The 282,708-nt window shown below is 42.3% G+C and overlaps 17 protein-coding genes and 1 long non-coding RNA gene across 40 annotated transcripts in view; 10 read left to right on the top strand and 8 right to left on the bottom strand.

The window, feature by feature from the left end:
• psmd9 (proteasome 26S subunit, non-ATPase 9) overlaps positions 1 to 903 on the top strand; it is a 1,598-nt gene extending 695 nt beyond the window's left edge. Inside the window, exons 3-6 of the mRNA XM_053871487.1 lie at positions 126 to 319; positions 392 to 493; positions 583 to 671; positions 739 to 903. Coding sequence (XP_053727462.1) covers positions 126 to 319; positions 392 to 493; positions 583 to 671; positions 739 to 766 — 413 coding nt within the window. The 3' untranslated portion in view covers positions 767 to 903. The remainder of the gene's footprint in view (positions 1 to 125; positions 320 to 391; positions 494 to 582; positions 672 to 738) is intronic.
• A 640-nt stretch (positions 904 to 1,543) lies between these two features.
• gtf2h3 (general transcription factor IIH, polypeptide 3) lies at positions 1,544 to 4,036 on the bottom strand. The gene is made up of 13 exons (XM_053870990.1): positions 3,891 to 4,036; positions 3,738 to 3,817; positions 3,543 to 3,649; positions 3,320 to 3,462; positions 3,175 to 3,237; positions 3,012 to 3,041; positions 2,916 to 2,944; positions 2,774 to 2,848; positions 2,647 to 2,700; positions 2,496 to 2,564; positions 2,292 to 2,427; positions 2,172 to 2,208; positions 1,544 to 2,097 (listed from the first exon to the last, which is right to left on the bottom strand). Exons 1-13 carry the CDS (start codon positions 3,898 to 3,900, stop codon positions 2,031 to 2,033), a joined length of 900 nt encoding a protein of 299 aa, XP_053726965.1. The 5' UTR covers positions 3,901 to 4,036; the 3' UTR covers positions 1,544 to 2,030.
• A 1,271-nt stretch (positions 4,037 to 5,307) lies between these two features.
• LOC128762995 (Rieske domain-containing protein-like) lies at positions 5,308 to 8,963 on the bottom strand. Of its 4 annotated transcripts, XM_053871669.1 has the most exons (5): positions 7,353 to 8,937; positions 7,060 to 7,132; positions 6,111 to 6,331; positions 5,975 to 6,009; positions 5,308 to 5,742 (listed from the first exon to the last, which is right to left on the bottom strand). In XM_053871669.1, exons 3-5 carry the CDS (start codon positions 6,310 to 6,312, stop codon positions 5,464 to 5,466), a joined length of 516 nt encoding a protein of 171 aa, XP_053727644.1. In that variant the 5' UTR covers positions 6,313 to 6,331; positions 7,060 to 7,132; positions 7,353 to 8,937; the 3' UTR covers positions 5,308 to 5,463. The 4 variants fall into 4 exon arrangements, with proteins under 4 accessions (XP_053727644.1, XP_053727647.1, XP_053727645.1 ...); XM_053871672.1 differs by lacking the exon at positions 6,111 to 6,331 and having other exon boundaries at positions 7,353 to 8,963; XM_053871670.1 differs by lacking the exon at positions 7,060 to 7,132 and having other exon boundaries at positions 7,353 to 8,941.
• On the top strand, positions 6,356 to 15,174 carry LOC128762994 (uncharacterized). Of its 3 annotated transcripts, none has more exons than XM_053871666.1 (15): positions 6,356 to 6,401; positions 7,622 to 7,754; positions 9,042 to 9,136; positions 9,209 to 9,814; positions 9,895 to 10,057; positions 10,202 to 10,299; positions 11,208 to 11,426; positions 11,584 to 11,671; positions 11,751 to 11,872; positions 12,371 to 12,479; positions 12,545 to 12,616; positions 12,687 to 12,796; positions 12,876 to 14,642; positions 14,711 to 14,804; positions 14,878 to 15,173. In XM_053871666.1, the coding sequence occupies exons 3-15, from the start codon at positions 9,078 to 9,080 to the stop codon at positions 14,971 to 14,973; spliced, it is 3,603 nt and encodes a 1,200-aa protein (XP_053727641.1). In that variant the 5' UTR covers positions 6,356 to 6,401; positions 7,622 to 7,754; positions 9,042 to 9,077; the 3' UTR covers positions 14,974 to 15,173. The 3 variants fall into 3 exon arrangements, with proteins under 3 accessions (XP_053727641.1, XP_053727642.1, XP_053727640.1); XM_053871667.1 differs by lacking the exon at positions 6,356 to 6,401 and adding an exon at positions 7,132 to 7,441 and having other exon boundaries at positions 9,187 to 9,814; positions 14,878 to 15,174; XM_053871665.1 differs by lacking the exon at positions 6,356 to 6,401 and adding an exon at positions 7,132 to 7,441.
• On the bottom strand, positions 9,845 to 13,761 carry LOC128762996 (uncharacterized). The gene is made up of 3 exons (XR_008415601.1): positions 13,358 to 13,761; positions 11,525 to 11,951; positions 9,845 to 11,406 (listed from the first exon to the last, which is right to left on the bottom strand). It is a non-coding gene; the product is annotated as an uncharacterized LOC128762996 (long non-coding RNA).
• Positions 15,175 to 15,553: 379 nt separating the features above from the next.
• On the top strand, positions 15,554 to 26,822 carry LOC128762780 (ubiquitin-associated protein 2-like). 4 transcript variants are annotated; one of them, XM_053871285.1, is made up of 29 exons: positions 15,554 to 15,653; positions 17,241 to 17,381; positions 17,809 to 17,886; positions 18,005 to 18,115; positions 19,068 to 19,227; positions 19,357 to 19,434; positions 19,560 to 19,623; positions 19,814 to 19,902; positions 19,994 to 20,046; positions 20,127 to 20,188; positions 20,261 to 20,483; positions 20,559 to 20,808; positions 20,875 to 21,009; positions 21,081 to 21,214; positions 21,294 to 21,523; positions 21,612 to 21,837; positions 21,921 to 21,960; positions 22,062 to 22,188; positions 22,366 to 22,423; positions 22,587 to 22,806; positions 23,013 to 23,104; positions 23,262 to 23,312; positions 23,409 to 23,487; positions 23,610 to 23,810; positions 23,892 to 24,059; positions 25,109 to 25,213; positions 25,606 to 25,679; positions 25,818 to 26,009; positions 26,082 to 26,822. In XM_053871285.1, the coding sequence occupies exons 2-29, from the start codon at positions 17,286 to 17,288 to the stop codon at positions 26,172 to 26,174; spliced, it is 3,489 nt and encodes a 1,162-aa protein (XP_053727260.1). In that variant the 5' UTR covers positions 15,554 to 15,653; positions 17,241 to 17,285; the 3' UTR covers positions 26,175 to 26,822. The 4 variants fall into 4 exon arrangements, with proteins under 4 accessions (XP_053727260.1, XP_053727261.1, XP_053727262.1 ...); XM_053871286.1 differs by lacking the exon at positions 15,554 to 15,653 and adding an exon at positions 15,688 to 15,926 and having other exon boundaries at positions 22,065 to 22,188; XM_053871284.1 differs by lacking the exon at positions 15,554 to 15,653 and adding an exon at positions 15,689 to 15,926.
• A 2,703-nt stretch (positions 26,823 to 29,525) lies between these two features.
• On the top strand, positions 29,526 to 93,504 carry pcsk5b (proprotein convertase subtilisin/kexin type 5b). Of its 3 annotated transcripts, XM_053870024.1 has the most exons (37): positions 29,526 to 30,084; positions 36,105 to 36,209; positions 45,347 to 45,499; positions 47,112 to 47,255; positions 47,972 to 48,048; positions 50,211 to 50,299; positions 50,748 to 50,920; positions 53,121 to 53,333; positions 54,304 to 54,404; positions 59,414 to 59,517; positions 60,209 to 60,326; positions 63,494 to 63,682; positions 63,930 to 64,066; positions 64,548 to 64,679; positions 64,846 to 64,948; positions 68,230 to 68,423; positions 69,216 to 69,300; positions 70,503 to 70,606; positions 72,313 to 72,451; positions 72,835 to 72,950; positions 78,406 to 78,508; positions 79,701 to 79,837; positions 82,469 to 82,669; positions 83,793 to 83,861; positions 87,099 to 87,150; positions 87,220 to 87,365; positions 87,447 to 87,653; positions 87,853 to 87,936; positions 89,132 to 89,318; positions 89,378 to 89,592; positions 89,708 to 89,950; positions 91,215 to 91,448; positions 91,713 to 91,893; positions 91,951 to 92,168; positions 92,238 to 92,341; positions 92,413 to 92,617; positions 92,679 to 93,504. In XM_053870024.1, exons 1-37 carry the CDS (start codon positions 29,914 to 29,916, stop codon positions 93,083 to 93,085), a joined length of 5,640 nt encoding a protein of 1,879 aa, XP_053725999.1. In that variant the 5' UTR covers positions 29,526 to 29,913; the 3' UTR covers positions 93,086 to 93,504. The 3 variants fall into 3 exon arrangements, with proteins under 3 accessions (XP_053725999.1, XP_053725998.1, XP_053725997.1); XM_053870023.1 differs by lacking the exons at positions 78,406 to 78,508; positions 79,701 to 79,837; positions 82,469 to 82,669; ... (12 more) ...; positions 92,413 to 92,617; positions 92,679 to 93,504 and adding an exon at positions 74,443 to 75,919 and having other exon boundaries at positions 29,527 to 30,084; XM_053870022.1 differs by lacking the exons at positions 78,406 to 78,508; positions 79,701 to 79,837; positions 82,469 to 82,669; ... (12 more) ...; positions 92,413 to 92,617; positions 92,679 to 93,504 and adding an exon at positions 74,434 to 75,919 and having other exon boundaries at positions 29,527 to 30,084.
• Positions 93,505 to 95,739: 2,235 nt separating this feature from the next.
• Positions 95,740 to 99,201, bottom strand: rfk (riboflavin kinase). Its single transcript, XM_053870496.1, has 4 exons — positions 98,760 to 99,201; positions 97,839 to 97,990; positions 96,950 to 97,052; positions 95,740 to 96,871 (listed from the first exon to the last, which is right to left on the bottom strand). The coding sequence occupies exons 1-4, from the start codon at positions 98,839 to 98,841 to the stop codon at positions 96,699 to 96,701; spliced, it is 510 nt and encodes a 169-aa protein (XP_053726471.1). The 5' UTR covers positions 98,842 to 99,201; the 3' UTR covers positions 95,740 to 96,698.
• A 36-nt stretch (positions 99,202 to 99,237) lies between these two features.
• gcnt3 (glucosaminyl (N-acetyl) transferase 3, mucin type) lies at positions 99,238 to 102,820 on the top strand. 4 transcript variants are annotated; one of them, XM_053870494.1, is made up of 6 exons: positions 99,238 to 99,304; positions 99,728 to 99,811; positions 100,458 to 100,920; positions 100,999 to 101,092; positions 101,461 to 101,865; positions 101,931 to 102,820. In XM_053870494.1, exons 3-6 carry the CDS (start codon positions 100,622 to 100,624, stop codon positions 102,414 to 102,416), a joined length of 1,284 nt encoding a protein of 427 aa, XP_053726469.1. In that variant the 5' UTR covers positions 99,238 to 99,304; positions 99,728 to 99,811; positions 100,458 to 100,621; the 3' UTR covers positions 102,417 to 102,820. The 4 variants fall into 4 exon arrangements, with proteins under 4 accessions (XP_053726469.1, XP_053726467.1, XP_053726470.1 ...); XM_053870492.1 differs by having other exon boundaries at positions 99,728 to 99,842; XM_053870495.1 differs by lacking the exon at positions 99,238 to 99,304 and having other exon boundaries at positions 99,615 to 99,811; positions 100,458 to 100,573; positions 100,750 to 100,920.
• Positions 102,821 to 102,984: 164 nt separating this feature from the next.
• Positions 102,985 to 134,727, bottom strand: LOC128762316 (uncharacterized). Of its 3 annotated transcripts, XM_053870489.1 has the most exons (20): positions 134,470 to 134,727; positions 126,538 to 126,639; positions 125,300 to 125,496; positions 124,684 to 124,850; positions 123,199 to 123,333; positions 122,913 to 123,001; positions 116,653 to 116,802; positions 116,248 to 116,573; positions 112,999 to 116,169; positions 111,431 to 111,934; positions 109,352 to 109,428; positions 109,057 to 109,275; positions 107,163 to 107,339; positions 106,559 to 106,658; positions 106,332 to 106,463; positions 106,175 to 106,261; positions 105,796 to 105,894; positions 105,263 to 105,304; positions 103,909 to 103,948; positions 102,985 to 103,663 (listed from the first exon to the last, which is right to left on the bottom strand). In XM_053870489.1, the coding sequence occupies exons 1-19, from the start codon at positions 134,506 to 134,508 to the stop codon at positions 103,912 to 103,914; spliced, it is 5,850 nt and encodes a 1,949-aa protein (XP_053726464.1). In that variant the 5' UTR covers positions 134,509 to 134,727; the 3' UTR covers positions 102,985 to 103,663; positions 103,909 to 103,911. The 3 variants fall into 3 exon arrangements, with proteins under 3 accessions (XP_053726464.1, XP_053726465.1, XP_053726466.1); XM_053870490.1 differs by lacking the exon at positions 105,263 to 105,304; XM_053870491.1 differs by lacking the exons at positions 124,684 to 124,850; positions 125,300 to 125,496; positions 126,538 to 126,639; positions 134,470 to 134,727 and having other exon boundaries at positions 122,913 to 123,036; positions 123,199 to 123,320.
• Positions 134,728 to 140,126: 5,399 nt separating this feature from the next.
• foxb2 (forkhead box B2) lies at positions 140,127 to 141,509 on the top strand. The gene has a single exon (XM_053871359.1). It carries the CDS (start codon positions 140,556 to 140,558, stop codon positions 141,507 to 141,509), a length of 954 nt encoding a protein of 317 aa, XP_053727334.1. The 5' UTR covers positions 140,127 to 140,555.
• A 6,213-nt stretch (positions 141,510 to 147,722) lies between these two features.
• LOC128762369 (C2 calcium-dependent domain-containing protein 4C) lies at positions 147,723 to 150,919 on the top strand. Its single transcript, XM_053870587.1, has 3 exons — positions 147,723 to 147,743; positions 149,461 to 149,560; positions 149,651 to 150,919. Exon 3 carries the CDS (start codon positions 149,707 to 149,709, stop codon positions 150,778 to 150,780), a length of 1,074 nt encoding a protein of 357 aa, XP_053726562.1. The 5' UTR covers positions 147,723 to 147,743; positions 149,461 to 149,560; positions 149,651 to 149,706; the 3' UTR covers positions 150,781 to 150,919.
• Positions 150,920 to 151,618: 699 nt separating this feature from the next.
• vps13a (vacuolar protein sorting 13 homolog A) lies at positions 151,619 to 178,760 on the top strand. Of its 4 annotated transcripts, none has more exons than XM_053869911.1 (76): positions 151,619 to 151,787; positions 152,352 to 152,395; positions 152,464 to 152,506; positions 152,588 to 152,683; positions 153,402 to 153,503; positions 154,013 to 154,122; positions 154,291 to 154,350; positions 154,424 to 154,483; positions 154,767 to 154,847; positions 155,071 to 155,128; positions 155,309 to 155,436; positions 155,519 to 155,625; positions 155,978 to 156,149; positions 156,797 to 156,859; positions 156,979 to 157,111; positions 157,295 to 157,389; positions 157,466 to 157,608; positions 157,716 to 157,917; positions 157,988 to 158,102; positions 158,531 to 158,667; positions 158,760 to 158,892; positions 158,980 to 159,097; positions 159,278 to 159,413; positions 159,491 to 159,599; positions 159,667 to 159,842; positions 159,979 to 160,135; positions 160,222 to 160,301; positions 160,379 to 160,438; positions 160,745 to 160,940; positions 161,023 to 161,139; positions 161,303 to 161,406; positions 161,480 to 161,647; positions 162,009 to 162,316; positions 162,404 to 162,551; positions 162,649 to 162,817; positions 162,905 to 163,026; positions 163,157 to 163,326; positions 163,412 to 163,668; positions 163,823 to 163,998; positions 164,077 to 164,220; positions 164,381 to 164,590; positions 164,663 to 164,806; positions 164,913 to 165,014; positions 165,087 to 165,239; positions 165,310 to 165,568; positions 165,691 to 165,851; positions 165,932 to 166,035; positions 166,247 to 166,553; positions 166,837 to 166,973; positions 167,056 to 167,350; positions 167,527 to 167,631; positions 167,703 to 167,849; positions 167,958 to 168,089; positions 168,176 to 168,309; positions 169,207 to 169,275; positions 170,152 to 170,284; positions 170,535 to 170,592; positions 170,989 to 171,160; positions 171,297 to 171,450; positions 171,551 to 171,697; positions 171,797 to 171,878; positions 171,962 to 172,031; positions 172,094 to 172,208; positions 172,288 to 172,401; positions 172,756 to 172,901; positions 172,978 to 173,059; positions 173,138 to 173,251; positions 173,456 to 173,531; positions 174,129 to 174,292; positions 174,384 to 174,429; positions 174,710 to 174,833; positions 175,813 to 175,927; positions 176,637 to 176,722; positions 176,804 to 176,927; positions 177,422 to 177,496; positions 177,586 to 178,760. In XM_053869911.1, the coding sequence occupies exons 1-76, from the start codon at positions 151,688 to 151,690 to the stop codon at positions 177,634 to 177,636; spliced, it is 9,804 nt and encodes a 3,267-aa protein (XP_053725886.1). In that variant the 5' UTR covers positions 151,619 to 151,687; the 3' UTR covers positions 177,637 to 178,760. The 4 variants fall into 4 exon arrangements, with proteins under 4 accessions (XP_053725886.1, XP_053725885.1, XP_053725889.1 ...); XM_053869910.1 differs by having other exon boundaries at positions 163,820 to 163,998; positions 177,586 to 178,759; XM_053869914.1 differs by lacking the exon at positions 169,207 to 169,275 and having other exon boundaries at positions 177,586 to 178,759.
• On the bottom strand, positions 178,753 to 183,762 carry gna14a (guanine nucleotide binding protein (G protein), alpha 14a). Its single transcript, XM_053869921.1, has 7 exons — positions 183,223 to 183,762; positions 180,982 to 181,166; positions 180,354 to 180,508; positions 180,152 to 180,280; positions 179,962 to 180,091; positions 179,745 to 179,898; positions 178,753 to 179,689 (listed from the first exon to the last, which is right to left on the bottom strand). Exons 1-7 carry the CDS (start codon positions 183,344 to 183,346, stop codon positions 179,499 to 179,501), a joined length of 1,068 nt encoding a protein of 355 aa, XP_053725896.1. The 5' UTR covers positions 183,347 to 183,762; the 3' UTR covers positions 178,753 to 179,498.
• A 379-nt stretch (positions 183,763 to 184,141) lies between these two features.
• Positions 184,142 to 199,607, bottom strand: LOC128762079 (guanine nucleotide-binding protein G(q) subunit alpha). Its single transcript, XM_053869920.1, has 7 exons — positions 198,726 to 199,607; positions 189,809 to 189,993; positions 187,590 to 187,744; positions 186,899 to 187,027; positions 186,620 to 186,749; positions 186,114 to 186,267; positions 184,142 to 185,740 (listed from the first exon to the last, which is right to left on the bottom strand). The coding sequence occupies exons 1-7, from the start codon at positions 198,859 to 198,861 to the stop codon at positions 185,550 to 185,552; spliced, it is 1,080 nt and encodes a 359-aa protein (XP_053725895.1). The 5' UTR covers positions 198,862 to 199,607; the 3' UTR covers positions 184,142 to 185,549.
• wdr31 (WD repeat domain 31) lies at positions 186,179 to 209,080 on the top strand. 3 transcript variants are annotated; one of them, XM_053869918.1, is made up of 10 exons: positions 201,932 to 202,210; positions 202,727 to 202,791; positions 204,138 to 204,270; positions 204,355 to 204,429; positions 204,504 to 204,648; positions 204,721 to 204,821; positions 204,886 to 204,953; positions 205,065 to 205,206; positions 205,283 to 205,445; positions 205,515 to 209,079. In XM_053869918.1, exons 2-10 carry the CDS (start codon positions 202,745 to 202,747, stop codon positions 205,709 to 205,711), a joined length of 1,071 nt encoding a protein of 356 aa, XP_053725893.1. In that variant the 5' UTR covers positions 201,932 to 202,210; positions 202,727 to 202,744; the 3' UTR covers positions 205,712 to 209,079. The 3 variants fall into 3 exon arrangements, with proteins under 3 accessions (XP_053725892.1, XP_053725893.1, XP_053725894.1); XM_053869917.1 differs by lacking the exons at positions 201,932 to 202,210; positions 202,727 to 202,791 and adding an exon at positions 186,179 to 186,219 and having other exon boundaries at positions 205,515 to 209,080; XM_053869919.1 differs by lacking the exons at positions 201,932 to 202,210; positions 202,727 to 202,791 and adding an exon at positions 202,915 to 203,887 and having other exon boundaries at positions 205,515 to 209,080.
• bri3bp (bri3 binding protein) lies at positions 208,258 to 210,308 on the bottom strand. The gene is made up of 3 exons (XM_053869923.1): positions 210,020 to 210,308; positions 209,450 to 209,552; positions 208,258 to 209,367 (listed from the first exon to the last, which is right to left on the bottom strand). Exons 1-3 carry the CDS (start codon positions 210,194 to 210,196, stop codon positions 208,949 to 208,951), a joined length of 699 nt encoding a protein of 232 aa, XP_053725898.1. The 5' UTR covers positions 210,197 to 210,308; the 3' UTR covers positions 208,258 to 208,948.
• On the top strand, positions 209,158 to 266,684 carry stpg2 (sperm-tail PG-rich repeat containing 2). 3 transcript variants are annotated; one of them, XR_008415527.1, is made up of 14 exons: positions 209,158 to 210,693; positions 210,884 to 210,978; positions 211,064 to 211,228; positions 211,470 to 211,628; positions 212,536 to 212,651; positions 212,797 to 212,908; positions 215,773 to 215,865; positions 220,035 to 220,194; positions 221,138 to 221,301; positions 221,442 to 221,534; positions 236,351 to 236,516; positions 237,560 to 237,675; positions 245,091 to 245,285; positions 266,313 to 266,684. XR_008415527.1 is itself a non-coding variant. In XM_053869915.1 (13 exons), the coding sequence occupies exons 1-13, from the start codon at positions 210,582 to 210,584 to the stop codon at positions 245,214 to 245,216; spliced, it is 1,677 nt and encodes a 558-aa protein (XP_053725890.1). In that variant the 5' UTR covers positions 209,158 to 210,581; the 3' UTR covers positions 245,217 to 245,644. The 3 variants fall into 3 exon arrangements, 2 of the variants coding, with proteins under 2 accessions (XP_053725890.1, XP_053725891.1); XM_053869915.1 differs by lacking the exon at positions 266,313 to 266,684 and having other exon boundaries at positions 245,091 to 245,644; XM_053869916.1 differs by lacking the exons at positions 245,091 to 245,285; positions 266,313 to 266,684 and adding an exon at positions 238,410 to 239,390.
• The last annotated feature ends 16,024 nt before the right edge of the window (positions 266,685 to 282,708 follow it).

Here is a 282,708-nt window from a genome sequence, read left to right as displayed (position 1 = left end):
GGTCAGTGTACCCACCTAGTTGTGACCTCAACTGCTTCTTTTCCAACTTTCTAAAACTCCAATACAATACACAACAGTCTTTCCCTTCAGTTCATTGCTTTAAATGTGTCATCCTCACACCGCAGGTCTGCAGAATGACCACAAAGCTATCATGGTCGAGATAGAAGAAGCTCTGCACAAGCTACACGCCAGGGAAAAAGCCAAGCGTGCCCAGGATGAGGTTGAAGCACAGGCTGAAGCGATGGACGTTCAGGTCACTCTACCCACCCCTTTTGCGCGAGTTGATGCAGTCACACAAGGCTCCCCAGCCTCCGGAGCGGTGAGTGGTTTCACCGTAGTGCCGGCAGTTATAACTACAGGAACGCTTATGTTTGGTATGCTGTGTTTAAAGGGCCTCAAAGTGGGAGATGAAGTGATTGAATTTGGTTCTGTGACAACCAACAACTTTCAGAACCTCCAGAACATCGCCTCTGCCGTGCAGCACAGCGAAGGGGTAAGAGGTTCTGCTTCAAGTCAGTTTTCCTGTTTGCTCTTCTGTGCTTCAGTCTTTAATCTAAATATGTCTGTTTATTTGCATGACAGAAACCTCTGCGTGTCGCTGTGATTCGCAGTGGACAAAAGGTTCAGATGAGCTTGACTCCACAGCGATGGTCTGGCAGAGGTCTGCTGGGGTGAGTGTTGTGCGTTCCTTTGAAAGATATGATCATGTGATATACAAATTGCCCTTTCTTCCTTCAGGTGCAACATTGTTCCAATACCTCGGTGATCTTCTTCATATGAAAAACTCTTCACCTTTATGTTTTTTTTCCAATTAACTTTGACCATAAAGTTTGGTTTTGACTTTCATTTTGGAACACATCTTATAATACTGGCCTGGAAGTTCTACTCATCAAATAAAATGTTGAATGCATTTAACTATTTGCCGATTCACTTTTTCCCCAACAAAGAGAGTTGCGTTTCTCTGGTCCCAGCATCCTCATGATCCTATTCTATGCACAGTCACCTTCACCTATCTTGATCAGTCTCCTAAGTCCTTGTGGGATGTCTTCCTCGTAACTGACATTCTGGATTCAGCAATGTTGTTAACTCACCGTCTTAAAATGACTCAATATATTTCTCGAACAAAATCCATAGTAAGTCAGTAAGAGTTAGAAAGGGGTGACACATGTCTGCTGAAATGTGAAGCTTGGGAATTTTGGAAATATTCCTTATTGGAAACTTTCCATTGGAGTAATGGGGTTTAATTGGAATATCAGTGAACTAACTGGGAATAGGTTTTATCCAGCAAAAATATGAACAGCTGAGAGAGCCAGGTTGCACACTCATGACACCGGGGCTCTGTTGCTGTTGTACATCGGAAACTGAAGATTTTCATTCTTTGATCACTGATCACCCAGAAAAACTCCTTTTAGACTAACAATAGTCAGCTATAGTTAGGCTAGTTTAGAGGCAAACTTTCATGTTACCGCATGGTGGCTGAGGGGGCTCGGCTCCTGACGCGCTGTTTGACATACAAGACTACGTGTGCAACATTCATCATTTATTGAAGTCAGATGACACTCATAATCACTTCCACTGGAATAAAACAGTGGCAAAGGGTGACATGTAGTGGTAAATAAAATACACTACCAACAAAACAGTCATAGTTAAGGCTCCTACAACTAGTATACTATGTCAGCCGCAAAAAGAGAGGCATGATCGTTCACTTTTCTTCCACAACAAAATCAACTGTCCATTAAAAGTAACAGAGCAGATGAAGTTTTTTTTTAACCTCCAAGACCTAATTTGAAAATGGTTGGAAAATGAAATTGAAGCTTCATTTTGGTAACAAACTTCCTTCGTTTAAAGAAAAGATCAATTTTCACCATCCACCTGAGCCACATTAGCTTACAGGTTTCTTTGTCAGATAAGAAAAACAAAACAAAATATGTTCATAATTGAAGGTTTTCAATAAGTAAGTCATCGTGATCAATCTATTTGGAACAAACACCAAGGAGCTATTTCACATGTGACTGAACTCCCTGCAGAGGTTAGGTCATCTTGGGTTTCTTCTTCTTCGCCTTGACAATTTGAGGAAGCTGAATTTTAAAGGCAGTGCTGCAAAATAATGAGACAAATTCCGTTAGGCTGCATGGTCTTGAAAGTTGCATGTAAGTGGCATGTAAACTTACTCGCATGTTGTGCAGATAGGACTGAAGTTGCAGAAGACTTCAAAGAAAAAGAGGTGGAAAGTCACAAAGAAGCTTTTAAGACTCTTCACTAGTATTATGATTCAACGTTTTAGTACTCACTTGACAAACAAACTGAGCAGACGTATCCAATTTCAATGAGATTTCGATGACAGAAACATGCAGCTCTGTAATCCACGTGTACAGGTGGTGGCAGAACCAGCTGTGACCTTTGATCTCCATCCGGCAGGAACACCCACTGGAACAAAACCAAAACACTGAGCGCCACATTCATTTCAGTTGGAGCAAATTCCCTTCTAAACTCACCAGAAGATACTGAGCTAGAGCAACTTTCTGGGGTATCTTCAGGTACAGTCCTCCAGTTATATCACAGGCCTGTGCAAGACGAAGAGCATGGATACTGTAAAGTATATCATCATACAGAGTATTAACTCACTCATGATGAAGTCAAACGTACCTGCTGCAGGAGGCCTGAGTCTGAGGCCAACACACATGCATCTATTAGGATATTCTGTCGAGGAAAATAATGACATGAATTTCTGTAAAATATCGGACATGAAGACCTGAAAATAAATGTCGCTCACCTTCTTCTGCGCAGCAAAGATCACGTTCATATAGTTCATATACTGGAGGGTGGAGTCATCCGCTGCCTTTACCACCTGTACAGAGAAATGTATGAAATGATCAAAGACCTTGCCTGAAGAGACTGGCTCAATGGGAGCTTACCAGTATCCTTGTTTTCATCTCCTGACCAGCTGAAAACAACGATACAAACGTTATTATCATACAATGGCTGAAAGGATCGTAGCCACTAGTACGTACCTTCCAGTTCCTTTGCGACTCTGTTAATGTCTGAATGTTAAAAAGTTAAGACCGACCAACCACAAGGAGAACCACATCGACACCAATCAAATGCAAAGTGCATATTCTAAGAGAAAGGTGTCACCAATTTTTGAGTCCGACTGAGATATTTTCTGGAGGATACAGCAGAGGGCTATGGCGAGAGATCCTGCGAGCAAGGTGTCTGTCAAATTTCCCCTCACTTCAACTGAAATCACACAAACATCAGTGAGTAAAAATTGAATTCCCAATACCATTAAAGTGACGTGATCAAAAGTGAAATAACATACTGTTTGACATGAGGTTCCTGATCTCTTCAGCAATTGTGTTGTTTGCAACTGACAAAAGTTCGTACTTCCCATCACCACTTGATGGAGAGTCCTCCTCGTCGTTCGTTCCGGTTTTAGAGTTCTTACTGGGGTACAAAAAGTGGCTGACACATAGACGGTAGGTTAGACAACTCACTCTCAGTTATAACTCCTGCTTATTCTAACAACCCAGTGAGTCACACACCTGCCCTGGCAGTGACTGGCGATGACCGCCAACTTGTTGGTTCTGCTCATGGCCAGGTGCGAGTTCCCCAACACAAGAACCGCGTCCAGACATTTGGAAAGTGTGAACTACGGAGGTGCAGCCGCAGTGTTGTTTACAACCACGCGATCATGTTTGCATCCAGTACTTCATAATAGAGATCAAGGTTTGCGGTACCTCTGGTTCCCTCTGCGCTTGCTGTCCCCACCATATCGGATTGACATCCACAACTATGACCAGCAGATTGATTTCATCGTCTGCAGGAAACAACGTGATATGATGAAGCACTGCAACTAGGAGACCAACTAAATGGAATGAAACGGGAGCTACCCGAGGCCATATCGATCCGGAGAGTCCTTTCTGTTCCTCGTCATCTACTGCAAGACCCCATCAAGTATCCACCTGAAACGGCAATCATAAACATCTTGATCAAGTTACTACTCCTCCGTTCATTTGTCTGCCATCATCCACACCGGTGACGGCGCACATCTACTGCGTCATCACATTGCGACTTCTGTAAGACATATTTTTTTTCTTGAATGTATTCTGCCAGAATTGTTTCACAAGTCCCTCAAAGAGCGTTTCGTTTTGTTTGCAGTGCATTAGTCAATAAATATTGAAAATTCCGTTGGGTTCATAAACTATGCGAGATTTACGTGAATGAAACCCTCGATATTTCAGTGCGCTCAACAATATATTGCACGTATTGTGGATTTCTGGCAAAAATACGCCGGAGGAAAACAGTTCGAAAATCTTGGTTCCAAAAGAAAGCCGGCTATCGCGCACATGTTAATCATGATTTGTTTGTGCGACAAATTAACGAATGTTATTTGACAATGATCGACTTGATGCCCGCTAAAATGCCATGTCTTAAAAATACACAGAGCTCGCTGTGAAGTGAACATAAATGACCTGTCAGTGCTGAGGTCTTGTACGTCTCTTTTCTGCATTTCATGTTGTTCTGTCGTTTTACATCTGAAACTAGCGTCAAAGGCCACGTGTGAAATTTTTTTTCTGCTTTGGAATGATTATATATATAGAGAGAGAGGTCAACACCAACCCAGAGATGATAACCAAGGCCCTGATGGAAACACTCGACCAGACAGGGACAGAGGTGTCACAGTCCACCATTGTCCGAGTCTTGCACAGAGGAGGTCTCCATGCACGTAAACCTGCTCAGTAAGAAACGTCATCTGAAACAAGATCCCTGCTTTTGGTCAACTATCCTGTGGTCCGATGAGACAAAAGTTGGAGTTATTCGGCCATATGGATGCTCAGTATGTCTGGAGGAAGAAAGGAGAAGCCTATAGAAGCCAAAGAACTGACCCTACTGTCAAGTATGGTGGGGGAAGCATAATGTTATGGGGACGTTTCTCCTCCAGTGGCACAGGGAATCTCATGATGGTCCAAGGAACCATGAAAAAGGAGGATTACATCTGGATACTTGATGAAAATGTGAAGGCATCTGGTGTGAAACTCCAGCTTGCCCCCCACTGGATGTACCAGCAAGACAACGATCCTAAACACACTGCTAAGGTAGCGAAGAAATGGTTCAAGGACAATGATGTCAATGTCCTGGAATGGCCAAGTCAAAATCCTGACCTCTATCACATTGAGAACTTGTGGCATCACTTGAAGAGCAGAGTAATGGCGAGGAGACCAACAAACCTGACTCGGCTTGAGGCATTCGTTGGCAGAAGGTCATGGCTTCGTTCTGATCCTTCATGCACACACACACTTCACGATGCCAACGCAAAACATTTATTTAGAGGACGTCACAGATTGGACAAAAAAACATAATTTTCAATCACAGTCACATTATAAAATCTTCCCTGGATCACATCTTGGAACATCATTAATTTCAACATTTTTTTTGGGACGAGTGTCGTCCTTGACTGAGCAGTTACGTCTTGGGTTCGACCTTCAGATGACCATTTATGAATCGCTCCGTCTGATAGTTATCCGATTCGATCGGCTCATTTGAGTCATTCAGAGTGATGTATAGATCGTCGTTGACTTCCGTGACCTTGTGAATCCTCTGCTTGACTCCCTTAGAGCGCCAGAAGGTTCTCAGAGGTCTGGCGGTGGGATTCTCCACGGCTTGGTAAAGACCTTCCCCTTCTGCCAGTGTGATCTTGTACTTATGCCAGGGACACACAATACACAGCCTGCCATTAAACTCCTGTTGAGAGAAGATACATTTGTAAATTCCATATATTATTTGTTCACAAATGTATTCACATCACAGCCAAAACAAAAGGAATATTCTGATATCTCCCGATACCAATAGGAAGATTCTGATATCTCCCAATATCAGAATATTCCTTTTCACAGAACAAAATTGATGCCATTGCAATTTTAGGGAGGCATTTATAATGTGATAACATACATAACATAACGTAACATAGAGTCACCTCAATGTCACCTAACTCCAGAGCTCCGCCAGCATCTATAGAACAAAAGTATTGGAAACCATGAGGACAAAGCATACATGACCGTAATGTTCACACACAGCCACGATAAAAACGTGACGAGGCAGAGAGCACCTACGGTAGCAGCGCTTGTCCATTGCATGAAAGCTGCCTTGGTGGTATAGGACCAACACATCTCGACATCCATTGACCAATTTGGTCACCCTACCAGTTATGACAACATCTTTCTTTTTCCCAATGAAATGTGAACCTGGGGGGGGTGAGGATGAGACTTGTGGAGGTGGGGAGGAGGTTTGACAAGGCTCCACCTCTGAAGACATCGTGACTACTTCCCACTTCCTGGATGCAGCAATGACAATAATTGCAAATGTTTAGTCGTGCACCACAGCTTATGTTTTGAGAGTGAAAGGTAGGTTTTTCCTTTTTTCTAGCAAGTTTCTGAAAGCTTCAATGGAAACAGTTAATTGTTTTTTTTGGGACAAGGTCAAGTCTTCTTTAGATCCATTAAGTTTGTTTAGAACAGTTTTGTTTATTGAAGTTAATATAAATGCACTTCAATTAGTCAATTGTATTGTCTTTTTTTAATTTCCAGTCAGTGGTTGCCACAGAAATTCAGCCTCATTCCTCTTGTGCATCTTTCCTATTCACACCGATGATATTCATAGCCTCCTTTATCCCAGCCTTTATAAACCTCAATTTAATCTAGTCTTCTACTTCTAGAGCCCAGTATTTCCATCTCTAACATTATCCGACCAATATATCCCCATCCGTCCTCTCTACAAGTCCAAACCTTCAGTCTGGCCGACCCAACTTGGTTTTCAAACATTTCTACATGTGCTGTCAAGGTGAATATTAATAATTATTTGGTCGAACATCTTTAGCAAGCCTTATCTGTCAGATGTGAAATTGTTCCAAGTGGTTTTTGACATTAGAGGTCGTGGGAGTCTTTAAAAATAAACAAAACATAATATATTAATCTAATTGCCGATTATAAAACACAATTTTTATCTGTTACGTATCTATGCCTTTGATCCATTGTTGACTCGACTTTATGATGTCATACTCACTCTTTAATACAGAGTCCGATGACTGAAGCGTGTTACCATGGTGACGTGTCCTACCGCGCGAGCGACGTGACACCTAATTAAAACGGATAGTTACACAAACGCTAGACACGTATAATTCACAGTTCCACGGAATATTCTTTAAGCAGCGCGGACAGTCGATAACACTAGTATTTTGGCGTGAATGCGGAAGGGGAAGCAAGTTTTTGTGTTACATTTAACTAGGTCCGCTGCAACACGGCGTCGTTCACTGCCTCTGGCGTTGCAACTTATATCAACAAATAAGATATACTGACCGACATGCTTTTTTTTTCGGACATATTTCGCCATTTTTGAAGGGACTCTATATGTGAAAGCGAGAAATATTCGGCGTCATCAGATACAGGTCAGTGAGCGCTCACTCGGTCAAATGTCGCGCTGCGGTCTGTCGGGGCTTTTATTTTGCCTCGTCTACTTGCTGGGGATTAAGTTCACGGGATTATCCTCTTTCATGCATCACTGAGCACGTTTCACCTACTGTACGTGAATGTAGTATCACTACATCGACTGTTTTTGTCTTCATCAGAGGCGGAACCATTGAAACACGACCGAGGACAGTTTCTGTTGCCATGGTGATAGATAGTGGTCGGAAGCTGAACTTTTTACCATATTTATCCCTCACAGCAGAAGAGTTCTATGTTCATCAGCGTCATCGCAAGGTATGAATTTGTCGCTAAATAATTTTCTATTTAAAGCTAACACGAAAGACATCTTACAATAAAATGCTACTAACAGTAAACTATTTTAATCTCACGTATAAACGACAAGTTCTTAATCATAACGGTCGCCCGAGCCGTTAAATATAGAATAATAATGACCTAGATGGTGGGAATTTGTAAGATATATTACACATCTTCCATCCAGAGAGGGTTGAATTACAGCAAACTATCTTTATAAATATTATAGGACTTTTTTAGGTTTGGTAGGAACAGTCTTGAATGGTCTTAAGGCCTTTCTCTACAATGGTTTTCTGACCGTGCCTCCTTATGATGGTTTCACCAAGGTTGTATATACTGCCAAGTATTTTGAAGCTTTAATCTCATAATTTTTCTCTTACATGAGCTCTTCTTACCTGAACCCCAGTGTAGCATCATTGCCATTGATCAAAGCAGAGGAGGGAAAGGGAGTAAGGTGCATCACTGCTTCCTATAAGTCACTACAAGAATTGACCAAATTGCACTGAAAACAAAGCTTTTCCAGTAGCCAGACATCTGGCCGGATAAAAATGAGGAGGAACATGGATTGTTTTAGTTGGGTTCTCACTTTTGCATGTTAGCCAAACATAGATGGTTAAAAATGTTACTCATCTCATTTATTAATTTTATTATTTATTAGAAGTGTTTCAGTTGTCAATATGTTTGTCTTCATCTTCTATGTCCAGTCAGTTCTCGCCATTTTAACCTGACTAGATCATTCGACCTAGTGATAGTGGTCCTCGTAATGTCCTCCTATTTCACATGAACCTCATTTGTAGTCTTTCAATCGCAAACACCCAAAAGTGAAACAGTGATTTACATAAGGATATAAGATTATAATCAAAGAAACTGACCAAAAAAGATTTTGCTATTCACTGTATTATAGCCAAGTCTGAGACGTAGAATAACAGACTTATTTAATTTCACCTGTGTTCGTGCACAGTATTCTACCAGCTGCCAAGCAGCAGTCAAAATAGCGACAGTTGCTCACCAGCCAATGCTATATATATTTGCAAGAAATGCATGACACAACTGCTGTGGCTCTGTGCTGGAAGCGTGTCAGATTTCAGCATCGTGCAGTGTGTTTTGCTTTCTGCTTCTACAGGCCAGCATGATTATATTGACACAGTAGCCAACCAGTAGCTCATGAGAATGCTGCACACTAGCACCCTGCCGTTGCTTGTTGATTGAATGGTAAGGCATAAAGTCACAGAGTTACCATCCTGCGTATCTATGTTTTGTTTCCATCAGATGAGACACTGAAGAAGTGAGGAGATAGAAGTGGAAATGGCTCTCTGCCTCTTGGATTGTCTCAAAGCTACTGGGCTTCAGCAGCACTATGAAAGGTAAGAACTGCAAAATGGAGCAGATTATGCAGAGTGCCATCTGTGGACAGTCTCCTTCTCATCTTTTGCAAGGTTTACTTCAATGGGGGTCTGTCGAGCTGCACATCTTTCGACAGTGACCATGCAAGACTATCCCACCCTGGGAATATGCAGCATGAAGGACAGGATCCATCTTTTCCATTTAATTCAGTTCATCAAAAGTCTTGACTTGGAAAACCCTGAATACAGCGATGCTGCAGAAGAGACTGATGCCAGCAAGAAATGTTTGACACGTGAGGCGTATAAGAAACTGTCTTTTTGCATCAAACGTCTGGACTCTGGCAAGGAATCCTTCGATTCTCCCACTAAGCATGATTTTAATCACAGAAAGGAAAAGCCCGTGAGCCGTAAAATATGTTCGCCATTGGTCCAACCCAATGTACAGCTGGTGTACAACAATGAGGCTGATGTGTACAGCTATTGTTACACCAGTCCAAGCTTAACAAAGGGAAGTTCTCACTCGAACAGAGTGCCGGATAAAACTGCAGCTTCCAAAAAGTTGAGCCTCCCTCTGATCAGATGCAAAAGAAAAATATTAAGGATACGACAATTCAACCCAAAACTGGTTTATGAATCGCTGCCAATGAATGGGTACAACTATGGACTTCCTCTCAGCAACCCTGTTGTTAACAAGGAAAAGTGAGTTTCAGTTTTTTCATTTGTTGTTTTTTTTATTTTTTACAAACATTTAATATCTCCCTAATGTGTGTGGTTTGTAGAAGAGCAGGGGAGCAGCGGATAAAGGTGTGTGTGAGGAAGAAACCTCTCATGTATGAAGAGAGCCAGACAGGAGAGACAGATGTTGTCACTGTCGCAAATGGAGACTGTGTGATCGTCCACGAGAGCAAAGAAGCATGTGATTTAACACCATATACACAGCTGGTAATCATTCACACGCTTCGGTGTCACTTTCAGACATCAAGGATTATTGCTCTTGTATTTTTGGTTAAACCATTTACATAGAAATACTATAATGTTAGAAATGAGAGAAGTTTAATTTTGTTTTCTACTGTTTTTGTCTTGCAGCACAAGTTTTACTTTGACCAGGTTTTTGGAGAGGAAAGTACCAATGAGGATGTGTATCTGAAAACAGCCTACCCTCTGGTCCGGCACACACTGAATGGGTATGGAAGTAATGATTTTGTTTGCTTGTTTGTTATAGAATAATTTGTTACAACTTACAATGTTAATCATGTGAGGGTTTTGTTTATGTATGTTGAAGTACAAAACACTTAATGCTTCCAAAGGGGGCAATTGAGGTTACAGGCGCATTCTGTTGAAGGGAAAGATATGTCAGCTGCGGTGGAGCTTTGGATGGAGTCCCACGAGTGCTTTGTCTCTTATGGATGAGATAGCTATGAAATTTCCAAAGCGTTAATGTGTGTATTAGGGGTGTAGAAAAACATCGATCTACATTTTCACATTAACTTTATTTCAGGATAGATGACAATGCAGACTGGTCACGATTTATCCTTGCCTGAATGAGTCTCTTCATTCATATTATATATTTTTGTATTATAATTTATAGCTACTAATAGCTAGTTTAGTAATATATCAGTATCTTGTTGAGGTTAAACAAAAATGTCCTGTTAAACATCTGATGCCTTTCATATTTAAATGTTATGGATTGGTGTACTGCAGTACAGATTGCAGATTGTGTTTTACTGCAGCTGTGTATTGTCATTCAAACATATCAATATAGCATTGTATCGTGATGAAGTTGGTGATTAACAACCCTAAATACATGTATTTTGTATGTATTGAGCTGTCCTCTTCCATATTTATGAATTTGAATCTAATTATATTTTAAAATTTTAATTTAATTCTATGGAAGCATATTTTTATCTTTATTTACACATTTGTTTATTTCTGTACTTTCCCCCCTACATTCTCCCCTCTTCCATAATTCCATGTCGTGTAAAACTCAACTCACAACTGTGAATAATTTCATCTCAATCTCCTGCCTTGAGCTATATAGCAGACAGCAATTGTTGTGTCTAACGTACTTCCTCTGATGTTTGTCTCGCTCCAGTGGCCAGTCCACCTGCTTTGCTTATGGACAGACTGGTGCCGGGAAGACTCACACCATGTTGGGTTGTGCACCCGGGAGCCTGGGTTTGTACACTTTGGCAGTTCGGGACATCTTTGCTCACCTCTCCACCCTGCAGACACCATGTCCCTTGACTGTGTACGTCAGCTTCTTTGAGATCTACTGTGGTCACCTGTATGACCTGTTGGACCACAGGAAAAGGTGATTGTTAAAGCAATGGCTGGCTTTTAGTTTAACATTCTTTATTGTTGTCTTTCTGCTCCGTCGACTACACACAAAAGCAGTAGATAGATACTTACCTCCCTGTAACATTCCACCCCAGAGACAGCCTGAAGTGTTTCTTGCTCCTCTGCTGTAGGTTATATTCCAGAGAGGATGGGAGGAAGGTGGTCCACATCGCAGGTCTGGCTGAGGTCAGAGTTGACTCTGAGCACGCGCTTCTGCAGGTTTGACTTTTGCTCTTCATTTTTGCCACAAAATATTTGACAGAAACCTCATGCTGTTTTTATGTTGCCTGCCTCTCAGGTGATCACTCATGGCACAGAGTTACGCACTCAGGGGGTGAGTGGTGTGAATCCTCAGTCCTCTCGCTCGCATGCGTTGCTTCAGATTCAGCTGCGACATCCAGATCAGCTGAGGGCTGGCAGGTGAGAACGTTCTTCTTTGTCAAGTTGGTATCTTCTGTCTGTGTTTCAGTTGGGTGTCCTCTGATTTCCTCCCACATTCCTAATACACACAGAGGTTTGTTTCTGAATCTAAACAGAACTGAATGAAATGAAGCGCTCAAAGTACTGTGTGTGGTATCAGACTGATATTGATATTGCAGTAGCTACTCTCACGTTTGAAAATTCCACCCACAACAGCATAAACTAACTCACACATTTTACTATATACTACATATTGTCGGACTCAAGAGATCGATTCTGAATAAAAACTGTGGATGAAATTGGCCGCCTCAGATTTTCGTTTTGTCTTTTCTCATCTCGAAGAACCACCATGAATTCACACAGCTGGAGATTTAACATCATGCTGTGAGCTTCACACACTTCAAATTAGTCACACTTATTGAGACGTTTTCTGCAGTTAGTCATCACTCAAATTAATCCGAATTTCTTGTACGTATAATTTGTGTCTGTCTTCTTCAGGATGTGGTTTGTGGACCTAGCAGGAAGCGAGAGGGCATCAGACAGCCAAAAACAAACAAACAGGCAGAGTCGCATGGAAGGAGCCGAGATCAATCAGAGTCTGCTGGCTGTAAGTATATGCTGAGACAGCTCTCCACAACTTTGATTTCAACGGTCCTTCTTGCTCCCTCTCAGCTAAAGGAGTGCATCAGGTCACTTGATCAGGAGCAGTCGCACACGCCCTTCAGGCAAAGCAAACTTACTCAGGTATTTTATGAGTCAGTCTGTGGGATGCACATAGTCTGGGTTTTTAAAAATTAGACTTTGTTTCTCTTAGGTTTTGAAAGACTCGTTTCTTGGTGATGCAATGACGTGCATGATCGCCAATATTTCACCTCGTCTGTCGGCGACGGAGCACACGCTCAACACACTAAGATATGCTGATCGGTGAGTATGGATTTGATTTTATACATACTCTTGTTCTGCTTTCGTTTTGAGTAACATACTTGTTTATTTGTTTTCACAGTGTGAAAGAGTTGAGGAGAAGAAAAGTTGCAAGAGCACGAAACTCTGCTTCTAAATGTATCATGACTAACAGCAAGAGTGGACTCACCAGTGCTGCTACCAAACAGATAAGGCCTTCACAAAGGTCAAACAAGTGGGCCTTTGACCAAGACCAAAAAAACTCTGGGGTTCTCAGATCCTCACCACTGACGGTAAATCAGACTGTGAAACGAGGAACTGGATGTGAGCAGATACCACCAGTCCAGACTTTGTCTGGAGTAAGTAAAGTGATGAATAAGAGGGAGTGTGAAGAGAAGGAAGAGGCAGACAACAGACAACAGAAACACCTTTTCTCTAGTCAGAAGTTCGGTCAGCACCACCAACTGCACAATGAAGGATCAAGAACAAAAAGAGAATGCAGAAGAATAATGGACCCAGAGGCAGTCCACAGTGTCAAAAAGACAGATGAAGAGAATGAACGTTTGAGATTGTATCATCACCAACTTCAGGAGTTTGTTCCGTCGTCCGCCATGTCCTCCCCAAAACAGTCTTCACTGTCTTCGTCTCTTCGTTCATCGAAGAGCTGCTCTTCACAGCAATTTATCCAAGATGCTTTAAAATCAAACAGAAAAGGTTGTGACAAAAGGGAGGAGGTTTCTCGCCAAAATGATACTTTAACTGTTAAAGTCCTGTCAAAAGAGGGTCCTAGAGCTGTTTGGGAAGAAATGAAGGTGTTGGGAGTGGAAGAAGAGAGAAGTGAGAATGGAAGAGCTCCAGAAAAAGCCTCAGGAATACAAGATCATCTTGATATGGAGAAGGGCAAGACAAGACGGGTTCAGGGTTGTGATTCAACTGCAGCCTCTTCCACATCTAAAAAAAGCAGCAGTTATCCCACTGTTGAACCAGTGTCTCTGCAAACTGCCGCCGAACGACCCCTTTCTCCTGTTTCTTCGTCTAAACACACCTTACACCTGATGACAAATGCTAGTCCTGGATGTGTTCCCTCCTTTACAAGATTACAAAAAGGCAAACAGGAACCAAGCCCATGTGTCAGCAGAGAGAAGCGGCGTTTTTGTGTTGATAATCTCCGTGTTTCATCTCCCCTCTGTACTGCTCTCACTCAGGATATATGTGGGTTACATAGTGAGACTGTGATAACATCAGCAGACCTTCAGATTCTCAACAAGATGACGGCTGGAGAAAAACATGCTGCTCAGGGGAGAACTTATACTTTGCCAGAGACATCTAACTATGCCACTGACCCACCAAGCATCTCTATGCCAGCAGATCAGCAGGTTGCTCCAGCAAAACTCAACCGCACGTTCTCCTTTTCTGACTCTGAAGAAGAGCAGATAAACAACAAAGCTCCTGACCATGATGTGGACTTGTGTCTCGAGGAGGCATCGCAAGCTACAACCAAAAGTTCTCCTTGCTCACCGACATCTTCAGGAACTTATAGCGTGGCACACAAGAACTGTCCTACTTCAAAACACTATAAAATAGGTGTGAAATATGAAGATCACAACTCAGAATCATCGACCAGCCGCCAGAGTTGCAGATCAATGGCTAACTTACTAACAAGCAGAGACTCTGGATTTTCAAGCCATTATGACAATGGATGTGATGCCACAGGAGCCACGCAGAGTTGCGCCCCAGTGCACCACCAAAAGCGTGAGACACATGGTCCCAGAAAATCTGCTCCATCTGTTCGTATAAACAGTCCTTTGGAGTCCAACATCAACATTCAGGAAAAGAAGCACACAAAGTCATCGACCATGGTTCAAGCTCAGTAAGTAACAGAGTCACAAATCTGGATTTAACCTTCCAGTTACATCCACTTTTTCTCCAACACTTCAGATGCCATATTGTCCAGGCCCATGTGACGCAGCTGAAAGAGATGGAGGTTCTATCTCAAAAGGATGAGGAGCTCTTGAGCCAGCGAGAGAATATGGTCAGTGACGTTACTGCATCGTTTCAATCACATTTAATATGTCGAGTCCTAAACATCCTTCCGTTTCTTTCAGTCATTTGGATTCTACATTCAGAAGCTGGAGGACATCATGAAGAAAAAAGCACAGTGTGTCCACAACATGAGATACAAGCTGCAGCCTTACTTATAAACCAAAGACTGTTTATTTATTGAAGGGTGCCGTTTGCAGGCACTAATTTGAATATTCATTGATTTGTTTATATGAAATTATTTGTCATGTGGAAATGTTTTGTAAACTAAAGTCAAGTCAGTGTTTTACTTGGAATGAAACTGTTTTGAGAGTTTTCTATCTTCAGCCCTCAGTTCAACCACAAAATGGAGACTTCTCAAGAAAACGTAATTAAATCCAGGATATGACGGGTGTGGTTGCTAGGTCTATTCTCAATTTTATTATCTTTTTTTTTTATTATTTTAGTTATGGTTTTTCACTTGTGTTTAATAGCTGAGGTACAGGCAAGCACAGCTGTTCTGGGGGAGACTTTGTGTGATGATCACACAGAGGAAAAACTCGCTGTGTATTCATTACAAGTAATTTTGTGGAATACAGCAATAAGCATGACGTATCAAAGCATCATCAAATTACCTATTCATTGACGAATAAAGGACAGACAAAAGTCTGTCTTTGTCGCACGTTCCAAGGAAGTTCAAAGCTCCGTAAAAATGACCTTTGTACATATGTCTATAATTATGAAAAAGGGAAAGAGTCAAACAAATGGTATAAGTTGAAAAAGCAACGCAAATTAAACGGCAATGGCAGAGATATTCACTATTATACAGTCCATGTGACGCATAAATGGATTTTGAAAAAATGTAAGAAACGTAACATACGCAAGTAATATGTTATTTACTCAAAAAATGGATCCGTACATTTAAGTAATTCGCACATTCACGATGCATCCGGATGGACGACAATCTCCATACAGCACGCGGATCACGGCAGAGCGCCGTGCACGTCAGTACGAGCTTCGGAACCATCTGACCATTTTGGGAGCCTCTCATTGGCTGTGTCTTCTTCACAACGTTGAACATCGGCGCGGTGGGTCACGTGACGACTGCTGCTGGCTGAGCGAAGCGTGTTAGCAGGTAAAGAAACGAAAACAACCTCGTTTTTCGTGGCCAACTTTAAAAAAAAAGTTGCGATATCGCACACGAGTCGGTCGATGAAATATACGTTTGTATCTACGTTTGTCTTAGTCACCCTGCTCGGGTGTGTGGGTGTTAGTCGTAAGCTCTCCTAACTTGGCGTTGTATCCGTGCAGGCCCCTGGTTCACATGCCGGCGCAGTTAGCATTCAGCTAACGTTTTTCCTCAGCGTTTTATTTTATTTCGCCTCGCCTTTTACTCTCCCATATCATTCTCCATAACCGACTCAAAACGTTTTATTCACCCTGTAAAATCCACGTCCGATGGTTTGTTTTTAACCGTAGTTTATTCCGTAGTTTCATGTTCGGCGTTAGCTTTGTCTCTGATCACAAAAGGCGAGCGTGCGCACTTGACATTTTTTCTTGTTGATATTTTGCGCCACATGTTTGATTTTTGGCCGCCAGAGTACGTATAATGTGCATATCATTATTGGGGCTAACATGGCGAAAGGACTCTGGTATTTATGAATGTTCGGTCGGTTGTGCGAATCGTACGCGGAACAAAAGGCGAGCAGGGACTAGCCCAGCTAACATTAGCGTGTGAGCTAAAGTGAAACAAAGTGCGCTGCGTTCGTTTGTTTTTGATTCGGTTTCGCCCATTCGCTGGATTCAACACATCACGCTTTATGCTACCAATTGAATATTTTCAGTACAGTTATCTATTATGAACCTCGATTGTGTTCAGAAACGACGCTATGACGTATATACCACTAACTGATCTCATCAACTAATGTATAGATTCAAAACTTGAGTCATGCCGAATAAGTTTTCCTTTGCTACATTTTAAAATGATAAGCTATTACCTTTTAATCTTTAAGCTATCTAGCACGTTTCTGTGCTATGTTTACTACCACTGCCAGCTGCAACTTATATTAATGGGCATCCGGATCCGTCTTATAAAAGCCAGAAGTTCAACTGATGTTTGATTAAAGAGTAGATTCGATTTTCTTCTGTTTTTTTTGGCAATTTATTTATTCCCACCCTTAACATCTGTGTGTCAACACTTGTGTTTGTGTAGAGGCAACAGTGGGAGGATTGTAAGACGACACTTGGATGGTCCCCCCCTTGGTTAGCTAAATTTAACACTGGCGATGGAGGCGACAGATGGGGTTATAGTCTTACATGGCAAACCTCACAACCCTGCAACTTGCAATGCTTGCGTACCGTTCACTGCACTGTTCTTATGAATTCATTGTGTTTATTCAGCACCATTAAAGGCTGCAATAACAATTAATTTGACTTCTCTTCTCTGCAGATTTTTTTTCTATTTTGTACATACATTGTTTTGTATATACTGTATATGATGACATCAGTGGTCAGCAATCAAGCCCGGGGAAATCGGGACAGAACGCTGCCCACGTCCACACAAACAACACAACCACAGAAACAGATACAGGTTAGTCACACTGTTTTCACATACATTATGAAGTGTACCTATGTAATTGTACTTTTTATGTGATCTTTGAAAGCAAAAGTGGACACTAGATAGTTGAACATGAGTGTAGTATGTTTGCCAAACATATAGTTCTCACCCTCTTTTGCGAATGAACATTAAGCAAGACTTGACTTCCTGTGGAAAATATGGTGCTAATGTCTACATGAGAAAGGGGGCAGTGTACAGCCAGATGCTTTTTAGATGTGGCTTTGTGTCTAACGTCATTATTTAAGTGATTTGTACTCAACGCCTTTAAATTCCCTTATTCCATTTTTGTGCCTTTTTGGGTTGAGTCATTGTTGTGTCTGCCAGAAATGTAATTTTCTTCCTTTTCATGTTATAGATTTTTTTTTCTAATTGTACCATTTTTGCTCTGTGCCATCACCAGGCCACAGCGGAGCAGATTCGTTTGGCCCAAGTGATCTATGACAAAAATGATGCTGTCTTTGAGGACAAGGTCAAACAGGTAATGTTACAGCTTGTGTGCTTGCTGGGAGAAATTCTTCTGCCTCATTTTATTGTCGCTTTTAGAATGTTTCATTTCAGAATGTTCATGGATTGCTGTTTTTTATTTTGCTATTCAGCTGATAGAGGTTAGTGGGAAGACTCAAGATGAGTGCATGGTTGCCCTCCATGACTGCAACGAAGATGTTAACAGAGCCATCAATTTCCTGCTGGAGAGCACCTCTGACACAGTAAGTGTAGTTTAAATTGGTATGTCCGCATGTCTTGGCTTGTCTGAATTATTAGATGTTTTTATTTTTCTATTGGAGAATTACTTGATAAAATGTCTTTTTTAGACAGAACATTTTTTAAAATGCTTTTAGCTTGTGGGAAGAATAACGGCAGTCTAATCTATTAAAAGGGCCTTACACGATTGTCTAGGTTGTGTTTGAATCATAAGTGTTCTAAATCTTACAATAACCTATTCCAAAGCAGCACTAATTAATTACATGAATGAAAATGATGACTTGTTTACCGTGCAACGTTGCCAGAAAAATGACTAGAAATGACAACCCCACGCTTAGTGGAACACAGCGGTGTTCATGGCCTTTGGCAAGATGGGTGATTTTGTTGTGGTATCTGTGTCTGGCCTAGTTAGGGAGGTGATTAAAGAACAGCTCACTGCGTGTACATTGACAAAGGAAGAGCTCTGTGTGTGTCTACATCAACATAAAGAATGGTGGCGAGAGAACATGGAATAGAGGCTTCTGCTTGACCTGATGAGGAAATATTTTAACTTACAAGTTACAAACAGATAATTTTGAGGATCAACCATGCAGCCACAATCTCCTGCTCCATGACTCTTTGACCAATCGATTGCTGTGTTGCAGCAGTGGGTATATGGTGAGCGGCAGCACCTCCAGATGTGGAGAATGAAAGGACAAAACCTTGTAACATTACTTCAGTACAGTTACCATAACTTCAGCATTAGTATGGTTGCCGAGGTGATATGTGCCGACTCGGTGGCGCAGATACCATTTCCAGTAGATTTTTCTTTTTATTCTGTGAAGAAGCCAGGTATCAGGTTCAGGCACTGTTTAATATAAACAAACATTGCATCGGACACTAAATGGTTGTGGATTTTAATTTCAGTATTTGTCATAGAGCTATAGATTCTATTTTTACATGATGTTGAATTTTCAGAACTCCTGGGAGACGGTTGGAAAGAAGCGAAACATTGGGAAAGAAGGCGGCCCAGTGGAGATTAAGGAGAGCAGAGAAAAGAAGGGAGTAGAGAGGGAAGGTGGGCGTGGGCGTGGAGGGTCCAGCAAGCGTGGCCGAGGAATCAGCAGAGGGCGTGAAGGTAGGTGATGAATTTTCTTTGTCCTCAGTGGCAATCATGAAGTCAATTTTACATGAATATTTAGTCATAAAGATTTGTGGGCCTTTGTATGACTTCATTTAACTAGAATCCCCATTGTTCTTGATCTAGGTCGGTCAGAAGAAAATGGGTTTGAGGTTGTCCCTGGTGAGAGAGGGGGTGACCGTGGTCGGAGAGGGAGGGGGAGAGGTAAGGTTTGCTGAATTTGCAAATCCATTGTAAGACAATGGAAATTACGACGCCTTGTCACTTGTTAAGTCTTAGATATCATAATGTGGCAGCTTCTAACTTCCTTCTCTGATTTGCATTCACAGGTGTTGGCGGTCGCGGAAGAGGGAGAGCAGCTGTTGGAAACAGGTTCTCCTCGCAAGGCATGGGGTAAGGATGTGTTGTATTCTGCATTTGGCAAGCGTGGTAATTGTGAGGTAGTGATGTTCACTCAAGCACATATCTCAAACAAACGTGTGGAAAAAAAGTTACTGAACCTCTTTTATGGCTGCATAATTAGTTGATTGTATTGCGCTTTAATGTTCATTTTTTTAAAACATCTTTCTGCCATGACGTTTAGCACCTTCAATCCAGCTGACTACACAGCTAATTCTGGTGGACGCCATGAGAATTGGGAGGGGGATGGCCATGAACCTGCTGAGGGAACTGGTAAGAGAGGTTGATGGCAGCTGTATTTTATTTTATTTTTTTTTATGTGCATCACCCTATACAATTTAAAATTCTAATTTTTGGTACTTAGGAACATGGAGTGGCAATCTGGAAGACTGGGCATCAGAAGACTGGAATGAAGATGTAAGATATTTTTGTCAATAATGTAGCTACAACACAATTGTGATTTAGTTGATTCTAATTTTTAAATTTTCCCTCTTCAGTTGTCTGAGACCAAAGTGTTCACTGCCTCGTCTGCTCCAGGGAACTCCACAGCAAGACACAAGTGAGTCATATTTGCTGGTGATAAATCTTGATTGTTTTAGAAATCACCTGCAACATGATCTCCTTTCTTCAGTGTTGAACTGGGAGGTACACTGCCAAAGCCTGCAGTGGGTTCTGTGGACAATGTCTTGAGTTCGATTGTAGATGGGCCATCTGCAGAGGACTTGGGTCAGAGTCTGGTTTTCACCAACTCCCACCACAATGGACGCACTGCAACACACAGCTATGCACATGCTACAGCCAACAGCTACGCCCATGCCGCCTCTGCTTCTACGACGTATGCTAACGCTGCCCTGGTATGTTAACTGTGACTGTCTTAACTTTTATGTTTGTGGTCTCCCTTGATCTCTTAATCACGTTTTTCCTTTTAGTCATCAGTACTGGGTTCTGGATTTGGGTCTCTGAATACCCCCAAGCCCACGACCCCCTCTGACGTCAGAGCGGTTGACCAGCTGAATGGCTCTCGTCTTGGTCAAAGGTCCAACCAGCCACTGGCCATCAACAGTAACATTTCCAAAGAATCTGTTTCACCTCCTGTTCAGAGCCCTGCTCCTGCCACTACTCAATCTGTGGAACCCAAACCTCAGAGGTTGGAGAACGGCCCTGTAAATAACATGCACAGTAAGTTCAACTGTCATGGCCTGTACACTGTTGTGCTTTTTATTCATTGTCATCTGTTTGCTGCAGTGGAGATGAAGCTTCAGCCAGAACCATCGGCTGTGCTCAGCCAGCTAGCACAGAGGCAACAGTCATCAATGATGCCCACTGCAGAGCCTCTGGTCCAGGCTCACTCGCATGTTCCTCAAGTTCCTACACCTCCAGGTAACACACAATCAAACTTTTTTTCTTTTTTGCTTTTCTACATGTTTTCTTCTCAACCTCTCCCCTCTCAGGTCATGAGTCATCTGTTCTATCTGGAAGAGAGGGAGCTTCTCCGGGAGTAAAGCTGCCAGACATGGAACCTCCTATCACTGAGCCTCCACGGCAGCTGAAAACACAAAGGCGAAGAGTTCCACCACTGTCAAAGGTTTTGTCATTTCCATTCTATTTTCATGACTCGACACCATCTCATAAATTCCTAATGTTTTGGCACTGTCGATCATCAGATTCCATCAGAGGCTGTGGAAATGCCGGGCTCAGCTGACATATCTGGGCTGAATGTTCAGTTTGGAGCTCTTCTGGACTTTGGTTCTGACACTGGGGGTGCAGCAAATGATATGGTACAGACGGATTCGGTCAGGGACTCCGTTCCAACTCAGAGTCCACTCTCTGTACCATCTGTTGTACCAACTAAGCAGCTACAAAACAGCCTCTTTCCCAAACCTGCAGCAGTGAGGTATCTTCGTTGTTTTTGTGTCATATTCCTGTTTTCCAGGCTCATTTTCATTTATGCACGTCTGATTTTCTCCATCTGCTTTGAACAGTGACCACATGAACAGCTTACAATCAACTGTTTCGGATCCCAGCTTCCCCTCTCCATCTCTGGGCTTGCCAAGTGCAACACAGTCCCCTTCCCTGACTCTTCAAAGCACTGCCCCTCCTCCCTCATCTGCAGCTCCTGCTGGAAACCGCTTGGAGAGCAGTGTCCCGAGGTCCATGCCGCCCCATCTGAGCTTCTCTCAGAATAAGGATGCTGCTGTACCCCTCACAGTAAGGAAGATTATTCAAAGTCATTTGTCATTATTTTCAAGTAAAAGCTGAGGACTGATTTTCCTACTACTATCTCCTGCTAGAATGGCTACAGTGGAATGAAGATGCCGACCACACAGGACTGTAAGTAGATTCATTCAAAATATAAATACATATTTCATAATGTGAGTGTCAGTGTCATTGCTTTTATGTTGTATGGCTCATGGGTTCTTTCTGTTTCAAAGCAGCTACATCTCCCAGGACAATGAAAAATGATTCACCCATCATGTCCAGTGAGAGCGGCACCGCTCATCACATCCCCTCCCCTGCAGTTACCCCCTCACACTCTGCACCCATTCCCGCGCTCACCAGGTAAAGACTCCTGCGACGCCTGTAGAGCTTAAATGTTTGAAGATAGTGATGGTTACAAGCACATATCTTAATCCCTGTGTGTAGAGATATCTTTGGCTGAATCTCGTAACTGTCAAGTGTTTTCCTCCCGTGTGTTTGGTTTCTATTGCTGACACACACTTTTTTTTTGAATCTCAGCCATGTTACTGCATCACATTCATCTGTACCGGCTCAAACAACAAGCTCTTCCTTACCTGTAAGTTTTGATTCACTTATTTTTCATGTGTAGAAATTATACATATCGATAGGAGCCTGTGTCTCTTTAATGTGTGACTTGTCCATTTGTATTGTTGATTTTATGCTTTGACTTGGATCCTGCGTCGAGGCAGCAACAACTCACGCTTGCCTTTGACCTTCAGATGACCAACGAGGAGAGCAGTGGCAGTGTGCCCGCTTTTACATCATCTACTCAGGTTCTCAATCCCGGTCTTTCATCAACTCAAGCTGTCAGCAGTTCAAGCACCAATGTTCCTCACTCCTCTGGGGCTCCGGGTCTGACTCCTAATGGCACAAATTCGTCCACCAACACCACACCGTCAGCAGCAGGTGCTCGCACCGCTCCACTGCTGACCAACTCTGGTACGTCGCCTAACAATTTCCAATTATTTCTCGGCTTCTTTTTTGATAATGCCAAAAATCTTCATTCACATCCTCCTATTTTTTTTATATCTTGTCGTCTTTACAAACTAGTGAGAACATCTGATAAATACTAATATTGGATTAAACTCCTGTTCTTGCCAAATGATATATTTTGTCTTATTTTAAAACAATTTTGCATTTTTCAGGTAAAGCTCCTCCTAATTTGGCACAAGGAGTTCCCCCACTTCTTGCCAACCAGTACATCATGGGGCCTGGAGGCTTGCTCCCTGCCTACCCGGTAAATCTTGTCTAGATTTCAATTTGTTTGGTCTTTTTCAGTTATTTATTGCCTTTCTACAGTATTTTTGTACCTGGTGGCTATTTTGTATTGAACAATTGTGAGGATTAATCTGTTGTTATTATCTGGCTTTAAATGTACTTTTTTAATCCAACAGCAGATCTATGGTTATGAGGACCTGCAAATGCTGCAGTCTCGACTTCCAATGGTAAGTCTTTCTTGTGCCCCACTTCAAAATGTCTTTTGCCCAAATCTGAAATGCAGCAGTAGTTGGAGCATATTGATGACCTTTTGTATTTTTCAGGACTACTATGGTGTAACATTCCCAGGAACGACTGCCTCCATGCCAGGAAGAGATGGCCTCGCTAACAATCTGTATTCTGGTACGTTTTCAAGATTTCCAAATGTTAAGAGTAGAACTTTCTGAGCGTTCCGAGTGTCTTGACTTGGTCACAAGATCAATAGCAAATATTTGACATCCATATAATCTTCGCCTCCTGTCAAGGTGAGGCAACGAAATTCGGCAGAAACGACTCCTCACCTCCTGCTCCCCCAACGAGTCTATCGTCAGCCAGTGTTCAGTCCCAGACACAGCAAGCACCACAAGGGGGCGCTCAGGGGCAGGGCCAAAGTCAGAATCAGGCCCAACAGACTCAAAACCAGGCTTTCCTCAACCCTCCGCTGCCGCCAGGTTATGGATACACTGGTAAGGAGTAATATTTGTGATAGCAGTTACAACCTTAGTGTCATCTTTCTTACGCCTCAACACTGTCACAACGTGTTGCAGGTTTGCCGTACTATGCTGGTATGCCTGGAGTTCCATCGGCCTTCCAGTACGGCCCTGTTTTTGTACCTCCTGCTTCGGCCAAACAGGCCACCATGGGCATGGCTAACCCATCCAACCAGTACCACCAACAGCATCAGCCCAATTACGGACAACACACATACGGCGCAGGTAAGCACACCACATCTGCACCGAAGACTTGTAAATTGAACACATTAGACAAACGCTATCATAATACATTGAATATTTTAGATAGAATTCTGCCTCTCGACCAGCCATTGCCTATAACCGAATCAGAATCCTACATGTACGCTGTCAGTTAATGTTGGAGGTTAGAGGGTTTTATGAACATGTTACCAAACATCAGAAGCGCAAGCCATAGTCGGCCCTTTGATGCCGGTTGTTTTATGAAATGTATGTACAAATATAAAAGAGCGAAACACTAACAGTGACTTAAGTTAAATATTACTATAAACATTTTTCTTGGCGTTGGTTTCCTGTGATCGTAACTGTCCTAAATGCAGGTGTGGGAACTGCCTTTGAACTAGATTAGGTAAAAACTTGAGCTAGACGCTGTGCTAATAACTGTCACTTTGTCACTGGATGTATGTTACAGATCTGATGGGCTAACAAGCATCAGGACTGATTACATTTGTTGTTGCAGCAGTAGTGATTGGCTGACGGGTTTCATGAGACAGTGTCTTCATTGTCAATCCTCAGTAGGTGGCGCTTTTGTGAAAAAAAAAATCGTAAAAGGTTGTGAGATTCCTTTAGACTGTTTTTTCAAATGCACTGGCCTCTGAGAATATACGCACTGTCTCATGAAACCCCATATGCTCCATTGGCAAGTTACTGGTAGCAACTAATAGTCTTGATATGACTTGAAACTGATTCCAACCAGTCAGTTGTTGCTACGATTAAGACCAGTGTTCTTCCTCCACATGCTGCATGTGTATGGGATTGGGCCTTTGTGTGTTTTTGCTTGTGCTGCATGCATATCTTTAAATCCCCTGCAGAGTTTCAGACACAGCTAAAAAAAAAAAAAAACCTATGGCCATATTAGTCAGGTTACCTGACTGCCTCTCTCTCCCCCACCCTACTCTCTTCTTTCTCCTCCTTTCCACCTGTCTTTTCTTACTTTTCCCTCCTCTTTCTCGTCCCTCTACCTCTGCTGGCTGTGCCTTCTACCCTCTTCTGCACTATCACTACTCCTACTTCAGCCTTTGATGACCTGTCTCAAGCCCATGGTGGGGAGTACAGTAAGGGAGGGTACGGAGGCTCTGCCCAGTCTCAGGCCAAGTCAGCGGGCAGCGGCCCAGGGAAAGGTACATACACACACCACATGTGCGCACAATGAAAACACAGGAAGTCAGCGGGTGTTCATCAGTGGAGAGGGGGAGATTGATAACCAGATATTTCAGATGCTTCTGCAGTCGACAGTGTTCTGGAGGAAGGTGTGTATTTGCATGCCGAGTATGTGACTGCACTTGTGAGTCTAAATAAGTTGACTGGAACAGGAGAAGTGAGCGGCGCATCAGTGTGCCTCCGTGCTCATACTGCTCCTTCCCACTGGCTGTTCGCCTTCTACTAACAAGAGTTATCAGTGTCTCAAGTGAAGAGACAGTTGTCCAAACATTAACCCTGTTGTTTCCAATTTTTTTTCCTATTGCCTCTCCCCCTGTCAATCTTTTCCCCCCTCACGTTGTACCCGTTTCAGCACCCGGACTGTCAGGCTCGGGGAACCAAGGGGGTGTTCCTGATATGGGTGGATCTATCTACAGCAAAACACAGGTGAGTGACTCCGCTCATCTTTCTGATGATGACAGCATATCCCACAGCTCTGTCTACTTTAAAGGATTGACACACACATTTTAACATGTGGAGACTGCTCCACATGCTTGTCTCACCTGGAATATCTTTCCATTTCAGTCATTCGACAAGCAGGGTTTCCACACGGGGACACCGCCTCCCTTCAGCCTGCCCTCTGCACTGGGGGGAACAGGCCCTATGAACCCTGGTGGTGCTCCAGGATACGCCCCCCCACCCTTCCTCCACATCTTACCCCCGCACCAACAGCCCCACTCACAGCTGCTGCACCATCACCTCACACAGGACGGACAGGTAAGTCTGCCATCCAGAAAAGCAGTGTTCATCTGTGAAGGTGTTTATCTTAACATACACGGTTCCCTTCAGGGCGGAGTCCAGCGCAGCCAGTCCAGCAGCATGCAGCAGAAGACCCAAGGAAGCAAATCCAGCTATGGCAGCTCTCCCTACTGGGGAAACTGAGAAATGTTTCTACACCCTCCGACAGAAGGCGACATGTTCACAATCCCGTGTTACACTGAAACCATCAAGATGAACAGCCCTCCCGCTCCCCCACCTTCACAAGTCCTCATGTGTCCTGGGTTCTCTCACGCCCACTCTGCAAAATTGGTTGTACATGTAAGATATTTATGTATGTATTTATATATATATACTGTATATGTAATAGTAGAACTTAAAATGTGGTTGCTACATTTTATTTTTGAAGGACTTTTGTTTACTTTTCCAAAACTACAGATTTAAATGTTACATAAAAGAGAGAAAGGGATAATGGTGAGAGAAAATGGAATCCTTCCTGGCGAAACCAAACATGAACAGAGAGCTTATAGCACTGACGAAATGAGGACATTTCAAATGGGGGTGGGGTTTATAACTAACTGCGTTCGTCTCTTTACCTTCCTTGTTTCCCGAATGACTTGTTTCATTCTCCAGACGTCATTTTTATAGCTTTCCGTACTTCCTCCCACGCATCTTCTCGAAGGCCGGCCTGTCTCCTGCTCAAAGCCTTCTCTTCATAGACAGATCTGTCCATCTAAATTTTGTATTTTAATTTAATTTTAATTCTTATTGCCCGGAAAATAAAGGTTCTAAGCAGTTGGTACTTCTTGTGGTTTTATTTGCTCCGTAGCTTCCGAGTTGACGATGCATTGTTTTCAATGACGTTCGCTGGTGTGACGAAGAAGGGCCAGATAACAAATCTCTTTAGAATTAACCAGCGCTGAATAGTCATCCCGAATAGTCTACTCATCTTAAACGGTGTATACGCGGTTCACCACTAGATGGCGGCAGGGGTTCGACTCTACTCCACGGACCTGCTCAGGTGAGCCAAGTTAGCTCTGAAGACGATATAAACTGCTCATACTTTGACCTGCACTTCGGTGGATCACACACGACTGACTCATGCTCATACTGGATTGTGTCACACCGACCTTTACCTGATGCGTTCATCAGTTGAAGTAATTTCTTGCCAACGCTCAAGATAAGAGAAGGGCAGGTTGAGAGACGACGTTCAGGTTGAGGAGCTTCTTTCTTCTATCTGGTGATATAGGTGGTATGTGGACATCAAGTGGGAGTGGGTGGAGGGAGGGTTGACTCTGTGACAGAGTGGCAGGCACTATTGTAGCCTGGGAGCAAGGACTAAAGGTTGCAAGGTCATAGGTCAAAGTGAAGTTGAAAGGTGAACCCAAGCCCTGCGGAAGCCCACCCAGCTTGAAACAAACAAGCTGAGTCTGGGGGAGAGTTAGGTTCACATTTCAACTCCACTTCTGAGAAGACAACCGTGTGAGAAAAGAGCTGATGGGGGTTCATGAAAATAACAGTTATTTCACTGATGCAAAAGCAAGGATAAAGATATGATACAGGCTCTGACAAAAATGATTCATCACCTGGCTGTGTGATGCGGTGGCTCTGCTTCAAGTCCACTTAAGATGACGGATCCTGAATCAGAACTTGCTGCGAAAGGAAATCGGCTTCAGAAACATGTTGTTCGGTTGCTTTGCCGTTAAGATTCTGACCACGGTACATAAAACACGGCTGAAAACTGGTTTGAAACACAGAATGAGCAAGTTGTGAGCGACATCATGCGAGGAGGCGATGGTCCAGGGATGAGGTCGAGAACACAGCAGAAGGAGAGCACAGTCAGACTCCCCGCAGGTCAGGACTGAACCTCCACAGTTAACCATCTCTGACAAGATTCAAGTTGTTTATTTGCCACACACACGCTGTACAATGCAAGGCTAAATCCTAACTACCTAAAACAGTTGCACTTGGGTTGGCAGGGAAAATCACATGGGAGCTTTAAAAGCACATCAGCTGTGTGTCTCTGAATGGGCTCCGGTAATTGTGTTGCATCACTGGAGTTTTCCCAAGTCTTCCTTGCCCCACTCAGGAATGCCCCTCACTGTTTGTTGACACTCCGCTCTCAGCTCATGACAAAGACGTTTTGTTGGGGTTCACTCAGTTCGATCGTCTTGGAGGAACTGGGGACTGTCATGCAGGATACCATGACATTCTCGACCCTGAAAAGACATCGGGGGCCCTGCTGCTCTGCGCTCCTTCGTGACCTGGTTGCTAGATTTGGAAATGTGTATACATTTATACTGTGTTCTTCTTTCTTTAAAATGACAAGGCCTTCCAGCGGGGTGAATAGACAAACATTGGTGGGTGTTTTCCCCCTCTTCTCTCCCTCCTTTCATCTCCGTCTGGGGGACCATGAGATATTCTTGTCCCCCTGCTTGTTGTGAGACGTGACAGCGGGGTCCATTCAGGGAGAAATTGGCTGCAATTAGAGCAATTATGCTGATTTTCACTTGTGTCCCATGCAGAACAGAGTTTTCGCTGTGCACACAGAGATCCCCGGGAAATTGCTGCAGAACAAAAAGGAATCAATCGACAAAGGGCCTGGATGAATGGCGCGGCGGCAGATAATGCCCGGCACATTCCATAATGACAGCGTTTAGTCAGATGTGACCTGTGGAGCAGTGGGGTGGCTTGACATTTGCAGCTCCAGGCAGCAACTGGGCCGCCTGGCAGTGTGTCAGTGTTTATCCACAGCGGCTCAAATGTTTTTTTTGTTTTTTTATTATCAAGGCGTCTTATTAAAATTCAGACTTTCGGCATCCGGATGACTCCCCAGCCCGTTTGGCTGCTTTCCTAAAATGTTTTTTGCTTACTTTACAGCAGCATTTTATACAGGTAAAGGAGACTACTCACAGAAACAGTGGATCCACAGCAGGAGACATGTTTGATGACTGAAAGACCAGTCCTTTAGGTGAGGAAATACTAGATGACCTGGACCTGGGCGGAACGACACAGTCTTCTTGTTTGCTCTGACTTTGTATAAGAAAATAAAAGGGGGAAGAAAACAATGTTCAGGAAACAAATGTTGCCAAGCTACGTTCCACCAGTCATAACCAGGGAACATTTAGAAACAAAATGAAATTTATACCATAAAGAAACATACCTGTGATAACCACTGCACCAATACAACCAGTTCTCTTTGAAATAAGCTCTTTAATATTTGTTCCAATTGTGTTTGTGCAGTATTTATGCTAAACATTTAAAGCTAATTCCTATTCGTGGAAAAGATTATTTTTTCTATTATTTATCACTTCACGTCACTTTTCTAAGTTGAGGTCAGTGACTAAAAACTCCTTAGATTCCAGCACTCGGACCCCAGTGTGACCCCTAAAGGTGGTTAGCCCGGAACGCGTCAGGCGTTAGGACCCGGCGCAGCCCGCAGGGAACCCCCGGCTGTAGTTGTTTCTGCGCTCCGGAGTGTGGGCTGCTTATTAGCGGGGAGGCGCTGCAGCCATTTCTCCACATGAAAAGCCCGATGAGCTGAACCGTCAACATCCGAGTGGTCGTGGAGAACACACACACACGCACACGCACCAGCTTCGTGGACGCACGCGCCGCATATGCACGCGCGCGAACGCGCACACGCGCACTTCCTCGGCGGAGAGACTGAGAGACACACAAACTTCCAACTCTCCATGTGGAAGGCTGAGGTCTGAGGATAAGATTTATTTTCTCCGCTCCGGGGCTCTGTTCCTTTTCCCCCCCGTCTCCCTCTCTTTTCTGCCTCCCTCTCTCTGTGTCTTTGCCCCGATAAGTTGGCTTTCTATGAGAGTCTTGCTCGGCCAGAAGAGAAGTTTGGTTGTTTGCCTGGTCGGGAGAAGAGTCGGGTTCGAAGCGGGGGAAGATGGTCCGCAGCGCCGCTTGGAGACTGTGCGTCCTGGCGCTCAGCCTGGGCTTTGCGCCCCCGCCGAGCACGGCCCGGATTTACACCAACCACTGGGCGGTCAGGATACCCGGAGGACCCGAGGTGGCCGAGCGGATAGCGGACAAGTACGGCTATAGGAACATGGGACAGGTAGGTGCTCGGCGTTGTTGCCCTTAAACTGCATGGTTCAGCTCGCCAAAGTCCAAACACGGTGCAAACTCAGCACCGAACAATGTCAGAACAACAGGTGCCTGGTCACCGTGGAGTCCGTTTGTTTTATTGTCCTGAGTCCGGGCCGCTTGACACACAAGCCCGGTTCGAGTGGAAGACCACAGCCGTGTCGCTGTTCCAGTCAAACTTTGCACCACAGCCGGGGCTCATTTGGCCCTTTAACTGCCCGTCGGTGCTCCAGACAGAAACATTTGAACTCGCGTTCATTCGAATTCCTCCAAATGTTTGTCTTCACCTGTGCTAGTTCGCCATGTGAACATTTTCTTTCTCCAACTACTCCTCTTACATGATAACAATGTTCTATCAGTGACACTCATCTCCATTTAATATGGAATTTCTCCAAAGATATTAGCAATTAAACTCAAACTGACGTCTCTTTTCTCTTCTTTTTAATCATTATTTGCAGACTACTACTAGCACATTTGCCAGTTCAGTTAACTCACCATTCATGTGTGATTTTAATGTATTATTTTTAATAATGTTTTCTCCTTTAATAATACACTTTCCTGTTAGTTTTGAATTTTGTCTATATCTATATACTTTGCCTGTGTATCTACAGTATATACTTTGTCTATATAGTATATTACAATGTACCACTTTAAAGTGTATTGTTTTACTTTTGCTTTCTTTTTTTCATATTCCCCCTCTTCAATCATCTCCCTCGTCCCCCAATATATATATATATACATATATATATATATATTCCATTTGTTGCCTACACTTTCTTACCAAACAAAGAAAATCAAACTGTTTAAATTGAAAATAATAAAAATATAATGCTGACATCATACCAACTGAAAATTCTTCATAATGGCCTTTTTGATCATTTCTTAAACCTTGATCTACATAGTTCCTGGAGCTGAAATTACAATTATTTTGATAGTTTTTATAACTGGTTGAATAGTTGGCACACGAGGACAGACATGCTGGTTTTGTGCATATGTGTCGTAATGTAAATAAAAAAAAGATTTAAACTGATGTAAACACTTAAGTCAAATGTTAAATATGTGTCAAATGTAGGTTTGAAACTAAAAATTGGGATTTTAATGGCTCAAAAGTGGTATAAACTTGGTGCCATACTTATAACATTTTGAGTCGCGATGATCAAAGCCGTTCCTGCTCTGTCTGCAGGTTGTGCTGAGGACGGTCACGTCACCACTCCTTGACCAATGAACCCATCAGCGACTATTTTCATAGTCGATTGTTCAATCTTGTCACTCCATCACTGTTGTTGGCTGAGAAGCCTACAGCATCAACGCATCCCAATGGGGACAAATTTCTATGTATCTCTTGAATTGAGGACCAGTTGCTCAGCTGTGAGATGACAAGACCTTGCTTCTAAATCCATGTGTTGGCCCTTAAACTTTCTACGAGTCCCAGACTGGATTGGACCAGATTGGTGTTGCTGAAGTTCACAGTTCATAAGGAGTGAAACCCGACCGTTGATGAGCGACTCAGAGGAACTTTTACGATATGTGCGCTCAATAATTGGCTGAGTGAGATGTTGATATAGTCTGATAAGGTCTCCATTCTTTGTAAAATGTGAGCAGTCTCATGGCTTTTTAAGTGTCACGGCCATGTTTAGTGTTGCAGAGGCCACCACCCGTCTTTCATCTGTTTCCCTTCAAAGCTTTCACTTGCAAACCTTCAGAGGCCAAAATCTCATTTTCTCTTCAGACTTTGTGAGATTGGATTCACACAACGGTGGTCTCCGTCTGCAGTGTTTTGGGAGGACACAAACTTTGGTGTCATATTAAATTTCATCCAGACATTTCTCCGGCACTAATGGTGAATCTTCTCGTGGCATCTCATGGTAGTCCGTGTGGACCAGGGCTTCCTTCCGCTGTGGGGTTTCTGCTGCTCCTCAACTTTGAAGGTCTTTTACAGGTCCATTTGCTATTCATCTGCTCATGTGCTGCATTTTAAAGGAATCTGAGACCAGCTCTCTTGCCAAAAGCGGCCGACCCCAGTCCTAACGTAGGGGAACCTTTTGGCATTTTGAAATGTGTTAAGGCAAAACGCATCCACCCGCCCACTCCAGAGTATTCTGACGGAAATACGAGGACAGTTCAAGCCTGCACTTGTCAGCGGTCGAGGAGAAGAGGGCAGAGAACAGAGGGGGGCATTCTGACAGGTTGTTGTGGGGTAGCCTAGTCAACAGCTATTGAACCCCCCACCTTATCCAGCCCGCCCACCCACTATACTCCCCAGAGAGTGGCCTTAATGGCCTCGTTTATCCACTCTTTTTGACGGGAACTAATGTGTGGATCCCCCCTACCCTTCACTTTTCCATACCAGCCCCCCATAGGAATTCCCCTGTGGAGTGGAGTGTCGCCCCCAACCCCCACCATTCGCCCTAATTTCCATCTCAATATGGAGCGTTCATCGGACTTTGACACCTCATAGACAAGAGTTTTACTTCACTTCCTGGTTTTGGGGTCAGCTGAAAGCCGCTCCCATGCAGGAGATAACGGCGTCCCAAGGTTTCCTAATCTGAACTTTGACATCCTGCGCTGGCTACTGACAAATGACAGGAGGGATATGATTGATTATAGTTTTAGTTGGAGAACTCGCAAATGCGTTTCTATGAATCAAATAGCTTTAAACCATTGATGGATTGTGTTTTTCCTGAAGGTCTCCAGTGTGTACACTTGTGAGACATTTTTAAAGAGCCATGAGATGAAACGCCTGTGAGGGGGGAAGGAGTGCGCGTTGTTGACGAAATAAGCTCACAGTGGTTTTGGGGAGGAAGCAGAAGAAGCGATGATAGACGGATGGATGGATGAAAAGAGTTGGCACAGGACGGGTGAGCACTGCGTTGGGGAATTCTGGGTAATCCTCTTAACCATGGAGCCCCCTTCCCAGACTAAGACAGTGGCCCAAGTTGAGTCAGCTGACAAGGCCGGAGACAGAGGTATCAACTCACACAGGAGTTTGGAGAGGAAGCTCTGTGGCGAGAACAAGAGCGAGCAATAACTTGATTAAATAAAAAAAAAAAAAGGCTAAATAAGGCTAGAGTATTGGCAGGGGTCTGGCGCTACGGTAGGCATCCTGATGTAGGAGCAGCGTGGTGCTGCAAAGTACAGCAATATATTTGTAAGCTGCTAGTTTTTTCTCGCGGTCTGAATCAAGCAGCCTGTATGACGACGTGTCATGCTGCCAAAGTATTGAGCCTTGTCACATCAAACCGAAGAAATGCATTTATTTACCTCAAAGCGCTCAAAATGGGCCGTTTCCGCCCGCGTGTCCAGAGCTCTGCCAACGGATCCGATCTCCTGGAGGACCGGAGACGAGAAGAAGCAGCAGCTGATATCGGCTGTGGTGTCGGACCTTTGGACACGGAGGCAAAAACAACATATTTTCAGAGCTTTTAGGTAAATAAAAGATGTGAGGAGTTCGAGATTCAAGCTCAGAACATTGCCAAGTTTGTTTCATGAGTCAATCTCAATGCTGGACACTGGACCCCTGTTTAGAAGTGACCCTCATGCATTTTTAAGCACCACTGCAGACAGCACCGCTGCACCCGCGACTTATCGACCAGTGCGACTTACATATGAACAAGATCTATTTATCTTCTTACATTTAGACCTATTTGTCTTCTTAAATTTTGTGGGTGCATCTCTATAGTCCGGAATTGACAGTTGTCTGAGTAGAATCCACTTAGCTATGAGCTGTGATGCTACATTGGTGCAGTGCTGTCACCAAATTTTAATTCTGCTGGGTGAGTATTTGAGTTAATGTGGCACGCACCAAATGGTGTGTCTCTTGACTTTGCTGTCCTTGCCGTGGATGCCGGTCTTATCTCTTCAGATTCGACCTTTGTAGTTGCTAGCCGGCGCTCGGCAGGTTCTTTTTCATGACAAAGAGCTAAACGGGGAAAGTGGTTGGAAGCTTTAAGTAATACAACTCAAAAACAGAAACAAATCCAAGAGCTCTTACATAAAATGTTGGATTGTGCGTATTGAAAATATTGTTACAGCATTGATGCATCAAATATGATGAGTGATATTGATATTTTCTGGCGCCCCAAATTCAATTGAAGATGCTCTAAACCCAGACTGTAAATTGTAAACTTAATATGGACCTGGCTGTTGTGTGGGACCCTTCAGTGGGTTATACTTTGTTTCCAGACCAAATCGACGCTGACAAAAACAAAAACAAACAAACCCAACCTTTTCCCCGGTCATTGACACAAAAGTGATCACAAATGTTATGCAATTCTGTGCTTTTCGGTGTACGCATGTGCTGGCTGATCTATCCTCAACTGTCTTCACAAATAATGGCTCAGCCCAGATCTGTTTATGTTGTTGGCGTTGAGCTGCAACTGGAGCGTAAGTGCAAGGATTGTCGGAGGGTTCATCATGAGTCATTGAGCAGCAACTGGAGTAGGTTCGTGCAAGATTCAGTCTGGTTTCTCTGCCCTCACGAGGCAGTTGAGTGAATGAAATCGACTTTTGATTTTCCGATGCTTGGTGGAGCCTGGCCTGCTTTTAACGCAAGCCTTTTTTTAAATGGCACCTACGAATGGTCTTTTTAACCATCCGGTGACATATTGAGTAATGCATCGAGTCCCCATCTCATATAGCAGGAACGCAAAGTTATGAGAGCGAAAAGGCTTTTATTGAACACCATGTGCAGGTGGGATAAGCATCTACCCACTTAAGAGCTCTGTTCTTCCAAATACAAGCTGGTGATGTGGACCTGCTGTCGAGGTGAAACTTGACTGTCAGCTGTGACAAATTAGAAGGAGATGAATCGGTGACTGAATCATTCATGAGGAATCAAAAGTAAAAGTTGGTCTGGTTTCCAGATGAGCTGTTTCTTTATATTGCTATTAGTGCGTGTCCCCCAGACACCCATGTAATATTGAATAGACCTGTGATCCCCGTGACAGCTGGGGCACTCTCTTGGTTCAGGGCACGTCCTACCAAGCGCAGGGGATTTTGCTACTGTAGTCTAGCAACTCGGCAAGGAAAATGTATGCTGACATCATCATAACAGAAGGCGTTGTAGCCCGATTTAAGAGTTCTTCAGGTTTCTCTGCTCTACATCCTGCTCACTTGAGTGCCATCATTGCTGTACACAGCTTTGATGGTTCTCTGCCTCCATCTCCTGACAGACTGAAAGCTCCCAGAAGTCTTTGATCTTAACACAAGCAAATAAGACACCCTGCTAGAAGTATTTCTGCCTTTGTTCTGCTTCAGATATAGATCTATAGATGGACAGTCATGGGAAATATACATGACATTATGTTGTTTACATTTAGTAGGGATGGATATTGTTGGTTATTTAAGAGTTTGTTTTGTTTGTGTTGCGTCTCCTTCCTGTGTAAGTTGAATCAAATAAACTTGCTGAATACATTTCTCAGCTTAGTTGAGTAAACGCAAGTCGTCTTTCTAATATGCTCTCTGTCAAACATTTACTAGGGAAAAGGAAAACTTGAGTGTGCGAGAAGCTGATATAATGAGCTCAGAGTTGCGCCGCCATGGCAGCCATGATCATCTGAGGGATTGTGTGGTCTTTATCAATTATTAAAACTAATCACCTTCCAGAGGCTGATCTTCTGTCTGTGTGGTTGTGGTTTCCTTCTCTTGTTTAACCCCAAACCCTTGGCTGCTGTTTCTACATCCATTTCACCAACGTATTATGTTCAGTCGCCTGTGCTTTTAGTTTGGATTATTTGGCAGGAAATGTAACAATAGGAAGTTAATGGTCCCGATATTAATATCAAGATGCTCTGGATGTAAGAACTGCTTACAGCAACGGAGGCAACCACGACACTGAATATAGATGCGTTTTTAAAATATGAGATGAAATGCTGTTCTACGTTTCTGATATAAAAAATATTCTGTTTGCATTGGATTTTTTTTTTTCAATAATAGTCTTTCATTTTCACATGAGAAATGTATTAAACACTTTTTCTTTGATATGATTCACAGATTGGGGATCTAAAAGACCATTACCATTTCTTCCATAGCCGGACTATCAAGCGATCGACTTTATCCAGCCGAGGTCGCCATAGTTTCATCTCCATGGAGCCCAAGGTAAGGTTTCCATCTTAAATCTGTTAAAATCTGGCCAAAATGAAGGGGAGACATCCAAAAGCATGCTGGCAAATTCACAATTTAAAATGACACATTATATACCAAATATATATACTGACTTACTATACTATAATATACTATATACTGCTGTTGAGTGACTGTTAAAATTAGGTTGTTAGTGATTAATCTGCAGGTTCCTGGTGTCGGTCACTAACCGTCTCTGGATGAAACGTTGAATGTGGGAAAATGAACTTCCTTCATTGTGTGTCTCTACTCATGACTCTTTCGGAGATTGACTCATTATTTGTATAGATGTCTTTTACTTTTGATCCAAGCTGAAATGCAAAAGGAAAACTGCACAAATATTTAGCCAAATGTCACTGATAAACTGTTTTGCAAACAGTTGACAACAGGGTTGAAACATACAGTACTACAACACTCAGTAAATCCTTTCCTGAGTGCGTTTGTTTAGCCCCTAAAAGCTAAGTATATTTTTGTTAATGCAAATCAAAGTACTGACATAATGAACAACATAATGGATGATAATTTGTGAAAAATGAGCAAAAGATGATCCGTAACTTTACATTCTGTGGAAGAACAAACACTTCAGGGACATGTTGTGCGGAGACTTTTTTTCTCGCTGTTTGTTTGTTTCTGTGATGACACAGGTAACCATACTGAGTCACATTCAGAACTCTATTATGCAAACTTCTTTATGACAAGCATTATTTAATCCACCAAACACGTGTTCCTGCTGGAATGAAGAGATGTTTTGAAGTGTACTCTGGTTGAACTCTTGAGGCTGTGACCTGCAGCACCACTGTATGCATCCGATTGTGAATCCCAAGTTTAACACAACCGGAGGATGTGCCCCTTATAATTCCATCATATAGACCTGCCTTACAGTCATTGGAGTCCCTTTATAGAGCACATCTTCCTCCTCATCCTGTCCTCAAGAATACAGCAGATTTGTGCTCAAATGTTCAGCATGATATGCTATTGTCTCCTCACTAACTTTTTCTAAGTTTACAAGGAGGATATGTGTTTATTGTTTGTATGAAGCATATTTTTGGGGGATTTGGCGACAAGGAAGCTGATAGATCTACTTGTTTCAGTATCAGTGATGTGAAAGGCGAAGATATCCATGCTATAAATTGTGAGTGTTCCTCCCTCACCTGTCCTCGTGGTTCGCATCAACAGACTTGATCCTTTTAAGTTGCTTAAGAAAGAGAGCAACCTCCTGACTCAGCAACTGATGTGAGCTGAAATGAGTGAATGAATAAAGGATTGATTTTCCTCAAGGATTCCCACCTAATGTTTGATACCCTCCACCGACACACTCTCACATACCATCCTCCGAGTGCGTCATTGTTTCTTATCCCTCTATCTTTGGCTGCCTTGCTCTTTTGGGCCTGAAACTGTGCCATAGTTGGGAAAGGTTTGCATTCTAATGCCAGCTGGCCCACAGATTTTGGAGCGCTAGATCAGAGCGGAGCAGCTAAGGCAGAGAAAGGAGCTAAAAAGAGCGACTACGACAGGAGGAGAGTAAAGCGGGGTTTAGAAGAGAAAGGCGGAGTGGTGGTGGGGGAAAAGAGGAGTGAATGCTGTCATGTGTTTCCCCACAACTCTGTGTAATCTCCGGACCGACAACACAATGGCACTTTTGGCAGCGGCGCACACTGGCATGCTACTAATGATGTTTTGCAATCAGATTTTGTAATGATGACAGCCGTGTGTGTTTATGTGTGAGTCAGATGGGTGTAGCGGTGCCATGAAAGGCCCACCCCAGTACTCGTTGGCACACAAGTTGCCATGGCGATGTAGCTATGATAACCGCGTCCTGCATTCTGTTTTGAAAGCGCCGTGACTTGTGACTGAGGTCAAAGCGCCGTCAACACAGACACAGCATGTGACTTTGAGGAAATGATAAAATGTAAAGGAGAACTGTTTAACAGTCGTCGCTAAACCTGACGCAAACAAGGCTTCTGACTTTCAATGTATGTCTTCGATGCTTGCTTTGTTGGCACAACTGCACTCTTCATGTATGTTTGCTCTGTTTATGCAACTTAGACTTAAGTGATTGATATATTGGTTATTTTGCAGTGGGAAGGGACACAGTCTGTACTCGTGATGGACTTCAATGTCAACTATCCATGTCATTCTAAGCCCTATTGAACATGAAAAAAGTTTTTGGTGTGGTATTTGACAGAGATTAATTTTATTCCACAAAGAGTAATTTATTTCTGTCTGAAACAGTTTTTGCTGGGTTATGTTGTTTCGGGGGTTTAAGAGCGCTGCTCAGTTGCATGCTGAACTGGAACCAGCAACTCTGGCATCTGAGCCCATTTCCTGAAATGTGGCACAGCATGATGCATGATGAACTAGCCAATTGAACAGCTAGAGTTTTGTCTTGTGCCTTCATTGCTAAATATCAACGTGACTTTCCTTTTTCTTCTTCTGTGATGACTGTCGTGGTAGACAAACATTGGAGTACCAAGGGGACACGATTGAGTATGAGATTTTTTTAGGAATATTTCAATATATTCCTTTGCAAAGATATAGCCAATCCCCCAACTTCTGCAGATGAAAGTGTGTCAAACCCCCGGCCCGGTGACTGAATCCAGCCTGCCAAATGGCTTTATGTGGCCTGTCAGAAATTCCCATGGTGGATCTGAAAATCTTTAAAACTGACTGAAAGTCACTCTCTGCAAAAACAAGAGACACTTGATTTAACCACAGAGAAAACGACAAGAAACAAATGCAACCTTTTCTTTTGTGGTTTCTCATTCACCCCAGTTTTAGGGGTATGTTTTCTACTTCCCTGTCGTCTTATGCCAGAAGTTTGTGGAGAACTATTACTAGTTTAGCCTGACAAATGTGAGTCAGTGATGAATGGAAATAGAGCACATAGGTAGAACTATTGGTACTTACCAACTCAAAATGTTCAGTGGAAACAGAGGCACAGGGCACATATTCACAAGATATTTGCCGGGAAATGCTTTGATGTAATGTGGCAGAGATGTGCTGTGATGTCACCTGAGCTTCATTTCTTAACTGTGAAATGAGAAACAGAATGGATCCTGGTCTGAAGATTCTGTCATTGTTTGGAGCCGCAGCCATGTCACTGATAAGATAATGACTGGACACAACCGGAGGATGGCCCCTTTCTTCAGTTGAGCTCCAGACTTGAATATAGTTGGTGGGCTGTATTTTTCAGGGACACGGAACAGGACAAAAATGGATCAATCTGTCCCTGTTTGTTCTATAGATTGAACTCTTCCCCAGTTTCCTCTGGATCAGTGACCGGGTCAGCTGCCACCTGCAGCCCTGAACGGACGCAGTTCCACAGGGGAGAGGGAACAAGGGACGGAGATGGCTGGATGGGGAGTTGCATGGAAGATAGGGTGGAAGTTGCTGCTGTGAAGGATGAAGGAAATGACAGCAAGGATAGCTGTGGTTGACTAGCAGATGAAAGGCAATCGCACGTCATCACTCTACACTTTCTAACATGATGCCTGTCCACTGGTGCTGAAATGTCAAGACACCCTCCTTTTACTGTGAGAGGCAAAGGTTTATAATCTAGAAGATTATTACGTAGTGGTGTTTGAGATCATGGCCAACTTAATTCATTGGTTGACTTTTAACAACAGTAATACTCTGTGGATGATATGTACAGAAATGGTTCAGGTCGTTCAAGACCTGTTGGACCAGTGGGACTGGGACCATTATGAGTATTGGGGTCGCATGAAGCTTTGCTTTGGTCTTTTACATTGCTGTCAAGCCTAATGGTTCTTAACTGCGGACAAAAATGACTAGAAGGTATTCAGCTACCAACACTCCTGCTGCTGTGTGATCTCAGTCAGCTCCACCACAGTCTGTTGTGGAGAGATGATTGGCTATTACCCGTTTAACCCGACAAATGTGAGTGCGTGGTGAATGGAAATGGACCACAGGGGTAGAACTGTTGCTGCTTACCAACTTAGAATGTTCTGAGGAAACAGAGGTCTGGCACATTAGAGCACATATTCACACGATTTCTGCTGGGAAATGCTTTAATGTAACGTGGCAGGGATTTACTGTGATGTCACCTCAGCTTCATTTCTTAACTGTGAAATGAAAAACAGGATGGATCCTGGTCTGAAGGTTCTGTCATTGTTTGGAGCCGCAGGCATGTCACTGATAAGATAATGACTGTTAAAATGCGTCTTCTATTTATCCTGGCGATCACTGCTGGTTATGAAATCATAATCTGGAGATGAACAAGCGCCGTCAGATTGGTATCCATGGAGAACTGAAGCATCAACATGAGATCACCTGAAAGGAAGGATGAGGCAGAGACAGTGTTGACAGAAGTCTGGTCGATGGCTGAAACTGATCAAATGTAGACTCACTGTTTCCCACGGCCTTGATAGAGGGCAGTGTTTTCACGCTCAAGGCAGAAGTTTCTTTAGGATTCCAATGTTCTGGGTTCTTTTTTTTTAAAGAAAAAGTTGGTTTCTTGGATGTTATTTTAAATGTTGCCTCATTATCCAACTGACATCTCCACCTTCAACCTCAGTGACTTCATCCTCCGATGCTCTTCCATGTTGCAAGTTGTGCTTTCCGCTGGTTGTGATGGACCCACTTTGTTTTTTAGCTGGGTGGATGATCTTGATCAGCACTGGGACAGAATCTTTGTGTGTGCATTTAGATAACATTTTGACGGTCTTGGTCCTATGAAGCTAACTGTGTCTGATCCCATCAAGGTCAGCAGTTTTCTCCTGATGACCACTTCTTGAATGAAACATACAAACAAAAATGACAAACTGAATGTGAAGACAGAAGATTAGTTGTTTCAGATCTGTAGGTTGCATACAGGGGGTGAAGAGAAGGTTGTTGTGTTTGCATGCTAGCTAGAGCAAATGGTTAAACCTTTGAGTGTTTAGTAGAACAGAATACTTTTTGAACACCATGTGTTACCAATAAGCCATCGATAAGAGCCGTACATGAAAATACATCTAGACTCTGTCTGCTCCATCTCCATCATTGGCTGGTACATGCATATTGTGGAGGAAGAGTAAAATCTCGCACATTTCTTGAAGTCAATTTTTTCCCATCACGATGTGCTTTCTAATGCCTGTGTTGAAATGCCATATTTACTCATCATCAAACTTCAGAGTGCTTCCTTCCTGTGTGAGCATATAAAATACCCCCCACCTTTTAAATCGATATCAATTTTGAGATGGCATTTTTCTTGGACAGAGATGAAACAGACATTCAGAGCTGCGGTAACAGACTTGGTTCGGATAAAGTGATACTTGCTGTGTGGCTCTTTTTTTCACACTGTTGAATGTATGGCTGAAATTCATTGCTGGCTTCCTAATTTTTGTGTGACTTTTGTTTTAGTGCTGGGACTTTAAGGGATTAATTTTGATTAAATAACACAGATCAGTCAAGTATAAAGTTTAATTTTTTTTTTCACTGCACTAATCATTGCAGACTGATGTCATAACCAAAACATCCATGATGATGGAGAGCTGCAGACTGAAAATTTGAGTTTATATAAACTGTATAAAAAAAAATACAATCATAAAAAATGTTGGATTCTTTTTTGTGGTCACACAAGTTATTTCGTCTTGCATTTCAGCATAGAATGATAGAACTTTTTTCTGCTGGAATAGTTGCCATACTGATCACAATGGAGAGCCTCAAAAATCACAAGCGCTATCGTGCTGTGACTTTGGGTTGAAAAAGAACACAGCTTGGCGTTACTAACAAAAATAAAGGTCCAACTTGAAATTATCTGTTACATTCTAAAAAAAGTGGTGAGTTTTATAACCTAAAAACCTGAGTTAGTCTCCCACCACTTTCTCTTTTGCTCCTTCTTGTTTTGTTCTTTCAGCTGTGCGCCACAGACCATTTCTTTTGTTTGTTATTGACTAGGACTGGGACTCTCCTCGTCTTATCTCGCCACGCTGCCTCTCTCTCTTGAAATCTCCAGAGAGGAGGCTCGAGTGTTTCAATAGTGATATCAGATAATCGCTCTGCAGTCATTAAGTCGGCGATTTCTATTTTTCTCTCGCGAGTCCTTCCTCTTTCTCCTGCAGCTGTATCGATGTGATGATGGGCCTGTGTTTTTTTCCCCCAACAATCACTCTGGCTCCCAAAAGAATCGAGTAGAGCGGTTATGTTGCTTAAGCATTTATGTATTGATTTCCTAATACAACAGAACTTGGCTTCATTGTATGGTCTCCTCTCAGTGCCTGTTTACTGTTTCACAGTCCTCTTCTTAAACAATTCCAATGTGTAAAACCTAGTGGATATGAAAAAAACCCATCTGAAATGGATAAGGTTTTTAAGTTCTTTAAAAGAGTCTCAAAGATAGAACTGTTACAGGCAGTACAGTGGGCTGCAGGTGGTTATGGTGGAGCAAACCACACACATGATAATGGTTCCCGACCCAGGATGGCCTGGGCATCTCAAGTCATATGAGATGATTCTAGAGAATCCTCATGTCTGGAGAGTGATCATAGGCTCCAGACACAGTTGTTATGGGCAATTGTAAATGTTAACCATGATCAGTATTGATGACCAAAAATGGGGGGGAGAGCTGATCGCTCCAGACTTGTGACGTGGAACGGAATGGAGCCAATGAAGTCATCTGACAGAGAAACTAGTTTTTTAATTCCGAGAAGTAAAACTCACTATTAAAAAAGAAATCACATAAAAACTCCATTCTAATGCACTTGAGTGTTGCAAGTTGTGTTTTCCGCTTGTTGTGATGGTCCCACTTTTTGTCTCGAGGTGTCAAGCGATATTTCTGCCTTGGAGGACGAACTTCTCGATCTGTGCTCGGGTATCGTGTGCATTCTTGGGCCGCACCACTGACTTAATATTCAGGGCTCATTTTTTATGATCATGTGTTGGGTTTCTGACAAAAAAAAAAAACCAAACAAAACTTAAGGTCCTTGTGTGTGTGTCCCCTTCAGACTATTAGTAATGAAGCTAAGCTATGAAATTATTAATACACTCTGTTAAAAGGAAAGTACATGCTACGACACAACACTACATTCATTTTATAATGTAAACACCAATGTTATTTATAGGTGTTGATTGTGAAGTGAAAGAGTAGAACGATCAGATGGTGTATTGTCGTGCGTTGTTCATTTAAGACAAGCACTACTACTGCACTTACTATCTGCTAGCATTAGCTTATGGGTCTTGTTGATCCATAAACTGCGAGAGTGGGTTTCTTTCAAGTATTGTCAGCCACTTTAAAAATAATCTTTCCATCAATTTGCCAATGAGAAGCTGAGAGGGAACTGGGATGATCAAGACACGTCCATCATTGTCTGTTGCCTGCAGGCACGGTTCGCAGCTTGACTCTATTATAATTAACAAAACGAAATAAACTGCATCTGGCTTGTTTATCTTGCATAAATTTGAGGGCGCAGTTATGTTATTTCAGCAAGACTTACTTAATGTGAATAGTGTTAAATAACAAACTCCTGCCATGTGTTTTATTTCATCCAAACATGTGCTTATTTCCCCCTATTAAAAATGAATGTGCTAATGTGAAAGTTTCTCAGATTATATTCCTCCTAAATATTAATTTCTCTGCCTCCAGCCCGCTGCCATGTTTGCGTCAGGGAAATCCAAGTTGTAATTCATTTTGTGGCGTTTCTGTAACTGATGTACGTAAATGTTGGACTACTTTTCGGCAGATCAAAATCTGCCAGACCTCAGCTAGACTAAACACAAAAGTCTCTAGGAGGATGACCAAAGCCAAGCCTGCGCGTCCAGGCACCTCGTTCCAAGAATGGCGAAAGTGCAGCAAAATTCCTACCGAGGAATTTCTTTCGCCTTGACGTGAGCTCGTAACATTTGAGAGATTGATGTGACCTGCGAGACTCTTCAGTCTGGAGCTTCGGCACGCTGGAGAGCGCCAAGAGTAGAGCTGTCCTGGTTTTAAAACAAATCTCATCATGCTGAAATTTGTAGCTTTATTTAAACCCCTGGGGTCAAACACAGTCTTCATGAGAGTCAATGATTTTTGTTTATTGAGTTGTAAATGTTACACACGCACCATAGCTGGACTTGTGACCGATGCATTTTTGAAAAATATAGTTAAACCTTTTTCTTGCTCACTAGCAAAGTAATTCTGATTCCTCGCCGTTTTGCTGACCTTTTGTTCACTCAACTATTCTGTGATCAATCTAGATTCGTCTCATCATCTCTCACTAAACGGCCAGTTTGTGGTGCTGATGACTCCCAAACACAAATGTTTGTGCCCCCAGTAGGAGAGAACGCTCGGCTCAACTGTAAATGAAAAAGTCAATGGAGCGTGAATTTGGTGGCACAGTCGGTGCAGTGATGAGCTCGCTGTACTGCACCTTGTAAGTGAAGAAGAAAAAACAAAAGCCGTCCATTGTCATTTGTCACGGCCTCCAGGTCGTGACTCCTGTTGGAGTCTGAGATGGAAGTCCTCTTCTATGGAAAGTCTCAAGTTCTTATAATTATGCAGTCAGGTTTCCTTCCAGGGTGTTTTCATCCCGAACACTGATTTATTGGGCCACAACTGTAGATGACGCCTTCACTGCTACAAACCTTCTTTTCAAATCCTCCTAAAATAAAAAAAAAGTTCTTCTTATTAATAAAAATCAGCTGGTTAGACATTGGACAGATGATGGATCATCATGGAGAATCTTTGGTCGGAGGTGGAGGGCAACAGATGAGCAATAGCTTGTGTTGGTATGCTGACCTCACAGGGAGGTTTGGATTGCTCATACAGAAAAAAAAGGTTTCTCCACAGATCACATGTTAATGCTGCGGGAGGGAGCTGAAAAATGAAGTCATTTGGTGCAATCAAAAAATTGTTTATAATATTAGCTCTTTTGGATCAACTTATTTTATTTGAATCCTGGCTCCTGCCGTGGTAGAATCTTAAAATAAAAAGTTTCTTTAGCTTTCCCTCATATATTAACACTCTTTCTGATCCAAGTAATGAGTAAGAGAAATATTTTAAATGTCACATACTCTATGGAATGTTCAGAAAACCCAATTGGGTTTGAATATGAAACACAATCTGTTGTCATCTGAGGGTCAAACGTCAAGATTCGCACCGTCCTATAACCTACCACCGCGTGTTTGTGTTTCAGGTGCAGTGGATACAACAGCAGGTGGTCAAGAGGAGGATAAAGAGGGATTACAAACCATCCCCGCCCCTTTATCAGTCCAGCCTCGTCCACAGCAGTCCGTCCCAGAGCAGCATATTCTATAATGATGCCAAGTGGAGCAGTATGTGGTACATTGTGAGTATGCCCACCTTCAAGATTCTTTACAGTTCAGTCTGATGGTGTTTCACTCACACACTGTAGGTCAAAGGTTATTAAAGGAGCACAGCATGCCATACAAGGGAGCGGGATGAATCATTCTGCGGAATTATGACACCAGTTGATCTGTGCTCTGTACAGCTCTATCTAGACGTAAAGAGAGTTGAAGTCCTGTCACGTGGTGTTCGGCCTGAGCCCATTAGATGAGCACTCTTATCTGCGCCTGTATTGCCAGCTCTGTCAATTCTTAACTTGGCGCAGATAAGTGCAAATACTTTGACCTATAGTTCTCAAATGAATTTTCCAGAATGCCCGTTGTTATAAACAAAAATCACGACTCACAGATCCAAGGCTCTGTAAAGTCCTCCCTCTGTTGTCACGTAGCTCATCGTTCTGGCATCTCAGTCAAACATTTGTGTGTCCAAAATATATCTCCTATCGTTTTTATTTGGATTGGCTGACGCTCTTGTTGACGTGCCAGGAGCCTGAATCGAGGACAGAGAAAAACAGTTGTAGTGATGGATCACTAAATCTGCTGCAATACCGGTGTTATTCCACCCAATGTTGACATGTTCAGACGGATCCATGGCCAGCTGGACGGGAAGTGATGCGGTGCTTATTTCGAATGAGGTGGAAATGTTCACTGTTACCGCTCAGTGGATGTTTATTTTAACATTTCAATTATCACTGTGCAGCCAATTTATATCAAACTTCTCATGCGGTATTCTCATTTTGCTACTATGAGTCGTACTGATTAAGTAATGTCTGAGGAAGCAACTGGTGATCGAGGACTTGGATTTTAGAGGCCAATACCAGTGTTTCCGGCAGGTGGAAGTTAAGGTGCCTGCCTTGACAGGAACCACTCCCCGCTCACTATGAACCCACAATTTAACCCTCAAGTAAAACTGAGTGAACACAAGGTAATCTCACTCTCAGTTTAAAAAGGTACCAATCATTACAGTTACTCAACTTGTTCTGGCTCGTTGAGGTCCACCTCCAACTTCTTCGGTTTCAAATCAGGTCGGTTCCTGAGGACTGTGATTCTGTGTTGTGCCTAAAAGTGGGTTGCTGAGCCGCTTCAGTTGTTTAACTGTCATTTAACTCTTGTTTTTTCAGGCAGTAAAAAAAAAGAGAGAAGCAGATTAATTGATGAAGAAAGATTACTCTAAAATGATGGTCATAGTCAATGTTTACGTCTAAGAAATCATGTTTACACTTTAGATTAGGGTACATGTCTTACAATGAATATACCATTGTAATATATATAAAATCTATATATATTAAAAACTATATATATATATATATATTTTAGCAGCATATTAGCCAGTAATTCATCATACAATACTGAGAAGCGCCTTGTGACTGCATTGACCCCTGGAAAGGTCACTTAAAGTTCACTCTTAAAATCTGCACATTTACTGATTATTAACATGCAAATAATTCATGTTTTGCAAAATGCAATTGAATTTCCATCCATGGAACCAGCCTGTTAGTTTCCATACAGTTGCGTTCCACAATTGCTATATCTTGTATCATAGCATATCTCAGCTCCAGTTGGAATGGACTGTTTAATAGCCGCTTGTCTCCTTAGCACTGCAACGACGATGTGCACAACTGCCAGTCGGACATGAACATCATGGGCGCGTGGAAAAGGGGCTACACGGGTAAAGATGTGGTGGTGACCATATTAGACGACGGAATTGAGAGGAACCACCCGGACCTTGCTCAGAACTACGTGAGTGTGTATGTGTGTGATTTTTGACTCTCTGCGACACTGCATTGAGATATGAACTTTTACAGGACAAACAAATGTGTTTAAGGCTTCTTCTTATAAATAAAGTAGTCATGAACATGTCTATTGTTTGGTATGGTCAACTGTTTAGTTTCTTAATTCTAGCTTCCAAGTATTTTGTTATTTGCTGTACTTTTATTTAGAATATTTCAAGCAACACTGTTATCAGTTTTACTTCTTGTCGCTGAAGTACTGACACACATACTGGATTGGTGCATCTATCGGTAGAAATACTTTGTTCATGCACCGCTGTACTTTTTTCTTATGTCTTGAGTGGATGTATTGTGTCTTGAGCTGTGGTGTTTTTATTTCAAATCTTCAGTAGCAGTCCAATTGATTATTAAATATCAGGTTTTGGATGCCTGGATTCACTTTGTCTTTGACAGCTTTACGGGTCATATTTCATTACAAGTATTTTGAGTTACTGAGGCATCAAAGAAACGGACCTCATCTGCCAGTGCTGCTCTAATAAAGTCATGCCGCTGCTTTAGCTTGTTTATGCTAAAGGCCCGAGCGTCTCTGAGGATTAGAGGAGCACTGATTGCATTCAGTAGAAAGCAAAAAAAAAAATGTGGTCGCTACAACAAACAATGGTTGTCACATCTTGTCAGCTGTTGAACCATTTCTTACTTAATGTTTTTTTTTCCATTTTCTTCCAGGACCCCATGGCCAGTTTTGATGTCAACGGCAACGATATGGACCCAATGCCGCGATACGACGCCACCAACGAGAACAAGTCAGTCATCACGAGTTACTTTTTGTTTTGTGACTGTTTCTGCTTAGAAAGTTTGATGGTTCCCTTTTAGTTTTCATCTGAGTTCTGGCATCTCTGGGGCAGCGTCATTTCTTATAAGTGAAATTGAATATGAAAACAGATCATATCAGTACAGTGATATTTTTTCTTCGCCCCAAACTAGTCAACATGCAAAGATACTAATCCAAACGTAATGCTAATGAAAGTCGGCATGAACGACGCTTGAAGGGAGATGTGCATGTAGTCGCTTTTATTAGCTCAGATCCTGCCAGCAGGCCACATAAATGACACACCAGATGGGAAGGCTTTGCTGCAACCAAGGCATGTAACAAATGTAGTGCGTCGTATGAAATCAAAGTGACGTCTTCTTTGATAAAAAATCCTGAAACAAGTCCAACCCCTCGTCCAACAGTGCAGCCAGGGTATGAGCTCCACACTGGAGCTAATAATAGTGTTTCTAGCTTGATACTCGCTACGATTCATTCGCTCTAATCTGTCATTTAGAGTCATAGTTTGCTTATGACATTAATTTCATATCATTTTTATGTTACTGGGTGTTTTATCTTTCTAAACTCAATTCGATTTTTTTTCTTTTGCAATCCTAATAAAGTCAACTAATCAGAGTCAAACTATCATATTTTAGATTATAATATCTTTGTGTGTGATTTTGTTTAGACTGTGGAAAACCATGGCTCTATTAATAACAAAGAATATTAATGATAAAAATAAAGAATTCTCAGTTTAAGTCATTTTTGCGGTAGAAGTTCTGGGAAATGATGGTGAAGATTCCTTTCAAGATTAGAAAGCACTATCATGGGATGCATATGGAATGTTTGCTTGCCTGTCATTGGATTTTCGATGTGCATAGATTTGATCTGCGGCTTGGGGATGTTGCAGTTCCCTGTGGATCATTTGTGGAATGGGTTTCCCTTAGCTGGGGTTCTTTGCTGGATTTAAAAAACTTCCATGTGACTGGGAAGCTCAATGTTTGGATGCCCTGTTTCCATGGCGGCAGTTGGAGCCGTTTCCTTGGGGAGGAGGAGGAGGGTGTTGTGATGCAGATGTTCCCTGTGGGAGATGCGTGTCAGTCTGCAAGTTCGGATCCAAAAAGTTCTGCTTTTAAGGAGGCGGCGGTTTGAAACCCACTTGTGTTTGTTTGTGCTGGTCGCTGACCCCAGACCATTGCCACCACTACGTTTACTGCTGGAATGTGACCTTGTGTGTGTTTGTGTCTTAAAAGTCTTTGCCACAGCCTAAAAAAGACTTTGGTGTCTCTGGGTACATTTTTTTTCTGTGTGTGCGCCAATGTGTTTCTGTTCTTGTTGTTGTTTACGTACATTTGTTTGTGGGTTTCCTTGTGTGTTTGTCATTGTGGGTTCCCATGAGTCCTTGATCTTGTGTTTGTCTTAACTGGTGTTTATTTTTGAATGCTATGCATACTTGTGAGTCTATTTTTTTAAAGAGTATGTTTATTTGTATAGGATGTTTGTTGGCGTGTTAGTGTCTAGTGGAGTTTTTCTGCCTTGGTTGTGTCTATATCCGTGCGACTGTATATGTTCTTGAACACTGTTCTGTTAAAGTGTGTCTGTGCTTGCATAGGTTATTTGTGTGGTCATATCCTTCTGAGATTTGTTTGTTTTGGTTTCCTTGAGTCATAATAGAGTAGTTTTCTGGGTGCATTGTTTTCTCTGTTTTTAAACTGAAGTCGGTATTGCTCTCCAATGTGAGATTTCTACCTCTTTTCCAATCCCTTTTTTTTCTTTCTGCTTAAAATCATTTTATGTTTACGTCTGTATTGTACTGTTTTTGTTCTGCATCCATCTCTTTGGATATTTTGCGATACTGTTGTTAACATTGTTAATCGTTCCTTGTTAGAGAACAGACAGTGGTGGAGACACTGCCATCTAGAGGCAGGAGACTCTCATTCAGTCTATTCTGGGCCACGTTAAATCAGCTTTGGACCAGGAGTTTGAGACATGGTCCTGAGTTGACCATCTACTTGTCCAGCATTGCGAAAGCTATTTGAATTGAAATATGATTTAACTCTCCTCCTCTCCAACAATTTGATTCACCCTGAGTATGTTGGGATATTATTGGTGTATTTTCTGGTATTGACTTCTGTGTTTTGAACCTTTCTTTCTCAGACATGGGACACGATGTGCCGGCGAAGTAGCTGCTGCTGCAAACAACTCCCACTGCATTGTGGGTATTGCCTACAACGCAAGGATAGGTGGTGAGTGATCCTTCACCAATACAGGAGCGCATTTGTGTCCATCATAATCACTACAACACAAGCCGTACTGTAAGCAGACTGCTATTTTGTGACTTCAGGAAATGGAATAGAACAAATGGCCTTTATTGTCATTGCACCTCAAATTGTGAAGAACATGTAAAGACATAAGAAGACTCCATTTCCTGTCCTGATGCAAACCTGAGTGATGCAAACGATTGATTTGGTGTATAAAGAGGAAACCATAACCATGGCACTACTTTTTATTGTGCAGGAATGAGAAGCAGTTTAGTAAGCTTAACAAGGAACCAAGAACAAAGTGTTTAACTGCAGAAGTGGCAACATAGGTCTGTGTTCGATCAGCCGGAGCTGTACTGCCCCTCACTCATTTCTTTGATGGGTCACCTGCTGTGAATGATGGGAGATCAAGAAGGCTCCACTCATATTTCAGGTGTTCGAATGCTGGATGGAGACGTAACAGACATGGTGGAGGCCAAATCTCTGAGTCTGCAGCCTCAACACATCGACATATACAGCGCCAGCTGGGGACCAGATGACGACGGGAAGACAGTGGACGGGCCGGCCTCTCTGGCCAGGCAAGCCTTTGAGAACGGCATTCGCATGGTGAGCTCTGCTCAAAGATTTAACTATTGGTGTACTTCATGTTGTCGCTAGAAGGGTGTGACTTTCAGGATAACACATTTCTTTAATCTACTCTGACCTATGTTTTGGAGAATATTCTGGAGGGCCTATATCTCACAGATGAGATCAAATGTTTTCAACTCACTTGTGTTCATAACTTGTCTTCCGAGTCAAGAGCAGGTTTTGCAGACTTCATACTGATTTCAGCGACAGGCTAGGCAAGTGTGCAGCATTTTTACATGAACAATTGGAAACTGTTGACTCTAATCTCTGTGTGTGTGTGTGTGTGCACCTTCTAGACCTGAAATGAATGGGTTTGGTTTTGATGAGCTGACATACATTGCATTGCTTGTGTCACCTACATATGTTTAGACCCTGGTAACACTACTTGAGCTCAGAAAGAAAGATGTGTGCTAATGACACACTGGTATCGCTACCAATACATCATTCTATTGAACATTTTAAGGCACAGTGTGTTCGTGCAAAGCAGGTCAGATAATTTCGACTCCCTGTTGCCTCTGTGAGTGGAATAGAAGGTATTTAAACTGCACATAACCTTTGCTACAGTTGGCCTGCTGCTCTTTGGCCAGGCAGATGTGAGGTTTGAGTAGGTGACAGATGGATCAGCAGGCACAGTGAGACTGAGAGATGCTGAAGCATAAAAAAGGTGATCTGTGATGGAGCGCTGGAGAGCCACTCTGCCTCCTGACAGGTCGGCCTACGGATGCCACAGAGGTGAGGGTGACGTCTGTCTGACTAGAGCTGCTGCGTTCTTTCGTGGCCTCCTGCTGCCGGTAATGTTAAGGGAGTGTGGCTGACGCTGGAGAACTCCTAGAGAAGACTGGAGCCTTTGAAACACCACAGTCAGACTGAGTGGAATATTTAAAAATTTAAGTTCCGTTGATGCACATTTGTCTATTATGATGTATTAGTTGACTATCACCTTGGCTGTGAATCCTCTTTGTGTTGCACGCGAGACTGTCGTCCTCTGTCTCTCCTCATCCTCAGTTTGTCATTGGCTCCATCTTCATGTTAAATTCTCTATGAAGCTAATTTCCATCGCTCTCATCGTTCGGTGTTTGCTCCTGACTCATGCACTGGAGCTCAGAAATGCGCCACTTGCTTATCAGAAGACAACAGAGACTTCATTTCTTTGTGTGCCTCTGTTGCTTGCCAGCGCTCATGCATCACAATTCATTCTCCTCGTGGAACTTTGGCGCGGCATCAAGCCAAAGCCACATAGATATTATAGAAAGCAATTAAAGAAGTTTTCAATAGGGGCCATGTAACTTTTCTTTTTGTTTTAATTTCTGTTTTAATTCTGAAAGTGCTGAATGTTGTTGGTTTCCTGATCAGGACAGAAGACCCCAAATCTGCCAGATAATGATTGCGTCTTAAAACCTTTTTACTACAACAATCTACTGCCCAGTATGGTCTATTTTGACTGAATGTTTCAGTTAGAAATGTGACGTGCATGAGTGTGTTATGATATCAGATAATTTTTGTCACTTTTTTTTATTGATTACTAGAAGTGGCAACAAAAGAATGCAGCTTGATTTTTCAACATTGTCAACTTTGCAATGTCTAGGTTTTCCGCTGCTGTGTTAGGACTGGGTGATCCTGAGGGTCGTCTCAGTCTCAAAAATAAAATCACTTTCCAGCTCCCTTTTCTCACTTAAACTGTCTCCACCTGCTGTCTCCTCTCATCTTGCTCCCTCTCGCTGAACACATCGGTGTAGCTGCGTGGGTTCAGTGTATTTTCACTGTCATTTCAAAGCACTTGTTTTCTGTTTTTCAATGTATGAATCGTAAAGTAGTTGTTGTTCGAACCCTGCGTGTCTCTCCACTTAATGGCCTGCTGAGCCTCATAGGTGGTCCAACTGGGGGCTACAAAATTATATTTATATGATATTGAATGTTTTATGAGCAAAGTGCTTTGGTTGTTTTTGTCCTACAGTCGGTGTTTGAATCTTTGAGATAGGCTAAACTTTGGAAGAGTTACAGGGTTTTGAAGCATCTTCAGTCAAGGGTTAAACTGCCAGTACTTGTATCTCACCTGCTGTATTGATATTTCAAAAAGGCTGCTGTTTGTCGCTGTCAACTCCTCCTGGCGTGTGTCGACTACCGAGAGAGGCTAGCTTGAATATCAATCGTCACATTATTTGTGTCTTTGTTCCATCAGGGCAGGAAGGGTCGTGGTTCCATCTTCGTGTGGGCCTCGGGGAACGGGGGGCGGAGCAGAGACCACTGCTCTTGCGACGGTTACACCAACTCCATCTACACCATCTCCATCTCCAGCACAGCTGAGAGTGGACGCAAACCCTGGTACCTGGAAGAGTGTTCGTCCACGCTGACCACCACCTACAGCAGTGGAGAGAACTACGACAGAAAGATTGTAAGAGTGCAACACTTGATAACCGATAAGTAACTGTTCTAAATGAGATGTGAAAGACAACTGAAGCTAGGATTCTCGCCGGGTGCCATCATTGTGAGTGGTAGTAGACAGCATATTAAGTTATCTGGTGACATTGTGTGTATATAATATGAATTCCTAATATATGAGAACCCAAATCCAATTCATAAACTTATCAATAAAATATGGTAATTTGTAGATTGAGAATTCCAGTAAGTAGGGTAATAACTTCAGATTTGAAATGGTTTCCTTGGAGTAATTATAGTCCGTTGCAGCTCTGGTGCGATTTCAAGGTCAAATCATGATCCAATATTATTCACAGCACGACTTTGAGCCACTTGCCTGACGCTGTAGCGCATTCCTCATACAGCCGCTGCATAAACACACACTTTTAACACTTTCCCTCCGACTCAGTCCGTTTACATTTGAACCAAATTTGGCTGAGTGCCTCTCTAATCTACCATCGTAAATAGTGTCCTCACTGCCTCTATTGCTGTTGGACGCTTTTCATGTGCGCTCTGGTTGTCTCTACGTTTTTGGGTCTTTGAGGCTCAGGCAGGAGGTTGGTCAAGCTCTCTATGGACGTTTCAACATGTGGTCATTTCACGTGTTTTAGTGCTTCATACCGCTTGACTTTGATTGTCCTGTGGCACTGAAGTGATTCCTCGAATTCTTGGAGAAACTGATGATGTGTGTAAGGACTGGAATTTGTGTGATCTCCTTGTTGCTTCACTTCTCAGTTTGCCGACCGAATCTGTCACTGCTTTATCTTTCCTATTTTATTGTTTGGATTCTCTCATAAATCGGCAATGACCCTCTATTTTATCATGTCTTCCCCCCCTCCTGGCATTTCTCTTTATCTGCCTTTGTCCTTTCTCCTTTTTCATTCCTGTAATTTTTCAACTGTCTCCCATTTTTTAATATCTCTTTGCTGCCTCTCTCATCTGTGCAGATCACAACAGACCTGAGGCATCGGTGTACAGACAGTCACACGGGGACGTCGGCCTCAGCTCCCATGGCTGCGGCCATAATTGCACTAGCACTCGAGGCAAAGTAAGATCCACTTAACCTCATCCCTTGCTTTATCCTTTTCCCCCCTTTCTCACCTTTTAATACCTATCTGCTCCCTGACTGCTTTCATCTGGAGGTGCAACATGTGACCATAAAACGCATTCCACAATTTATGTCGGAATATGTGTATTTTCACAGCGGCTGTGATATGGACTGAGCCGATTTTGAGGGGCCCCTAAACCAATTTTATCAGCCAAAGAGGATTTTAAAGATCGTTATTTGTCATAAAAGGATGGCGGGAAGACTGAGGATTTACAGCTGATTCTTAGTTGTGACAATGGTGGCACAGAAAAAAACGAACATGGTTGTATAGCCAGAGTTTGGCACTAGCTGTCCAGGACTCCTGTTATGCTTTTGACACTTAAAAAGAAGTCTGTGATGCAATTCAGTAATAACACAGTAAACGCACCACGACATTCATCCTGTCCTGCCTCAGTTGTGCTATCAAAATAATGGCATCACAACATTACGTTGAACAAAATTCTCCACCTTAAGAGAGTTTGGGGATCAGAAAAACAAGTGAACTTCACAGTATTTACTCAACACAAAATTAACTCAGAACAAATCAATAAACAGCCACCATGACCTGAGGTGAACTCGCTTCTTCTTAGAAACCAGCAGTTTGGAAATGACAGTGTGATGACATTTGGGCTGATCTATGGGCTTCCAAGTGCACCGCATTATAATCTGTACATACGCGCTCATGTTATCATTTATCATATTTCAGCTCAATTGCTCTGCTACATTTTGCTATAACTGACTGGTAGTTATTAAACAACATTCGGATTTTGTGTTGTACCAAACATTTTACATCATTTAATATGACTATTTATTGCTATTTCTATTCAGTACATGCTACACACTACACTGTTATGTTAACAGCTACGCTCCACACTTCCTGTAGCAGTTCTCCCAAATACGGTGACCTCAGCAGGACATAAGGCTAATCTCATAATGCATGTAGCATTTAGATCCATCTATAGTTATAGCGCTAAATATGTCTGGTTGTTACATGGTTGGTTGCTAGATTAGATATTCTAACTGGACTAAAGTTTAGGACACTTTTTAGTCAAGTGAAGTAGAACACTCACTGACTTACTTGTACAGGCCTAGAATCCTTTTTTTCAGTGAGTTTTGCAGATAAAATTTTGTTTATTTTTTATTTTTATTTTTTTAAATTACGCCAAGCACCGGCCTCTTTGCAGTGCTGAGGTGGTACTGGCATGTCATGGTCAGCACTTCAGCTGTTGCACACCTCTGGCTTTTGACTTCAGTGTTGAAGTCCCACTTTAAATAGATTTTAATGGCTTAATGCAGAAGGATAATTATTGTGTATTAAAGAAACACGTTCTCCATAGGTAGTCCACCGCTGCCAATTTTAATGGTGCCACTGGGTAGGTCTATTTATATTCCGCTTGAATGTTTTTGGGGTAGAAAATGACTTTCTTAATTTCACTTTTTCATGTGGCCATAATTCATGTACTCTTTAGCCTGAGGCAAAGGCTAAATCCACCATGAAAGCTGTGAGATGTCCGTGGACTGATTCAGAAGGTGTAAAATGACCATTTAACTCATTAATGAGGACAGACACTTGATTAATGTTATCAATTAAGTTTTTAAAGGGGCTGATGTTTATTATAAAACTGGAATGGATAATGGAAGCTCAAATGAAACGTCTCCTTGGTGTTGCTGTGCATGTTAACTGCTACATTCTGCTATTCATAGCGTAATGAATAGTCACAGAATGTTCCTTACAGTCTTTGAAATTGATATTGGAATAATAAAGAGGTCGTGATTAAAACAGTGAATTCTGACTTTGGATGCCAAATTGCTTTAAATTCTAGTCAACTAGAAATTAGAAGTTTGACTGATGAAGTAAAAGATGGCAATGTTACATGGTGTTGAAGAATGACTTGTGTGCTGTCGCTGACTTTATGCTGTTTAAACTGTTTCCACAATGGATTAAAGTCGGGTTCAGTCATCAGGAAGTGTGGAATAATATCTCAGTTTGTAGCAGACTTTAATTTAGCAAGAGGCGAGTTGTACTCCATCATCACATGTTGAGCAGCTCAGTTAACTCGGGTCACTTCATTTAACCTGCGTAATCCAACATAAATCCACCCAGGAGAAAATATTCTCGGTTTCCTGGCAGGGCTCGGCACATAAGCCTGTTTCCTCAACAAGATTATCACACACCACCGTTTCTTTGCCTGGTTCCTCCTCGACAACTGTCTCTGGCTTCCCCTCTGTCGTTTGCGTGTCCGACTCCTTCAATGGATTGTTTATTCCTCCTTCCAGGCAAACACTCTTCTGTAATCCAGTCACTCGTTCACACATGAATAGATTCTCGCTCATGCCACATGCCACAAAGATTATAGTCAAGGATCAGTTTGGAGCTGCTGTCCTGGTGATTTGCATGAACTTAAGTTGAATTAACAATCTGATTAGAAAAGTCAGCAAGATAAAGTCGACTTTATACACATGTATTCTTTTACATCGGGCCTGTCAATTGTTCTATTGTTGGTCTAAATGTGTTTTGTTTAGCTGGTTGAGTTATAAATATAAAAATCATTCTGAACTCAATATACTTACCTACCTGTCTATTTGGCTAGTAGATAATTTAATTAAGACATTGACATTAATAGAATATTTTTCATTTCTCCTCCATGATTTTAATATTGCATTTATAGTTGGTTATTAGGAACAATCTCTATTAATGAAGCTTGCTGCACTTCCATCCGACTGTCATCAAAGCCTGAATGAAACCGTCAATTATTAATTGGCAGACTTGCTGAGCTCCTATTACTTTGAATAATTTCAGCATCTAATCATGCGGAGCGTAAATGAAAACCACCGGTGGAGTGGAAGACTTGGAAGACCAGTATCTGCTGCATCAATTCTTACTGGCTTGTTTACGTAAAAACCGATGTGACCCAGAAAACGAAGCCAAAGTCACTTTTAATTAATGACCATTAAAGATTCATGCAACCGTAATTGCACCATGGCTATAAATCCTATGAATATTGATCTGAACATAATTTAATTTGTGTTTAAGAAAACATATTTAATGACTTTGTGTTTTATTTATTCATTTTTTTAGCAGTTTTGCTGGCGTTGTTCTTTCCTGCTCACTTCTGCAGTGATGCTTCATTGCAAAACCTACGCGTAGACTGACATCTGCAGACGTGTAACTCCAAGATAAACAAAATTAATCACCCCTACTTTCCGCCTAACCGGTCTGTTGGTTTGTTTTTGTTGATCTAATATTTAGACTGCCAGATGCTCTCGAGGGGAAAACAGAAAATAAAGGTTATGCACGGAATACCAATAGAAAGTATCACAAATACTCAAGAAGCTGATTGACAGAAAAAAAATAAAGACTGAAGAAATTTGGTTTCATGAGGTCTGAAAAGGAAATGACGGATCCTGAGAAATAATAGCTGTTGTCGTGTGACGAGAACATTTTGCTGTGATGGGTTTTGAAAACGTATTAGCTGGTGCTAAGGGGAGGTCTCGAATGAGACTGAATGAGAAGTGATATCATCACCCTGCTCTAACATGTTGTCACTAAATCATGAAGCGAGGTTGGAGTTATTTAGCATAGTTACAAAATGATCGAGGCAACTACAGACAGCAGAAGAGAGGTCTGTGACTGGTTCTGTTGTGCGGGAAGGATTGAACAGAACCACATTAAAGCCTCTTCTGCATGAGTCACCGCAGATGATTAATGCCATGAACAATAAGTTTGTCATGTATGAAGATGCCCACGGGAGGCCTCGTATGCAAGGCTTCTCTTCATCCACTTATATTAAAGAAGTCTGGAGTTGAAGTTTCCTTTTTATGTTCCATTTTGCTCACATTGTTTTCCAGATATCTAAGAGTCCTTTAATATCAAAGGAAAATATAGTGGGTCCTCAGCTTTAGTACTGAGCTGATTCCACTTATCTCGTGGCAAAGGAGTGAAATGAGGAGAGGAAAAGAGACATCTGGTCGACATATGAGATGGAAGGGAATCCCAGGAAACTTGGTGACCCACTTCTTCCTGGTTTTCCTCTTTAATGTAGCGTTTGGACATCAAAGCAGTTGAGACACATGGCTGCCATCCCAGTCTGGATCTCACGTGAGATCTGAGGACCAAGTGACGGATGAGTGAGCATCAATACTCTCCACTTAATCATCCCACTCTGTAATTTCTCTCTCTTTGTGTTTCTCCCTGGTCCTGGAGATTTCTTCATGTCGGGACGCCATATTCGATGTTTTTCTTCCAGTCTCCTTGTCGAGTCACTGGCTTGTTTGCACACAAAGACGGATGTTGGCAGACCGTTGTCGTCTACTTTTATTCTCTGACGCTCCAATATGCTTCAAAGAGACGTTACTGCTTTGAGTGGAGATGAGAAAATATTGGTGTTCCAGTTGGATGGCCCAACTCTTAATCCTGCTTTAGGGTTGTGTGTAAAATGGAGATGCCTTTGTCAAAAAGAGATGTGAAAATGTGTAAGATATTTGCTTTTGCTTTCCAAACATATTACTGTGAGAACCACATAATACCAAAGTGTTTATGATGCATTCATTTATTAATTATTGACAAAGCATTTGAGGCATCGATCCACTTTAGACGATGTGTGCTCCAAGCACCTCTTGTAGTGATTGTTAGTTTTGGGTTAAATCTGTGCAATATGTATGTTATTTGATGTGTTTTGATTTTGTACATTCATGTTAAAATAAGTGTTGGGCATCTTTGGATCATCTCTATCTACTTGTTTATTTTCAGCATTCTATCCAAATAATGCATTACGATTCTAGTGTTACCTGATTTATCTCACTGCTTCTATTACTTTTTTTTGTTTTAAGTGAGTCAGACTTTTAAGTGGAATGAGCAGGTGTGTTTTTCACATTGAGTTTCAGTTTAATTATTTAGCCATGACATAGATCAACATCCAGAAGAGATGATATTGTTTTCTTATTGTTTTCATGTTTTTTTTTTTTTTCAGTCACCTTCTGACATGGAGGGACGTCCAGCACATCATTGTCAAGACCTCTAGAGCCGGACACCTGAGCGCCCCTGACTGGAAGACCAACGCAGCTGGGTATAATGGTAAGAGCCCTAGTGACACTACATCTCTGTGTGTGAATTGAAACTGAAGGCGCTGATTAGATTATGTGGCTAAGTCACCTCCTTTTTTAAATCCTTACACTAGTATTTTTGCTCTTATTTACTATACATTTTATTTCGTCTTGCTCCAGGACTTGCACATATTCACCCCTGTGAATGATGTGTTTCTTAAGATCGATAATGACAGATAAAATAAAATGATGCAGCCAACAAGACTCTTTCGTCACATGTAATGAGTTGTTTTACTTTTCTCCCAGTGAAACAAAGACTCTTCCAGCTGCCATCTGTCTGCCTTCACGTGTTCTGCCTGTTGTTTTATAACGCCGTGATCTCTTGTCTGCGAGCGCACGCATCCTTAAAGTGTGTGTGTTAGTGTGAACGTTGGAGAAAAGAGGAGAGTGCAGGCTTGGGGGTCAGCCAGACTGCCAGCCCAGTGTGTCTGGAGATTTTCCAAGTGACTTTGACAAAGCCTGAGAGTAACCAAAGAGAAACAGATCAGGGAGGTGGGGGGGGAAGAAGTATGGAAGGAATTCATATTTAATTTGCCAGTGGTTCAGTGGTGTGCTGGTTCTGTTCTGTTGCTGTAAGCTGGTTTTTGGGCATGGTGTTTTAGTATTTCTTCATTATGTTTAATTATAGAGCTTAGAGTGACAGAAAATGTGTTCTATTTCAGTCAGCCACCTTTACGGTTTTGGTCTGATGGACGCTGAGGCCATGGTGAAGGAGGCTGAGCGCTGGAAACACGTTCCTGCGCAGCATGTGTGTGTGGAGAGCGCAGACCGGCAGATCAGGTACGACACTCGCATTCCATCTTCTGGTATTGAGGTGTGATAATTGCCTTTATTTTGTGCCAGAAAGCGCTATAGGATACACGTAGTCACACATAACAGAGTACTATGGATCCTTGTTACACAGCACAGTGGGTTTTAGAGGCCATGTGAGCGATTCCTGCTACCCCTTGGGTTGTATACACAAGACAGTGTGTTGAAAAAGTCCATTGAAATTATTCAACCTGTTTGTGAAGAGGATAGCATGGAGATGTGAAGATCAGAGTCAGAGAAGCACATGGTAACTTAATGGAGGTGGAGTGAAGGGAACAGTGATGCGGCACACTATAGTATTGAAGTATTATTACACGTTTTTGTCAATTGAGACCTGCATACAAATACATGCAGGATTCGAATTACAGTCCAACCGAAACCTAACCAATGAAGAAAGCAGAATCTAAGCTGCTCAGATGTGTAGCTAATATTTAAGCCTCAATCTAAAATTTGATCATTAGTTTCAACTACAGTTGAAAGTTGGTGAAGTTGTGACAGCTCAGTCCAGTTTCTTGTTTTTAGCGGAGGTCAATGCTGTCAGATTGTTCTACTTTTCATTGTCTTCACATCTCCCTAATACCATATTAAGATGTTATCCACTCCCATTCATGTCTGCTTACTCCCACCACTCATAATTGGCAAGGAAACCAGATGTACTGTTTGGGAGGCATCTGGAGGTTCCAGCTCAAGATGCTCAAAACAAAAATGTGCAGGAAACACCAGTGAAGCATATGTTTACATCTTGTATCACAGACGAGCGCTTTGTTGAAAATGAAGGGAGCCCTGAGTCAGATGCGAGTTTGTAATTAGACGTTTAGAATCCTTTAAAGACGGAATAATAACAAACTAAAATGCTTTGGAATTCTCTTTCTTAGTTGTTAAAATTAGAAAATGTTAAGTATATTAGGTTTCATGGTGTAACTGGGAGTGTGATAAAACACTTTCTTGGATCAGGAGAAAAGGGGGCTTTTGTGTGTGTCTTTTATGATGAGCTTCTTTGCTGCGTTTGATTTTTTTTTTTCCCCCTAGTGTTTTATGCACGGGCATGTGTCTGAGACTGGGGCTGTGCAAGCTGTACCTTGATAGAGGCCAAGCATTAGTTCTGGCAGGCTGGCTCACATATAAGTCCTTTACCACTCATGCACACACATACACACACGCACAGACTCGGAAAGCGAGCCAGAGCTTCACAGCTTGTTATTCTTGATGCAGCTGGAAGCCTGAGTCCTGGTCTGTGCTGGCTAAACTCGGGCCGTGAACTGGTTTGCTTTCAGTCGAAGGCTCTGTGGCCGGCTTCCTCTGCATTATCAGTGTCACTCCGTCTGTTCTGCTCCAGTGCATCAGTCGGTCCAAGTGAAGCTTACATAAAGTCCAGCTCAAGAGGCCGCCCTGCTCGAGCCTCTCATGTGCTGCTTCATCAAGACTCCCTCTCTTTTTGTCTGTGAGCCTTAAGCGATATTTTACTGTGAGAGAAACCCTTGATCTGTGTTCAATAAGTGGCCCTGTTGAGACGAACTACCCACATAACTACGCAGTCTGATCTTGTTTGTGGTTGTTTATTACTGTTGACTTTTCTTTGTCGTCATTACCTTCGGCCTTATCTACCTTAATCCTCATCAACATGTGCGAATACTTTGTGTTCTGGGTTTACGTCTCGCTTGTTGCACAAGTGTAGCCGTCACCTCCGTGCTGTGTTCCCACACACCCTTTGGCTGGCCCCTCTGACTCCATTGGGTAACGTCTGTCTGCAAAAGCTCGCCCCACTTCACTTTGAGTGTGCGAGAGACGAACCTGCTGATCTGTGCTCGCTCAGGCTGTTCTTAATCAGCTGTGCATCAGCTCGGCTCGCTCCCAAGTGTTCCCGTCCGTGATTTGTCTTGAATTATGTAGGAGACAATATGATATTACACCGCTGTTTGTGTTTTACTAGCTGTTCTCAGGGATAAAGAGAATACCTGTTTGTTTATCTTACACGTCGAGTGACTCTTTATAGATCAAATGTGTTTACCAGAAGGCCAAACCCGTGTAATGATTGCCTTCATGCTTGACACGGAAAAGTAGTGTGTGTGGCTGTGATGAGCAGTGATTCCTGCTGGCACCATTTGAAGAGTATATGGAGGACTTTTAGGAGGGAGGAATATGCATGAGACGGTGACATCTGTCTGCGCTCAGAACTGCTCTTTCGGCACGGAGGTGGGACACCATCAGGGATTTTGATCCTCACCTACAGGTGACGCACAGCTTGACAGATAGGCTTGAGAAATTCACGCTTTGATACCAACTCCTTTCATCCTTTACGAACCAAATGGCGATTTGTTAAGTTAGCTTGAATGGTCCCCCACTTCCTGTTTTATTCATGTGAGACTAAAAAGTCAGGGCTCTTTTTGGTTTTCATGACTTGGATCTGAAATGAGATCAGACTGACGGCATGCGAGTCACATCTTTGTCTTGTCGATCTCAGACTGGCAGGTAGCCATCCCACCTTTCGCACCATTAGTTTCAAGCTCACGCTAGGAAAACAAATGTTCATCAATTATGTATTCCTGAATAAACTAGATTGGCGTCAGAAAATAAATTGTGCTTGCCCTGAGAATTGCGATGTTCCTTCGGTTTTTCCAGCTCAGTGATTGAGATTCACACTGTGTGTTTAGATTATACAAATTAATGAACAAAAATATGAAAAATAACATGCCTTACCAATGTGTTGCCCTGTCCTCATCTATTCCTTCTATACAAATGTCATCCATACAATAACTGTTCAATAACATTGTGGAGAAGTTTGTTATTGAAAATGTGTTTATATCATTTATATCTTTGTCTGTGTGTTTGTAAAGCTGGGCTCTCTGCCGGCACCTAAGTCAAGCTCTCAAAGATTGTAATGATGGATAGTGGGATCATATTGTTGTATGGAAAATGAAGATATTTTGCTGCATTTCCTCCATTTGTGCAAAACAAATTGTCTGAACAAAATAGAAATATGATTTTTTTATGATATTTTAAACAATTGTCTTGTCTCTAAAATCCTTGGAGCTTGTTTTTATTTCTGTATATAGTGGGAAATTTTGTGTGTTTGCACATGTACTTCACTTGTGTCAAGATTTAAATGGGTCAAATCGTCTGTGTCTTTTGTCCTCCAGAACAATCCGTCCGGAGCATGTGGTGCGATCGGTGTACAAGGCCACAGGCTGCACTGACAACCCCAACAACCATGTGATTTACTTGGAGCACGTCGTCGTACGGATTACAATCACTCACCCTCGTAGGGGAGACCTGTCAATCAACCTGACGTCACCCTCAGGGACCAAGTCTCAGCTGCTCGCCAACAGGTAGAGAACACGCTGGGACATAAAGAGTGGTGTTGTCATTAATCATATTTACTGTTCACATGACTATTATATGAATCTTCAAACAGAACCTGATAATTAAAAATTCAATCATAGCAACTGCCTTTGTAAAAGATTAATAGCACTGCTGTCTTTATTCAGTGGAGCTTCATGGAAGGTTCACGTTTCAGCTAAAAGAGAATAATAGCTGTGCTCTCTCTGAGTCTGAGTTTGTGTTTGTGATCCCCAGGTTGTTTGATCACTCCATGGAGGGCTTTAAGAACTGGGAGTTTATGACCACCCACTGCTGGGGGGAGAAGGCAGCCGGCGACTGGGTCCTAGAGATCTATGACTCACCGTCTCAGCTCCGCAGCCAGAAAGTGCCCGGTACTGAAACCCAAAGTCTTAAATTCTCCAACTGAAATAAATACATACGTTGTCGGGGCTGGAGGGGCCGGGAGGCTGGAGGTGGTGGGGGATGTTAATTCCAGAGGCAATGAACTTAACGGCTCAGCAGAGTCCTTAATTTAACTGCACAATGAAGTCTTAAATGAGGGCTCAGAGTTAGTAAAACTCTTTGTTTTCGGGAGAATGGAGACTAATTGTGGTCGTGATCTGGGGGCTTGTTTGAAAGTTGTTGAGTTCATGAAGGCCCCGGCGTGGCCCCTATGAGTAAAAACTAGTGATTCCAAAAAGGTTGATTTACATGCCGCTGTAATAATCTTCATTTTTCACACCACTGTTCAACATAACCCAAACAAAGTTCTCACAAATGAAGCGGCCATGTTTTGATGGATGGAATCGTCTTGCTCTTTATTGATGTCTGATGTGTGCACCCCCTTCATCTCCGTGGCTGCTCTGTCTTCAGGGAAGTTGAAGGAGTGGTCTCTGGTGCTGTATGGTACGTCTGTGCATCCCTATTCGTCTCTGCGGAGTGATAAAATTCGCTCCACGGACCCAGTGGTGGCGGCAGAGGAAGAGTTCACGGAGGAGTACGCTGGTAAGTGATAAATTCAGTGCCGAGAGTCTGCTCTCCGTGGCATCGTTCCTTGGCTGCGTGTTTGTCTCAAGTGGCCTTTTCTCTCCGCAGTAAAAGAGAAATATGATCTATAAATGATGTTTGATGTTTATGATTCTATTAACTTGTGTGTGTCTTGTGTGTCCAGGTGCTTGTGATCCTGAATGTAATGAGCACGGCTGTGAAGGTCCTGGACCTCATCAGTGCATTAACTGTCTGCACTTCTTCCTGAAGTTCAAAAACAACACCAGGTCGGCATGTGTTTTGGCTTTCACACTGTGAACTTGGAGCGGTCTTTTCTTTCTGAAACGATATGTTGTACAGGGAATTAACTGCGTCCACTTCTTACTACTTTCAGTGATACAAAGATTAAAAAAAAACATGACTGACCAAAATTCCACCTACTCTCCCGCCATGATCTTTTCCCTCCTGAAGTATAATCCCTCAGCACTTAAGGTCACATGTCCCCTCACTAGAGCCCGATGTGAATCAGCTTGTCTGGTGTGTTTAAGTATCTGAGTGGCGACTAAATCTGCCGACGTGTGCAGATTTGCGAGCGCCTTTAGGATCCCATTAGGATCAAAGTTTCTCCTAATTGCCTTTGTGTCTGCTGGTCTCTGCACTAATAAAAGACGGGCCGGTGCAGGTGCACCAGATTGGGGCACCGCCTTGTCATTAGCGCACTTTAGAGATGCGTTGCCCTTTTCTGCCACCACAGGGAACAACTGATGAATGTGGGAGTCGGCGGGAGGAAGGAAGAAGGTGGAGTGTAATGTTCGTATAATTACATTCCCACACATGTGTGGACCTACCAAAAACGCCAGTGGCTGTTTGGAGTCAGTGCGTGGCTTTAAATGTCCTTAAAGTTTCACTTGGAAGCGGTCAATACTTGAGGGTCAGAAGGGCGCTTATATGGTTCTGCAGTGGTCAGTATCACTCAGAAATGTTATGGACCATGGAAAGCAGTCATCAGCAGGTCATTTTGTTTTTATTTATTCTCTAGGTAGACATTTAAAAACTATATATTTCAATCTCATTTGTTGAAATACATTTACATTGACACTACATTTACCACTAGCTTCATTACATCTTACATCATGGAGGAGAGGAGGGCTGGGATGATATTATTACTATTATTACTACTACAACTACTGCTATTGATGATTGTGATGTTATTTTCCTCAGATAAAAACAAAAGTTGAGTCATACACTTTTAGGAATAACCGAGTGAAAGTTTGTTAAAAAGACAAATGAAACCATGGGAGTATTTATGTAGTCATGAAGAGTGAGTAATACTCTTTATAATGCCACAAATAACCCCGTGGTCATGTATGTGTAATTAACATTATCAAAGAAGTCCATCTTTTGCTGAAACCTCGGGGTTGAATGGCAATGTGCAAGCACTGCCAGTAGAAAAACCTGCGTCTTGGATTAAATAACCAGTGTCCAACCAATTTCACCGCAGTTCTACACTCCAGAACACTCCCCCTCTTGAGTGGATTTAATGGTGTTAATCCTGCATCTAGGACCGTAGATGTCCTTGGTTTACATTTGACTAATTCTTTTTTGATTCAGATTTGAAAACAAAAGTCTTTCTGTAATATTATAATCATGGCGGACTGCGTGAACCTGCCTTAAATGCAAGGATGCAGGCTTTTGACTGCAGCCTGAGTTTGAGTCACTTTCTGTTTACCGTTTAATTGGATCTGATGTCATGCCATTGCAACCAAACAAAACGTGTAAAATGTCTAAACAATGTCCATTTAAGTATTTCATATAGTCATGAAAGAAATCTTGATCTACCTGAATTGACACTAAAACCCCATCTAAAATGCGTACAAAGTTACTAGAAATAAACTTATAAACTGATAAAATAATACACAAGTGGCTGCACTTTTCTCAAAGAACCAATACTTTTAAGTCAATATTTGAACGCCAATGGCGACTGCAACAGAGTCAGAAAAGCTTTATTGTCATTATCAGTGAAGTGTTCCACTGACCAGGAATTTTCCTTTGGTCAGTATTGCATTAAATATAATGACATCAAGGTTAAAGTAAGAAAAATATAAGTCTAATCATAAAAATTGTAGTATTTACATAGTGCTGCAAGTATGATGAATTAAAGAAATTTAGTGCTCGTGAGTCTTATGGCCGAGGGGTAGAAGCTGTTCTTGTGGAGGGAGGTTCTAGTCCCGAGTGACCTTAGCCACCTGCCCGAGGGTTCTGGCACGAAGAGTCCGTGTCCAGGGTGAGAAGGGTCAGATCAAAAATCAATTCAAACATGGTGCAGCTTGTGTAGTTAATTAAAGAAATAACTTACTTCACACATGCTTTCTTGTTGATGGACATCATCGTACCACTGTTGCATTGTGTGAGACGGTAGTGTTGTATCACACGGTGAACTCTTTCCCCTCTTAAATTCTTCTTTGGTGGGCGCTTTATTATGAAGCTGTTCAACAATAGTTTCAACATTGCAGAGGGACGGTATTGAAGTCTGAATGTTTGCACACGTGGTTTCACACATTCCATGTGTGTTTCTTGGCACAGAGCTGTGGGGAGAGAGTGTGTTCGTGAGTGTTGTGCTCTTAAAGAGTTTAGCAATCTTCTTTTACACCTCAAGGAAAGAACTTCGGGTCGAGCAAGCGAGTGATGAGGTCGGGAATTAATTCAGCAGATGCGCTGACATGCACATTCTGCCTTTCTTTATTCTTGTATTCAGCAAGAAATCTACCTTGAATATTCATAGGAAGATGGAGAGATTATATTTAAACTTGAGTCTGTGCAAAAAAAAAAAGCTGTTTATAGCGGGGTGCTGGAGTTCATTCGGTAAACATCGCAGGTAAACATGTTTTTCATTGACTACGAATTATGGCTATAAAAAAAGATGATGTGGATCTCTCATCAGTTTCTCTGTCAGTCTATCAGCTGTAGTTGAATGGCATTTTTTTACTAGTCTAAGTTCATTCAGGTCATTGTTCTTCGTGGATTTCAAAATTGAAAATGGCCATTGAAAGAAATTGGAGAAAGTTTGTGCTTGAAGACCACCAACTCTTTGCTCCCATTTCCTTTTCAAATCCTCACAGTTGCTCCGAATCATTATTTATTAATGTATACACCTTCGTGTTTAAGTCCCTTTGTAGTTGAAATTGTCACCACCAAAGGAAACACTCTAAACTGTATGTGTCAAACTGGAGGCCAGGGGGCCAATTCTTGCCTGCTGTGTCATTTTGAGGCCCGCAGGGGCTTTTTATTAAATAAATATTCAACAGTAATTTAAAGTGCCCTGAAACTAGATGAATTGATAGAAGATGGGCCTCTTAGATTAGACAAATATTTTCCAAGGTTTGGGCAATGAGGGCAGCTGGAAGGGATGATAACCTGTGTTGCTATCATCACCTTTGTGGAATTAGTAGACGATGGCCTGTTTAGACTGCGGTCAAGTGGCACCAGTTGAGTCTACAGATACATGTCTCCCCTGCATTAAACTGGTAACACTGTATTCTTTTCTAAGGCTGCGTGTTGTGTGTTTCAGAACCTGTGTGTCCGAGTGTCCCAGCGGCTTCTACCGTGACGAGCGAAGACGCTGCAAAAAGTGCTCCTCTCTGTGCGACACCTGCGTCGGCAGCCGCGGCGACCAGTGCACCTCCTGCAGGAACGGATTCCACCTCAACGAGGGCACCAACACGTGTGTGGCCACATGTGCCGAAAGCTTCTACCTCGACCATGGTACCGTTTCTCTTTAAAAGGCTTAACTACTAGTCATTATTCTTTACGGCTCTTACATGTTTTTAATTTATGGAATGACGCAACTTCAATAAAACCCCAAATCTAGTGCCTTGGCAGCAGCTCTGATTTCTCTTGGAAAGCTATTTCACTGCCCATTTATCAAATCCCAGAGTTGTCTGAGGGATCGCAGAGAGAGTTCAGATCTATTGCTTTTATTTTGTGCCTGAGGTTCCCAAAGAAGGGAGACCATCAAGTGCGGCAAGCTCTCTGACAGTTTTGGAAAATCTCTCCGGCACTTACATCACAAACGGTTGTCGTAACAGCTTTCCGTCAGTAACCCGCCGGGTGCCAATGTATCCTTGATGTAACGTCTAGCCAAAGTCTCGGCTAATCAAGAGCAGATTTCTCTGTAGCCACATTAAAATCAGGGCAGCTCGGCAGCCGCATCTAGACTCTTCATGGGGTTATTGTCGTGAACATTTGGCGCATGAGCTCTGGTGTGGCTCCTGACAGTTCGGTGCCCTTATAGACACATGTAACTAAAGTGGGCGGAAACCAGCTTTATTGTAGGTAGAAGTTTCATGATAGTGGAAATGTGAAACCTCAATGGTAAACAATTCAGAATCTAGAATGCATTTTAACCGTGAATAAGCTTATTGCTATTGCATTCCTACTGCACTTACAGTCTTCTGAGTATTCTGAGCGTTCGTTTTAGTGGACCCTCTCTTCATCTCTCCCCTGGTTTCCTGTTAAAGTTGTCTCACCTGTGTGCATCTCTGTGCTCCCTTCCAGACTCCAACATCTGCAGGAGGTGCCCGGAAAACTGTAAAAAGTGCACCACCTTCAACATCTGCACCGAATGTAAATCTGGCAGCAGGTAGGTCAACCATGCTGTGCTTCCCTCAGACGGGAAGGCTAACTGCACCTTAAAATCTAAATCTGATGCAGCATTTGTTCAATTCAATTGTCAACGCTTGATTTTGCTTTAGGTCTAAATGGAAAAACGTTTCTATTTACCGTCGTCAAGGCGACGCACACTCAAGCAAAGCTGCTCGACATTAAATTCCAAGATGAGCAATCGCAGTCGTACATTATTTATACGCCATATTTATTCAAGCTTATTGAAAGAGATAAATCAAAGGACGACACGAGTTTTATTAATGCTCTGTAATCGATAAATGGCTGTCATATAGGCCATGAAATATTTCCTTTCCCCTACTTCTCATAGTGAATTTGTCCAGGCCAAGACGACTAAAATAAGATTTCAAAACTTCCTGAAGAAAGTGTAGTCAAACGCTTCTTTCTAAAATTCAGTGAAAGCGCTTTAAATAAATATTTAAACATTCTAATTGTTGCAGCCTAAAACAACTATTCCAAGTCTAGTGTTTCTATCGCTCATTGTGGTCACATAAATTGCCACTTCCTGTCAAATTTATGAACAGTGGAGACTCCAAAGAACGTAAGAACTGACAGAATTTCATCGCCACTTCCAGCGCCGCCTCCTCAGACGGAGGATCAGATTGAAGCTGTGGACTTCAGGGCGTTTCAAAGGGCTGGAATTCACGATGGCTCATGAAGGAAGCACTTGTGAGGGGTTTAAAACATTGCGGTCTTGAATCCAACTTTTAAGTGCTCCCTGTAGCCAGAGGTGGAGGTGGGGACAAATGTAAGGCATAATTTCCTCTAAATGGCAGTGAGACCACATGAAGACACACGCTCACACACACACACACACACACACACACCCGTTGTTCATTCAGATCCCCGTGCATGCTCGGGTAGCAGCGGTGGGGGAAGAGAGGACCAGAGAAGATGGTTTCTGGGAAACACTAGCTAACAAAGACCAGCTGTTTTTCAGCTCAGCACCGCACGCTCGACAACCTGTCCTCGCTGCGACTTCGCAGAAAACCTGTTTCCTCATCGGCCCTTCCACATCTGGCGCGTTCTAAATCAGTTGTATAAGTCTGTCAAAACTGTAAACACGCTCTGAAATGTGTTGCGAGGCACCCTCACTCGGTTACAATGCACCTTAAATTAAAAAAAAAAATTAAAAGAATTCCTGAATTTGATGTTTTTCAGTCTTCAAGGAAACAAGTGCCTGATGACCTGTGAAGCAGGATCTTACTACAACGGCCACAGGCGAGCATGTGAGCCGTGCCACAGAGCCTGCGCCACCTGTGCTGGTAAGCTAGTCCTCACCTATTATTTCTATGTTTTTACAAATATATTTTCCATGAGATATTTACATGTTGCCCTGATGTGTTAAAAGGAGAGCTAAACCTCCATGAGTATATTCCTTTAAGATACCGCAGCGTTTTAGGAGTCCTGGAATTTTCCTCTGTAAACTCCTCAGCAAAATATGCTGCACAAAATTATTAGACTAGATTAGATTTCATTTGATTCGATTAGATGGCCTTTATTAGACCCACACTGGGGAAATTCAACGTGTCAAAGCAGCCACTGACAACAGACACAATGGCATTAACAAAGACATCCACAAAGCATCAGCATAAACAAAAAAAATCAGTTCAAGACACCAGCTATCAAACAACACAAGACATATAAATAGAAACAAATATCATGATCAAATAAATAAATATAGTATCATAAATTAAAGATGTAAAGATATATAAATGTTACATTTCTCTCCTATTGTTTGCATTTTTCCCTGTAAGATTATAATTTACAAGACACATTTATGGTCAGACCGAGTCACTTTGGAAGGTTTTGCTTTGTCTTTGTTCTCTGCGATTGTAATGTGCCATTATTTTGTGTAGATGGATCGGATCAACCACGCGTGTCTTCCAGAAACGCTGAACAAGCAGCCTGACCACTCTTACAATAGAAGTCGTTACAACAGCATTTGTCCTGGTGTCAAGATGCCACAGATGCCTGCAGTAGTGAGGGAGCGACCAGATAGTGATTTGTGTGAAAACTGGGTTTACTTTACATGTTGTATTGTTTGCATGTTTTCTTTGGTGCCAGTCCGACTTTGATCACTAACAAAAATACGTTCGGTCTACATCAGGCCGCAAGCGCCTCCTTAAGGTTTTTTTGTTTAACACCTTTGGGCTGTGAGGACCGCAAGATGCTCAGTTTTAATACATGAGCCACATAGGTGGCAGCAGTGTGTGACTGAATTGACTTGACTCTGTAAATCTGTGATAGCTAACAACTATAGAGAAGATGATGATAGAGAGATGAGAAGATGTTGCCCCCCGCCAACAGTAAAAACTGCTCAGGAAAGCACCTGTTGAAGCAGTTTTGGAAATTACAAAACATTTTACTTTCATTTACACTTATATCTTATTTGTAGTTTTATGATATTTAGACATAGTTTTATTATATCTATTTTATTCAGAAGTTTTTCCAATTTTCTCAACAGTTTACATCAAGTGTTTTTTTTTTCTTTAGTAATATGTTACTATGATGCACATGGTTTCATGTCATTTCACAAGATTTTGCTTTGTTTACATGTAGGTACATTAAATATGGTTGTTGATCACAAATGAAATCAGGTGTAATGAGTCAGTTCCACTGAATGGGCCCCGGGTCCATTTGTTCTGGGAAGAGTGGTCCCAGAGATCAAAAAGGTTAAGAACCCCTGGTCTACATCATTGTTCATGGTCAAGTACCTAATATTTCATTCCTGCAAAATAATGATTTTCATCAATTAGTCTGCTGTTCTGTACTTGAATGTCACCCAATTTCTAACTATAGTTTCATGGTCTTGAGTTTTCTGCCTTCTCCAAGTTTTAATGTTGCAGTGATGCAATGAAGTAGCACTGTTTCTGGATCACAGTGGACAACTGTGACCAGTCAGACACGTCGTCACTGGTTTATGAGGGTGTAACTTAAATAAACAAACAAACGTTCTGGCGTGTTGCAGGTACAGGCATCGAGGCCTGCACCAAGTGTGCAGATGGCTACTTGTTGGAGGACTGGCGATGTGTGGCGACCTGCAGCCTTGGCTACTACCTGTCTGAGCAGACGGCTGACGGCGGGCAGCTGCAGCGGTCTTGTAAGAAGTAAGTCCACGCATGGCTGGTGACCAATGCCCTGCTGCTTCATTTCACTCCCATAGTGCAACAGTTAGAGGAGTGAGATATTTAAATTGACTGTATTTTCAGATTGAGTGCAAGTGTCTCCTTGAAGAGTAGAGCAGCTTGTGCCACATATTTTATTGAGAAATGGACCAACACGCATGATGCTGATGCAGACACAACCAGACTTCTGTGAAATAATTTTATAAAAGATCTTTTATTTTTATTTCCCTTTATTCTTGAGAGGGAAGCCTCACCTTGATCGAGTCTTTAAGGCCACCCCCACAACGCGGTGTGAATGTCTGAAGAGCTCTTCATGTTCCAGCCTCTGCTGGCGAGTGTCTGACTCTCTGTCCAAACACTGTCAGGTGCGATCACAGTTGCTACGAGTGCTCGGGGCCTGGAGAGAGAAACTGCAGCAGCTGTGCCAGCGGTTACAACCTGGAGGCGGGAGCTTGTATGGTCAGCACCATCTGCAAAGATGGTGAGTTGTCAGCTTTCTTATCTAAGTAGATGGTCCTCGGGTGTTTAGCTCCTGGCTTGAGTAGGAATGCAACCTCGCTTTTGATATTCTTAACCAACACTAATGTCTTTTCAACAACAAATGGACGGATAAAAGGCAAATGAGCTGCTGGCTGGTGCAGAGCTAATATTTAACCCCTGTGCTCAGACTGAGCTGCTTGCTAACCAACTCACACACCTGGGAAGAAGCCAAACTCTGTGTTAATATCCAGTTTTGTCCTTAAACAACATGAGATAAAGTCGCTAGATTCTGCCTGGATGCTTTCACTCTTCTCTCCTGTCTCCTCTGCTGCTTCACCACTGCACCACTTTGCATGAGTTCCCTGCAGTTCGGCATGTTTTGACATATGAAGGCTTCAGCAGAACAAATCGCTGACTGAAGTGAATGTCTGATCATAAACTCTCCCACTAATTGGCGGCTTTCACCGCAAGTCTCAGTTCCATGATTGAGGAAACCAATCACTTTCATACCTGGAATGAGTCATGTTGCTGAAGATGAAATGATGAGCAGTGTTTACAACCCATCTGCCAATGTCTGTCCCACTACACTGTCAGTAACTGACCTGATTTTATTCAATCCAAAGCCCCTTGTTTCTTCAATGAGACTCAGAGTTAGAAGAGAAAAAGTCAGGAAACTACACGAGTGAATGCATCATCATTACATTTAAAAAATCTAGCGAAAATTCCTTTTAAAACAAGAAAGTCCATCCAGATGTGTGACGCCGTCTAGCATTCATAAATCGTATTTCGCAGTGGAAACACGACAACTGATCTTTTGCCACTTGATATCAATGGTGACCCAAGTATCTGGTCATTGTGGAGTCAGGAGTTCAGTGTTGCAGTAGCTGCGCACAATAAACTGTAAACTTTATTTTATCATATTATCAGTCCGGATATATTATCCTATGCTATGCTGCCCATTTCATGTAGAAGTAAAAGTAAAGGTAAATGTACGTTGAAAAATTAAAATTTAAAATGAAACATGTTATAGTTAAATGTGTAATGAAATAAAAATTTTCTGGATTAAAGTGCAGTTAAAGTCTGGAATATTCTGATAACTCAGGTATTTTCAGTCAGATTCAATATCTCACAATCATCTCAATATCTTACAATGAAATGTGTTTTTTTCCGAATATTTCAATTTTCTAATTGTGTGACTTTTTCTTTCTCCTCCTTTCTCTCTCTCTGTCTGTTTTCCCTCCCAATCTGTCTCCCTCTCTCCCGGCTTGGATCCAATCACTCACCTGGACCACGATTGTTTCTCGCCTCGATGAACGCCACCTGATTGGATCAAACCCCCCTGTGAAAACTCCACAATCATGCCATCTAACCGATCGGGTCCGCCCCACCTGCGTGCGCTCGTGTGTGTGTGTGTGCGCGCGTGTGTGTGATTGCTGGCCACCTTCATTTTCACACTGTATCTCCTCTTCCTGGTCTGTGGAAAGCAAATGAAGAATCTTGGGCAGAAGGCAGCTTCTGCGTGCTGGTTAAAAAGAACAATCTTTGCCAGAGGAAAGTTCTGCAGCAACTCTGCTGCAGAACGTGCTCGCAAAAGGGCTGACGGGACCAACCTGCCCGTCCTAGAGGGAGTCCGAGGTGAGGGGGGGGGGTGCACGAAGGGGCACAGGAAGCACCCCTCTTTCTCCAGCTCCCTCCACCCACTCGTTCACAGTCACATAATTTATAAGAGAATCTGTGCCTCTTAAAGGGACTGCATCGGAGGTGCGATGACAGGACTACAACAAACCTACCTTTTTTTCTGTACACATGTGGTCAGGGTGTAGAATGACTGGGACTCTCTTCAAGAACATGAAAAGAAGTGCACACAAACGAATAATGAGAAGAAAAAAAAATGTCAGTATTTTGTGACCAAAGCATCAATGCCAAAATAGTTGAACCTTCTTTTTCGTTGCCAGTGTAGGGAGCTAAGCTGAAGTGGATCCTGTGATTCTCTGAATATCCTTTTGGCTCCTCCCTCCTTTTCTGATGCTTGAAACTGAACATACTCTTCGAGACGCGCCCTGATTTTACACCTGTAAATAAACATCCAGTGCAAAACAGTTCATCAGACTAGGGAAAGGATTTTTTAGAGATGGACATGTACACGCGGAATCACTTGAAGTTACTGCTACAGGGTCACCAAATCCAAAACCACCATGCATGTTACCGACCCATCTCACGTTATTTAATAGGAATGCTTACTTCCCTCCTCGTCCTCTGTCCTGGTGTGAGGGAGGAAGCCTCTTCTGCTTTGTTCCATCCCAGAACACTTTGAATCATTCCGGAGCTTCAACGTTCTTCAGCATTCCTTCGTGAAGTGAATCAGTGAAATATCAATTTGACAACTTTTGAGCCCCGTAATTGTTGATGGTTTACAGAATAGCAACGTCCTCAACGGGTCAAATGTTTTGCTGCACACACTTCGCGTGAGCGGTCGACCGCTCCAGTCAAACCCAACAAAACAATCGTGAATTTTTTACCTTGCTTATTAATTGTTAGAACTTGAAGGCGTCCGAGCTGTAAGTGTCAAACATGTTAGCCAAAATTACAAGGTTGCTCCTGTCCTGTGTGTAAATCCACCTTTTTTTTTTTTTTCCTTTTTTTTTTTTTTTTCTCGGATGGTGCTGGCTTCTATTTAAGAACAGATTCTATTTGTGTGGGTTTTCGGAAACCTGCTTGAGTATTAGACTGTTGTTCTGTCAACTGATGATTTGTAATAAAGATTGATGAATCCCCCGTTTTGGTTAACAAAAGCGAATTCTTGGTCATTGTTTAAGATGACTGGATTTTAGATTGCGTGGTAGTCTACACACACACACACACACACACACACACACACACACCTCATATAAAAGCTGTTTCTAATTGTGTACCTGTGACATATTTGTGATGATGCATTATTAATGTTACTCAGAGTCCTAGTTTTTTTTTTTTTACTTAAATGTTCATATTAAAATGTTTAATCTGTTCATGTTTTTGTTTTCCTTCACCACACCAAAGTGCGTCAGTCGATCCTGACTTGAGCGCAGTGATGACATCTTTGTCATTCCGGGCGCCTCTTCAGTTTATCAGATTGATTAAAAGGGAGTGGCGGGCTCCACCGGCAGAGAGCCTGAAGTGAGACGTGGCCTCCATGACAGTGTGCTGGAGGTGAAGGGGGGGAAAAAAAAAAGGTGGCTGATCCGAAGACGCGCAGTTTAATCACAGCCCCGCTGACATGAGAGAGCGTGCGCTGCTGCTTGGAATTCATCACCAAGTCTGGAGCGCATTTACTCCACTTCAGCGTTTCTCAACATGGAGCAGAGATTAATGTGGAGAAACTCTGGGGGATGCTGTTTAAATAATATTGACTCGTACTTAATTGGGTTTGTCTGCTGGGGCGCGTGCTCGTCGCTCAAGAAGAAGCTTAAAATGAACCATCTTTTTTGGTTTGGTAAATCTACTGTTGGCCTGAAGAGCACTGTGAGGTGACCGCATTTTTACCTGAATGCGAAATTGTTATTTTTGCATATTGTTTAACAACATGGCAATATATGACTTTGTACATTTTAAAATGTAAAACAAACAAAAAAAAAAGCAACTGCACTTGTCTGTCTTCCCCATAATTGACTGGCCCTCAGTCCAGAGTGCCAGATTGACTGCCACAAAGGGGATAAGGGTCAAAAAAAGAAATGAATAATGAATGAGTGCACGGGGCTCATGGTGTTCTCCCGTACGTGCCAGTTCCTGGGAGTTGATGTTGACTTCAGTGTGACGTGTCAACCTCTCACAAGGTCAACTGAGGACACTGGAGAATTTTAACTCCCCCGAGTGAGCAACTCTGACTCCCTGCTGTGGGAATCTTAAAGATTGAACTCCCTCTTGAGAAGACTGGTCTCCTGTGTGCACGAGCGACGTTGACGGCGGCGTTGACTCTCTGTTGTTGTCTTGAAAGCAGCTGCCTGTTTTTGTTTCCAAACAGAGGCTTTTTGTTTTGGGAGGAACAATTGAAGGAGCCACCAGGCTTAACAGACCTGCACTGAGGCAAAGAGCCGCAAAGTTTGGGTCGATCTGCACTAGCTAGATACAAGGTTTCCTATCTGTGTTTTGAGAATCAGAATCAGAATCAGAATCAAATTTATTGCCATGGTCTGAGCTGAGCTGCATAGTTGCCTGTTTCTTTAATTTCCGTCCCAAAAAGGTGAGTTAAAGCTCCGGAAGTGTCCAAGTGCGCCTGTCCCTGAACTTTCGCCAGCCGTTTAACCCAGTTATGGTCATGCCATGTGCTGTTATGTTGTATCTGTTGTATTATGTATCTGACAACTGTGGACGGGCACTTAAATTTCCAATGGGGCCATCACATGATCTACTGTGACTGTTGTGAAGGCCTTCCACGCCTACAGACAGAAGAGAAATAGTGTTGAATTTAACTCAAATTTTGTTACTTTAATAAGATAAAACAAGGCTAAAATAGTTACTATTCTACTTATGCCTTGACATCATATGCTTACAATACATTATCTGATTATTATACTATTTTATTTACACATTATTCAAATATCGGTCATAAATATTGGAAGTCATTTTTAGTGGTGAATATCTTGGTAACACAATGGATAAGACATTTAAATATTAGCTATAAAGGCATTGTTTTACATCTTTTCACCCCACTGTCTCTACTAGCTTTGCAGTAACTTTTGTAGTTTTGCAGATCAAAGGCTGCATGTGGCCCCTGGTCCACGCTTTGCACACCTCTGTCATGCTGGTACCAGGATTGAATTAAAATAATATCACAGCTTTGATCTTGAGCACAGACACAGAACCATTTTATTACTCCTGTCTATCCGTAGCGTTGGACTGAGCCACAGAGAGATCAATAACACAGAACAATTGCTCTAGTGAGGTGATGAACAACAACATTGTCTGTGTTTCACTCAGTGTTGCTTCCCAGACTGCAGCGCGGCGCACAGCTGTTTCATATTCAAGTGCAGCCAGCTGTCAGAAAGTGGTTATCTTCAGTGAAGATCCTCACATGGATCTGATCGACGGATGAGAGCTTTCCTGGTTCAGATCTTTGTCTGAGTTGTACTTGCTTCATCGTGAAAATCAAATAGAGGTGGGAATGAATTTGAGATGGAAAAGGAGTAGATGCTTTTGTCAAGTGAAAGTGGACAGTTGCGTTCCAAATATTGTGTGTTTTAGTCACATAGTTTTAGTTAAACACTATTTACTAATCTTAGTAGACACGGGTTGGCACAGACAATGAGGAAAGGAGGACTTTCAAGATCACTGAACAACATGGTGTCTTAAATATCTCACCATTAAAATGACTGCTTAAAGTGGTGATAGTGGTTACTATCACAGATAAATTTAAACAAGTATCCTCACCATGTTGACTGTGAATACAATGACTTTTCAAAGCTGTTTTGTTCCTGCAGGTGAGTACGCGAGTCGACACGGAGAGTGCCGCTTGTGCTACCTGACCTGTCAGGAGTGTTCAGGTCCTGAGGAAGAGGACTGCACCAGCTGCCCACCCACACGGTCAGACACACTTGCATGTGTTCCTCAAACTTCAGGCCTGTCCGGGGCAAAATGGTTGAAGCTCTTAGAACTCGGGATGCTCCGATCGATCGGTCACCAATCGCAGTCGGCCGGTGAAGGCTGATCACTACCTGTCCCTGCCGATCCCAACAACCGATCACGTGTGACAGCCGGAGCTCTGATGAAGCCCTGCTGGTTGTGACGCGTCCGCTCCTACCTACTCGCTGCTTAGTCAGCAGCAGCATGTCTGCTGTGGAGTTTCTTTCTGTCTGTCATTTAAAGTTTGCATCCTCCAGCACATACACAGGGAAATTCTATGCAGGGAAGCGCCATCAAATGAAACACGCCATTTAACGGAGCAGGGAGAGTTTTCCAGGCTCATGAAAGTGAGACCACTGGTTCCTCAGCAGCAGGCTGTTAGCGTGGCTAACGTTAAGCTAATTGCCCAAAAATAACTGTTAATTTCACCGAGCTAGATGACCAGCCTTTCTCAAGTGTTGTTTACATGGAGACAGAAACGACTGGATCCGTCGCCGTTTTGCAGTCAGGTGCAGCGTTCGTCAGCCACCTGAATCTGAAACTTTTAAAAATGTCCGGAATGGAAACTTTCATAAATGCAGTGCTCTCTGTCTCGCAGTCCTGCTACAAGCAGCCAATGTGTAAATATTTCATGGACATAGAGTCTCCAGAGATTCACCTAGCTGCACCGTCTCACATGGAATTAAATGTGTTTCAGTCGTCCTTTTGACAGATTAACTGTTGTATTCTGCAAGTTTTTTTTGCCTCCTTGAGGAGGTATATAAAAACGTGTCTGAATTAAAATGATTTAATGGTTCATTTTTACCACATCATGTACACAGAAGGTCTCATCATATTGATTACATATCAATTCATTGTCAATCCATGTGATCGGTATCGGTGAACGGCAGCAAAAACCCTGATCGGATCATCCCTAGTTAGAACAGCAATAAGTGTTTTCATTTGTTTATCATTGTGATTAAACTAAGGAAGTCAAAACTTTGTGGTTAAACTTGAAATAATATAGATTTATAACTTTTTTTTAGATTTTACTGACCAGAAGTAAATGGAATGTTCTTCATACATCATTGAATAAATGTATTTGTTTGGGAAGTTAAAAAGTGAAATGAAACAACAAAGTGCCTTTAGTTAGCCGCTGAACTTGTTCCTGCAGCTTCTTCTCAGATGGCAGCTGTGAGAGCCACTGTCAGCGAGGCTGGTACCCGATGGAGCGGCAGTGTCATCGCTGTCACCACACGTGCAGCGAGTGCACCAACGAAGGGCCGGACTCCTGCAGCAGCTGTGACACAGGTGCCAGATGAGTCTCCTGGCCTCCATCTTTTGATTTCACTTCTGAGTTTTCACACGTGGCCATGCCACCATCTTCACTTCCATTTCCTGACAGGGACGTGTTTCCTCCTGCTTCAAAAGTGTGAACGTATATATTCATCGCTCCACTTCCTTCCCCATTAAAATCCGCACATTATTACCTGTGATCTGACACCAGGTCGTCGGCTGCTGCCGTTTCAAACCCATTTATCGCACCGTGACTGGAATAGAAGTGGAATCGTGCTTTTTCATAAATTCACATGGATCAGGTCGAGGCTCATTTAAGCCCGACTCCCCCAATCAATCCAGTCAAGGTAAATTAATCAAATTAAAGCGGCGAGGCAGCCAGCGCCCGCAGATAGATCTGTCTTAAAGTGGAAATCACTCACTTATTGGCTGCGTCCTCGCCAGGAGGTCGCCGCACATCAGTCACTGCAAACTTTTTTACGAGTTCACTGCAGGAGTGGGCAAAGTTTCGGGGACTTGGAGGGAACTTGGAGGCGAAGGTGCGTTGTTGTGATTCATTTTTGTCATTCATCAGTTGCTAGAAAGAAGTGTCGTGGATCTGCTCCGAGGCCTGTTCCTGGTGGCACTATGGCTTATATCAGCCACCATGGTTACATGACGGTCCAGAAAGCCGAATTATTGCTGTACTCGATCTTTTAAAATGCATATAAATAACTAGTTTCTCTTCGACAGACTACACTACCTGGATAATGCAGTAAATGGCTAGACTCAACCTGCAGGTAGCTCTTACGCTCGACTATGATCTGGTGATTTGCAACGGTAGTAAACAGTCTGAACAGTCAATTCCTCAGGAGGAAGTGATGTAAAACTGTATATACATTGGGACTCACACACTCACTGATCTGAAGCGTGACTGTTGTGTGAATATTTGACAGTGATATTAAAACCAGATCAGACTGTGGTTCTGATTTTTTCTCTCTTAGTTGTTTATCAAGCTTCAACAAGTGAAAGTTAGTGAAGCGTTTCACGTTGTTATGATCTTGACTAACTAATGTTCAAGTGTCATGTATGTCGAGCATTATTTTTTTTAATAACATTATTTATTCGAACGACATCATACAATACAGACACACTTTCACATAATTTCTTCCACTTTTATCAACAAAAACAAAATTTCTAACCCCATTCCTTGCTCCTTTCTGTCTTCGACAGACATCCTTCAAAATGTGAATCATGTGTTAAGCAACAACAAAACTGACAAAAGTACCAGCGAGAGAATGTAGAGGCAAACCAAACAAAGTGAGCAAAAATAAATCTATGAATTGAGATGTCAAGCATTATTTAAGCAGCGTGAAGTCATTTGAATTCATGAGAGCAGAGTCAACACAAGTCGCTCCAGACCACTCTCAGATGTAGCCAGTCCATAGTCTGTGATTTGGTACTTAAATACTGCAAAGTATATGGTGTTTCAGAATACACACAAATGAAAAGTGATCAGCCCATTGACGTCACACATGGATTTTAGCCTTTATTTAACCAGTATAAAACACAAAAACACTGTGATTCGAGACCGATTCCAATGATGAAGACAAAGTACACCCTGCTTCATCCTCAGGCAATAAGAAGTGTCACCATGAGTCAAAGTGATGTTATCAAACATGTCTTGCTCGTAGTTAAAAAGGAGACGTCTGGAATTTTACCGAGGTTTGTCATTTTTGCCGTAACAGTTACATTCCTATCAGTGAGTCCGGTATTGCTGTCTGAGAATGCTCTATCTTCACCATGTCTGACCTGTCTGTCTGTCACACGCTCCCTCACTTGTGAACAAAAAGTAATACTTGAACTCCTTGACTTGGAAAAGGAACCCATTCCCAACCTGCAGAGGGAATTCCAAGCTTATCTGACTGTGATCCATGGTCTCCAGGAGCTGATCCTCCTCCTGACACGCTTGGTTGCCAATTCAAGGACTGTCTGAATTATTCTAGAAAACATTTACCCAAATTTGACATGTATCTTTTGTTCCCAACTGAAGTATGAAAAACAGCTATTTTCTTAAGTCTGAAATGCACAACCCTGTAGAAGAAAGCCAGACGTTATTAGAGTCTCCAGCTGAGCAAATATCCACCTGAAGGAGACTGTAATAACCGTGTTTATCACTGCGCCACAGACTGTATTATGGCTGTCAGAGCCAATGTATTTACACCAGGGAGATTCGGCACGGTCCATACACACCTGCCTAAACACACACATGCTCAGAGACACCAGGCAGTCAGCTCTGAGATTAACAGCAGATTTCCTCTGCACTTACACTCACAAACACCGCCGCTCCACTCTCACTTGTGGCTGGCGACTTTGTCAGACTGTTTGCAAATGTGGTCGGGTTTAATTGCAGGTCTGTCTGAGACTCGTTGAGACATAACAATAATAGCACCATGAGACCCTCCATCTGTCTCCATGCATGCCTTTTCTCTATCATAACAATCCAGACCGCCTCTCTTATCTTCGCCCGTCAGCACTCGCACACACACGGAGTCCAGCTGATCTTCACACCTCCGTGATCTTTCAACACCACAATGAAAGAGCTGCTGACAGAAGTGAAAGGAATCGAGACCTGACAAACGTGGTCATTCTGCTTCTTTCTTGCAGACAAGTTTGGAGCGTCCAGGTATCTGTTCCAGAGTCAGTGCCTGGAGGTGTGTCCCGATGGGCACTTCCACTCTGCGCAGCACGTCTGTGAGTCCTGCCCAGCCGACTGCCTGGTCTGCTCGTCGGCAGCCGTCTGCCAGCACTGCAGCTCGGGCTTCAGACTCCGAGATGGTCGCTGTTCTCCGCTGGTCTGCAGCTCAGGTGGGCCTCATTCAGACTCCACACGGGATCAGGGTGAGCCAGCGGCAGAGCCTCTGTGCTTCTCCTGTTATCATTACAACATGAATTTATTTCACACCATGACCTTGTCTTCAGTTTTCCAAGGGCACTGCATTGGGTGAAATGCTATGAGACCAGTCACAGATCAGTCCAAGATTTAGCCCAAACACAAACAGAGTGTACAAACTTCACACAGAAAGAACCCCAGTATGGCCCCTACTGTTGGTGCCTTCTTCTTGCATTGAAGCTGCACCACTCACCACTGAACCACCCAACTGCAATGAACACTGGAGGCATGGCTCATTACATGTGTTTATTTATGTGAAGAATCATTAAATAAAATGTATATGAAACAAAATGATGTATGATTAAAATCTACATATTTTATGCATATAATGTTATGGCATAATTACACTATTACACTATTTCATAATATCTAAGAAGTTACGTTTAAGATGACGTTTAAGATCACATTAGTCACAGTATATAATGTGACTCCTCGACATCCTACTTGCTTTCTGACCCCCTCACCTTCCTGAACATTCAGGTCCATCTATGTGTCTCTTCATTCCTCCTCATTCGCTCACAGCTTCCTCTCAAAACTCACCTCTTGTGATGGACCCTCTTTGTCTTCCACTCTTGCTTTATCCAACCTGGAAGTTGAGCTTCAGTACCTTGACAGAAAATACAAACATCAATGTAACTCCCTGTGTGTCTAACTGCAGAGGTGGTGTGGTTTCTAACCATTTCATACTTTCAAATGTCTAAAGCACGACTTTGTTCGACCCGAAAACCACAAATATTTTCCACTCCGGCTCACTGGTATCTGCCAGACCTCCTGCAGAACAACGGCGGCCACAAAATAACTAGTCTGCGTGACTGATCAATCAGTCTATCACCGAAATGTTCTGACTGCCAGTTGATTGATTGCACGGTGCGGCTCCAGTCATCGCCTCATCTCATAATAATAGTGATTCACTTGGCATTTCTCTCTCACATTACTTTAAAAAGAAAAAAAGAAAGCGTTCACCATCCTCGAACGCATGAGAGCGTCATAACATAAACCTCTGAATCCCCTCTGTCCTGTCTGGCCTGCTCTCACCAGGGGAGGTTGCCAATGTGGAGCATGAGGACTGCGTCCCCTGTGAGGAAGGCTGCCAGCAGTGCCAGCGCAGTGAGTGCTCACCGCCGCCCACCTCTCCTTTCCCACTTGAATTAAACCAACAAATATTTGAGTCGGTTAAAGCTTTGCCCCGGGGCAGTTTCAGGTTTGTCTCCAATCTCAGAGACATTCAAGAGTCATACATTTCAACAACAAAATATTGTTTATTTTGCATCAGTTTGACAATAGCACCATAAATCACGATGGTGGCTATATTCAAGTTTTTCTATCGCCGTATTTAAACTAAAGCTCTTTTAATCTCTTGAAAATATCTGTATAAGAATTTCACTTTTATAAGAATTTCAAACCTGGTCATTGTGTAGCAATAAACATCCCTGAACTAAAGCAAACAGATGCTTTTGTTTGCTTTTGTTCAGGGATTCCTCCATGTTTGTTGTTGTTGTTATCGTCCTAGCTGCCACGTGGTTTTACTACTTTTACATCAACTTTAGTTTTTTTTTTAATTCAGAGCAGGATGTGTCAGATGAAGTGTGAGATGTAGTCAGATGCTGATTTTTAAGCCTGAATTTCAGTAACCATTAGCGGCTATCGTGTCGCTACAAGAATGCAGGGACACTTTTAACACCCCCCATAACATTCTTCAAAATTGTCCAAAGTGCTGTTGTGGTGAAGACGGAAGCCTATTATGTCATTATGCTCTCGGGGTGGGTGCAATTCCTCGTCTACACTCTCTCAGCCCCACTGCTCGCCGCCCACCTGCTCTTTCACTCATCGTCACGTCTGCCAGTGGATCCGGGGAAGTATGCAGAAGTTGTTTTGTTTGTGTGTGTTTTCATGTCCCTCTCCGGAGCACACATCTCGACACATGAAATATCCTGCAGCGGATGTGTGAAGCTTAAGCGCCACTGGCCACCTCCTCCATAATGTCCGCTCTCAATGGCCCACACTCCTCGTACAAGTCCCAGAGTGCACTGCAACACTCTTAAGTGCTTGTAGCATTTGTAAATCAATTGAAAAACAAAACAAAAAAAACTTAAAGCATCAACTCATAAAGGCAGCCCAGTGTAATCTAAGATCACCGCAGTTGAATTTCTTTAAAAAAAATTGCCACTGATAAAGGTGACATTTTTTCCAAAGTCTACAATACTGAGCCCCAGAATTCAGTGAGCTTTAAATTACATGACATTACATGTCCTGTACTTGTCCCACAGTGGGGAATTTCAATGTCACAGCAGCCAATGATAAGAAAGACACAAAAAATAAAAAATAAAAAAACATCAAAGATGTCCACCAAGCATCAGCACACAAAAAACTCAAAAAATGCAACAACAAAAACTGTGAAATCTCAAGCTATAAAACAACAGAAGACAAACAAATAAATAAATACCCTTAATAGATAAACAAATATTGTACATTATTGGTAGACTGATCCTGCGCACAGCCCTATGACACTTTAAAAATCAGTTGCATATCAATGTTGTAACAGAAACTATTCTAGAGTTTAAATATGAACTGTGCATCTAATCCTGTAATTAAAAAAAGAAACCTTCATAATACATGAAGATATTTCAATAAAGCTTCCAGGGTTGGTTTGAAAGGAGCTACAGTAACTTCGAAGTGATTTGATTCTGGTCGTGTTCTGTAGGACTCCAACCTTTCTATAGAGCTCACTAGTCCTTTCAGGTCACGTGACCACCACCATTGAATAACTATAATAAATGTGTTCTTGGTGACTAAATAATGTGTATTTACCAATGAACAGATGGTTTGATTCATTCTTCATTGTCCTGCTGGGACGGTGCGTGCTGATGGAGCTCCTGAACGCTACTGCCACCTGTAGTCCGATTGTGCACATTGCACTCGAAATATATTTCACCCAAATAATGTAGATAAAAGAGATGTTGGGCAGTAACATCAAGTGACAGATTGGGTGAAAATAAGTGGCCTGGCTGAGGGTAGACAACTGTACCACGGTTTATCATTTTACCATCCCTTGTACAACTCTTGGTCTTAACAGTGTGGAGGAGTGTATCTGCGGACCACCATGAACTGCCTCGTGGTTTGTCTGATAGACGCAGAGGTCCTGGGTTCCACTGCCATGTGCAACAAGACTCTTATCAGGGGTCACCAAACTGGCACCCACTGCGGCCCTTTCTACAACTGTTTGGTGACCCCTGCTTTACGTCCTAAACCTTAGTCACCTCACCCTATCAAAGTGAGGGTGGGACAAACAGCTGGCAAACCGATGACGTCCCTCTAGTGTTGTGAGAGAGGCCCCCCCAGTTTTGCTAAACACACACGTTCTCTGGTAGCATAAGAACCTGCCGGATGGAGTCCCTGGAGCTGCCCTCCCACAGTGAGGCCCAGACAAGGATGTCAACAATCCTGAACACCTGCAACGGACATTACTCACGGTGCTGGCTAGTTGCTTGATATTATTGATGTTGACTGCCCGGCCTTTTTCTGGACGCAGTAATAGATGTAAACAGAAGTACTTGGAGAGTGTGTCGATTTTAGAAGGGCCACAAAACGTCCCCCGCGGTGAAGTGCTGGTGTGTCGTGTGTCAAGTAAAAGTCTAAACATTCCACAAGTGCGTACCTGAGGATGAGCGTGTGCCAACTTTGGTGCAGACTCTTAATACCAAGGCAGGCACTAGCTTCTCTCTCCTGAACAGACGCAGCCTGGAGGCATGAGTTCGGCCTCTCTCTTGTTGCCTTCGTCTCTCTGCTTCGATGAGCAATCGCTTCCACAGGTAGAGACTTGTCCCCCGCCGGAGCAGGAGCCAGTGCTGCAGCTGGAGGGAGACAGATGGAGGAATGAGGTGTGGGGGCCGATGTTCCTGCAGAGGTTATTGTCCTGCTGGCCAAACTGGTTATTTCGTTTCCGGCTGACTTCCCTTTTCTCATAAGACCCCCGCCTCCCCCTCCTTGGATGCTTCATAGTTGTCCACTTGAGAGTGGAATGGTGGCTGACGGTGACTAGCAGGGAAGGTGGCGTGACTTTTCCAGATGTTTGTTTACGAGACTCAGCCTGCGATCTGCTGACTGTGGCAATCGTTATTAAACTGAACTAAGAAAGGACTGAAGGCCAAGGACTGTCTCCTTATAAGAGCGCTGTACAGTGTGAAATCTTTCGCGTGATGAGAGTGCCACCTGCTGGTCAACTGAGGCAGTGCAACGCTGCAAAAAAGGGGGGGAAACAATGCAAATGTTCTTTGTTTTATGGTGGTGCTAAACTAAAGGTCACCCAGAGTGTATGAAATAACAAATGTTCCTTTTCATTCATAGATGATGAGGAGCAAGTCACTCACTGCCTGAAATGTGAAGATGGTTTCTACCAGTGAGTCAGATTTCTCATCCAGTTTGAGCTCAGCCCCTGCGGCGTTGTAACGTCCCGTCCAACTGGCAGGTTGGGAGGTGACTGTCATCACTCCTGCCCGGACCGAACCTACGACGACAATCGGCAGATGGTTTGTGCTCCATGTGAAGACAAGAAGTGTGAAGTGTGTGACCAGTCCCAGTGCTACTGGTGTGAATCAGGATTCTACGTCTCCGGTACCAAGTGATTTTAAATCTTCATTTTAAAATCCCAAAAGCTATTTGGTGAAACTGAGGAAGAATTGTGTTTGTGTCCAGATGGGGAGTGCGTGGATCACTGTCAGGAGGGATTCTATGTGGACCAGTCGAATCAAGAATGTGAGCCGTGTCACCGGAACTGTCGGAGCTGTGGGGGACCCGGGTATGACGACTGTGACTCCTGCGAGGACACGTTCACACTCAAGAATGGGGAGTGTTTGACCAACCCTCAGATGGACTCCTGTCCCGAGAAACACTTCAGAAATGGTACGCATAGTCACTCTCCAACTTAACATCACTCCTGGATGGAGCCACCCATCTCACCTCTGTCTTCCTCCTCTCCGAATCCCAGATACCTCCCTCTCCAGCATCTCCACATGAGCTGTTCCTCTTTTGTATCTTCTTCTACAATACACAGCCTTTTCTTATTTTAAACTGACATCCAATATTTTTTCTTTGTCTCCAGATGAAGGGGACTGTGAGATGTGTCACTCTTCATGCCAAATGTGCTCAGCAGCTGGGAAGACCGACTGCATCACCTGTTCACAAGGTAGGACATTTTGAAAACCATTGACTTCTGTGGCCCATTAAGTCAGTGGGAGTTTTCATTTTATTGATTTGTATTCTGACACTCTGCTGTCACATTAAACCGTGGCATCATTTATCTTATATATACATACACACACACACACATATATATATATATATATATATATATATATATATATATATATATATATACATGTTTCAATATTTGACACCAGATTGATTGGTTATGACATCGCATTGTATAATGTGGTCAAGTGGAGCGCTGAAAAATACACTATTAATCTGCATTATTTGGATCAATTCATCATTTTTAGTTAGTCACTCTATTTGGTATTTGAATTAAATCTCATGACTTTGAAGGCACATATATATATATATATATAAATGTATATATATATATATATATATATATATATATATATATATATATATATATATATATATATATATATATATATATATATAGTTAGTGTCATTATTTGTTCACATATGTACACACACACACTTGTATTTTTATCCTTGTCATTGTAAGGTTTCCATAACCCTTTCCCCAGCCTCTCCCCCTAAACCTAACCATGCAAAACAACAAATGGCTAACCTCAACCAGGACTCTGAACCAAACTGAAACCCAATCATAATGACCCAACTATTTGGAAGTCTTCCTCCTCAAATTGAGGCTTAACCTTGTGGGGTCCGGCCAACTGTCCCCTCCAAGTCATACGGTCCTCACAAGGGTAGTGTTTTGTCATGAACAGGTAGTAGGATAAACAAGCCCACGTCACACACACTAAATGACTCAAGGAGAAGTAAGCAGTAATTATTATTAGATTATAATATAGTAATAATAATGACTCTGTAATATATCATAATGACACTCATATTATTATGACTGTTGCTGTTATTGTATAACCTAGTTTTATGTATGCGTGTAATAGTCATGCATCATTATTAAGGCACTGTATTTAATCGCCATTATTTTCTTTCTCACTGCCTCATGTTCATGTTCTGGGTTCCATTCTCTCCAGCACCACTGCTGGTGATTCTGTTGCCCACCTAGTTCAGGAGATGAGGTGTGAGGTAATGATCCGGTTCCCTAGTTTGGTAGGAACGCGGGGACAAAAGAGGAACAGTGGCCAACATGACGTTCTGCCTTTCAACACTGTCTGCCAGCCACTCCTTTGTTTCCTCCCCGGCAGGTCTTTACCTGACGGCTCGACAGACCTGCACTGCTCGCTGTCCCTCCGGGACTTTTGCTGACGCGGCGTGGGGCCACTGCAGCGACTGCTCTGAAGGCTGCGTCATGTGTCAAGACCTCCGCAAGTGCCAGCGCTGTCGGACTGGACTCTCCCTGCAGGACGGGGAGTGTGTGACGGAGTGCAAGAGGTGCTGCCTCCCGCTATTTGGGATGACCGCTCGCTCTGAGCTTTGCTTCTGATCTCCAGAGGGTTTTCACAGGCTGGTGTGTGCCAGCCTTGCGCTCCAGGATGCTCCTCCTGCCAAGAGAGCGCCACCCGCTGTCTGAGCTGCGACAAGAACAAGCTCCTGCTGGAGTTCTCCTGCACTGCTCACTGTCCTGAGGGATACTTTGGCCAAGAGCAGAAGTGTGTCCGCTGCCCACCTCACTGTAAAGAGTGCAATCAAGACAGACTCTGTCAAAGTGCGTTAGTTTAGACTGAAATATTGTGGTGATACTACACTCAGCAACCTGTTTATCATCTCAGATATACAGAGATTTGTTTGTTTACGAAGCCATGTTGCATGTCTCTTTCCAGAGTGCACTGATTTCTTCTTCCTCCATGAAGACAAGTGTGTGGACAACTGTCCACTCGGCTTCTTTGCCACTGACAAACAGCAGCAGTGTGTGAGTTGCCATGCCAATTGTGCCTCCTGTGATGGACCAGACAGCGATGACTGCATCACGTGCAGTAACCCAAAAGCCGTCCGCTACAACGGAGATTGTCTGCCTCGGTGTCCGACCCGGACTTACTACGACGGCTCAACCAAGGAGTGCAGAGGTGAGCTGCGCCACGGTGGTTCATGTGCCGTGTAACTCAAGATCAGACCAACACATAGTCATCTAGACAAGGGGTGGGCAACTGAATCTCCTCTAGAGCCACAGTGTGAACTGGGACTGTTGTGAGGGCCCATCAGGCCAGGAGAAGGACGGCGACGACAACAAACCATGATGGTTTGAAAAAAACATCAAAATATACGCTGAAGTAACAAGGAAAAGTATGGACCTAAGCAGATGCACTGGAAGTGAGGATGTTAAGAGTAAATATGACTTGAAACCTGTAAAAATCTCTATAAATCATAATAGAACTATGGAGCAAACTAAGAAAGGTTATGAAATGAAAAAGAAACAAAAGAAGAATTTCTTTAGTCCTATATTCCCAGCTGAACTACAGAATAAATACAGGACAAAGAAACTATGAGAAAAATCAGCTTTAGTCTGACCTCATGAGGGCCACAAAAATACCGGTAAAGGGCCATATATGGCCCTCGTGCCATACTTTGCCCAGGTCTGATCTAGACCCACAGTTCTTTTGAAGCTTCGTCACTCCCCCTGATGCAGAAGGAGCTCTCGTGCTCCACTGTGGACAAGTTTCAGACACATTGTTGCCACCTGCTGTCCCATTCGCTTCACTGCGATCAGCAACATTTCAAATGCTGCAAAACTACAAAAGACACTACTCTTGCAAAATCATTCATTACTGTTTGAATTGAGGCTTTAACTCATGACTTCCTCTTAGGTCTTAAAGTCTTTTTTCACTCATCACCCCATCTGTTTTTCTTCCCACAGACCTTAATAGCCATACTGAAATGTTAAATAAAATCCGATTTTTTTTCATAATTAAAGTTTATTTATATGTCTCTTGTCCCTCCAAATTATTAAATGAAATATATTGAATAAAGTCCCTGTTGATCATATTCACGTTTATTTAAGTTATTCACTACTTCCAATATTAATACAGAGAATCTGCATATGAACCCTCTAAAATGAAATAATAATATATAATAAAATAACATATTTTAATCATGTAATGCTGGAATTAAACTTTGTCCATTTTTTCCGTGTTTTGTAGTATTTTAGTAACAAATTCAAAAATAAAATAATTATAAAAATTGAAATATTCAATAAAATAATTAAAAGATAAATTGAGAAAGATAAGATATTGGATTAAAAATAAATTACAGTATGACTTGTCAGAGGTCTGTGCTCTCTCTCGAGTGTCTTTCTAGTTATTTAACTCACCGACTGGATTTGCGTCTCCTCAGATTGTGCCAGGTCGTGTCTCACCTGCTCCGGACACGAGCCCTCGTCCTGCTTAACATGTGACCCGGACAGAAGAAGGGATAGGAGCGGACACTGCGTGTGGTTAAGCGACTGTGCTCTGACATCGTATCTGGACCAGAACGGGAAGTGTAAGAGCTGCCACAGCGCTTGCCACCGCTGCACCGGTCCCGGCAAAGACCACTGCCTCAGCTGCAACGCTCCCCACTTCCTCCTCAGTGAGTCCCTCTGTGTTGCTAAATGACGGTCTGAAGAAAGATCAGTGAAGCTTAAACGTAATGGTCTTTATTGATGTGACGTGTTCGGGTATTACAGGTATATACTTTAATACTATTAAAGTATTTCACTTTAATGTCAGCTAGCTCCACGAGATTACAGCTAATGTGGGCCGTATAAAATGACTCGATGGACCGGATCTAGCCCCCGGGCATTGAGTTTGACACCAGGTTTTAAGCGTTCCAACACGTGTTTATGTCTCTCAGACGGCACGTGTGTGGCGCAGTGTCCGCTGGGTTACTATGCCGAGGTCAAGGACGAGCGAGTGTGTGAGCGCTGTCACTCCAGCTGTCGGACCTGCTCGGGCCGCCACAGCGTCCAGTGTCTGGACTGTAAAGCGGGCTCCTTCAGGCTGGGGAGCGGCTGTGTGGACGACTGCCCCAAAAGGTGAGACGCAGCAAGTCCTTCTCTCTTCCTCTACCGTTGAATACGTTTCTCTCTCAGCCACTTTGGGAACACCAGCACGATGATCTGTGAGAACTGCGACCCCTCCTGCACCCGGTGCTCCGGTCGGGGGAACAAGAGGTGTCTGAGCTGCCGGGACGGCTACCTCTACTTCAGGCAGCAGGGCCAGTGCTTGAAGAGCTGTCCGCAGGGTTACTACACTCACAGGATCTACGGAACCTGCAACAAGTGTCACCCCACCTGCAAGACCTGCTCCGGTACCGAACCCGTGTGAGCGCGTACCTCCTTCCTCCTACATGTTCTCTTGACGTTTTCGCTCCGTCCAGGCGAGGGGGCCCTCTCCTGCCTCAGCTGTTACCCAGGCTACACACAGATTGGAACAAACATTTGTGAATCTGTGTGTTTCGTGGGCTTCTACGCTGCCTCTCAGGTGTGTTGCAGTCAGGCCAATGAAAGACAAGCTTCTGATCTGTTGTGATACACAGTGGCTTTCCTTCACAGAAAACAGAGTCTGGTGAACCCAAGTGTCAGGCCTGCGACGCCTCCTGCTTGGAGTGTCGGGGCCCCGGCATCTGGAACTGCACCCAGTGCCGCGCTTCCAAGGTCCTGGCTGATGACGGCCGGTGTTTGACCTGCTGCGGCGACGACGAGCTCCACAACAAGGAAATGATTTCCAGAGAGTGCTGTGTCTGTCAGGCCTCGGCAGGTAGCTACCGACATGTTACTCAGGTTTGTTTGCCAATAATCTCTCACATGTCTCCCCCCAGTCGACTGCGTCCTCGGAGCAAACTTTGTGATCGGGAGCTACGACGAGTTGGAGCCAGGAAGTGGCAAACCCCAACTCTACGTCACCATCTTGGTTCTGCTGGTTCTGTTGGTGGGCGCCGCACTGTTCGTCTTCCTCCAGGTTCGCTCCAAGTACCTCTCCCTCATCCCTCTGACCAGTGGCTACAAGAAGCTGGTAACACACGGACCTGTGGCCGTGCAGCAGCACGCCTCCCCCTACGGCGAGTACAGTGATCCCATCATAGACCGCGACGACGACGACGATGAAGAGGACGAAATAGTGTACATGGGACAAGACGGGACGGTGTATCGGAAAAACAAGTACGGGATGTTAGAGGACGACGAGATGGAGATGGAGTACGATGACGAAAGCGTCTCGTACCGATGAAGGAAGAGCTCTGCTGCATAACTGGACTGTGTTTGAGATGTTTGCGTCCATTCAAATGATACTTCATGATGATCTGAAAAAGAAATGTAATGTTGCATTTAATGGTTGAGGTGATGTAAAATGTTGATCCCAATAAACCTACAGATATTTATTAAAAATCAGCGTCATTATTGGGCTGATGACATCCTCAATGTGCAGCTACATCTGTAACTGAGTGGTGTTTTTATTACGTTCACACTGTTCTGTGTTTTACGTTTCCTTGTTCCTGATTTTTTTCCCTTGAATTTATTTACATTTGTTCTTGAAAATATTTTTTTCTTTTAATTTTGTTCTATTCTAATTGTTATTCATTTTTAACTGAATTATGCATTCATAATTTTAATTTTCTAACATTTGTAATCTAAATATTTTTTAACACAAAACCACATTTTCTCTAATTTTTTGTGCTAGTCATGACTACATTAATGCTTTCTATTTTCTTGTTAATTATTAATTTATTTGGTCCTTCTTTTCCTCATTCTAATCGCACATTTTCATATTTTTAGCTTCTTTTTGAGTTTCACAATGATGCCCTTTTTTAGGTAGTTACTGTTCCTTTTCATTTGCGAGTGAAGGTGTATTCATTTGATTTTATTGTTTGCTTTTTATTGTCAAATTTCTATTTAATTGTATGTTAAATTAAAAATGTCAATGGTCAACTTCATGTCTTTGACAACACTTTATTTCCAGTCAACGTTTTCTTCCCTGCCAAAAAAAACATATTCCTCCATAATATCTGACTTTTTACATTTTTTTTTTAATTTAACTTTTTTTGCAATGGATGTTCTCCTTCCCTACATTCAACTTTTTTATTCTTTTTTTTAAACCGTCTAATATAGCAAGGTATATTGCTTTTGTCCTTCTATGTCCAACTTCTGTTTGCTTGTGGTCAGCTTTGAAGGAAGAAAACCCTTACTATAATGCCTTGCAGCCTTTTTACAGCTTTTGTTTTTCTTTTAGGATAAAAACGACACATGTCACGCCGGACATACTTTCTTTCCGCCTATTTTACTGGTCATAGTAATAATAATAATAGTAATAATAATAGAATAACTGAGTAATAAAGGGTATTGACGCTCTGAATGATGAACTTCGAGCAACCATCTTAAAACTTGACAAACAAATGCGACTCTATTTCTGGGAGTGATGATCAAGACAGCTTGCACTCACGGTTATTATGATTATCTCCAGATCTGTAAATAATCCGACTACGATGGTCTCTTGTGGCCTGGGGCCCTGGTTCGGTGAATAAATCACAAGGAAATCGGATCATTTATGGTTAGCCGAACGACGCATGTGACCTCCAGAGTGAACAGACGCCGATACAAACTCAGAAGAGAGTGAGATCTTATGAGGCGTTAAATATGGAATTTCTATATGTGTGTGTGTGTGTGTGTGTGTGTGTGTGTGTGAAGTTGAGGAGTTAATGGCAAATGAATCTCACAGTTTGTATCTGTTCTAAATGTATCTTAAAGGAAGATTCTAACAAGACCAGAGTGGCCAGTAATGCTTCCCTCATGCAAACATTGGTTTACTCCAACAACCCAACATAGCATATACTGTCGAGAACATTCTTTATAATAACCTCAGATGCTCTGAAAAGGTACAAAAACATGCTAAAAGCATAAAATTCTAAATCTTCCTTTACGTATGATAAATATCAGATACAGATTAATCGTGAGTTAACTCATCTTAAGTGCGATTAATTGAGATGAAATCTTTTTATCTATGGACAGCCCTAATATATAAAAGTAACATCTGACTCAAGACCAGGATCGGTTCTGACCAACCGGTCGTAAGTCAAATTGGACGTAAGTCGAAATAGTTGATGCGAGGGTTACGTACTACTGCAGTGGTAGATGGCTGTGTGAGAGTGAGATGCTGGGATACTGTGCTGCTGTAACTGTTGTACGCGATGCCGGGCTGCCGTGCCAGACATTGAATAAAAAAAAATAAGCATCTGCTGGCCGTGGTCGTAAGTATGGGTGGATGTAAGTCGAGCAGGCCGTAAGTCGGATGTTACTTGGATAGCAAACATGCAAAATCTCAAGTACATTTCCATCTTTTTTTCCCATTAATTCTTCCGTGAGATTTTTTTTTAGGTTTTTGAAGCCGTGAACTATTATTTCTCTTTTGTCCTTGACAAGTCTGAACCTTTCAGCCAGGGGCGGGGGCTGGTTCTCACAGGCTGCACCTGCAGAGATCGGCGACAAGACAGACGGTGTGGAGTTAGGAAAACATAGCTCCATGAGACAGCCCGTAGACTCAACAGTCCTCAGCCCTCGGATTAGGTTCCCTGTGTGAGAATGTGTTCTGGTTATGAGATTCTTGTGAATATGTTTTCAAAAAAGTCCTCTCATCCAGAACAAGCAGATGGTGAGATGAGGGAGATGGTGGAGGAGTGGATGGTGACGCTGAGAACATCAATTCCCACCACTCTCAAATCTATGAACAGTTATCTCAAGGCCACATGGCAGTTTATTTTAACAGTCTAACAGGAAAGATAGACGTGAAATAGATGAGGAAATCCTGGATCTGGAAACCCTCTGGTTACACGTGCCTTGTTACATCAACATCATCAGAGTTTGGTGCTGAACAAATGAAGCAAGAGCTCATCAGGTCACATGATTTATTCGGTCACGATACATAAAAGGAAACATTGAACATGGATTGGACATAATGGTCCCTGTGTTGAGAGGAACTGACAATGTGTGTCGACAAGTGAAGCAGAATATCCATTTGACTTCAATAAGTGCTCGAGGTACAACTTTATTTAATATACAACAGCAGCACTAGACTCTTCTTTGTCTACACAAACCATATAATCTTCGATGCTATGTTCACTACATTACAGATCGGAGGGAAGGAGCACTTGAGCTTGTCCTCCTCAGCTTGACTCACTGAGGCGCTAGGATTGTTGGGTGGTCAACACAAGCATCGCAGCTAAGCCACTGCTGAACTGAGGTTCTGCAGACACACTGATGTAACAAGTCCAGCAGATATGACTTCCTTGTGTGGGACAAACCACTCAACCAGGCAAAATCAAACAAAAACATCCAGCAGCTGAGGGCAGTTCCAAAACCAAGATGCAGTTTCAACTCTTGCATTTAGCCACCTTTTGCATAAAATCTCTGTTTGTATTTGGACTTGAGAAGTAACTCGTCCAGGTTTCTCCAGAAGGATGACTTAAATAAATAAATAAATAAATCACTCAGGTGAATCGCTGGGAAACGTCCACATAGAACCTAGAAATTGAGGACTCTTTCTCATCAATTTAGAAACAAAGGGGATTTCAACCTGGTTATTTAAGCTTCATGTTTTCTGATCACAGGAGGCTTTGGTCACTTTCTCCAAAGCAAATGCCACACAAGTCAGTTATTTGTGCTGTACTATAATGAAAAAGAGGCAAATATACAAAATAAAAAAGGGCTACAGTGGTTGGTAAATGTGCCTGCAGGTTGCTATGGCAACAGCTGACACGCTTCAAACGCACAATAATGGGACATGTCGAAGCCTCTGAGAGGAAATGCAAATGCCCTGCGCGACTTCTGTGTGTTGTAGTCACGGGCAGCCGTCAGTGGCCGTTCAGGATGGTGTGTGACGTGGACTCGGCGGTGCCGTTGAGATCTGAGCCGGCGCTGGAGGCACTGGTGAAGAAGTTGTCGGATCTCAGTTTGAGGTGCTCGGGCTGCTCCAGCTTGACCTTGGCCTCCTCGATGTCGCTGTTGATGGCAGCGATCAAGGCTTCTGTGGCAACACACAGGGAGATCAACAGTCAAAAAAAAACACAGGAAAGAGTCACAGGAAAAATAAAAGCTTCCTCACCAAGCGAGTCGAAGCTCCTCTCTGGACGGATGTAGCCCACCATCACCACGCTGAGGATCTCGCCGTAAAAGTCCTCCTTGAATGTGTGAATCACATGAGTCTCCTGCAAAACAAAAAAAAAAAGAAATGAAGCTCCACCAGTTGAAACTGCCCCCTTCACCTATCGCAACCGGTAACACCTGCACATGGCGTACACCCAGGAGCTCTGTGAATACCATCTGAAAAACAGCTTCCACCACTGAGACTGGTTGATGATGATCGAACTCATACAAAAAACGGTTGTATGAGTTACTGCCGCAGACTGTGACTGATGTATATACAGTGTATATTTGGAGCAAGCTCAGTTTAAGAAGGACGGCCAACACCCTGGGGGAAGGGAGCATGTGAGACTGTGGCTGGGAGGATATTTGCAAACACTAACAGCGTGAACACGGGAGTTTCCGCTGTTAATGTGACATCCGTACACCGAGGCTAAATGTGAGACCACACTAACTGCTCTGGCACCTCATTTTCCTCGGATATTGTGCGTTTCATTCATCAAGTTTTAGGATCAGATTACCAAGGGAATTTGGGAGGGTCACAGTCTTTCACCAAGCTTGTGACGAGATGCATCTCACAGCGAGTTGAGTTTGTGGCTCTCAGAGCAGAGATCTCCACATCCGAGGTCAATGTTTCAGCAGGTGCAGAATCTATTTTTAATCCACTGAGGCATGAAAACTTTAACCTGAAGACAATTGTGATGCCTAACTCAAGGTTTGTTGCAGAGTGTAGCGGAGCATAGTGGACGATAAAACTAGTTCCATGGATCAGACGCTACCGTTCTTTATGTTTAGCATCTCAGCACTCAACTCCACGGTATAATGCCTTGCAACAAACAGCTGGAACTGACCATGGACTTCTTGGTGTTCTTGTAGTAAGGGTTCCAGCCGATGCTCATCACCATTTTGTAGACGTCGCCATTCCCCACACAGGCCCAGCCGTAGTAGATCCCGGTGCTGATATCGCCGGGGAGGTGGTCCACCACTGAGTCAGGGAAGTTGGCTGAAGGGCAGGACATTTCACTTTTAACCCTTTTATTCACATTTAAAATCACATTTTTAATAGACTATTTAATATTACTGTTTGAACTGAATGCTGCAGTTAACACACAATTTTTAAAAAGTAGACTTCAGTACACATCACAAGTCAGTTGCCAGTGGGTACGGTCAGGAGACGCAACATCAGAACTCACCCTCGGGTCAACTGAGCTGGAGACCCCCACCCAATTTACCACAATCCAGACTGAGATAACATCATCGCAACAACACAAGACTCTAAACACGCTCCTCTCCAACGACCTTTACTCGCCGGTTATCTAACAACGCAAATAAAATGCAACCGTGTTTGACTTAATGGTTCATTGAGTGGAGTAATGGTTAACATTCTGTGAACCGTGGCCTGAGATGTTGGAAAATCCTTTGAGGAATTTTCATGCCCACTCAGTTCTTTTGAAGATCCAACTACCCCCCACTGAGGCAGAGGTGGCAATAATAATGACAATAAAATCCGTTGGAAATAACTCACAAAATGTAACGTTACGTTTTGTTAAATTTGAAAATCCTTCTCAAAACATGTTTGATCGTTTAAATGGGTAGAAAATAGGGTGAAGTAAACCAAACCAAAACACTAGTTGAAACTCAGCCACATAATGTTGTTCTCGTCACTCATCGACACAACATTGATGATCGACAGTATATCGACTTCAACAGTTCACACAGGTGGAGCTAACACCACACGAACAAAGAGAGAAGAGTGTCCGGGGCTGAAATACCTGTTGGTATTCCCAGCTCTTTGCTTCCTCTCCCGAACCCTCGGATGACCTCTCCGCGACAGAAGTACGGAAGACTCTTCATTCTCCGGGTCACAGCTGGCTCTAGATGGAATCGGGGTCCTATTTGAGTCGGGCTGGTTCTGTCGTCAGCGCCCCGGAACTTAAAAACCGGTCAACACAACCCCTTCGTGGTTAAAATGGTGTTTCTAACTGTATTACACAACAGTCCACCCACTCTTTAGCTGTGTGGAGTACAGCCAGCTCAAAACAAACAGACGGTTGGCGAGACGAGTTTCCCTTCGCTTTGTGGGCTTTGTCAGCCAGAAGCGACGTGAAGGGCAGAAGTTCCAAACGGTGTCACTAAGGTCCAGTTCGGCGGTGACAGTGAAGCGCAGCGTATTACATGTGTAGTAGCGATCTACATCCGGGCCGCCGTGCACTTCCCATGATGTCACTAACCATGTGACTAACGTTGCGTTCAAGTGGCGTAGGAAACGAGCAAATAACGCAGTTTCGCAATGAACTAAATTCTATTCTTGTTTATAGTAAGTATCACCAGGCGTCGACATGCAGCACGTAGAAATGTGTGTTTTAAAAGCCTAAACCGATACGTAAAACAATTCGATAAATAGTTAACGATGCTCTTCGTAATTTATGAGCTCTAAATCATATCAGATCACATTATTCAATACACTTCATGGAATACAAATTCAAGTCTCATTCACCGTTCAAAAACTGTAAAACTGTAAAAGTACATAGTTTTGTCCTCAGATCTGATCTGATGATGATGACCTCGCTTCAGAAACTGGCCTGGCAGCATGGCCGACATTTATTGTTGTTCGCATCTACATTTTTGCTTTTCCTTCATCGTCTCTCAGCCCATAACTGCTTGATACCTGAGTTGCTCTCCCCAACGTCAACCACGTGGTTTGTCACTTTGACTTGACGACAGGTGTTTTATTTTGAAGGACGCAGAGAGGACGTTTTGGCGTCATTAAACAACGAAACACGTCAAGTTGGACGAGGTGCGGCTACACGCACCGGGAAGTCAGGTGCGTTTACCAGATTTACTGCCTCATTTGGGTGAGTGAAAATGTTGTGTTTCACCTCATGTATTACAGTGTATTTATTATGTTTTCGTTTAGTTTATTTGCTGAAAATTAGACGGACTGTGGAGCTCATCGATTCTTTAGCGAGTCATTGTGGACTCAGAACCTGTTGACTAGCGACGATAACATGAGAGTAATAATAATTGAACTTATTCGACACCGTCATGTTGGTTGTGAAATATCTCACCTGTTTCGCACACGTTAAAAGCGCGCATTTCTGGTATTAGGTTAATGTTCAGTGGGTCATCATCAACATAGAAATTGTTTTTGACATATTTCTTTTTGTTTCGTAAAGAAATGTGTTTAATAACCTGTTAATTCCGAGTTTTAAAAAAAGCAAATAAAAAATAAAGGGATTAATTTTTCTGGAAGTTCTCATTTGAGTACTTCAAACACTCATAATTTTCTGATTTACTTTTATCCTTATATTATAATCAAATTTATATTGGTCTTGCTCTCTTGTGTTAGTGACCCTCATTATTTTCATATTCAAATTACTATTCAAAAACATGATAAAATCCCTTTGAAAATATGTGCCACCTGCGTCTGGCTGCTTCTCATGTTTTGTCTTCTGTCCTCTGGCCGACAGGTATGGCAGGATCTGCAGGACCGACTCACCAAACCAGGTCCAAATTGAAGGGAACCATTGTGTCCAAATTCAAGCACCAATTCATTCACTCTTCATATGCAGCATGAGATGAATCGGTGAATAGAAAAATATTTCCAAACTGATCAGGGCACGGCCGGTGAAAGATGAAGCGATTGCTGTCGCCCAGATATCAAGCGCCGCTGCTGAAGCTCTGCCTGGTCCTGGGTGCCATGTGGCTGCTGCTCTCTCTCTTAAACGCAGGGAAGAACCTGATTTTCCTGCGATCCTACAGCACTTTGAACTACACGGACGAATGTCTGGAGAAGGACTGCAGCTGTTCTGCCATCCTTGAAGGTGATATGGAGGCGGTGGCACAGGCCAAACTACTCACCATCGTCACTGAGTTCCGCAAGAAAATCCACATCCCAGACGAGTATTACATCAAGGCGACCAACGACTGCATGTATGTAACTGTGCGATGATTTATTTGATTTATTTAAGTCGAACACACAGCTTCATTTAACCTTCATTGTGCCCACAGGAAATTTAAGTTGAAGAGAAAATACTTTACGTTCCCTCTGAGTAAGGAGGAGCAGGACTTTCCCATCGCTTACTCCATTGTTGTTCATCATAAAGTACGTCTTGTTTGAAGTTCTCGGTGAATTCTAGTGCACCTTTGGCCTGGGGTTGGGCAGATTATGATCCACTCATCCATGAACTCAGATGAAGAATATTCTCTTCTCTTCTTGCACGAGGGTTTTGGAACGCAACATTACTTTTTTTCCCACTCAGAAGCTTGGGCTGAAGGGCTTTTCACTCCCTGGCACCCAGCCAGTTTCTAGTTGGATGCAAGTCCTTCTTGTCGGTGTGTTTTCCCTTCCTCACTGTTATTTGTTTATTATCTAATTCGTGCAGGACTCAGTGGCAGTTGACTGACTTGTTGATTTTTATTAATGACCTCAGTTGTTCAGTTCACACTTTTATCTTTCTCCACCACGAACAGATGCAGAATTTTGAGCGACTGCTCCGTGCGATCTACGCGCCACAGAACTTTTACTGCATTCACGTTGACCAAAAATCCCCTCCCTCCTTCTGGGCTGCGGTGAGCGCAGTTGCGTCTTGTTTTCCGAACGTCTTCCTGGCGAGCCGGTCAGAGAGTGTGGTCTACGCCTCGTGGTCACGCGTGCAGGCGGACATTAACTGCATGGAGGATCTCTATCGCGCCAGCTCCAAATGGAAATATTTCATCAACCTTTGCGGCCAGGACTTTCCTCTGAAGACCAACTTGGAGATGGTGAGAGTGTTGCGTACTCTGAACGGAAACAACAACTTGGAGTCAGAGAGGATGCCGCCGAATAAGCTGTGGAGGGTGAACAAAGTCCACAGGGTGGTGGATGGTAGAATACAGGTGTGTTGCTGATTTGTAACGTACCCTGAGCCTGTGAAGTTAACCGCCTTCTTTTTACCTTTCAGCCGACTACCTTGGCAAAAGGGCTGCCACCTTTCAACGTGACAATCTTTTCCGGCAACGCATACATCGTGGCCTCTCGAGGATTCGTCCGCAGCGTGTTGGAGGACGAGCGTGTCATGGCCGTGATGGAGTGGGCCAAAGACACCTTCAGTCCCGATGAGATTCTGTGGGCCTCAATACAACGAATGGCGGGTGTGCCTGGCTCAAAGTGGCCTCATGTCAAATACGACATGTCAGATCTCAACGCGGTTGCTCGACTGGTGAAGTGGCGCTCACTAGAGGGGCCACAAGGCTCCAGTGCGTCGGTGTACCCCATTTGTCGTGGCACCCATGTCAGAGACATCTGTGTGTACGGTGCTGGAGACCTGCAGTGGCTGATACAGCAGCATCACTTTTTCGGCAACAAGTTTGACATTGATATCGATGCTGTTTCTATCTACTGCTTGGAAAAGTACCTGAGAAATAAGGCCCTGGCTGAGTCTTTGTAGCCTCCCTGATGACATCTTAAGCTCAATTTACACCAGACTCATGTCAAATCTGATGGTCTGAGTTGAGTTTTGTTGAAGCTCGAAACCACCACCCCTGCTCACAGCTGGGAGACACTCCAGACACGCTGCTGGCCTAAACTGGGCTTTACTGAAAAGTGAAGGAGCGACCTCAGACAATCAGCTGTTGAACAAAGACGTCAGTGTCAATACGGTGATGAAAGTGTTGGGACTCAGCATTAGCTTTCCAAACTCCCCAAAGACAGTGAAGCACTTACTGGAAAGAAACAAATGCTGCGTCTCCAGTGGCGCTCTCTGCACTCGATAGACTCCAGACACGCTCTCAGGGAGATCAGCCGTGCCACATTGTGTGGTTTGTACGGATAGGTTTTATAGGACATTCTTCATATGTGCTATCAGTATCATTGAGATACACTATATATATATATATATATATATATATATATATATACATATATATATATATATATATATATATATATATATATCATCTATAACAAGATGAAAATAATAATAAAAACCATTAACAAGTGATATAATTTGTGTTTATTTGCACTAAATACAGCTTTTAGCCACAGACAAATTCATGGAAAAAAAAAAGAACAAAGAGACATGAATCTGCACAAAAGCCGTCTACTTGGATTTAAAAGGCAATTTTGTCTTGTAGTCTTGCTTATAGTCTGACTTGGAACTCAAGAGATAGTCATGCAGCACGATACCGAGAACAATGCAAACTCACCTGGTCGTATTGCAGCTACTTCACAGTGTTGAACATTAACACAGATAGGATTGGTTTACATGTAAACTGTCGCATTCACAGTCGTTTCCACAGCAGCTTTACTCTTTTCATGCTCACAAGTTCAATCTGTCGTGTTTCTTTATAATCTCTGATATAAAAGGTCTGATCTGATGAAACTCTACAGTGTCTCGGTCGGCGACGTGTCTTAGGTTTGGTTCATCATCTGCTTGTTTATCAATACGGGAATGTTACAAAGACATTTCAAGCCGGCGAAAAAGTTTTCCATAAGTCGCACCGTATTTCTCTTGAGTCGTGGTCTAATGTAAGCAACCAGGATCATCGTGTCTGACCCACTGGTTCTCATCGGCGGGCCAGTCCCATGCCATCCAACTGTAGGCCGACTTGCTTTGCAGTCTGTCAGGGTGCAGGCTGCCATTAGAAGGTGCAGACGGGAGTCAGGTCCAACAGCTCAGTCCCCATCTTTTCAGCTCTGAGGGAAAACATGACATACATTAGAAACTTGGGCTCCAGCAAGCAAGGAATCACACTTAGTCTGTTGTCAATAAATAGATTGTCAATGCATATAATTATTATGCAAAAACATAGTATTCATCGTAAAGCAGTTGGATTTTAGGTCTATGTTTTTATTGGCAACACAAATGCAATCACGTGCCACTATTTTCTTCATCGGTTTGGGAAACAGAGCTGATCAATATGGCCGTGATGTTCACATACCGTTTACTTGGCCGCTGTGTCCTGCAGCTCTGTGTCCAGCCTGAGTCAACCAGGAGGGGAGGGCAGAGAGCAGAGGTTAGTAGCAAACACTGTCAACACGTACACATGCAATGACTTCGGATTAGTAGCCTGGATAACAAAGTGCCACTGGATGGAAGGGAATGGTGACAAGCAAATGTGTTCAGAAGCAGAAGAACGCTGCCATAGAAGCATCTTCAAAAACTGCCGATGGCAGCACGTCTGCCCTGTTTATCCTAAATAGAACTGTCTGGGCAAAACGGATTAAAAAGCTTGAGTGTCTGGTTTTAATGATGGGTGAGGAGGTGAGGGAAGGAGGACACACAGAAGTTATCGTTCAGGTCCAACCAGTTAGACACCTGGGATCCAGTTCAATGGAGTTAGATGCAATTCGCAGTGGCTTGTCAGTCAGCTCGCTTTGCTGGGATGGTGTTTACTTCCACTTAAGATTAGGGAAAACATATGAATTAATAACCTAAAAACTTATTTACTATTTATGATCAGTATTTCTCCACTGTATGACAAATAAAGGATGTCTAACCTAATGAGAGTGTGGACTCCTTGTCATATCTCAGGGTGGAACATATTAAAAAGGTGCGAATGAACTCTGCACCTATATAGTATGAATAACGGCCTGAAATGCAGCAAATACACATATATTTACGAATGTGTTCCTTCATCTGAAGTGTGACACAATGATCCAAAGATTGTATAAGCATGTATTTTCTCAACGGTCTTGACATTCAACTGTTATGAGCCTTGTTTTTGAGTTTAAGTCACACCCCACTAAACCTTAGATTTGATGTCTCATACAATTTAGATGAGGAAAGACCATAGATAAGAAAATTACTTTGTCGAATTATCCAATTGCGGGAGGAAAACATTTGATCTTATCTTGTGGATCGTATTTGTAGGTGCATTGGCAGCTCAATGTAGCCAGCAATACACTGTATACTGGCCTGCGTCTTGTCAAATCCTGACCCTGGGAAGTTCATTCTGAGCAGCACTGTAGTTACTGAGTATTAACAGTGAAGAAGAAAGTTGACCAAGGGTTCCTCTGTGTTCCCCACTGTATTGTGCAACTGCTCTCGCCTATAATAATAACAGAACTTCTGAATCACAAACTGAAACCAGTTTGTAGTTTCCATTTCTATATAAACATCATTTCATTCATTCGCTCTTTCACGTCCTCTCAATCCTTACATCTTGAAATTAGTTTCAGAAGAACATTAATAAGTGGAGATAATATCCCTTGGGCTGGTCACAAGGTTTTTGTTAGTGATGTGAGGAAAAGCGCTACAGACATTTGCATGTACAACATGGTTAGTGGATTTACCTCATGCACGCAAATTTGTGTAACGCGTTCTCCTTGTCATACCTTGGAGCAGAGTGAGACACGTGAGTGGACTTATCGCCATCAAGCAGAGATAAGTCGACACAGTACACAGCCAGATAGGAAGCAGCTTTAAGGACTTCTGTACATTCAACATTGATCCTGTGTTTGATGCCCACGACTGGTTTATATCTGATCAACCATTGATTCCTCAGATGAGCAGGATCAACTCAGACTCCCCACCCACAATCCTTTGCTGTGGACAGGTGTGACTGTGTGCTCCTGGCCTCTGTGACAAAGCCTAAATATCTCTGTGCAGCAACTGTATGCATGAAGTGGCTGAGCGCAAAATAGGAACTAAGTTTGACTATGTCCTCATAAGCAAATCACTGCGCAATGTGAGCAGATTTAACATGGATGCTTTCTTCCTGGGTTCCTGGAGCAAAGAGGCCAGACAGACGAGACTGACAACGCAACAAGTGAATCTTTTCATGTTGACATTCAAAGGACAATAGGTGCGTGAACAAAAGACTAACCTGACTATGCTGGCGGGAATGTGAATGTACTCCATTGGAATGATTTCTCCCAGCTCCCGCAGGCTGTTCACGTACTTGATCTTACTGCTGAACTTGGAGCTGCAGGAAACAGACAACATTATTCTCAGTGGAATCTGAATATAATGACGGAGTGAATATGTTTGATTTGGGTCAGAATCAAACAGCCTCAATTTGACTTTGATGTGAAAAAAGTACACCCAGGTGAAACAAAGTACTGGCTGAAACTATTGAAAGAACACATGTGGTCAGGTTTGACCTGTTCTACAACATCTGAGGGACACTTGGTTTGATAAACCTTTTCATCACATTGAACAAAAGAGACAAGAGAGACGGCTTTGACAATGAGATGAGAGAAAACCTTATAAAGGGTCTGGTGAGTCCCAGTAAGGTCCGAATGAACCAGGAAGGATGAACAATGAAAAACAGCTTGAGGTTTTTCTTCAGCCTGTAGGAGCAAAATAAACATATTAGTCTGCCAAAACTGTCACTCAGGTTTCATAAATAACAACAGAGACCTTCTGTCAATCATTTGATAGCATCTCTTCATCCAGGAGAATCCAGGCATTCTTCTGCGCGGCGTGGCGCCGTTCAGGTAAACTATCATGTAGTCCTCCGCCACCATCAACTCCAAAGTGCTTATAACATACCTGGACACAGACGTGACAAGAATTAACATGGCGGCCTAACCACTTCTGACCACTGGCCTAAATAAAACCGCAGTACTTCACGACGCCATACTTACAGGAAAAGTTGCTCCATGACATAGTTGTAATTGTCACAGTCGCTGTCGGGTAAGAAGCAGGCTGCGAACACGATGATGGCGTTGTGTTCAGCGTAATAGCCTGGAAACACGACCATAAGAATGTCACTAGTAATGAGAAGGACAGTCGTGAAGTTTGATGTTTTCTAGTCAGGGTTGAAACATTTATAGACAAATATTAATCGTCCTTGCTTCAGAGAACTGTCCACAGGACTTGAGCTGCTGCAGTGCAGTATGGGACTTGTAGGTGAGAATGCTTTTTCACAGCCGCCCATTAGATGTGTACATTTTAAGATGATAAATATTTCAGGCTAGAACGCATGCTATGATGTTCTTGTGTCTTAGAAGTTCAGTCACACATTAATGTTAATTTTTATGGCAAATATTTAACGTTTTCCATTCAGCTTCATAGAAGTTTATGACCTTCAGATATGACTTTAAAACTGTTTCCCTAGTCTTCTTGTAAATGAAGAAGACAGATGAGTTGGTCCCCTTCTTTTTTCAAACGCATGACACATGACCCTCTTTGAAACCATTTTAAGCTCACTACTTTCAAATGACTGAATATTACTATATTCAGAGATACCTCCGTGGGAGATGACACGTTTATAAGGCTCAATGCAGGCCATGTCAATGCGATGTTCCTGCTCGCCGATCACCACGCTCCTCCACATTCTACCATCCTTGCTGCTCTCAGTGGGCCTGTGTCCCGCCGCGGCTTCCTCGGACGCCCCGCCATCACCGCTGCCTTCCTGTGAGTATCCTGTTGGAGGCAACACAGTTGCATTCACGAACACTCTCATCAATAACAGCCGCAGGGCGGCTTCCATCACAGGTGTGTAGTGGATAATTACTGTGTTGTACACGTGAAGGTGATATAGGTATAGATCTGACTTGACTACTGTGAATGAGCACGGTAGCATTGTGAAACAGGATGGAGTCATCAGTGCAGACTAAGCTGATAACAGACACAGACGTGTTTAGGGGCGTAACACTTGCAGCTAAACACAAATGACAAGAAAAGAACAGCACACCACACACCTGCATCCAACAGACTAGCTTTAGTGGAAGCAAGGATCAGGGGAACAGAACCCCACACTTCTTTATTGCTGTCAAATCCCGTGTTCAAAAGATTGCTAATGGTTACATGCACTCTAAAAAGGTATAAAATTGGAATTCAAAAAGGCCAAATATGATCTATGGAAGCAAGTCTTGGACACAGATGTAGTGAAATCCTGTCTGATCTGATCTTCAATTTTTCTACACAGAGAGACAACGTAGTGAAAAGCAGAACAAATTCTGAGTAAACCTGATCACTGACTAATCTCAAAGCGACGGTCCCTACTGAACAGTTTGTCGTCTTTGAAATACAATGGAATGCAGAAGTAGGTGGAGCAGATATCACTTGGGCAATATTCACGTCAGTAGGCGTGCATGTGAACTTTCACAACACTGGGTTCCAGGCTTGGTGAAAGACTTTACACTTGTTCACATTCAACCAAATCATCGTCGCCAGTGGACACGTCGCCAGTGTCCATTGAAAGCAGGGGCCGATGAAGGTGTCACACTGATGTTTGAATTCTTTTGAAAGGCAGCATAACTGCTCCCCAGCTCAAGCCCAATTTTTCCTGTTGAGAAAATCAGGCCTAAAAACGTATTTTTATGCCGCAATAAATAACTCAATCCTCCCGCCCACTCCAAAATGTTTGTTCTTAATCCATACGCTATTTTTTTCAAATCAAATACCAGTTATTTCATGGTTTTCTGTTGTTTATCAGAGTCTTTCAATTGGTTTACTGTAGTGTTTTCAACTTTTTTGTTGCGTGCAAAATAATTCAAGCAAACCAAAAACTAAAGGGTTTTGTTCATGGTACAATCCTTCTGCTGTTTCTCTTTAGCACTGAACAGTGAAACATTAAGCCATTTTGAACTTTGTTGAAGGGGTTACAGTTACTGTTCAATGAAACTTTTGTGATGTAGTCTCTTTTACGTGGTGGTTTAAACAATATTGGGGCCACAAAGAAGGTTTTATGACTGTTTAAAAATAAACAAAAGGGGGATTGTAGTGAAAAATTACTGTGTTGAACACAGTGAGGTGATGAATATATCTGATCTGAATCATGTTCATGTGCAAGGATGTACTGTGGAACAGGATGATGACATCAGCGCTGTGAAGCAGCTAACAGGAAGGTTTAGGGAGCAACTCTTGCAGTTAAACAAGATGGAAAATCGCTTGTCAAAATTGTTTTGAGTTGAGCCTTTCGGTCATTACATTTTCACTTTTAACAACTGCAGCTTGTATAAAGGGCAAGGCAAACCTGTATCCTATGTTTTCCATGGTGGCACATATGCTGTGCTACTCTGTGAACACCCAGTGCTGCTCTGTATAAAACACTGTTTAAAAATGTCCAGAACACGTGACGCCAACCCAACCTTTAAGATTATGATTTTTCCGACCAATATTGACATCTCATTCATACCGGTTCTGTTTAAGTCAAGTGAGTTGTCGTCGAATGAATCAAGTTCATCTATGTTGACGTCCAAGTCGTCCCCAGTATCCAGGCCCTCGTCCTCTGTATCCAAGGCGTCCTCTGACAGGAGTGAGCCGTCGCTGTGGTCCAGGGAAACATTCAGTTTTGGAGCGGCTAACTTTTTTCTTTGACTCGACCCGGCTGACTGCTCTGCTGAAGACACAGGTTCTGCAACGAAAACAAGTAACACTATAACAGAGGAGTTTGTATCCAGATTCAGCTCTATATGAATCCGTTCATTTACCTTCTTTGTTTTCTACATCCTCGACATCATGGTAAGACGCCATCCTCATCTCTCCGTCTGTGCTGTCTCCTTCAGTTCTGCTCAGAGGTGAAGACATACAATAATAATCCATCAGGTAAATGATGGCAGCGATCAACACGGCTAGCGCAGGTACAGCGACACAGAGCACCGGGCCAAACAAGCCCAAGACACTCATCCACACAGTCAAACTTTTCCCAGGACATTGAGTAGGGAGAACGTTTAATCTGCTTCCAGACAGTGATGAACAGTTACAGAGCAACAAAGCGCAGATCTGCAGCTTCCCAGGCTCTGTATGTGGGCTTGGAAACAATGCTGAGCAGTGTTGCCACCTCCCCCCCCACTGAAGCCCCTCTGACAGATTCCGATTAGCATAACGCCTGCGAACAATAGGAGGAGTTGGTAAAAACCAGCGTTCGGGATGAACAAAACAGACGTTTCCGATTTTCCTTGTACAATGTCATTCTTACAACACTCACCCTGTCAGGCTACATCTTCAGTCAGCTTGAGAAAGTGAACCCCCGAAACATGAGCGTTTACTTACGGCCAGAGAGGCACGGCATCCGCACACAGACGTTCATACACAAGTAATGGAAGAGAGGAGGGCCACGCATCCTGCGAGGGGGCGGGTTATTCGAATCAAACGCATGCTTGCATTCATGCACACATGAGCAACTGAACTTTTCCCCCTTATTGTGTCAACTAAGGGCATAAAATTGAACAGAGCTGTGAGTTGTATGATCCTCACAAATACAACTACACTTGCGATTTCTGAAGAAAAAAAAATTCTGAAGAAAGACATTGAATTTTGGGATGATTGATTTTTTTAAATGCTGGATTTGTTGATACAGAATTTTTGATGTTGAATCTTTTTTGGGAGGTGGAAAAATATCATTGTTAGAAATTTGAATGTATCTAAAACAATGCTATTTTTGATGTTGAATCTTTTTTGGGAGGTGGAAAAATATCAGCGTTAGAAATTTGAATGTATCTAAAACAATGCTATTTTTGATGTTGAATCTTTTTTGGGAGGTGGAAAAATATCAGCGTTAGAAATTTGAATGTATCTAAAACAATGCTAAAAAAAGGTCGGTATCGGAAATTCCATATTGGAATTATTCCACATTGACTGGCACAGATATACTGTACTTCCACGGTCATTCAGACACTGAGTGGCAAATTCAAACCTACAGAACAAACAAGGATATCTCAGAAATTGAAGCCGCAAAAATGAGAGCACCGTGAGACTCTGAAGCTTTTCTTCCATGACAGATGTGATTTCCATGTTTCTGCAGTAAATGGTTTGCAATGGATGGCAAGTTGAATCATCTGTGAGTTTTTCTCAGTGAAGCCGCGCCTGCTTTTCTATTGGACTCAAAGGAGCTGAAACGTGAGTTTGTCTTTGCTTTCCTGAGACTCACGCAAATTGTGAATGTGTTATAATGCGTTATAAACGATTTTTTTGTGACACAACGTTCTCCCACATCGACCAAATTAATACATAATTTTGCTGCGCCAATCACACACACTAAATTTCACTTTTTTCCCATTTATCATGTTGCTTGTAAGCCGTTGAAATTGTGGCTAAATTCTGAAGTGCTTTGTCCACCTCCCATTCATTGTCACTGGGAAATTTTGGGACAAATATCTTGGGAATTCTGGGTCATAAGAAAAGCAATAGCGTCCGAAAGAAGAGTGGTGACAAGACTAAAATCCATATGACAATATAAGCATCTGTTCAAATTATGATCAAGTTGCAAGGGCCAATCTTTATCATTTTACGGAACTCCACTGAAAAACACCTGTAAATGAGAAACACAATAATCGAATGTGTTTAGACAAGGAATATTGACCTCTAAAATGTTACCAACATAAACATGGTGTTCAGAAAAGAACAGAGCTGCCAACTTATGTGATGCGTAAACACTAACTAAGAGGTGATATATTTGTAAAATCATAAATGTTGTACTTGGCATCCACTGGCTTTGTATTATGTCAAATCCTTGTAAACTGAAAACCTAATATGTCTGCTTTTAGAAGTGCAACTTCGAGGTTATTTACCTTGAGTGGAGAAAGTGAACGTACCCACCAGGTACGTATCGCGCGTGATCTTCATTCTCCGTGGGAATATCTAACAGGTGACCCACATTAAACTGGTCGTGCAGAGAGTCATCGAGGATGTGGTCACCACTGTAAAACTGAGAACTCTGCAGTTCTGAAGCCGACACAGCGTTGGGTTCACCGCCATGTAAAAATGTTGGGTGTTGTCCTTCATGAAAGCTCGACTGGGCTTTGTTGTGGTCATAGTATCCTTCAGCCCCGGCACTGTCATATTGCTGTGAAGCGGCGTCTGTGTTAAACTCTGCGTAGACGTCTGTTGGTTCCTGCAGGCCGCCGCACTTCGCATCCATGCAGACAGTCTGCATTTCAGTTCTTTGGTCAATGTGGTGATAATTGTACCCATGATGTGTGTGACCTGGAGGAACATTGGGACACTCTTCCCACTGGTATGCTGGGCTGTCATTGGCTGATTGGAGGGAGTGCGCTTCAGTCTCCTCTTCGTATCTTTGCGGGAGAATAAGACAGACATGTTAATAAGACAGACAATGTGGACACTGAAACATTGGAGGGTTATAATCCATTTGAAAGCAAAATAGTAACATTTAAGAAAAATACAAGAGTAGTACAATAGATAAAAAAAAACACGGGTATAAAGTTAACTAACCATTTATACTTACAAACCGGCTCAAATATTTGATCTGTATACGCAAATGTAAACAACAAAGAGCTAGTTTGAGTCTCATATCTATCGTAAACACACAAACATGACATGCACGCGTGAAGACAAATACACAAACACCTTGTGAGACTAGGGGAGATGTTTTCATTAGCAGTGGTTGGGCTGCGGCAGTAATGAGGCAGGTAATGCATATTTAATGAGCCGTGAACAGATTAATAATCCCACATGTGCAAACACACAGAGTTTTGTTTCTCAACTGCCTTTAAACACTTGGATTTCAAATCTGTTTTTTGGCGCAGGCTCATCACTCATAAGCTGATCAGAAATCCCAAAGTCTCAGAAACGCCCTCCTAAAATTGTAAATTCGCTCTCAAGAGGGCAATTTTTCTTTCTTTTAACAAATGTTTGGGAAATCTAATATCCGTCTAACTGACACAAACTACACCAAAAAACAGCATGAGGGATTGTATGGCTGTAAATCTACTGCTGATAATAAAAACGTCTTGTGATATGGAGCTGTAAATGTTTCTATGAAAGAATTGCTCTGCACGTGGAAGTGGTGCCATAAAAAATGGTCTTTGAAAACCTCAGTCGAACTGGCAATCGAAACATCAGAGGACACCATCCTTTGGAAATACCTCCACACGAAACTGCTTATCTTAAAGTACAGCAAACGACTTCCTTGTCTTTGCTATAACAAGCAACACTGTCAGTAAAAGGATACTTTTGTTGTGTGCTCCACTTGTAGACATGAACTTTGGACATTCCATGCAGCAATTCGGCGTGAACCACATTGTGCAACATGTCAAGATGCAATTCTTGCGTCACCGAATCCACTGCTGTATTAAGGTTCCCAAACACATTTTGATAATTGAAGGATTTTTCCTACCTTAAAGTGCTCTCCGGGGCACAGCGCCTGGTGAGATGTTCAAAGGACCATTTCTCACAGTCAATTGAGCTCATGTCAGTTGCTTCTGCCTGCTGGTCCTGCCATTGCCCTCGGTGAAGTTGCACCAGCTCTTCTGTGAAGCTCAGAAGGTCATCAGACTGGAATTGTTGTTTTCCCCCTTCAAACCTGTTGGGGTGAGACTCCTCTTCCTGCTCATCCCCATCTTCTTCCTCCTCCATTAAGTCACCAGAGAAAGGTAATGCAAGGCTTTTTTCTGAAGTGAAACCTGTGTCACTTAATGGAGACCCGAGGAGAGAACTATTGGGTGAGGCGGAACTGTTCGAAAGCACGGGGGATTGGAGTTCTGATGAGAGTTGCGGCATTTGTTTCTCCCAGTCTCGAAGGTTTTCCAATGATGCAGGGCATGATGGGCTTAGAGACGGCGACTGTCCACCCTCATCTGAATCTTCCATTGAGATTCGTGAGTGAACATAAACCTCCTCTCTGGTTTTCAAGAAGTGATCTGATGAATATCTCAGTGAAGGGGATGCACTTCTGGTCACGCCACTTAACTTCTCATCACAACTTCCATCTTCAATAGTGACTGGAGATGCAACAGTATCCTTTGAATGTGAGTGGCTCATCGTTTCATCACGGCCAATAGATCTGCTCTCATCACCAACGGTGGACCTTTGGTCTGCTTGATTTTGTTCTCTATGGGCTGCCTGAGCATGAGACTTGAGAACTGTCGCAGCGCAGGAAAGCATGCTAAATGTTTCCATTGGTTTCCTTGTCCCCTTCAAATGCCTCTCCATTCCTTTAGGTCCATGGCTCCACTCTCTGTCAGCTTCTGTAACTGTTCCTGACACTATGATGTAATCCATTTCCAGGGTGGATGAAGAGTCTCCGTCTGAATTAGACCTGAGTTCTTCGTGGCTGCCTGGGTGAAGGCTATCGAGACTCTGTTTAAGTGTATCTTTGTCTCCCTCAGAGCTGGAACTCTGTGACATTGTCCCTGGCACTCGGATCTCCAGGTTTCCAACACTGTCACGGTCCAGATGCTCTTGGCTTCTACAGGTAGTTCTGGAGGAACCACTGACTGACTCATGTTCAATCTTGATTTCGATCTGGGCACCTCTGTGGGGGCTTGTTTGGTCTTCACCCCCAGCAGTTTTGGTGACAGAACTGTAGACCTCAATTAGTGGAGGAGGGTCTAACATTTGATGTTGCTCTCCTCCATCATGACTTCTGTGTACTAAACCCTCTTCCCTCCAGTCCATGTCCCTTAATTCCCCTAGTCTAGGAAACATCTGGATGGCTGTCTGGTCTCTGTCTAAGGTATCATCTTTGTATTCAACCTGTGTTGGGCAGTCAGTTTCCTGGTATTGCTCATGATCTTCCCTCACTTTCAGTGGTATATTTACTGCTATGAAAGGACTAGACTGGTCCTCTAGTTGAATCATATCAGCAACAGGACTTGGCGATGACGCTCTGCTCAAACAACCAATTCCTACATTATCATATTCTGAAGTCGACGTCACCATACTAGGTCCAGGGAAGTCCCCCATGTCACCAGACAGGTCAGAAACTCTTTCATATTCCGTATAGTTTTGAGCAACACTACCACTGTTAAAGGTGTCTTCACTTTCCCGACCTTCAGGGGCATTTATGACAATTTTCACGTTGTGATCGCATGACATTTCTTCTCGAACCTGTTTATTTGCATGCATTTGATTCACCCCACTGGAACTCGATAATTCAGTTTGGGCATTCTTCCCATTCTCTGCAGCTTCTGGGCTTGGAGTTGAAGAGCTGTCTTCTTGGATTGTTGTGTTCCACATTTCCATGACACCGTAAGAGTATCCTGGACTCTCAATAGATGCACCACCAGCAACCACCGGCGTCCCGGCACAGAATGAACCTGAAGCTTCAGACAAGTTATCCGGTGTGGTAAGTGGAGACAGACTGTCATCACGGATAGTCATGTTCCACATGTCTAATGATTCAGGATAAGAGGTGGTCGTCCCGCTGTCTGACTTAATGAATCCCTTCTGAGCAGAGTAGGTCCAAAAGTCCAACAGTTCCATCTTCCGACTTTCCTTGTCTCTGTGTGACAAGTCATCTTCTTCTTTAGACGTGTCTGGTGTTAGAGAGTTTGGCATTGCTTTCCTTTTTGGAGGTAATGGTTTGTTTTTGATCCTAGGTAGCTTTTCGTCAACTTCCTCCTCAGGTGGAGTTAGCTGTAAATCCGACAACGTCGCAGGGCCCCAGTGGTCTTTCAGCATGGAATCCGTGTTCCAGTTCGATTCACTTTGCTCTGTGATTAAACTAAGCTGGGGTACAAGGCCTGTTCCTCTTTGGTTTACGCCTTCTCTTAGCTTAGCTTCTCGCTCTGAAGAGTCACTTATCTTTTCCAAAAGGTTTTGGGGGCTCTCAGCCCTGACTCTTGCCGGTGCATTAGAATCATGAGGGGTTAGTGCTCCTGGGATATCAAAACCAAGTTCCTCCCATGTTTCAGACAATGATGACGATACGCTGTCTTTGTGCTGTAAGTTGCTAATTCTTTCAGCTACATCCTCTGCAAAGACTCTGCCGTAACAACCAGTGGAAGGACAACTTCCCACCAGGCTGTTCGCAGGGGTTTGAGGAACAAGAGTATCCATTTCATTCCCTTGTTCATGGTAGCCAGCGGAAAAAGTTCTTATGTCGCTGCCACTCAGTGAATTAGTGCCAGAGAAATCCACGATACTCAACTCTTCATATTCTGACAGGCTTGAGCTTCCTGCTAAGCTATCGCTTTTATCCAAGGTCCCATCCGCTTTCGCACACTCTCTGTTGGCTGGGAGCGAATGCAGAGGGTCAAAACTAAACAAGTCATTGATCTCACTCCTGTTTTTTCCTGAACGACGTCTCCTCCTCTCAGGTGGCACAGGGGGAGAGAGGGAGGACAAACCTAAGGGAGATGGATTCCTTAGGAAGGGCCCGGCTGCGCCTCCCATCGATCCTCCTCCTGTTACTTCTCCAATTGGGCTCTCATCACTTAGGAATATTGAACTCTCTTTGGAGGAACGGCTGCTGCGGATTGTGGTCCTTCCACTGTCGGGGCTTACAAGCTCTCCACTCGTGCCAGTTCCGGCTCCTCTTATTTCTTCTTCACCGTCTGCCACCACCCTTTCAAATGACACAACATAGTCGTTGAACTGTTTTTCAAAAATACTTTTGTGGACACGCACGATGAATAAAACGTACCTAGCTGTGGGTGCCACATGTCTGCCGTTTTCTTCGATTCGCTCCAGGTCTGATCCATCCATGTCATTTATTCCAGATGATCCCTGGGAAAACTCAACACTGCCGGCCACTCCTTCCGTGGAAGAGGTTCGACTGCTGGGATGACAAGGAAGCACAGAGCTGTGGCGACTGATGAACTCCTTTATAAGGCTCTGAAGCTCCTCTTCCAGAGAAGTACTGCAGAGTAGTGCAGTGTCTTCAGCCAGGTGATACATCTGCAGGCACTCCCCTGGTCCTACTCCCCTTGATAGTGACCAGTTCATGGATTTTTCCAACTCACGGCATAACTGAAATGAAAGTATACATCTTGCATGAAAAATCTAATCTTGGCCAGAGATTTGCTGTGTGTGCTGCTTTATACTTTACCTGATTTAAGAAGTCAGAGTTGTAAGAATAGACAGCCACCTGCTGGTGAGAAGGATCAGCGGGGCCACTTGAGGTCAAGAGGACCAACAGCCCATCATACCCACGACGATCAATAAAATGCTTCATCTGAGCCACAGAGTGGATGAGATACTGGAAGAGATTCATCACCACAGGTGAGTTTCCTGTCTACATGTTGAATCTCTCTTCATGTTTTGCAAACTTCTCCCTGCATTGTTTTGCCACTCACTTGTTCCCATTGTGATGTGAACATTTGAACTTGTCGAGACAAGTCATTGATGAATTTATGAAAAAAGTTGTAAACAAAATAATTATCAAAATTAATTGTCTTTGGCAGATGATGACGAACAAAGATCCCTAATATCGCGGGTGCAGTTGGGTGGGAAACTTTGTGAGACCCCTGCCTTCCTTTGTGCCCATTATTCCATTTGTCTTTTGTAAAAACTCAAGTGCAGCTCCATCAAAGGCGATGACAGAGCTGTCAGAGAGCGCAGAGGGGTATGGAGACACTTGATGATTTATGATTTAGAAATTAATGTTTGCTCTTAAAACAGCCACCGCGCACAGATTATGATAATGCCATGACACGCACCGAGATTGATGAAGGCACTGTAGCATTAATTGATTGTTCTGTTTGTCAAGGGAAATTGTTTTTCTGATATGATTAACCACTACTTTTTGGCAACGCTCATTTGCAACGGAGAATTGCTCAGATTATGCAGAGACAGTTTGAGTGAGTAATACACAAATTCTTAATTATAATAGATGCCTCAACAATTGTTGGTTTTGTCAAGAGTGGCAAAATATTATGGCACTCTTCTTTTTAAATATATGTGTTGAAGTTAAACTGATGAAAGTGCGTGGCTTATTCAAAAACTTTAAAAGTGAAGTGTGTGGCCATGAGGCCTCGCCTCTTCGTGTCTGTTGGGGTCCGCTGAGAGTGATGGATGAGAGCTACAGGCACCGTGTCTGCCCAGGCTGTGTCAATATTAACCTGTGAGGATGAAGGGGGCTACCACACACCCTCCCATCGCCCCCTCCCCACTCTCTATCCTTCCATCCTGCTCCCTCACCACAATATGGCAGCTGTCAGATTCAAGCCCATTAATCCTCACACGCGCACGGCAAGTGCGCGCACACAGAAGCGCTTCCTTCACTGACAGTCCCATTTCTCAACACCGGTACCCTGATGAGTGCAATGAAGCCACCCAACTTCATTAAAACACACATATTCACTCAAATAAGGACAAACATACGAGGCAAGCCGCATGAAAGCTCAACACATGTGCGTGCGTGCGTTTGCCTCCAGGAGTAAATATGCAAGCATTTAAACGTCAGTCGGAAAGAAGCAGTCTTCCTGATTTGCAGTACAAATGCTCCGACGATGTTAATACTCAAACGTTATGACCCAACTGTGTACATCTGCACTCTTAACTGCACACCCACATACTCACACACACACACACACCGGCAGCGAGATACATTGAGAAAATGAGTGAAGTGCAAATCTCAGAGATAACACGCAGGGCGACAGTCTGTCTGCCATTTGGCTCTTAACTGAGTAAATTACTACTCATATCGCCAGCCCCTCCTCTTTCTGCCCCTTTCTGCCACCCTGAGATTCACAGATTGCCTTTCTCTTATAAATTGCCAACATGTTGGCTAATGATCGCGCCCTCCTTTGCCAAGTGACTCACATAACCTTGTGGCAAAACCTATATACTGCATGTGTCATTATTATTTACCTGCCGACACAGAAACCTTCGAGGGCACTCCTTTTTTGGGTCCCGTTTTTGGTTCTGTCAGTGATTTCATACTGTCTTTAGGAGCTATTTAGTTCAAATAACTATCCACTAGTTCAAATATATATCCACTTTGGAGAAGAGCCATTCGCGTGAATGTAAAATAAGTTTTGAGGGGAACATGCTCTGATGTTAACTTGAATGCTTGCAAATGAATTTCCCAATAAACATGCACCTTGTTTTGGACCCAATAATCATTTGGGCAAAGAGTACAAACAGATTCGGCCCAACTTCTATCAAAGACCCATTCTGTATCTGTAGTTGTCTGCGCTCCACAGGTAGCAAGTCTTTAGCGGCGGCTTGCAGCTCTCCCAACCTGCCATCATTATGCACAATAGCCTTAGGTACCAAACTCAGGCCTCATAACTCACGCCCTGTGTGAGTAAATTCCCATGCAAACACAGTCAAAGCAAAAACACATTTCCTGCTGTCGCCAACATCTCCGGCAAAGAATTAATCAAGCGTTCATCCATTTAGGATCTTTGCATACCCTTTCCGTCAGAACGCTAAGAGAGTTGTGAGCTCTTCTCAGGCGATGGTTTCGCCACCCTGATGAATCCATCAAGCGAGCTTTGATTTATACATCTGTCTGTGATCACAGCGGTACAGCTACAGCAAATGGGGTGGCAAAGAGCGAGCTGACACCACCCTGCTCAAACACACACACAAGCATATTACATTTACCAGGCACGCACATACACAAAACAACAACAGCATTGTTGCTTATGAGGTCTTTGGGAAGACAGAGGGGAAAGGGAGGGGGTCGAAAAGTTTGAAACAACAGACTCCCAAATGTCTGTCTGTCTGTCTAATATGTTGTTTTTCTACAAGCTTCATTCGCTCAACTCTGTGCAGGGATTTGTAGGGCCAAGATGCAAGCGTTGAGTCCACAAATGTTTTGTTTTGTTTATTTGTTTGCCCTCAAAGCCCAAGCAAGCCACTGGGGGAGGATGCAAGAGGAGGAAAAATACGTAATTTCACATGTGATATGGGGCTGAAATAATGGGTGGGTTGAGCATTATCTCCATAAGCATTTTTAACGTATAAAACAATACAAGTTTGCAGTATATATTTAATCTGTTTTGCTGAGGTTATTTTGTCTTGCGTGAGGCTGTAATGATACAGAGATTTAAGGAGGGGCCAAGGGTTGTGGAGGCACCCTGCGTTTCTGGTCTTCAATCTTTAGTCCCTGGGAGGCCCTCCCTACACCTGCTGTCTCGGAGTGACTCTCATCAGAAAGCATTTACAGAGTGCCGTGGCTGCGGGCCCCTTCATTAATGAGCATAATTATTTGTGCAAGAGGCAAAAGGGAACACTGGCCCCGCATAAACAAACAGAGGGGCCGGAGGACCGTGAACAAACAACACATTAGAGACAATCAACGTTGACAAAACAAAACAGTATCTCTGATAAATATGTAGACACAGTATATCAGAGATTAATAAACCGTACAGGCAAAACTTGCTGAATTCTTTGGGATTATCTCATGTTTTCTGAAGTAAATCTACCACATGAGGTTATATTTAAATATCTGCAACACAAAACACGTCAATTACCATGGCCTGAGTGTGTATGTGTGTGTGTGTGTGTGTGTGTGTGTGTGTGTGTGTCTGTGCGTGTGTGAGTGAGTGTGTGACAGGCTGCAGGCTCCTGTCCTTCCTACAGTTCATCAACCCCACAGCATGACAATTCTTCATCCGACCAATGCTTCATCTGCCAGCGCTAATTTTTGAGACAAAAAAACTCAGTTAACAAAAACACTCAGTGACATTAGCAAACCGGGAAAAAAAGTTTTTTCTTCTTCCATTCTTGCCAAGTTCTTGTCATCAACTACCTTTTGAAAAGTTGTACCGAGTCTGGGGCTCACAGAGAAGCCACCACCGTCTCCGTAATGCTTGTTGTTTTATTTATTAGATCGCACGGTGTTCTGGAAAGTGACAGGTGAGAAAGTGGTCCCTACTTTTCTTTTAATGCTGGAGAAAGTGACTGATGGTCTCAAGGGTGTAGATCAGTTTTCGACAGCTTTGTTTTGCATTTACAGGCTTGATCTGTAGAGTGAAAATTTGAAATGACCCTTAAAAAGTCCTTATTTTTGTCAATAGTAAAACCAACATGTCACTACTCGGCCATCAGCTATGGACCATTCATTCCATTCACGTTATATTGACACATAAGGTGTAGTCAGCGCTTCACAGGACTGTAAAAAAGGTTCTGGTCCGGGTTAAGCCACAGGATGGTGCTCTTTCCGGCTCCACTTTTGGAACATAATTTCATGTCACCTGGTACATATAGTACATCACATAGTCACAAGTTAGATTCACGGCGCTGGGCAGTAGGCAAGCTCATCCCAAGTAAAGTATCAAGAGCTTGTGATCGTACAGCGTCTTTATCCATCCCCTAACCATTGTGTTCGAACATCAAGAAATGCTGGGCGCTGGGAAACATTTGAATTGGAATGTCAGGGCTCACTTCTGTGTCAACGTTGGGCGCAATATATCTCTTCACAACGTGAGTACGCTAGACTCTATGAGTGAGAGCGTGTTGGTAAAACAAGCCTTTTTATTAACCAACTTTTAATACCATAAATGCTACACATTTCTGTGTAAAATGTATCGAGCATGATGTTTTACAACTGATCGTGTTGACTAGTTTAACTATGGAGGACCAGAATCATCGGATCAAACACGCTTCCTTCGGCAGATCTCTGGATTAAACTAGCAAATTTCTGAATAAAATTCAACATTCAGGAGACTCTATTGTCTTTGTATTACCAGAATGGTAGATGTCGAGTGACGTTGCACATTTGATCACCGGCCAGTACCATCCAACAAAGTTGTTGTCACCGCCGACCAGGCAATGACATCGAAGTGCTTCCATGAATCTAACACCGTCCCGCACAAGTGCTGGCAAACACCCACGCATGGATCCAACTTTGAGAAACACATAAACCATTACAGACTAATTGAATCTAATTTATTTAGTTTTCTGGAAAGAATCATTTAAGGCAGAACTTCCCCGAGCCCCTTCTATAAATGACTCCCACACGATTTGCACTCTTTTCAAACACAATTAAAAAATAATATATAAATATATACACACTGCAAACGACATGCATATGAGGAGTTCATTTTGGAGCCCGATCTCAGGTCATTAGTAACCCACTATGACGCACTGGTTTTGAAGGGTCCGCTGGCGACACACAGGCCCCTGGCCATTTATTCTATATTAAGTCACTAATGCTTCTCTCTCCTGCTCCTTCTGTCTCTCCCTCTCTCTCTCCTGACACACAGCATGTCGGCGCAGCACTGGTAAAATATGCACATAGAGTCCGGTACGCAGCCACATACAAAGTCATTCAAATGAATGGTTATTTATTCACTAAACGAGGATCTGGGTGTTTAATGTTCCTTGGACGTTAGGTAGTTTTCTGGGGGAGGCAGAGCCGTACCCCTACGGCTACAGACATCATTTATTTTACACATAGCTTAATACCGCACACTAGGCAGTCGCCGAGAAAAATGGGATTTGGAAGTGAGAAGAAGATAGAAAAGAAACAATGAATTATTTTTGGGGAGGAGTAGTCGTTGTGCTGGGTGAACACATTAGAAGTAGTGGCAGACAGAGGATGAGGGGTCGACCTGGTGAGGGTGTACTGAGCGGGCACATGGTGTAAATGTGAATTTTAAAAAGGCAACAGGAGATCGTAAAAATAAAGTGAATGTCAAGTTGCAGGTGTTTTTTTTGTTTTTGGTGGTGCGACACTTTGATTTACATCTTATCTGCATGTAGAAGCCTGCAACATCCCAGGGATAGTGAGCGGCGTTCTTGATAGCCATATACATTTATGTATACACAGTATATAGTTTTTTTCTTCAACTTTTAAAGGGAAAAAGTTATTACAATGTTCCGAAAGTATATCCTCCTTTGAAACACAGTTTTTTTATTATAATTTTTTTTTTGCTTGTGATTCCTAAAATCTATCCTATTTATATTTCATATTTTGTAATGTTTGGCTTCATATATTGTAAACATAAAGATGAAAGGAAAAAGAACAACTAATTTATTTATTTTAGAACTGACTTCTCCTTTGAAGAAAATGTTTTTTTTTCAACATGGTACCAGCTTCTGGGCTCTTATTTTAGTTTTTGGTTAAAAACGTTTTGAATATTTCTTTCATTTTTAGTCAATTTCTAGTTCACACTGTATACTATCATTTATGAGTTCTGGATTGTTTAAAGGCTATAAAGTGCACTAAAGACACCGGAAATATGATGCTGCCTGACACAATAATAATCTAATAATTTTTTATTATGTTTATTATACCGTGTATGCACATATATTAAACTTTATTTTAATCAGATAATTGGAGCAAGAATTAATTTTTAAGACGACATTTTTTTTCATGAAAAAAGTCACGAACTGAAAGTGACAGTAGCGTACCTCTTCATCAGCAGCCACTGAAGCCAGGGCCAAGGTGATGCCTCTATCCGAGAACTCCTTCAGGTCAGAAGACAACAACCGCTCCAGGTCTAATCCCATCCACACACACGCACATACCAGAGGACTAACAGTTATATAAAGACACACATGAGGAAAATACAAAGAGTTTCCCGACAGACAAAAAGAGACACATGAATCACTGCCCTCTCCTAAAGCGAGAGGTAAGTTGTTACCACAGCTGCTCAGTTTAACATGGTCATTAACATTAAAAATGAAAGATACGCACCTTGGACATTATCCTCCTCACTCATCCTTGTGGGGACCTCACTGCATCGCTTCAAAGATCTCATGAGGTTCTCCAACTCGGCTGACGGATGGCCCCGTCTCTTCATTTGAGCTTCACTTTGTAGTTGCAGAGCCACTTCAAATACACATTTAAATTCACAATTTATGTGTTATGTGTTGTCTAAACATGTTTAAAACCTGAAAAAAATGTGAATACTAATTATAATAAAATAAAAAAAACACGATAAAAGCTCAGGGTTTTTTTCAGTGTGAATTTACTCTCCGAAATAGACTGCTCTATTATGGTTTATTTCTGCCATCTGCACCTTAAAATAAGCAGATAACAATGGCTGCAGAATACGAGTTTCACAGTATTCCCATAATGTATGTGTAATGGGTAATTTTTTCAATTCCATTATGTCGACAAGATTTACTTTAACATTTGCTCAATTATTTTGCTTTTAAAAGTAATTATTTGGAGTGATGAAGGTTTTTCTTTTTGATTACTAGAAGTAAATACTGAATAAAATGAATTTTATGTATAAATATATATTATGTCTTTCACAGTAATTTCCATAATGCTCACAATATGGGTGAAGGGACTTGAAATGAAATGTCTAAAAGATAAATTAGATTTATTACCTTTATAGAAGAAATTCCCAAGCAATTTTATATTATTTATACATCTGTTCATATTTACTAAATTGAAGTTAGTGCATGATGCTCATCCATTCTGGAGATGTGTGATCGCGAGAATGAGTTGAGGTTTGAGCTGTCAAAAGTTTGAGCTTTTCGCCTTTGAAAACATGACATTTGGACTAAATTTAGAATTAATGATTTTATTCTAATTAGCAAGATGTTTTGCCTGCCCCCGTGTGTGACTCTGAACCCCTTGTTTTTACACTTTAATTTACTTCCCTCAATGCACCGTCTGTCTCGGATTGTAAATCACACCGAGAGACAGCTGACGAGAACTGCAGAAGAGCAGTATTGAGCAGGGATCACTCTGCTCTAATGGCAGCAGTGGTTGCTAGAGAACCTTAACACACTTCCTAGACATTGACCTGCTCCGAGGCCATCTGCCATTCGTCACTGACTTTCTTTCAACATCTTACACACGCCATATATTTACATGCCCACTATAAAAACGCAATTGGGCTTCAACCCAGACTTTTTCATTCTATCGTGCTCTGAGAGTCGTCCCTAGTATTTGCAACCATGTATAACGTCTTGTAAAACTTTTCTCAAAACAATGCTTCACAAAATAACATATCAAACAAAATCAACGTTCATAAAAAAAAAAAAGTCCCATTACAGAACTCAATAAGTCTTTCTGCATCGTTCCTTCCTCACATTTTCAAACCCCTCTCTCTTGTGCATCTTCCTCTCTCCTGGTGGGTGTTAAGCGAGTCATGTCAGGGGATTTGCGTGTGTCCTCCTTCATCGCCCCATTACTCCCCCTGGGGGGCATCTGCTCTTCTCTCACCTCCAAGAGTCTCCCTCAGCGCTGCCGCGATGCGCTCTGGTGGATCTTGAAGAATCTCTTTGGCAACCACTGCCAGTGCGGACGGTGCCCCATCATGAGCTGCGTCCAGCTGCCTGTTGTTATGGACCACTCGAACGATGCTGGACTCCAGAGAGTGGTACTCAGAGCTGGCAGGGAGAGAAGGTGGGGGTGAGAGGATATATGGATCGCTTCAGGAGAAACAGCAATGATTGTGAGGCATTTGCATAGATTCATCTTCCCTTAAGGCCATGAATGATGAACACACATACGCCTGAAATAAACACTCTCAATTTTTGCTGAAACAAATACAGACTTACTGCCAGGAACCAGCTAGGCTCTACATCAAGGCTACAATCTTCGCTCGCATGCCATGTACTCACAACAACATTTGGTGCAGTAAAATGACTTAGAAGGGACTATAAAATGAGTATTTGGATGTGGATCATCGGAGGTGATGAAACTAGAATGAAAATTTTAATGCTAGAACGTGTCATTAATATGATAAACTGGGCACAATCTAATACATACCCCTACCTTCACCATGAGACCTTAAACCCATCACCAGGAAACAGCGAAGGCGAGCACTATGACCGACCTGTCTAGCAGTCCATCGCTCAGCAGGGTGAGTGAAAGCTTTCCAACGCTATGGAGCTTTATCAGATCTACATCTGCTCTCCACAGCAGCAGGCTCTCATGGATGTTGACCCGCCGCAGAAACCTGACCGTCTCCTCAGCCAATACACCTTGTTCACAGCTCAGCACTGGCAAGCACAGTCTGTCAGCTGGCGCCCCCTGTGGTCACAACAGAAACCCAAGTGAGGCCAAGTTTTTGAAGACGCAACAGTGTTGGTGTTGACACATTCCATTTGCATTCTCAATGTGTCCAAAATATTGACAGTGATATAAGAGCAGGAAGTGGATCTGAACACAGTATGTGGCAATCGACAATGTTAGATCGGGAAAAAGAAATGTATACTATATATTAACAATATATGTGAGTCATTGTTATTTGTATTGTTTGCAGATGACACAAATTTATTTTATCTGCTTGGAGATTGATGGAAAACACTGAAAAGAAAATTCATTAAATTCTCAATTCATTGTCTTTTCAAACTGAAAAGTGGTGGCACCTTGTTTAACAAATAATGGAAAGCGGTCATGGAGAAATTTCTGGGTTTGAATATAGACAAGCAGCTCATATAAAAACAGTACAGAAACAGTAGACACAACTTCGTATAATCAACAAATGTAAATGAAAGAGACAACGTTGTACTCTGACACTCCCACACGTCCTCTGGAGACACAGTGTGGGGGACCTCCTGTCACAGTAACACAAGACCACTGCTACTGCTGCAGAAAAAATATAATGTTGAATAATGTAAACAAACTCCTGATGAGGACCTCCATCGACTATGTGCTCGAACCACACTGAGACAAATGTACACTGCAATAGTGGGAGTGAAAATGTGAAACTTGATGACAAAGGAAATGAAAAACCTGAACAAATCTGGACAAGAGAAGATCAGAAGTAACGATAACAGCGACAACACAAGTGACTGACAGTTAAAAAAAAAAGACAAAACAGTACCACTAAACTAAAATTTTTTTCCCCTTGTGCAGAACATCAGTATTCCAGTGCTATTGTTCATGCTGTGATGTGTTTTGGGATTCACTATGAATACAAAGGAGGTGAAACTCATTCAGTATTAAAACCTGAAATAATGGAACAATATTCAAAAGTATTTGCAAAACTCCTGTGGCACTGCATGTGAGACAGAAAAAAAAGTTTTGCAAATTAAAACACTCTGAGAGAAAGTGTTAAAACCACATTACCTGACTGAGGTGCAGCGCTAAGCACAGAGTGGCCGCCACAGTGTCAGCATCTGCTCCTGGTCCTCCAAGAACAGCATGGACACCATCCTCAAACTCATTTGCCTGCAAACACACACAGACAGAGAAATTATGAACAGCTTTCATCGTGGATTATTCCATAAAATATGGGATATCACTCAGCTTGACTGCATGAGTAGAAATTACATGAATTTAACACTCCTTGCCCACATTACCACTTTAGAGACTGCAACATTAAAAAAAGCAAAATTAATGATGCTGCGGACCGCGTGGATGAAATGCTAATAACAAGAATAATCGCCACACATCAATCTAAATTATGAAAAAGATATATACAACACTGAAGCATGGCTATCAGTGTGCCATTATTTTAACCCAACAATGCAGATAAAAGCTCATTTAAGTGCAGCAGATCCATTACCAAGACTGAACGTTGCTCTGCTTATTTTCTCAATTCTGCCACATTCACTTTTGAGATTAGACAGAAACATTTTCCCCCCAATTCCGCCCCTCCATCAGATAAGCTGAATTATCACATCTGTACCTGCAGTCTGCATAATTAATCAGAATGTGGGAACAATACATATCTCAAACCCATCTTGATGGATGTGCGAGCCGAGGACTGGCAAGTGACTACTGCAACACAACCAGAACACTGCATTCAAGTGTCGACTGGAAACAGTTTTATTCCAACTTCAAAATCCTAAAATCTGTTTCAGTAGGATGCTTGGTAAATATTGACACAGCAAAGCGTCATTTGAACTTCATGAGTGACAAATGTAAAGTCACAGTCTGAGATTGAGTGTCTCATGTCAATCAACTTGGCTGCAATTTCACACATATTTGTATGTTCTTCTGCAATCACAATACAACTCCAAATTAAGGAGCCATTCACTGAGGAAAGTTGAGTTTTCAGTTCTTCTTTTTCTTTCGGCTTCTCCCTTCAGGGGTGGCCACAGTCATCTTCCCCCATCTCACCCTGTCCTCTGCTTCTCTCATGAGAAAGCAACACAGTTTTCCATGTTTAGTTTAAAAATGGAGTCTTGATCTGGTAATTACAATGTTATAATCTCTTTCTGATACAATGTTTATTGATGTTGTGTTTCCGCTTTTCTGTAAGCACTTTAATGTTGAAGTTTATTTTGTTCTGACAAATAATAATAATAAATAATTACAAATAAAAGAATTCTTCTAGTGAAGAAAAATGGTTTTCTCCTGAACTTGTTTGTTCAGATAATTTGGTTGTACTCGTTGGTTTGGCCGTCTTAGATGGAATGAATAAATGGACAGAAATATTTGACTTTGATGCATATCTATCTATCTATCTATCTATCTATCTATCTATCTATATATATATATATATATATATATATATATATATATATATATATATATATATATATATATATATATATATATATATTCAAGTTTGATGAATATCCAAACATCTCTTTTCACATTCTTTTCCTCAGCTTCATAACGCAGTGATTCTTTCTCTCTTCACGTTTTAGAGCGCATTTGTTTGGTTCTGCATTTAGGTTTTAGCCAACTTCTAAACCGTAAAGCAAACTTTGACAGTCTACGAGTATCAACAAAGTTTTGAAGTGAGACGTCATTGTTAGCTGTTCGCTCTGTTAGCTCAGTGCAGACAGTCTTTGGCGTCGCAGGTCCGACGAGGAGCAGTTCCATCATTCTGTAGTGGAGGTGTGAGGTCAAGTTAGAGGCGCATCAGGTTTAAAAACAACTGGAAGTTGCGCATTAGACCGGCTTGAGATGAAATGTTATTTTCTGGTCCACTCTGCCTTATGCCCTGGATGTAGCTTAATTGAAATCATAAATATTGATGTGAGTTTCTACTACGTTTATTGTGTCATTTTTAATTTATTTGCTCGTGAAAAAACACAATTATTTGGACTACACAAATGACAGATCAAGAACTTTTTCTCACAGCTTTTCTCTCCACTAACTCCTGTTCATATTTTTTGTTAACTTGGGTCCCATGAGGCAGAAGTAGATGAGCGGGACTGAGGCTTCCCATACACACCCAAGTCATGTTGGTATGTATGTGGTTGGTGGTAAATTGAAGATCTTTTGTTCAGTGGGTTAGGGATAAGAGAAGATATTGATAAGAATGATATTATTACTACTACTTTCATGTTTGTAATTCTGTCATCAATCTGTTATTGTTAAAAAATGGCTGAACAGTACCACTAAATTTTTTTTTTTTTCCCTTGGGCAGTACATCAGTATTCCAGTGCTATTGTTCATGCTGTGATTAATTGCTGTGACTAAAATAATGTGTATGTAATGTAATGTATACAAAAATAATATATATATATAGATATATATAGATAGATAGATATATAGATAAATATATAGATAGATATATAAACAGGAGTTTTGCAAATACTTTTGAATATTGTATAATATAAAACATATTGATGACAGTGTTTTAAGTTAAGAGGTTTAATGTAAAGAAAAAAAAATGCAGAAGGCTGATGTGAAAAAGTCCAGTGAAAAACAAACATAATGTCCACAACGCTTACCGAGGTGGGGAAATGAGAAAGGCCCAAGTAGAAAAGAGAAATTCGATAAGGGAGCGTGAAGATGGGGAGTGAACTTAAAGAGCGAGGGAATGAAAGGATGGCTACTGTAAGAGGCTTCTGTAGGATGAGGAAGGAAAAGCTGGCCAGTTCCTTCACTGGAGACACTGATGGAGCAGAAAATCAATACTAGATAGAGAAAGGAAGTGAGGCATTAGCGGAGGAAAAGGCCACTAAGTGTCCTACTGCAGTGCGAGCATGAGTGTGTGTCAATCTGATGTGTTTCTATCAGAGGCTTCTTTTCCTCTGCTTTTGTCGGGTTTGTAAATGTGTCGCCTTTAAATGACAGATGGGCAAATCACTGTCAGTAATTATCCTCTCTTAATGACTCTTTTTGCACATCATTAAAGCGGTTAACTTTGCTCTACGTTATCACCCAAAGCCCAAATTTCCTCACACTCATTTATGGACGAAAAAGGACAACACTTAGGGGCTGATTTATTACAAGTCTGAGAAAAGAAAGAAGCAATGCGGTTAAGAGTGAAGCAATGCATTAAGAGAGTGTTGCGAGGAAGCAATGTGAGGCGCTTAGACGCAAGTGAGTGTGTCCTGGAAGGAGAACGTATCATTCAAGTTCTGAAACTCTGTTAACAATTCTGTCAGAAGGAATTGCACATTTTAAATCTTGGTTTTACTGTAAGCATAATCGTGACAGCAGCAACGAAAGAATACAGCACTTATATTTCCTCCTTTAACATTTTTTTTTATAATTTTATTTATTATCTTATGTTGGCGCAAACCTCAGGTGGGTTCATTTTACTAACAACCAGACCATCTACTGCAGCAAATACCAAAGCTGTGAGCGATAAGAGACTTAAGCGTTTTTTCCTACAGTGAGTGACACTTTAAAAAAAAAAAAACGTGTTGAATTCACTTAAATCCTGTTCAAATGGCAGTGTTGTTGAAAGAAAATTGTCACGTCCAGAGCTCCTTGCTTATTGAAACCCATCTTTTATGCTGTTCTTTATCAGTGATGTTGTATACCTTTTGTTATGTTTGCCTTCTTTGGACATGTTGGAAAAAAGCTGCTCTTTGTCCTAAATTATCTGATTTTTTTTCTCCCCTTTCTCCCCCTAGTTTCGTGTGTCTAACAGTCCGACTGTTAGACACACGAAACTAGGCTGCCTCGCACAAAGACTTGCAAATGAGTCTCTAAAATTGTGAGAAAATCAAAATTATGACTACATAGTAAAGGAAAAGCAAGGAAAAACCACGGCACAATACATTTTCAGATCATCTTTGTGATGTTTGATGGTACTGTACTATGATAATCTACTTACAAAACTGAAGGAAAAGACAACACAGCTGTGTTCAAAGTCAAAGCCATTTCGCTCAAAAACAGTCTGTCTGTCTGTGGCCTAAAAGCGGCCGCTACTCAGCACATTGTTGCGCACTACCAAATACCCACAGACTAAAGAATATGAGAGCAGAGGAATACTGGGCGCACAAGCACTATATATAAGTGCCAGGTAATTTGGAGTATGGACGCTCTGGACAGAGGCCATCCACTGGCAAAGATGTGACTCATCAAAGCCGCTGTATTAGCAGGTTGAAAGCCAGTGATAAAGTATGTGTCTGAGAGAAGAAAAGAGAGGATGAGATGGTTGATAGTGATGCTATGTTACACTTTATCTGTGACCACTGGGACTCTCATCAGCTGCTATACTCCTTATCAGACAATTTTTTTTACTCTGATTTTACTTGCCTGATCTCCACTTGACCTCGGTGCTGCCAGATATAACAAGATTCATTCTTGATGAGTGCTATCCTGGCTATCTGGAGTGATACTTGTCCTCAACAAATTGAATAAAAAGCAAATCCTTCTACTTCGTATTTGTACTTTTGCCCGGCACACGCTCAAATAAAAATATATTTTGCATTTAACCCTGATTATCTTTCTGAATGTGAATTGAAAGGTCTTTTGTCTTGCAATATTCAATGTGGTCCCTTTAGAAAATTAATTCACCACCGTGTAATAACGCTGGCACAGACTGCCAGACAAAGAATCTCATAAGTGTTCTGTTGGACAGCTGCTGCTGATCAAACTAATAGATACGCGTCGAAAATTGCCAGGCTTGCATGTTTGCGCACCAGCCGCACAATGAGTGACAAATGTGTTTGCTCACAGCTTTGCACACAAAAACGATAATGCAAAATGAGTTATCGTAAAAAGGAATCATCACTGTATTTGTAATACGAACATGAAATAATATACATATTGATACAACGAGGATAACCACTGAATAGAAGCATCACAAACCAAAACGCTATATTACTACTACTGAAAGCAACGCATGCGGAAGTTGAAGGGGAGCAGCACCAGACCGCAACTTTATTACAGATATACCTCACATGGGTAATGACAATGGGGATTCACACACGCACATGTGTAGACATTATTTTTATGTTCTTGTTTACGTTCTCTGTTGTCCGTTAAACCCTTTGTGAACAGCGTTCTGTAAACTGTATAAATATAAGTTATTATTACTCCTACTATTACTAGTAGTAGTACCATTAAAAATACATATAATAATAATAATAATGTGTTGACTTTTGCCGCTGTGCTTCTGTAATACATAATATAGGAACATACGTTGATATCAATTTGCAAAAATCAATTTGCACAACCAATATTAAACCTGTTGTACTGGAGTCGTTTACAATATGTATGGAGGAACTGATGCTTCAACATAACATTTAGTCACATTTAGGCAGCTAACTTACATGTGCGATCAAATCAAATAGAAGTAACACACAGACATAAATTATGTCAGGCACGTCGCATCATTCACTGGCTCAACCTTTGCACCGTGATGAAGCGGAGGCACTTCACGGCTGAGAAGTTATAAAAATCAGCTGGTTTTGCAAATGACTGGAGGATGTTTATGGTTGACCTCTTCTACGTTAGCAAATACATGACAATATCTATACATATATATATGTGATGTCATAAGCTATAGATGAAACACACTTATCATTTTTAATCATCAAAGAAAAAACTAATTTTTGTCATATTTTAACATGAAGCACATTGGCTTAAGAAAGAGGCGCTCAACACCGGGGTGAGCTACTGCTGGAGTGGCAAAAAACGTGATACTCATGGTGGTGAAAAAGGGAAGCAGCTCTAGGCTCATCAGACTCATTCACATCAAAACAATAGAATCAATCAACACCAATACAAGTTGAGGTTTCTGCAGACAGTCACAAATTCTCAGCTGTCTTGGATAAAAGCCCAGAAAAGGGGACGGAACTTAAGAAAGTCAGTTATCTCACGACTAAGTCGATGTATCATTTCAATAATGCATGACATACATTAGATACTTCAGTATACATAGTCCACTAACCTGTAAAATTCAAGGTGTGTTAATACATTTCATACATGCCCTGAAACAATCCCTAACCACTGAATATCACAATCTGGACTCTGTCCTGTGGTTGCCCCCTATTAAAACCCAGCATTAGGACTGGACGCCTTACTGCAGCTAAAAGTCGCCCATAGTCTTCTCTTGTGATACTCTTGCAAGAGGTTGTTATTTAACTGTATTTACAGGAACAATCACCAAGAATTCTCAGTATTTAAAAGAGCCATAAGGTCAGGAGTGAGATGAATTAAAACTGGATCCATTTGGCGTCACCCATCTTAGTGGTGATCTGTAGTGAAAATACTATTTCTCCACATATTTCTTACCTCAACAAAATCAACAGAACTACATAATATACTGAAACAACACTTCACCTATGGCCTACTAAGAGACCTGAGTTGTAGATTTCATTTGTAGAGGTGTCATAATGAAAGGTGCAGTAAAGTCTTGGCCCAAATTGGAATTAGCCTTGGGAATCAGCCATATTTTAACATGTACCATTAACAGCTCAAGGTGCTTCAACTGTTCATCACGGCAGTTGTAGTGTGTGACAACATTGGTTTCACCAGTAACTATGTTAGCCATAGCATATATAGTGGTACCTCGGTTTTCGAACGTCCCGAAATTAGAACAAGTCAGAGTTGGAACAAAAAAAATTTGAGATTTTTTTGCTTCGGATTTCAAACGAAAATCCAGAACTCGAACGCCCCTGAAAAAAAGCCAGAAAGAACATAACGTGTGCGGACCGATCAGCTGACCCACAACGCGCTTTGTTATTGTGTATAACACAGCCTCTGGATGCAGACGTGTCCTGTTAGCTACATTTACTGACTGTTTTTTTCTTCATATTGAGGTGTAAAACCTTTCCTGTCTCCGCACTGGACCGTGGTAGAGTGTCACAGGGGAGGTGCTCGCTCTCCACACCTCCGAGGCTGGAGCGCTCACTCCAGGGTTTGATGTCCTGTTGGAGCTGGGACAGGGATGAGGCGAGTCTGGGACAGAGCGTTACTTGGTTTATGACTTTGTCACAGCCAAACTGCACAGAAGCGCACATTCAGAGCTGGACACGCACCGGGCACCTCTTCACTTCTGGAGAGACGTCACTCACTCGGCAACCCCTCCCACATGCAGCGGCCACACACATAGAGGAACAGCGCACCTGCAGCAGACACTCTACATTCACTCCTACAAAAGACTATTTTAAGGCTTGGAACGCATTAGTTCTTTTTTCATTAACTGTAATGGGAAAAATCGATTCAGATTTTGAACAATTCGCTTCTCGAACGGCCGTCTGGAACGGATTGTGGTCGAGAACCGAGGTACCACTGCATCTTGGACTAAATGTGGCCCATGGACCGTGCATTTGATACACCTCTGTTACACCATGACAAGTTCATATGCATCAACAATCCTTCATATTAAACTTCTCATCATTATTTTTCAGGTGAATCTGAGAATGAGTAACGGGTGATGGCACCATTTTGTAAAACAGGCAGGAAAGATCGGTAGTTTAACCAACGTGCACGTGACGAAACACTCTTTAGGACTTCCGGTTGTGTTAGGCTCCAATCGAGTTTATGCTCGATTCAATATGATACCATGCTAGCGCTCTCGTGGCGGACATGTTTTCAGAGAAACCCACATTTCCTTGCTTATTCTCGCGGGAAAAAGGGTGCACGAGTTGAGGTCGGTGTCTGCAGGGAAGAGCGGCCTGTGTGTAAACTTGTCAGTGTCTCCCTTCGTCAAACAGCAGCCTCGCAGAAACACGTTGATATTCTTGCACGCACGCGTCTCCACGGTGTTTTCACTGAGCAACACACGCCTCTCTGTCTGTGGCGTATCTACAGGTGTTCGCGAGACGCTCTCGCGTCCTCCTCAGCAACAGGACCGCAGCCTGTACCGCACACATCAGTCTCATCCATCACACCCACCGCCGCTGAGCCACTCACCCCCACTCTCCTCTGCACCGTTCGCAGATACTCGTCCATGTCGGCCTGCGTGTCCACGGTGCCGCCACCGATCTCTCCATAGACCAAGTTTCGCTGACGACGGCCGTGTGCGTGAGAGAGTATTTGTGTGCGGACGAGTGTTTTCCTGCCGCGACTCCCGCTGCGCTCGCACTGCAGCAGTCCGCCGCTGCGCTCCGTGGGTCCTCCCTCCTGCTCGTCACGGTGAACCTACAACACGGAGCGGTGGGTGTGACGGCGGAGAGGAGAGCCGTTCTGTGATTCAGCCGCTCTCCCTGCGGTAATGCCCCCCCCTCCGCCCTCTAATCAAATACAACCTGCCCGTCACACAACCTCTGCTCACCGACCACCAATGAAGAGACGCGCTCCATCACCGCGGCCAGCACCCCTTCACTGCCGAGGAACCCCATATGTTCATCCGATTTTTGATCCACTCAATTCATATAATATCATTAGAAATAGATCAGATGTTTCTTCGCTGATTACGATGTAGAATTCACAATTTAAAAGTGTATTTTTTTTTGTTGTAGCATTGTTGGAGCCAATATTATCAATCCTGGGGTCAAGGGTCATGCAGAAAGGACTTAATGTTTTGTTGCTTAAAGTGATGAAACATTTGCAAATCTTTTGGGTTTTGAAGTTTATCGTCAGTTAATGATCCATCAGATACTATAGTCATTCTTAATTTACATTAGTTTACAAGTTACTCTTAATTGTCAGTAGCTGTGTCCTCTGGTGGCCGAAGACTCTGAAGTATGGATTATGAAACAGTGCGCACAGCCAATGATTTTGAGAGGTAAATTGTGTTTTTTTAAGCCACAGCTTGCAGGTGATTTAAAAAATAGACTGTGTGTATAATTAAGTTAAGTCCACTGGTGTGTACTGAAATCAGCAAATTTATTCCCGCAAGCTTGGAGAGACCTGTACTTTTCTCATACTGTAGCGGTATGAATACAAGTGTAATTCGTCTAGTTGGACTGAACTGGGCCTCATCTGACCACATTCACTACTGCTGTCATGGATGGACATTTATCTATATACTGTTTAAACCACAATAACAACATTTAAATTCAGTTTCAGAGTTTGCAAGCAAACATTTATGTATGGAAGTGAGCTGGATAATAAAAGGTACTGTATTAAAATATTGAATTTAAAACATTTGTTCCACTGAAAATTGAGGTGTTTTCGTTCCAACTATTCTATATATTGATAACCAAATACAACGCATTATTACCTCACAATAACTCTTGTTGTGAGCATTAAGGGGCCACTGTTGTGACAGCACCACTGCCACTTCATGCCTATGTGTCAGGAAAAAAGTTGTCAACCGTAAAATGAGAAGGAAAACCGCATATTTGAAAGTAATCTTTGCGCTCACTTGCCGGGGGCATGTCCTCTGAAGTGTGTCATGTTGAAGTTTTATCCTCAATGGTGAGGAAACCCCTAACCTCCATTCCTCCACACAGCATTAAAATGATTTCTTGTGTTTCATCGAAAGCTTTGTTGGTCTGCATCAAGTACAAGTAGTAGGGCTTGGACTAAATCATTCTGGTATAAAATATGAGCTATCAGAATTGTTTTCTAGGCAACTTCAACCCCACTATATAGTAAGTAAAACAACAATTAAAGCAAAGACAAAAGAAAGCAAAAGTTAGTGTTAAGGATTTCAGGACTTACGTTACTCAATAATATCTGCAACGTGACTTTAATTCTCGCCAAACCACAATGCTGAGAACGAAAGAGATGGTTATTTATCTGTGAGAGACAATATGCAGTCCATGACCGATCCTCTTATTCGTATAAACCAGCTAATAGCTTCCAATATGCAGTAAAGTAAGTGATGCTCCCGAGATAATGGAAGTTGCTCTAGTGTACTGACCATGTCCAGAGCCAAGAAGACTTTCAGGCTTTAGTGTGAAGCCAGACACAATCGATAAGACCAACGTTTGCATCCAGCTGAATCAAGCCACAATTGATTTGATCTGAAAGGGACCCTATTATGTTTTTTATGTTTTACGACTTGAACATGAAATGTCCACATACCATGTGCTGGAATGTGAAGGAACAATGTCCATCCATTTCTGAGTAATTTATTTTTTTAAATGACAGACATGGGGTCCACGCTAAACATTCAGTATTGCTCATTCCTGAATATCGTTACGTCATAAGTGTTGACATCAGAAACGCTTGCTCATCTAACCTGCAAAGGATCACGGGATCGATGACACATCGCACAGTAAAAATAACACCACTGACAGACTTCATGGAGCGACTTTTCAAGCAAGATGAACTTTATGAAGGCTCAGTGGACAAAGTCCACAGCACAAGAGTTTTATTTTGCAGCCAATGTGTCACAACTTTGCCGACATGACTCGCCACATTGCAGGTTTTGTGTGAAACCACTCAATTGTTTAACACCATCTTCACCAAGGCTGCTGTCCTTATTAAAAACAAGTCTCTTGCAATGAACTTAAGCACATACAAATTCCTTATACACAAAAGAAAACTGTGAACTTAAGTGTGTACATAACAAGAATGAGAAACAGGTCAGTTTTAAATGTTTTGGTCATTGATATTTGCAATCCGTTGAAACAGAAACAAAATGTTATACTGCCAAATAACTCAAAAAGAGTTTTACTTGATTTTGTTATGTCTTGTTTTGTCAGTGGAAACAAACTGCCCTTATTGTAATGTGAGTCATGGCTTCCAGGTTTGAGAGATCACTGGTGTGTACTTGTGAGTGAACTGGAGTATGACAAGCACATTAAATTAGATGCAAGGCATCTTAAAATACAGTATTTTAAAACATGTTAGTGGATCAAGTCACAACCTTCGAGAGGATTTAGATCCAGGAGGTTCTAAGCAACCTACGACCCCCAAGTTCTATGAATGGGTGTTGCGATATTGAATAGACTTTGACTTACTGTGACGGCAAAGATGTCCCTCAAAGAATCAACCAAAAACTGGTGCCTTGGAATAAATTCAGCATAAATCAATAAAAAGATGATACTGGCTGAGCCAGCAGAGCAAGTTAAGAAAATGTGTCATCAATAAATAAATACAAAACCACACATTCTTTACGCACAATCACAGTAGAAAACATTCCACTTAAAATCTCTCTATTCCCCCGTGTATACTGAGAGACAGATCTGGTGTCATAATACTGCAGGGATATACAAGTGAACCCACTGGCCAAGGCCAAGACCGGCCACCAGGTGCAGCCAAGACACGCACCACTAGAGCGCCACTCATCCCTTGCCCCACATTGTGAGCCAAGCTGGGAGGGCACACATGGGCAAACACCAAAGCAGCTATACACAATTAGAATAAATAAATGAAAGAAGGCTAACAGTTTAATGAAAAATATTAATTCATAAACAAGATGTTACTAAATAAATAAATAAAAGGGGCAGCTTTAAAAAATTGTATATATTATAGGCATCCAAAGATGAATCAGTAAAGTGGTTAAGATTAGTTTATATGTGTTTAAATATTACATATTGATGTTACACTTATTATTGTTGAAGTAAAGCTGGGAGCGATAACTTATAATAATGAATGAATAGTCGATCATAACACTGAGGAGCAACGATCATGTTTCAACACATTCGCAATGGAAATTATTATTATTATTATTATTATTGTTTCCAGTCAGTCCTACACAGCCGCCATGACTAAAATTAGGGGTCTCCAGCGAAGGGATTTAAGTCTCCATTCATGGCAACAGACCTAATTGATTTAAATAGCTTTCCTGCGACAATGTGCCCCTTATGACTTGAAGTGGGGTCTTAAAGATTATTAATATTATAATTACCCCACACATGTGAGGGGAAGACAGAGAGGAGAAGAGTCTTTTGCCCTTAAGCCGAGCAAATGATGATCAGAGACGGGGACGAACAGCCCACCGACACTGACACGTGTAACACAGCACCTCAGAGCAGACCCCCTCCCCACCACCCTTGTTCACCACACCTCCCTCTCCATGCCGCCTCCCGCTTGTAATTTATGCAAAATTAATTGATACATCTTTTATAATTGATGTGCTGTAAACTTAATGAGTAATTTATGTAATTAGTCAATTAAGGCTAATTCCAGCATATGTTCGACATGCCCAGAAGGTGCGCTTTACAACTAGTTATTTGTCCAAGAGTTGGGCGCCAGCACAGAGCGCAGACAACAACCCTATTCATTGTGTTATGCAGATTGGCAACAGTGTCTATTTAACAGCCCCCTTTGTGGAAATAGATGTAATATTGATCTTTCCCGTGCGCTCAAAGAGGTTTTGAAACAGTGACAAGCCCTTGGAGGCCCCGCCGCTCCAAAACAGATTTTTCAGGTGCCAAGAAAACAAACCGGGAAAAACACTTCTTTATTTAGCAATGGATATACGTGCTCTGGTCGTGGCGGAGGTGAAGAGTAGGATCTTTAAAATATGCCCAGCGCTGTTACTGCTGACTGTCTGAGTCGAACTGAAGGGCCAAGACATTAAGGGGAGGCGCACTAGCTAATTAATTGACACAGTTTTGAATATTCATACCAAACACAACGAGCTCACACTTAATTACATGGTCGGACTTCTCTCATAGGAGGCTAAGTCACGAAAGGCTTAATTATTGTAATGTATTCTGGGGCCCAGTGGGGCAACGGGGAGACAGGAGCCGTCAAGGACCCAGTCATGACACCTGGCCAGAGAAAAGTGTGTGCTGGGAGGGGAGGCTCTGCTGTGTGCTGTGTGGAAGTCAGAGGAGGAAGTTTGTTTACATCCTTGCAGGATTCACCAGAGAGTGTTTGAACAGACAGACAGCCGCCGGACGCCCCTCTCAGCAATTCATCAACAGCTGCGTCTGTGTGTTCTGTGTGCAAAGGAAGACATGATTTATTGTTTGCTAAGTCTAAAAGTGCAAACGCGCAAAATAGATAAGCTGCTTTCTTAAATTTCGGTGTCCTCAGTGCTTCACTTTAATACTGTGACTTCACTTTTTAACCAAATTGACTTTAAATTATGAGCATGAATCAGAAAATTATCCAAGAATTGAGTTTTTTCACTATAATGGGATCTAATTTATAACACCCTCCTTGTTTTTTTATTTTTTTTATTTTTTGTGCCACATTGAATGATTATTTTTGTGGTATCCTGCATCAAAAAACCTGGAATAACAAAAAACATGGAATAACATAAAAATTGAATCTGAATTGTTTTTATTATTTCATGCAGTTTCCAAGATTTGTGTATTTTATAATGTATTTATTCTAAATTAATTATAAGAAATATGTTGCCATGTCATTGTATGAATATTAAATATCTGTTATCGACAGTGTTCCAAAATAAATGTATAAAACTATATTTCACAAAAGTATGTTTAATAAAATTATATTTAAATATCATCCCAAGCTGAGCTTCTATGGGCTCGTGTCAAAGGTCAGAGTCTTGTGCTTCTCCTTGTATTCCAACTTGTAGATTACTTTACAGAAAACACAGAGTTTGAGCTGATTGGTAAAGAAGATCAGAGGCAACACCCACTCCTCTTATTAATTCACATCTTTGCTCTCCCTTTCTCCCCCTCCCTTTTTTTCTACATAAACACGCACGCAAACAGCGCCTGACGTGTCCCCTCGTGTCTGGATAATAGATAATAGGCAGGAGCCGGCGACCTGAGGGGGGTCTCACAAAAACGGCGCTCTCTCAGAGGAGGCATCTCACATAAAGAGAGGAGCTCACGCCAAGCACAGGCGCAGAACGTCAACGGCTTCTACAGCAACCAAGAGATTGAAGAGACGCAGCGAACTTTTACGCACACGACTTTGGTTTTTGCGCGCGCGCTCAAAGCGCCCCGAGGCGCGCAAAGATGCTTTGAGGGATGCAGGATCTCACCTGACTCCACCGAGGCCTCTGGAAAGCGCTTTGCTTCTTGAATACCTGCAAGAAAAAGACGTGGAAAAGTTACATGTCAAATGGCTCAGGACTTTGGAACCGAATTGGACGCCCAAGTCAAGGCATTCCCCTGAGCGCTCTGCGAGATCGAAGCTACTATTTTATTTATAGTTTGTTTAGCTCCACCTGAGTGAAGATGCCGAGACCCGGGAAAAACTCTTACAGCGACCAGAAACCCCCGTACTCCTACATCTCCCTGACCGCGATGGCCATCCAGAACTCACCCGAGAAGATGCTCCCCCTGAGTGACATTTACAAGTTCATCATGGACCGCTTCCCGTATTACCGGGAGAACACCCAGAGGTGGCAGAACTCCCTCCGACACAACCTGTCCTTCAACGACTGCTTCATCAAGATCCCGCGGCGGCCGGATCAGCCCGGCAAGGGCAGCTTCTGGGCGCTGCACCCGGACTGTGGGGACATGTTTGAAAACGGCAGTTTCCTGAGGAGACGGAAGCGCTTCAAAGTGCTGCGGGCCGAGCACTTGACCTGCAAAAGCGCCCCGATGATGCACTACTTCCACCACCATCATCACCACCACCAGCACCCGGGCGGGAAGCTGAGCGCAGCATCCAGCCACCACGAGCACGCGGTGAGCCCGGTGAGCGCGGTGGGGCGGCTGCCGCAGTTCCAGAGCTACGGGGGCATCACCTGCGCGCAGCCCGGCGGGTTCAAGCACCCGTTCGCCATAGAGAACATAATAGGCCGGGACTATAAAGGAGTGATGGCAGGGGGGGTGCCTCTCTCCTCGGTCATGCACCACCTGGGCTACCCCATGGCCCCTCAGCTCAGCAGCGTGGTCAGCTCCATGTGGCCACACGTCGGGGTTCTGTCGGAGACCATGGGTGGCGTGGCTCTGCCCTCCTCCTCCGAGTATTCCCCCTTCGGCGTCCAGGCAAAAGGCTTGTACAGCAGCAGCAGCAGCGGGCAAACACTGCCTGCCATCCCCGTGCCCATCAAAGCCACCCCGGCTCTGGGCGCGGTTCCCGGCTTGAACCCGCATCAGCTCTGCGCTCCGGCCGCCATGATGGACAAAAGTGACCTGGAGGGTAAAGGTAACCCTCTGCACCCGGCTCTCCTCTTGTCTTAGACGCATGAGCTCACACTCCAGAGAGACCTGACACATTTGCACTGAAGGCCCAGGTGTAGCAGCCGAGGAAAAAAAAGGAAAAAAAAAACTTTTAAAAAGCGCAGTGAGTTTGTTTTCATCTTTTAATTTGCACAGAACAATGAGGGCGTTTTTACCTCGAGTGACGTGGCATTGATCAATATACAATCAAACAATCCCAAAGAAAGCTTTTAACAGAAGACTAGCTGTTCTAAAACAAGCTCATGTGTACATAGCTTTGCTTTTGCTCTAATTGTAGAATTGTATTTTAAATATATATATATATTGGCGTCAGCAGGCCTTTTTTCTAATCAGGCATTTGCACTTATTTGTTATGGACTGTGGCAGTGCATCTGAAATGTTTTGAGTGTATTATAACCACAAGATATTTATTAAGAAACATTCTGTGTGACTAATTTTGTTTATTTATCTACATTTATTTTGTGGCGCATATGCTGTATTTGCAAACGTGTATTAAAACTGTATGGCAAATAAGATGATTTGATAATTCTTTTTTTCATCGGCTCTGGGTGCAGCTTTTAACTGTACTTCCCTTAGTTTTTCCGTTACATGGTTGAATATATAGGGTATAAGTCAGATTCCTCATCATGATTCATGTGGACAAGGTGGGTGGCGAATTTACGGCCAGTTATTATTTAATTTAAATCAAATTACTAAAAAATGTTGTCACATGAGATCAGATCTTCATGACATCTACAGAATTATTAACTGCAGTATGGATTGCCTTCACCAGAAGGAGAGCGAGGAGGAGAGTGGTTGCGAGTCAGACAACGTCTCAAGGTGGAAATGAGGAAAGAAAGCAAAAATTGGCAATGATTATAAAGATGTTTTAATCAAACACACAACTGGATTTTACAAGACATTTATGAAAAATAAGCAGAGCTTCCCAAGGGCTTATCAGTTAACACTAACATGCAAAATCACACGACACAAAAGCAGCAGTGTCTTTGTCGCACTTACTATTTGGCAATATAAAATAGAGTTACTCCAGACGGTAACTAAAATCACACACCGGTGTTGGGACACAGTTGAAAGGCTTCAGCTCAGGTTTGTTGGCAACCTGTTGGATGCAGAAGAGGAATTTATAATCTAGCTGGATGTTCTGATTTTTTTTTTTTTTGAGCCAACATTTTAATAAGCAGCACTCCTTTATTTCTTTTTATGTCCTGTTTGTGTTTTCATTTATGATTTACCCATTGATGACATTCAGTATGCTTTGATTCATATATTTAAAAAAAAGTCTTATAAACTTAAATATAACATTATCTCAGAACTATATATCATGTTATATATTTCAAATATTTTGTGTTGAAGCTTCACAGGACGATTGTTGTAGTTTAAAATCCAACTTGGTTTGGAGTGTTCTTTCTCTGTGGAGTTTGAAGTTTCTCCCAGTGCTTTTCTTCTAGGCATCTTGTGACTTATACAGCACAAGGGAAGATATGTGTGTGTGTGCATTTAAGATTATCTATCCTAGTGAGGACCAATTTTGAACAACACGTTGTTGGTTCAGCTCCAATTTGAGGATGAAGGTCATTATAGTTAGAGTCCTGGTTAAGGTTAACCATTAGTTTTGGATGTGTATATGTTTAGGGTGAGAGGCTGGGGAAAGGGTTATGGCAATGAGAGGACCCCCCGAAGATGGTGCGACAAACCTGTGTGTGTGTATATAAGGTTTAGCCATACTAGTGAGGACTAATTCTTGGAAATACACCTACTTGTGAGGACATTTTGCTTTGTGGGTCCCAACTACGTTAAGTCACAATTTCAGTATTAAACTTCCAAATAGCTAAGTCATTAATATTGTATTTTAAAGATGTTTTGTTAAGAGTCCTGGTTAATGTTAACCATTTGGTTTGGATTGTTAGAGTCTAGGGGAAGCATCATGGCAATGAATGTCCTCAGTAAGATAGAAAGACAAGTGTGTGTGTGTGTGTGAGTCGCTGTCAATATCTAACCTGTGATGGATAGTGACCTGTCCAAAGGCACCTTTTATTATCGGGGCAGTCTCAGGCTCCATTTTGCAGTGATGGAAAAAAAATCTAAAAATAATTATTTTATTTTTGTTCTTTCAATTATAGAGCTCATGAAATAAATTCATCTTAGTCTTTTTTTTAATCTTTCCGTCATTTCAAAACATGCCATAACATATCCATGAAACAGTTTGTAATACCCTTTTCTTCCTTTTTTCCTGCTGAATTCAAGTGAACATGACCAGGTATTGACCAAGCTGCTTGTTGAGGGAAACCTTTGCTAATATTAATAAACATCGTTGAAGACATTTATTTGAACGCTTCAAAGGTAAAAAAGCCAACTCATCAAGTTATTACTGCCGTCTTATGTTTTTCGTCGCACCTTTGAAGCCGTGTGCTGCAGTGACACAGTGACGTGCCCACTGAAGCTGACTTATCTTCAGCCTCCTGTCTGCTGTTTTAGCACGTCAAAGGCGCCGACAGTCAGCACCATTGTTACACCAGCCTCTGAACAAATAATTGAGATGCATGAGTGGATGAGAGGAGTGGGAGTGAAAAACGAAAATCTATTCAAGAGTCTTTGCTAATGAGTTGATTTAACATGAAAGTGATGACCCCCTTTCCTCAAACCAACATTTCTGTTGCGGGATACTTTTCCTCTTTCACGTGACTGAAGAAGCGTCAGCGCGTATGAATGTGTCCTGTTCTGACACACACACGACATGGAAGTCGTAATTTCTAGTTAAAGGGAGCAAAGATTTTTATGGCACAATAAAACTGCGATTCCTGTGTGTGTGCATGAGTGAGTGTGCATGAGTGTGTGTGTGTTAGCCTAGGTTCAATTCCCTGATCAGCAGGCCCCTGAGTCTCTAATAGCCCTCACTGCATTAGCGCATAATTAAATGCCACTAATTAAGACACAATAAGAGGAGTAATAATGCGACTATTATTACCCTCGTGATCATCACAACACTGAAGTCAGATGCTTCTGGAATCATAATGTCACATGAGGGCCCTAAATTGTCAGTGCGTGCGGGTGTGCGTTGCGTGTGCATAGAAGTCAATGTTGTGTGAAAACAGTATGTTTCGCAGTAACTCAAAGGGGAAGTAGGTGAAAGCCTTATAAGCTATATGAGAAAGTTCTGCTGTCTAGATATAACTGTGGCCCCCTGGGGCGAGTTTTCATTTTCAGTTGGCTTTTCAGTCTTGATTATTGGCAAGCACATTTTGTTTGAATTATAATAATAATTCAATAAAATTCTAACATGTTTTATGCATTGTATCTATCTATATATCTATATATATATATAAATGTCCCACCCTAATCTATATATCTATATATATATCAATATCTATATCTATATCTATATATATATATATATATATATATATATATATATATATATATATATATATATATATATATATATATATATATATATATATATATATATATATATATATATATATATATATGGATTAGGCTGGGACATTTTTCAATTTGAATGAATTTGGTATATTGCTGAATCAAATGATGGATCCATACATATATTTACACAACAAAATATTGTTTATTTTGCATCAGTTTGACAATAGCACAACAAAACACAATGGTGACTATAATCAAGTTTTTATATCACGTTATTTAAACTAAAGCTCTTTTAATCTCTCTCTCTGTATATATATATATATATATATATATATATATATATATATATATATATATATATATATATATATATATATATATATATATATAATGAAAGTTGAAAATACTCCACAGCAAATAAGTAAAACATCAAATCAGAATATCCAAAAACAGTGAGGAAGCGCACCCACAGCATTCTGTGAAGTCGGTGGTGGAGAAAAATGAATGAAGCATTAATATTATTTCAGAATACCTGGAAGTTAAAAAAAAAACTGTCTGATTGTTTTAAAGGCATTTAATTGGACGTAAAGTGTGTAACTCGCACAAAAAATAATCCCACTTGTAATGAAAAATATTGAAAATATCCATGAGGACAAAGTACGGTTGTGATTAGTATGGGTCAAAAAGATCAGCAGATTGTTTTGGTTTCTCAAGAGGAGACGACGTGAATATGAAATATTCCTTCATTTGCTGTTTAACTCGAGTGACATACGACTTTTAGATGAGTAATACAAGTCTTTTCGGATGAATAAAACATTTGGGTCAGAGGTGTTTTACAGTCGCTTGGCAGATAAGTAACCTCACGGTTTTGAATCGACAATGACACATTAGCTGTAATGAGCCACACTTCACAGAGGCCAGGGTGACGAATTCGACATGATTGTTTTAATGACTAGCAGGAGCGGGCCATCATAATGAGCAGCTTAATTTATTGATCTGATTAGTTGGTCACCCTCGCGCACACTGCCACACTCACACATCACCACACTCATCGGTTTCATACGTGTGCGGCTCCTCACATTCTGGTTGTCTGTGACTCGGCTCACTTTAAGGGTTGTTTCCAAAACAAATGATCCACAGGAAGGTTTCTCATGAGCACGGTTCAACTTGTATTTTCAGGGCGTGTTGACTGTGCTGCTCAGTGTTGTGATGGTGATGATGTGGTGTGTTGTTGGTGTGGTGGCGGTGATGGTTTGGAGGAGCAGGAGGAGAGAGCACCTGTGGAGGAGATGAAGATGTCCCAGCTTTCTCCAGAGTCAGACGTGCTGGAAGAAACTGTCCTGCGAACATAATACATGTAAATGTTTGGCTTCAATAAATGTACCATTCTTCTGAAATACACTTTATCTTTGTTTGCCACAACATCTTTGTGGGGCCCACGCATTGCCATAACCCTTTCCCCAGCATCTCCCCCTATACCTAACCATCCAAAACACATGGCTAACCTTAACCAGCCATCAGAACATTCTTCATCCTCAAATTGAGACATAACCTTGTGGGGTCCAGCCAAAGTCACAAGGTCATCACAAGGATAGTGTTCTGTCAAGAATTGATCCCCACAGAGTACGATCACGAAGGGCAGACACACACACACACACACACACACACACTGGGCTCCTTGTTGAAAACTTCACTGGCTCCACAGCAATGAAAAACGGATTCACTGATTGAGGAGCAGATTGTGTCACCTCACCTCTAAATGAAATGTATTGTCTCTCATATGTCCTCTCTCTAAGGTCGCCAGCAACATCTTATATCATCTGCCATCTATCTTTATAGGGCCGAATTATTACACCTTATTAACGATTATTAAATGTAATCATCAGTCCACCGCAGTTCAGCCACTTTGGCCTGTTTCCCAATGTTTCTCCTTTAACTCACTGACAACCTTACTTTCCTCTAAAGAAATTAAGACAAAGAGGTCTCAAGCCAAAAAAAAAAAGAGAAAAAAAGGCCTTTTAAGAGGTTAAGTGTTTGGCACAAAGTGTCCATTAAGTCGCTTCAACTCCTCAATAATAGAGATTAAAGTGAAATGGAGTGGAACAAATTGCTTTTTCAGCGTTACCCTTCCTTAAAGTTTACATACAGTTATTTTGAAGTTTTTTCACATCATGACAAAAGAAGAAATGGATTGGAAGATGCATAATAAACAAGATAAAAGGAGGAGCCATTTGGTACGATGATGCTTAGTCCATACACGAAGTTGAAAAGAGTCACTGGAAATCATCCTCAAAATCTTCCCAAGAATGAATCTTCCATCCAATAAACCTGAAAAAAGAATTCCATACTTTTATTATTATTTTTTTTTTAATCTAACCAATAATTTCTTTAACCTGCTCTGTCTCCATTTATTTCTGTGTTATTTTGCTGTTGCTGTACCTGAACTGTGTGTATGTGTGTGTGTACCAATTCTTGTCAAAACACCTCCTTGTGGGGAGCTTACACTTTGGTGGGGATAACTTTTGTCTGTCTTTAAGATGACGCCTCAATTTGAAGATGAAATAGTTTCATTTTGGTTCCGCATTATGACAAAGTCCACACAAGTATAGAGACACGGACTTGTAAAATAGCGCTTTTAGGGGCATAGATGCCTTTTGACCGCTGGTTTTGCCGTAGTGAGCTTCGACTTTATTACCTCTATAAAAACTCGGAGTGCTTTCTGTATAATGGAGAGATGAACGAGTGGCAGTCAGAGCAGGACCTTGACTTTTACAGTTATTACAGCGCCAATTAACACTACAGGGCGTTATTGCCAAATGAATTACATTGAGTGAAAAACTTTCTCCTCTCTAAGTGAGTGATTTTTTTTCTCCTTCAAGCATTCGAAGCAAAATTCTTCATTCCAACTCGTAACTTCCAGAGGCTCACTTTATCCTCCACTAGATGGAGCCATATAACGGTTTATTGAAATAAAACAACGCGCGTATGTTTCTATCTTGAGCGACGGGAATAGTATGATATATGCTTTCAAATGTTGAGGGTTGATGTTTGGGAGACCTAATGGCTATAGTTGAACTACAAGTCATTCTTATCTACACATCTCACGCCTTGTTTAACATTGGGATTTTGCACCTTTTAGGTCATTGTTTTGTAGTCCAGTTACTCAAGCTATTCGCTACAATTTTGGTCAGTTGCACTTAAAGAGTTTTTGATGCAATTAATGCAATAATGCAATAAAAAGACCCACTGTTGACGGTGAGTGTTCCTTAGGACAATAAAGCCAATTTAATTCCGTTCCACACAAATAAAATTACACAATGCAATGAGCTGGCTCTGGTATGACAAATCTCATAACTCAAATCTAATCTCAAATTCTTCTCACAATTGCAGTTTTCACTGTACACTTTTCTTGCAAAAGTCTATGTCTCTACATTAGTAACATTGATACAAGTCTTTGATCGCTAAATAACAGTTTAATTAAAAAAAAAAAAAAGACTAGCACACAACTAGAGTTATCAATTTCATCATATGGTAAGACCTTGAATAAATAATACATACAAGCTTTCACTTCAGGTCTTTCATTTTTCTGCTTTTTTGGCCATGGTCTTCTCACTGTCACTGATGGTCGCAGCATGGTTTTGGGGCGGACCATGCTAAATGATACCACTTAAGATGGAGACAGCTCTCGGGTTCAAATCCAGCTTGAGAGAACTCTGTGTTCTCTCTGTGAAGTTTCCTCTGGACAGAGACTAGTTGCTCTAGAATTGGCCAAAGGAGTGAATGTCTGTGAGTGGATATTTGTCTGTGTGTGATGGACTCCTGCCTGTCCAGGGGTTCCCCTGCCTGTCACCCCATGCAACCTCAAGAGCACATAATAGGACACATAAAATGAGGGAATGAATGTTGGGCGGTTGTTTCGATAGCAGCAAGCACACATCATTATTGTTTTAAGAACATGTCTTAAGTATGACTAAAAAAATTTGCGGCAGTGCCACGATCCTGATAATATAAGTATCTGGGTTTCTCCAAATTTCAATATTATTTGGTTGGTAAGTACATTTAAACATTGGTTTTAATTCCAAAAACAATAATCCCAACAATTAAAAAAAAATATTAGTGCTTGATGTTATATTGTTTCATCTGATCTGCAGATGACTCATGGTTGATCTTTGCAGCAGCCCTTTGCCTGCACCAGACCTGTGTTTTAAAGGGCACTGGGTGTTTGAGGTAGTGACCACAGGCGCTCTTTGAATCCGCTCAGATTAGGAGGTCAAAACTCTGAATACTCCACTCAGTATCGCACAATTAATTCTACAAATAAATCTAAGGCAGTCAAAGACATCCTTGAAACCGTGTTTTTTTGCATGGAATTGACCTCATACTTCAAAGTACTTTTTATCAGACTTTATTGTTTATCTCATTTTCAACCTGAGGCAGTGTTTTTCACGAGTCAGTGATTGATGATGGACTTCCTATGGTCATGGACGCCCACATCCCATCTCACCCAGCAGTTAAACAGTCTTGAATGAACATACGTGCACTGCCTGTTTTCTGACGCATGTGGAGGCAGAGCAGTGATGCAGCCTGACCTCTTAAAACCTGCCCGAGTCACATCCGTCACACAGATGCGGGCTGCTTTTTAACAGATGATACGTCTCCAACCACAGGCGGTGAGTACATACGGCAGCTTGGAATCAATAACATGGCCTTTTGTATGTGTGTTTAATTGAGTGTTTGATTCTCCCTATTCGTTTACTTAGCTGCAGAAGAACAAAGTTTGTATCACTGAACGAGGAGCTTAAACTTCAGCATTAGGATGTGGGTCCTTGATAAGATAAAGAGCAGCATGGAGAACATTCCTCTGGAGCTAAATCACTACAAGGGGAGGACTGCAGAAGACACCTGTGCCAGGGACAAGCTGCACAACAATGTCATCACTCCCGACAGAATCCCAGAGTTCTCACTGCCCCCGAGGCTCTACAAGAGGAGCACTCTTATAGGAGAGGGAGAAATGTTGGCCCAAACTTGTTCCGCAAACCATTCAGGAGGTACAATGCAGCTAAAGAGCAAGGAGCAACATGTGATTGGTGTCAAGACTGTGAAGAAACCTTTACCTTTTTGTGCAGAGGCCTATGGCTTAGCTGGAATCTCCGAGAGCCCAAACACTCGAAGGAAAGAGTCTTTGTTCCACATCAGGAGCCCAACTTACATATTTGATAGAGACACATCAGAGATAAATCAGTGCAAGACCACCTCAGGTTTTTCTCTTCTCTCAAACTCCTCCCACTTCAGCCCATCTGCCCCCCCTCTGAAAGGTGCGGTGTCTTGTCCTTCACTCATTGAGGGTAAAGGTAGGTGGCAGAGCCGGGATACAAGTCTGACAACTTCTATCAGCAGCCCACCAAGCCTACAAGACTCATTCACCTTAGCTCCTCCACTTGCTTTCCCTCTGGACGTCCTCCAGTGCCAGGAGAGGCTGCAGAAGGAGCATGTACTACCATTGCAAGGCCGTGGTAAAGTTTGTCTCTCAGCAGAGCATTTCGCCTCTTTGTCTCTCTGCACGATCAGGATCCGTGTGGTGTCGGTGGAAGGCCTGCGAGATGATAGCAGTCCACCGAGTCTCAATTGTGCAGTGAGTGTGAGTTTGACACCAGGAAAGCTGCAGCAACAGCAGAGCGCCACAGTCAAGAACTGCCGTCGCCTGATTTTCAATGAAGATTTCTTCTTCACAGAGCTGAGTCAGGAGGATCTGCAGCAGCTGAAGCTGCGCTTGAAAGTGATGGATAAATCAACAGCCGGCGCTCTGAGAAGGGCGACAGTGATTGGAGTGGTCAGCAAACCACTCTGTCAACTGCTTCCTCTGAGAAATGAGCCACACGAGAAAACATGACCTGAAAGTAGTTTCTCAGCTTTTGATATTCATTCAGATGGGAAGTATTGTTAAAAACGAATGAATTGTCATAGTCGTTTTGGAATGACTGGGCCTAGGCATGACCCTATAATTTCCACATTTTTATTGTCGTATTCAATGAGCCATGACCGTTAACTTGCATATTGAAGACATCCTATACCACACCTTCCAGTAATTTCTTATTTATATGATCTCCTCGCTTGCATGGGTTTCCTCCGGGCACTCTGGTTGCCTCCCAGTGTTTGATTGAGCGGTCTAATTCAGGGGTCACCAACATGGTCCCAGGTAGCCTGCAGAGACCAATGGAGTAGCCCACGGGCCATAAAATAAATAAATAAATAATTTACATTTTCATGTAATAACCATCTTATTGTGTTTTATTTTCTAACTCATTTTTTGTTAGACCATCTATCTATCTATCTCTGTATTTTTTCTTTTCTTTCTTTCTAGTGCCGTAAGGATTTGGCTCCCAAGCCTTGACTTTGACATGTATTTGAAAAATGTATTAAGTGTGTCATGGTATTTTACACCCTACTCACACCCTTGATATATTTCACATGACTATTCGTGTTATTATTTGTCTGCAGTAAATGGAAATGTCAAATACTGGAATTGAATTTGTGTGTTTATTCCTCCGAAATAAAGTATGTATTCTTTCTAAAGCCACTATCTGTTCCAGTATCGGTGAAGCACCCGAACTAAGCCGCAAATCTCAGCCTACAGTGTATCGAAGAAATTCAACGTTACAAAAATAAGAAAAAAGAACGTCATGGTGATAACGTCTCTGGTGACGTCATGACTCCGCCCCTCGCAGGACGTCCCGATCTGACGCTGAAGAAAACTCGACCCCCGAATGTAAACATGAACAGATAGATGAGAAGTCGAGATGGTTTTCGAGAGCGTGGTAGTCGACGTCCTCAACAGGTTTTTGGGGGACTACGTCGTCAACCTTGACAGCTCCCAGCTGAAGCTCGGCATATGGGGAGGTAACTTCACTTGTGCTTGTTGTGCGTTAGCGGCTAGCTGGCTAGTACGTGTCAGTAGCAGTTAGCTGCAGCGTGTGGAGACCCACTCAGCTGTCAGTGTCAGTTTCCGTGGGCTTCAAGTAACACCCATGGTTCAGTTGAAGTGGCGGCACTCAGGTCTTACTTAGTATGGAAGCGAAAGCAAAGCTGTCTTTGCCTTCATGTAAGTTTTCTGAGGAACTGCCTGCAGCTACGAGTCACTCCCTTTTGACACATCAAACTTACTGCTCACCTATGTTGAACAGTACCGCGATCGCGCGACTCTATAATGTCGTTAAAACTAGGGATTATCATTGAGACTGTCCCGATAAACATGCCACGTCTTGCTGGGGAGATTAACCCGTGTGTCTTGTTTCACACAAACACCCTGAATTACAATGTGTCTGTGTCAAGAGATGATAATTTCTGAATTTGGTTTTCATAATATAAGTTATCTGGCCGTTTCTCATGACATTCTGCACCCACAGTATCTGTCTGATTAGATTGTATATTACAAGTATTTCTGTGGATTTCAATCCTTCACAGGCGACGCTGTTCTTAAAAACCTTGAAATAAAGGAGAATGCTTTGGTAAGTCTTGCTTTAAATGCGTGTGGATGTAAAGTTTGCAAGAACAACATCTGTTTTTCTTCATGCAGAGTCAGCTTGACATCCCTTTCAAAGTCAGAGCTGGACATATAGGTACAAGCCTGCGACCTTATTTATTTTACCAAGGATTGTTGTTTACCTGGACTGTTCTCAAATATGTGTTTGTTGGCACAGGTCGACTGGAGTTAAAGATTCCATGGAAAAATCTTTACACACAATCAGTGGAGGCAACACTGGATGGTGTCTATTTGCTTATCGTCCCAACAGCTAGTAAGAAGAGTTTTCCAATTGTTTTTTTGGCGTTGTTTGGCCATAGTTACAATGATTCAGTGAGTTTTTATAAACCAAGTGGTGCAGTTATGCAGAATAGCAAACAGCAAATATATGTTTAAATATTGAGACAAAATTGGACATGTGGCCTTGATAGAAGTTATTTATTGTAATTCATTTAAGCTGGATTTGATGTTACCTGACTATTCATCCATACCACCATACATTATTTAGTGAATATTTCCGCCAATTTCTTTTAATCCATCTGTATACTTGAGGAGATATTGTTTTTGTAGATTCGAATGCACTATAAGAAGAATATTCATGTGAGAATTTGTATTTTCCGCAATGTTAAAATTTCTAAATGTCTAAATTTCACAAAAGGTCTTCTGAATAAAAGAAATACTACCTCCTATTGCCTTTCTTAAATTCTTCAGCGATTTGAAAAATCTTAACTAATATTTAATATCTTTCATCTGAGCGACAACAGTTGTAATAATCCTCCATCAATCCAACCAATTTCAAGTTTTGTTTTGCGAGTGATTCTTTTGAGTAGAGTGCACAGCAAATTATACTTCTGGTAATGGGTATCTCTTCACTTATTCATGATTCTTAAGTGCATGTCTGTCAAACAAACACACAAGTTGAAGACTGTAAATGCATTAATGTGCTATAAACTGTAATTACAAATGATAATGACCAACATCATTCTTTCCAGGTATCAAATATGATGCGGTAAAGGAAGAGAGGCAGCTTCAGGAGGCTCGACAAAGAGAACTGCAGCGTATAGAGGACACGAAGCTAAAGGCATATGAGCAAGGTTGGATTGTCATAGGAGCTCTGTGGATTCTGTGGAGTTGTTGTCATTGTTTTATTACAGCCTTTGTGGTATATAGGTCACTCTCTGAAATCTAGTGATTGCATGTTTGGTTAGACTGCAGGTTAAACAGTCAGCGAAATTAATTTCTGGAACAAACAAGTTGAGGAACCCGTGCTCTGCTTCTGAAGATATTAGCTTTTGAGGTGTGTTTACAGTCATAAACATTAACTTTGCTCTCATCTACAGCGTTTGTAGAGTCACGATTAAGATCAAAGACTTTTAAAAACAATCTGTAATGTTGAAAATGTCACAAAAGTTTGAATTGTAATCATTCTATGAAGTGATAGTTAAGGATAAAAATATGTGGGTTTGGTTATCACAATCCCTCCAAACTGTTGTCATGTGCTGTTGATCCCTAACCTATGTGAAGTCAGTGAAATCAGTTATTTACAAATAGGAATTAGATGAGTGCCTTGAAAACCTAATGCCAAATTTGTGGTGCTTTATAGAAAATCCAAAGCTTGAAAAACAGGACACCTTTGTGGAAAAGCTTGTCACTCAGGTCATCAAAAATCTGCAGGTCAAGATTTCCAACATTCATGTCCGCTATGAAGATGATGTGAGTATTCAAACCCAAACTTATTTCTTTTTGTTATATATTGCTCTCTCCCTAACGGTGTAGATCTATTTAGAATAGTTTCCATTAAGTAAAAAATAATGATTTTAACTGAAATATTTTGCCATGTTAAAAATGCCTTTTAACAACCTTATTGTTTTTGTACCACAGATCACAAACCCAAACTGCCCTTTGTCATTTGGGGCCTCACTTAAAAACCTCAGCCTTCAGGTAATGAACATATGGTCAGCTATTTTGTACCAATGATGGTCAAGATTAACCACTTTTCTTGCTTCTTTTTCAGACGTCTGACAAGAACTGGAATCCCAGTCTCTTGGATGAGAATGCAAAGTTGTTTTTCAAGGTAGAGATTTCATTGTGCATTTCTTACTCATGCATTCTGCTTAGTCATTGCAGTACAATTATTGCTTGTTCTTACAGCAAGTGAGGGAAATTCTGAAGTGATACACAAAGGTTCAGTCACGATAGAGTAGATTTGCCACAGACTAAATTCCTGCCTGCTTGCTTTGTGATGTCAACCATGTCAGCCTACATTTTTCTGCCTCAGAAGTCATTGTAGATCCACTGCAATGTTTTGCGTGTGCATATGCAAGCCTCTAATTGCTCTGTGCTTTCCTTCCTCTCAGTTGGTTCAATTAGACAACTTGTTTGCCTACTGGAATGTCAACTCGGTCCTCTTCTCCAATCACAGCTCAGATGAGGCCTTGGTGAGTTGTTCCTTATCGCCATGTCATTTCCCTCATCCCTGCAGAGAAGATAAATCCATATGGCTGCTTATTTACTTCAAAATGCTATGATGTGTTATTTTGAAGGTAACTAGATGACATGATTTCTTCCTCTTTAGTATCTGTAGAATACAATCGTGCCCCGTGTTTGAACTAGAGAAGCTATATTCTGATTAATAAGAAACGATTCATACATTTTTTACAGCAATTACTCAAAAGCAGCATGGAGACTCACAGCTATGGTCCCATCAGCCACGATTTCAGTAAGTGTAAAAGCCTTGACACTATGTGAGGTAAAATATCAATGTTGAGATGACAGAAGATTTTTTTTACTGTCTACATATTTCATAAAAATAAGGAAATGTATAAATAATTCAATTAATGAATACAAATTTGATAAATGCTCTTTCATGAGTTTTATCTAAACAATATTTTGTACACAGTCCTGCGACCCATCTCAGCAGATGCTAAACTGCGCATGAACCCGAGGTCGGATGTGGACTTCTCGTCTCCTAAAGTTGATCTCATGGTCAATCTGAGTGAGGTGGCCATAGAGCTTAATAGACCTCAGGTAAAATACCACATTTCTTTTTGGATTTCTTTGTATTTGTGTTACCTGATGAACCTGAATGTCCATCCACCTGCCTCCTCAGTACATCAGCGTCCTGGAGCTGCTTGGTTCAGTGGATATGATGTCACGTAACCTGCCATACAGGAAGTACAGACCAATGGTTCAAGTTCACAGAAATGCTTACATATGGTAATGTTTTCCTGTCTTTACATGTACATACACAGTCTGAAGTAATGAGATGGTTGTTGTTGGATGTTGGATTTCCTATGTCTATTACAAATATGAATTCATGATCAAACGTTATTGTATGACCGTAGTGCACTAGCATAGTAACAGTGTAGACGGAAACCAAGAGGTTAGTCTGTAATAGTTTGGTATTGTGGTGGTGAGTAGTAAACAAAATATGATTTACTTCTGTCGACACCTGACCAAATATGTTCAAAAATAGGTCACTGAATCATACAGTTGTCTTCTTAATATACAGCATATGTGTACATGATGTCTTTTCTCCGCCTCACTTTGACCATTTTGCTGTATCCAGGTGGAAGTATGTAATCACAGGTATATTGGAGGTAGATGTAAAGCCTCGACTCCACATGTGGTCCTGGCATCACATACGTCGCCACAGGCAAATGGTGAAACAGTACAGGGAGCTCTACAAGGCCAAAATCACCTCAAAAAAACCCAGCGAGCAGCTTCTGAAGGACCTTCAGGTTAGACTGCTGATGCCTAATATTTGCTCCATAAGTCTTTCAATGTTGGATCCTGTGATGCTTGTATTAGTAGCCTGCTGGTTATTTACTCAGTAACACTTTGCTACATGAGTTTTAACCGGCATTTTCTTCTAATCTCAGTGATTTTTATTTTGACTTGAGCCTGTTTTTGTAAGTACAGTGTACATAAAGCATATTGAAATCATATGACTGATGATAGGCAATGAGAATGGAAGAGTGTGGAAGGGATAATTGAATTATTTGGTTAAAAAAATTGAATTAGTCGCATGTTTGTTTTTTTTCTGTTAGACCTGTCAGCATATTCTGAACAAATATCCCTATTTTTGTTTTTGTTATCTCCCTCCCTTTTCTTATTGATTTAACTGAATATAGTAAGAACATCAAGAAAAAAACAAAACTAGCAAAATTAAAGAAGAAACAAGGATCATGGAAAGAGTCTATTGATTAGTATTAATAAAAGTTATTTAGTTTTTGAGGGTTATTCAGGCATTGTCCATTTTCAGATGATATCTGTTTTTTTTTATCGTTGCCATTTTTGTTTGACGTAAAAATAACAAAAGTTGTTCACAAGTATTTCTTTATTAAGATGGCACGATTGTGAAGTTTCCTTGTCTTTCTTTTGACAGGAGCCTGAGAGGACCTTAGACATTTTTAACATCACTTTGGCCAGACAGCAAGCTGAGGTTGAGGTAAGATGTCTGTTCTATATCCTAGGAATTCATTTAAATAAATTCAGTTATAAAATGAACACCACTAGCCTATTTTTTAAGTATATTTTTGTTATTATATTTATCATATTTATGTTTAGGCGAGCAAGGCAGGTCTACGTATCTACCGTCCTGGACTCAAGATGGAAGAAGAGGAGTCTCAAGGATGGCTGAGCTGGATGTGGAACTGGGGAGGAGAGGCTGAACCACAAGCAACTGAAGTGAAGTCTGGAGGTTGGACATATGAATACATGCTTGTTTACATATATCATTGTTGATGCAGAAATCATTCATGTCATCTGAGTCTTAATATCGTGTTCTGTACAAGGGAAATCCATCACGGCTTGACTTCATTTGATACCTTGTCTGTGTCTGATAACTGTTTTTTAAGTGTGCATTGTGTTCATTTTCCTTAAGGATTTGATGATTTTTTAACTCCTGCTGAGAAAGCCAAACTCTACACTGCCATCGGATACAGTGAGACTGCTGCCAATCCCAACCTGCCTAAAGATGTGAGACACTTTCAGACATCAAGCATTAGAATTTCACATATCATTGCATTTGTTGATCAAGGCCCTTTTTACTTAGTTTGAAGACATGAAGGTGAACTTCCACATGGAGAAGCTATCTGTGTCGATTAAGGACAGCAAGGACATAAATGAGATCATAAAGTTGACTGTGGGAGAACTAACATCCACCCTGACGCAGAGACCAGGAGCCCAAGCTGTCAGGTACTTGTTTATTTTGAAACTAATAAAGGAGTTGTCAGAGTACTTTTGTATATTTTTACTTGTATCTATATTTACCTATATCTACACTTTCGTATTCTCCTTATCAGAATTACAGCCGAGCTCACTTTGTTTGAGGTCACTGGAAAGGCCAACAGGCATCCTGCTCCTACACTCCTGTCATCTCGAAAAGCTGCAACAGGAACTGGAACTCCTCTATTAAGTATTCTATTTGAGACCAATCCTTTGGACGAAAGTGCTAACCAGCGCCTCCATGTGGAATCACAGCCCCTGGAAATAATCTATGATGCTGTGAGTCGGGCTTCATGTTAAACTCAAGCTTTGACCCGACATGTGCATTCATGATTGTGTATCTGTTCAGGTTACTGTCAACAGCCTGTCTGCATTCTTCATGCCTCCTGATGATCTGCAGCTGGATGAGCTCACCAACGCCACTCTGATGAAACTGGAGCAGTTTCGAGATCGCACTGCCACTGGTCAGTGCAAAAACGTGTTCTAATGGGTACCAGTTTCATGGAGACTTCGTCAGTGTAGCTCCTGATGTTTACGTTGCATTTTACTGGAACTGTTTCCCCTTTAAAATCACCCCCTTTTAGAGGGTACTGGAGATTATTTTTAATTTTACTACAGATGACTGAAAAAAATGTGTTTGTTCTTATACACATTTACTTTGAGTAACATTAGTTTCTGTTGTTATAAATATGACGCCCGGCAATTGCAAAATGAACATATTTCAGTAAAATATATTGAGACAACTTGAACTTGTCTTGCATCGAGCCATGGCATTCCACTTCCAAATATTAATAAGCCTAGAAAAATAAGCCTTTCTCAGTGACACTACTTAAGTGGACCTGTCTGTCATTGCAGTGAGATAAATGGGAATTTACCCTTTTCTTTTTTATAGGACTGATGTATGTGATCGAGACTCAGAAAACTCTGGACCTGAATGTGAACTTGATGGCCTCGTACGTCATCATTCCACAGACCGGCTTCTATGATTGCTCTCAAAATATTCTGTTGCTGGATCTGGGACACTTTCAGGTTAGAGAAGATACACATGTCAAAGTTTGGTGCATACAACAAATAAATGCAATTCATTTAGGATTTGAAACACTTGTGTTTTTCTTTCTTAGATGTCCAGTCAAAGCAGGAAGCATCTGCCGCAGCTGTCAGCTGGCTCCAGCAATATTGAAGACATCATGTCCAGAGCATATGACAGCTTTGACATTCAGCTGAGCTGCCTACAGTTCCTCTACAGCAAACCAGGTGACAAATAATTCAACTTTCACTTTTGACCATTCAAGTACACATTTATGGCCTTAATCTAATGCTCATTTATTACATATGTGATAGATGGCAATTGGAAAATGGCTCGAAAACAGAAGCAGTCTCCTCTTCATATCTTGGAGCCTGTGGATTTAAAAGTTGTGTTCAGCAGGGCTATGGTCGTCAAAGATTCTCGTATGGCAAAGTAAGTGAATCTATCAATACATAAGTAAGTGAGCATCAAGCAGTTATTCCCTTCATTAAAAATAGATGGTAGCACTTCAGACATTGTGACCACAAAAGCCAGTATTTACAGCCCTTTTGATACTCAAATTAGTATTTGCTTGTGTGACCTTGGAACTTTCCTTCTTCTGGACATTGCCAGGTACAAGATTTCTGGAGAGCTACCTCTCCTTTCCCTTCGTATATCTGATGTTAAACTTCGAAGTGTTCTTGAGCTGGTCGACAGCATTCCCCTCCCAGAGAGCAAAGCTGCAGCTCGCCCCTCTGGTCCGTCAAAGGTAAGTAAGACCGTTTAGTCGACAATAACAGACAGTTGTGACTCAACTCATGTTTATTTTCGTCATTTGTCCTGCAGCATAGGCAGTCATTCACCCCACAACTCACCCCCAGAAGACCAGCAAACATTGACCAGCGCTCCTCTATGATTTTTGAGTCTTGTGAGACACTCAGCATCACATCTCTGGGTAAAACACCTTTGTTTTCCCTTTACATATTATTGTTTATAATGACCGTTGTTCTGATTTGCATCAGGCTCTGAGGAGGACCTTTTCTTTGATGCACCCAGTTCTCCTATTGGTGATCGGCCATTTTTCCCAGACAATCCCATGCCACTTCGATATGCTGACTTGCATAAAACCAAAAATTTGCTCAAAGAAGATACCCAAAAGAACATGACGGACCTCATCCTGACGTTTGAAATCAGTGAGGTATGAGATGAATGAGATCTTGTCACTTTAACCTATTCTTAAATAGTTTTAAAGACATAGCCCAGATTAAATATAGCACTTAATGGACATTTTTAGTTTAATCATGTATATTTCTTTTCCGTTGTCATTTCTCCAGTTTTCCATCCAACTGTGTCGCCTGTCTGACGGTCACGAAATCACGGTGCTGCACTTGGACATTGAAGGTTTGGGCACCCAACTGAAATTGCACACATTTGACATGACATCATCCACCTACCTGAAAGAGATCTGCCTCAAGTGTCCTGAGTACATGGGTCAGTATTGACTTGCAGTATTTTTTTCCATTTATGGATTTGTCTGTCATTGACTCCAGTTGTTTGTGATTCCACTCCAACTGTAGATTCTGAAGAGAAGCAGGTTCAGCTGATTACCACTTTAGACAACACTGAGGTTGATCTTCTCACTCTGGAGTACATAAAAGTAATGTGATTCTTTTCTCCAATTTTTGCTCAATTTGTGCTCATGCAGTTTTTCGCTAAATGTTTTTGTTTTTTTAGGCTGACAAAAGCGGTCCTGAGTTCAAGTCTCTGCACAATAATACAGAGCAGCTGATCAAGGTGAGGAAAATACAGTATATATTCAATGAAAGCCATGACACCTTTTATGCCTCATGAGCATGTTTTAATAATCTTTTTTCTCTTAGGTGCAGATGTAAAAATGGTCTTAATGTAATGAACATAGTTTAGCTATTGATTTTAGTTGACTCATTCTATGATGGGTATTTGAAGTTGCATCTTCAACATTTGTAATTTCATCTCTTTTTCTCAGCAAAAATATAAAGTCAGAATTATCTTAATTAAACTGACAACTTTTTCAGCCTCTCAAATTTGTACATACCTTGATCACACCACATTTTCTTACAGGTGACCTTCTCTTCTCTGGATGTGCATTTACACACCGAGGCTCTTCTGAACACCATGAACTTCCTGAACAACCTTCTACCACCGTCAGAGAAGAAAGAAACCGCACAAGATGAGCTCCCCACTATTCAAGAGGAAGATGAATCTGAGGGGGACAAGGGAGGAAAGAAAGAGGAAACAGCAGTTACAAAGAAAAAATGTATTATAAAATAAGTGAATGTGATTTCAGTTGATGCTACTTTGCACTTATTGTGCCTCTGTGGCTTTCCTTGTTTGTGTAGCATCCAAGAGTTCCAAGACAACGGATGTGGTTAACATGCACATCCGAGCTGATCTCCGTTGTCTGAAGATTTTTATCCGTGGAGAAAAGGCAAGGATTTCTGAAACTAGAATTGAAGGTGAAATTTATATCTGTTTATTCATCTTTGTTTGATTTATTGTAGGACTGTGGAGTGTAACCAGTGTGTGTTATTCTACACGTCTTTCACAACTGGTTAAAAAACTTTTTGTTTTTAGAATGTGCTTTTAAATTGCTCAGATTAACATCATCTTTCTATCCAGGTCTCGTGTCTGAAGTTTTGTTCAGGAAGAAAGACATGAAGGTTCTGGCGAACTTGAAGAACATTGTTATCTTTGACTGTGATAAAGACGCCTTGTACAAGAAGGTGCGCCAACTCACTCTTATTGTGAAACTTCATTTTAATGTATTGGAATTCTAAAGTGCGTATGTGTTTTCAGGCTGTGTCTATCGATGACAAAGAAGTGTTTGCCTTCCAAATGGTGAACTACACAGATGCTACAGAGGGAGATGCATATATGGACATGTCCAACGTTGACACCTTCATTAAACTAAATGTTGGCTGTATTCAGGTCATCTTTTTAAACAAGTTTCTATCATCCATTCTGGTAAGATTTTTTTAAATTCATTTTTGAGTTTTTTATATTGTAATCAAGTTGTTTTTTTTCTTACTGTTACTTTGTCAACTTTGGTCTGCACCATGTGGAAGAAATGTGCTTTATAAATAAACTTGACCTTAACCTTGCATTTCAGTTGTCTTGCAGTTATCTGTGAGCCATTATTTAAGGCAAAAAACAACCATTTTGCCAATTTCTGTCTTTGGTTTATTGTTGTTGATGTACATTCGGTACATCTGTTTAAATCACTGTAATAATGTTGTAATATAGCTGTGCATTTTAAGTTTTGTAATTCTTCATAATTGAGCTACAACTTCCTGCCACTCACCTTTATCTCCCTTTTTTTCCACAGGCGTTTGTGAATAACTTCCAGGAGGCTAAAGAAGCTCTTGCTGAAGTTACAGTTCAGGCTGCAGAGAAGGCAGCATCAGGAGTGAAGGAGCTGGCGGAGAGGAGCACACGTATCGCTCTGAACGTCCACTTCAATGCCCCCGTCATCTTCCTTCCCCAGTCGTCCTCCTCAAACAACGTCATTGTTGCCGATCTTGGGTTGCTGTCTGTAAAAAATCATTTTGCCAAGCAGCCTTGTAAGAGCGATGTAACAATTCCACCTGTTGTTGACATCATGATTGTGCGTCTGACAGACCTAAAGATGTACAGGCAAGTTAAACCCTCGTCTCAAAGAGACAAGGTCTTAGATATCAGGACTATTCTCAATAAATAATCTCCATGTTTTGTGATTCTCAGAACAACGTTCATTAATGAGAGGTTTGTTGGAGAAACACAGCTTTTAAAACCTGTCAGTCTAGACTTGGAAGTTCAGAGAAACCTCTCAGCCAACTGGTACCACAGTATACCTGATATAGAGATCACTGCTCATCTGAAGCCCATGACTGTGAGTTAGCGTATCATGGTTGTTTGAACATTTAATTTAAACTATTTTAATTTGGAGATTTGACTTTCTAACAGCCACGTCTTGCTTCTCTCAACAGTTGATTCTCAGCCAGGATGACCTGACAGTGGTGCTGAGGACTCTCAGTGAAAACTTGTCTGAGAAGTCTGATGACCTTGTACCTGTGTCGCCTCAACCTGTTGTAGACCCATCAGATACAGTGTCCAACAAAGAGTCCCAGGGTTCTGGAACAACTGGACCTGCGAGTAGTAAGATGGCCATCAGTCTAACAGTGCATAAATGCTTTTGTCTTGTTGGCCTGTGTCACAAAAGTGTTATTTATTTTCACCTTGTAGGTAACACTGTGGTGACAGCGGCTGTTGTGGAGAACCAGAAAAACAGCAAGTTAAAGAGCACACTCAAATTGGACTTCAAGTTTGACTCGATGAGTCTGGTCCTGTTTATACCTGGGAATGAGGTAATGATTTATGACATTTCAATATACGTTACTATTTAACTGGGAAATGGAATGACTTGAGGGAGGTGAAATAGATTAGCAAAAGAAATCTGATATTTTTTACAATGTGTTGATCGAATCAGTTTTGTAGTTACAGCAACTGGACTCGCGCGATGAGCAACTGAAGCTGGCCGAGTTTACCCTCGGTACCATCTCCACCTCCGTCCACATGTATTCCGACAGCTCCATGAAGGCCTCCGTCCGGCTGGCAGAATGCCTACTCGACGACAAGCGAACCAAAATAAAGATGGTCACCCCAAGGTATTTCCTTAGGAATAGAAGCTACTACTTAAAAGTTCATCATGTGTGCTTGGATAAGTGAAACACATGAATCTGTGCTCGGCAGGATGATAGCAATGCGACCTGGTGCTGAACAGAACATGATGGTGGAGGTGAACTACCGTCAGGGATTCGATGGCACAACTCTGGACACACTGGTGCAGGATGTGTATCTGTGTGCCAGCATGGAGTTCCTGCTGACTGTGGCAGACATCTTCTTGAAGGCCACGCAACAGGGTTTCTCACAGGGTCCTCAGCCAAAGAGCAGCAGTGGAACAGGAGAGAAGAAGAACATCAACTCCTCCACCACATCTAAAGAAACGAGTGAGTTTAAAGTTTTAATTCAGTTTATTTTCTGTTAAATGTACTGTCTCTGTCTTAAAATGAGACTTTTTTCGACATCATTAATGACCCTGTTGTGCAAGATTAATTTGAATAATTTTTCATTTTTGTTGCACTTGTACTCCTCTCTCAGCAGCTACCCCTGTTTCAAAGACCGAAATGAATGTGTTGGTTCGGAATCCAGAGATCGTGTTTGTGGCTGACTTAACACGTGCCGACGCCCCGGCCCTGGTGATGACCACTCAGTGTGAGCTTGTTATAAAAACCGGTCCAGAGGGGTCTCAAATGACAGCTGCCATCAAAGACCTTAAGGTTATTATTTGATAAAGATGCAGTAGTAACTTAACGTGCAACACCAGAAAAAGTCAACTACTTTATTGCCTTTTTTAGGTTGCTGCTTGTCCATTTTTGAGAGAGAAGAGAGCCAACAATGTGACCACCGTTCTTCAGCCGTGCCAGGTTTTTTTCCAGAGCACTCAGCCCCCTGGCTCCCCCCAGAGTATGGAGGTCTCCATCAATGCCTTAACACTGAAGGTGAGTGTTTATAAGGACGCACATAAATCACGCCCTATATGCAGTGTGTAATTCTAAGCTGAATCGAAACTGAATATTTATCAGCTAAATTTGATCTGAGTATTTTTTACGGTGTGTAGATTGTTGTTTATAAGTGTCTGTTCTCTCCATCTTGTTCCAGGTGTCGCCAATCATCATTAATACTGTGATCACAATCCAGTCAGCACTGACTCCCACAGCAGAAACTCCGGAAGAGCATGACAGCCCTGTTCCAGTCGATTTGTGGGAGAAACGAAGCTGGAAGGAGCTCAAACTCTGGTTCTTGGAAGAGGAAGGGGATGAAGACACAAAGTCGTTGACCCCTTTGAGCCCACAAGGAGAGTCATTACTGGTGATTAATCTTTGGCATTCATTTTTGTCTGTGCGACAAACTTTTGCTCTAAGAAATCTGCCGTTTTAACAGCTCAGTATCAAGTCGATCTGTGTGACTCTGGAGGCTGGAGTGGGACACCGCACCGTTCCAATGCTCCTGGCAAAGTCCTCCTTCCATGGAGATGTCAAAAACTGGTCCACTCTTATTCGCTTGCACAGTGAACTTAACTTGGAGGTAGCATTCTTTATTTAAACTATTTTATCTTCATTAATACAGTCATAAACTGATTCTAATCCAACCTTTTTGTGTATTTTTATTTCAATATGTGTGTTTTGTTTAGGTTCACTATTTCAATGAGGTGATGGGAGTTTGGGAACCGCTACTAGAGCCCCTAGAAGATGAGACAAGAGATGGTTTTAGACCCTGGACATTGGAATTCAATGTAATTACACATAATATATTTTGAATATTCCACACAGACATGTATTTAATTTTTTTATGTATCATAAAACAGATGAAGAAGAAACCAGTGACGTACACAGGCTACTCAGATGAAGTAGACTGTCACGTCCCAGACTACAAGACTGTCATTGTCATCAGCAGTAAAGACCAGTTGAATGTCACTCTCTCCAAATGTGGCCTAGCCATGCTGAGTAATTTGGGAACGGTAAGGAAAAAAAAAACATTTGTGCAAGCTGTGACTCATCCCTCATACTCCTGTTGAACCTTTTTTTCAGGCTTTTGCTGAAGCTGCCAAACAAACATCAGATGCTTTTCAGAAGGATGAAGCTCCTTTTGTGGTTAAAAACCGCCTTGGCCTGCCAGTGTTCGTCCGCTACAGTGAGATGTTTCGACCCATGGGCCAGCAAAGTCATGACCACACAGTGGAATTACAGGACGGGCAAACCCTTGGGATGGATTATTTCACCGCAACAGAGGCTGATCAGTTCTCTGCCATGATCTCCTTGAGTGGAAAAGACTACTACATCCAACCTGGTGAGGCTTTACTTTGTCCATAGACTTGGAATGATCCAGACAAGGACCACCACCGAGCCTGTACTGATTCCAGTTTGAATATCTTTTGGGGGAAGGAACATGATCTTTCTGTGTCCCCTCAGCTCCAGCTGGCCACACCTCAACTAGCATCATTCCGTTGATCAAAGTGGGTCGTGGCATGTACAGTGTCGCACACAAAGACTCTGGTGTCACCCGCTTCCTCGTTTGTCAGATTTACTCTGTTGAGGGGAGCAAGTACGTCAAGATTCGCTCTCCATTCCAGGTACATCGCATTCATGAATCATGTCAATGTACTCTCAAATGATGTTCAATTTGACCGTGATTATTGTTCTAATTGTTTAGATCATCAATCATTTCACAATCCCATTCAAAGTTTTTGAAGAGTCAACATGTTTGGGGACAGCTCTTCCCACTGAGGAGTTCTGTGTGCCACTCGACTCCTACAGGTGAGAGTACAAGGCTTCTGAAGCCTTGCTTATTTTGTAAAGAGTCCTTTCTGGACTTGATTATTTGATATTTTTTGTATTCTCTTGTATTTGTTTTGTTTTAGGGTGAATGAAATTTTATACTGTCGTTCTTGTTCCTCTTATCTGGGAAAAGCAGACCAGAAAACGATACCGCTTGTCCTCATGCCTCTCTTCTTGTCCACCTGCTCAGATCTGACCTGCGCCTTCAGCCAGTATTTGAGGATAGTGCCAATGATCAGCAGTATGAGTGTTCAGAGGGCTTCAGTTATGAAGATATCGACAGCTTGCCACCTGAGGCTCGTCTCCAACAGACGTGTCGCTATAGCGGGGAAGAAGGAGGTGTGCTGACAATCAACATAGTGCCAGCGAGGGATACTGTGACATTCAAAGACACTGGAGGTGTTGGCGATAACTTCGATGTTCCATTTGTGCTGCACTTGTGGCCTTCTGTCCTGCTGCGCAATTTGCTGCCTTACCCTATTGCCTACGAATTAAAGGTACATCATATGTATTCAGTGTTGCATCAAATACTCGTTTGATATATTTGGAAAAGATGCCATAAATTTCCACACCATGCTTCCCATGTAATCATTATTATGTAGTGATGTTGCATTATACTGTATGGACCTTATTATGTGACCATATTTCATGTAGAGTTTCTGCTGTGATAACAATAATAACGCTTTAAACGTTTGTGCCTCACTAGAAGGCATTTAAGATGTTACGTAAATATCATTATAAGAATAATAATAGTAATAATTCTGGCACTCTGATCAACAGGACAGTGGGGTGACTGCTCCTGAGGCCACGTTGGATCCAGGCCACTCAGCTCAGTTCCACACTGCAGTCATCAACCAGTCAAGTCTCTGCCTGCGTCTACTCAACTACCTTGCCCAGGATTGGTCAGCAAACTACAGGTCTGCCTTGGACTATGTTGTGTGTTGCTACCTCTCTCATCATGACTGTATCGCTGAAGTGCATGCATCCTTCCTGTTTCAGTCTCCACAGTGATCAGGAGGAGATAACGTTCATCGTCTTCCAGTCGCTTCGGGAGGCGGAGGAGGAGGATGTTGAAGGCACAGAGAAGAAAAGGGCAGAGTTGGACATCGCAGTGCACGTTAAATATGACCAGGGCCAAACTGTTGTTGCGATTCACTCTCCGTACTGGATGGTGAACAAGACAAACCGCTTGCTCCAGTACAAAGCTGACGATATTCATCGCAAGCACCCTCCAGACTATGACATGCCTCTGCTCTTTTCTTTCAAACCTCGCTACTTTTTCAAGAACAATAAGGTAAAACATGACAAGTACTAAGGTCACAATTTAACATTCAGGGCTGGAAGCTTTATGTTATACATTTAAAAAAAAAACATTTTCATACTCTCATACTATTTTTCATAGCTTGCATCGGTAGTAGGTGGATTTCAGTGTTTAAATTTTGAGTAACCGCCAGTCTTGTGTTTCCACAGGTCCGTCTTATGATTTCAGATAGTGAACTTTCAGATGACTTCTCTCTGGACACAGTTGGTAGTCATGGCGATGTGAAATGTAAAGGCAGATACAAAGACTACTTGGTGAGCTTCTGACATTATCAGTAAGTACAAGTGCTTTTCCTAATTGTTATTGCTTAATATTTTCAAACCAGGTCGGCGTGAAGATCGATGCAAGCAGTTTCAGTTTGACACGCATTGTCACATTTGTGCCATTTTACATGCTGGTCAACAGTACCAAGCATACGATCTTCGTTTGTGAGGCAGGACAGGAGAATTGGACCGAGGCTCAACCAGAACAGGTCACTTGATTTTTGCCCATGCTCAAATTTGCACCTCTGAACTTTGGAAAGAAGATTTTTTTTCCTAAGTTTGTTTGTGGTTTAATTTTTGTTTGCGTTTGTCTTCAGTCGGCCATTCCTTTCTGGCCTGAAAATGACACCAAGCGTCTGAAAATCAAAGTGGAAGGTTGTTTATCACCTCCCCGAACTATCGACTTCACACGTCCTGAAAACTGCTTGTTGTTGCACTTGGACAACTCGGTAAGTTCTCAAGGCTAATTCATAATTCATGTTAAAGTGGAAGCAGCAGTCGTAATCTCTTGCCTGACTACTGTTTCTCATTCCAGCTCGGTGGAATTATTGTCGATGTGAATTTATCGGATCACTCAGCCACCATCCGGTTCACTGATTACATTGATGGTGCAGCTCCCTTCCTCCTCATCAACCACACTGAAAATCTGACCGTGCAGTTTCATCAAAGGTGAGGAAAGATTAGAGGGGGGATGTGGTCATATCTTAATGTTTAATATTCATCACTTAAACTGTCTCCTTTCTTTGTGTTTGCATTTTTTTGTATTGACTTATCGTCTATGGCTATCTTAGAAATGTCATACATCTTCACCGTAAATAAAATCTTTCCCTACAGCAAGCATTTGAATTAGTTTTTAGGCTAAATAATGTGATTAGTCTCCAGTCTCTTGGTAGCAGGCCAGTGCTGGACTATCAACTGCTGACTCCTTCATAGAAATATGACGTATTCTAGTCCTGCTAGGAAGGTGTTCGAATTCACTGACTGTTTTGTGCAGGTGTTGAGTATCTGCAGTGCCAAACGGCAGGCAGGTTCTGAAGAAAACATGGTGCTCATGTCACATCTTTGATGTTTAGCTAGCATGTAGAAATGCATTGTTCGATCGCACGCCTTCTTTTAAACATGAGAATTTGAACTTGTCCTCGACTGTCTTCAACCCCAACCAAAGATAAAGCAGCTGCTGTTGACGTGGTAAATGACTGAAATACACACTGTAACTCAGGTGGTCTTCGTCTCATCTTGTCAATTTATTATACATATAGAACAGCACATATTTATCGGGATACGTGGTTAGAATGATTATATTGGTATTTAAAAAAGTGAATGAAGGCTGTATCAAATGAACCACAAAAATGTGTGTGCTGAAGCTTTGCTGGACTTGCAATTGTTCACCTCCAGATTTCATCTGTGAAAATGTGCTGTTGTTCACAGAAGGGAGTGCGATCTGTGTGCATGGAGTGTATTTCAAGGATTCTGTTCAAAGACCAAGCAACTGCAGAGTTCTGAACTTTGTTTTTTCTTTTTTGTGCTGACAAGAACCGTTATGTTTTTGTGTTGTGGGTCATGCAGCGCACGGACAGACTCCAATTGGGTGGCTGACGAGCTGCTCGACCTCTCCTTCTCAACGGAGGAGGACAGGTAGAAAAATACAAAAAAACTCTTCTGATGCACCCTGAACTCCTGGAGAGCAAAGATAACAATATAATAATATTAAAATAAATCACAAATGAACTGAAGAAAATGTCAAGAGTGGGACGGCCAACACTACCACCTAGTGGTGGAGTGTCACTCTACCTCAACATGTTCCCAAAAATAATAACGAGTTCAGAGTGTGATCAGGAAAAGAGTTCAGGTCTCAGTAAGTGACCGCACCACATTAGGTTCTGGTTTGTCTTTGTGTAATCTGCTCCTCGATTCTGTTTCAACTACACTATACATTACATCTTCAGCAACACAACTGCTGTAAATATAAGAGAACGTTTATCTAATGAACTCAATATTTATGAGTCAAAATTGAAAGGAGCAGGTTAAACTTTTTCAACTATGAACTCATCTGACTATGTTCTTGTGAATTCCTGTTCAATGTTGAACCATCTTTACTCGTAGACGTGTTGGTTTTGGTTGCTACTGACTGATTGGGCTTCTCCCAACAGAGTCACACCTGCTGCTTCCTCAAGTACTATTGCTTCGACTCATATTCCTATTTTTCCATCACCATCCGTCTGTAGATAAAGGTTTCTCTTCTCAGTCATTCATTTTGTCTTTGTCTGCTGTTTGTCGTCAAGAACCATGTTTGTCTCAAGTTATATGTACAAACTTGATCTCAGCTGTTCAGCTAGGTGCTTTGGAGTTTATTGACTTTCTTCTATTTGTTCTGTCGGTTGTCCTTGTGCTTTAACTGTTTCAAGGTTGCCATGGTAACAATGTTTTGGTGGTTGGGACCCATGAAGACTTTTTTTTTTAATTGTCATTCTTTAAAAACACTTTTTATGGGTGTGTTTTGTGTTCATGTAGCTCTCAGAAGGAGGCTGAGCAGGAAGAGCTGGAGGCTGGAAAAGCTGTTTACTACACCTGGACTGAGCCAACTGGGTCACGTGAGCTCTGCTGGAAGTGTGGAAGTTACAGTGGGAAATTAAGATGTGAAGAGGTACTTGTTTTTTTTTATCCATTAGGTTAGGCTGCTAAATACTGGCACATGTTCAATGTACAGCACTGAGCGCTGTCACCAGTCAGAGATTTGTATGTGCTAAAGGATTTTCAGTTGAGACGATTTATAGATGCTCATTCACCGGTGCTCCTGATGTGTGACCAAATCCGCTCAATCAATGGTTGAATTATTGAAGGGACCTTTTGGTCATAATAATAACGAATGATTCTTTCTTCTCTTACTCTAATAGGACCTACGAGAAGACATGAACAACGAGGGGAAATTGTTTGTTGTCTCCTTTTTTGAAGGTAAGCATTTTAGCCAGATTTAACTTGCACTCAAAAATGTGACCCTCATGGACAACAATGCTCAAGCTTTGCTATATGATGAGCTGGTTTCTAGCAAGCTCAGATGATCCATGTCAACAATTGGTCTGGAAACTTCCAAAATATTGATGCAGATGGAACGGCAAATTGAATTATACCATTATGTAATTATGTATTATAATGCTACAATATAATATTATATAAAATGTTTAATAATTAGAAAGATTATTTGGCCCTTAACCTTTGACCTCAAATTTTGTCCTCTTTGCATGGTTGTGTTTTAGACCCGTGTTAAGTATAAAGTTATGACAAAACTCCTATTAACATTATATATCCAAACAATTCATTTCAAGGTGTCTTGTCTCTGTGGTTACACAGGTCTGCAGCGTGTCGTGCTGTTTACAGAGGAGCAACAAATGTATAAGGTGTTGTGCGAGAGTGAAAAGGCCCAGCTGGCAGAGCAGGAAACCATCCTGTCGCTACAGAATGTCGGCGTGTCTCTGGTTAATAACACGAGTGGTCAGGAGGTCTCGTTCATTGGCATCACAAGGTTTGCATGTTATATATATATAAATATATATATAAATGTTTGAGGTTAATGCTCACAACTATGAACAAACACAATGAAACTTTGTTTTCCTTAACTTAACTAAACATGTGGGCATATCTCATATGGCTGGTCGCAGCTCTGATGTGGTGTGGGAGTACAAGCCCAAGAAGAAGACTCGTTGGAAAGCTGTCACCCTGGAAGAGGCAGAGATGCTGGAAACCAGCTACCAAGAATACATTATCACTGAGCCCGTTGATAATGCCATTCTGGATCTGGAAAACCATTTCCGGGTGAGATACATTAAGCTCTGCTATTCTTTTATTTTGTCCCTTTCACTTGGTTAACAACCACCGTATAGTTGCGCAGGAGTAATGTCTCCCCTATCCACAGGTGTGCTTCACTCCAAGTGGCAGTGAGATGCGAATGTATCAGCCAGTGGATGCTCCCCTCAGAAGGCATTTCATACCTGGTGTGAAAGTGGAGTACAGTGTGTCTCAACGGCAGCGTGCCTACCGAGTCCAGATACATCACATACAGGTACAGACATTTTTCCAGTGTTGCTTACAGAAATCACTATTTGTTTCCACGACTTTTGACTCAACATTCACATTTGGTCTCTCGTTGGGCTGATCACAGATTCAGAACCAGCTGCCCGGTGCCATCTTTCCCTATGTTTTTTACCCTGTGAAACCGCCAAAATCTGTTGCCATGGATTCAGGTATCTTTCCAAGCTGCATCACTAGAACTCTTCATTGTGTTTTTTGTTATTTTCTTTATTTGACTTTGTATTTTTACTTCCAGAGCCAAAGCCTCTAACCGACATCAGCATTGTAACCCGGACAGCAGGACACTCGGACATCTGCCGCATCAAGTAATTCTTTTAAAGGCTCGAAAGAAAACTACTTGATACTTATTTGTGACTTTGTCCCTTAGGTACTTTAAAGTGTTGATTCAAGAAATGGACCTAAAACTTGACCTGGGATTTCTCTATGCCATCTTGGACCTCGTCTCCCAAGAGAACGGCAGCATCGTGACCTCAGAGCAAGAGGTGACACTTTAGCTCAATGACTTATGTGTTTATTTATCGTTTGCGATGTGAACACTTTTCCATCCTGCTTTTTTTGCAGGTGGAACTTTTTGAAAAAGACATTGAGCATTTAAAAAAGGACATGGATTACGTTTCAGCTGCTGACACGTCTCCAATAAGCCTCTATGAGTACTTCCACATTTCTCCCATCAAGGTTTCTGATTTCACTCATTCCCTTTTGCCTGTTTTAATGACTATATGTCTGTGCCTACACTGAAAAAGTGTCTTCTTCTGGGTGTTCTAGTAGAGGTATTAATGTGAGAGTATAAATTCAGTTTTGACTAAAGCTTAAGAATCCTATACACTTCTGACTTATGCCATCTATTGTTTTAAAGGACCCTGTGTTAGTTTCTTTGTATATAACTTCATTTCCCGTGATCCTGCCAATAATAATCAATATTGACTTCCAAAACTGTTCATCATGCCACAAGTCTTTTGTCTGAAAGGTGCTGTAGTTGGTCTGAATTGGATCTTTGATTGTACCAAGTAATCCTGTGTATATTTGCAGCTACACCTGAGTTTCTCTCTGAGTTCTGGAGGAGAAGATGGTCAGAAGAAGAAAAGGGATGCAGAGCTCATTCCGGTCCAGTCCCTCAATCTGTTGCTGAAGAGCATCGGAGCCACGCTCACCGACGTGCAGGATGTGGTCTTCAAGTATGCAGTAATTTAAAGGCGGCATACGAAAACGCTCTTTGTTGTTCAACCAATAATTCATGCTCCTGTTCTGTAGGTTGGCATTTTTTGAGATGACCTTCCAGTTTTGTACCACACAGCAGCTGCAGTGGGAAGTCATCGGACATTATTCCAAACAGGTGACGTCCGTGTGCAAAACCAAAGCATGAGATTTATGATCACAGTGATATCTGATGATGTTGTGATCCCGATTGTAGGCTATTAAACAAATGTACGTGCTGGTGTTGGGCCTCGACGTACTCGGAAACCCCTTTGGACTCATCCGAGGACTTTCTGAGGGAGTGGAGGCTTTTTTCTATGAACCCTACCAGGTATGCGGAGAATATCGGAATATAACGTGAAAAATACACTGTATTTCTTGAAAACTATATGGGCATGTTTGGGAATATTGAATATTAGTTACATTTTTCAGATTAGTCTCTGTTATCTGTCTGCTGTCATCTGAATCTAGTTACTCTGTCTATGTGCTTTTGTATCTAATATAATGTATGTGTTATGATGATATGTTTTTTTAGGGCGCAATACAGGGGCCAGAGGAGTTTGTGGAGGGAATGGCTCTTGGTGTGAAAGCCTTGGTCGGTGGAGCTGTAGGTGAGTAAGGAACATGTTGTACATATGAAATGAGTCACATCTGTATCTAAAGTGAAAATATTTGTGACTCTTAGTCAAACTTTAAAAGTGGTTCGTCATGCTTGCGTCCCAAAAGTTTATTACATGAAGGGTGATTGACAAGTAATTTGCCATGTTAAATAACTTCAGAATAAATAATTTATTAATGTAGTTGTTTTTCACAAAATATGGCTCTCAGGCGAAAGCATTCTTTGACAGTTGAGCTGGGCTACGATGACACCTCAAGTTTTCCAGTCACCCAGGAATCTTGTCCACTGATTTCACTGTTTTGGAATAGAAAACACAACTGCTAATATTCAAGTTCTTTGGTTTCATCAAGCAGAAAAAGTTGATATCAACTTCAGAAAAACAAACTCCAAATATAATTATGAAGAATTAATAATTTATAGAAGGAAAGTCACTTTTTGATCTGCCAGCACATATATCTTTGGACTGATTTAACTTCGTTGGGCTTCAATCTACAGGTGTTGTTTTACATTGAAAATTCCACTGTAGTTGCTGCTAAAAAGTTAACTACAAAGTCTGGTGTCTTCAGATAACACTCACGTTTTGTGTTAGGTGGCATTGCTGGTGCCGCCTCCAGGATCACCGGTGCCATGGCCAAGGGTGTTGCTGCCATCACGATGGACGAGGAGTACCAGATGAGGAGGCAGGAAACCATGAACAAACAGCCAAGCGGCCTGAAAGAAGGGCTGGCGAGAGGCGGCAAGGGGCTTGTGTCTGTACGTCTCTAAGTGTCTGATACACTGACAAGTGTTTCTGTGTGAAAAAATGTTTTCTGAAATTGTAATGTTGCTTTATCATTTTTTTCAGGGATTTCTTAGTGGGATCACAGGGATCGTCACAAAACCCATAAAAGGTATGCAGTGGAGTTGATTTATGATTTCCCATATAAAACACTCCAGAGTCTTGCTATTACAGTTACTGTTGGTCCCCAGTTCCACAGCAACAACAGTATCTTAAACCACTTTCAAGATGAAAAGCCAGTCAAAAATAGTTTTGTAATTTTACTCCAAGATTATCATCTGCGTGCTGAACACAGTGATGGAATATGTCCATCAAACAAGAAGGAGAGAGTTTAGTGTTTCTGCAGTTTTGTACTTCATGGTTAAGTGTAACATTTGACTACTGTGTTGCAGGAGCACAAAAGGAGGGAGCAGCAGGATTTTTCAAAGGGGTTGGTCAAGGCCTGGTTGGTGCTGTCGCCAGACCCACCGGAGGAATCATAGACATGGCCAGCAGCACCTTCCTAGGGATCAAAAGGTTGGTTCTGTTTTGATAGTGTGCAAGTTAGGAGGTTTATTGTATTACAAAACATTTATCATCCTGTAGAAGCGCTACCTTTATTCTGGTAGATAGTCCTTTCCTATCATAACATTATCTAGCAGAAACAAATAGTAAAGTTTATCATATACCGTAATTTCTGGACAATAAGTTTCTACTTTTTTCTCGCGGTCTGAACCCTGGGTGTGGATTTTTACTGACTGAAATCAGATGAAATCGGAGGTGATGAAAGTAATGAAATCAGAGGCTTTTTATTTATCTTTAAAGCGCTCAAAATGTGCTGTTTTCACCCGTGTAATCGCGGAGCCAATCTCCTGTAGGTCTGGAATCAATAAGCAGCTGTTAAGACTGGCTGTGGTGTAGGAGCTTCAGGCACACAGGCAAAAACATGCACTTGAATGTGCATAAAAGATGTGAGGAGTTCATGATTCAAGTTCAGAACATTGCCCAGTTTGTTTCATGAGTCAGTCTCGATGCCGAAGCCCGTTTTCAAAACTGGTTTTGAAAAGCGTTTTTAAGACGGGTGAACTACTGACCTTTCTACAGCACCACTGCACCTGTGTCTTATAGACAGCTGCAGCTTATGTATAAACAAGAGCTATTTTCCTTCTTAAATTTAGTGGATGCGGCTAATATTCCAGTGAGCTCTATAGTCTAGAAATTACGGTAGTTCTTGTCTTGGACACCTGTTGGAAGACCAGTAACACTTAATCCAGAGTGATGCCCTAATGTAATGACCGCCTGCCGTCAGAACTGCAGCCTTTTTGGTTCGTTCTCTCCTCAGTTAGTAGTAGTAGAAAGGCTCAGTCTTCCATCAGGTCGGCGACAATGTTCTTGTGTTCAGCAAACACGTCACGTCACGTCACAGACAGAGTCAGGATGTCATCCATTAGACTAGACACCACGCCCATTCGCTACAGATTTACTTTGGTGGTTTAAATTACAATGTCTGTTTTAGGGCAGCGGAAACTTCGCAGGATATTAGATCTCTGCGCCCGCCTCGCTTCATCCATGAGGACGGCGTCATACGCCCATATAAGGAGAGGGAGGGCGTCGGCAGTCAGATGCTTCAGGTATGAAAGACCTTTTTTGTCTGATCGATAGATATCATCTGTCTGTCTGAAGTGTTATGATGGCTGAAGTACAGTTTCAAGTGGAGTATACTTTGTGGCTGGTTAGTTGCTCATGGGATTGAGTGAGTCAGCAAGGCGCTCATCAGTAAACAGGCAGAATAAACATCATGCTGAATCTGTGTGTGTCTGTCACAGTAGTTAACTGGTAGCGAGCAGATGTGTCTCCAGCTGATCTGGACTCTCTCTCTTGTCATGTCCACAGAGGTGTTTGGCCTTCAGTCAGAGGACTAGAAGGGACTCAGAGGATGAGGAGAGCAGCTAGTAGTGACCAGTGTAGAGTAGTAACAGAAACAGAGTTGCTGAAGAATGAGCTATTGCTTTTTTATTATCTTTCTTTCTCTTATTTTTTTGTTCTGTAATATTCTTTCTCCATCATGTTTTGTCTCATCACTGCCGCATTTCACCTGTCTCATTTCAATAAATGGTCACATGGTCATCTTGGTTTAAGTCTTTGTTTCTTCATCCTCCTTCCCTCCTCATTAAACCACCTGTTGCATCTGTGTTCAAGTGAGAACAAAGTTGAGTTTGTAGACAGTCTGGGTGAGTCACAGAGTGACAGGAGCACAGCTGTTGTTTTCAGCTTCAATTTGACATCACCGGTGTCAGTTGGAATTGAGATGTCGCATGTTTTTCATCTTTCTTCTTGCAGAAAATTGAGAACGGACGTTTTGCTAAGTACCGCTATTTCGCTCATGCTAAAGTCAACGAGTCGGACTTCCTCATGATCACCAAGAGGTCAGTGTTTCCGTCCTTGTTTTCTGAAGGGAATACTGATCCAATCTTCAATGCCTTGATAAAATAATCCTGTGTCTGCAGAGGAATATTCTTTGTAACAAAAGGGACATTTGGTCAGCTGACCTGCGAGTGGCAGTATCTGTTTGAAGAGTTCACCAAGGATCCGACCATCGTGGAGGACCGCCGACTGCGCATTGAAGCAAAGGTACAGCAGACTCAACCAACCAACTAAAATCAAGGTAGATGTGTGATAAATAATATCAATGGATAAAGGCAACTGAACAGACATTGTGAGGGTTCTTCTTCTCTCCTCCTTCTCATTCAACATCTTGTCATTCTTCATCTTTCTACAGTATTCTTTTCTCTTCTTTCATGCTTATTTTTCTTCTTCTCATTCTTGTATTTCTCCTCATTCTTCTCCTTATTTTTCTCATTCTCTAGCACCTCCTCCTCCTCCTTCTTTCTTCTTCTTATACTCCTTTTAATCCTTCTCATTCTACTCACTTCCTCCCTCTCCTCCTTCTTTAGATCGCACAAACACTGCATTTGTCTGTTTGTCTTAAGCTGTGGGTAATAGCAGCCATTTTTGCTGGTGCCCGGGGGCGAGTGGGAAGAACCAGTCCTACTGGTCATAGTGTATGAGCTCCTGATAGGAAGTCCAAAATGTAGTGGCCTACGTGTGTGTCATCTGCTCTACAGGAAAGAGTCAAATCTGTCTTCCATGCCAAAGAGTTTGGCAAGATCATCAACTTTAAAACTCCGGAGATCGCCAAGGTGAGACCTCCCAGCAGTTGCTCAACGTGATTGTGCGTCTGAAATGTTAGTTGGTCGGTGACAAGCACAGTCTTGCATTTCCCTTCCAGTGGGTTCTTTCCAAACTGGAGGATGCCAGAGACAGTCTTCCGAAATACTGAGCCACGAGGAGGAGGAGGAGCGACGCGCCACAAAAGTAACAAAAACAACACAAGACGATTGTGTGCATCAGTGCCTTTGTTTGAGCACCTGTATGTGTGTGTTTGTGTGTGTGTATGCAAGGTCTTTGTGTCTTCACGCCTGAGCTCTGTACGTCTGCATGCTAACAAGTTTACAAGAGGAACTTGACTCTCTTCAGTTGCACTCACAAACCCGCTCGCTTGATTTTAATGGGTTTTTTTAAGTCACAGACACTGATGCCAAACAGAAAGAGCTAACAGTCACGTGTTTCGTCCGTCATTTCACTTTGGTTGCAGAATAATACAGAGACGTTTAATCAATAATAGCGGGAAACTGAAATATCATCTGACTGTTGTTACTGTGCCACGACACTTTTTTTACTCTGTTGCTTCTCACTGTACCTTTTTAAATGTTTGTGCCAGAAGACTGTTCAGTTCGTCACCTAGAGACGCATGCTATTTTTATACTGTGGCCAATTAATCGACTGTAAATTAATCTTCCCTGTGTATATCACTATCCACATACACCCTGAGAGGTTCTCTGTTAATGTTCGGCAATGCAGATGTAATTTTTATGTTTTTATACTACATATATGCAACTATATTGAGAAGAATATCATGCAACGCGGATGATAAAGAAAGGAAATGCTGAATATTTGCAGTCGCTGTTTACGCTCGTATAATATATAAGTTCTTAGTTTGATGGAAAAGCTAACTAATAATGTTTGCAATATTCTCTTTTGGGGAAGTGAGATGCTGAGCGCAGTGGCTTAAAATGTTATTTTTAAGCTGTCTAGTTTAAAATAAAATGTTTCTCATGTGAAGGTTACTGCCTTCGTGTGTTGTTTCCGCTCTCAAGCGGCATACCGATACACCTCGCTTGGTTCCGTATTATGATGTCTTGACGCCAAATTGTGTCGTTCCGACGTCCCCCATTTTGTTGCTCCCCTAATAAAACCTTGGCTTTTAGTTAATTCTTTAATATATTAGAGGCGCTGACTCTCATCTTTTCTGCCTTGGCGACAGACACTACTGTCTGAGACATTGGTGTGTGGTGCTTAAAGTTTGGCTCAGAGAAAAAAAAAAGTGATTGGGCTTTCAACTTTTTTTATTGAACATCAACATAAGCCATGCTTCGATTTCAGCTTAAAGAGTGGAAGTATAGGTGGTGGAGGGCCAGAGGAGAGATATGATGGAATTAATGTTAAATGCTTCAGGTTCCAAAAGCCAATGGAAGGTGGAGTTTAGTCCACTAGTGGAATGAGTTCCTTTTGTAGTAAATTGAGCTTGACACTCTTGATATAAAGTTGACAACTCAGAGTACTCAACTTGTGGATATTAACAATCCATGTCCAGGAGAACAACTTGATGTTGGAAATGTACAAAACAAAAAATGCTGTAAAAGCAGCATTCCCAGTGCTGCCGTGCTGCAGCTGACTCAAAACACGCAGATTCATGTCAACATTACAACTCAGTCTGCCCCTGCAGCCGTGTTTGAATGAATGAATGTTTATGTCAATCCTCTCTAATACATTCTAAACACATTTATGGTTCCTACATTTCTTTTCATTATATTAAATTGCTTCTGACTGATTATAAGTGTTGGCGGAAACATTTCATTTTACATTTTAGAGATGTTTAAAGGTGTATATGGAGTTCGTATTTGAGATTTTGGGGACATCCCAAAGGTTCTGAGAAACAACCAAACCATAGCTCTTGAGCAGCTTAGCTTACTAAATCTTAAAAGGCTACAAATAAATAGATAAAATAAATCTGGTAAACATCAGTTAAAGCAACAGTATTTAATCCATTTCGTGCTCAGATTGTATCCCTCCACCCTCTTGTCACACCAGATTGAATTCCTTCAGGTTTTGTTTCAGGATCGTGTCTTTCACTGCCACAAAGACGAAGCGGATGTTTTCCGTGTCGGTGGCGCAGGTGAAGTGAGGATATATCGTCTTCTCCTTGTCGGGATTTTGCTCTTGGTACATTTTGAGAATGAATTCTTGAGCAGCTGTGGCGTCCTCACGCGGCCCTGCACCCAAGTGTCAGACGATTGCTCTACTACACAACTCTCACTGTGGTCTCACCTGTGAATTCGGGGAAGTAATCGGCGACGTGCGAGTAGAGAATCTTCTCCTGCAGGATGTCGGTCTTGTTAAGGAAGAGGATGACAGAGGAACGCTGGAACCAGGAGTAGGTGATGATGGTCTTGAACAAGGCCATGCTCTCCTCCATCCGGTTCTGAGCGCGTCAAAGAGACTTGAGCTGACTCGTATTGGACCTACTGCCGTGCTTATGTCTCACCTCGTTGTCGCATTCGGCCAGGACCTGGTCGTACTCGCTCAGAGCCACCAGGAAGATGATGGAGGTGACGTTCTCGAAACAGTGGATCCACTTCCGCCGCTCTGACCTCTGACCTCCCACATCCACCATCCTGTTCAGGAACAGCGTGGTCATTGTGGGCGACATCAAATCTCATGTTTATAGCCTGCACCTGAAGATGACGTTCTCCATGTCGAAGGGGTATTCGATGATCCCGGTGGTCGGCACTCGGACCCTGAGGATGTCCTGCAGATCAGGAAGGTAAGAGGGCTGGGAAATCCGGTCCAGCTCGCTCAGGTAGCTTTTGGAGGGTAAGGAAAAGAGCAACATGAGGAGGCGTCAAGTTGACCGGCTCCAGTGTTTTCTTGACTCACTATTTAGTGGAGTCAGACAGCTGGTACTCGCGGCGACGGTCGTAGCATTCCTGAATCCCGTCGTCTTTCCACAGATTTCCAATGGAAACGGCGTGATCTGGATTTAACTCCTCAATTTTATCCACCTCCACTTCGAGTAGTGAGTTAGCAGGACCCTTAACAGATGGAGACATGGAGCATATATGACCTTTATGAAATTCACGTATTTATAATGCATGTATTCCATTGTAATGCACAAACAAAATGTGTTGGTTTCACTCTTTCCATGTGTTACATTCTTGTTATCACATCAGACTAAAATATATGAACATTTTCTTTCAGCTAATACCGTATCTAGACATAAAAATAAAGTATTTTTCCAGAGTTGGTTAAAACCATTGGCTGAGGAGTTAAGAGGTTGTAGCAAGTGTGCAGAAAATAAAAATAAACCAGAGACTGTAGTGTCAGAACTGCTGCTGACGTGTCATGTGCGGATGTGGCACGACTGTTCATCACCAGTAGGTGTAGATCTGTAATCTCTAAACTCACCAGACGTTCCAACTTAACGTTATAGATGCAGAAAAAAAACAATGTAGTTCCACTCAAATAGCAGTTTTATTGTGTTTGTAACACGAGGAGGGACTCTCACCTGGTTCTCAGATTTAGAGAAGGAGATGCTGAGAGCCTCCATGGCTCGGATCATGGTCTGCATCGACGTGTAGATGTTCTGGAAGACAAGCTTGGCGTAGCTTCTCTTGTCCTCATCACTGTAGCCTCCTCCATGGATGATTCTCATCTGTTTGATGAAGGTGCTTTTCCCACTCTCACCAGTTCCTGTTGACGCCGGCAGCTCTGAGTCAGTTCAGTCTGGACTAAGCTCACTTAAAGACTTAGTGAGTCCAGGTTTAAATAAGTCAAGCGGAAGAACCCTTTTAACTTTTTTTGATCTTGGGGCCGCCTTTCCCAGAACTAACGTCCCCGGGGCCCATTCAAGGTATAGATCTGATTCATTACTCTTGATTCCATTTGTGTTTAATAACCATGTTTATTCTACTTACACAAAAAGCAAAACCTAGTGAAACGACATGAAAACATGCTTCATGTTTGTCATCAAAACATCCAACCAGCAGCTGAACCAGGTGCAAGTCATTTTCATCAAATTTACTAAAGAAGAAAGAAATAAAAAAAAAATACACTTGATGGAAACTACGGAGAAAACTGTTCGTGTCATGAATAAAATTCAGAATAAAATAAATAGAATAAAAAAAAGTCTAAATATCCTAAAATAGAAAAAATGTATACAGTATATTGTTGTCAAATTAGACTCTAAAGAAGATATAAGTAAAGTGTAAATGGAAGTAACACAAGTATTTACATCTGTCAAGTCAACGACGCACCACTGCCGCCATATATGGAAAACAAAAAACTCTAGGAGGCGCTCGCGGCCCAACTATGGGCTTCGGCCCTACGGTTAAGAATTATTGGCGTTCCTGGACACCACAAATAATTCAAGAGCGATTCGACGCGGCGATGCTGCGACTCGCCTGCTGCTGCGTGTTTGTTAAACAAATGTGTGTTTTCGTGGTGTTTTGCATCATGAAAACTCGAGCGTGTGCATCTTAGAGGCAGATGCTCAGTCAAGACTTCAGCATTTGAATGCTCCGCGTTTACAAGTCAAGGTTTCTTCAAGTCAGACAGGAAGAGTCGGAGAGGGAGGCAAATTTAAATCTGCATACATGCAGTGTTATTGTTGTCGACTTTAGTCTTCTAAACGTTCAGAGTCTAAGTTGTCGTCTCTAGTCGAAGTACAGTGAACTGGAGTAGAGAAAGTGGAGTAAATGTTTCGGCTGCATCCGTTTCCACAGTTGACGTTGTATCGTTTTTACGGACGGAGAATCGCTATAACTAAAACAGAAAAAGAAAAGTGTCTCTGGAATGAACTTGTGGTCATATCTGGCATAAATTCGATTCACTTCGAATGTACTCGTTTGCATGTTAGGCACTTTACAACCTTTAATTGCTCTCAATATGCAGGAAGCTAAGTTCGAGCTAGCTATGCTGCTAGTTTGTGGCGGTTAGTGTTTTACTACAGTTTATTATTGAATGACAGTTTAGCATGCAAAACATCAAACCAAACAAAACACACCAAAAGTTACTGTGTGTCAATAATATTTATGATCTTTTTTTTAAAACTCTCTTGATGTGGGACAGTCAAGGTTAAAAGAAATCACAGGTAACATGTTTTTTTTTTTTTTTTACTACTAGTACTAATTCGTGAGCTTCATCTTGCAGCTCCTGGAGAAAAGTCAAAATGACTGCAGTCGAAGATGAGTCTTCATTACTCCCACTCATCCTCCATTCAAGTCAACAAGAGAGACCGTGCGCAGGTAAATAACCCACAAAGGTGTTTTTGAATTGATTCCATCCCGATAATACAGATACAGCACAATAGTTGAAATGCTGCACTTGCCAAAAGGGATTTCTGAACAACATCTGAACCTGGCATTAAAAGTCTAAACATTAGCCTGTGAATGAATGAGTAGTTGCACTATGTAACAACTTCAAAGTGAAGTTATTTCAGAATAACTTGAGGCGACTTGTGTGTGGGATCCAAATGTCTATCCTGCACAAATGCTGAAAATGATCTCAGTCTACCAATGTTATTTTGAATTCTGAGAAATGATCTAGTTTCAGACAGTGATCTGGATCACGTCTTCCTTGTCCCATTTCACATATTTCCTGAAGATTGCGTCCAACTCCGTCAAGTTATTTTGATCACCGACAAAACTATCTTGGCGGAAGTAATAAAAGCATAATCTAACTTGCTGCTACTGAGCTTAATCTGGCCAGAGAAGCTTCAGGTTCAGAGGACTTTCTGCCGGGCTCTCACCAAGCAGCAGCAACTTGAGCTCCCGCCGAGAGTCCTTCTTGTCCTTGCGGAGCTGCTTCTCGATCTCCTCGTTGATCCTCTGGTTCTCTCTGTCCTCTGCAGACAGGCAGCATCCCGCCATCATCCACCGTGATTCACTCTTTTAGACTGATCAAACCCGTGGAATAGCTCTGTGTCCTGGCTTCTGAAGGACTAAGTGGAGGAGAAACATAATACTTTGGGATGAGAAGTTGTGGAACTGATGGGCACCATAAGGTCACAGGGGTGGAGCCAAGTTGCAAATTCTAGCTAGAACGTTCAGGAAACCTGCTGCAAAATGGAAATTAAGAGTAGCTATACACTAAACGTTCTCATCCATTAGTTGCATCTGATTCAGGTGATTCAGGTGAAAATGTCGATAAATAGCAAGGTAGACGAGTGTTATGTGCTAAAGCTTCACCAGGAGCTTGACTATTCGAGTGCTTGCATGGGGAATCTGCTTTCCTTCTGCAGTCCAAAACACAGTGGTGAACTGGACTGTAAATAATATCGGTTTAAGCGAGGGTCCAGCGTGTGCGCCACCACTTGCGTTTGCAGCCATCTTTATTTTAGTCCCCCCGTTACACCATGAAGGCATGGAAGTTAAATCGACTACGTAACTCACAGCAAAAGCTAGAAAACTACAGTCGAGCTAAAGGCTTCTTCATTTATTAGCTGTTAGTTGTAAAAGACTAGAGGTCTAGTTGGATCCCTCTTCTTTTTGATACAGGCAGAAGTGAGCCACGTGACTGACACACGTTTGGTGCTAAAATATTAATGACCAGTAGATGGCGTTGAAGCTCATTATACAACTAACCGTGTAGATAACCACTGTTTTATTCTAAAGATCATTAATGGAAGACGTGCAAAGAACCTATGAATAAAAGCAACGAAACAAATGTGTAAATAACGTTTTTTTTTTCTTTGAAAATGAATTAGCCATTAGACATACAATACAATTACATAGATACATATTTCGATTCTGCACATTCAATCTGCCAAAAAAGTTATGATTACAAAGTTAACAAAGATGCTGCCATACATAGACAGTGAGAGAGAGAGAGAGCGAGATGTATGTACAATGATTATAGCATTCGTAATTGCACTATGCCTCAATAAATGTAAAGTACAGGCTTAAATTCTCAGGAACATACAAAGAAATACTAAAAATGACTTGTAAATCAGTGGCGCCAATCAGAGACGAGAAGGGCTTAACTTTGGTACAACTCAACAACACTTTTTTTCACCTTTGGCATGAGATAGAGCCAAATTTGATTCCACTATTGAACTACAACAGTCAAGACAGCCAGGCCGTGATCGGACGATTCTAGTGACACGGTGAGCGCGTGGACGGATTGCACTGGTGGCGCCGAAAATTGTGAGCGGTCGCCTCGACCCTGGTGGTGGAGGCGGCGGCGGCGGCTAACTGTCTTGGAGTTTGTGCATAGGGAGGTGAATACACTTGGTTGAATACTACTGTCAGCTCTGGCTTCACTATTCACACCATGTTCCGTTTCATTCAAGCATCGAACAGCACGTTTAGCTTGTTTGGCATTGGCAAAATATACAGATTACCTAACTGTTAATGTGGCACAGTCAAACATCGATTGATAAATTAATACCTTCAGTCGGAGTGGAAGCGTCCAAGGATCGACCGTCTGGTCACGGTGATGGCTGCTTTCGAATTCAGCTGTCTTCATCATGTGATGTTCTAAGTCAGTCAGTGTGTGTGACGCTGATTCAAATAACCAGGAAAATCAAGTAAACATACACCTGCTGATCTGTCTGGGAGAGAATGAAGGCCTCATTCAATCCAAGATCTGTGATGCCATTTCCGCTTGGACAGGGAGGTCTGGTGCTTGAAAGCACCACCACATGAATGGGGGGTGGAGGGGATGGAGGAATATAAACCTTCTTTGTAGAAGGTCTGTAGAAAGGCAGGTGGTCAAGAGCTTGTGGTCACTCCGGTGTGTCAGTCCAAACAAGGTCTTGGAACCTCCAGAGCACAAAGCTGAGTCTTTCTTTCGGCCCAAAGAAAAACAGAAATTCACAACTGGCAAAGCCTTAAAATGAGGATGGCTGCTGTACATATCCAGAAGAGCCCCCCACCCCACCCCCACCCTTCCAAACCGCCAACCCCAATATCTTATCTCCTTAAATAGCAAGATAACATTTACTTCGCTCACCCCTTGGGGACCAAGAGATTGACAAATGGCAAATAAATTAAGATTATGTAACCATTCAATTTTTTCAGATTTTTTTTTCTCTAGTATATGAACAAGCTCTTGACAGTCACTCTCAGGCAAGGCTCACACCAGGTTGTACTCCTTCAGGTTGAGCTGCAGGATCGTGTCTTTGACGGCGGCAAAGACGAAACGTATGTTCTCCGTGTCTGTGGCACAGGTGAAGTGGGAGTAGATGATCTTGTCGCTGTCTGGGTTCAGGTCCACGAACATCTTGAGGATAAACTCTCGGCCGGCCTGAGCGTCTCGCTGTGGACCTGGGATGGAGGGAGATACTTGGTCATGCTTTACACTTCTCACCAATGCTGAAAAGACAGTGGGGAGGATCGTAGCAGAGCCCTACACCACCTATCATGCTGGACACTGTGGAGTTTGTCTGTCTGCTAAGCATCTTCACTGAGAGAAGGACTCCATCTCCATCATCTCATGTTAGTTATCAATTTCTCCATCACTGTGTGGTTTCTAGCTGCAGCGGATTATCCTATCTGTCCATCATCCATGATCTGTTTGTCTCCAGAAAATACTTATCTAATGCAGCCTGAGATCATTCACACTTGGCCATTGTCTGACAGTGTGTCCTCCATTTTATTGACATGTCTGATCAGGGTCTTGTTTGCTGCAGGTACTCACCATCATACTCTGGAAAGTAATCCACCAGATGAGAATACATGATCTTCTCCTCCAGCAGGTCCTTCTTGTTGAGGAACAAAATGACCGAAGAGTTTTGGAACCAGGGGTAAGTGATTATTGTCCTAAATAGAGCTTTACTCTCCTCCATTCGGTTCTGCAGAGACACGTAGACACTATGATTACAGCAGGCGTCTATGATTCTGGAGCTCTTCCTCCAGTCTCAAAGGACTGTCTTGGCACCTGACTGGAAAAAATGATGTCATGTGATATGAGTGGAACAATGATGGTTACTTTTTTGGATGCGATTTGATATCTTTGATTTCATTAACAAACTTATCCTGCCAAATATTTTGTGTTTCACTCTGAAATAGTGCGCTGTGGCCTGGTTTCCTCTCACTGTTTTGACATCCCTGAGCGCCATCCTTCATAGATCAACACAGTAGCCCGGTAGAGCGTTTAACACCGCAGGCCGACTCGTAACATTAGTGTTCCACATGGACATTTACCTCGTTGTCCGACTCCACCAACACTTGGTCATACTCGCTAAGTGCCACGAGGAACATGATAGATGTGACGTTTTCAAAGCAGTGGATCCACTTCCTCCTCTCTGACCTCTGACCTCCAACGTCCACCATTCTGCAAGAGAAGCAGAAAGAGTCAAATACGGCTCCACACTCTTTGAGCAAGACAGAAATCCTGGCCAGCAAGTTGGAACAGTTACAGACCAGGATGACCTTCTTGTGAAAAAGTAAAGAGAGAACCGGCAAAAAAGTTATTTTGTTTACCTAAAAATGACACTCTGAAGGTCGAATGGATATTCAATGATCCCAGTGGTTGGGACTCGAACCCTCAACACGTCCTGCTGCGTGGGAAGATACGATGTTTCGGCAATCCTATCCAACGCATTCAGATAACTGTGAAGAAAAGGTCAGTTTTACGTCACCATAGTGTTTGGTTCGTATCAAACACAGCTCAGCTTTAATTTTGAAAAATGATCTGCATCTTTATAGTGTTTATTTGACAGTAAAGACATTAACAGCTACATTTTACAGTCTACAACGTGTAGTATTGTTTCACTCATTGCTGCAAAGCACAAACCTTGATCTATATCTAGAGACAACACTAAAAGAACAGGTGCATATGAATAACGTCAGTCTTTCTTAATGTAACACAGCTTTCCCAGTGAAAAGGCCACTTGCTTGTAAACTTGCATAACTACAGATGCATTTGAAATTTTACTTCGGTGAGACGCTACTCTTCTCAATAGCCGCCCTTTCGTTCAGAACAAAAAACATTTCCTTGTAGCGTTGCTCTATATTGACCAGCAGGGGGCGCAAGTGCACATTCTCCTGTAATTACATTTTAAAACTTGGATTTTAACTGAGACTGTGGTCTTACTCTTTGTGTTCCGTAGTTCTGGACTCAAACACCCAGTTTGAAATGCAATTTGTGGTGCAAAAAAAAGTTTCTACTCACTATTTCGTAGAGTCAGACAGCTGATACTCTCTCCTTCGGTCGTAACATTCCTGGATGCCTGGGTCGTTCCATAAGCTCTTGATTGCGTCTACATAGGGGTTCTCAAACATGCAGACCTTCTCTACGTCCACCTCTCTCACAATGTTGGCGTTACCCTGGAGGGGAAAACAAATTCTTCAGAGTGGAGGAGACCGATCTGGACCTGGATGCTTTTCACCTCAGGAGGTCATGGCTGAGATCCACATAAGAAAACCTTTTTTTTACTGTCGTTAAGTCATGAAATTACACTGCCAACATTTTACAAGCACATTTCAAAGTTCAAGAACAAAGTGAGAGGAAGGTGGGGTCTCACAACGGCAGTAACATGAAATGATTGACCTGAAAATGAGTGACATAATACGACTCAAAAGTACTGTCACTAGTGACTTTTTTTAGCCATACATTGCCTCACACCCTCAGGCTCCACTTAGACCCAATATCGACGTGTCACATCCCAGTAGACCATTTTAATTAGAAAGTTTCAATGCTCCAGTTTTATGAGACTTGCATCTCCCCCCATTCCTCCCCTCAGTTACTGCATGCCGGACTTTAATACTGACTCGCATCATGAAGGAAAGTCCGCAGGAGAGTGAGGCATCAGCTACTAAAAGTAAACTTGTTTTTATTTTATTTAGTGTTTTTTTTTCCTTCCTACTTAGCTGTTAATGTGGAACAGGCGGGTGATTATTGCTGTTTTCAAAAAGACAAACAGGAAATGACTCCAGCAAAAATGGCCACAGCATCTATGTCTGAGGAACATGAAGGAAATGGATGTGGTCACCGCACAAATGGTATCGTGCGAATTCCCACAATCACTTGAGATCCTCTTCCGCTCATCGCTCCCAACTTAGGGGCTCAGAGCAACAGGGAGCTGGCGGAGGATTGGATTGTTCGCTAATCGAGCGCGGTAACTTTATTAGCTCGAGGAAACTCGTCCGACCAGCTTTTCTCAACATCTCCCACAGGAATGCAAGCTCAGGAGTTTACTGAATCCCATCAAGTGTTTCACTCTTAAACTGATCATGGCCCACACCCATCAACAGTTGGTCAAAAATAGTAATATAATGTAGCCAACTATCCATAAAAAAAACCAAAACAAAAACACTAAATATACGCCCAGTTGCTCATTTGATCCCACACATTGTGAAGTTTTTCATTGACCAATGTTACTGCCCTATAGTATGATTTAGTATGATTTCACCGATAAGCTCAATGGGACAGCAGGTGGCAGCAATGTTATGGCGCTCTCACGCCAACACATGGGAGACACGAAGAAGAGGAGATGGCGCACAGCACAACACAAGTCAAGAACTTGTTGTGTTGTCAAATTCTAAATTCCAAATTCTAATGTTACATCCATCCAGTTACATCAATGAAGTTAAATGATCCGTACATTGTTCCTTATCACTGTCACCTTTTCTCCTTATCTGTAGAGGTTTAAAAGTGTCATAACCACCGAGAACAAAAGAGAAAATCTGATGAAGATATATCATCAATAATCCTTTTAAATGGAAGTCTTGTCCTGTGTCGCAAATATCTTCATATATTTCATTTATTTTTGTCCATGATCATATTTTGTACTTACCTTCATTTAAAACACAATTATCTGCAATATAAAGAAACTGTTTAAACTATACATTTTTTTCTCCTAATAGTCTTAGTTCTTACTCATTTTGACTATTTATTTATTAAGTAACTCAATATTTTAAGTAAGTAACGCAATATTTCCATCTTCCCTTGATTATTCTGTTTCTACTTCCATCATTAAATTGTGGCTTAATATTTTGTCATGTTTCCTGACTTTTCTTTTTCATTGTTTGAACAGATCTAAACTTTGCTCATGATAGTTGACTAAATAAAAGAATGTTGGGTATGACTAAGATTCTGAGGTTCTCTTGTGGCTACACTTCAATAATTCTGCTCTCCTCCGACTGTATTTACTACTTTAAACATCCTGAACTTTGAGTGCAAAATAACACCAGCAAACAAACCCACCATCTGAGAGGATACAGTAATGCACGGAGAGAGCAGGAAGCGAGAAAAAGACAGGAAATGATTATCAATAGCTGTTCCAAGGGAGATAGGCAGCTCTCTAAAAATATACAAATGGACACTTTTCCCAAAATGGCCTTATATGACTTGATGCGGGCAAGAGAGAGAGAGAGAGAACGGAGTGTTACCTTATTGTGTTCATACTTGTAGGGGATCTTGAGTGTCTCCATCGCCCGGATCATGGACTGCATGGCAGTGAAGATGTTCTGGTAGACCAGCTTGGTGAAACCTCTCTTGTCCTCGTCGGAGTAACCGGCCCCATGAATGATCCTCATCTGTTTGATGAAGGTGCTCTTCCCACTCTCACCCGTTCCTGCAGGGATGCACAGGAAAGTTGTAGGAAGGTAGCCAAACGTTATACACCCTCGAACATGAAAGATCAGGAAAATGCAAGTGTCAAGTCAAGTCTTGAAGAACACAGGCCTTAGTCGGGAAGCGGACCAAGACCCACTGTGTTCTTTCTTACGGCACCATAAAAGGACAGCCTTGAGAGACCGCAGGACTTCTGAATGCTGCATCTGAGGAGAGGCTTTTACGTTTTTAAAATGGATCAGGAGCATTCCTTCAATTGAGGATTCCAAAACCAGAGTATATCAATTCAGTAATGTTATGAGCTGATCTGCAGCACATGGGGAAAGAAGTGTTGCCATTTCTGGATATAACTATTGAGGTCACAATGATTCTGGGCTACATTATTAAAAAATAAGGGTCTGTTAAAAACCCCACACAATCATAATTCTTTGCTAACTATTGTATTTATTCTCAATGAACTATTATTTCCTGTTTGTGTTGGTTACTGCACCACATTTATAGCAATGCATGCTAAAAAGTACAGCAGACATCTTTGTTTTTACCAGACTGTTGTTGCGTCTAGTAAGAGCAATTCAATGAAAGTGTCATGTTATGTTGCACCGCTCAAATAGTTCTGAAAAATGTGTAATTCTGAAAAGGGTGGTTACTGAGTAGCTGGTATCGTACCCCTGGCGTGGTCACACAATGATGGCAGGTCCATGCAAATAAACAAATGGCTGAGGATTAGATTAATGGAAACAGACAGCGTTGGAAGGCGCACACATCTCATCTCAGTGGTGTGACAGAGCCGGGGGTGTAGTTCCTCTGATTCATTGAGAATCTTGGCAGTGACTGAAGGCTGAGCTTCATCTCCCGGCTAACACTATTACTGCAGAAGGGAACATGTGTGGGTGCATATCTTTAACATGTCAGCAGCTCAGAGAAGTGTGGAAACTTCCAGTCTGACATGCAGTCGCTCCTCCAGCCGTCTGGATGAGAAGAAACCCTTCGCCTGGATGGTAGAATGCATCAGTTGGGAGTCAAATTAGAGTTTGGGGAAAATACAGTCCAAAACAAAGTGGCAGAACGAGTTGAAGTCAGCAATTCAGCCAGAAATAGAGGCAGAGCATATCTGTGACATAAACAACACTTAAATGAAGCTCTGTAATGTTGCGTAATTAGTGCCCTTGTGGAAAACTGTTCCAACACACGTGTAATTTTCAGAGGAAAAGCAATACATTTCCTTTGGCCTTTATTTTTTTGACTACTCATCAGCCATGTTCAGTCACTTTAGAAATAAATCATGTATTTGCTCTGGTCTAGTTTGGTGGGATTTACCTTGTTTTTCATGCACTACTTCTTGAGGCGAGGTGAGGTTAATAGTACACAACAAATATTCACAAAGATTACAAGAAACGCCTTTGCAGCTGCTGCAATGTGTATTTAATGTATTGCTTTTATCAACATGGAAAACTGCAGCAACAAATGAGATGTGCATGTCCAAAGTCGGCCTTTGATCGGCTGAGACGTGGAGCCTAGCCTCAGTCAACGTGAATTTTTTGGGGCAGTAAAATAGACAAAATCGCTAAACCGTAATTGTAAAAAAAAGAAGAGACAGGATGCACCGAAATGTAAATTTGAGGCTGAACCAAATAACATTTATAATATTGAATGGTTGTAACGTTTTCTAAATAGTCTAGAATACATTTCTATACATGTTTTTCAAAGAAAGTAAGTGTTGATGTTTGACTATTTTTCTCCACAATACGGCTGAATATAATCGGCCACTGAATAATCGGTGCATCCCTAGTAAAAAGTAACAGAACATTCCAGGAGCCTTCTGAGATGGATGCACTTTATGTTGTGAACTTCTAAATGTAGTCGAGCAGTAAGTGTCCACAGACTTTTCTCCTTGCTGCATGAAAAGGAAAAACATTAAGGAGCGTTTTGTTAAGATCATTTAAGATGTGCTTCTAGAAATATTTGAACTATTACACGTGAAACATTTTCATCCCTTCAAATCAATCCGTGGTTGAAAGACCAACTCGGGTGAAACAAACGCTTCCCAACAGTGTTCTTTCTGTCAGGTTATCAACAACTAATACTGACTGATCACACTTTCACTTTAATATTTAGCCAGTTAATACTGAAGCCGGGTAATAACATTATGTTTCCACAAACTCCAATTTCTCCTGATTCATTTCGACAGCGGCAGCCGACTGTTGCTACTGGCAACAGCTGAAACTACATACTGAACATTCTGTCAATTCAGAGAAAGAAAAACGGCAGCTCACACATTTAATGAGGCCAAAGATTTAAAGTCCCCTAAAATTAGTTGACTCACTTCAGGGTAGAATATACAAACGCCATTGTTTCTGCTGCGTAAAAATAAGTGGAAGAAGGTTTAGAAAGAAGTGAGTTGGTTTTGTCCGTCTCCGGCAGGAGTGGCGGCACTGAGCCAGCAACCATCAGGGAGAACACAGGCCAGAGACATGAACTCCACTCAAGTGTACAGTCAGCACTTACAGGGCGGTTTTTGCCTGCTAGCACAGAGTTTCAGTTCGACAAACGTTTGCAAGAACAGACAATATACATTTCTCTTTAACAAAGACCCTTGGACCACTAGTGACTCTTTAAAATGGGTTGCTTTTAAGTGGGAATAAGACGGAATTTTATTTGCTTCCTCTCACAAATAAAGCCGTGTGTTTGATAAAAAGCTTGTTAAAAGTCAGCATGGACTTGGTTCCACTCAATCAAATACCCACATCATACACTTTAACTCCCATTGAGGCAGGGGAGAAAGATAAGATGACAGAAAAAACATTTGAACATCACAAGGGGCATTCGCTTGTTTACAAGCAGGGATCACGAGGAGGCTGAGAACGATTCCAAAATTTAGATGAAGATCTCTCTGAGGCTTGGAGTTGACTTTACAAAGAATATTTAACTCAAAATCCACAGGCTCGTAATGCGACTGTCTAAATACAACTGCTTTACCCCAACGTGATTCCAAACTGCAATAATGTGTCACAGATGTGCGATTTATTGCAACTTACTCTGTCGTGAAACAGCATTTGGAAACATGTGACCAAGCCTGAAACAGTTATTCTCAATTGTGAAAGATGATTTGGCATTAGTTTCATAACAAATGGCTATAATGTAGCGGAGAGATTATGTAGTAAGTTCTTGCAGCATGATATAGTCAGTCACCAATGTTTTGGAAAAGACCTTTGTAGCTATGTTTTTTCTGGTCCATGGTCCCGAACAAAGTACAAAGGTTAATATACATCATGTCAGAGTGCAAGTTTAGCTAAACACTGGCACCCATTTCAATAATGTGGGGCCACATTTGGCCCTCATGTGCTTCATAGATCCTCATCATCTGAGTGTAGGAAGTCTTTCCTGTTGTTTGTGTGGATTTGCAGTCAAGACACTTGTAAGAACAGCTCAACTTCACATCTCTGTATGTTAATGTGGCACAACTTACTCTTCTTTGTTGCTAAAGCATCAACACTCCCCATACACCTGTCATGCTATATCCTTTTACATTGACCGGCAAGTATCTGTCTATCCCAGTCATCAAACCCTTCACAAATTCAAATGAACTTTTGGCTTTAAAGTGCCTTTGTCAGAAAGATAAATGTTGAATTTCCCCACTGTCGGAGGACATCTTATCAAACCAAAAAAACTTTGGCTTCACTTCTTAAAATTTGGTCTTTGAAATGCAGGAAATAGTTCTTCCGAAGGTGAAACAGTTCCTGGATCTCAACTCAAACGTATAATGTTTCCGTAGAAAGAGCCCAAACTGTCTACTGTCAGAGAAGGTTGTCTGTCTTCTAGTCCGTTTCTTTCTAGTAGGTTCAGATTTTCAGCAAATTTAAACCCAGTTTAAGGACTAAAACTGCCAAATTTAAGAAACACTGGGCTGGAAACTACAGTGAAGTTTATCTGGACATTAAAACCTGCAGGTCGTATGAGAGAGGAATCGGTTAGAGACGGGCCTTTTCTAATTCCTTTTTCATTCATTTCACCTTTAATTTGTCTTGTTAAATCATTAGTGAAAAGTATCATTAGCTAATGTCTCGATGGACATCACTCTGGCTAATGGGTTGTTCAATGTCGTGATTGTTGAAACAACAATCACGACATTGAACAGAAGTGTCTAGAGACCTGTTGGATTCTCATGTGCCCTTAGCGCTACAACTGATGACCGTCTATGTTAAGGATTAGTCGACTCATCGGCAAATAACAAGTACGGCTTGACAAATGCGCAGACATGTCTAAATGCAAAACAATACAAAAAATATATGAATGTAAATGGTTGCAAAATCTCTCTCTTTAGTTTAGTGTGTTTGTGTTTTGTGTGTGACTAGAGATGGACAGTAACTAATCATATCATATCATATATAACTAATCAATCACATAATTTACCACTGGAAACAATCCCCTCGATGACAATTTTACAAGTCATGATAAATTCGATAAACACACTTGCCATGCTCTCCAGCTCCACAGCGATTGACAGCTAACAGTCGCGGAGAGTCTGGAGGTTTGTGATTCACGATCGTAACGTGTTTTTAACACAAGAAGTGGTCCAAACAAGTTTTCTGATAAGGATGTCTGACTTGATTCAACAACAAACGCAGGGTTTCCCGCAGCGCTCCTCCCTCTGCTAAACACTGCGGTAACAATGGTTGGATGTTGAGTTCACTGATCGTGACTGAAGTGGCACATGCTATAACATGGCGTCAGTTAGGGACCATCAACAAAGTCTCACTCAGGCAATGCATTTGTGTAATCATTAATCATGATTAAAAATACCTTTTTAGGGGACAGAATTGTGCCAATACTTTATATTGCACTATAAAAATGACTGATTGACAGATGTATAATAATTCATATTTTGAATGAAGGACGACAGTTGTGCAATGGTCAGCACTGCTGCCTCTCAGCAAGAAGGCTCAGGGTGGAGTTTGCCTGCATGTGCCTGCATGGGTTTTCTCCAGGTACTCCGTTTTCCTCCCACAGCCCAAGGACATGCTCACTAGGTTAAATGAACACTCACAAATTGCCCCTTGGTGCGTGTGTGTCTTCCCACAACCCTTACCAGGACTGACCACTTTTGTCACCGGTAAGTTTGTTCATAAAACATTTGGGCTATCAATGCAGACAGTAGTGTGTCAAACACATGTCATAGGATGAAAATGTATTTATCAAGAGTTTCATTGTTATCGTCCTGATCATTTTTTCCCCAATATTTCCTATCCCTACATACGTTTTGACTCACAATGGTCTTGGAGCCACTGTTTTTTCTCTTAATGTGGTTTGTGCGTTTAATAGCTGTTGACCCTGAATCTTCCTAGTGTTAACTAACCTTAAGGCAGGAAACGTGCCCCAAGCTAAGAGTTAAGGACACAACTTGAGATCAGCATTCGAGAATGGAAGACATTGAATACTGTCTGATGGTGTGATTGCGAAGATCATTCTGGTCACGATGGTTCTAGCTGGAATATGGCGATCTAAGACCCTTCTATCGACAAGCATTGCGCTGATCCGGCTACATTTTTTTGCGACTTGAAACTGCCCAGCTTACTTCCTCTCTCATCGTATCTCATGGGCTTTTAGCTGAAAATGAAAACATGCCGGCTTGTTTTCTCCTCTATGACTAATACTTGTCGACCGTTGTGTGAGCCGCTTTCACAGCTCTGCACTGAACAAAGTCACAAGTACGAACATCCATGCAAGTAATTAAAATAAAAATGTGACAGCTGCAGCGTGTTTTTCTTCCAGGTCCAGAGGCTGCTAGGTAGAAATTACCAACATCTTTCCCACCTCTGAATGTGCTTAAATTAATTAACATCTTCAGGTGCCGAGCATGATTCACACCGTGTGTCCTCAAGTGGCAGTCCTGTCGTCCAGGAGAATTAGTTCAGATTTGTTTGATTCTGGCAACTATTCGAACTGGGATTCATTTGAGAGCGACAGAAGATCATGAACTATCCAACCAAGTCATATTCCAGCTCCCTCCGCTAAGCAGCAGGGCTGCGGCTATGAACTACGAGCAAATGAAACTTGTCAAACTGCTGATTCAAATGCCACAAAGCCACAAACCCCAAGTCAGACGCCTAAATTACATAATGCTGGTGGCCTCTGAAGCGTTGCCGTTCCAAGAAAACATTTGTGTCATGTTGATTTATGTCAAACTTTTTTGTTGACTTTTGGCCAAAAACTTCATAGGTTTGGCAGCCAAGGGGAACAAGAACCACGACAAATACAGACATGTTGCTCAGTTGCTTAAACATTAAGTATAGACGGTCATATCGGCTTAACCTGGAATAAACACTGTAGGACAGTGTGTATTCGACCAGTGTGTTGTGCGCGACAGTCAGGTGTGTCTAATTTCACCTATTTTGGCTAGAGATAAGAGGTTGATGGTATTAGACCATGAACGATTAGAACACGTTGTATGGATCGCTGCAGTCACGATCTATGCAATGCAGATCTATGCTGATGCCTTCACTCGACAACTACACACTCGTCACATGCTCACGTCGTCCAACACACACCCACAGTCGGAAACACGCAACTTGGAGTTGTTTTTGAATGTGATGCGACTCCAATTCGACCCCACACCTTCGTGGCAGAACAACAAAGTGTTCAATGTCTGACCTGCGAAGTCGAAGACTGAGCTAATGGCGCTAACATGAGGTCAAACCTTTGTTTACAAATGGCATCAAAGTTAACCTCCTTGTTTAATAGTTGGCTTACTAAATTTAGAGCCAAAAATGCAGAAACACAGAAAAAAAAAATGAAAGCTGAGAGAATGAATGTTAACGAATAGTCAGGAAACTCCCCAAAACTAGAATAGGATGGTGCAAAAGAAGGTGAATTCAGAACGACATGCCAACCTTCACACAGGGCAGCTAGATAAAGTTGCAAAAAGTGGTTCTGAATGAATCTGCCAAGTCTACTTTATATAGGGCTATGAGAACTCTTAAGAAGATATGTTCTAAAACTGCAGAATCTTTAACAATCAAGTTCAATAAGTTTTGGTGCACTACAATATTGCGGCATGTTCAATGTTTATCAAGTGCACCTTTTATCCTGCAAGAGTGCTCTGTATCAGGAGTCTTGTTTTGTTTGGTACGTTTACATTCTTTGTATGTGTTGACAAAAATCCGTTCTTTGTCCATGTGGCCATGCCAATTTAAAAAATTGTGATATGATATTTTTGCCATATCAGCCACCACTATCTGGAGACATTTTTAAACCAATTCATTTTCTGGAAATAGCATAGCAACATAGCCGAGTGTAGATACAATTTTGCACAAGTTAAAAGGGATTTTCTACAATTAGACAAAGGCTGAAGTTCCATTGGTGTTGGACCTGGGAATTTTCTTCAATGACTGAAGTGTGCCAGCTTGTTGCTCTGAGTTAGTAGCATTCCATTTTGTTTCGCTTATTACTAGTTGTATTGTGTTTGTTTGTGCACAGAATAACTTGATAATACAAATGTAGGGCAAAACAATGGGTTAAAAATGGGGTGGGATGAGCAGCTTTGTGGATTGTGCCATTCTAGAAAGAAATAAAAACATACAGACGTGAGGTGGCTACTTTTAAGTGTCCATGAGCAAGAGTGTATGTACTGTGCCTTATGCCCCATGTACACACAGTTGTACACTGTTTTTAGCTTTAATGTGGTATGGTGTTTGTTCCGTAACAATTCAATGATGAAATCATCACTCACCAAGTGAGCTTTATATACTGCTAGTGTGGCTTGTTCTATTGTTGTACATTGCGTACTTTTACTTTGGTTTGCGTCTAAATTAGGTTGATGCAACTGCGTCATAACAAAGCTGCAGTATTTAAAAGGTGAGCTTTCTATTCCAGCTTAACCAAATTGGATCTACGATCCGCCTCAAACGTACAGTAAAATTCCCTAATATAAATGCCCAAAACACAAGGGTTACTGACCCAACTTAGAGTCTGGGAATATGAAACGGTGCTCAATAGCACACCCTTAAATTCTTCCTGGTGAAATGATCTAATGTACGTCTCTGTGACACATTTATGGACAATGAATATACACACTACTATCTGTCCAGCAAGTCAGCGAAGTGGACCAGAAATGCTAGGAAGCAAAAAGCCACACACAATTGTTGCTATCTGTCAGGTTTGTCTTTGTTCTCATAGACTGGACTTTGGATCAATAACTGGATTGGACCCGTCTGATGGCAGCACCAGACACGGACCTGACAGATCGCTTTCTCGTTGAAGGCACGCTACCTGTCGGTGGTAAATGCCCTTTTAAAAGGGAAGGGACTTGTGTGCCATTAATGAAAACACACGTGTCCCACAGTACGACTGCGTGTTGTATTTGAATGTGCCGAGTGAAAACAGTCACCAGGCTGATGACACAGTGTCCAGTGGGAACTTGTGTTCTGATCTTAAGTGCTGTAGACTTTGGCCCAGGCCCTCAAGGCCTGCAGTCTACACATGTGGGAAGTGTTGTGATCCGTGTTTTCTGGACACCAACCACTTGCAGTTATTCAAATCAGGTGTGGTGGACACAGGCCTGGATTTGTGTTCTGAGCTGCAAAATCTCTGCAGTGGAGTCCCTGATAGAAATCGATGGCCCACGAGTCCACTTCACCGAAGGTGGGACGACACCCCCTCCCCTCCACCTGCACCGCGCCAGGGGTGTCCGTCCATACGCGAGCGGTTACCCCCCCCCCCGCGCCCCTCCAGTCTTACCGAGAAGCAACAGTTTCAGCTCCCGGCGCGCGTCCCTCTTGTCCCGGCGGAGCTGCCTCTCGATCTCGTCGTTGATCCTCCGCGCTTCCTTCGCCTCCTCGCTGAGGCAACACGCCATTATGGATTCCAGGGTCATTTTGTCTCCCTTTCCTCCTCCACAAAGTTCGATGGCAGTGTCGTGTTGTGGCTACACCATGCAGATTTCACAGCCGCGGAAGATCAAGAGGCCTGCGGATGCTAAACCCCGTCCTCGCGCAGGCCGCCCCTCCACCGCAGGAAAATAGATCTTTTCTCAGAAATGATTGAACCCCCCTCCCGCCCCGTTCGCCGTCCAGCGGAGCTTCAAGAGGGCGTCCAAAACGCGTTATGAGTCGAATATCTTGGCGATCTTAATTGGTGTAATCTGCTTTCCCTTCTCAATACGATCAACAGATCCTTTTAAGACACATGATCTCGTTAAGCGTCGCCATCCGAACAACGTCTCTTTAAGTCTTCGATGTCCGTGCGGGGGGATCGACGCGGCTCGAATAGAAGCTGGGGGTTATTTTCCTGTGGCTCCGCTGCACGGGCGTGGTAAGGCAGAATATGGCGGACTTTCACTCCAATCCGCTAGGCTGGGATACAGTACTGTTATCTGTGCCGTGGAACCAGCGAGCCACGCCGAAACAAGCGCTCCTCAGCCCGCGACGCTGCAGTCCAAAGAGCACATCCCGCTCGGTCTCGTCCGTGTCCACGAGCTCGCTGGGTGGGAAGAGACGGCTCTGGTCGTCGCTCCTCTTTCCTCAATGGTGTGGATGTGTTTTTATGAGCGAGGCCATCCACTCCTCCGCTGGCAGGCTCAGGCTGACGTCGGCCTCATCGACCGGGGGGGAGTGTCGCGTCACAGCAGCGCCACGGCGGTGGTCACTGCCCAACCTGTGGAGGGCTGAAGCATGAATGGAACGATGATGTCATAGAGTCTTGTCACTAATGCATGAACACGTGTTTATTTTTGAGCAATCGCTATATGACTCAGAAAAGGTACTTCGACTTTCCAGCCCTTATGATGTCAACGTGTGACTAACTTTGTTCCTAGAGTTCTCATTCATATTCACTGTGGTGTTTGATCTGGATTGCTGATCCAAGGCGGGGCGAGTGGGGGTAACAACTCAGGTGTTCCCAGGACACCCAAAAGATATCATCTCTTCAGCCGTCGCCTCAGGCCTCCTTCTGGGGAGGTGGTCAGGAGGAGAAGAGCCTGTAGGAAACTCATTGCATTCTTTCAGTTCCTAATGAAACCAGAGTGGAGGATCAGGAACATTGACACGAGATTCACCAAGAGCTTTGTCTTCTGGCTCAGCTCGCATAATACACTAACACATTATCTCTCACTCCATCTTTGCCTCACACATCAGCGTGACACAGAGATACATGAAGTCATGTGTTTAGGAGAGGCATTTGTTTTTCTAGAGAAACAACAGCTGCTCCCTGCACAGTTGGGGTTGCTTGGTCAGTTCAGCAGATGTGTCATGAAGCTTTCCCCCTCATTGTGTAGACCGCATTGTTGTTTTGTAACTGCCCAATCTAGCTGAATCGCCACAATGACATATCCCCAATACAGTGCATTCAGGGTCCACTTGTGGTCTGACCTTCTGTTGATGTAGAATTACATATGAACTGTGAGTGCTGTTTGAGCGGGCAGAAGACTGAGATGATTTATTTTTAAATATATTGTTAATTATTTCATATTACTATCATGAGAACTTGGTTAAAAACACGACTCACCATCACAACAGAGCTGGAATGGAAATAAATTGGTGCAATGTGATACCCAACTCTAAGTTTTAACCTCCAAACTGAAGTATCGAGAGCATTGTATTGAGAGTGGTGCTCCCCCATGACAAGTGGACTCCCTCAAACAGCTGCCTGTGTTGCATTCCACTTGTGTTCTGAGTGCTTTGTCTGGTGCAGAATTTTAAAGTGGAACGCCGTGTACATGGAGAGTCAAGATTCGTAGGTAAAAACAGGAATCCCAAAGTGATTTTCAAATATAAAATATTGCATACAGTTCAATTGTAGGTGTATACAATGTACCGGTGCATACTTGTGTTACATCCCTTCATCAGAATACTGCATTATATTCTCATGAAACGGATTCTGCGTTCCATCACTCAGCCACAGTTTAAGATAGGATTCTTCTCAGTGACAGTGTTTACAAGGAACAATATTCCATCGTTGAAATTCAGGGCACCTCACAGAGAGCAGTGTTAACTGAATGGCCCAATTGGATCATTTGAATGAGGGCGCGCCTGTTGCTTCCAGAGTAATTGCATCTAATGTACTTAATGCTGATCCCTGTGTGCTGTGTCTTACCGTGTCAGAGAGGGAGTAGAGCCTATGAGAACAATGCTTTAAAAAAAACTGTTGGTAGGATCGTGGAGAATTAATTTTCTGTCTAAATGAGATCTGTCTGATTTGTCCCAGATTCGTAGCTTAGGGAGCAGTGTTATCTCGTAATGAAGGGCAGCCATCAAGGCCTCCAGAGTCGCAGCTGGCTACAGGTCAGGGACGTGAGAGCAGGTCATGTGTTGCTTAAGATGATCTTGTTTTAACTATAATCTGCCTCTTGTCCTCCAAGGACTCAAACTCAAGGATGATGATCATTTATTTCTTCTTATTCTTCAGTTATGTATACACCATAAACACATGCAAACATATGTCCAATTCTACTCTAAATGACCTATTTACTTTATCAACTCTAAACATGAAAGTTATGGAAATAAAATGATGCAAACACAATTTCCCACATGTTCAATACATTCTTTGACAATTGACTTCTGACATTGGGTATCTGCCAACGTTAACAAGGTAAGGAACCATGTGAAGTTGTCAAACTGTTGTACGGATAAAACTGTATACTGAAGTGAAAGCCAGATATGCAACATCAGAAAAGCCACATCATGAAATGAAACATTCTATAAGTTATCAAGTACCTGTACTCTTCATATTCTGTCATACTTGAGTGAAATTTCGAACTTCTTGTAAAATAATAATCTTACAAAACATTGTGAAAATGGGGCAGAATGCAATATTCAAATATTCAATTTGCGTCTTTTCATTCCGTGGCAGCAGTTGTTGTTCGCGAGCTATTACTTGGGAGTGAAACGACTCTTCCTCTTTATTTTGAAAGAAAAAAATGTGTTTCCGCTGGCGGGTCACGTGACCCGCCTGGATACGGACAGCGTCCCCCTGTGCGGTCGCTAAGAGGCGGGGATCTCTGCTGCAAGTTACTTTTGAAGACTTTTCTCGCTTTAGTAGCAACGTGCTGCGATGGCATTCGGTGGAGCGGGCCTCTGGTTCCTTTTGGGCAGCAGCATGGCCATGTATCCACTGTGGTATCGTACTTTTTCCTGCCTCGCGTCCGTCCTGGCATGACGGCAAAAGATTAGTTAGCATGCTAGCGAGCTAAACGCTCGGCTCTTCAGCGTCACAACAGCCTGAGACACGTGAGTGGGAAGGAAAGGCTTCAGCCTGTCGGAGAACGTCTATGTCTCATCGCGTGTTTCACGTTTTGTTTCATGTTAAAATGTCATTTGTGTCGTTGTGTAAGATCTGACAGCAGGTGTTTTCGGGCGACTAATACCTCGCCGCACTAACGATGCGGCCCTAATTGGATTTCAGTCGTGCACTTCCTGCCACTTGTTGGACAAGTAGAGCAGAGTAACGGGGTTGTGGATGAGAAAGTAGCGGGGGTTTTACACAAGCCTTTATGCAAGATATACAGGTTTAATACAATTGAAATGCACATTGTGAATTTTTTGCGATTTAAACTCTTGTTTTATTCACTTTTATGTAAGTGCAAGGATCAGTCCGCAGCAGTGCACCAAACAGTGGTTTGTGCATTGCAGTTGAATGATGATGATACTCTTTCAATGCAACTAACCTGTGTTGCCAAATGCGACATAACAGGAAAATCGGTGATGTCTTCATTGATTGCACATCTTTGTTGCTCTCTGCATCAGTGTGCCCTGCTTGCTAACATGGGGAAACTGCAGAGCAAGTTTCGCAAGAGGTCAGAGCTCTACAGGTGAGGAACGTTCTTCATAGTATTTGTCTGTTTAATTTCCAACTGTAAAACTATTCTTACAGTGCAACTTGTCTCCAAATATAACTTTCCTGACTCATGCAAATTTTTCAAATGTTGAAATCCTTCCGTCCGTGATGGAGTTAAGTCCCTCATCATGATGATGCTCTGTTTTGAAGCTATTGCTTCATAACTTTCTCCAAGTCTGAAATGTCTGTGAACGAGAGGTTGCGAGAGTCAAGCACGTCATTACGTCACGGTACACATGACTCTGCCTCCAGCGCTGCTCTGGACCCACCCTCCTCCTCCTCATTAGATTGAGCTGTGTGGCAGATGTGTCTGCTTTGCATCAGCTCACAGGTAGACAGAGAAGACACAGAGAGACAGAGCTGAGCCAAGTCATTCACCCACTATTACACACAAAAGTTGCCTTCATTGATTCCAGACACAGATTCCAGCATCATCACTTGGGTCTCCACCCTGGCTCATGGTGTCATGCTTCTTTTGAGACGCCCTGGTGAGGTTGTTTGGATCTACTTGTGCTTTCATCTCTAAACAACCAAGCGTGTGGACAGGACGGTGTATGATCACTTGTGCTGAAGAGGAAGTGGGGCTTTGGCTGCAACAGATTTTAACTCATAAGTGTGTCGCGCCATGGAGTTTCATGGAGGCGATCGTGACAGCAGCAGTGAGCAGAGGCGGGCTGAAGGCTTCCTCTTGACCAATCACAGCAGAGTGGGTGTAACAGGAATTCAACTCCCGTAAAACAAAACGTTTTTCATGGGCGGAGGACGTAAATATTTCATATATCATAGAGGCCAACCGGGTCCAATATGATTTCAAACCCATTTTTAAACCCAACTGATCTTAGCCTTGGGCATCACGATTCCAATGGGTCAACCTTGTCAGAACCTGTGTGATGTGTGGGACTAGCTGTGAAGTCTTTGTTGTGTGAGTCACTTGAAGCATAAAAGCAGCTCGTGGCAGATCCTGCAAAATAGTCGTCTGCGGAGAAACAGAACACGAGAGCATGAACCGTGCTCTTCTTTCGTCATTACATATATAGTTTTGCCATTGTCCTTTATTTTCATCAGAACATGTAAATTGGTCCCAATTCTTCTAGTTATTGTGCAATTACTTTTGTTTCAAACTTTTGTTTTGTTTGCTGGGTTTTGTACTTGTATATAGTGGAATTGTATAGAGAGTCATTATTGTGATGATTGTCTTCAGGGTGCAAATTGAAAATAGTCACTTCATCAAACAGTTTTAACAATGAACTGCTAATGCAATATACCTTTTTTCCCCCTCATATCTTATTGATTGCTTATTTTGCGTTTTGTTTTGTTCAGGACTTCTCAGGGAAAGAAGGGAGAGGACACTTTTGACAGCCATGTCATTCAATATGAACCCGCCCATCAGGGATCCGTCAACGCCGTCACCACTCTCAGTCCAGACCTGTGTGTATCTGGCGGTGCTGACCAGGTAGCTCAGCTGTCTGAGACCCACACACCGCCTTTGTTCAAGCTTCACTTATCTATGAAGGTGTTTTGGAATCTGTTTTCCCAGGCTGTGGTGGTGTACGACTGGAAACAAGGTCGACTTTGTCAGTACTTCCAGAGTCACAACAGGGAAGTTACCAAGGTAACCACCTGCATGTGAGCACTGCCTGCTGTCAGTATATCGTCTTCAGCCTGCTGTTTATGTCTGCATGGCAGGTGTTGTGCTATCCAGGCAGCACATGGGTTTTTAGTGCCTCACGCGACAAGACCGTCCTGATGTGGGACATTAATCAGGGGGACGAACCGATACAGGACTTCTGTGGGCACGAGCTGGTGGTGAATGGAATTGCTATCAGTCCAGGTTAAAACAAGAAACGTGACCAAACATTTGAGGAGATATTGAGACGAACATGAGTCTAATACTGTGTTTTAGATGGCCGAAAACTTTGCACCGGCTCCCGTGACAACTGGATGTGTTTGTGGGATATCGAATCTTCAAAATGCGAACAGAGACACAACATTTCCAGAAACCTGGTGAGAATTGTTATGACTTTAAATATGTTTATTTGAAGAAGTGTAACATCTCTTCTGTCAACAGGTGACTCATGTCTGTTGGGTGCCAGGCAGCTCTTCCTTGGTGCAGTCCTCTGAAGATAAGACGATCAGGTGCAGCTAGTGCAGAAAGATTTCTTGCTTTGAATGTCGCTTGATATTTTAGTGGTGAATTGTGATACTGTCAATGCTTCTTTTCAACATGCCTTTTTCCTTTGCATGCAGAGTGTGGGACAGTCGCATGTGGCAGGTCACCAACACCTTCCCAGCCAAGCAGTACATTCAGACGTACTGCGACGTCTCCTCAAATGGAAACTATTTGTTGTCAAGTAGCAATGGATTTGGAGGCCAGGGCTGTGAAGCTACAGTAAGAACCTCTTTGGCTGATGGATTGTGTTGCACAAGTCAGGTCTTCAGACTGGATGTTCTGCTCGTCCGACTAGCTCTGGGACCTGCGTCAGCCCGGTTGCAAGCTGGTGGAATACAGAGGTCATCTCCAGACCACTGCGTGTTGTGTGTTTCTGCCGACATCTCCAGGTGGGACGACTCAGGTAGCAACGTCGTCACATGACGCTTCCATCAAGGTCTGGGACCAGAACTCTGCAGGTGAAGTGGTTTTGTTTGGTCGTCCTCGTCCCTCCGACCACTCTCTTCACACTTCCTTCTCTTTTCCAGTCTGTTTGGGGACTTTACCTTTGGACGGGGCTGGGCCCCTGGTTTCTTTGGCTCCCAGCGATTCCTCCAATCTGCTGTGCGCCAGCTTTAACACTGGGATCCATCATATACAGCTAGGTCAGGGTTCAAACCAAAGTTCTGGGGCTGGTCCAGATGGAGCTGAAGGACTGGAAATGAGAGTGGTTTCACGTTTCTAAAAATCCACAATGCTTCTGCCACATTCACACAAGTTGTCAAGTTTAAGGTTCTGATGATGGTAAAGTGGACTGACATGCATCATATCAAAAAGAGACTTTTTTTAAATGCTGCCTTCTTGGACCAGACCTGATCATCCAAAGACGTTGACCTTTCCTCTGCAGGGCCCCTTGTTCTTTTGTAAGAGTTTATTGGCAACATGAATCTGATAGAAGTTTGACTTTGGTAGATCATTTCTGAATGATGGTTTTTAGAGCTTTTTTTTTTTTTTAACAATTCTTGCTGGCTAGTTTCATGAAGTAACTTAAAAGTTGGATCTGTTCTTTGTGTTTGCTCTTGTTCTTCTGGTCCTGTTTTATATGGAAATCATTTCTCGTGGCGAGAAGGGTCTGTTGTTAGGCCTCAGAACTACATCCCAACCCTTGCTGGTTTGGCACTGCTCTCTTGGCCTGCAATCATAATTCCTCTGAATCAGTTTGTTCTCAATATGGATTGACAAGGTGCTCTCATATGAGCAAGGAACCTCATGGGTGAACGGTACTTTGTTTGAGGAGAGCAGCCAAACACTACAACAAATGTTTATTCAATTTGGCTCCTATTATCTCCAGTGGCCACACACTTTGATTTACAATGCAGAAAATATCTCTAGCTTCGTTTCTCTGTTTCTTTGTCCTGCAAGTTCTAGTTAAGGTAGTTTCAAAGATTGTTCTAGCTCAGAATTCCCCCCACACATCACTTTGTTCTGTCTTGTCAGTCCTGTCAAAATGTATTGTTAATGTTTTTGTCTCCAACATGTGGAAGAATGTTCTATTTAATTGTATTATAATGTTCGTTACATCTGTTTTTAAAGAATAATAGGCATTGCTCACTAATGGTGGTGATGCCAAAATAACTTCTATAAAATATTTTTGCTAATATTCAAGAATATAACACAATTAGTCTGTGGTGCGGCTCTTGTTTTTTTATACTTGAATTAAGCAGAAAACTACACAAAACAATGCAGTTAAATTTTAAAAAGTTTATTAATCCACATTTAAACTGACTGCTCCTGATTTTAAATACACAATTGTGATGAACTGATGAACGAACAACTTCCAGGCTCATTTTGTTGTCATTTTCACATGGACCCACACACACTTTAAAAAAACATTTCTGAAGTCAAAACACATGTAAATACAGCCTGCAGACCACTCGAGCACATCTCACATCACTAGATCAAACTGTTTTCATTGGCTGTTTTGGAATGGAATTCAAATCTCCTGACGATTGAATATAAAAAAGAATCATTGGCACATAAATAAAGACACTACAATAAATACAGTGACAATAACAGCACATTACATTAATCAGAATCAAGAATATGAACCAAATTGTTCTCAACGTCGAGAGAATTCAACATTGCCAGTGTTACGTCCAACGATAAACTGCCTCCCCGTGATTTAAATCCATTTGACTGCTTTCCAGTGTCACATTCAACCACCAACTCTTAAAGGTATCACATTATTTTGACACTAAATTAGACATAAAAAAATCAATTGGCAATTATGTATATATAAAATAATAGTGCTAACTCTACACCTTCATATAGAAAACATGCTGCTATTAGTAAATATACAGGAGTCATTCTCTGAGAAAATGAGGGAAAGTATGTTCCAGGGGACTCAAGCTGCTCCGCACCGTCAGCTACCATATTGTCCTAGTGTGATTCACCCGTGCTCAAGCGAGTCAGAAATATCTCACTGACAGACATTGCAACAGTTGGTGTCCAGTTATACAGCCACCTCACAGTCACAGGATTTAGCTGAGAATCGTTTTAAACAACCCAATAAATACAACGGAAATAGCCTAAACTTTTGGATGACTGGGAAGGTGAAACCCAACATTCACACCCCGACATCCAATTTTGGTTAACTCTTGCAAGCCAAGTACCAAGCAATATGTATACTTTGAGCCGAACAAATAGTAGATTCAGGATCAGAATTGAAGGCAGCCGCAAACAGAACAGAAAGAGCTGGTTTTCACTGGTATGTTGCACAAGTAGAGGTAAAGATAACAGACAGGAAATGCAGTACCGGTACACAGCAAACTGCAAATAAGTTTACAAAAAAAAACAACAGGCTGGTTCTTTGGCCTCTGATTTTACTACAAGCTCATGTACCCAACATGGCACTGAAATCAATTTGTATGCACAACGTAAGACAGTACCTTTGTAAATCACAAAAACAAGTAGAACGTTTAAAGCAGTGTGGCTAATTGAACCTTAATAGTCGCTCGTACTCATATTTGCTTATAAAAACACAGTGCAAAGTGATTTATCATCTCATTTTTGCTCATTTATAATCCATTAAAAGCAACTAAAATGTAAGTTTTGACTATATATAATTCAAGCCAATTGCAGTAGTGGACTAGGATGCAGATATACTTGGTCCCTGAGTTCATAACTACCTGTCACTACTACTTCCAGTCAGATGACGACAAATGTATAATAATTGGATGCGTTTTCCTTTTCATCATTTTCCATCCTTCAATATTCAAGTAGATCATGCAGTCCTACGCAAACTGTACACACCAACGGACGCGATCAAACTACGCTACCTATGGGAGATGACTAACTGACCTCAACTACATCTATCAGCTTGGATGCAAAAAAAAACAAAAAAAAAAAAGATTAAATATGTATTACCACGTATAAATATCGGACATTTGGAAAGGATGACATATTATTTCTCAGCTGGTCCCCAACATTGTTTTCTTTTTCTTAAAATCTTTCAACACAATAAAACATTTTCTAACCACGTTCCACTTATAGCTCTGTATAAGTTGAACGGTGTGAGAGGAGGGAGCGGCTCTTCCTGTTTAAAAAGATTATGGGATGTCTTTAAAACTGATTTCAGTAAAAGACAGACGGGTCTGTCAGCCTCCTTCACACGCTGTTGTCAGAACTATTCACAGGTGTACAAGCTAAAAACACGGACAAATATGCTTATGGTTTGCGCGCTAGCAATAATGGAGCACAGGATCAAATCTCGTGTTTCGGAGTGCCTCCCTTAAGGTTCACACCAAACACCCCGGAAAGACCTGTCAAACCCTTGTATTGGTAGATGGACATCTCTTCCATCAGCTCATCTTTTCAAGCAGTAAAATTAAGTTATGTTAAAATCCCTCACTGACAACAGTGTTTTCTAACCAGTGACATTTCAAATGAGGAATCGTATGACGCTCTTTTCCTGTTGAAGCCGCTACTCTCCATTACGTTCAAGACCGTCGATGACCCGACTGAGCCTGATGTTGAGCAGCCGGACCTGAGTGTCCAGGTGGTCGATCTTCTCTTCCAAAGAGCCAGCACCGCCTCCCCTCCTCCAGTAGGCTCCCACGGGGCCCGTCATGAAGTACACAGCCATGATGAAGCAGAGCGGCAGCACCGCCCGCTCGGGGTCGCCCTCAAACTTCTGCAGGATGTACAGGCAGGACAGGGCGAAGAGGATGACACGGGCCAGCCAGAAGAAGCGTCCGAAAACAGCGTGGAGCAAGTAGAAGAATCCGCCCAGGAACAAGGAGAGGAACCAGTACGCCAGGAGGACGGCGGCCACAAGAAGCAGAGCACGTGCTGGGGAGTTGGCGAGCGAGGTGGGGCTGAAGTAGTGGGTAAGGTTCGATGCTGCGGAGGAGGAGGAGAAGCAGGAGAGAATCAGAGGTGGAACCGACCCAAAAGACACTTTGAAATGAAGCTCAAGCCTTACAGTCGATGCCCATCACATCCAGGAGGTCCGACCAAACCTTCCAGATGGTGTCGATGAAAGAGTCCACCCCATGGACAAACCGCTCCGTCGTTTTGGAGAAGAACTGGAGAGCAGTAACAGTTTACTCAAAAAATATATATATTAATCGACACCAGTACTTTCTTTAAGACCCTACAAACTTCACATGACATGGCGGTGGAGTAAAGGCCATTCTATGACGTAGTGCAACACAAAGACGAGCTCAGAAATGAAACTCATGTCAATACTCGGAAACTAAATATAGCGTCGTCATTACAAAGTGGCTGCGGAGAGCACAAGCTTGAAGGTTCAAGATGCAAGCAAGATGTTCCTTAAAGCACTCGGTTAGCTCGGAACACGCCTCACTTCACACCGCATGAAGAAGCGAATTGTGACATTCTGACTACATGTGTTGGCATCCGTCAAGTGCAGGCCCAAACCTGGAGGAACTGTTCCGAGGAAGAACAACCACGGACGCTACAATAATGCCAAAATGGCGACATGCACAGTTCAGACAGAGTACGAACAAGTAGAGCTACTGTGTTCACCGACCTTATACATCCCCCGAATGTTGTCTTCCCCGAAAACATTGCTCAGGGTCTGGTAAACACCGTTAGCTGCCCGGCGGAAGCTGTTTTGGTTGCTGGTCCTGCTCCTCGCCGCTTCGCCAGGGGAGAGGAAGCAGGCGCTCAGCACCAAGACAACCACTAAAAAACGCACTCCTTTCATGGCACCGGTGTTCCAGGCTAAGTTAACCGACGACTGGCGGCATAAACGACGGGGAAGGTTGGCGAACTCCACTGCGCCTCAGTGGGGGAGAACAGGAACTAGCTTTGATGATGACGAAGATTCCGGTGAGACGTTCGCGTAACCTCGGAATTTCGAAAGTCTGCACGCCAACGTTTACGGTAACGTTATGCAGCATTGCAAACACCTATGTTTTATTCTTAAACCTGAAATTAAACAAGCGGTCAATACAATAAATCATAATATGACTGGATACATACATTTAAATCACCATTGTAAACGGCGAAACGACAAGTGCGCGCGTGAGGTATCCAGGCAACTACGCTCGGCAGCGTGCACAGTAAAGCAACAAACAAGATACTGGTGAATGAACATGTACGGACGAGCCCCAAGAGTCACCGACCTGACAGCAGGTGGGACTCCTGCCGCGGTCGGACCCGGTTCTTATAACATTCTTGGAGATGGGTTTCAGTTCTCAGGTAGGCTGATAAAGTTGCAGAAAAAAACATGGGGGTTAAAATGAAAGGAGCTGAGTCGTCACGTTTTGTTTAAATCAGCTGGCTGCTTAAAATAGTATTTAAATAAATAATCTTCGCTGGAACAAAAAAATATAACTCAACCAATGCGTAGTTCCTTAACATGTGTATAAACGGTTGCAATGTTTCTCAGGTGGCTATGCGCCTTTCTTGTCCCTGGCTAAGAGGCTCTGTGAGTCCAGTGAGAACACACCGGGCCCTGGACACTATGACCCCTCACCTGTTCAGGTAGGAGGAAATAATTCCACATTTCACCGGAACGTCAAACAAAGTATTGAAGTTGAAATAGCGCTTCTCTTGTTCTGTCTTTCAGGCCAACATCCATGGTGGGCGCAGTCTGCAGAACACTTCCAAACGCTTTCAGGTGGTCGCCCCTGATGTTCCTGGTCCAGAAGAAGCCCATGGTGACCTGGGACCTTCAGCGACCTCGCTAGAAAGCATGAGGACGGATCAAGCTGAGAAAGCTGCAAAGTTCACGGTGTGTTGACAGTGACTAGAGCTTCCAATTGTTCTGTCTCTGGTGCATGAGCAACCAAGCCAGGAACACAATCCCCGCTCGAAACATCTCTACACTATTCTTGTTTAACTCATTCTGGCTCTCATACCTCTCTAATAATATCCATGCTGTACTGATGTCGTACTCACCATCACAGCACTGAATCCCCTCTGTTTTCACTTGTGCTTGTGGCTATCTAATTGAAATGGCCCTGTGGCTGCAGGCTAAAAGACTCCGACTAGTTCATCGGGCAGATCCTCCCTCCATTCCCTCCCCAGGCCAAGCCTTTGGCTATGAGTTAGACAGAAGTGGTTTTCTCCGCAAGCAGGGGCCTCCATCCAGAGATACCACCCTTGGACCGGCCTACTACAATCTTCCGCTGGTAAGGAAACACTTGAACATGTGCACTCCATACTGTTGGGTTTTCCTGTGTAGTACATTTGAAAATACTGCATCATGATAATATTCATCTGATGCTTTTAGACAGGGAACTAATTCTTTATTTGATGTTCCTGGATTTTATAGAACTGTTCTGCAGTTATTTCCTCTTACCTGAACAGGTGGATGTTCATGCTTTGCAGATCATGAATATTTGCATTTTAAGTATCAGGATTACAATGAGGCAGGTAAATGTTGGTGTCTTTTTAAGCTCTTTGTGTTGATGGGGTTGATGCAGTTTCCATTTGTGTCATTGAGTTTATTGTTTTCATGATATTTAATGCTTAAAAACGTTATTAATTATTGAGAACGAGTGTGAAACAAAGGTACTGTTTTATTCAATGGCCGTTATGCGGGATTTAGTGACACTTAGTGGTTAAGTTTTGAATTGCATCCACCGGGAACGTCAAGGTTTTAAACCCGCCTCCAGAAAAACAAAAACTATACTTTATTAAAACATGATAATGTGTCATTATTTATTTTATTGTTATCACCAAATTACTAATGATTTAAAAAACAGATTTCCAAAATATACGCTATAATTTATTACCGCCTGAGTGACCTCTTGACCTTGAATTGATCTTTGTTTTAGTAAGACCTCGCTCTGTGTATTGATCTTTGGTGTAGCAGCTGTTGACGCATGTTGTGTTTTTGTATTTTGAAGCGATGAGAAATGAAAATCCCCTGATGACTGAAAACTTTCAGACTGGACACTGGTATCAAAATCATCCGGTCCCAGCTTTTCAGAAGATGAATGGGCTGGTTTTGTGTTGGAGGCTGGCCACTCCTAGGATCACTGAGGCGTTTGGTGGAAGAGAAGGCTTCTATCTGTCCCCCTCCTCTTGTTCCAGACGGAGATTGCGTCTGCAGACAAGTACAAAGGCATCCACTTTGGAAACATGACGGGGAGAAGAGGACAGAGCGTGGGAGAGGAAGGTCCAGGTCCAGGACATTATGATCCCGAGATGTGAGATGAAGCCATCGCCTGTTAAGAGCCACCTTTTAAATCTGAATGATCTGATGTTTTATACAGAAACCAGCGGCAGTTCAATAGAGTTTTCTCGCTCTCATTTTGGTGACAACTTACTGCCCCTCACTCTGCTTCATCGTAGAACACTGGAAGCACAGTATGAAAAGACGACTCTCCAAAGAAAGCAGAAGAGCAGAGCAGAGCTTTTCATCCCTCGCTATCATGAGCTGCTGCCCAAAGAAGAGGAGAAGAAGGTTTGTTCAAAGCAGGTCGACACGATCGCATTGAAGACATTTCCTTCATTGACCACGCTGTTCACGTTAACTCCGCTTACTAAAGGTGTAATTTTGTCTGCTCACCTATAGAGGGCAGAAGAGCATTTGCTATGAGCCCCTTCCTTCTCCAGCGCCTCACAAATCTGCTTCCTTCCACATCAATTACAGTTATCGAAGATTTAAAAAGACTGTCACTTTGGGCTCATCTTAACCTTTAAATAAGCCCTTAATTAAAAATAAATGATTATTCCATTGACAAAGTAAAAAGGCCTGTGACATATGTTGTAATAAGTTAACCTCATATTCCTGGAAGATCTGCATTCGAGCAAAACAGGCAACAAAGCGAAACCCAAAACAGAGCAAGAAAACCCCCCCAAACCCTCTCATTTCTCAATTCAAAATTCATAGTATCTCTTTCATTCCCTTCTTAATGATTTACGGATGGCACTGTTCCTCAACGACAGAGTTTACCTTTCCGTAGGAAAGTGTAAAGGAAGACTCGAGCAGCTTTCTTGAAGGTCTTCCACCACTCTGGTGGGAGTTCATCTCACCCAGGTGATTCATTAGCTCTGAGTCTGCATATGGCCATAAGGACCTCCTCCAGTCTGATAGAAGCAAGCTGTTGTTCTGCCTCGACCCTTCAGCTGGGTGAGCGAGGACTTAAGGAAAGTCTTGCTAATTGCATTGTTCTCTACTCCCGATACTGTTGAAGATGAAGGTAATACACCAAATGTGTTTTGGGTGCGTTGTCCTCAAGACTTTTTATTTTTTCAAGAGATGACATTGCTTATGTTCTCTCATAATTACTCTTATATGGAAGCAAATATGACTCACCAGGTTTATATAAATAAAAATTTTGCCCGTCACAATGTGTTATTTTTTTTATTCAGTTGCAACAAACATGACTTGCAGGAATAGCAATCAAAGTTTTGTGAGTTTGCCCCCTTACTGAGAAAGGAACGGTCTATGATTTTTATGGTAGGTTCATCTTGAAGTGAGAGACAGAATAATACAATAAAAAATCCCAATTGCATTATGTTGATTTTTAATATTTATTTGTGTTTTATTGAAGAAAATAAGCATTTCACCTCATACCAACCAGCAGGAATTCTGGCTGCCACGGCCCAGTTTCTTGTATGAAAGACATCTGTCCAGAGAATCAGTCAATATACCAGATTCCAACCTCTCCACAATGAGCAAGACCAAAGAGCTCTCTAAGGAGGTCAGGGACAAGGTTGTGGACCTGCACAAGGCTGGAATGGACTACAAGACCGTTGGCTAGCAGCTTGGTGAGAAGGAGTCAACTGTTGGAGCGATCATTTGGGCTCCATCTCACCTCGTGGAGTGAATCAGATCATGAGAAACGTGAGGGAACAACCCAGAACTACACGGCAGGAGCTTGTTGTTGATGTCAAGGCAGCTGGGACCACAGTCACCAACTGCGGCGTAATGGATTCAAATCCTGTCGTGCCCACAAGGTCGCCCTGCTAAGGGTATAGGAGGACTTCACCTGATGGAGGGGAGGATGAATGGAGCCATGTACTGGATAATCTTGGGTGAGAACCTCCTTCCCTCAGCCAGGATACTGAAAATGGGTTGTGGATGGGTGTTTCAGCTTGACAATGACCCAAAACATATGGCTAAGGCAACACAGGGGTGGCTCAAGAAGAAGCACATTACGGTCATGGAGTGGCCAAGTCAGTCTCCGTTCCTTAATCCTACAGAGAATCTGTGGAGGGAGCTGAAGCTTGGAGTTGCCAAGCGACAGCCTTGAGATCTTCCGGATTTGGAGAGGATCTGCACCGGCCAAAATCCCTCCTGGGGTCTGTGCAAACTTGGTGACCAACTACGAGAGACGTCTGACCTCTGTGCTTGCCAACAAGGGGTTCTCTGCCAAGTACCAAGAGTCATTTTTTTCTAGGTGGTGAAATATTGAATTAATGTAATTGTGATTTAATATAATGTGATTTTCTCGCTGTTAATATGAGCCGACTGTGAAAATTATTGACCCTTCCTTCCTTTGTGCGAGGGCAAACTCACAAAATCAGCAGGGCTGAAATACTTATTTTCCCCATTGTATATTTTATTAAAAACAATATCTCAAAATAACAAAAGCAAAACAAAAATAAAATTGGTTGGTGTGTGGTTTTCTTGGTTTAAAAGAAGGGTATAGAAGCCAATTTGTATACCATTTCTTTACATCTTGTTTTGTTTTAAGTCGTTTCCCCTCAGGTAGTGTCCTCTTGCTACACCTTGCTGCATCTTCCTCTTCCCCCTTTCCCTGGTACGCCTCATATTCTTCATCCTGCGTGCTCTTTGCATGATCCTGGCCTCCTGTGCTCTGTCTCTGTACTTCTCCACATGATCCCTCTCATGTAGTCATTTCTAATCTTGTCTTTCCTGGATATTCCCAATGAAAACCTCAGTATCTTCAACTTCATCTGCTCTGCCTCCTCTAAACCATACATCATGGCAGCTCTTACTACTGTCCTACAGTGCTTCCCTGTCTTTCTAGCTGTCTCCGCCAGTTCCAAACCCACCTGCAGTCTCCTATTTACCTGCCTTATCTCGAGTGATGGGTGGATGAGTATCACGAAACAGCGTCCTACTTTTCTGGGGCCACAAGATGGCGCCCTTACTTTGTAAAAAGATTTCGGCGGGGTTTCGTGAAGTACTTGTTCAAAGCCAAACATTGTACAGCAGACAGTGCTATCTAGGATATTAGGACACTGTTTCATGAAACTTTTTCAAGCCCTCACTACTGTTTCATGAAACATCTTCTAAAATCACTGTTAATCTCTGTCATTATTACTCTTCTTCTCATGTGTGTTTTGTCCCGACAGGGCGTCCCTGGACCTGGACACTATCATATCCAAAGTCAGTTTGAGATGCCAATAAATCCAACGGGTGGCTCCTCCTTCCTCTCTAAAACAAAGGTACGAACTTCATTTGCATCTAGTGCTGTGGCTATTTTAAACTCGTGATTGAAGAGCTTTAAGTAAACATTTACCGAGTGGAATGGAGGAACAAAGAGTTGAATCTCAAACACAATATCACCACCACCTGCCCGCAGCTGAGTCTTTGGGACAATGCTAATGCAAACTAAACATGAGCAGCGTTGGCCACGATAACTTGAACACACAATATGCAACTAATCCCAGTGAGAAAAACACGAGCATGCTGGGACTGAAAGGATGATTTGGATTATTAATAATGAAAATAATGGGTTTATTTAGCCAGTGACTAATGTTGCTGGTCTTCCTCTTGATTTCAAACAAACTTCTGCCTCATTAACACTCATTGTTTTCTTGTTCCTTTTCCTATTTTAGAGCTCAGCGGGAGCCAAGGTCACTGTCACATTTGTGTGCAGGCCTGGCCACTGAGCACACCACACTCCTCATCTAACTCCAGTAACATGTCGAATGCAGCTTCTTATCGTGAACTAGTTTTTACACAAACCAAAGAAAGCAGTCCACCGTGAGACATACCTAGAGACGCCAACATTTTGTTGTGACCAAAAGAACAATCGCTTTTTGTCCTTTGAACAGCTCTCATGTGAGATTTTGGGGGAGCTGATTTCCTTTACCGCGTGCATATGCAAGTGTGCATGTTGTAGTTTGCCGTGACCCAATTTCCAAACATGCTTTTCGCCGCATGCTGCGTTTGAGCGTCGACCCTGTGATGTCGTCACTGACACCCATAGGGAAAGTCTCCAAAGTGTCTGCGCATGTGTCAATTCCTTCCGAAAGCAGAACCGAGGACGACATTTTTCTCAGATCTTTGTCTCCTCTGTGACTCCAGCACCATCTGACACCTTAATCCTGCGGAGGGATGGCGAGGAAAAGAGAGAAGGGGGGAGCTAAAGATGGAGGGAGGGAATGATAAGAAGAACAGCTGGAAGTTTCCAGTTTTTGCGATGTCGTCCTCCTTTGATTTCCCAGTGTTGCCATATCAAAGCATCGATCCATAATTTCACTGTAAGAAAGAAACCCAGACAACAACTCCTGCATTTTCACTGAAAGTTTTCTTCACTCTTGCTGTCTCTCCGGAGTCTGCCCATTAGCGGTGATTTTCCTTTTAATGTATTTTTGTTTCAGAATGGAAAAATAAGCCTCTAACCTTCTGTTTACTTCAAGTACCGTAATGTTTCATTTCTTCTTAAGTCTCTTTTTATGAGCGCTCCGCTCCCATCTCGTTTGTTCTCTTGCTCATAGTGCCACTGGAGACAAACTTCTCTTGTGGCGCTGAGAAACATTTTACACAAACAGAAGTATTCTCATGCTAAGAACAACGATTCTTTGTTAAGTTTAACAAATGATTTATTTGTTTCGGGGGAACTACTTACGTAAAGGACTATTGTTCCATGACTGTGAGCGCACTGTGCTTGGACAAGCACTGTTTAAATGTAATAACAGGTCTGTGATGCCCTTAGATGTCAGGTCAGGAGCGATGAGAAGACGATCAAACTTGACTATCTAGAGGAAGTAAAAGTCGTAACAAGGTTTCCGTAGGTGAACCTGCGGAAGGATCATTAACGGAGACGACGGCGGCCCCGGTGGCAAGTGAGCGGGTGCTGTCCGATTGAAAAACGTGGCCAAAGGGTGGAGAAGAAAGAGGGCTCACTTGTGTGTGTGTGTGTCTCTCTCTCTCCCTTCCCCCCTGCGTCAGTTAAAAAAAAACACTCGCCTTGGACCTTTTCGGCACCATCCCGGGCCGCTGCATGAATAAAAAGAAGCGTAGCAGCGAACCGGGCGTCCAACCGCAGGCTTGGAACCCACAAACCCCCTCGGTCCTACACGCACCTCGGACGCTGTTTGGGAATGCAGCCCAAAGCGGGTGCTAAACTCCATCTAAGGCTAAATACCGGCACAAGACCGATAGAGGACAAGTACCTTAAGGGAAAGTTGAAAAGAACTTTGAAGAGAGAGTTCAAGAGGGCGTGAAACCGTTGAGAGGTAAACAGGTGGGGTCTGCGAAGTCCGCCCGGGGGACTCAACTCGGCAGGTTACGGGCCGCGCGCGCGTCCATATTGGACAATGTGACTCTTTTTCTAAATAAATTGGTGTAGTCGCATGAAGCAGTCCTGATGATGTGTCTTGTATGACTAAATTCAAAACATACTTCCAGTTGGAGACACTAACTGATTGAAAAACTTAAACAACAAAATGAAATGAGTAGAATCAGTTTTGTTTCACCAGTCATATTGGCTAGTAAACTCCCACGGTGTGGTTTAGCTACAGTATGTCAGCCCATGCCCGTGTCACGTCACTTTTCTGTGAGCTTACATGACTTTCCGAGGCGTTCCAAGGAAGGAGGTATGCTTCAAGATGTTTGTTTCAAGCACCCCGAGGGCAGGCACGTGCATTTTAGGGTCTGGTGCTAAATCCAGAAGAAAGGTCAACCATAGCATGTTGTCGTGAGTCATTTGTTTGGATTTACAAAGATTCATTTCTATTACTTCTGGTCACTTACAAGCTGAAAAAAGTGATGTTATAAAACCTATAAAACCAACATGCAACACTGAAATAGTGAACTTTAATATACCTATTGTGACAAAAATATGTTGTGTACCTTTAGTCAGCATCACGCCATCAAAACTTTAGAGCTCATTTGCATGCGACTCTGCAGTGTCACAGAGGTCAGAACACCTCCCTGGCGAACTTCCTGCCGCTGGTTTGCATCCGACACTAGGCATCTATATTTAATGCATTTCTCTGTACACTAATTCCAAATCTCAAACTAAATAAGTAGGGCACTTAGTGTGCTTGCTAACAACAAATACTGCATTGGCCAATATAAAAAAACAAAAAAGCGTTTTTACCTGTCTGATGCTGCTGCAGCTTCACTACAGTCAGATACCAAAATGCAATTGGGTTGAATTGAGTAAATGAGTTTTTTTTTCAGTGAAGAAAAATGGCCTTCGAAGGGGCACCTTTCTCAAGCAGGGAAAAAGGGCTGATGTTGGAACACCACCATCTATGCACACATCCCGTATTGAAACACTTACGCTGACCTATTCACGTCCAACAAGCTTTCCTTACAAAAAGCCTCCATTTGTGTGGGATGTTTAGCTTAACTTGCTGTTCCTTGTAAAATGCTATAGGGCTAACTTGTTAGCAACAGCTCAAGCAAACATCCGTGAATCACAAAATCTGTTTTGCCGTAGACCTTATTGAGAAACTGTATACTATTTTTGCATTGGTTTAAGGTTGTGAATATGGGCATCACCCCTGTACTGCTCTTACATTCTGATCATTTCCTTTCATGACTGTGTAACATTTGCCTTTGACTTCCTGCCAACGGTGCTTTGTGTAACACAGATACAGAGTGGTTAAAACTACAGAATGAACAAGCCATACATGGTTTGCTTGGGCAGTCAAAAGGATCACTGGCGGCCCTCAACAGCTCTCAACTCTCTGCACAAATAGTATGAAGTCAAATTATTACTGACACAAAGCGTCATCCATTATCCAGCGGGAGATTTATGTACGTCACAAAAGTTTTGTCAGTTGGAAGCCTTCTCCTCTTGTTCTTATCTGGCTAAAGGGACAGGTTGATATTTGGAGTGAGTCCTGATTGACAGCAGTGGGCAGCCTACCAGTCTTTGTCAAAGTGAATTTCCTGACTGCACGGTGTCTCTGGGAGTTATGATCAACCTTTACTCAGAGGAAACTCCAAAATTGACGAGCAACGTGGGAGCGTGTCTGAGTAAACGTGACGTTGTTGAACTGAACCAAAGCTGGTGTGTGTGTTTTGCCAAGAGTGTGCTTCGAGAATTATGAATCTGGTGAGCATTAAGAAGGGGACTGAATACAGGATACAACATTACCATTGAGGTGTTGAAATATAAGTTACTCATCATAACAAGATCATGATCCCGTGTTCAAGACAGTTACACAGGTTCTAAATGTCGAGATTAAAGTGGAACATTCAAAGTTTTCTTGCTTTGGTATTTTCCCCTATTCATCCAACCAACATTGTTATGAGTTCAGATTTTCAGCTGCCTTTCTGTTTGACGCGAGATGTTTTCACTTTTCAACTCTGTCTTTTACATCCCACTCAAACCTTTTATCTGCTGTGTTTTCTTTTCGTCGCAACCCATTAGAGGTTTCACCCTGTGAAGGAGGTAGCGCCTCCTGTTGGCTCGTACAATGACCCGCGCTGTGCCCTGGAGCAGGTACAGAGGCCCACAGGAGCGAGGAAAAGCCCATTTGGCATCACCGCAGTGCGCTTCATTCATAACCATAAAACAGACGCCGCACCAGGTCAGCACGTGTTTCTCTTTGAACGTATGTGTGTAACAACTGAAGCGCTGTCCACGCGGAAATGTTTGTATTTCATCCAAACCCATCATCATAGATTGACTATTTTTAACGGCCTATATGTGGTTGGCTGCTGCTATTGGAGTGTTGGCAGGGAGAAGGATCTTCCATTATGGCATCCACTTCCCCCAAAGAAGGAAAATCCGGTATCGATACTGGTGTTACGGTATAGCTCAGATGGTCGAGTGGGCAGAGGGGTCACTGGTTCACTCATCTGTGAATGAGTGACTCAAAAGTGTTACATAAGTGAGAACCTTTTTCAGTCATTTCCACTTAATAATGCAATATACCATGCATTTCTGTGTTCTACATTGATTTCTTACACTATAATTACTTAGTTATTAATCCTTTTATTCATGTTTTAATCAACATCGCCTGTTTTATTTTCAAGCAGGACTTAATTTCCAAAACAAAATCTGGCATTGGTGACTACAATGAAAATGACAAGAGCTAACTGAAGTACTTTATTATCCAAAGGGATGTTCTCTTCAGCCTGTCATTGTGAATTTGCTTTGCAGTAAGAAAAAAAATAAAAGACACAAGTGTGACTTGTGTTTACGGCAGGTGTTTCTTCAGTCCACGCCAACACTGCAACTTTGAATAGCCTCATTGTGCGAAAAGAAGCCGAAGTAACACCCACGCTGCTATTTTTGTGAACTAAAGTCTGGTCACACTTTACATTAAGGTCTCATCTATAATGCATTATTCATTCATTCACAAGACACGGTAATGCTTTTACAAGGCTTTATATGATGTTATGAATGTTCATAATCGCCGGGCTTTAAGTAACTGAACTCCCGTCTGTCTGTTACTAAATGGTAAAAACAATCTTCAGGTGCTTTTAGACACAATGGACAGCACATTTAAAGCACCCTCTCTGCTGTAGGTCCGGGCTCCTATGATGTCTTTGATTATGGCTTGGCTCAAGAGAGTTTTAAGAAGGCCTATTTGGAAAGGACCAAAAGAGGAGGATTTGGCTCCACCGCACAGCGCAACTGCACCTTCTTCAGGAAGGACTCAGCGGACCGTCCGGGTCCTGGACAGTATGAGGTATTATGCAACATCAAAAAGGCCTGACAGTACTTTCAATAATATATCGTTGAATTCACATTTTTGCTCTCTTCAGCTGTGAGGCAGATGAAGTTTTTCAATTTTAAATGTGATCATAAATTATGTATGTTGCCATGCAGACAGAAAAGAGGACGGAGGAGAGCTACAAGGAGAGGAACACAGCCCCGTTCAAATCGGCGACTGGGCGTCTTTCATTATCTCCCTTGGCTAAAGTAAGCTCCCTTTCATCTTCCTTGCCACGTGTTGGAATGTTTCATGAAGTTTTGGCGGTGAAGCAACGTAAACCTCCTTAATAGAGGAGCTCCAGATGCAATAAGAACAGATTCAAAGCCAAGATGTTTGTTTGCATTAATAGGACATTGCAGCATTAGCCACTGTTTTTGAGGACTTAGCTGCAGAAAGCAGGTCACAATTCTCATCACGTTTCCACTATCTTTGCACAGTTCACTCAGAATTTAAGTCAGTTTTCTCATAATCCATATACATTTACACCTCATGTCACATGCATGTCTAAAAAGTAGCGGAGCAATTTCAAATGTTGTAAATAACCTTTTAATTTAGCAACTGCTTAAGGTAGTTTTAGTAGTAGTAATAGTAGTAGTTAAAGCTTATTTAAAGGTAAGGGAAGGAAAGCATTTGGTGGACTTTGTCAGTACCAGATGAGGAGTATCTTTATATATCCATAATGATTTGCGGCCATAAATATAGCAGACCAGCAGCACACTATATAGCAGAGGTGGGCAATTACATTTTCTAAAGGACCACATTAGAAACTGTATGGATTGTTAGGGGCCACCATCTAAAGAAAGAAAGCAATGATGGAAAAAATATCCTAAATATATACTTAAGTAACAAGTACAAAAAGAACCTGATGAAATGCATCAAGAAGTGTAAATAAAACCTCTTGAAATATTTCATTTTATATGCACTTAATTTGAATATAAATCAACTATTGACCAGATGTTCGAGATAAAAAGGCAATTTATTTCAAAGTTTATTTTCAGTATTCCTTCAATTTATTTTGAGGAACAAAAAAAAACACAAAATGGCAAATAAAAAGAAGAAATCTTTAGAACATGCTATATTTACTGCTGAAGTGGTGGTGACTAAAAGAGAAAAAAGACAGAAAAATTAGGACATATTAGTTATAGTTTCAGTCTGACGTCAAACGGGCCACGAAAACTGAGTCCTCGGGTTGCATATGGCCCCTGGGCCACACTTTGCCCAGGTCTGCTATATAGTGATGTAGAGGTCCGAAGTCAAAGAACAGAGACCAACCACAATATTATATCGGATAATAGACTAGGGAGCACAAGGAATTTGCACCTTAATAACAAACATGAGTTTAACAATATCAGTAGTTTAATATTTATGGAACAATAATTAATTTCTGGTGTCCTAACCTCACTGTTTACTCTTATTTGGCAAAAGCTACACCTGTTCTTAAGTTAGCATATACTGTATTGCACTGCACGCAATATCCACCTGCAAATGAGAGAAGTTACAACAATGGCAGTGTTCAGATGAAGAGAGAGCCCAAGTCAAGGAGCTCTCTGGCTCCCACTTGTGGCCATCACATTTAGAGTAATCTGACTACTAGTTACCCGCTTAAAAGGTGACTTAGTTACTTTCCTGATTACATGAATTTAAAACCAACTAAGTTAGATTACAAGTTACTTTTCAAGTTACGCTTAGCAGCTGCCAACAACAGCCCTCATTACCGGAACCTAAAATTTTTATGAAAATTTTGAGGATGTGTTTGGTAACCTAAGAATAAACCCCTGAACCTTTAGGGTGTCTTAAACGCAGCTGTGTGAATGTAAGGTCTATTAACTATTTTTACATACTGTATTAACGGAATGGACCTAAGGATCACACATAAAAAAAGCCACAAATGTGAGTAAAAAAGGTGCAAATACGAACATTACAACCAAGGCAGTGCCTGTCCACTATGAGACACAGTTGTACAAAGCCTCTGTGTGTCACGTCTCCTGTCGGTCACCTGGGGGCAGTAGCTGCACGTAAGTAACTGCTCTGGCATCGCCGCGCTCTGTAGTGCTGGCAGAGAAAGTATTTTAGCAGAAGCAGAACATCAGTACCAATTCTTCCTGCACCAGAAAAGTGTGGCTGGTTAAATTTTCCATAAGTGTCAAGTTTGTGAGGCTGCCTTTTATCTGGCTTCAGTCTATCCTGTTAATCCGTGGACCTTGTATGGTTTATACTGTCATCTGTAGCAGACACCAATTCAAAATTGTGGCTGTATTTTCAGCTAGAAACAGGCATCTCTCTCCCTGCTCTGTTGTTTACATCTGTGTCGCTGGTAGCTTGACACATGAGCTGCCCGCAAGCTGAAGACGTGACTCACATGTACTGCAAGTGACGTCTCTGCCGAAGACTCAGTTGAAGAAAGCAAATAGGAAATGACAAAAATCGTAGCCCACCGTGACTTGGATAAGTAACTTTAAGCTGACGACTGAGTTGGAAATATTATATAATATATATATGGAAATATTATATAAGAGCAGGAGAACAAGAACAGCAGTCAAAATCACCATCCACTGTGTGACGTCTGGACTCTTCCAGAGAGCTCGATCGAGCTGAAGTTCTTGCTCCACCACCATTAGAGGAGCCAGTTGCGGCACCTCAGGATGTCTTCTAGACGCCTCCGTGAGGAGGTGTGCCAGACTTGTCTCACTGAATGGTGACCTCGGGTTTGTAGGGAACCAGTTAATGGATGCTTTTTTGAACCTACTACCACTTTCTCCAACCAAAACAAAAACTTAACATTCATGTTTTTGTACCTCCAGACATCAATCTTTTTTTTATTTTACAGTTGCTTTATACTGCTCTGTGATACGCCTTTTTCTTGTGAGTCCACTGCTGCCATTCTAGTGCTTCTATTTTCATTATAATTCTCAGTTGTTTTTCTGATCCTTTGGCGAAAATTATTTGTTTCCATTCCTTTATTGTTTATTCTTTATTCCAAAGGCATTTTCAGTTATAAGCCAATACATTGAAGGCCTGTAGGAAATGTAGTTTTCACATAGGCCTACAGGGCTGAGATCAGTACATTAGAAAGAGAGTACTCTCTGATGCGAGGGACAGGGTCATAGAGAAATAAGGCCGGGAGATGCCCTCCGTTTATTACATCTGGTCCTCTTCATGTCCACTCATTGTAACTCTGACTTAATAAAAGTGGGGATTCCTTCTGCTTTGATTCGGCCTCGAGTCCGAGCGGCAAAAACAGGACTTTATTTGTGAGTGTGAAGCATTTTCCCTTCACGCCAAAAGAAGTACATATAAGATAAAATGCTGCCACCTCTTAGATGAATGGCGTCTGAATCAGACAACGATGAAAAACTCCTCACACGGCTCGGAGTAGTTTTTTTGTTAATCCCCAATTGTCTTCGTAATTTACCGCTCCGCACAAATCAACTATCTCGACTTTGATGAGCCGGTGAGTGAGAAGCTTATGACATGATGCTGTCTGTAATGGACTCACCCAGATGTCGCTGTCACTCGGGGCCATTTTTCACGTCAGCGGTTTTGTGAAGTTGATACTTTTCTGATTGATGGTGCCGCCATTTCATATCAGTCTGATTCATTTCCCCCCCCATCAGAGTTATAAATAATCAGTGGAAATGTGAGCACAATGTTGTGATTCAGAAAAGTGACGTGGTTTAAAAATGTATAGTTATGAGTTATTACCGTTCCAGGCGTGAGGTTGCCTTCATTCAAATGGATATGTCTGATCAGAACATATGAAGATCAATCTATTTGCCCTGTAGAAAGAGCATCATTTCAGACACAGAAGACAATATTATTTCAACCTGGTGAAGGGACGACATCATCGCATTGAGCAGCTCAACACCCCTGTGACACTTCTTGTTTTCTCTTGACTCCTCTATGATGTCCATTACACATTCGCTCATGGTCGTAAAGCTGCAGGCAGCAGAACAGATGATGGGTTGCAGATGATAATGGGAGCTGAGGTGTGCTTCCTGCTCAGTTATGATGAAGTGTTGGACCTTTGGTGGTAAATGGATGGGAAATGATTCCAGGTCCTCATTCTATAGGTTTGATTTAAAATGTTGTCGCTCAGTCAATCCATGACAAAAAGTGTTTAGACAGGCTTATAAGTGGATGCTGTTGCAGACACCAACATGCACAACATACAGCAGTACACCTCAACACTCCCCTCATTCTCCAGTTTTCTGTCAAAAGTCAGTTTTGGGTAAAAATACATGCAGTCGACAACCAGTCATTTAAAAGCCATTCTGACCACTCTGCAGTCCTTGCACCTTTAAATGATCAATAATGATTATCCAAGAGGAGAAATGGTTTTAAAAACATGTTCTGTGACAACAGTTCAATAAAAGATGGCTTTTGGGCATCTTCGCTGTAGCGTTTAGCCATATGCTGCAGTGCAGTCAACGCCGTTTCCCTGGAAACAGCTTTGACTGCTGGAGGAATGTGAACATTTTCCTAATGAAGAAACAGACTCGATAATGATGAAGACAAAAGGCCAGCAACACATCTTACCTGTTTTTCGTGTTGTCTGTCCATGTACATTCTGATAAGGTGATTATCGCTACTTGAAATGGGAAAAATTGGAACCTTGAACTTTTAATGTAAAACGCCTCCTTGTGGGAAGCACCATTAAAACGTCTGTAGTTTGTCTGTCCCCGGCTGTAATGCTTCTAAGCCCAGGAAAAAAAAGTCTGCCACCTTTTGATGGTGCTGTTTTGCTTTTTCAGTATCAAGGTGCAACGTGCGACCTCCATTTACTTCATTATAACATGGTTCTCTGCTGCAAATTCAATGAATAATTGCTGTCACAGTGGGTGCACTTGAACTTCTGCGCTCCAGTCTTCTCTTTTACCTCCGGTGGAAGCCTTGTTCCGGTCCCCTAACTTGTTATTCAGGTCTTCCATTGATTGCTTCTTCTCTCCTCAAGGTTGTCCCTGCACTCTTGAGCAATTTCTTTACATTTGCTGTTCTTATACTTCTCATCTTTTCTACTTCTCATCTAAAGCGGCCCTGAGGCAAACCTGCGGGAGAAAACAGGAGTAATTTGATTTGGACCTATGTTTCACCCAGGGCAGCGGCATGTCTTCCTCCTATAGATCACAGAATTCGGACCGGTTTAGCTACTTATCTTGTGCTCTGATTTCCGTCACAACATTTTAATGCCTGTTCGTGGTTAGTTTAGTTCAGTGCAGCAAAGCCTTCAACACAATCCCTTGATAATATCAAAGGATTACGTGTTGCTTTTGACTACTGCTTCAGGGCCTTCAAAGGAGTGGCCCGTCAAAATTTTACCCCAAGGCCCCCGCAATGACTCATCCAAGTGGTCACAAAAGACTGCACAACAACTTCTAAAGAATAGCAAGCCCTTATTTTCCTCAGACCTGGTCCACGCCGAAACGAAATTGGTTGTTTCTTCGCATGTTTTGTGTCAGATAGGCCTCACGTTTTTACCCACTGATACTTTTTGAAACCGGGTCCCAGAGTGAATAATACCATACGGAGACGGATACACTTCTCCGTGTGGACAGGGTATGTTTTTGAAAACGATGACATTGTTTCAAAACATCTCCAGGGATTCCATGTGGATGGCACTTTTTCTGAACATCTGTGTGGATGTGGCCACTGTTAAGGTCAGTGTTCATGACTCAGTTTTCAGAAAGACACTGGGAACAAGGCCTTCATGATGCCTGGGGCTGCTCTTTGACACTTCACTAAGTGCGACTGACCCCGGGGAGTACTTTGTGACTGTTGCAGGGCCTCACGGGAGAACCCACTATTTGCAGAAGATGGTAGCCGTAAGTGGTTTTCATCGAAAGTGAGGCTGGAAAAAGTTGTTTGTCTTGTCACTTTTCGCAATGTAACATCACCAAGAGGATTTGGAAAGGCACCATATTTAGCGACCATCTCACCAAGTTGGCAACACTGAAGGCATGTCTCATTTTTGCCAAAGAACATCCTGATGATGCTCAAGACTTCAGGGAAAATACTCTTTGGCCCGACAAGACACAAGTTCAGGAGGCATCTGGTTGCAAAGTAACACCCCGCATTTTAGAAAAAGAACATCATCGCAAGAGTGAAATATGCTTGGTTGGCTGCTTCAGGACTCGCTGTGATGAATGGAATATATTCTGCTGTCTACCAAAAATCCTAAGGAGAATGTCTGGCCTTCTATTTGTGACGTCAACCTGAACTTCTGCTGCAGGATAAAACATCAGCAAGTTGACCTCTGACTGGCTGAAGATAAAGACAATGAAGACGTTGGCTTGGCCCAGTCGGTTTTAATTGTTGAGTGTGGGACAGTGAATTAAGGTGAAAGTGAGTCTTTCATCACATTTTTTGTACTTGTAATCCATCCGCTGACACTGTGAATATTAAGAGTTAAAGGAAAAAAGTAATCTTTCCTTGTCAAGGTAACATAATCTCCCATTCATAGTGCTGTAACAGTCACACAGTCATTAAAGGAAAAGAGCCACAAAACTGTCTCTGCCACTTCACCCACACCTGAGCCTGTTCCTCAGAAATCATCATTATTTTGTGACGCCCCTCTCAGCTTTACTTATGTAATCCAACAGACTGTATTCAAACGTCAACTTTATTATGCAGGCAGTGGAAGAGAACTGGATCATGTGGCATCATGGCAAATAAGCAATAATGGAAACAAATAGAAGAGAGTGAATCATATTTTTCTCCTTTAATGCAGTGTCTGGAGTTCCTTTTCAAACACTGTTTCAAATTCAGGTGAAGAATAGAGTACAGTAAAGATGTCCAGTTGTCCTACCATGATTCAGGCAGCATTTCCCATCAGGCTTTGCCAGACCAAGCCAGCCTCCTCTGCTCTCTTATAAACCTCATCCAACATACATGTCCTCTCCGTGTGTCCAAATCATCTGGTGTCCAATCTTCACCCACCTCAGTAAACACTGAACCTCAGTGTCTAACTTTGCTTTGTGTCCATCCATATCTGCAGGTGCTACTGCTGTCCTATGAATGTTCCCCACTGTTTTGTTGTGAGTTGCTTGTGAGAGTCCTATTCACCCAGCCTGCACTCTCTTCTTCGCCTCCTTTGATCTTTGTCCATTACTCTGGACTATCCCAAATACTTGAACTCATCGGTCTTCATCTGGACTCCCTCCACCTTCACTCCTCCGTCCGTTCCTCTCTCATTCAGTGTCGTGTTTAGACTGACCTTCAATCCTCTTCTCTCCACCTCCTACTTCCTCTCACTAGACATCATCACATTGCCTGTCGTTGTCCATAGAGACTTCTTCATAACCTCATCCGTCCATCACCGCCTCTAGGTTGCGTCCTTCAAAAGTCATTAACAGATGTTTGTGTGAGCACGAGCTACTGCAGTTTACTGCAACTTTATGCAGCTGCAGATTAAATCTTCTCATATTTGATGTGGTGGAACATGATTTCAGGGCACAAGTTTTTACGCTCAAGACAAATGGCAGGCAACATGTCTACGTCAAAAACGAAAAGGGGGCCAGTGGGAGGTGAATAAGAAGTGACAGAATGCAAAAGAGAGTGTCTCCGCATAATATGTAATTATCTGTCCTATTAGCTGTGCTTGAGCTAATTAATGTTTGCTAAACATGCATTTATCAAATTCAAGGACGGAGCGCCATCGCTGCCTCTCATCCCCGTCTTCAGAGGGCAAACTGGGGAATGACATTGATGGAGGCATTTGCATCATCCGTAAAAAAACGGCAGCTGATGACAGACCAATGGGTTTTTAATGCGTATGGAAAGAGAGGACGGCGCCATATATTTCATATGTTATATTTCTGCTCCAAAGAGAGGGATATCATAAATAAATGAGCAGCGATTGAGTCAGAGACTGTGACAGTGTCGTGGAGGGTGATGCCGCAGGCACAATACATTTTTTAGGTTTTTTTTTTTTGCAATCCGGAGAATGCAGAGAAATCTAGTGTTTGTCACCTATTGACTTGTTGTCTGTGAGTTCCATTAGGTTTTTACGATGTATGTCCGCTAATGACTTGTCATACTGCGGCAACTACTTGGGGGAGTGGGTGACAACTAAGGGACAGGCAAATGAAAACGGGGCTGTAGGTATGATGTGGATTTCTTGGCAGCTGTCAGGGTGATGTTCGCCGCAGTGTGAGGTCCTTTAAAAGGTTGAATCAGTGCATACAATATTCATGACGACAATAATGTATTTCATTTTTAGGTGTCTGTCAAGACTCTCAACAAACAGGAATAGAAAGTGGTGCGATATGAAGTCAAGCAGCTAAAATATGAGCACATTAAAACACAGTATGCAGTTCCATAGTGGGTAAGGAGGTTGTGCATCGCCTTTCTGGGTGCATTTTAGAGTCGGGTGGCAGGGAAGAGCAAGGATCTTCGTCACATGATAGACAGATGGCTGGAGGGATGAGAGATGGGCGGCACGTAAGGACTCGAGCGTGGAAGTGTTCAGGAGGGTGTGAGCTGTTTGAAGAGGCAGCTGAGATATGAGGGAGCTTGTTTATGGGGGACTACAAAGGTGAGGGGCAGGATTTAGGAACGGGTTCTGACACAGTTGCTATAGGACAAGTGTGACGTGGTGTTGTGTAGTGGAAAAATGTCAAGTTTTCCTCACGTATTCCTCAATTTTCTACTTGAATTATTCACATTACTTAAAAGTAACAAGTCACTTAAACGAAACTGGTTTCTCAGTGTCAACGTGGTTCTGGTATCTCCTTGGAGTCTTTATTATTCACATCAACTGCGGCGGTAAATTCACTTTCTAATTTTCATGATACTTTTCAGCTCTCTTGGTCTGTTTAGTTCTGAGTGTGAATGCAGTTGTGTCTCCTTTATAACTCTTAGGTGGATCGTGTCACAGCTGCACTGTCATGATGGATTTATCATGAGGCCAAAAATGAAATGCCCTTATTGTCCTGAGGCTAATGTTGAGAACTAACACCAACCCAAGGACCTGCTTATTAGCTCCTATGAGGTTATAAATTATACTAGGCATCTCTTCTGAATTCACCAGTGACTCTGGTGGATAACAGAGGCACTAACCAATGTGTTTTCTTTTTCAGCCTGGCGTACACTATCATTCACAGTTTCCAATTAGCCACTATTAATGTCTACGTGCCTGCTCATGTGTGTAATGGGCTGCTGCGGTCACCAGCAGTGTCCAGCGTGCTGGTGCACGCAGCATGAGGCTCCAGCTGTGGCCAGCAGATGCATGGAGTGTTTGTTTGTGTGCATGCATGAGCATGGCCACCTGGGAGAGGATCCCTTATATACAGCAGATGTGGGCTTTGTCTGGCTTTTGTTGCACACAGCTGTTTTGTAGCAGGTGATGATTTTAGGAGCTAAGCAGACCGCTAGTAAGGCAGGCGGCCAGCAGGACAAGTGGGAGAGCTGAGCCTAATAAGATGTAAGGAACCCGGGCTGAGTGTTTACTCAACTGCTGGGTGGCACGAGGTTCAGAGGGGGCCCAGCTGTGGGGCATCCAAACACTGGCAACCATAACTGTTTCCTAATTACAGGACAGGATCGCAGACGTACTGGCGCTGATATTTTGGCAGCATGAAGGAGATATTCTGTGTCATCAAGAGGGACAGTTTTGTGCAGGACAAGATGTGTCCTGGAGGAGAAATAGCTACTTAGGATGGAGGAGCTTGGAGATGATTGACTTTTGAGATGATGGCGTCCAAACCTAGAACAAGCACTGTGAACCAGTGCTGCCAGGAACCTACATCATGTAGGTTAACTGGGGAAGGGGGTAACCCACGGGCCGTAAAAAAAGAAATATATATACTGTATATATATATTCCATGTAATAACCAACTTATTATGTTTGATTTTGCCTTTTTTGTCTTCAGTAATTATTGTGAAAACTCGCCAATGAGACAAGTATTTCAGAGGAATATCATTTATCATCCTTTATACATCAGGATTTCAGAAGTGTAGCCCTTCGGGTCACGCAATGCCCTTGGAGTAGCTTGCTGTCGCTATAAGGTTGGTGACCCCTGACCTACACTACTTGCCTAACAGCCAGACCTTGTCCCTGTTTACATGAAACTGTGTTTCACGGGTTCTCTCTTAGCATTGGTTGCTCCAAAGTGGCTATGTCGAGTGCTCATGTGTGATGGACTGGAAACCTGCTCAGACTGCCTCACGCCTCTTGTGCACTGGCGTGCTCAAGAGCAGTGGCAGACAATGATTCACCTGCGCCCTGTGGATGAAATCTGCGTGGTAGTCTAGAGACCTTTTACACAATAGCCATGTTAGCAGTGAGTCGGTTTTGCCAATTTGATGATGATACCAGGATGAATGTCTAAACTTGGATGGAGATCCATTACAATTCAATGCAGTGGCCTTCACCAAGACACATACTGTGCAAAAAGTAACATGAGTACAACGGTTTTATTATGCACTAACAAACTACCCAGGTGTTGATGCCTGACGTCAGTGCAGCTTTCCAATAAGGCCGCTTTCACACTGCGGGTTCTGTCTCGAGACAAAAATTTTTGGCTCAGAAGTCCGAGATGTGAACACAAGTGAGTCTGGGTTTGGCCGCGGAGACCTGCACTTTATCTCGAGAAACGCTCAGCAGGTGGTGAGCTTATCGCCTCAGGCGACTCAGTGCTAGATGCTGGAAACTATGTGTACAGCGCGACTCCACACAAACATGATAAATGCTGGACAGGAAAGGATCTGAGGAAAATTGTGCGCGGGAACGGAAGCGCAGCGCAGTGGTCGGGGACTCACGATGTGAGCTGATGTTTGATAACTCACATGTTTTCACCTTTATTAGGCTGATAACCATCTGATTTTATTGACAGACAGATTTGCTTAAATGAGTAATGCTGCGCTCTACAGTAACTGTTTTCACTGCTGTGATGTGGCTGCAGTGCTGCTGTCTGCATGAGGAGGACAGCGAGGAGGAAAGACGCAACTTGATTTTCCCCAAGTTACTGAAGATCACCAGACTATTCACTGATCATTTCTGACGTCTGGAACAGTAATTCAATGATAAAAATCTTCTCACTCATCAGTATTCTCACTCAGTACAAAGTGTTGTGAGAGCAGTGTGGATCAATCAAAATGCTCCATGTTACGCAGCTTGTTTCTGCTATTTCCTTGTAAAATAAACATGACAACAGTCTTTCATGTTTAGTTTTGGCTGTGAAACGCCACATTCCATTACAGCCGTGGCGCAGGTTCGTCGGAGGTTTTCGCGCGACTCATGACGACTTCCTTGAGACCTGCTTCGTCGTGGGTCACAAACCAGCTATTTTGCACAGAGCGCCGCCAGCTGAGGAGGAAAAAAGGGACATCGCCTGAGGCGCAGTGGTGCGAGGCTGCACAGCAGGGGGCGAATCGGACTCGGGCCACCAGAGGCAGAACAGAAACAGCAGTTTATTGGATGTTGAATGGATAAAAAAAAAAAAAAAAAACGTTTGATGTTTTTCGGATCACCAAGAAAAATCCAAACAAGACAAGACAAATAACTCAGTTCAAAAACACGTTTGCCTATGAAATAAAACAAATTTAAATGATTTGAAAACACCTTCAAGTGCAAAATAAGGCTTGACACATTCTATGATCTTCCACTCAGCCTCTGCTTCTGTCTCTCCTGGAGGGGGCGCCGCACCTTGTGATACAGTGAGTGGTCATAATTTCATAGCGTTGGGTTGCCTCTTAAGTCTGCAGTGAGTGCTACAGAGGACACGCGGCATAATTCATCCACCTGAAGACTTGCTCACATGATCATCTCCCAGAAGTGGGTTCAAGACGGGACTTCATAATGTGACTACAGCATCAGAATCAATATGAGCTCCTTGTTCAGCACAACGGAGTATTATCTGCTGCAGCAGTAAACATGGAGCTGCCAACTCAAACAAAGAGTTTGGTGGCAGCGAGTAATAGCTGTAGCCCGGTTGGCTTCTGCTTGTCTCTGCACATGTGCTGATGTTGCCACTTCTATGTGTTTCCACTGCCATGCAGCCCTTATGTGAACATTCACAACTTTGAATGACCACGGAGGGCGGTCCTTATGGATCATGGATCAATGATATCACGAAACTTGGTCCAGATATCCATGTGATGTCTAACTGTGTATCCATCCCTGACTCAACACAACCAATAAAGAGCGAGCTAAATCATCCATGTGTCTGTTCCTAAGAGCCAGAGGTCCCAAAAAACAAAACAAAACATAAAAACATAAAGGATCCAGACTGCAATGAGAAGTAAATAAAGAAATGAGCACTATATTAGACAAAAGGTGGCGTAATGTTTCAGTCGTCAGCAAATTGTTCACGTAAGTGCTGCCGATAAAACGGAAAGCAGGAAACAAATGGCTCCATATGGTTTTTCCTTGTCGTCCCATCTATAGTGAAGACCTGTGTAAAACCTCATTAGAGCCTTATGAGACCAGCCGTACCTCCTTCAGCAAAAGCAGGCAGATGGTTATCAACCTCCATGATGAGGCACCAGCTGTGCCGATCTCACAAAATGACTAAGCAGTTTATCCTTGGAGGAAAACAAGCAAATTACTGCTGTTTTGGCTTGTTTTCCACATAACCGCGTAGTGCACATTGGAAAGAGGTGTTTTTTTTTTTTTGAGAGAGAGAAAAGTTTTCAAAGTAGTGTTGGGTTTTAGGGTGGTGTGGATGAGCGGAGACTGAGGGAGAGCTGAAGTTCACGGAGGATGGCGGAGTTAGTGATGGGTCAGTGAGGTTTCATGAAGCACTGGTCCTATTTTCACAGCCCAGTTGGTAGAAAAGGATAAAAAACTTCATTGAAAGTGTTAAAAATTCTGCAGCAGTAATGTTTATATCCTTGAAAAGAATGACCTTGTAACTCAATCCGATCTGGAAAATATGTGGTGGTTGATGGTGTCACGATGTTCATGGTTCATGGTCGTACTTGTCTGCTACTTGTTAGGAGTCCGTGCATTGTTTGCATGTTCCCGGCCGACTCTGATGAACGGATTGATACTAAAAGTAGAACAAGAGGTGGTTATTGAGTGCAGTTATACTGTCACCACGGAGAAAGGAGAGCAGCAAAAAATGAGTTTGGGCACTGCTGGGTTCAGTATCTAGACGGCTGTTTAACTGCCTCTGGGTGAACACTGACGTCTTGAAATTGTACGTTCTTGAGAACTTGTTGCTATCGGTGTAATGTCCGTGCTATTTGTGCCTGTAGCGTCTACCTACTCTTTACAATTGGCAGTTGAACTTATTATTATAATTGTTGTTAAATAAATAATTGAGATGAGCGTGGCTTTGGTGTGTTTGCGGGATGCAGGCAGCAATATGAATAAATGTTGATATAGTCAAATGCCTTGCATTTTATTCATATGACTGACTTAAAAATAATATTGTCTTTGGCCCTTTAATTTTAAATCTTATATGAAATTCTCCACAAATTGTAACTTTTCGCATCTTCACATGTGGCCAGGTTTTATTAGCGTTCGTGGGTGTCCAGATATGAATGAACCTTATGTTTCAGTCAGTGGGAAAGGAATAAAGACCAGCAGGTTGCCACTGCATGTGAAATTGATGGTGTCCTCTATATTTAGATATAATTACACACCGGTGTTTGTGCTGCAATAGTGTGAGGATAACTGCTCTTTCACATGAGTTACATGACAGATATGTGGCAATTTTTCCAAAGCTGTGCATATCATTGTGTAAGTGTACAACCAATCAATGAGGGGCAATTCTCCTCTCATTATTTAATTGAAATTTCTTCCTTCAATGTCACTTTTATTCTCTGTTATGTAGAAGCTGATGTTGCAAGAATGGGTGTCATTTTCAGGCTGCACTCGTGCTACATGTCTTTTCCTTCTACAGGTTCTGTAATGAATAGATGCAAAGCACATGTATATGATACAAAGAGAACAGTTGATCTCTCTGCTGCCTCACACACACACACACACACACACACACACACACACACACACACACACACACACACACACACATATATATCTCAAATGATGGACCCATACATGCATTTAAACAACAAAATCTGTTTATTTTGCATCTGTTTGACAATGGCACAATAAATCACGATGGTGTCTATATTCAAGTTTTTAAATCACCTTATTTAAACTATAGCTCTTTTAATGTCTTGAAAATATCTGTATAAGAATTTCAGTTTTATAAGAATTTCAAGTACATTCAGAGTAGTGGAAACCCTGGTCATTGCGAAAAACCTCCCTGAACAAAAGCAAACAGATGCTTTTGTTTGCTTTTGTTCAGGGATTCCTCCATGTTTGTTGTTGTTGTTATCATCCTAGCTGCCACGTGTCTTGTGCATCAGTGTGATCAGTGGTCCTGGAACTCCTGCACTTACAAAGGTTTTGTGTTGTCTGGAGAGCAAACTGTGTACATCGTAAATTTCGGGACTATAAGTCGCTACATTTTTCTCGCGGTCTGAGCCCTGCGGCTTATACAACAGTGCAGAGATACTGTGGGACAGCTTCCAGACTGACCAACTGGCTATCCAACCGGACATGGTGGTGGTGGTGGACGAAGACCAGAAGAGGGCAGTGGTGGTATGTGGCGATACAAGCTGGCAACATCGGGAAGAAGGAACATGAAAAGACTGAGGAGTATCAGGGGTTGAAAGAACAGCTGTGACAGATGGGGAAGGTCCCGTGGTCCCTGTGGTGGAAGGAGGACTCGGGGCGGTGACCCCCAAACCAGACAGATCCCAGGGATAAAATCTGAAGCCTCGGTCTAGAAGAGCGCTGTCCTAGCAATAGCAAATATACTGGTAGGACCCACCCAAGCCTATGGTAGAGGAGTCAAGCTGGAGAATGACACTGTTAGCTACTTTGTAAGGAGGGGGAGGGCCACTGCTTAGTTCTCTTTGGGTCGAAAACAGTGACACTTCCTTTCCACATAATATACATATTTAATAGACCTGAACATCCTCTATGAATCTAGCAGTATTGAAAGCCCTAACAGGCCAGAAGGACGTCATTAAAAGTGTTGCTCCCTCTTGTCCTCTCCTCCATCCTCAGGATTCCCCTCCGCCCAACAGCTACAATGTTCGCTGGGCTCTCGAGAAAACAAAGAGCCACTCATACGCAGAACCCAAAAGTGATGAAGCCAAAATCAGACAGAGCTGCTTCCTGTCAGCTGCAGCAAGAGATAATTTCTTCCTTCCACGCAACTCCTGCTCACCAGGTATCGCCGCACCCTGACTCACACCCACACACCCACACACACACGTGCAGTATTGCACATTGTTGTTTGAAGAGGAATCTCCCACGACAGACAGAAGTCGCCGCGCCACCTTTTTCTGCAACATCCAGCGCAATTAGTTCCATCTCTCTGGGCTTCTCTCCTAATATTTACCTCAATTACACTTCCATTGAAAAATGTTGTTTCAAATTGATAGATTCATGACTTACTTGGATAATTTATTACTCACCCCGTTTCACTAGGAGACTCCCAGGAGGGACCTCAAACCGTTTAACCAAAATCCAATTTGCATATAAATAGATTTGGACTGTTTGCTGTAGTGTTTCTACTTGGGACCGTCGCGCACACACACACACACACACACACACGCGTGCACTGACTCACACATGATATCATACCAAAACATATTTTCATGATTCATAAATAAGCTTTTATATCATCAACACAAGGGCAAATATTTATTTATTTATTAGCTTAGTCACATCTCTCAGGGATTTAGCTCCGACTCCTAATGTCCAAGGAGATTGACAGGTAGCTTGATTAGCTATTGTTTATATTTATATTCCGCACACCGTTTGTTGACTGGTGAGCAGAATACATAATACATGCGTTTGCACAGTATTTCCTGAAGTACTTCGATGGCCTGCAGCCCGACTCGCTGGATTTGTGTTGCATTCTTTATAAAAATCTATTTCCTTTTCTTTATTGTTCATAATTTTACAACAAATTTGTGACAAACTATCAACTAAACAAAGCAAGATCTGAATCCATCCACTGCACTGAACACAGCCATCTTTGATGATTGGTTTTATGTCTTTCAAATAGTAAGTGTTGCAAGTTTCATTCATGCAGTGATTTATGTCAGAATCAAATTTATTGCCCGGGTCAGTGGGGATCCCACCAACTAGGAAAGTTCTTCAGAATAAAGTGCAGTCAAAAATAAAAATAAAAATAAAAATAAAAAGGACCTGGTTCCGTCCAGAATATTGTTGCTACAGCTGTGTTTTTTGGGTGATCTGTTGCAGGACCTGCAAAGTACAACCCTCATGTGAAGCTTGCTCCTCAGCTGTCTCTGATGTGCTCCAGGGACGAGCGCTTCAAGAGCTCCGGGAACTGCAACCCTGGACCTGGTTCTTATCAGGTACATGCTGATTTGACTTCTTGTGTTCCAAATACTTCCTCCTTCTCATGCAGTTCAGGGTGAGACATTTAGATGGATGGCGAAACAGACGGTTCTGGAGCCACGTGCAGTTTATATCTCTGGTGCACATAATGACGCCAGTCTTCTACTGACAGAGACAAATTAACTTTCTTGTCAAAACACACTTCAGTTGTAATGGAACTTAACCAGGACTTAATCTTTCTCTGCTCCATTTCTCAATGTTTTAATAGAAATTACAGCTTTGGGTTTCTGCTGCTGCTGCTGGTGTGTGTGTGTGTGTGTGTGTGTGTGTGTGTGTGTGTGTGTGTGTGTGAGTGTGTGTGTGTCACAGAGAGAGATTATTGAAAGAGCTTATGTTCCTCGCAGCCCCTGCTGACTTTCAGTCGTGAACATCAAAGACAAAACTTCATCATTGTGTAATGCCATTAGAGTGCACTTATTATTCTTCCTCTGCCTGTTTATGTGTGGATTCATCTCTTCTCTCTCCCTTTCACGCTGTTGACTTTTTCCAGCTCTTTGGCAAAGATCCGTCCGTAAGGTGTTTTTCTTCTTGCTTTTGTTTTAGAAAGTTGAGTTATTCTTCTTATATATTATTCTTATTCTTATTCTTATTCTTATTCTTATTCTTATTCTTATTCTTATTCTTATTCTTATTCTTAATCTTATTCTTATTCTTATTCTTATTCTTATTCTTATTCTTATTTTACATGCAGGCAATGCCGCAAAGAGTGGTAAAAGAGTGTGCTGCCCCAAAACTGAGCAATTCTCCATGCTGAACACGGAGGAAGTACTAAACTCAACTCAGCAGGAGTCTACTCCAGCTGTCACCACCGAGTTTATATATAGTCCTTGTTGCCAAGTCTTCTCTCCCTCCAATTGAAGAGTGTGTACTCGTCCAATATTTGCATCCATACAATAGAAGTCTTTTGTCAGAACTGCGTTGAACTGATGTTCTTTTCCAGAATTACTGATTTTAAAAAGCTTTATATTGTGATAAGCAATAAGAAAATATTAGTATTTTTTTTTAAAGAGCAACAAGTTTGAGGCGAACCTGGTTGCTGCTTGTGAGTGCAGTTTCTCCCTGTGCTTGTGTGGGTTTTCCTTTAGGCACTTCCTCCCACAATCCAAGTGAACTGAATGGTGATTGTATACGGAGCAATATTATGAACACAATATGAGCAATTGCAAAAGGTTTTTCTGTTTTTTTTTTCAAGGTGAACAAAATGATTATCAGTTATTAGCACAACATTTATAAATTCACGACATTGTCATGCTGCTTGTTGAGCCTGTGTGGAAGATTCACTCAAAATACCGACTTCATGGAGACCAAAGGCAAAACAAAACCGTCCAACACGACCCAGTCTGACCCATAGAAAGTGTCCTGAAAATATTATTCTTACTGGGCAAAACGGTAACAGAGCGATGGAACATATTGCGCTTATAGTTTGTTCAGTATATTTTATCTGTCAATGTGAGTATGAGTGGTCGGGTGTTTAGGTTGGGGGGAAACTCTAAAACTAATCATGACGAAATATTTTCAAGCAAAATAGCTTATAGCTAGGTTTATGTTCAAGTGCTTAAGTATCCCTGTTGTTTTATTTCACACCTTTTATTGTTAATTTCATTTTTGATTTTGAATTTTTAGATTTTATTTTCTTCTTTTTTTAAAAAATGTATTTCCTTTCTTTACCTGAATGTCATACCCTGCGGCCATTAATAAACATTTAGTGAAATTATTCATTTCTCTGTTTAAACTGAACATATCCACATATTCATGATATATATTGACTGTCCCAGGGTTTCCAACTGGATTTTTCGTTTGCAGAGCACCTTTATTATTAGCAGCGGATGTAATGAATGGTTTTTGAGGCTTTTTCCATAAAAAACCCACCTAAAACAATTTTTTAAAAGTACAGTTTCAAAGTGTAACAATCACATTCTTACTTGGAGTGCCTGATCTTTTTACTATTTTCTCCTTGTTTCCCTAAGTTTTCCTTCTCCCTATGTTTTTTTTTTGTTTTTTTTTTACTATTACATGCTTTTTTAAAAATATTTTTGGGGTATTAGGAGAAAGGACCTGCAGATTCTTGTGATTAAAAAAAAAAAAAAAATTATGTAAAAAAATGAGTTATAATTCACATGCGGGTGCTATATCGACTGCTGAACATTTATTCAGCATTTTCCATGCATTCACACAAACAACCACAGGTCATCAGTGTGCTTTTTCTCTACGGCCGTCACCGGTCACAAGCAGTGAGACGGATGCAGGGTTTGAGAAAACCTTTGCCTCTGGAGACCTCTGGCTGTTAGCGCTGCGCCTGTGTTTTTCAGAGTTACATGGTGTGGAGGCAGAAATGTAAAACTCAATACTCCACAGTGGAGGACGTGTGGGGGTGTTTTACCAGAGTCAGTGTATGTATGGCGTCAGATCAATGTCCAAAAAAATCCAAACTGGTTATAAAATAGATCGAAATGTTCTCATTACTTATTGAAACGTGTGTTATTCAAGGACGTTCGTCTCACTGAAACTCGCTCATTTCAGTAACATTTGGTGCTGGGAACAATTACAAGTTTCTTTCCTATGTTTTTTTTTTAATGATCATTTTGATTTAAGTTATTCGAATTTTAATTTCTTTTTGTCTCCATTCTTTTTTTTTTTACCAACAGCCATTAACATTTATTTAATAAAATTATACACTTTTAAGTGTTTCTTCTGCCCCTGTTCAACTACTGAAATATTTGTTATTCTATATAATTATTCTAGTGAAGATTGTTATTTTTTTGGTATGTCATCCCCTCACCCCTGGTCCATACATAATCCAACAACAACATTCAGCTTGAACAAAAGTGTCAGAATTGCTGGTTGAGAAATGTTCATTTAATCTTCTCTTGGAGGTGAAAACCATTTCAGCCAGGGTCACTGACTCAGTGAACTGTGACAGATGAGTTGGTTCTGCGACTGCCCAGAGGTCTTTCAAAGTTTGATGGCAGTTGCCAACAGACATGCAAACTGCTTTCTTGGTAGTGTTCATGTCCACTGCTGCTTATATCCCGATGAAGTGACGGGTTAGTCTCAACTGGTTAAGCCTCTGGCTCCTCTGCCAACTCCTTATCCTCCAGCATGTCAAGTCATATCAGACATCTACGCATTCTGTCATAAGTTATGAAGAAGGAAATTGAATTCAGACTCACTGTGGTGTGAGGTATTTCTGTCTTCATTTTGGCCTTTAACACAAAGACTTGCGAGCTGTGCTTTAACTTCCGTCAAGCTGTGCATGATGCGTCTCGAATTAGCTTTTGCCTCCGCAGTTTTCTGAAATCACTTTATGCCTCTACGCTCGACAATTAGCTGTGAATCTATAGCACAGCAGCAGTTATAAATAGTAAGAGACGGTGTGAAGCGGTGGAGACTGTGAAGGAGATAAGCGAAAGAAGAGCATGGGGCGCGCAAAATGATGGTAATAAGAGAGGCAGGACGGGATGCGAGGCTTAATAGGAGAAAGCCCCGACACGGAGGAGAGCGAGAGCTGTCGGGAAACGCATGCAAATGGAGCAGCTTAAGAGGACAGTTGAATTCAACAGCTGAAATCGGCTCGGCTGGTGTGCGGCGTGAAGCAGATGGTAGTGCAGGTGAATAGCACCTTTCACAGCATTAGCGCCTGTGCGCATGTTCATCCATCCGTACAAGTGTGTAAGGTATAATACTCAGCACTTGAGCAGCATTAGTCGCCGTTCAATGGTCATTAGTACCCATGTGTCATTGTGTGGGATAGTTACACGGTAATGCTTGGTAGCAGCCTTGGTGGCTCCTCTTGGTTCTGTTCGACGTTGGCTGGCTGCAACAAATGCTGGCTGTGATCTTTCTCCCTGTATATCCTGGCAAGGTGCAAAGCACATACAGTGCCAAACTTGAAAGCGGAGATTTTCATTATGAGTCAGAGCAGAAGGTGTCCTTAACACTGCTGACATTTCATCAAGCCGTGGGCTGTTTCTGTCTCCAAACGTGCTCCTGACAGGGTTTTCTATTTCGAAAGTTTCTCATAATGAGAAAGCACCACCGCCTGATAATTTACCATCGCGGCCTCGCTACTTTTTTCTTGACAAGCTCGACAAGGTTAAATTCCTAATGTTATCATTTAGAGTTTCCCCATGCTGTGTTTAAACTGCCGCCCTCCCACTCGGTTCACCAGTTCTTTGCTGTTGTGCTACAAGACAGTGGAGATTTTCGTATCTTCTCGTTCTGCCCTTTGACCTCCTGTGTTTTAGCGCTTCAGTCTGAGTTGAACGTTTGCTTCGATGTAGAAACAGGGGTGACATTTGACTAGCGGAGTCTGTAAAACGCATGATATTCATTAGCCTTCACTGCTTTGCTTTTTTAAATATCTCTTTTGTCTCATGTTGTGACACAGTTAACCGGCAGACTTGTCTGAGATAAACTTCTCAACACTCTCCACCATTTTGACAGCGCTCTACAGCAGCGCCTCTTTTGATGTTGATATTTTTCCAATGGAAAATAGATGCCCCACGTGGCTGTGCTTCAGCTGAAGTACAAGCAAGGCAGTGAGAGACTTGTGGACGTGGCAGAGCACAGAATCAGGCTTGCCACCTTTCATGCAGAGAAATAAGGAACGTCCTTTGCTGGCCCCTGAAATATGGGGATTTAGTGCGAGGCAGTGATGCACCATCAGTCGCAATTCAGTCTTAAACACCACAGCGTGAATTCAAAAATGGTTTTATCGAGAGCTGAATTGCTTAGATTCACTCACTGTGTGTTTATTATGACCACAGTTTTTAAGATGAAAACAACTGCAAGAGCAGACATTTGATTTTGATAGACACAAAATAATGGTATGTTTAATCTGTCTAAGTAATAGTAATATGATAGATAAGTAATACTTATGATAGCCTGACATTTTGCAGATTAAAGGTTACATACATTTGAAATACAAGGATGAGATTGTTCACTATTTACAGCATCAATGTGGTCATGCAGACCATGATGTCTCAAAAAACCTGCTCAGGACATCTGCAGTCTGGTTGAATAAAAACCTCAGATACACATTAAACAAAGTCAAAATAGAGGTTTTCGAATTTTCATTTTGATTAAAATATCAATGTGCTTCAGATTATTGTATGTTTATGAATAGTTCTAGAAAGAATTTCTTTGGTAATGATGTAAAATAAAATTGACATTGAATCTTCATAAAGCAACTCACTCTTTGTATTACACACACATGCTGTGACTTAAACATGTTTGGTGGATGAAACTGTCATCTACTTCAGATATGTGACGCTGTCTACAGGAAATAGACCACACAAATACTGACTGATATCTGCTTCCTTTATTGTAAAATATCTCACATTTCTCTTATAGAGCCGCACAACTCAATGGCAGCTGATGAAACAAAATCTAGGGAGCGCACATTCAGATCGTCTCAATACACATAATATATCACAACAGCTGAACAGCACTGATTCATTCTTTGGAACTGGAAAATCTGCAGCTATAAATGAATATTAAATATAATATAATGTTGGAATATTGGGCAATTCATTGGGTAAAACATGTTAATTTTAAGTTTTCAGAAAACTCTGTGTTTTGCCCAAGGTCAACGTCAAGATGTCTACATGATCACCATTTTGTTGATTTGTCTGATGTTGATTTTGTCTCCAACTCCCATGATTCGACCTGTCAACCTGTTGACCTGATGGCAGAAAGGTTAGAATATATAGTTTGTGGGCAAAATTTCGAGTACGCCTCAACATTGTCCTGTTTATTACACTGAAGAGCAGCTATTGCACCTGTGGAGCTTTGACCATAATAAGTCAATGATGCGATGAGTGTGTATATATTTATCCTGCTTTTTATCTTGCTCCTCTAAACGTACAAACATTGCCCACAATATTATTTCCGCTTAAACATATTTATTTATTCATTTTCTGATGTCTCATGCGCCCTCTACTGACCCGCCGCCACTGGCACAACTTCCTTTTTCCAATGATTTTTTTTATGCTGCATTCCATGCCAGCCATTTTGTTTATCTCCATCATTCCCATCACTAGTTATCCTGGATATAGTCTCATGCTGGCTTGTGTTCTGTCTTATCATATTATAAGGAGTCTGTTCTGGTTTTACAGAACAGCCATTGTTCTTCTGCACCACAGTGGAAATCATGACTCCTATCATACAGGGAACAAATGGAGTCCCTAACAGTTCAATAGTGGTATTTTGCGATATGATACATATCCCGAGTGTATTGCGATACTTTAAGTTCAGCAATATATTGTAGTCAGATCATTTTAAGGGGGAAAATGAGATATTGCAGTGCAATATTACTTTATGTGGATGACATGCAAAAAGAAAAAAATGCAGCAGTATCTATTAAATATCTATATAGATAACTTAAAATATCAAGACAATATAAAACAGTCGAGTATTGCCATATCGCGGAATGAAGTGTCTTGTCATTTGAGCGTGCCGACATTTTCTTACACCCCAGTTCGGTTGGTATCATATCTCAAGGGACGAGTGGCACATTTGTTTGTTTGTTGTGGTGTTACTCATCTCTTAAGTCCTCCCTCGAGCCGAAATCCTCACATCTCGAACTTTGCAGTCATGTTTCAACCCTGCAGTTGAACCTCTGTTGCTTTTATGTGGCTTGTTCTGCACATGTATGTGTGTTGTGGGAAAGACTTAGCATCCCTCTCTGCCTCCTCTGTTCTGCGTGTGCACTTGTTCACGTCTGTGTCCAGAGCAAGTAACATAATCACCTACTCCCTACTTGGATCCTCTTTCCCTTCTCCCCTCTTTGACCCAGTGAACATCCCATAATCTTCCCCATCATTGCCATGCTGCTGATGTTGTCACTTCCAAGGGCTCTTCCCAATCTCGGCCCACCTCCTGGGCAACCCTGAGGGTGACCTGGAGTTGAACCCGCAACCTCTCTCCCTTCAGGATCAATACTGAGATCTAAGCGACCCTGCCAATGTGGCTAAATCCCGCTACTGCATCTCAGGCATACTGATGTGTGTCTGTGCAGTTAGGAAATAAAAAGCCTCATGCAGAGAGGAAGGTGTGTGTGTGAGTGTGTGTGTGTGCACGGATGAGTGTGGAAAAAAGAAAAAGTGCCCTTTGAAAAAGAAAAAGGTGAATTCCTGGGGCTGTTGGTGGGAGAGGGAAAATAAACGTGTACATGAAGTGTACGCAGTCAAAAACGCTTGTGTGAAACTAAAAGACTGTTGAGTGAATGTTTGATGCTGTTTCACTGTTGATGTTTTCATTTGAAACAGTCACAAACATTTTCATCTCATTCCTCACATCTGCCAACCAAATGTTGTCGAAATATTCAAAGGTGCTCCGTTGTCGCCTCTGTGTCTCCCTCTCTCTCTCTCAGCTGAGTCCGGGTATGATGAACACTGTGCTCAAGGGCACCTTCAACGTGACATTCGGCAACCCCTTGTGTCACCCGTGTCCCCCCTCGCTCCGCCCCGGCTCCTCGAACAGGACACGAGACATTTAATTCGGCCCCTCACGATGGCTTCATGGCCGGCAGCACTTCCTGGAGCTCTCCAGGGGTCAGAGTTTAGAGGTGAGTGAGAGGTCAACATGAAGGTCATCACATTTCAATTCTAATTTAGTCGGAAGAATAATTTTCATGAATATTAATGGGGACGGCCAGTTATGTAGAATGGATTATAGATATCATGGAAGCTCAATTTTGAATCGTTTAATTTGACTACATGTAAAAACCAGAGGAATAAAGAAGAGTTCAATGGAAGAGACGGGACTGTTAGATTCACTAAATGAACAATAAAAACATATTACCATATTAGCAAATAGTTTACTTAACTTTAACGGCGACACTTGGTTGGTCACCTGCATGTTTCATTATTTGCCTGCGTGTTTGTATTTTGTACAAGTTCATTTCTCATCTGTTTCACTTCACAACACAACACTAAATACGTCAACTTCTTCATTTGGCAGATGTCTGAACGGAAATGATGCTTTGTTCATTTGAAAGAAATCAAATCACTGAATCTCACGTTTTATCTTATCATCTGGATGTGCACTGTTATTAGTGTGTGAGTTTTTGACTGTCACCGTACAATCTCATTTTATTAAATTTACTCACTCTGTCTTTCATCCACTTGACAGTTTCTCATTTCATTTCCTGCGCTGACTCAAAACTCAAGTGTCACAAATGTGTCAAGAAACCGTAGACGATCATGGATGATGCTTTCAGGTGCTGTCAGAACGGTAGGAAAGTTCAGAGCTGGAGTTTTGATTTACCAGTTGAAGCTCCTCTTTTTTAGTTAGAATTGATTTTTTTTTAAATGAAAGAAAATAAGTATTATTAAATTTAAAATCACATTTCCCTTTTATTCCAACACATCGGTGACTTCCACAGTAGGGGGGTGGGGCTGCTTGTGGTTGTCACGCCATGATTATTTTTACTAATATATAGTGATGGAAAATATTTTTAGGACGCTCCTTGTATTCTGCTGTGTGCAAATGGCAGGACTGCTAAATACAGTGGTACCTTGGTTTTCGAACGTCCCGGAATTCGAACAAATCGGAGTTCGACCAAAAATTTAGAGATTTTTTTGCTTTGAACTCGAATGCCCCCGAAAAAAGCCGGAACAAACATAACGTGCGTGGAGCGATCTGCTGACCCACGACGCGCTTTGTTATTGTGTATATCGCAGCCTCTGGATGCAGACGTGTCCCGTTAGCTACATTTACTGACTGTTTTTTCTTCATATTGAGGTGTAAAACCTTTCCTGTCTCCGCACTGGACCGTGGTAGAGTGTCACAGGGGAGGTGCTCGCTCTCCACACCTCCGAGGCTGGAGCGCTCACTCCAGGGTTTGATGTTCTGTTGGAGCTGGGACAGGGATGAGGCGAGTCTGGGACAGAGCGTGACTTGGTTTATGACTTTGTCACAGCCAAACTGCACAGAAGCGCACATTCAGAGCTGGACACGCACCGGGCACCTCTTCACTTCTGGAGAGACGTCACTCACTCGGCAACCTCTCCCACATGCAGCGGCCACACACATAGAGGAACAGCGCACCTGCAGCAGACACTCTACATTCACTCCTACAAAAGACTATTTTAAGGCTTGGAACACATTATTTCTTTTTCCATTCATTGTAATGGGAAAAATCGATTCAGATTTCGAACAAATCGCTTCTCGAACGGCCGTCTGGAACGGATTGTGGTGGAGAACCGAGGTACCACTGTATATATTTGATGAAATGATTTTTTTTTTCCCAGTACTGAACACATTCTGACATTTTGAAACTGTTAACAATTTAGTTTTGAGGTTTTTTCTTTTAATAACAAATAACCCAAAAAATATTTGTGTGTTTTTTGTTCTTAATTGCGTTTTCTTCATTTGAGATTGTGATTGTGTATTTACGGAGTGACTTTTAAAGACCAAATGACATACTGGGGATTCCAAAATAAACTTGCTTTCTTACTGTCACGGGTAAAGCAGGATTCTGTTTCTCCACTGATGTTTACATGGTTGTTCCGTGGCTCTCAACTGGACTGGCTTTGGAGCCTTCCCTCACCCCATAATGAAAAACCGCAGCCCAAATCAAGAAAATGTTTTTTTTTAATATGTGTAAATGAGCAGTGGCAGTATGCAGTTAACTTTACATAACTGTCAGTAGATAAAAAGCTAACTGCAGTATTTCCTCCGCGGCAGTGAAAATGGCTCTGCGACCCTCCTCTGGGTCACGACCCCCCAGTTTAGCATCACTGGTCAGAATGATGCTCTTGTGTTGCACTGCGCATTAAAACCAATTATGTGATGAGAAGTGCCATTTAAATGAAAATGAATAGATGTATCGACCAGAGGGGGGGGGTTGCTCTTCTGTGTGTTAGTTGTCAGAGCTGCAGACATGCAATTCATTTACTTCAAAGATTTTCTGTCTTTACTGTAAAAGCTCTCTGACACACACACACACACCTCGGTGATGCTATCTTTGTGGGGACTTCTCACTGCGTTGTTACATGTACTACATGTTTTCCACAACTTACCCAGCCAAAACAAACAAATAAGCCAAACTTCAACCCAGTTATAATAACCTAGTTTTTTTCAAGTTTTAACCCTCACATTGTCTTCACTTTGCAAAAATGCCCTCACTCTGTTGGTTAAAACCAGTTCCCACAATGATATATGCACAAACACACACACACACACACACACCATCCATCCAGTGCCTTGCTGTGTTCAAATCCTAGCCAGCCTTTAGAGTTACTGCCTGGACAGAGTTCCATGTCTCTCCAATGTTTCTGCAGGCCTTTTAGCCTAATGAGGTGTTTACCCCCCATCATTATTCAGCTGGGAGCTGTTCAGAGGGAGACAGTCGGGTGAAGAACAGGGAAAAGAGAGAATGTGTGTCATAAATAATTTGCTACCTAATTGCCATAAAGGATCTGCTGACAATTTAAGGTGAAGGAGAAAGAAGAAGGTTGACAAAAAGGGAACCAGAGTGACCAAAAGGAAGAAAAAAGAAGGATGAAAACTTTGAAAAAGGTAAAGCGGCAAAAGAGTGGGGTGAAAATCCTGTGTTATTTATGTTTCCCCTGCCACTCGTCTGCCTCTTTTTCCTCCCTGCGAGCTGTTTTACATCGGCGATCTAATTAAATCAAATAAATCACGCGGCACACACGACTGCGCGTCCTGATCCGGAGATGGCAGAACATCCCCCACCTCCCCTTGAGTAAATCTTGATTATGCTGCATTACAAGACACATCTTTTGTGTTGTTTATAGGCCTAAAATATGCAAACAGACCAAGGACATAAAAGTGATCTACGCTCAGATCGGCCCGTCTCGCGGTTCCGGTCTCTCTCACTGGAGAGCAGGTGTCGTCACTTACTGTCGACCTGTGCTGTGTAAAGAAGCGCAGTGTTCTTTCTGAATTTACATGGCCCTCATGAGTAGTGCCTCACACTGTCTTTGTTTAAAACCGTATTTTAGCAAAGTAGAAGTTTTTGCTTCTCTGTGAACCTGAATACCTCAGAAAGCCCTTGTTTTTTTTGGTGGAACTGTGTCACTGACTGCAGACTGTGGCTCATTTTGAATTGATATCAATTTGTTGATGTCCACTGGGTGCGAGTTCTGCATCAATTCGCATCAGTTTTATTTTTGCACAGCACAGCAGCAGAGAGAATGGTTCAGACAGGAAGTCAGCCACTGAAAACCAATGTGAATCCAGGAAATTTTCACAATAAACCACTGTGTAGATGTCAATCACATTTGACTGTAAAGGACTGCGAAAGAGTCAATGGAGCACTTTTCTTGTAACAACATGGATGACGCGTCGTTCATTTTGGAGGTCCAGCGTCAGGCTATCCTTGTAATAAACTCTATGAGGACATCGGCTCTTTCAATCTGTGAAGCACGATTGACGATTCTCGCTTGACCGTGTGAATAACAACTAGTCAGTTCCACTCCGCTTCCCTGTTCCCTGTCGAAATTGAAATCTCTCCTGTGGTTCCGTGTCAACTCCGTGTTCCTTCCGCCACCGTAGCTTTCAGTCAAAACAAGCTGACGTGCTTTGTCCTGTCAATGCTGTTTAAAGACGAACAAACATGGTGATCCTTCTTTGGTGGACCAGAGAAGAGCAGAAAATGAACCTCACTGGAACATCTCCACGCTCAAAACAAACCTTGGGCTAGGTAGGGGACAACAGTGGTGATGATCCCTGCATAACCGGAAGAGAAAGCAGGACAAACAAACCACATTAGGTCATAATAGTCTGCAACTACTAAAACTCAATCATGCAACTTTAACCTCGAACATGGCTTTGGAACATTGGCTAAAGATGAATGTATATGGGTTTTACATGCTCCTCCTTACAGGAGTGCAAACACAGAGGAGTCTAGAATACAATAGGGCCAGTTCATTTGTTCCATTTGTAGTTCCATGAACAAATGTCAAAGCTATTATCGTGTGAACAAAGAGGCACGGTACTTTGGGAGTGCAAGCATCAACCTGTGTGATACATCATATCATATATACTGTATATAGTGTCATAGTCACTGGCAACTGGCAACGTGTAAGGTGTGCGAGCTCTAAAGAATACAGGCCGTCCATCAGATGGAACAAATTGCCTTCAAACTCAAGCTTCAGACGGTTTAGTGAAACGCTCAGCTGGAGGAGGCAGAACTACCTCACATTCTTACAACACTTTCTCATTCCCCTAGTGACATACCCTCCTTGGATTGTACTCAAAACTATCCGGTTTGTGGTTGACTTTAAATTATCAATCAATTTCCTACTCACTTGTGGGCCACATGAAAAGCCTTGGCGGCCCATATTGGCCCCCAAACCTTGAGTTAGACATGCCACATTGTCAATATAATTGTGATGTAACTGTTTGTCAAAGTCACTCAGCAATAACTGCTGTTGTGTCACAGCAGACAGATGTAGATAAGTTTAAAAAAAAAAAACTCACTTAAAAAAAAAAAGCATCACAGATCAAACTCTTCAAATCAATCGGCTGTCGACCTTATAACACCGTTTATCAATACATGCAAATGCGCAGCTCTATATTTAGCCCGAATCATCGGGAAGTGACAGCAACGCGTTTGTTAATACAGCTTGATGGAAAGCCAGATCACTGCCTGTCTTTAATTAAAAGAGACGTACAGTAGCGGAGACGGATCGATGCGGAGGTGAGCAAGTGCTGACAAGGGCAGACCGGACAGCAGCTTTCCATGTGGAGACAGTGTGGAGAAGCAGCCAGGGATATAGTCTGTGGCAGTCAGCGCTGAACTCTTTATATCCGTATTGACTCCTGGGACTGGCGAAGATAATTATTTTCCTGCTGTAGTTCTGAAGCCCGTGACTGATAACTTTTTTAGTGGATAGATCAGTAGCGCGTCATTTGAACAACTGATTTACATTTGAAGTTGAAGCGTTCTGAGGTCTAAGAACTGAGCTGTGCATGAGAACCTTTTGGATGGGAGGTTCCTATCTGAGATTAGCAGCCGCTGGACCCCTTCCACTTGCACTGTCATAGATTTCTTCCCCCCCAAACTATGCTTCAAAGCTGGGATAAAGTTAAGGGTTTGTTCTGAGTACTGACACAGCATGTTTGATGAGGTTGCCAGTGAATGTATTTCATGTGGGTGACATTGTTATCTGCCCAGAAATATCAAGTAGCATGCAATACAAGGGGAGGAAGAGATAACAGAGATGAGGGTGACAATGATATTTTGAGCACTTCAAACTGATGAAAAGTATTTTAGCAAGCGTGCAGGTTGCATTTACAGTAGGAAAGACTTGACAGATGGTAAAAAAAATAACTTTTGAGATGAATTGAGATGATCTTGGGAACAACAAGTTCATGTCATCGTGACCTTCACCAGACCTTGGCAAAATGTGTGTAAGGTAGCACACCACATGAGGTCTGAAACTGACCATAGAAATATAACTAGGGCTGTGAGATATTATGATAGTAGATCATGAAGGACTGCAACGATCTGCCAAGCTGAAATCGTATTGATCGCCTGGGTCACATTCTAATAAATTGCAGTTCTGTGCTGAAGCGGTGACTCTGACTCACAGAGGAATCGCCATTCATAATGTGCACTCACACGTCTTGTCCTCCCAAACACTGTCGGAGCAAACAAGCTCATGAGAAGCACGACAAGTTGTCTTTAAATCTGAAGCTCCGCACACCTCCACGGCGGAATGGTGATGTGGTCCTTGTCTGGCCCCTGATCCCATGACTGCCTCCTTCCTCAGGACCTTCTATGACTGGTGCTGGCATGGTCTGCTGGGCGGGCAGCATTTCGGACAGGGACGGAGAGAGGCTGGACAGACTGGTGAAGGGTGCCAGGCCAGTAAACAGCAACAGTAACAGTAAACAGTCAACAACAGTAAAACCTGATGGGATTCATTGTCCATTCTTTATTGTCAATTGCTTATATAACGTAATTTCCAGACTACAGAGCGCACCTGAATATTAGCCGCACTAAATTTAAGATTGAAAATAAATCGTGTTCATACATAAGCCGCAGGTTCAGTGGTGCTGTCTGCACTGTAGACAGGTCAGTGGTGCACCGGCTTAAAAAATGCTTTTCAAAACTAGTTTTGAATATGGGGTCCAGCATTGAGAGAGAGGAAATAGCAGAAACAAGCAATATATATAATAATATGGAAAGTCTTGATCTATCCACACTGCTCTCACGATAGACAAGATGCAACTTTCCAGCTGGGATCAAGTCAGCGACCAAAACTCGCTTGTGGTCACGTCGGACTTTTGAGCCGAACACATTTTGTCTCGTGACAGTGTCTCACATCTTTTATTCAATTTGAAGCCCTCAGAATGCGCAGTTTTCGCCCGCGTGCCCTCCAACACCACTGCCTGTCTCAGCAGCTGCTTCTCAATTCCAGACCTCCAGGAGATCGACTCTGTTGACGGAGCCGTGGACACGCGGGCGATTTCAGCCTGTAAGAATCCATATATTAACCGTGCTGTTGTATAAGCCGCAGGGCTCAGACCGCAAGAAAAAGTAGCGGGTTATAGTCTGGAAATTACGTTATCTATCTATTTGCCATATTTATTTATTGTTATGGAAGATGAGCCGTTGAGACTACATCGGAGATATTAAGTGAGACGGCCCCTGATTGTCAGGTGTAGTTTTAAAGTCACATCTTTCAACAAGGCTCTGCTGTCCACACAATATGCAGAGTCTTGCAGCGAATTTATACAGGGAGGAGCCCGCTGTCGCCGCTGAAGGTTCCGACTCTGGACTCCGTTTGCAAAAGCGGCCATATCCAGCAGTCCCTTCACTAACGCTATGAACGAACACATCATTCGAGTAGGGAATATGATGGAGTTTCTCATTTTTGTCTGTGTGAAATGGTGTGGGTCTTGTCTCCTCCTGATACTGCGCTGCATTCGTGTTCAAACAATAAGTAATAAGACGTATAACAGGGCGTTGTCCTCTCCATCTTAGCCATTCATTTGATACGGCGACTTGAAATAAAGAGAGAGCACAACGCTGCCTATTTCTAATTCTAACTTCCTCCTCAATCCAAACATGAGCATCCTTTCAGAGTGTGTCCTCCATCATAGCGCTGTTCTTCAGGGTGTTTACAATGTTATGCTGCGAGCGTGTTGTGGAGCCTCTTCAGAGCGTCTGAGGCGATTCTAAGGAACGTCCTTGGCAGCGTCTCTTATGTTGGGTTGTCAGAGTAAACAATTGTTTGCACGAGGAAAACCTTATTGGCCACTCTGGTGTTGAGAACCTCTTCCTCAGAGTTACATTTAGAACAATACTCATGTAACATCTAATCTCATACGTTTATAATGTTTGTAATGTATCGGATTGAAATGCATTAATATATGACGTTTGAACTATTTTTTCCTGCCGTCGTATTAAGCCCCTTCGTGGTTTCCCTCCTCTTCTCTTTAATGATCCCTCACAGCAGTATATAATGTGGCCCTCTGGGAAATTTAGTGGCCCACCCCTGACCTGGAGAGAGTTGTGCTGAGGCATCCAACTTAGTTCAGTGGGAGAGTGTCCACGGGACTGCCACCGCAGCACTCGCAGATATGTGCTGCAGAATATCTGAGAGGATTCGCCTCTTTCTCGGCTGAAAGGGATCACAGGTTCTGATACCAGTCATCTCTAGTCTACTGCGCCCCCCTCCTGACTCGTCTGTCACCGGCTCATCGAGAATGCAGCGGCTCAGCTGATCTTCTTCCTGCCAAAATGTTCCTCTCCCTCTCCCTTCACTGGCGACACGATTAAACCTGACAATCATTAGCGTCCAATCTGCTCCCTATCAGCAAGTCGACCTGCACTTCCTCTTTGTGAGGATCACGTCACTAAACGGTGGAATGAGGGTCCTGACAATATGTAGTGACCTGTAACCCTCATTGACTTGGCTAGTTCTGCACTTGCTCTGCGCTTTGAACAAGACAAGATGAACGTTGCTCTCTTTAAACAAGTCAGATGAGGGAAATATTCAATGACCAGGGCCGGAATTTCAGAGATAGCCTTTGTTGTTCAAGGAACTTTTTTATGGCCGGCGGCTGTAAACTTAAATATTTATGAAGATTGTGTTTGTTACCTGATGAAATGGTTCTCAGCGGAGCTCTGACTCCGGGCCGTCGTTACGAGCTGAAGCACGCAGACTTGGAGTCGGGGAAAAGATCCGTCGCCCGAATACCAGCGATGATCTGAGAATAAACAGGTTTGATCACGGATTTGATTCAGCGCTGATGAGCATGGTAAGATTCTCCCTCAGTAAAACGAAGGAGCAGATCGCGGGGCAATAGATGAGTAGTGCGAGGTAACGCCAGGTAATGTTTATATCATGAGACTTCCTTTGGAGTCGTCTTTTGAGAAGCAGACCTGTCATTGTTGTCGAGCAGCCGCTCTCTCGAAAAGAGAGAGAATGTCACAGGGAATACGACGGCATCCTATAAAAAAGTATCGCAGTACAAAGAATGCAAAGTATTTCTTAACAAGCTCTGCCTAAAGAAGAAACTCGAGTCTCATTAGTTTCCCAACGCTCTAACAGCTTATCCATCTCGTACAGAGTTTCAGTCTTTGTGTTCTCATTTTCTGCATTATCTGGCTCTCTGGAGGCTTCCACTGGCGCCGATCCACGGTGGATACGGCGCTGCCAAAAAAAGATTCAGGACACGCGTTACGATGAGCAGCCGCGTTGTTTTATCTATTTCTGTGCTTGGACATGGATGTTATGGAGCAGAAGAAGTTGAGCGCAGTTTTCGTCAACTTGGTCTGGTGGCAGCTCTGTGGCTTAGTGGTTCATGCTGTGGCGTCTCTGCGTGAAGTTTCTGGGTTGGAGTTTAGTCCCTGGCACATCTGGACCATCTTTTTTTTTTTTTTTTTGTAGAACTTGGACAGCTTTCTTTTTTGCTTGCTCAGCTTCTTTTTTTCCCCGAGGCAATGTGGTTTCCTTCCACTATCGTTAAACACACTGTGGCAGTAGACCATGCAACCTGGAGTTCACACTCAAACCTCATCGTAGACTTCATTTTCGGTCACTTGCCTGCACTCTTCATTCGTCTGGATCTCAGGATTTTTCTTTTCACTCAATTCTTTTTAGTCAAATGTATATTTGTAACATGTCAAGAAGTATACATATACCATGAAACCTATAAAAAGTATTTTATATGGATTTTATTTGAATATAAGTCAAAATAAAGCTATGAAAGTTATGAAAGAGAAAAAGGCAATTTATATCAAAATATACTTGTATTTCATCTATATTTGTATTGTATTACAGGCTGTCCATCGGATAGAACAAAATCCCTCTCTGTCTCTCTCTCTCGATATATATATTTGCATATATATCGTAAAGACCCAGCCACGTTTCATCTTCAACGCCCTTGCTGATGGAAGGAGGTTTTCATTCAAAATCTCACCATACATGGCCCCATTCATTCTCTCCTTTACGCGGATCAATCGTCCTGGTCCCTTTGCAGAAAAACAGCCCCAGAGCATGATGTTTCCACCCCCATGCTTCACAGTAGGTATGGTGTTGTTTGGATGCAACCCAGCATTCTTTGTCCTCCAAACACGACGAGTTGAGTTTATACCAAAAAGTTCTATTTTGGTTTCATCTGGCCATATTACATTCTCCCAATCCTCTTCTGGATCATCCAAATGCTCTCTAGCAAACTTCAGACGGGCTTGGACATGTACTGGCTTCAGCACGTCTGGCACTGCAGGATTTGAGTCCCTGGCGGCGTAGTGTGTTACTGATGATAGCCTTTGTCACTATGGTCCTAGCTCTCTGCAGGTCTTTCACTAGTGTGCTTCTGGGATTTTTGCTCACTGTTCTTCTTCTCATTTTGACCTCACAGGGTGAGATCTTGCGTGGAGCCCCAGATCGGGGGAGATTATCGGTGGTCTTGTCTGTCTTCCATTTTCCAATAATTGCTCCCACAGTTGATTTCTTCATACCAAGCTGCTTCCCTTTTGCAGATTCAGTCTTCCCAGCCTGGTGAAGGTCTACAATTTTGTTCCTTTGACAGCTCTTTGGTCTTGCCCATAGTGGAGTTTGGCGTGTGACTGTTTGAGGTAGTGGACAGGTGTCTTTTATACTGATAACCAGGTCAAACAAGTGCCGTCAATACAGTTCACAGGTGGAGGACAGAGGAGCTTCTTTCAGAAGAAGCTACAGGTCTGTGAGAGCCAGAAATCTTGCTTGCTTGTAGCTGACCAAATACTTATTTTACTGAGGAATTTACCAATTTATTCATTAAACATCAAACAATGTGATTCTCTGGATTTTTCTTCTCATCGTGTCTCTCATAGTTGAAGTGTATCTATGATGATTGATGATGTGTTATGGAAACCAGCCACTACCGACACTTTTGGGTAACTCCTGGTTCTGGCGATAGATTCGCTTTTAAATGTCTTTTTGGAAAGTACACTTAAACTTTAAAGTGTGCCTTTTCCAAGTATTCTTCAGTGGCATTTATTATAGAGTACTCGGAAGGCATGCGTTTGAGAAGCAGGGGAGAGTGTTGCCATAGGCCAGTGTAATATAAATATACCAAATATACAGTGCTGGAATGTGTCGTTCTTAGTGGATTTGTGTGGACACCTGTAGCAGCTCCATTTTAACAAGAGCACTTTTGGGATAGGAAAATGTCCTATGAACTTGAAATACAGTTGTTATCACACAACTTTTAGGAGATGTTTGGTGCCCCCTGGAATTCTTGGAGTCCCTGCTAATTGGTAAGTCCATGCATGGAAACAAGCAGACCTGTGTGCTGCAGCCCGAGTCTTGACCTCTGAGTATAAACCAGGAAAATCTTTGACCCTTCAACAAATACTTTCGATGACCTCAGGTCTGGACTGGCTTATTTACTTTTAGCAGTTGCTCAGCTGCCTCAAAACCTGAATACCTGAAAATATGAGCTGCATTTGTGCATTAATATAATTTGTTATATAAGTTATTTTATAGACTTTTGTGTGTGGTATCTGGCAGATGCTGCTTCAGTTCCCTTTGTATATATGTGTATGTATGTATCCAGAGCACGTTGTGTGTGTGCAAAATGCTTGAGAAATCGATTGTTGATCAGTCAAAGCTATGCCAGAACACAAAGCGCAAAACATAAAATTTCAACTTGGCAGCAGCAGCACGGATGCCCACGGAAACTATCGTTTCTGAGCAGCGTTAACTGTATTTCCCAGTTCCAAGTCAATTTGCTGCCACTGAGAAGACAAAGTTGAAGACAATAATAGTTTCAGAAATGCCATTTAAACATCAAACTTACGTACGAGACAGAACTCATAACCGGCAGTCTCAGTTCTCTCGACTAGACATGGGACTGGAAGCTGTGGCGCTGTGGTTAGCTGGCTCAGGAGAGGGGCTGAGGCTTCTTTCCCATAACTGCGTTGCAGCATATGTGTCTGTTATTGTGACATATAAAATCTCTCCCAAAGCTGTGTTCGTTCTGCTGCAGCAGGGGCCTGGGGGCCACTCATCTATCTTCCTGCGCCTTGCTTCTGGGCACAGGCGCGCTGATTGTGATTGGCAGTCATTACCCGGGCCCGATGGGAGGACATGCCTCATTGGTTCCGAGCAGATTTGAGGGAGGGGTGAGATAAAGCATAAAAAAGTGTGTGTGTGTGTGTGTGTGTGTGTGTGTGTGTGGATGTTATTGATGGGCCCGAGGTGGGCTTTGTGTCATTTGTGCTTGATTCATGGACATACAACAAAGAGGGGATGAAGAAAAAGTCACGTCGCAAAAACAGATGTGACCATTCTCTCTCACACACACGCACACACACACACACACACACACACACACACACACACACACACACACACACACACACACACACACGGAATTCAGAAATGAACTATTTTTTTCTTCCACCAAGTCAAATAGACCCACCTCACTCAGTCACATTTTCTAAGCCTGCATTTGAGCTGACTCTTTTTGGCATGTATAAACTGCTCCGCGTCTCTCGTGGATTCCTTCTCTCTGGGACAGTGATCTGAGAACTCGTCCTTTGACAAACCCACCCTCACTGCAGCCAGTGAGCTCAAACATCCCATGGCTGATCCACACAGGTGTGCTTCCTCTGGGCCCATGTTCCTCCTCCACGAGTGTGTGTGGGTCGCAGCTGTGCAGCGTGGGACAGTATGACAGAGTGAGCGTATGGTTAGGGTGTGCCTGTCTTCATGCCACTTTAAGCACAGAGGCACTTTAAATGGAAATATACTTGACATTTAGGAGGAGATGTAATCGGCACCCATTAGAAGCAGCTGATTTCCTCCCCAGAGCTCCCTCTCTCTCTCTCTCTCTCCTTCTCCCCCACTTCTCTCTTATTTTCCATCACACTCCAGTATATCATTTCTTCTTCACGCTTTTGATTTATTTCTGGTTCTTCCACATTCTGCCGCCTGGCTCTCGCTCTCTATCACTCCTCCCCTTTCAATCTAATTTACCTGTACCTTCTCTTGCTTGGCCCTCTAACTTCCACCCTCCTCTTTCCACTGTCTTCCTCCATCAGGCCATTGTTGTTCAAGAATAGACGTCTGATTTCATTTACACATCTTACAGTGTTCATCTCGCCGTCATTATCCCGGCCCATTCTCTTACAGACAGCAGTTCCATCAAGAAAAATCATGCAAAGTAGTGAATCATAGCAGGGAAATTGCGCTTGAAATTGCAAGTTGAGATGGCGACGAAACATACAAACAAATGTTCTTGATTATGAAAATGACTCACTTCCTGAGGAGAACCCGGGAAATGTCACAGGCGGCAGGCGTTATATACAGTTTGAAAGGTCTTTTTTGTTGATGTTTTCACTGGGGATGGTCTCCAGTATTGGCTCCAGGTGGAAAGGACTGGATTTTTTATTTTTGTAAGATTCCATCTGATACGATCTGTGAGCCCAAACATCCTCAGCTTCACTTTGTGTGGCACGTTTCCGTGTTGTTTGTCTAATGATGTCAATATTTTTTAAATTATGTCAATATTTTTGACCATGTACCATTGTTAGTTAACCATTAAAAGCTCTATGTTTTAACAAAACCAAAACAGCTTTTTTCAGTGGTTAGTGAAGGTCTTGGATCCACTTGGTCCGATCCTTAAGGCTTTGAAACAGTGGTGTTGAGCCATCCAGAGTTTTCAGTGGTACATTTTAGTGTTATTTTATCAGTATTATTTTTTAAATGAAGTCATCATGATGCCCCTCCCAAGTTGCGATAGACAAATAAATATGATTTGGAAGGGTTGGGGGTCACATGAAACATGGTACAAATGGATACGAAGTGGGAGCCAAGTGCAGATAGCAACTGGAAGCGAGGAGGCAGTAAGAGTTCTATTTACACGGCTATGAAAAGAACGCACAATAACCGAGGACGTCACCGGAGAATCACATGACCAGAATGAAGGGAGGAAATCTGTAACAGACAGTACACAAACATGGAAATTAAATCAGAATCACGACTGTCAGCACGAGTGAATGATATATACAGAAGCACCGCAAACATCAACAGTACTGCAGGTCTAATACACGCTTCATGGAAAATACAGAATAATATAAAAGTCATGTAGTGGTCAGGACTCACATAAGGTAAAAAAGAAGCAAATTACGGCGAACAAAAGGAGCGTGGCAGAAAACACTAGCGCAGGAATAAACACTAAAGTACAGCTCCAGTACCAGGAAGATAGTAGGAGGAAATACGCGAGACAGAGAGGCCAACTGACCAGTGTGTGTACACTGTGTAGGGAAGCAGGCTGACAAACAGACAAAATAAAACCAAATACATGTTGAACATGACATTCAACTCAATATAACTTGATCAGCATTAAAATATTACTACATTTACTGCTATTGTACAATTCAATCAACCCTGGAAATGATAGTCTGAAGACTTGAGCTCCTAAGAAAACATTTTTACGGCAACAGAGGCAGTCAGACCTCGACCGTCACATCATCTGGCACTGTGGCGTAAGCAGTGTTTTAGCTGCAGAAGCAAAGCACAAGCCGGAGCTGGCCCAATCAGAGGCATCCCTGCTGTGTGTCCCGGCTCTGCCCTCCGCATCGGATATTCCATCACAACTCACCAGGCGGCACCCTGACTGGATGCCCGAGCCACTGCTGCAATAAAGATGCTGCAGTTTTATTCTAAACCTCTGCTGACTTTCTCAAAGAAGGCTGACTTCATTTCAATTACTCACTGCCCACAACCTTGTGACTCTCAGACATGGATTGACTTGGAAATGGGGAGCTCTGCCTTTTGGTCACAATAGAGTGAAACAAGTTCCCTTTTCAGATTGAAAACAAAGGTCTCTCACTTGGATGAGGCCCATGCTTCACCTCCTCCACCGGGGGGTTGGATCTGGATTCAGTATATCTGTGGAAAATTCAGATTTTATCGCATAAAATGCTGCGCTTATATTTGCACATGACATGCATGTGAGAAAGAATACTATGTGAAAAGTCACATAGTATTCGACAAAACACAAGCACTTACTATTCAAATTACGATCAAAGTGTAGGGCACAGTTATATGTATCCATCAAACCTTGTGCAGAGCCAAAGACTGTCACTCCAGTCGACTTGGTGCTTTCTGCTGCAGTTCCGTTTTGTTATGCTGGAACTTCTCATATAACTTAATCCCTTAATCCCATTTCAATACAGCCAAAGTTTTCTCCACCTCACTAAATAAATTGTGGGCATGGAAGTCTTGCACTTCAATACCGGTCTTTCTCTCCGGAAAATAGCTTTGATGTGTTATTCAGCGTCTGAAGGTTCTGTCGTGATCTGGCATATTTTAATCGTGGGAGATCAACAGAGTAGGAAGAAATACTGTGCAAACTGGGAAAATAAAATCGGCGCTGTTGTATTTAAAAGCTCACACTGTAATAAAGAAAGACACAAGATTAGTCATGGACCCATGTAACTCAGAACCTGGGGCAGGTGGCAAAGACTGAGGTCTGTAGCAGTGACCTCGCCGCCCCACAGTGCCATCTGTCAACAGCCGCATTATATGACCCATCCATGGGGGGGGGGGCGTAGTGAGAAGCTGAATGAATACAGTTTATTACTTGGTTGTAAGATGTTTGAACCTAAAAGAGGAGAAGCATGAAACACATGCTAAAATACTACTGAAGTAAAACCCTGAATAAGTAGGAAGAGTAGTGCGCTCTTGTTAAATGGTCACCTGATTTAAAGAGGGTTATCTCAGCCCTCTTTCCAGCGCACGTGCGGCAACTCAACTTCAAGATGACCCTGCTTTTTGGATGCCTACATCAGTAGTTCTCCTCCGATTGTGTTTGTCAACGCGATTGTATGAAGTTAGATTCTTAGTTTTTTTGTGTTTTTGCTACACCATCCAAAAAAAAATAAGAACATAAACCTATTGAAGCCGTCCAAGTGAAATAATAAGCGGCGCGTTCATCCTAGCTTATGAGGATGTTTTCTTCATACAACTAAATACCAGTGTCTGATTCAGCTTATTTTAAATTTGTTAATGTAACACCTTGTGCCAGGCAGACAAATCATGGGGTTCTTTTTTTGGTCTAGGTGATTGCTCTCAACTGAATGGACCTCCTGTGATCTTCTCACTCACAGTTACCACATGCCGCTCTGTCCACTCTTCCCACATGTCCAGGGACATGTTTCTAAATAAGAGTTTGATCCTGCGTCCTAGGGTTGTGTATTCACTGCTGACATAGCTCAAATAATGGGGTTGAAATTGCTTTGAGAGACCCATCCTCACTCCCAAAGCTTTAAACAGCCGCAATCCTCAAGTGACCTCTGTGTCCGATGAGTAAAAAAGTTTTGTTTCGCTCTTTATTATGATCTTCTGCATCAACATGAGATGCAAAAGTCACTTGAAGAGAGTTGCTATTTGTTGTCTTGGGAGTGAGAATGTGTCGCAATAGAATTCTTGGTTATATTAGTGGTACATCCGCAAAGTCAGATGCAGCTCTAACTTGACCATCTTCACGACAGAATGATGGAGCCTCCCTTGTCGCCAAAGACTGTCGCGGTAAAAGTTTCACTTTAACGTTTCATTTTAAGTCTACCTGTGTGCGTAACAGCAGACTTAACTCTAAACCCAGCACCAAGTGGATGCTCTCCTACTGTTGTGAAACAAGGTGTGAGAATGTTCAAGGTTTGTCAGGAAACTCTCCAAACCTGAAATAGCAAAAGACGGTAAAAGTTAAAGCCATATGACACGACATGCTTTGTGAGAAGATGTGTGACATGAATCTGTCCTGTCTTCATTGAAGGAGATGAAAATTCCAAGATGATTCCTGAACAGAAACAAGCTCAAAAGCTGCTTGACTTTAATAATCAGGTTCAATAGTCCGACGCTGCAGTTTGATCTTTTTGATGAGACATATAACATCAGTAACCTGGCCCTTTTCAATAAGCTCTTTAGTGTTTGCAGCACTTCAATCCTGTTAAATGTCTGCTTACTAAGTTCCATGCTGATTGAAAGCAACCTTTAATGTCGCATGAGAGCTCTTTATCTGAGTGTTGTTGCATACCTTTTGGATGTTTATGTTCTTTGTATATGTTGGCACAACGTCTGCTCTATTTGGCCGCCAGAAGCTTTTTTGTTTAACACCTTTGGGCCATGTGGGCCGCAAGACGCTCAGTTTTTATACCTTAGCCACATATGGTGGCAGTAGTGTGTCACTGAATTGATCTGACAGCTGCAAATCTGTGATATTTAACAACTATGGAGAAGTTCTTGGAAAGAAAAAAATGATAAAGAAAGTGGGCCCCATCCCCAACAGTAAAAACTGTTCATAAAAGCACCTGTTGAAGCAGTTTTGAAAATTAATTTGAACATTTTATCGCGTTACTTTCATTTTGACTTTACTTATATTTATTTATTTTATTCAGAAATGTATTCAGTTTGTCCAATTTTGTCTATATAAGCCCTCTGCTACTGGGCACCGTCCCTTTTTTCACTCAGTCGCCTTGAATTGATCTTCATGCGATTGTACTTTCACCAACCGGTGCGCTCCTGCATCTCATGATGCGATGCTTCCAGCTTTTTCTGTCTGGGTCAGGACCATCTGAAGGAAGCCAACATCTGTCCTGCTTGCCTCTTTGTTGCCCTGAAGGAGTGGGCTTTGTATGTACTCATAGAACTGGAGTTACGTTTGGGTAACTAATATTTCTTTGTCCTACATTGACTATTTTACACATAGAAATGGAGCAGAAACTATCATATTAGTCTCAAACATACATAGACTCTTAGGCATCAAAGAGAGCGCAAATATCAACGATACACACCAAACACATTGTAATGTATTATGAACCTGGGAAGCGATAAAAACAAAGTTCTGAAAATAGCATACCTCCTTAGCTATTTTCACATTTTTGAAGATTTTTTTCCAATGAGTGAAGTGTGCCGAGGCTTAAACAGGGTGGTTGAAAAATATATTCCATACTTTTATTTTATTTTGAACTGAATATCAATGAGTTTCTCAAAGGTTCTGATTTCTTGTGTGAAACCCTGGAAGGAAACTAAACTTCCAGCGCTTCCAGCTCATGCACCCCTCTGTCTGATTATACAGAAGTATTGTTCATTTGAAAAGCAGTTACTTGAACTGAGAGTTTGTGAGTAGGCGTGAGGTGACACTGGAAGAGCAAGCGCACAAGGATCAAGGAAAACAAACACACAAACAAGATCTTTATGCTGAGGCAGGTCGAGGGACTTCTCAGCCGCAGAGAATCCAAACATGATTGTAATAACATGTCTAAAGCTGAGGAGGACGTTGATCTTTGTTTGTTTGATATGTGAAGGTGAAGACCACTGCACCGGTTATTCTTGTGATGAAGTGAAAAACCTCCGATAATGCTGTTTCTGTGGAAACTCCGAGTAGAAATGTGCGCTTAATCAATTTCTGCGTCTCTTGATGGACAGAGACGGCGTGAAGGCGTTGAGCGGAACGAAGGTCAAATGGATTTCATTATTGCGCATCAAAGCCACCTTTCTGGTTGGATCGTGTTCATCTGCACAACATCTCTGAGCCTTGTAAAACCACCTGCTGTGAGAACTCTTGAAATAATTATGTCTGTGATCGAAGATTGGATGACAAAAGGGTGTCGGCAGGGATGAAAGGGAAGGTGTCCATTGTCAGGCCAGCGATGATGCATGGTTTGGAAACAGTGGCACTGAGGAAGAGACAGGAGGCAGAGCTGGAGGTAGCAGAGATGAAGATGCTGAGCTTCTCTCTGGGAGTGAGCAGGATGGATAGGATCAGAGGGAGGGACAGCACATGTCAGGTGTTTAGGAGACAAAGTCAGAGAGGCTAGATGGAGATGGTTCGGACATGTACAGAGGAGAGAGAGCCAGTAGATTGATAGGAAGATGTTGAGGTTGGAACTGCCAGGCAGAAGGTGGAGAGGAAGGCCAAAGAGGAGATTTATGGAGGTGGTGAAGGAGGACATGAGGTTTGTAGCTTTGAGAGAAGAGGAAGCAGAGGACCGGGTGAGATGGAGGAAGATGATCCGCTGTGGTGACCCCTGAAGGGAGAAGCTGAAAGAAAAAGAAGATAGAAGATTGGAACCTTACTACAATCGCGTTGAGCTTAATACACACACACTTATGCGCCAGCTGATGAAGTGACTGTGATCCGACATTCTCCTTCATGCCAACAGACATTTTTCTGGCCTAAAAGCCTTTGCACCAAAAACCCTAATTTGATGGATGGAGCAGTTGCTGAGAAAGCTTTTACCAGAAGCTCTGGTTAAGACAATGGAAGAGGAATCCAAGTGACAGCAAAGGGTGGGATCACACCATCATTTGTATGGATTCCTGAGGACTGAGGAAAGAAAGAGACTCCTTTCTGCTGGATTTCTTCCACTTGCAACCAGTAGAAACAATTCATCAGCATAATGCATTTAACCAATTATGTGAGATTTAATCTGGCTGCGAAGCTGATTTAATGGAGCTGCTCAATGATTTACGAGGATGCTCTGACGTCCACTGTCCCAATGGGAGATAAGTAAGGAGCTTCCACAGACGTCTCAGCTGACAGGCCTCGACAAAACGCCGCGCTAAAATGAAGACGTTGGTGAAAATAGTGCATTTTTCATATGGCAGTATATGGTGTAGTACACGCCACCATGATGCAGGAACCTGCATTTTCAGGGACAATGCTGGGCTTGTTCCGAAAACATGACGAAGCCACAGAGTTTCTTTTGAGGGAAGTTTGGAAGTATGAGATTTCAATAAAAAAAGAAAAAAGTATTTTCTTTCTTCAAAATTTAAAGACCTTAAAGATGCAACTGATGCTGCAAAAATTGGAAAAAGAAAAATGCTGATAGAGAAGATGCATTTCAAAGATCATGCCTTACATCAGGGACGTCCATCAACATGTTGCTTCGTCATTATAATTCACAGAGTGACACATGAAAATAATGACAATTATTATTCAGAAAAACATCTGAAATTAGTATGCAAGGAAAAAAAAAGAAGATATTTTTAGATCTCAGCTTCAGTTGAAAATAACTGTGAAATTTCTTTTGACAGATAAAGTTCCATGTGTTTTTCCCTTGTTTACCACAAATACAGAGGCCGTCTGTGAATATAAATACATACATTTCTTATTGCATTTTGCAAGATCTACGGTGCCATTATCCTATAGCGGCTAATGTGCAGCCAATAAATCTTGCAGTTTTCAACCCTGTTTTCTTCATAGTTCAGCAGCGGTTTAAATGAAATGAAGGTAAGGAGTTAGTGAAATAATAATAGCTACATTTACATGAAACATAAGCAAGTATATACAACTTTTGCCCAACATTAATGAACAGCATCACTTGACAGGAAACCAGTCAACAAAGAAGGGATGTAGTTACTGAGTATGAGCATCAGGGAGAGCAAATTCAGATGTTCACTTGTACCGTAAGACTGAGACTGACGTTGCTTCTGCATGAGTCCACCAGCAGCATAATCTGGAGTCAAAGGAAAGCAAACAAACAAAACACATACAAAACATACACTGCTAAAAGTGATACAGTGGGACTGCTGTAAACATCCACACCTTCATTGTTGCTGGGGAGATGAGCTAGAATGTCTGCAGTGTATGAGATAAACATCTGTAAAAGTAACGGAATTCACTCACATCCCAAACTTTCGGTCACACTGGAGATTCTTCTCTACAACACTATACTTTTATCTCTAACAGTTGTCAAGCTAGAGCCTTTTGAAATAGTGATATGGAAGTTGATATTTCACTGACAAACATTGGCATCTACCGTAAAGTAAAAAAAAAAATCCAGCTAGAGGCTTCAATATGCAGGAAATCACTTCAGCACTTCCTCATTGTAAGATTTCCACTTCTCCTAAATGTACAGACTGTTGTGGTGCATTATGGGAGTGTTCATACCAGAGAGGATTCAATCCCCACGTGATGATTCATACCCTGGGCCATATAGAATTACTGCTATGTCAGACGTCGCCCACTGGCCCACAGTTTGACACGCCTAGTTTACAGCTGAGCTGATCAGAATAGAACAGCTGTTGCGGTTTTGTGGATGATTCCTGTGGACATTTTGCCATGCGCTTTGAGTTTGTGAGTTCTTTCTGATTTGTCTCCTTTGTTTTTCCAGTGTGTCTGTGCCCGTTCTCCGTGGTTCCTCTCCACCCAATCCTGTGGACTCATTCCGTGCCTTGGACTCTGGTTCTCCTCCGTTGTTTGTGCTCATGGACGCTGGTTTTGGTTTCTTAACTGTTCAACTTTATTTTCCGGACTCTGTCTCATATCAGGCGTTGAGATTTTTGTACCGTTTTGTTTCTCCTGCCTCCTTATTTAGAAGTACAGTAGATTGTGATTCTGTTCGTGTATTGTATTTTAGTTTGCCTCCTTCTAGCGTAGAAGTAGAGTAATCCAGTTCGTGGATAACATTTTTCTTCTTTGTTTACCTGCCTCCTTCTAGTGCAGAAGTTGTGTGTATTCGCTTAGTATTATTATATTTGTTGGACTTGACCCTCAGTCTGTGTCTTCTCCCTGCTGCATGTGGCTCACCCGTCTGAAATGGTGACAACTGATGCATCCAAACTTTATGAAGTACTAAGATTGTTTAACTTTAAACTGGTTATACATTTCAATCGGTTGAGTTTAACAAATACTCTCCCAAGTAAAGGTACGATTCATGGTCCCTTGTTTTATAAAGCCGTCCAACCAGTCAATAAAATGATGAACCATGTGGAATCTCTTCTCAAAGTCTGGCAAGAACTGCTGAAGATAAAATACCTTGCTGGATAATGAGGTGTTCCTAGTTTTTGTGTGCAGCCAATTATGTTGACTAAGTATCTCACAATCGGTGTGAGCCACTGGCCCTTTTACATTGCTGCCAAAAACGTTTTTTTCTTCTTTCCTCCCCCTCGCTCCCCCCAACATCTAATCTTCACATCAGCTGTTAAAAGCCCCAAAATCAGAGGCTGCAGGCAGCAAACAAAAAGCCACATTAGTCAGCAGTGACAGTTAATTTAAAGCTCAGTACCTGAGAGCTTGATCTTTCACCACGTCTTCTGATGAGAACTCAGAGGAGAGCTTTGGAATCCTGGCAACACTTAGGCACTGGCTGATAACACAAGTGAGATAACAAGTGAGCATCCTGCTTATACACCTGCCATGATGGAGGAGGCTGAAGAGACCGGATTGAGTTGAAAGAATCAATTGAGAGGATGTCAAACCATGCTGCCTTCGTCTGCTATGAATAAAATAAAATAAAATAAAATATATACACGCATTTGTGTAAATACCCAAATGCGTGTATTTATTTTTTTCCCTTTAACTTTTGGCCCCAGTTTCCCCAGTCTCTCACCCTTAACTTAACCATCCAAAACAAATGGCGAAGCTTAACCAGGACTCTTAACCAAACTTAAACCCATTGATGATGAACTTATTATTAGTTATTTTAAAGTCCTCATTCTCAGTCTTCATTGAGGCTGGAATTTGTGGGGTACGGTAAAAATGTAGGAGGATTTTTTTTTATTTCCATTAATTTTTTTGCAAATGTAATTTATTATCTCAAAAATATGATTTTCTAAATTGAGCAAATTTTGCTTTTTTTTTTTTTTTTTACATTGACACTGTTTGAATACGAAAAAGGGAAAATTAGAAATACATTTGCCAGAATAAAAGAGTCACATCTTTGTAACACAATTAAAAGGAACCAATAATTATTTTAAAATATTATATTCATTACATCATTGTGCATTTTACAGGGGTTTGGATTTTGTTTATTGAACTATATCATTTTGTATATTGCAAATAATTATTTGGAACTTTTAGGTTTTTTAATGTTTCAGAAATGGAACATAACAAGAAAGGTGACTTTTATTTTGACAATATTATTAAATATCTCTCAATTCAGTCTTTAGTGCAGCCACAGTGGCAATGACTGAACAGTGTTCAGTCAAAACCACTGTTTTCCAGTCCGTGCTTCAGGATCCTTCAGACCTGTTTAATCTCCAAGAGGCCAAAATATTGTTACACAGTTGTTGTTTGTTTAGTGCTTGAATCTTCCAGTCGTCCATCTGTCTCTTTTTATCTTCTGGGCTAATTTGGCCGCAACCTCTTAACACTCACTCATGCACTTAAGTAGCCTCCCTCTCCTGAAGTCTCACACACACACACACACACACACACACACGCTTTACATACACACACTGTTCAGTTCCGGCAGCTTGTCAGAGTGTTACTGATTGATTACTACCCAGAAGGCTCGGCTTTGTTGGTGTCAGAAGCGGGACAGGTAGCTCCGGACCACATGGGGCAGCGAGAAGATTGATGTCTCTCTTTCACTTGCTTCTCGCTGTCTCACGCTCCCGCTTCATCAGCGCCGTGCGTCACTCACTTGTCCTCTCCCCCCTGCTCTGACCCGCACTGATCACTGGCCAACACTTTATGGCTTAAGTCTTTTCTTCTTCAGTGTATGGTTGGGGATAATAACAAAGTGACTGATTCATGAGCTAAATCCCGCGTGGGAGTCCAGGGGTGGGACCACAAGTGAAAACTGAGATGAAATATTGAGACTAACAAACAGAACTGGTACTGGTCGAACTAAACCGCCGTCTGGAATTTAACAGTGGCTCAAACAGGGACCGGTATTGACAAACTCGTGTGTCATTCATGTCATCAAAGTTCTTATTAAAGTGAGGCTCAACTGGATGGACGGACGTGATTCATGATGTGGGTGTTTCTTACCTCCCCTGAGTGACAATGAGTCATAAAATCCACACCAAAGGCTGTGCAGCTGCTGGTCACTGATTTATGGTGGTCGACTGTAGCAACATGTCTTTTTGTCTATAGCCAATGCATCATCACGCCGATAGAACCTGACGCTGCTTCTCGGCTTCAGTCATCATTTCACTGACAAGGCATCGAAGATATCAAGTTCTCAGGTGAGCTCAGTTCACTTCACTGACGCAGGCTTGCTTTTGGAGCAAATGTGTGATGAACTCACATGTCGCTCATCTAACACAGGTGACGCTCAGAGCAGAATAGCTGCTGGATTAGATCAGCAGCAACCAGTGCTGCCCTTTACCGCAGATCTTTCGAGGCGTTCGCCTTCTTCAGTGAAAGCAGTTGACGTTTATAGAATCTCAGAATGGACAAATGGCCCTTGGGATTGAAATAATATATCATTTTAAGATTAATAAATACTCTTAGTCAACATGTACTGTTGCCAGGGCAGTCGAGCATTCAACGCGGAACATGTAAATCGTGACGTAAACAGCGTGACCCATTCACAAAACAACACTGAAGGCAGCAGCAGAGTCATTGTCAGCCTGAAGTCAGCGCAGGGATGTAGTCATGATCGACCTCAGAAAACCCACAGAAAGTGGTGTTCCACGTTTCTGTCATGTTTCTCTTGCGCTTTTATTTTGTCATTTCATGTGTTCCTGTCGTTTCCTTTTCCTTCTATTTCTTCAGTTTCACAGCAGTGCAGCTGAATCCCATTCCGCTGATCAGGCTCCACTGATTTTTACACCTGGGTTCCAGTCTGCACTACCCGTTAGCTACATTTACTGACTTTTTTCTTCATATTGAGGTGTGAAACCTTTCCTGTCTCCGCACTGGACCGTGGTAGAGTGTCACAGGGGAGGTGCTCGCTCTCCACACCTCCGAGGCTGGAGCGCACACTCCAGGGTTTGATGTTCTGTTGGAGCTGGGACAGGGATGAGGCGAGTCTGGGACAGAGCTAAGTTACTTGGTTTATGACTTTGTCACAGCCAAACTGCACAGAAGCACACATTCAGAGCTGGACACGCACCGGGCACCTCTTCACTTCTGGAGAGACGTCACTCACTCGGCAACCCCTCCCACATGCAGCGGCCACACACATAGAGGAACAGCGCACCTGCAGCAGACACTCTACATTCACTCCTACAAAAGACTATTTTAAGGCTTGGAACGCATTCTTTCTTTTTTCATTAACTGTAATGGGAAAAATCGATTCAGATTTCGAACAAATCGCTTCTCAAACGGCCGTCTGGAACGGATTGTGGTCGAGAACCGTAGTACCACTGTACTCTTAGTCAACATGTCCCTTGTTGGATCATGCTTTTACCCCCTGTATCTATTGGTTATCTATCATGAAAGTTGTCTTCCATTCTGTTCAACACCAAACCAACGCATGCATGAGCTGCTCAATCAACACCTGCGCCAGTTCCCCTCCATCCCACTTGTCTCATGGATATTCAGCTCTTCCCAGTTGCCATATCACCTTCAACTTAACACGTTAAACCTTCCTGCCCTTCCCACGTTGAGTAAACATGTCGATTCTTATGTAAGATTTTCTAGGCATCCGTGAATCAATTGGCCATCTAGTTCTCCGTTTTTGAACAGTAACAAGCCTGTTGAGTGTGTGCTGCCACAGGAGACATCAATTGTTCATGTGTGAGCCTCCACACTTGAAGCAGCCTCCACGACATCATTCCTCTCCTCTAGAGCTCGTCCCTGCTGGAGGCATTAATGATCCAGTATAGGCTCTGCCCTCTTCTGCCCACCACCTGCATTAACAATAGCAGCAGCTAACATGGAGCTGTGCAAGATTCTCACATACTCGGGAAGTTTGTTGGCATCTGGAAATTTAATGATCTGGCTAGGGAAGCGACCCTGTACTCGCTGACCCTGAGGCCTGACGCCTTAAATGATGAGTTCATGCGGCTCAGACAGAGTAGTTGTTTGGTAAAAAAGTAGCCTGTCAACAAATATATTTGTCACTCAAGCTTGATGGCCATATCACTGTCCAAAAACTGGTTTATAAGCTGTTCCATTAGAGAATATTGGAACTATTTTTTTTAACAGACATACCAACATTTACCAGTCTATTTTCCCAACTGGCAGTTCTTAGCTTTCACCGTGCCACAGGCCCAGTAGTGTAGTGTTTGTCTGTAATGCTGGGTTAGTCAATAAGCTTGTTTTGAGGTGTTCCAGCACTGAAAGGCTGAACTGTTTGGACTACAGTGGTACCTCGGTTCTCGACCACAGTCCGTTCCAGACGGCCGTTCGAGAAGCGATTTGTTCGAAATCTGAATTGATTTTTCCCATTACAATGAATGGAAAAAGAAAGAATGCGTTCCTTCTTCTGTAGGAGTGAATGTAGAGTGTCTGCTGCAGGTGCGCTGTTCCTCTATGTGTGTGGCCGCTGCATGTGGGAGGGGTTGCCGAGTGAGTGACGTCTCTCCAGAAGTGAAGAGGTGCCCGGTGCGTGTCCAGCTCTGAATGTGCGCTTCTGTGCAGTTTGGCTGTGACAAAGTCATAAACCAAGTCACGCTCTGTCCCAGACTCGCCTCATCCCTGTCCCAGCTCCAGCCCACAACAGGACATCAAACCCTGGAGTGTGAGCTCCAGCCTCGGAGGTGTGGAGAGTGAGCACCTCCCCTGTGACACTCTACCACGGTCCAGTGCGGAGACAGGAAAGGTTTCACACCTCAATATGAAGAAAAAACAGTCAGTAAACGGGACACGTCTGCATACAGAGGCTGCGTTATACACAATAACAAAGCGTCGTGGGTCAGCTGATCGGCTGACCCACGACGCTTTGTCGTGGGTTATATGTTTTCTGGCTTTTTTCGGGGGCGTTCGAGTTCTGGATTTTCATTTGAAATCTGAAGCAAAAAAATCTAGACATTTTTGTTCCAACTCTGATTAGTTCGAAGTCCGAGACGTTTGAAAACCGAGGTACCACTTGTTGTTCTCTACTGATGTCATCTGATCATATTGTCAAAGAATTATTTTATATTTATGACGTTTCAGTGAGTTGATGGTTTTGCTCTGTGAATGAAAGCCTTGACTTTGAGGTCTGACCTGGTTGTATAGAGTGAGGCAAGGGTCTCACTTTGGTAAACGTGCCATGCTTTAGCCCGTACTGTACAGTCAGTGTGATCGCAAGTGAGCTGACGCTGATCATGGCACGCTTCTTCAGAACAGCACACTTGGAGTCAATTCCAGTTCCTTCCTTAATCTTCAACCTCAGTCCTCAATCTTAAACCCTACACCTCATTCCTCAAAAGGGTTAAGGGAGATTTTGCTCGGGAATTCTGGCACCTCAGTCAGAGAAAAGTCACACAGTATCACACCATTTGGGCCGCATGTTTTGACTTTCGAACTGCGTCTCTACAGCTAAGGCTCTGGGAGGAGTAGCGAGCTGAAAATGTAAATAAAACGGCCGACATGAAGAACAATATCAGCTTAGTTCTCATGAATACGCCTGAGTGCATTCACAAGAACTATGTCAACAGTGCTCCTGGTTCACTTAGAGATAGCAAAACATGTGAAATGATTTACCAATCTCAGCCTTCAGCTTCAATGTTTGCATTCAATGCTCACCATTCACGTTGGTCACTTATTCCAACTTGTACGTACAACAAATGTATCGTGTTACCCCTTGTTTCATGGTACATCCTCATGCGTTCTTGCGTTTAACATTTAATATGAAGGCGGGAAGAATAGCAGGAAGAGTCAGAAAGCCCCCTCTGACAACTTCTTGTCAGCTGTTCTCGATCACCTCTACTATACATTTTCCCAAATAAATAATTCTAATGCTAAAAAAAAGGTGCCACAGTTGGACCTCATTTACAAATATCTGCTTCAGGTTGGTACTCGCCTCCCTCTTTCTTACAGTGAGCTATTTCCCTGCTACATATTTGCATATGTGGACAAATGCATCAGCCCCTCCATCCAATTCCCTGTTGTATAATGTTCTATAAATAAAAAATAAGAATGCAACTGGAAATTGCCTTCTTCATCACCAGAACTACTGCAGGGAGTGCAACTGTGGGTGCCACAAATCCCCCGGTGTGGAGAGAAAAACATCAGCCTCTTCCTTCAGCGTTCGCACACACACACACACACACACAGACGCATACTAACTCTTTGACCTTTTTCATAAACTCTTTAATATGCATGCACTCATAAATTTCAAGTTATGACACCAGGTGACCCAATTCATATTTTGGGATAATCTCAGAAAGACCTTCTTTGTAGCCTGCTGTGTGTGGACCTACTTTTCTGCTTCATGCCAGTTGGCATATAGAACCAAGTCCTTGTTGTGCATATGATCATATCAAATTTATGAAACACTCTTAGCAAGTCAGCCAAAAACTAGACGTTACTCAAAAGTCTTGCTGTTGCCTTCTAATTGCATGTGGTGTGTTTTTCTTCTCTTCATGCAGAGAAGCAACTCATTCTCGCTCCTAAGACGTCAAATATCAAATGTTTTGAAGTCCCAGTGTGATGCAGATGTCAGCCTTCCACGTTGCATGTTGACCGAGGGCCGGGCCATTTGTACTAGAAATTCATAACTGAGTGGTTCTGACAGAAATGGATCATGATGAGTGGAAGATCATCAACATGTTCAAAGAGCCTGTCAAGCCTTATTTCGCACTTTAAGTCTTGATCTCATTTGAATGAGCTTTGCTCCGCTGACAGAGCTGGCCACCAGGACCTGCCGCTGATGTCTCCTCACATTGCTGTGTCACGGAGAAAGTGTGTTTATAATCCTGCGGTTTGGAGGAAAACTGGCAGTGTTAGTGCTGTTGTTAGATGAAGTCACCAGTCGAGTGTAAATACTGCTGTATTCGTGCACCAATTTACTGCGATTCTCGTGCTGAGTTGTCTTTAAAAAAAAAAAAAAGGGATGCAGCCGCATGGGACTTGGGAGTCTTGGGCAGTGTGATGGGGTGTAAGAAAATATCGCGACACTTGAGTCAGCTGTATTTTTGCCGAAATATCCCAACACTTGAATGTGTGATTTTTCTTGATATTTTGAGATGTCGGTATCAATATTTAATGCATAGATACTTGGATATGCTGCTGCATTTGTTAGGTGTTTAATGCTAATGTTTTCATTTCTTTTTGTCATTTTGTTGTTTAAGGGAGCGAGTCATTCCTCTGTTGGAGTGTGAAATGTAACTGAAAGTCTGACTAAAATCATAATCATAACAACAATTTGTTTTCGTGCACATCATATTATACTGCATTATCTACTGCCGAACTGTATACTGTGATACTATATATATATATATATATATATATATATATATATATATATATATATATTTGTATCACCTCTACTGTATCGTGATACGTATTGCATTGCAAGGCACCAGCCAATACACAGCCCTACAGTGTGAATGCCCACTATGCTGCTTCTCAAGAGTCTGATAGATCTTTCGTCCTCACCAATGTGACCTTTCAGTCAATGAAATCGCAACCTTTTGAAGCCAGGTCCCAAAGCGGGTACTGTAGCTTTGAAAGTACTGGTTTCGTATATTCATCCACTCAGCCAAGCTGTAAAATTATGATGTCATTTCACCCACAGAATGGATCTAAATATTGTAAATATAGTCATAAATCTGTGTCTCGTGTTTCATTGTTCTGAGCCATGAAAGATTGTTGTTAACAGGTGAGGGGACAGCCACAGTCTGAAGTGAAATGCGTAGCAAGGACCTCGCTGGTGACGTCAACCCTGCGGGTGGTGGATGATTACAGACCTGCTAAGCTGTTTCTCATCTGCATGCAGGGTTTTTGCTTCTTAATGCACATGAGCTGTGTTGTTTTCTTCATTGTTTGAAAGTACTGCATTGGCTTTGCTTGTTTTCAGTGATCGCTGCTGCGTCTGGACACAGCGCTTCTTTTAAAGATGGTGGGGAAAATGATCCGCTCCTTTGTGAACTCGGCCTCATACCGTGATCACTGGTCACATTTTATTTTTTTTTTGTTTGAAACTTTCGTCCTTTCAGCGAAAACTTAGAAAGCGACCAGCTTTTTTTGTGGATCAGGAAGCCATATGTGAATGACTGCAGGGATGAGACTCTGAAATCGTCTCAAGGTGTTGTCCCCGAGGGCCGATGATGAGCGTGAAGAAACTTGAGCCTGAAAAACAACATATTGCCTGGTCTTTTAATTGGAGCAGCCTAATCGTCTGCAAAAACAAGCTGTTGCCTTATTTAAAAAAAAAAAAACAAAGAAAAAAAAACAAAAACAGAAAGCATGATCTCACAGATCTTGACTGCAGTCGCTCAAAGTGGGAAATCACTCACAGACATCTGCTGATCAAAAACATAACAGTGATCATAACTTTGGTTGTAAATGAAGCAGTTCTCATAAGTGGATCGTAGGAAAAAAAGCACCTTTGTAACATGGATGTCCTCCTGTTTAGAATCTGATCACAGGTAAGGAGAACAGGTTCGCTCATAGACCTTTGGAGGGAAAAGATGAGACTCAAGCGTGTGCGAAACATGTGGAAGTAGCAGAAGCAAAGAGCCGTAAAACTGAGCACAAAGCGGCCGGCAGTAAAAGAGAGGTCTTGGGTTTGTGTTTCATCCTAGTGCTGTTTGTGTCGGCAGCTCTCACTGGAGCTCTAAAGCTTCCAAAGCAAGACATCTTTATGATGGCAGATCCCAGCACTACATTTAACTTGCCGGGCATATCCTCTGCTCTCTTCATTCCTCTGTCGAGTTTCTATTTCTTCTCTCTTCTCGCCTCTGTGTTCACAAGACTTTGGACTGTAATGTCGTGTTGTCTGCCTTGTACTTTCATCCACTCTGTTGCAGAGAGGTTTTCATGGTGTCACACTGATGCGTTTATTCATACTCAGCGTAGCATCACTATGTATTTGTTTAATGTGCGTAGTGTTGCAGTAAAAAAAATAAATAAAAAAAGAACCATCTCTCAGTTGCATTTCCAAGTGCAACAACAGTTATCAACAGTGTTACTGTTGAGTATGTAGTATGTAAGTTCGATTACAAGTTACTTGTCAAGTTACATTTGGCAGCCGGCTACAGCTCTCGTCGCCTAAACAATATCTTTTATGTCAATTTTGAGGCTGGAGTTCTTGGGGGTCCAGTGTTTGTCCATGTTTGGGGCCATTTTTTAGCACAATCTTACATGAATACAATATGAACAATATGAACACACTCTAACCCATTGTAGCAAAAACCCCACACACAAAAGCAACAAGAATGAAAAACAAAACAAAGTGATATATTACCATTTGTATAATAAAATGTAGGGAAAGCCCCATTATTTTTCTTATTAGTTTATGAAGTCTCAGTGTGTCACGTCTCCTGTTGGCCACCTGGAGGCAGCAGTTGCACTTAAGTGGCTGCTGTTACTTTCGATAGAAAATGCAACATCAGTACATCACATGGTTACCTTTTCTTCCTGCACCAAAGACAAAAAATCTATAAAAGTCTAAAAATCTTTCATAAGTATCGTTTAACTTGACCTACAAAACTGGTACATAGTTTTGTGAGTCCACACTTTCGACACATTTGTGAGGCTACTTCATTTCGCGCTCTTTAACCGGCGATTTCTGCGCGTTGGTGGAACCTGTCGGGTTAATACCGTCATCCATAGCAGACACTAAAAGTAGTGGCTGTATTTTCAGCGAGAAACGTGCATCGCTCTCCTCACGCCTGTTATTTACTGCCGGTGTTGGTGCCAAATGTGTCCTCTTACCAAATGTGCCCCATCTGCCGCGGAGTGATGATGTCACATCCGGCATATATATATATATATATATATATATATATATAAATAAAGGATTTCAAGGCGCTTTCTACCTCATGCGTAGCATTTATTTCCACAAAATATGATGCTTGTTGTCACGAACCCCCCTCCGTTGGTTCATTTTGGTTTGGACTACTTCCTGCTCCCGCCTTTTTCTCTGCCTCTCTTCCAGGATTGGGGGTCTTTTTCCCGCCACAGACACACACACACCTGAGTCTGATCCTGCAATCATCTCCCGCTCACTACTTAAACGCTGGCCAGATGACAACCACATGTGGGTCTCTCGAATACATTCCTTACATTTGTCATCGAATCGTCTGCGAAGTTCATGTCCGTTCTTGTCCGCGCTCTTCGGAACAAGGCGTCGTGTTTGGCTGACATGTACGAAGCTTTGTTTTTCTTTGATATCGCGCAAGACACAATACACATCCAGATACATTTTTATTCATTTGCCAGGTGAAATATGCATCAATGAAGGAGTTGTCACCCCCGCCAAATCGCTCCTCCCACTTCCGCGTTAGCCGTAAGACGTCATGATTGGCTGACACGTACGTAAGTTACTGGCATCGCTGGATAAATCATCAAACTAAATAACAATATACCTCTTGGCTGTTGAAGATGATAACCACCACTCTTCTGACCCCAGCCACTGTGTCCACTGTGGTTGGTGATTGACCGACTTCCTGTGTCATGGAGACGCGTACAGTTGCCTCCACGTATGAACTACCTCCACAGTGAAGGCGCACTGACACATAGAAAGCGAGAGGGAGGGAAGGAGGTGTGCTAACCCGCACGTTGTGTCCTTGCCCTCAGCTGCCACTTGTGAATATGTCACGCTTTGAGGTGGTGAAATCTGGTCATAGATGCTGGCACTCGCCCGTGGACACGCCGTCCCACGTACACATGCATGAGCACAAATGTGCTAACTTGTCCCCGCGGGTGTGACAAGGACAGTGAATCAAAGGACACTGAGAAACCCATCCCTGACGAACATCAAATCAGACAGCTATGTGCTTCACAACGCTGTCAAAAACACAGCAGCCCTTTCTGTAGTCGAACCAGAAAGAGTCATCGCTTCTGATAAATACCATCCCTTGTTACGCTGTGCACTCTATATATTCATTCTCACGAACACAGCAGTTGAAATGTATCCAATCTAGTAGGCAGTGAAGCCAGTAGACCAGATCATCTTTGCAGAGTCAAAGTGCACGTAGTCCATTCACCTCCTCTGGATTCATGCTTGACTGCAGCCCACCTCCTCCAGCTCTCCTCAGGGCTACTGAGGCATTCTCTGGACAACGGGCTGATATAAATCTCCTCAGTGCATCCCAGGAGTGCCCTGGGGGCTCCTCGCAGTTGCTCAAGCCTCAAGCGCCTCCTGTTGTGGATGGCTATAGTGCTACAGGGGCAGCAGCTTCGCTTCTTACGTCTACTGGACAAGCTCATTCCATGTCACTGAGTTGTTTTACCCAACGTTACTTAGGTAAAAGTTAAATAAACGGACAAAAAAAGACAGAGCTGCAACATTCTATTTGAAATATTCACCACCAAAATATGTTAATGTACCATAAATTCCAGAGCTCACCATAATAAAAGTGGGAATTTAAGACCACTAAATTTAAGAAGGAAAACAGATTTTGTTCATACATAAACCCTTCCTGTCTAAAAACTGCAGCTGTGATGTTTTAACGTCTTGAAATTGACTAGTGTTTTGTGCCAGCAAGTACATCAGAATCAGAATCAGAATCAGTGTCAGTGTTGTGACACCAGAGTAATGACCAGTTTGGTCATAAAGAATGTTATTCTCTGCAAATACAGAGTCTTTTTAACAAAATATTTTAATTTAGTCTTCACAGAAATACCAGATGGAGCAGGGACGAATCAGCTGAGACAACTAAAACTGAGAGAAACTATTCGTAAAGTTTGCATTGCTCACACACTGCGTGAAGAACAGTTGTCACTGAGCCACGTTTCATCGTCTAAAGCAAAAGACTGATGACAAAATAAACGTAAAATGGTAAAAACAGCGGTCTGATTCCTTTCTTTACAACCCACAATACAGACAGGGAGTTAAATAAAGAACAGCTTGTGTGTTTGTTTTTAACACAGTTGATTTCTTGTCTTTCCTGCTCCACAGAAGTGCAGTCTTGACAGGGGTGAAATCAACATGAATAGTACATCTTCAGTGAACCAGGGTTGTGGGGAGTGCTGGAGCCTTGCAAATGTGAAATCACTGTTTCTCCTAAAAAAATATGATTGATAATTTAAAATTGCTGTCTTTATGGAATGGAAATCTGCGGAGAAATGCATTAAAAAATGAATAAAAATACAGATAATTGTTGAAAAACTGTGCTTCTGTGACAAGATATTTGTCTTCCTCTTTCTCTGCCGCTGCTTGTGAAGACCCTTCAAGTGACCTCTGTTTATCCAACCGGCTTTGATGAACCGGGAGCTTGGCTCCTGCATCTTAACAAAGATGACATCTACTGAGAGCTAAAACTGTTCCAGGGACAGAGACATTGAGTGTTGGTTTATGTTGAATTCTTGTGGGCAAAACGCAAGATTTTCTCATATTAAACAGCCAGCTCAGCTCGCTCTGTTGTTGCATTGTAAAGAATGTCTGTATCACAAGCCTCCCACTTCCTGTGGCTTCTATTTTTACAGTCCTCTTCCTGTTTCACTTGCTCTTTATCTCTCTTGACTAGATCATTGCCCGAATATCTTTGATTGACTCATTGGTACCGATCTAGTCACTATTATAATGTTAATTTCCGACAATACTAAACAAATACTAAGGACTTAAAACCGAATGTGCATTCCTGATGTCACCCTGGAGGCATTCGATGAGATTCAAAAAGCCCTTATATAAGCACCTAAAAACTGAATTTGCGCACCACTATTCAAAACAAACATATTTTCCTGCTTCGTGTGGCGCGTGAACACTAGATGAGAAACGCTGGAGGGAGTTTTGGGTTGACACTCCGTACATCCCGTGTGCGAACTAGGAACAGAAAGTTTCGCTGCTGATATTGGCTCCTTCCACCTCACCTCCAAATGTGTAGAGGTGGACGCTGATGCAAGATCAGCAGTTTACCAAATTTCTGTACGCGATGAAAAATAGGAGGACCGCAGGGAAAAGGTCAAAGCAATAAAGTTTGACATGTAGATATGAAGGTCTTCTTTATCCTCAGGTGTATTTTTTTTTCCTGCAGCTGTCAACATTATACATTAGTGCTGCGAACCATGTTTCTTTTATCCTTCAAATATGATGCTGTGTTGTACAGATGAATGCAAATCAAATTTACTGTGTCATGATGTGAGTGTTGTGGTCTCTGCCGATCATATTATCATACAGACTAACTAACTAAATTTCTATTCATATAAAAGAAGCCTGTCAGTCTGTATTTTAGATTCCTTTTTTTTTTCTTCCAAAAACACTCAACAAATTACTTATATATATCTATATCTATATCTATATCTATATCTATATCTATATCTATATATAATTTTTATGTATTTATTTTATTTTCCACATTTCATTATTATTTATTCATTTATTTTTATATTTACTTAAAATATATACACATTATATATATATATATATATATATATATATATATATATATATATATATATATATATATACACATATATCGTGCAAATTATGGTGACATGCATGGTTAAGCAGTATTATGTTGAAACTATGATGAAAAAATACTTTTTTTGGTTAAGGACTATTATACAGGTTAGAGTCTTTACCAATGGTTGAACGATGTGACTCCTTTGGTTAAAGTCACATGATATCTTGCTGTCAATCCTGTTGACAAACCTGTCACATTATTGTTCTTATCAACCTCATTTAAGGAAAGCGAACAACACGACTGACTGTGGTCACGAGAGAAAACACTCACTGAGTTGCATGTCGTGCTGGTGGTGGCCTCGGACAGGGACGTTAATGGCAGCGGACGGTCTCCTGAAGGCATCAGTCAATCACCACGTGCTCTCTGTGCTGCGATGCTCCTCGACAGCGGAGGATCAGTGAGCACATCATTTATTCAGCAACAAAGGTGTCACCACGCCTGCGTACAATACTTCTGCACCCCGGGCTCAAAAGAGAGCCTCACGCAGCGTAACCACCTTCTGTCGATAACTCAGACTCGGTGATTCTGGATTCACACTGATTCTTAATAACCTCCACTTCAATAATTTATGGCAGTCAATTCGGAGCTTCGTTTCATCGCGCTTTCGTTCCCATGTCTTCACGAGAAAATAGCACTGTGCAGCCAATTATCACGCTCTTCTCAGCTGTATCATGTACAGATGCTGCAGCATCACACAAATAGCTTTCAGGTGTGAGCTGAAGCTAACACAGAAGCTTCAAGGTTTTCCTATGTGCAAGTCCTCAGTGGTTACTGAAAACTTTTTAAAATTTCTTTGTTCTTCAACATCGAGAGGAACCAGCTGAGGTGGCTGGGGCATCTGATCTGGATGCCCCCTGGACGGGCATGTCCTACCGGGAGGAGACCGCGGGGAAGACCCAGGACTCGCTGGAGAGATGATGTCTCCGGTCTGGCCTGGGAACACCTCGGGATCCCCCAGGAGGAGCTGGAGGAGGTTTGTGCGGATCGGGAAGTTTGGACTTCCTTGCTCAGAATGCTGCCTCCGCGACCCGACCCCGGATAAGCGGCAGAAGAAGGTGAAGGTGAAGGTGTTCTTCAACAACACTTCTCCTGTGGTTTCCATCTCCACCCCTAGTTTCCTCACCTCTCCTCTGCTGCTCCCCAACTTCTTATCAGACTGTCATGAGTCTGTCTGTTTATCGCTGGTTCTTTCTCCGTCCCCTCACCTCATCCTGGTCTTCTTCACCACGGGCCCCAGGGAGCTCAGTCCACCATATTTCCCCTGCGCTCTTTTAACACGCTATCGCTCTTCACCAACACCACCTGCTTCTAGCCCACGCCACCTCGCAAGTCTCTGTGCAGCAGAGCTGTTACTAGGTTTTTATCTTTTTTAGGTTGTCACTGTCTTCCATGAACTATCTCTCTGACATGTAGATACTGAAGCGCAGCTTACATTTTATCTCCGGTGGATTCATTTGCTCCATTTTTATTAGGACGATTGATTCATATCGGAGGTTATAAACAGGGGAAAAGGAATCCATTTTCAAGTAAAACAAAGTCATATTTCAAACTTAAAATGTTTTCACAAGGTCAGTTGATCAGCCTCGGATAATTACATTTTATAATATTATAATGATAATTACATTTTCTGTTCCAGGTTACCTTCTGTGTCCAGAAGTGGCACCGAAGGAAGTGTATTTGTGCCATCAGAATATTTATTAATTTTTTTAACTAGTTGAAAGAAAAGTCAACAACAAAGTACATGTTATGTGATCATCAGTGTGACACATGATCAGGTGGCTCTGTCCTGACCAATTCTGTGCGTTTAAAAAAAAATTCAGCCATTCATTTTTTGAAGAAACAAACCAAAAAAAAGATAATATTTATTAGTGAATTTAACCATTGATAATAATAATAATAATAATAATAATAACATTTGAAAATTAAGTTTAATTCAACTATTTGATAAATAAAATTCAAAATAAACCACCGCAATAAATTGGAATTACAGAGTCCGACTGTTCAATATTCTGATGGCCCAAATATATTTCCATATTTGACAGACTGGTCACTGACTTGCATGGTTTATCTGCTTCCGCATCCACAACTTGCAAAAAAACAAAACAACCCTTGACTAATATATGACAAATATATGACCAATATATATAGCAGTTGTTGAAAATAATATGATAGTTCAAACCAAACAGAAATCCGTGATCAAACAAGTGATCTCACTTGGTGACTGTATTTCAGTTCCCTCTTCAAATGCTGAACCGAAGAAAGTTTCCGTTGATATTAAGTCTCTGTTTGTCTGTTCAGTCGGTGGTTTTTATACGGTGTTTTCGTCGTCGAATTCAC

The sequence above is a fragment of the Synchiropus splendidus genome, chromosome 7, assembly GCF_027744825.2.
Source record: "Synchiropus splendidus isolate RoL2022-P1 chromosome 7, RoL_Sspl_1.0, whole genome shotgun sequence".
Lineage (NCBI taxonomy): Eukaryota > Metazoa > Chordata > Actinopteri > Syngnathiformes > Callionymidae > Synchiropus > Synchiropus splendidus.
Note: the sequence above shows the minus strand (reverse complement) of the source record. Positions and strands in the feature narration are given on the sequence as shown.

Coding starts and splice junctions, on each gene's coding strand:
- gtf2h3 (XM_053870990.1), bottom strand. Junction 2,849..2,915: donor AGATGAAAACAAGGATACTG/GTAAGCTCCCAT, acceptor TTCTCTGTACAG/GTGGTAAAGGCAGCGGATGA. Junction 2,098..2,171: donor CCTATCTGCACAACATGCGA/GTAAGTTTACAT, acceptor ATTATTTTGCAG/CACTGCCTTTAAAATTCAGC.
- LOC128762995 (XM_053871670.1), bottom strand. CDS start 6,312: ATGTCTTCAGAGGTGGAGCCTTGTCAAACCTCCTCCCCACCTCCACAA. Junction 6,010..6,110: donor AATGGACAAGCGCTGCTACC/GTAGGTGCTCTC, acceptor TTTGTTCTATAG/ATGCTGGCGGAGCTCTGGAG. Junction 5,743..5,974: donor TGGAGTTAGGTGACATTGAG/GTGACTCTATGT, acceptor TTCTCTCAACAG/GAGTTTAATGGCAGGCTGTG.
- LOC128762994 (XM_053871666.1), top strand. CDS start 9,078: ATGGCTCTCTGCCTCTTGGATTGTCTCAAAGCTACTGGGCTTCAGCAG. Junction 10,058..10,201: donor TAACACCATATACACAGCTG/GTAATCATTCAC, acceptor TTTGTCTTGCAG/CACAAGTTTTACTTTGACCA. Junction 12,797..12,875: donor ACACTAAGATATGCTGATCG/GTGAGTATGGAT, acceptor TTGTTTTCACAG/TGTGAAAGAGTTGAGGAGAA.
- LOC128762780 (XM_053871285.1), top strand. CDS start 17,286: ATGATGACATCAGTGGTCAGCAATCAAGCCCGGGGAAATCGGGACAGA. Junction 23,105..23,261: donor GCTTGCTCCCTGCCTACCCG/GTAAATCTTGTC, acceptor TTAATCCAACAG/CAGATCTATGGTTATGAGGA. Junction 23,313..23,408: donor TGCAGTCTCGACTTCCAATG/GTAAGTCTTTCT, acceptor TGTATTTTTCAG/GACTACTATGGTGTAACATT.
- pcsk5b (XM_053870024.1), top strand. CDS start 29,914: ATGGTCCGCAGCGCCGCTTGGAGACTGTGCGTCCTGGCGCTCAGCCTG. Junction 30,085..36,104: donor GCTATAGGAACATGGGACAG/GTAGGTGCTCGG, acceptor TATGATTCACAG/ATTGGGGATCTAAAAGACCA. Junction 87,654..87,852: donor CGAGAAACACTTCAGAAATG/GTACGCATAGTC, acceptor CTTTGTCTCCAG/ATGAAGGGGACTGTGAGATG.
- rfk (XM_053870496.1), bottom strand. CDS start 98,841: ATGAAGAGTCTTCCGTACTTCTGTCGCGGAGAGGTCATCCGAGGGTTC. Junction 97,991..98,759: donor AGAGCTGGGAATACCAACAG/GTATTTCAGCCC, acceptor CCTGCCCTTCAG/CCAACTTCCCTGACTCAGTG. Junction 96,872..96,949: donor GAGGAGCTTCGACTCGCTTG/GTGAGGAAGCTT, acceptor GTGTTGCCACAG/AAGCCTTGATCGCTGCCATC.
- gcnt3 (XM_053870494.1), top strand. CDS start 100,622: ATGAAGCGATTGCTGTCGCCCAGATATCAAGCGCCGCTGCTGAAGCTC. Junction 101,093..101,460: donor CCATTGTTGTTCATCATAAA/GTACGTCTTGTT, acceptor CACCACGAACAG/ATGCAGAATTTTGAGCGACT. Junction 101,866..101,930: donor TGGTGGATGGTAGAATACAG/GTGTGTTGCTGA, acceptor TTTACCTTTCAG/CCGACTACCTTGGCAAAAGG.
- LOC128762316 (XM_053870489.1), bottom strand. CDS start 134,508: ATGGACGAGTATCTGCGAACGGTGCAGAGGAGAGTGGGG. Junction 123,002..123,198: donor TGAGGAGGATAATGTCCAAG/GTGCGTATCTTT, acceptor GGATGGGATTAG/ACCTGGAGCGGTTGTTGTCT. Junction 116,803..122,912: donor CAGTGGCTGCTGATGAAGAG/GTACGCTACTGT, acceptor AATCTCTTCCAG/TATCTCATCCACTCTGTGGC.
- foxb2 (XM_053871359.1), top strand. CDS start 140,556: ATGCCGAGACCCGGGAAAAACTCTTACAGCGACCAGAAACCCCCGTAC.
- LOC128762369 (XM_053870587.1), top strand. CDS start 149,707: ATGTGGGTCCTTGATAAGATAAAGAGCAGCATGGAGAACATTCCTCTG.
- vps13a (XM_053869910.1), top strand. CDS start 151,688: ATGGTTTTCGAGAGCGTGGTAGTCGACGTCCTCAACAGGTTTTTGGGG. Junction 151,788..152,351: donor GAAGCTCGGCATATGGGGAG/GTAACTTCACTT, acceptor AATCCTTCACAG/GCGACGCTGTTCTTAAAAAC. Junction 168,090..168,175: donor TGTTGCACTTGGACAACTCG/GTAAGTTCTCAA, acceptor TTCTCATTCCAG/CTCGGTGGAATTATTGTCGA.
- gna14a (XM_053869921.1), bottom strand. CDS start 183,346: ATGATGGCGGGATGCTGCCTGTCTGCAGAGGACAGAGAGAACCAGAGG. Junction 180,281..180,353: donor CTGTCTGACTCCACTAAATA/GTGAGTCAAGAA, acceptor ACCCTCCAAAAG/CTACCTGAGCGAGCTGGACC. Junction 180,092..180,151: donor ATGGAGAACGTCATCTTCAG/GTGCAGGCTATA, acceptor GTTCCTGAACAG/GATGGTGGATGTGGGAGGTC.
- LOC128762079 (XM_053869920.1), bottom strand. CDS start 198,861: ATGACCCTGGAATCCATAATGGCGTGTTGCCTCAGCGAGGAGGCGAAG. Junction 189,994..198,725: donor GCTGAAACTGTTGCTTCTCG/GTAAGACTGGAG, acceptor GCATCCCTGCAG/GAACGGGTGAGAGTGGGAAG. Junction 186,750..186,898: donor CTTCAGAGTGTCATTTTTAG/GTAAACAAAATA, acceptor CTTCTCTTGCAG/AATGGTGGACGTTGGAGGTC.
- wdr31 (XM_053869918.1), top strand. CDS start 202,745: ATGGGGAAACTGCAGAGCAAGTTTCGCAAGAGGTCAGAGCTCTACAG. Junction 202,792..204,137: donor AAGAGGTCAGAGCTCTACAG/GTGAGGAACGTT, acceptor TGTTTTGTTCAG/GACTTCTCAGGGAAAGAAGG. Junction 204,430..204,503: donor ACAACAGGGAAGTTACCAAG/GTAACCACCTGC, acceptor TCTGCATGGCAG/GTGTTGTGCTATCCAGGCAG.
- bri3bp (XM_053869923.1), bottom strand. CDS start 210,196: ATGAAAGGAGTGCGTTTTTTAGTGGTTGTCTTGGTGCTGAGCGCCTGC. Junction 209,553..210,019: donor ACATTCGGGGGATGTATAAG/GTCGGTGAACAC, acceptor ACTGCTCTCCAG/TTCTTCTCCAAAACGACGGA. Junction 209,368..209,449: donor GGATGTGATGGGCATCGACT/GTAAGGCTTGAG, acceptor CCTCCTCCGCAG/CATCGAACCTTACCCACTAC.
- stpg2 (XM_053869915.1), top strand. CDS start 210,582: ATGAACATGTACGGACGAGCCCCAAGAGTCACCGACCTGACAGCAGGT. Junction 221,302..221,441: donor CGGGTCCTGGACAGTATGAG/GTATTATGCAAC, acceptor GTTGCCATGCAG/ACAGAAAAGAGGACGGAGGA. Junction 221,535..236,350: donor CATTATCTCCCTTGGCTAAA/GTAAGCTCCCTT, acceptor CTCCATCCTCAG/GATTCCCCTCCGCCCAACAG.